Source organism: Moschus berezovskii, chromosome 23 (assembly GCF_049115385.1).
Source record: "Moschus berezovskii isolate FMDL1 chromosome 23, NW_MosBer_1.0, whole genome shotgun sequence".
Taxonomy (NCBI): Eukaryota; Metazoa; Chordata; class Mammalia; order Artiodactyla; family Moschidae; genus Moschus; species Moschus berezovskii.
Genome location: NC_142482.1, coordinates 22,584,816 through 22,867,999, shown reverse-complemented (window position 1 = coordinate 22,867,999; position 283,184 = coordinate 22,584,816). Strand labels below are relative to the sequence as shown.

Below are 283,184 nucleotides of genomic sequence, written 5' to 3'. Positions count from 1 at the left end.
ACATGCTGTACAGCACAGCCAAAAGAGTAAAAAATTTATAAATTTTTTAAAAACTGAAGAAAAAAGAGAACACTAAACACTAGGAAATGGCCATATTTATGCATTTATATAAAATTGTGCATATAACACAAAGAAATTATCAAAAAAGAATGAACACACAAAAATGACTTAATCAAATCTGCAAGTGAGTTAACTGAGTGCTGCGAGTGGCCTCCATCGGGGGGCATGGGGGTCAGCTAGCAAGGGCGCCAGCCAGCGAGGGGGCCTCGCTGTCCTCGTGCAAGGTCCAAGGACACCTATGGGTGAGGCGACACTGTGAGGGCACCTGGGCTGTGTGCAGTCAGCCAGGAGAAGGAAAAAGGCGTTGAGGGTCTCATTTGAATTTTGGGCAAAGTGCAAGAACAGGGGAGGGTATTAACAGGAGGACTGAGATCTGAGAATTCACAGGAACAGGAGATCAGAAGCCATTGCAGGCAAAGGGTTAGAATGGGGGTAAAAGAAGCGTCTGTGAATGTGAGCGAGTGCAAAGCTCGGTGCGGACGTGAGACAGGACCCAGACCAGGGTGGACAGGTGACCTGGAGGCCCACAGCAGAGGCCGGCCTCAGGAGTAGGATGTGACTGTCAGTCTCCAAGTTGCAGGAGAAGAGAAAATGGGAAACCAAAGGATGACACCAAGTACAGGCGAGTTCTTATCAACCAACATACACACTTTTAATTGCAAAAAGTAAAAAATTTTTGTCACATGAAACCTTAATGTACATACATTCTTTACAAGTTTGTGGTACATTAAGTTACAATCAACATTCCACACTGAACACAGAGTGACATCTTAGACCATTCGGAGCCCACGTGGCTGGACAGGTGTCCGCCCCTCTGTTCACTGGGACCCCCCAGGGGCCCGCCACCCCTGGCTCCCTAGAGAGGAACTGCAGCCGTCCTGGATCCCGTCCCTGGTGGCGGCAGGGATTTTGCTGAGCGCCCAGTTCCCGCTCCCTTCCACCCTAGGCGTCTGACACTGACCTTCCCGCAGGAAGGACAAGGAGGAAGAGACCATGGCCAGCATTTTTCTGAGGATGAGACTATGGAGAGAAGTTTGGAGGGAAAGTCATCTATGACGGAGGCTGCGCCTTCTCTGGGAATGACGGCATGTGTCCGTCGGGTTCCGGTCACAAATTCTCACAGATAAGCGTTTGTTCCTGAAATGGCTGGAAGTGCTCTGAAGGGCTGAAGCTTGAAGGCTGGGACCCTGCTGAGCTGTGGGTCAAGGTGGCTTTGCAGGGTGACCTCACCGTGGAGAGAGATAAGGAGGTAAATTAAGCCTGGTGTGAAGCAGATGTCCTGACTCTCCAATTTCTGTCTGAAACTCAAAACTAAGCTGGTTTCCCTTCTCAGCACGGGTGTCTGCAACTGTGGCCCACTCTTGGAGTGACACTGGCTGACAGACAGACAGACAGATGCATGAAGGCAGGAGTGGCCCGTGGGCAGCCCCATCATGTCTGGACAGTTCCAGGCCTCTGCTTGGAGTTTCGTAACATCTCTTCCCTCCAGTATTCTGCAAAGATCTGGACATCTCACAGTCTCCAGAGAGGGAGACATGACGGGTGTAGTCAGCTCTAATGCTTAAATTATGCAAGGCAGGGAAACCAGACGCGAAGTGACCCAGACCACAGACAAGCTGGCCGGAGGGCTTCTCACCAGGGCCAGCACTTAGAGCCAGGCCACGCCCAGGGCGGGTGAACTCGGATGTGGTGCACGAGGGACACCACCTGTCCATCTTCTCTGAGATGCTTCTGCAGAAGCAGCTGCTGGATATGGAGAGGCTGATGGCGACAGAGCACAAACTTTGCATCTGTGACAGAGCTCACTCTGTAAGCACCTCACCTTCCTAGCTGCCTGGCCCTGACATGCGTCAGTTCTGGACCCAATATTCGTGGGTCCGAATGTGGAGAGATTCTCAGACCAAAATGCTATTTTAAAGCACATCTCTGACACTCCCCTCCTTCAACCAATTTTAGTGGGTGAAAAAGCTGAAAAGGGGAAGTTAATGAGCGTGGAACTTATAGGTCAGGAGAGTTTGTCTTCTAGCAATAGGAAAATTCAAAAGTCTACAACATTCCTGTTTAATAGATGATTCTCAAAAGGTAGACAAGATCGACTGTCCCTGCATTAGTCTCTTTCCTCTACAACCTGGCCACCTGCTGGGTGAGGATTCCATGAGAAGCAAACATCTACTCTGAGGGTTTCAATTTTCACTAGGGAAGCCACTGGCTAATGAGCAAAACTGCATCCAGACTGTGTTAAAATGACTGAGGGACTTCCCTGGTAGTCCAGTGGTTAAGACTCTGTGCTCCCAGTGCAGGGGGTGTGAGTTCAATCCCTGGCCGGGCAACTAAGATCCCACATGCTATGCGGTGCAGCTTTAAAAAAAAAAAAAGAACACTGCCTATATAAAAAACATAAAATGATTGAGGCCATCACCTGCAGCTAAGGAATTATTTTGTTTTAAAATTGCTCCTACACCAAGGCCTATGCTGGGTTTTGGAAGAAGGGAATAGAAAACCGCGAACTAAAAAAACAAGTGATGTAAACTCCAAGGGGACCCACAACTGGAATTGGGCTGAGTCCCTCTGCTGGTCACACATCTGGAAACTTGTGGTGATGGGAAAATGGCTGGAACATTCACTCCTAAAAAGCGCTTTCAGATGGGGATGGGAAAAGGGAAAGGCTTTTTATAAAAGTCATCTGTTAGCTTCTCTCCATTTCTGTTTCAAACAGTTTCGAAAACAAACCCTGAAGAGCTCCTGGCTTGCTGACCCTGCCTCTAGGTTCTCCCACTCAGCTGGGCACACCAGAGTCAGCTAGACCCACAGCTTCGTTCCTGGGCACCACTCTGCTCTGGAGCAGGAAGACACTGTGCTGTGGAACCAGCCATCGACTGCCAGCAAAGGAACTGTCCTCAGCCCGTTTCTTTACTTGTAAATGAGGCTCTCATATCTGCTTCACAGGACTGGGCAAAGATCAGAGGAGATCATGCGTACCCAGACACTTTGAAGTTGAAATGGACTACTTCATTATTAAGAAACATTACTATGTCTTTCTCTCAGAAAATGACCCCAAATTTGTCTATTTCATAGATTGTTTTGTATTTCACCAAAGAAGTAGATTCTGTTTTCATAAACCTGAAAAAATTGAGTGGGGAGAGGGTAAGTTCTACTTATGTTCTTCATGAGCCAGGACAGTGGCAGTGTTCAACATCCTACTCTTGGGGACCTCAGGACACCTGAATATAATGCCTCAAACTGAGGCCAAAGCAGCCTTTCTCCCCAGAGAGCTGACTTCTCCCCAGAGAAACTCAGTACATGAGTTTCACTGCCATGTCACCTCTTGGTAAACACTCAATAAACTTGTGAGCAAGCCCTGTGGCTTTGCTCTTTAGGGTGGTGGTAGACACGGAGATTTCTATGGCCCCACCAGCCCCCTGACCCTGCTTCCTCATCTTTATGAGCCTCCTTCCCACACTGGGTCATGTGGAGGAACTTTTGCTGCTTCCACGGAGGAGCTGAGAGCTAGGTGAGCAGGGGTGACCCCGTGGCACCCTCACACAAAGCCTTGGGTAACTGGAAAGGAACTAGCTGGTTACTCACTGACTACTGGCCAGTCAGTGGTAGATTCTGCTTTTCAGAATTACCTTGAGAAGAAGGTACATTACTTAAAAAACCTTCTTTGAAGAATTTCACCCCTACATAAATCTACATTCAATTCTGAACTGGACAGATTTTAAGTAAAATGAGTAGTGTACACACGGAAAGTTTCTACTTATCTGCTGCCAGACCATTCTTTGTTGAAGACAGCTGACAGCTTTGGGGACCTCCCACAGAAGGCCTCAGAACACCAACACACACAAGGCTCTTTCAGTTTTGACTTGAAGAGGGCATTTTATGATCATTTAAGGTGTGAAGGGCTGGAGTAAAATGGGGAAGGAACACATGGTAATTCATAAAAACACAATGGGGAATTTCGATCATCAGAACAGTTGCTTTGCTCCTAAGGAACCCTCTCTTTTGTTAACCCAAAGGGCCTAATTTAAGGGAACTCTGACAGACCTCTAAGGGACTTGTTTACATGTCACCAGGGGCAAGCACATTGCAAAGGCTCTGAAAGTATGCACAAAGCTGGCCTCTGAATGGTCCCTCTGATTTAAAAACCTCTTAAATTGTAACTGCTTAGCAGCGTGCCTTTTATACGGACAGGAAGTTTTGTCTTTCCTGTACTACTTCACACATGGTACAGATTCTTTTAAGCAAAAATTCCCTCAGGTACAGTTCATGCTACTTTCACTCAAGTCCGTGGAGGAGGCTCTGAGTGATGTGAACCCTCCCAATCCTTTACAAGCCCCCGAACAGGCCATTCGGGCACACACTGATCCTCACTGATGCTCGTGAGATGCAAAGAGGGCCTGGGTCAAAGTGCAGGGGCGCCTCCAAAGGATGACGAGGACCCCACAGTGAGTCCCGTCCTCTTCCTCCACCACTGTCTGCCTCTGGTCCGTAACTCAACACAGCAGACACCGCCACTGTCTGTCTGATTTCTGCAGTTTAGAACCAGGGGCTGTAGTGTGGTCTGCTTCTTTTCCTTCAGCTTGGCAATGGCATGATCAGAGACCAGATATTTAACAAAGTTGATAAAGGAATAATAAAGGGGGAAAGGAAACAAAAAAAGAGTGTCCTTATTTGTACACTTAAGACATACAAAAAGCACTTGAGGAAAACACCAGCAGAGCGAATCGTCCAATCAAAAGGAACACGGTTTTGTATTTTCACAAGAATTGAAAACACCTCACCTTGGTTCCCAGTACAGGAAGCGAAATCATTGCAAGACAGTCACACAGTCACACACCCAGCTGACCAGCACTTCGCGTCTGGAGTTCCTTCCCTAGCCACATGACAACATCACTGTGACACATCTGTAAAACATCTCCTCTGCAGAAAGTCGGACCCTAAAGATCAAACCCAGGGAGGCGCCCTCTCCCCAGGCCAGCACTCTTAACTCACCCCCCTCTGAAGACATTTGGTAAAAGCAATACGGCTGATGAGAGCAGTGCTGCCTCAGCAGTAAAGGGCTCTGGCCGGGCCAAGGGAGGGGCGCTGGGAGCCCAACTGCTGAGAAGCCGCCAGACAGGCGAGGGAGCAGGGGAGGGAGGGAGAGACTGAGAACCTGACCGAATGGAGGAAGACATTACCTTAGGAATTACCGCTTCAATTACAATCAGGCTCTGACCTGGCACTGGAGACTCCAAGAGCCACACGCACTTGGGAAAGAAGTGCACTTCTCGAGTGCAGTTTAAGGTTATTTGATCCTTTTCACTGGTTCAAGATTCCACTCTGCTTGGGAAACTGCCATGACTTCTTTAACCATCCGTGGCTTTCCAAAAGACGTACAGGGTGGTGTTACCAGGGAGACGGGACAGGCAGGCCCACCTGGCAGAGGATGGTGCTGAAGTCAGGACCTGCTGACTGCCCTCTTGTGGCCAGGAGCCAGCAGAGGGGATCATGCCATGCAAGTGAGGGAGGGTACCAACCCTGCTCCCTGCCTGAAGGCAGCCTCAAGGATTTGGTGCCAAGAGGCTGGGCAGAGGCCCATCTCTCATAGACGGGTATCGGTGGCGGAGTCCTGGCCAAGCGGCTGGGCTGGAAGAGTTGGGAGGCCCAGGCTCTGGCCTTTGCCTCCAGCACACAACTTGCTCACACACGCATGCACAGGGCAGGTGACTAAGTAACCAACCCCTGGAAAGTGGTTTCATCGTTTTCTGTTTTTATTCTCCCCCTTTCGATCTGGTCTTCAGCTCTCAAAGCTGTTCCTTTAGATCTGTGTCCTATTGCTCTGACAGGGTGGTTCCATCGCAGACGACCAAAGGCTGGACCCCTCTGGCTACAATGTAGACCTTCCAGTGGGTGTCACCAGCGTAGCCTTGAAGGGAGACAGCAACAAGGAAACCGTGTGAGTGGCAGGGACTGTGCCGACTTGTGGGCACAAGCTAGGCAGGTCTGCAGAGCTGCCCTCAGATTCACCTACAGACTCAGGCCATTCCTGCTCTGGAGGTCTGTGAGCTTTTCCTAGCATAAGTGTCCCCAGCTATCATCAGTCCTCTCTGTAAGCTGACATCCAACAGGTTCATCCAACCATGAACCAAAGTGTTTCAGCATCCCCCCTCACCTGGGTAACTGTGAACCACAGTTTGGCAGGTTTACAAAAGCAGGATGGTCTAGACACGGCTGATGCATCTGTGTGTGCCAAGTGGCTTCATCTATGTCCGACTCTGTGCGACCCTATAGACTGTAGTCCCCCAGGCTCCTCTGTCCATGGGCTTCTCCAGGCAAGAATACTGGAGTGGGTTGCCATACTAATCCAGGGGATCCTCAAGGGGATCTTCCTGACCCAGGGATCAAATCCGCATCTCCTGAGGCTTCTGCACTGCAGGCAGATTCTTTACCACTGAGCCACCAGGGAAGCCCCAGGTAAGGTTGACATGGAGCTCAATTCTCAGAGTCAGTTTTGTTTCAGCAAAAAGACAGGACGGGTTCTAAGGGAGGCCAGGGCACCCTGTCCAATTCTCCTGAGGTTATACACAACATGGTCTCATTATAGAATATCCAGATTAACCCAAACCAACACTTCTAAATTGTATTCTGCGAACAGTAGCACCCTATAATACAGTCCAGGGAAAAAAGGGTTCCATGGTCAAGTAAGTTTGAAAAACACTAGATCCCTCCAGGGCTTTTCAGAGCCTTTTGTACACTAATGCATACTGTGTTTCAACAAGACAGGCATTTCCCAAAGTCAGTGACTCAAGAGCCCTATTTGCCAAGGGTCTTTCCCAGGGACTGTTTTATGAACCCTAGGGTCATGACCTGTATCATTTGTGCAATGATATCTAGGAATGGGCTAGAAAGGTAAAATTTAAAAACTTTAATACTTCAGTAACTTCCTGATGAAAAATTTTCTACAGAAGGATATACACTACTCATCTTTAAACTGAGAGCACTGAAAGGAATGTAACCTCTGCTTGGTGACTCAAGAAAGGTCATTATGAGCCGTGACTGTACCATCATGGCAGGTAACATGGGTTCACCAGCGCCAGCCTCTGACGCTTGACACCCACATCACTCTTGAAAATGCTGTCCGTCACGGGTTTTCTGGTGATCGTGAACACTGTCCTCTGAACCCAGCCATCATGGGATAATGCTTATTTTGTCAAAAAACACAAAATCTTTTTGACACGGTGCTATTCTTGAGGGTCTCTGAGGTGCAAGAGCGGCCATCTGTTTTACAGGCACTACTCTCTTCCACTGTTAGGGTATGCCTTTCTGTCCTCATTTTTCCCTGTGGCAGCTGCAGCCATTACTTCTATTTCTGCCGCTGCTTCCTGAGTCCACTGTCCTCCCCACCCCCAGCCTTCTCCTGACTTGCCCTCTTCCCTGGTTCTCGTCAGCCTCCATCCCTTCTCCACATGCCTATCACGTTCTGCCCTTCATGGACACTGCCAAGCACAGGGATCCCTTCCCTCTGGTCAGCGAGTTGGCTGGTCACAGAACGACAAGGATCAGTCTCTGGATTCTGGGCCATTCTGGACTAGCCACACCAGCCTTGGATCAAAGAATCAAAGCTTCTTTGATCACTGCCAGTCACCCATCTTTGTTTTTTTTCCTTTTTTCCTTAATTCTATAATTGGCACTCGGGATGCCTGTGGGAGCTGAAAACCTAGAATTTGGATAACGAAAGTGTTTCTGTAGCTGTCTGAACTGTCAGGCATTTGTAGAACATTAGACAGAAACTTTTTCAAGCACAGCTACACATTCCAAAACCAGAATGCCATACAGACTTGTGCAGCGTCACTCCACTACAGAACAACGGGTTTGGAGTAATTTCCACCCAAGAATCCTCTTTTCTTGCAGTAATCCTCAAGAGCCAGGCCAGCTGTGCTCCATTATCAGCTAAACGCTTAATTTGTGCATTGTTTTCATTTTTTTCATTTTTAAATTGAAATAAAAGTTATGTAACTTGGATTAAAGTTTGGCAGTTTTCAGTATGCACCCTACCTCCAAGTGAGGTGAGAGGTTTCTAGGGACTGGGATCTTCCAAATAGAAAAAATTAAAAGAAATAAATTGGAAAATCAGTCTGGGCTCTGTCAGGGAGTCAGGGCTCCCCTAGGTTTTGTGAGGCAAGAAAAACAAGAAGGGCAACAGTGATGCTTGTTGATTTATTCTGCTTCTTCCAAGACAGTTTGATTGTCAAACTGACAGTGATTGATTCAAGTCTGTTTCTTTGGAACCAATTTTTAGATGGTAAGGCACAGAACAAGTCACAGTCGGGAAATCATGGAGCCAAGGGTGGGTCATGATTGTGAGGTTGTGACCAGACCGTGGGATCCACAAGGAAGGTAGTATTTCCTTGTGTGGCTGTTGCCCTTACATACTGCCTGAATTGTTTTACTAGCAAACTGGGCACAGAAAGGGTTTCATTGAATCTGAATTGTACCTCCTTTGGCTTGACTGTGTAAAAGGAATCATTTAAGACTGATGCTTTGCCTAACTGACGGTTGGGCCTTGCAGTGGTCACCTCTCCTCTCTTTTGGTCTCAATTTCCTTATCTGCAAAGAAAGTATTGCTCTAAATATTTTCCACAATAATTCCTCCTAATTTGAAATCTCTAAAGCCAATGGACACATGCATTCTAAATGTGCATATGACCTACTTCTCTTTGATACCTTTTCTCTGTAATTACTTATCATTACATCTAAGCATAAATAATTGACCTTGCTAATAAAAAAAAAGCTATTTTTGACTTTAATAAATCTTTGTAAAGGCAATATTTAATTTTTAGAATGCTTTTTTGAGTTAAAAACTAAAAAGACCCTGTGGCTGACCCTGCCCTCTGGGGGCTCCACCTACCGATGTCGCCTGGCTCCAGCGGCATTGCCACGGACTGGCAGTGGCTGCGGCACTGGAAGGGCGGGAGGAGCTGCAGCATGGCCTCCCCATTGCCGACGGCGAACAGGTCATGCATCCTGTGCATCTGGAGGAAAGGCCACAGGGGAAGGAAAGGAAAGCCGAGTCAAATCCTGGGGCACGGGAGAGGAACACACAAAAATTCTTACACATGTGGCTCTGGGTTTCCTAGCAGCCTAAGCAAAGAGGGTGTTTGCTACGACCAGTGCATTCTCTTGGCAAAACTCTATTAGCCTTTGCCCTGCTTCATTCCATGCTCCAAGGCCAAATTTGCCTGTTACTCCAGGTGTTTCTTGACTTCCTACTTTTGCATTCCAGTTCCCTATAATGAAAAGGACATCTTTTTTGGGTGTTAGTTCTAAAAGGTCATGTAGGTCTTCATAGAACTGTTCAACTTCAGCTTCTTCAGCGTTACTGGTTGGGGCATAGGCTTGGATTACTGTAACATTGAATGGTTTGCCTTGGAAACGAATAGAGATCATTCTGTCGTTTTTGAGACTGCATCCAAGTACTGCATTTCGGACTCTTGTTGACTATGATGGCTACTCCATTTCTTCTAAGGGATTCCTGCCCACGGTAGTAGATATAATGGTCATCTGAGTTAAAGTCACTTATTCCAGTACATTTTAGTTCACCGATTCCTAGAATGTCGACGTTCACTCTTGCCATCTCCTGTTTGACCACTTCCAATTTGCCTTGATTCATGGATCTAACATTCCAGGTTCCTATGCAATATTGCTCTTTACAGCATTGGACCTTGGTTCTATCACCAGTCACATTCACAACTGGGTATTGTTTTTGCTTTGGCTCCATCCCTTCATTCTTTCTGGATTTATTTCTCTACTGATCTCCAGTAGCATACTGGGCACCTACCGACCTGGGGAGTTCCTCATTCAGTATCCTATCATTTTGCCTTTTCATACTGTTCATAAACCGTGGAAAATTCTGAAAGAGATGGGAATACCAGACCACCTGACCTGCCTCTTGAGAAACCTGTATGCAGGTCAGGAAGCAACAGTGAGAACTGGACATGGAACAACAGACTGATTCCAAACAGGAAAAGGAGTACGTCAGGCTGTATATTGTCACCGTGCTTATTTAACTTATATGCAGAGTACATCATGAGAACACTGGGCTGGAAGAAACACAAGCTGGAATCAAGATTGCCGGGAGAAATATAAAAAACCTCAGATATGCAGATGACACCACCCTATGGAAGAAAGTGAAGAAGAACTAAAGAGTCTCTTGATGAAAGTGAAAGAGGAGACTGAAAAAGCTGGCTTAAAGCTCAACATTCAGAAAACTAAGATCATGGTATCTGGTCCCATCACTTCATGGAAAATAGATGGGGAAACAGTGGAAACAGTGGCAGACTTTATTTTTGGGGGCTCCAAAATCAGTGCAGATGGTGATTGCAGCCATGAAATTAAAAGACACTTAATCCTTAGAAGAAAAGTTATGATCAACCTAGACAGCATATTAAAAAGCAGAGACATTACTTTGCCAACAAAGGTCCATCTAGTCAAGGCTATGGTTTTTCCAGTGGTCATGTATGGATATGAGAGTTGGACTGTGAAGAAAGCTGAGCTCCAAAGAATTGATGCTTTTGAACTGTGGTGTTGGAGAAGACTCTTGAGAGTCCCTTGGACTACAAGGAGATCTAACCAGTCCATTCTAGGGGAGATCAGTCCTGGGTGTTCATTGAAAGGACTGATGCTGAAGCTGAAGCTCCAATACTTTGGCTACCTCATGCAAAGAGCTGACTCACTGGAAAAGACTCTGATGCTGGGAGGGTTTGGGGGCAGGAGGAGAAGGGGACAACAGAGAATGAGATGGCTGGATGGCATCATCGACTCGATGGACATGAGTTTGAGTGAACTCCGGGAGTTGGTGATGGACAGGGAGGCCTGGCGTGCTGTGATTCATGGGGTCGCAAAGAGTCGGATATGACTGAGCGACTGAACTGAACTGAACTGAAGCAAAGAGGAAGACAGAACCAAGAATAAAACTTACAATTCTGTTTGAAAGACAAAAAACAAATTAGTTTCTGCTAAGCATGGCATCTCCCCACACTGAGGCTAAGGGAAGATTTCTATTTTTTTCTTTTTTTTGGCCATATCAAGGGGACTTCCCTGGTGGCTCAGAGGTTAAAGCATCTGCCTCCAATGTGGGAGACCCGGGTTCGATCCCTGGGTTGGGAAGATCCCTGGAGAAGGAAATGGCAACCCACTCCAGTACTGTTGCCTGGAGAATCCCACGGATGGAGGAGCCTGGTAGGCTACAGTCCACGGGGTCGCAAAGAGTCGGACACGACTGAGCAACTTTCACAGGGTGCATGGGGGATTTTAGCTCCCAATCAGAGTTCAAATCTGCATTCTCTGCCATGGATGCTCAGGGTCTTAACCACTGGACTGTTAGGGAAGTCCCATGGTAAGATCACTTCTAGGGTTTTTCTTCAAGAGACACTGTGTGGTTTTGTGGGCAACATCTGCAATGACAGCCCTGTAGCAGAAATGGCTCGAGTTTCACAATTCACAATTTCTAGCCACAGTTTCCAAGTAGGTCATAGGCAAAATATCTAACTGTATTTTAACAAAAGTCTCGCAGAGGCCAACATGTGGTGGTCTAAATATGCAATCATCTGAGGGTCTGGTTTGATCCAGACAGTCTGCATATCCTCTGGGCAATGGTCTGTGGAATATTATTTCTTACTGTCAGAGTTTTCAAGAGAATCGGACAGCAGCAAGTTCAAGTTTACAATTTTTTGGCAAGACCCAGGTGAGCAGATACATGATGCTACTGATGAAGGACTAATAACAGTAAGATCAGCCTCTGATTTTGAAAGCTACAGATGTACGGGTAACTACAGCTCTCTGAGGGCATATGGACTGTAGTCACCAGGCTCCTCCATCCACGGAGTTTTCCAGGCAAGAATACTGGAGTGGGTTGCCATTTCCTCCTCCAGGGGATCTTCCTGATCCAGAGAACAAGCTGGCATCTCCTGCATCTCCTGCATTGGTTGGTGGATTCCCTACCATTGAACCACCAGGGAATCAGTCCTGCTTCCAGCAGGCATTAAGTACAACCTGCTGTGTGCCTGGGGTTTGGGAGGGGCAGGGAGGAGAAACAAAGGGATAGGGTGCTCTTGGTCAGACTTCTCTTCCTGTCTAGATGGTGAGAGAAAAGAAACCCCAATCCCTCAAGTGCCCTTACAAAGCAGGAGTCAGAAGTCCGACTCCTTAGGCCATGTCCTGGTTTTTTCCCTACCATTTGGGTCCTCCAGAGTCTGAGAATGTGGCCCTACCTTCTCCTGCCTCCCAACCCTGGTCTCCCTGTTGCTCCCCACAGGCCCTGGCCATTACTCGGTGTCCATGGAAACGCTTCGAGCCACTGCAACTGCTGCTGTAGTGACAGAAGCCCTGTCATGAGCAGTCTTGAAAAAAATTCCAGAAGAGCAAAAATTAAGCCGATATATCTCTATTTCACATAGACCTGAGAGAGGGGCTGGGACCAAGCTCCTCCACATTCAGGATGAGGAGAAACAGACAACAGGATGGAGCAGGCCAGCCCTAGGCAACATCCTGGGGTAGGTTAAGTGGGCCTTGGAGCCTCTCACCCCTTCCCCCAGGGTCTCTCAACAAAGGGACCCCACTGCTTATCTTCTATCCCAAGGCTGCCTCTTGGAATCTGGGCCCACAGACACATGACTACCAGAGTCCAGAGCCCAGGGATGTGGACCAAGGGTGGAGTAATGTGGCTGTGGAGAAAGGGGAGCCTGGGCCAGGGTGGGGAACAGATGCTCTAAGAAATCACTCTCAGGATTTCTGCCTATTTGGGCCACTCCCCTTCCAAAAACATCCCTGAGAACCACAACAAGATGATTCTGACAGGCGTCTGCGGAACTCTGTATTTACCCCTTTGGCTGGGCTCCCTGGTGTCCCTGTTCGGCAGACTGGTGAAATTAAGATTCAAGTGGGAAACCCCAAGACAGTGATAAAGGCCCTCATCCATAATTTTTTCATATATCATAATTATGAAGATGAAATCATACTAGGGCCCCGAGTTCCAGCCGAAGACAGCAGAATAAACTTCTTTAAAACTTGAGGCCAGAGCCCAGCACCTCCACCCTACAGCTGGCAGGCAGAAGTTCTTACTTCTAGACAAAATGATTGTTTTTTAAAAGCTTTGAAATTCCTTTAACACGATTCAGCACATTTGGACCCAAACAATAGTGTCAGGAGGTTAAAGACACAACCCAGAGTTGGTAGGGGTCGCAGTTCAGCAAATTTAATTTTTTAACAAAGGAAAATTCATCCTTTTAATTATTCCAAACCAATCCAGACTCAAAAAGCTTCCTCAGGGTTGAGACTCAACAAAAGAGCAATTCAGAGAAAAGTAAACAGACACAAACACAGAACAGCTCTGCCCAGTCTGCTGGCCCCAGAGGTATAAACGTGGGCTCCGGGTACCTGGCCACGGATGGAGGTGAGAGGCAGTGCCACACACTGCCTCAGGCACGTGCTTGTCAAGCCTTCTGTTCCCAAACCATGCTCCCAAGCTTTTTGCTCTCCCTTTTTGCTCTCCATCGGAAGTTTCTCATTTGTTTATTTCTGGGGAAAGCCAAGCTGGGAATGGAGGATGTGGTGAGACCTCTTATTAACTTGCTGTATCCTTGGGCATATCATTTAATTTCTCTGAAGGTCAGTTTCCTTATACCTACAAAATGAGAAACGTTGGACTGTTCATTTACACACTATTCATTCACAGTCTGCCTGCTCTCTACTTGGAGGTAGAGAAGTCTGACTGCATGCTCAGGACTCTTTAAACTTGAGGATTCTACTTTCTTTAATGTAGAAAAGTAGCTTGCCCCCAGGTGTTAAGGGCAGGAAATAGATCTGCAAGATCACTAGCCTTTCTGGAAGCATGCCTTCAGTAAAAAGTCAGGCCGCTGCAGGTGTGTTGGCAAGCAGCAGGAAGAGAGAACTCCAGATTCTGTGGATGACCCTTCAGGTCACCCTCTAAGCTGACTATGCAGGGAAGGCTTTGATTATGACATCAGCCCAGGTACCAAATGAGAAAAATTCTAGATTCAAATCTTCTCAGAATTTCCTACCTTACTCCCCACAATAGGTTCTGGTTGAAGAAGGAAGCATTTTTTCAAGGAGGCTTCTTTTGGAAACGGCAGATAGGTGAAAACAGGGAAAAGCTCACGCAAAATGTGTGATCTGTTCAGCGGTCTTCTCCTGTAGAATGTGTACAAGAGAGAAAAAGTAGTTAAACTGGGCAAGCCAGCCCAACGCCATGGCTAAAGAGAGTTCGGCAAGGGTGGGAAAACTGGGTGGTGGGTGAAGAGGGAAAGATGTCAGGACAACAACTGAAGTATTTGGTCCATGAAGAACAGTCATGTCGAATCAATTAACTGAAACATCACACACACACACTCACTCACTCTACAGCCACAATTTGTCTGTGTGGGTGGGGTGTTTATAAAATCCAGCTAAAACAACATATAGAGGGAGAAAAGAAACACTCCATTCATTCTCTCTTGGCAAAGAGACTGAATTATCAGCAGGCAGGGCAAGAGAGGAGAAGGGAGGAGGAGGGGGCAACAATCGTGACCCTTTTGAAGTGGAGCAGTACTATGTGGGAAGCCTGTATCACCTCGTAAACCGCGTATTTGATCATGCAAATAAACAGCAAATTTAAAGAAAGGCAGAAGCAGAGAAACTACCCAACAAAAAGCCTGAAAAAGCGGTTCTAATCCTCTTTGGAATGATTCTAGAAGTAAACTGGTGTTCCTTTTCTTTGTAGAAAGCAAGTTTCACCCCCAAGAAATGGCCCATGTCGTCTATAAGACCCAAGAAGGAACAGGGAGATAGATGCGGGTTTCAGTGTTGGCTAGGTGACCTTAAGCAAAGTACTTAACCTCTCTGGTTCCCAATTTTCCTGAACTGAAAAACGACAATGACAATTCCGACTTCCCAGCGCTATTATGAGCATCGCCAACGAGTAACAGACACTAAGCACCAAGGCGTGCTGCCTGGCACAAACACATGCCAAGAAATAACCTTCCCTTTTATTCTTTGTGCTCTCTCTGCAGTCCTCAACACTCAGGACCCACTCAGCATGAAAGCAGATGCTAAACACTGTAGTTAGACGTGAATGATGCTTCTGTTGGGTAATCTCGGTGTCCACCATGGTGGCGCCCCTCCTGACACACCTCTTCAACTCATCTCCTTCTCTCCCATCGGTTTTTCAACACTGCGCTGTGGAGTTCTCACTTGACTTGGAGGGTGTGCTGTAAAGTGTACACAGTGCCGGGCACAGCAGGGTCTCGGCAGTAATTAGCACCGTCTGCCCTCTTTCTGTACACACACATAGCTGGGTGCCCCTTTCCACACTCACCATGGATACGGAAATGGGAACCACCGTCCAGGAAAGCAGCGCCACCACTTGGTGAAAAACCCTTGGGTGAAGCCTTCTGTCACCTCTGGATACTGGCACAAAAAGTCCTGAAGCCCCTCCGGCGACAGGGACTGTCCCGTCTTGGGGAGGCAGAAAACAAAAGTGCAACAAGACAACATGGAATTACTTGTCAGGAATGTCCCAGGGCTTGATGTTTTCTAGCCATTTAATGGGTTATGAAGGCAGTGGGAGACCAGTCTTTCTGCGCACCTTGATTACCAGAGGATGCAGTCTCTCCAATTTCCTTGGGGTATCTTCCAGGAGCATCACCTGGAGGGGTAATTTCTGGGCACAGCCAGTGCAGTTGGCAGGGATGGGGTCCGACTCATTCTGCTCACAGTCATTTGTCCACCAGGGGTCAAGGTCTGAGAGAGGAAGGGATGTGGAGAGAACAGATACAGCTGGTGAATCCAGGAGACCCAGCAATGGAGACAGAGAGGCACAATAATCCTAAAAGCTCCACAGTGGTCACCACGGGCGACCTCTGAAAAGGTACATGTCAGATAAGTTAACCCTCAAGAAGGAAACGGAGCGCCTAGCTAGGGAACAGAGGTGGAGAGGGGAGGTACTTCTCTCCGTGTTCTCTTCTAGGCTTTGTGGAAAATATTTTTTAACACGTACAAGTATCTCCTAATTCAAATCAATAACTGAAAGTCAGACAGTTTGGGGAGCTGTATTTGTGACATGGGGTTGGAGATGCAGTTCTTTCCTGGTTCTCTAACCCGTGACCAACAGGTCTGAACCGGCTACAGCATGTGGGGGAGGGGCGGGCAGGCAGGCAGGGTGGTCCCACTGCCAGTGATGCCAGCATTTCTCTGATACCCTAGACCCTGGGCTCACAGGTACAAGGCTGGACCAGGATGGCTCTGGGAAGGAAGAGTAAGAAATGGGTGCAGAGAGAAGGGATGGAGAGGAGAGCCGGGACTTTTCAGGGCCCATCTGTGGAGTAAAGTAAATGGCCTCTGCTCATCAGCGCTCTGTCCCAGTTCAGGGGAGGGGAAAGGGCTACTAACTGTGGCTTCCATCCCCAAGGACTGCAGGGTGGTCAGAACTAGAACACCCCACTCAGGCCCTGATAGGAGAGCTTGCTGGCTCCCCCACACACTACTCTGGTGGGTCCTTCTTTGAGGGGTTGGCTCTGTTTCTATGTAGCCCTTCTTGGTTTTCTCTGCGTGCTTTCCCTCTGAGACTGTTCTGTTCATAATATTATTGCATTATGTCTTGTCTGCTTTCTGTTCCAGTCTGGGTTTCATCTGTGTTCTCTGAGATATGTGTTTGTGATAGGTCTTTAATTTGAATCCAAAATGTTTCACCAGATGGTTTCTGATTAAAACCCAATGAAAACCCAATCAGGAGAGAGCCTAGAACAAAAGACAACAATCGAATGTGGCTGAAAGGAAATCAGTTATTTGCGCCAAGAAACAGACATGGAAACTGACTCTTAACACAAAGCATTTTCTGTAGTGAGCACAAGCCCAGGAGTCTGCAGGATAAGGAACACTCACGCAGGGAGAGCAGTGCGTGTGCTCAGCGTGACCCCAGCCCGCATCTCCTGCAGACAGACCCTGTGTCTCCCGCAGGCAGCACCACCCACAATTCTCACCCCCAGGAGGAGCACACGCTGCAGCACATGGCAGCAATCAGTGCGAGCCTCCGGGGGCAGCGGAAAGACCTTCGGTGGCACCTGTTTTAGCGGCACGCTGAGGCAGCACTTACTCTTTTATTTTCCCTTCTGGAGTATTTTCACATGTTCCATATTAGAGGTCAAATATGATGAACTCTTGCCAAAACACAAGAACTCCGGGTAATGGACATACAATGAGGCATAAGTAATCATGTGTTCAGCATGTGTTCAGTCACTCAGTCGTGACTGACTCTTTGCGACCCCATGGACTGCAGCCCACCAGCCTCCTCTGTCCATGGGATTCTCCAGGCAAGAGTGGAGTGGGTTGCCATTTCCTCCTCCGGGAGATCTTCCCAACCCAGGGATAGAACCCGCATCTCTTGCATCGATAGCCAGATTCTTTACCACTGAGCCACCTGGGAAGCCCCAAATGCAACTTACATTGAGTCAAAATCAATTTAAAAGTCTTAATTATCACAGAAGAAAAGCTCCCAAAATACAGCCCAGAGGCAACATACTATGTTACAATTATACAGCGTTTCAGTTTCCAAAGTGCTTGTGAGGGAGGGGGAAGGAAGGGAAGAGAAGACGAAGGCGATCGGCGCCAAGCCCAGTATGAGCTGTATTTTCGCAGGTAGATACCGTTTACTCTGTCCATGCAATTATTGAGGACACATCACTATTCTGACTTTACAGATGAGCAAACTGAGAGTAAAGGCAAGAGGAATTACCACCCAAGGGGGCGGGGTGGGAACAGCAGAGAGACTGCTGAGGAAGACCATGATGAGCGCGCTAGGGCTCCCTTTTAGGAAGGTTCTTCTGCGGCACGACTAGAGTGGCCTGGAAGAGGGAGGCTGGGAAGAGGCAGACCCAGTTATGCTCTGTTTTTGTCCTTTTATTGGGGACGGAGGAGGCATACGGTGACGAGAGGTCTAACTGAGCCAGTGGGCTTGGGAAGAAAGGGGTGATTTCAGAGGAAGTGATGACAAAATCCATGGCTCTCAGCAGCACTACGGAGACCATCTATACAGGCTGAGATGGTCCAAGAACTCCTCATTTAAGGGAGACACTGCTGCTGCTAAGTCACTTCAATCATGTCCGACTCTGTGTGACCCCACAGACGGAAGCCCACCAGGCTCCCCTGTCCCTGGGATTCTCCAGGCAAGAACACTGGAGTGGGCTGCCATTTCCTTCTCCAATGTATGAAAGTGAAAAGTGAAAGTGAAGTCACTCAGTCGTGTCCGACCCTTAGCAACCCCATGGACTGCAGCCTACCAGGCTCCTCCATCCATGGGATTTTCTAGGCAATAGTACTGGAGTTGCTTGCCATTGCCTTCTCCGAAGGGAGGCACTGGAGGGCTGCAAATACTTATTATCACATTTTTCTGCAGTAACGTGTCATATTCCAAATGAGTCCATTAATTATGACAATCGCACCAGGAATGAAGTGCTGGGAGAAATTCTTCTAATTTATACAAAGGTGCTTCGTGGGCTGTGTTTGTGCTAAGTCGCTCAGTCATGGCCGACTCTTTGTGACTCCATGGACTGTAGCCTGCCAGGCTCCTCTGTCCATGGGGATTCTCAAGGCAAGAATACTGGAGTGGGTTGCCATGCCCTCTTCTAGGGGATCTTCCCAACCCAGGGATCGAACCCAGGTCTCCTGCACTGCAGGCAGATTCTTTGCCATCTGAGCCACCAAGGAAGCCCGCTTCATGGGCTAGTAGCAGCAATTCTGAACCTAAGAGTATCAAGAGATTATTTTAACTTTCACTTAATTTAGTTTTATTCTGAGCTTTAGGTATTCTTGGGACTTCCAGGTAGAGATGCTTGAACAGTAGGCGGAGGAAGAAAACCCAGAGAGGAAAAGCAAACAAGAACAGAATCCTAAAAGGAGAATTTAAGAAGGCGGCAGAATACAAGATAGAGATCTCTAGACATGTAAATATCAACAGCGTTCTTATACTGCGTCTGTATGTGCTCAGTCACTTCAGTTGAGTCTGGCTCTTTGCAACCCTATGGACTGTATGTAGACCACCAGGCTCCTCTGTCCATGGGATTCTCCAAGCCAGAATACTGGAGTGGGTTGCCGTTTCCTTCTCCAGGGGATCTTCCTGACCCAGGGATCAAACCTGCATCTCCTGCACTGTAGGCGGATTCTTTACCCACTGAGCCACCTAGGAAATCCTGTTCTTAACACTACTAACCATAATCTTTTAAAAACAGAAATGGAAAATGATCTCCTTCATAATAGCTGGCAAAAAATTTAACAAAAAAAGTAAAATTACAAAATTTTACTGAAGGATATAAGGTAAGACCTAGATAAATACTAAATGTCATAAAGATATCAAGTCTACTCAAAAACACATACACATAAATTTAATACAACTGGATAGAATTTCATCAGAGTCTCTTATTGGTGAAGGTGGGGCTGTGACAACTGCATTCTAAAGTTTATCTAGAAAGAAAAATGTATGAGAATAACAACAGGCAACAATCCACGACCTGCCAAACTAACTCTAGGAAATGTTTACGTGCCTAAAGGCATCCTGGGGTATGAATTATAAAGTATGGTCACGCTTATAATCTACGGGGGATACACCCCTTAGGCACAGGTACAGTTAGAAAAAGTAAGAAGAGCCTTGTGACAGACACCGAGCATATGGCAGACCCGAGGACCTTCACCTCCGACTGCTCATGGGTCACCTCTGTGCTGGGCAGGAGGAGCGCAGGTCTGGAGGCAAAGGGCACTGTTTTGTTCTCTCTGTGTAGATAATATGAACAAGTAGTCCACAGAAAAATAAATACAAATGGCCTAAAAACACATCTGAAAAGACATCCACCTTCACTGATAACTGAAGAAATGCAACTTAAAGTGAGATACCACTTTCCAGTCACTTGACTGGCAAAACAATGATAATATCCAGGGTAGATGAGCAATACACGTTAATGAAAGTGACACACTGACGTAAGTTTATGAAGATAATTTTTTAGTATTTATTAAAATGTAAAATGTCCATGCTTTCTGACCCAGGTATTGTACTTCCAAGAATCTGTTCTACAGAAATAATAGTGAAGTGTTAGTTGCTCAGTCATGTTCAACTCTTTGGGACCCCCTGGACTGCAGTCCGCCAGCCTCCTCTGTCCATGGGATTCTCCAGGTGAGAATACTGAAGTGGGTAGTCATTCCCTTCTCTAGGAGATTGTCCTGACTCAGGTATCAAACCTGGGTCTCCCACATCACTGGGAGATTCTTTACCATCTGAAACACCGGGGAAGCCCCACAGAAATAATAGTACATGTACATAAAAATATGTGTATATGAATGTCCCAAATCTTAATAACAGCAAAAAAATCTAGAAACTGTTAAATTAAGCAATACTCATACAATGGAATAATATAAACTCATGAAAAATGTGTATTCTGGGTTGAACCGTGTCCCCGACTAATATTTAAGTCCTGGAACCTCAGAATTTGACCATATTTGGAAATAGGTTCCTTGCAGATGTAATTAAAGATGAGGTGATACTGAAGTGGGGTGGGCCCTAAATCCAATCTGCATGCATTCTTATCAGAAGAGAGGCCGCACGACGACTCCCAGAGGGAAGAAGGATATACAGAGTCACGTGGCCACAGCTAAGGCCGCCGAGGACAGACGGCAACCAGTAGAACCTGGAAGAGGCCAAGAATGATTTATCCCTAGAGCCTTTCAGGAGAAGAGCCCTGAAACAACTTGATTTTGGATTTCTAGCCTCCAAAACTGTGAGAAGATTAATTTCTGTTGTTTTAATTCACCTGACTTTTGGTACTTTGTTACAGCAAACTTAAAAACTAATACAATGTGCCTAGCCAAAAATATTTACATAAGCCTTCCTTGTGTGTGTGAATCAAAAAATATTTAATATTTATAAAGTATAGCGATCTGCACAGCCATGGAAAAACTCAGAAGGATGGATGTATATTCAAGTTATTACCAGTGGCTGCCTGGGTGGAGGAGTTGGGAGGGGTAGAGGTGAGAAAATTTACTTCATTAAAAATATATTTTCGGATTTTCCTGGCAGTGCAGGGGTTAAGACTCTGTGCTCCCAATGCAAGCGGCACAGGCTTTATTCCTGGAAGAGATATACAGATGCCACATGCCATGTGGCACGGCCAAAAATAGTTAAAAAAAAAAAAAGTATACTTTCAAAAATCAAAATCTTATGTCTTTTTTGTTTGTTTTCGTGTATGTTTTACATATTTTCCAAATAAAAATGTTTTTGGAGGGAATTCCCTGGTAGTCCAGTGGTTAGGACTCTGAGCTTTCACTGCCAAGGGCCCAGGTTCAATCCCTTGTTGGGGAACTAAGATCCTGAAAGCCGTGCAGTATGGTGGGGACAAAAAGAATAGATACGTGTATATGTAGAACAGAATCATTTTGCTGTACACCTGAGACACGACACTGTTAATCAACTATGCTTCAATAAATAAAAAAAAATTTTTTATGTCTTTGAAGACCATGAAGACTCAAACCAAGAGTATTAACTTTTAATGCAGAGTTTAGTCATCTTGGAAGGCAGGCCCCTGAAGAGGTACCTGACAGAAGAGGTACCTGGGCCAGGTTGATGGCCAGCCAAGGAAGAGGGGAGGTGAGGAGGAAAAACAATCCCCAAAATGGGGTAGTTCATACACTCCATCTGAACTAAGGGGAGCCTGCACGTCAAGAGAAGAGCTACTCTGGACTTCTCTGCAGCCTCTGTCACCAAGGGGGATAAAGAATGTGCTCATATTGGTTTCAGAAAGGGACGGAGGAATGGCTAAGCAGTGAAGTGACCCGGAGGAGGGGGGCTGTGTACAGTTGGGGCTCCTTCTCTCCTTCTCACAGAATTTCCAACAACAAAAGGAGAAGAGACCAGACTTCAACTTGGCCTCCATCTGTCTCAAAGGATTTGTCTGCTGTGTGCTCTGTGAGCAAAATCTCACTTATGCTGGAAAACAGCCAACAAACAGCACACAGCAGACCATTCCACACCACCCTGGTCCACAGCTTTTCTTCAGTCACCGAACATGCTGCATCTCGCTTCTTTTCAGTCCTCCTCGGCGTCTATCCACTTTCCTCCAGCACAGACAGAAAGGAAGCTGGATGGCAATCCCTAACTTTCTTTTGATTTCCAAGGCTTCTTTAGTCAAGATATCCTCCTTACACAAGCTATGAATGTTACACTAAAAGAACAGTTGTGCCAGAGAAGTGAAACTCCACATTATTAGAGTTCGATAAAACACAGGACCTGGATTCCAAATTCTCACTGTGATTATGGCGTCGTTTCGCTGTGTAAGATGTCAAAAACAGTCTTGCGGACAAAACACAGCCTTGAAGGTAAGGAAGGCAGAAACTGTAACCTCCCAGGTTTCTCTGTGAGTTGGGCACACTGCAGAACAGTGGCGAGCCAGGGCCTGTCAGGAGGCTTCCTGGTGCCTGAGAGTTGTTTACAAAGGAAACGCACCCAGGCTGGCTCTCTGTGAACAATCGTAACATATTCTGAAATTTGCAGTGGAGAGTCCTTTTACACAGACTATTAATTTGACAACAAACAAACAAAAAAATGTATACATTTCTTTCCAGGAGCACAAAAACCTCCCTATAGGTAAAAAGGATAGGGAAGAAGAAAGGCACAAAGTAAAGACCAGCTCCACGAGAGTGGGGTGGAGAGAGGGGACCGTTTTGTTCACTGCTCTGTTGAGAACAGTACCTGGTGTTCAGTAGGGTCTCGATACACACTCACTGAATGACTGAATGAATGAAACTTTGACTTTTCAGAAGATTTAACGATAGGATTGGGCTTCCCAGGTGGCGTTAGTAATAAAGAATTGGTCTGCCAATGCAGGAGATGCAAGAGATTCGGGTCCGATCCCTGGGTCGGGAAGATCCTATGGAGTAGGAAACAGCACCCCATGCCAGAATTCTTCCCGGGAGAATTTCATGGGCAGAAGAGCCTGGAGGACTACAGTCCATGGGGCCGCTGAGAGTCGGACACGACTGAGTGCGCACACACACACACACACACACGATAATAGGATTAACTCCATCAGGAGAAAAAAAATCAGACCATCTGAATTTGGAGAAAAGCCTCAAAATAAGAATTAAATAAATATAACCTCATGATTTCTTGGAGCAGGAAATGGCAACCCACTCCAGTATTCTTGCCTGGAGAATCCAAGGGACGGGGGACCCTGGTGGGCTGCCGTCTAGGGGTCGGACACGACTGAAGCGACTTAGCAGCAGCAGCAACAGCAGCATGATTTCTTAGATGTCTCATGTTAGAAATGTACGTAAGAGAAGCCTGCAAAGTCCACAACAAAGCTTATGTGACATTCACCGGTGCATGCTCAGTATTTAATCAGGCTATGCTCCAACAGCTCATTTTGCTAAGCACTTCCGGCTCCCTAGGCACAAGGCAGGGGTGAAGCCTTGACCTTGGCCAGGCCCCTGCAGGAGTGGCAACAGGCCCAGAGGCACTTTCATACACCATAGGGATGGAAAGAACCCAAGAAATCATTTTGCCAATAGCTCTGCCATCAGGAAGCAATGTGCATGAACAATTCCAAACTGTAGAGTCCATCTATTTTTGTGAGTCCTCCTCGTATAAAAATTTGTCTCTAAATGTGAGACTTCAGCTATGTTAGTCAATCCCCTTGCATATCAGCGTCTTCATCTCTGAAATATTAACATAAAAATGTCAGCTGCCTTATGTGACTGCTGTGAAGACTGAGGAATTCAGGGTGCAGGACATGACACAGCGCCTGGCACACATGCTCTAAGTGCTTGACAGAGCTGTCATCACTTTACTTTTTTATTTGCAAATAAATAGGTCTGAGCACTTCATATCTGAGTACTGGCCTGGACTCTAAGTCTGATTAGTTCAAAGTCAATGAATGATCTACTATTCCCCAAACTCCTTAATATTGGGAGATCCACTTCAACCACCCCTTGAAAGTTCATGGATACGTAAGGTTCCAGTTATGCAGTATAGATACAGAGATACACCTTCTAACTGTACATGAGGAACTGTCCCAGGCCTTCTCAGGATACATGAGTTTTACAATTAAAAATCAGCAAAAGTAAACAAAATAGTTCAGTCTAACAGTCTAGTCAAGACTATGGTTTTTCCAGTAGTCATGTATGGATGTGAGAGTTGGACTATAAAGAAAGCTGAGCGCCGAAGAATTGATGCTTTTGAACTGTGGTGTTGGAGAAGACTCTTGAGAGTCCCTTGGACTGCAAGGAGATCCAACCAGTCCATCCTAAATGAAATCAGCCCTGGGTGTTCATTGGAAGGACTGATGTTGAAGCTGAAACTCCAATATTTTGGCCACCTGATGTGAAGAGCTGACTCATTTTAAAAGACCCTGATGTTGGAAAAGATTGAGGGCAGGAGGAGAAGGGGACGAAAGAGGATGAAACGGTTAGATGGCATCACTGACTCAATGGACATGAGTTTGGGTAAACTCCGGGAGTTGGTGATGAACAGGGGGGCCTGCTGTGCTGCAGTTCATGGGGTCACAAAGAGTTGGACACGACTGAGCGACTGAACTGAACAGGCTGGAACCTGGCTTGTTTGAGGGCAAAGGCAGCAGGCAGTAAATGTGACTTGATGGAAAGAGCGGCAGACTCGAGTTAAGAAACTAAGGTTCAAGTGCTAGTCTGTCATGTGTAATTGGGTAAGCAAGCTATTCCACCTCTTCCAGCTTCAGTTTCCTCTTCATAAAACAGGGGCATGGAAGCAACCTAAATGCCCATCAAGAAAGGAGTGGATAAAGATGAGGTATACATGTACAGTGGAATATTGCTCAGCCATTAAAATGAATGAAACAATGTCATCTGCAGCAACATGGATGGACCTAGAAATCATCATGCTGAGTGAAGTCAGTCAGACAGAGGAGGAGAAAAATTGCATGATATCCCTTATATCGGGAATCTAAATAGAAATGATACAAATAATCTTATTTACAAAACAGAAACAGACACAGATTTAGAGGATAAACTTATGGTTGACAGAGGGGAAGATTCCAAGGTAGAGATAGTCAGAGAATTGGGGATGGACATGTACACACTGCTGTACTTAAAATGAAAAATTAACAAGGACCTACTGTATAGCACATGGAATTCTGCTCAGTGTTATGTAGCAGACTGGAAGGGAGGGGAGTTTAGGGGAAGAATGGATTCATGTACATGTATGGCTGAGTCCCTTTGCTGTTCACCTGAACAATCTCGACATTGCTAACTGGCTACACAAAATAATAATTTTGGCCAATACAAAATAAAAAGTTAAAAACAAAACAAACCAGGAGTATGTACCAGATCAACTCTAATGTTCCTTCTGAGCTCTAAGACAATGATTTTAGGGAAGGATAAAATCCAAGAGGACAGATGCCAGGGTCCAATGAATATAAAGGCAGGAGGCGAGAGATGGGGGTGGGAGAGTGGGTAAGAACTAAAATTGTAAATGTGAAGGGAAAACTATAGGTTAATAAGAGAAAGGACTGGGACTTCCCTGGTGGCCCAGTGGCTAAGACTCAGAGCTCCCAATGCAGTGGGCCAGGGTTCGATCCTGGTCAGGAAACAGAACCCACATGCTATAACTAAAGACCCTGTGTGCTGCAGCAAAGGCCTGGCACAGCCAGACAGAATAAATAAATCAATATTTTTTTAAAAAAGAGAGAGAAAAGATTAAGTCAAGTAGTAAGTCAAGGCTTCCCTGGTGGCTCAGTGGTAAAGAATCCGGTAAAGAATCTGCCTGCCATGGTTCCATGACTTACCAGCCATGGACTCTCAGGCAAGTGACCTAATTTCACTGTACTTCAGTGTCTTCTGTAAAACAGACATAAAACCAGAACCTACTGCCTAGGAAAATCAAAAGAGCCACCACATGGAAAACCCTTTGAACAGGGCCTGGCAACTGGGAAGTACTAAACAAGTCAGCTTAGTTATTTTCTGATACAGAGTGGGGTGTTTATATGACTCACCAGAGAGTCACTTCATTCACCCTATGAAGAGGATTTAGGGGCAGGGTTTCCTACCCAAGGCTGAAACCTAGAAAAACAAAACCCTACTTCTGTTGCCTTTTGTTCCCTGGGTAGAGTCAAGAGGGAAAACCGCCAGCGGTCGGGAGGAAACCTAACAGTACTTGTGGTGGTGCCTCTGGAGTGTCACTGTTGCCCCCTGCAAGGAGTGTCAGATGATCCTTGGGGGCACCAGGCCAGCCCTTAAGGAAATGGTACGCTGAAGGGCTTTCCTCTGGGGAGCCACACTCACTTTACATTCTCCCCCTACATTTACTTTAAAGGTACTGCTAAGTAGTCTTAACTGAAAGGCCGCTACTTTTTGGTACGTGACAATAGGAATGATAATTTATATGTTTTTTTTGTTTTTCTGGCCCTCTTTCAGGGCCAGCAGTTTGCACTTTTTTTTTTTTTGGCTTCACGGCATGTGGGATCTTAATTCCCTGATCAGGGATCAAACCCATGGCCTCTACAATGCAAGTACTGAGTCTTAACCACTGGACCCACCAGGGAAGTCCCTGCACTTCTGTTACCTAATTCTCCCCAACATGTTTCCATTCAACCCTTATTTCATTATGCATTCTTAAGCTTCCCTCCAAATGCTATGCAAAATGCTGTTACATGCCTACAGCTTCCCAGAATTATGAGACATAGGAAAATAGGGTAACAAATCTCCATTTACAAGTAAAAGCAGCACTATAGTAGAATCAACAACATTAAAGACCTAAAACCACACCCTTCCAATGCTCTGCCTTTACAAGTGTGCTCTAAGGACTCATTTTATTTCAATATGCAAAGCAAAATATTCATTTGGAGTGGTCAAACAACCTGGTTTGTTGACAAAACACTGACGTTTCTTGAATTTTTAAACTCTGATACACAGAATGAGCAATCACTGTCCACTGACTGTGTTTTCTTAACTCAAGAGTCTGTGGAGATGTAGTTTATAAGATGGGGAGAAAGAAAATAAATGCCGTGAACCTGGTCCTAAAAACTGCGGACTTCCTCCCATGAGCCACAGAGCAGAAGATGAGCTTCAAGAGGCTGGGAGGGGAAGACAGGACAGGGGCTGATGCATCCAAGGAAGCAGGGCAGGCTGGTCTCACTGACCAGTCTCTCTGGCTTTCTCCCCACGTGCTCTGGATCTCCCTGATAAAGAGTTGGAGCTCTGTTGATGACATTTCAAAAAATAACCTTCCCAATAAACAAAAGAAAGTTATATCTGGAATTCAGAAGTCTAAATATATGACTTGATTAAAAAAAAAAAAAAAAGACTTATGAGGTGGGGTTTTTGTTTCACAATGTTCCCTTCCTCTGATTTTGATATAATTCTGGAAACTTCTTCAGGATTTCCCCAAGTGTACAAAAATAGCTTTCAAAGGAGACCCAAACCAAGTGATGATTTTTATGACTGATTAGGTCTTGGCTTAAAGAGTAGCACTATGATTATAAAACTTGGTTTCAACTAATTTTTTTTTTGTGTGGAAAACAACATTGAAGAAAAGACATACTTCGTCAACAGTTATGTTGAAGCCTAAGGTTTCAGAATATGGTTATACAGAAAGTTCTATAATCTATTTGTGGTGTTAATGTACATATTGCTTCATACAGGCGAATAAGATAAACAGATAAAATAATAGATGGCTAAAATAAAATCCCCAAATAATATCCCTCTATTCTTTCTCAAAAAGTAAATTTCAAGTCTTACTGCATTACACTATTTTCAAAGAAGCAAATCCTCAAACGGTCTATCGGACCAGGAATTCCTGTGCTGCCACTGCATTGTTACTAAATTAAAGTGTTTCTTAAATTCAACTTATTGGCAAAGTTGTATACTTATGAGCACTATGTAAGTGAATTGTGAAACAGAAAAGATTCAACTGAAAGAGAGGGATACACCTAGACAAAAACCTAGCCAACAGGCTAAGGACTATTAAGGGGCTGGACTCAGATGCTTTCAATAAAGCAATAGCTACTTATTAAAATAAGTATTATGGATAAGGATCATAGGAGAGAAAATGGTAAAGATACATTCAAATCCTTCCTATAAGGAAAAACCCTCATCGCCAACATGTGTGTTTAAGAATCAGGGGGCTTAATTTGACAAGACCAGATGTGTTTCTCTGACAAGTTTCTTCATCCTCTGAGCCTCAGTATCTCAATCTGCAAAATGGGGTAATAAAACCCATACCACAGATTTTAATGAGGATGTAATTAAATGAGACAACACGGGAAAGTGTCTCTCATTCAATGTCAATAAATGTGACCTTCTTTCTCATAATATACTGCCAAGAAAGCTGTATCTAATCAGTAGTAAATGCAGTGTTCTACCTGGAAAGGGTCTGTCTTCATTACCCCCATGCAGAGGCACTCCCTTATTTTCTGGCATATACTTCTTGGTAATGGGCAAAGACATCAGCCGGATGTGATGGATGAGTGAGCGCCAGGTGTAAGCTCCGGAAAGCACTGGTTCAGGTGGTAACGGGCTGAAAGGTTGAATCACAAAGTAGGCAGTGAGCAAGATTAATCCCAGGGTTATGAAGACCTACAAGGAAAGACAGGAAATGGATTAATAACGGTCCCAGCAAATGAAATACTTTAATTCCAAGGGGAAAAGAAAAAAAAAAAAACAGGCATCTTCTACTTTGTCCAATGTGTTCTAAGAACTAATCCATTTTCATAAACAAGCCATTGACATTCACTTCTGAAAGGTAAAGCTTAACAACTGTAAGGACTACAAGGCTCACCAAGTTTATATCACATGGATCAGGGGCCATGTTCACCATTTAAAAATATACGCAAATACAGCTAACCATAAGTACACAGCTTTCATCTACAACATTTAACAAAAGAGTCAAGTTTCCTAATCATGTATAGTAACAAAGAGTAAAGGCCAACTGACTCAGAAAAACCAAGGTTCAGAGGTGGAATCAGTCAGCAGCAATATCTGGGGAGAATGTTGATGAGTCTGTGCTCTGTCTAAGCTCTGTCCAAGTCTTTACCTTGTACACAGCTAGAAGAAGGGGATACTGGGGTGGCCCCCTCTGAGGTTCATTCTTCTCCAGCAGCTGTCTGATAAATTTTTCAATTGCCTTCTCTGACATGCCACACTGATGGCCCGTCTGTCTTACCAAATCAACAGATTCTGAGAGTTTGTCAAAAATGCTGATCTCATTAGCGGCAAGATCCATGTCTTCCAATGCAGAGTCTCTGAGAGACAGAGAGAAAATAAATGAAAAAAGATGGTTTCTTTAAAGTACTTCCTTTTCAAAGTTACATCCTTTAGAACAGTACTTCTCGGCCACCTGTGGAGAGAGACCAGTTCTGTGTTTTTCCCAATCCACTGCTGACCAACTCTTTTGTAAAACATAATGAATATGCTGAGATAATGTCAAGATGTGATACAAATTTTTAAGTGTTTCTTAACTGTGGGCTAGTAACAAAAATCGTTTACAGACCAGCACTAGTTTCCAAACACTTTGAGGAATACCAGTTCAGAGCACAAAAAAAATCCTTAATGGGACTCTGAAATGCTAGTGCCCATCCAAAATGATTTTTTAAGAATAAATATTTATTTGTCTGTGTTGGGTCTTAGTTGCGACACTTGGGATCTATGTCGTGGCATGAGGGATCTGTTAGTTGAGGTATATGGGATCTACTTCCCTGACCAGGGATCAAACCTGGGCCCCCTGCATTGGGAGCGAGGAGTCTTACCTACTGGACCACCTGGGAAGTCTCCCAAATGATTTCTGAAACCAATCACAGGAGATCTGCTACAGGTAACTTACTAAAATAAAAAGAAATAAGACTATGGAAAGTGTTATTGATTAATTATTTCCTTCCTTTCACATCAAATGAACCTTTTAGCAACAGGAGAGGAGGAACTGATCACTGAAGGCAAGATTTACTGAGGAACCTGCTGATATGCTTTGTTCCTGGCTGAGCAAGGATTTCAGACAACACAAAACCATGGCATGGGAGCACTTCACACCCGGCAGGCTGCAGTCCTCCTGCTTTTCTGCAAATAGAATTTTAGACAACAAAGGGCATTTTGTTTGTATTAACCTAAGATCTATATAACTCATTTTAAAATCCAATTTGTGTTCTCAAAGTTATTTTAAAGCCAGGCCATTTCACAATGGCCATACACAGAATTCTCCCTGGATCACTTGTAAAACAAAATAAAGCACTTCTCTTTAAAAAGCTCTTGGGCTACAGAACAGTGTTTTTCTTCATTTATAGGAGGAAAAACAGCACTTGGGATCTATGCTGTCTTCTGTTGGTTGGGAGTTTTGTTGTTGCTGTTGTTTTCGTAACACAGAGGGTCCTCTTATTTCACAGATTTCATCCCTAAGGTGTTTCTAACATTGAAAAGCACTGACAGAGAACAACTCTATCCCTTCCGTGAGGAGATGCTGCCCTCTGTGGAGCAGAAGACAACAGTCAGGAGGCTCCAGCAGAGGCGGCGGCCTGCGCTGCCACCGGCCAGCTCGCCTCCTGGTACAGCTCCAGCAGAGGCGGCGGCTCGCCTCCTGGTACAGCTCCTCCTCTAACGGTGCCACTAGTCCTTAACTGCCTGCAAGGCAGATCACCTGGAGAGCTCTTCAGGAACGCTCATACCAGAGACCCAACCAAGGCTAGCTAAATCAGAGTCGGACTTCGAATGGTGGATTAACAGGTAACCCATGTTTTGAGGACTGGAGAGGGGAGGAACCCCACACGTTTTAGGGGATACAATCTTTCTCCAAACTCTCTGCTGTTGCTCAAAGGGTTTATTTTAAAGACCACATAGGGCTTCGTTTTAAGCTTCAGGTGAAAGGGTGGTGAAAGTCTATTTTAAAGTGTGTATTTTCGGGAATTTCCTGACAGTCCAGTGGTTAGGACTTGGCTCCTTCGCTGCCGGGGGCTGGGGTTCAATCCCTGGTTGGGGAACTAAGATTCTACAATCTGCATGGCATGGCCAAAAAAGATAATAACATAAAATAAAATGGATATTTTCAACAAATGGTGCTGGAACAACTACATATCCACATGCAAAAGAACGAAGGTGGATGCTTCCTTATACTACAGATAAAAATTAATTCAGAATGGATAAAAGACTTAAAACTAGAAAACAAAGGCGGAAATCTCTGTAACACTGGATGAGGCAATGGCTTCTTAAACAGCATACCAAAAGCACAAGTAGCAAAAGAAAATTAAATTGGACTACATCAAAATGAACAACTTTTGTGCTGCCAATGATACCACGGAGAAAGTGAAATGACAGCCTACAGAATGGGGGAGGGGGGTGATATTATTTGCAAATTATCTGATAAGGGACTAGCAGTCAGAGTTCATAAAGAATTCTTACAACTCAATTATAAAAAGATAAACACCCAATTAAAAATGGGCAAAATATCTGAATAGATACTTCTCCACAGAGGATATACAAATAGCCAAGAAACTCATAAAAAGATGTTTAACCTCATTAGCCATCAAGGAAGTGTAAATCGAAACCCCAGTGAGATACCACCTCCCACCCACTGGGATGGCTATAATCAAAAACTCAGAGAATAACAAGTGCTGGCAGTGGAACTCTTGTACACTGCGAGTGGGAATGTAAAATGATGCAGCAGCTTTGGAAGTTTGGCAGTTCCTCAAAAACTCAAATACAGAGCTACCATAGGAGCCAGCAACTCCACTTCCAAGTGTGTACCCATGATAATTTAAAACAAATATCCACACAAAAACTTGTTTAGCCACAGTATTTATAAGAGCTCAAAAATGAAAGCAAACCAATCCAGGAAAGGATAACAAAATGGATTTCAATAATATTCATACATCAATAATATCCATAAAATGGAATATTACTGGACAATAAAAAGGAATAAAATACTGATATATGCTACAACATGGATGAACCTTGAAAACATTATGCTAAGTGAAAGAAGATAATTACATGACTGAATTGATATGAAAAGTCGAGGACAGGCAAATCTATACAGACAAAAAGCATTTATTAAGGGTTGCCTAGGGAAGGGAGTGGGGAGGAATGGGGAGTGACTGTTAATAGATACAAAGCTACTTCCCGGAGTGACAAAAATGTTCAAAACAAATTGTGATTGTTGCGCAACTCTGTGAATAAGCAAAACCCACTGAACTGTATATTTTAAATAGGTGAGTTTCACGGCATACATAAATTACATCTCAATAAAGATATTTTAAATGTGTATTTATTGAATTTGAACTTATCGCTCTTGTGGCATTTACTATACTCACTGCTATGATTTGGCTAAGTCACTTGGCCTATTTCCCCATCCAAAAGACATGAGGATTGAACCAGAATGTTTTTAAGGTTTCCTCTAGCTCTAAAATTCTAGGGGTGTATGACTATTTCAGGAAGTACAAAATGATAATATGATACTGAATACACACACTTCTTGCAAGCTGTACATCCTTCTTCCCTGAGATTCTAACGCATTTCCCGAGTTACCAGAAGGACAGTTACTAATAATTTAATGAAGTTTCTACAAGCACATGGGGGATCTTGGTAATATATTGCCTTTTGTCTTTGGTAAAATCAGTGGTTCTCAACTAGGGACGACTCTCCTCCCCCTCCCTCCAGGGGTATATGGAAAGTTTGGAGACATTTGTGATTGTCACACTTCAGGGGTACTACTGGCATCTAGTGGATATGATGTTAATTAAAAAACAACAACAAAAAATCTTGTCCCTTTAGGTCAGACTAGCAGAGCAGCTCCCTTGGTGGGATCTGTTGAAAGTCAACCCTCAACACAAGGGTTTGTATTAAAAAAAACAAAGAACTTGTCCCTTAAAAAAAAAAAAATCAAACACAAAGTCAGGGTTAAGCATCAAGTATATTCATCCAGACTGAGTGAAATCAGCTGAAGCTTGATGGCAATCCCTTTCTTTCTAGTAAGAAGGTCCAACTCTGGCAGAAATGAGCTTTGCCACACAGAGAAGTTTCTATGAGTGAGCTTGACTCTATACCTGCAAAGGCATAGGCAGAATGACCTGCAGAGTTACAAAAATCAAGGTATCATGCAACACTCTTTATACACTGAAATGCCAGAAGCCTGGGAGTGGGACCCAGGTGTGGAAGTTTTGAAACCTCTTTCCTGCTGATCAGGCACACCCCCAATCAGGAGACACTGCTGTGGAACAGTACTTCTCAAGCAGGGTGATTCTGCTCCCCAGGGGATGTCTGGAGACCTTTTTGACTGTCAAAACTGGAGGGGTACTCAACATTTCCCAGTGATTTTTTTCTTCTCCATGCCAACTTCAAAGTCCCAAGAAGAGGGAAACCCAAAGGGAACAGTCAGGAAAACCTGGAATTTCTACTTTCTCTCACAGTCATAATTCATGTCTCGCAGCAAGTCTACCAGGCCTGTATTTACTTCTGATCTTGAACAAAACAACTTCTTACGTAACAGAATACCATCTTCTGTAGGTAGACACACATTAGTACACTTGGCAATAGACTGTAAATGATACATTTTTCTCCAAAGAAAGTTATACATAAACACACACAAACAAAACTGTAGGGGCACTACAAGCATCTAACATATAAAGACTAAACCTCTTAGGATGCACAGGACAACTCCCCGTGACAAAGAACTCAAAATGTTAAAGAGTGCTGAGGTTAAGAAATCGTGCTTTCAAGAGAGGCCTGGGGGAGATAAGCCAGGGTGCTGTTAATGTCTGAAGGATTACTTCAGGAATAGAAGGAGGCAACTGACAACTCTGAAGGGATGTTCTCCACAATTCCTTCTGTCTCAGTCTAGGAAAACACAGGACAGAGACATAGCTGGTAGAATGACAGAACTCACCAATAAAGATGTTTAAGGCAGAAAACAGGATAAGAGGTCAGACAAAATGTACATTTCTCCTTTATACTGCTTAAAACAGAATTTCTCTATTGATATAAATATGTCCTGAATACTGATATGACATCACCCTGGATGTCAAATCCAAAGCTGTTTCCCCAAATAAACAGCTATACCATCCAGGCAACTCTAAGATGCAATACTGGCAAATCCAGTTAAAACACAAAAGCTGTATTCAGAAAGTTTCAAAAGCCCATCTAAATATGTCCCAATCTTCAACTATGGGAGGAATATACAGAGTACCTAATAATAAATTTTCTTTTTCCATATACTAGGTTCTTTAGTATTATGCTAGCTATGTAGTATGATAATCCATTCTTCAGTGTTATGAATATATTCCACTTTTTCCAATGATTTTTATTGATTGAAGACATGTTTCATTAAACTGGAAAAAAATGTTAGCATTGAATTGTAATAAAAACCACTAAGAAAATACAAATTCCACATTTAAAGGAAAGATAAATGATAAAACATTAAAATGATACAATTTAAAAGAGGAGCAATTTAAAACTGTAGTAACTGCTTTAAATTTACAATTAAGGGAATTCTACTTTTTTGCACTCTTATCATTAATGTTTCTCTTTCTGGACATTTCTGCTCATTGAGGCTTGAAGAGTCTAGTATCTTCTTTGCTCTCTGAAAATACACTGTTTTTCTCTCAATTTTTTATTTTGAAAAATTTCAAGCCTCTAGAAAAACTGTAATAATACAATGAATGTTTGTATATCCTTAACTTAGGCTCACCAATTGTTAACAAACATTTGGCTATATTTGCTTTCTGTCCAACTGTTTTTGGTTTTTTTTAACCAGAACCATCTGAAACTTATTAGTGTAACACGTCATGAAATCACTTCTAAATGGTTCAACATGTCCCTCCTGAGAATAAGGGTATTATTCTACATAACCATCAGCATCATTATCATACCTATTAAAATGAATAATTCTCTAACATTACTTAATATCTAGTCCATGGTCAAACTTTCAAAAAAAAGAAAGGCCATACAGCTTTTTAGAAATCCAGGCACCAACCAATGATCACATATCACAGTTACCTATTATGTCTCATTGGTCTACTTAAATCTACAACAGATGCTGGTGTTTTGTTTTCTGGCCTTTTATGACACTGACATATTTGAAGCAGGAACCCCCAGATTTTTAAACACATCTCCTAGTCTCACTTTTTCTAGTTTCTATGGTTTAAAAAAAAAAAAAATCCTTCCTCTCTAGATTTCCAGAGCTCATACTCTTCCTCTCTTCCAAGTTAAGCTCTCAAAAAAAAAAAAAAGTCTCACTTCCCTCTCTTGTTTTCAGGTCTCCACTGGCTTCTTTTCGCTTCATGCCACCCACACTGCTTTCACTAAGGTCACCAAAGGCTTTCTTCACGTGCCAAGTCCAAAGGACACGGTTTCAGTTATCGCTCTGCGGCTGCTGCCATTGCTATCCACTATCTCCCTCAAGTGCCCTCAGACCTTGGCGCAGTCCTCTTGTCCTCATTCTCTCGGAGTGCTGGAACTCACCACGGGTGTCCTTGGCTGTCTCACTCCCTCCACAGCTTTCGTGATGCCTAAATCTCTTCTCCAATCTAGAACTCTCTCCAAAACTCAAGACCCATCTATCTAATCGGCTACCAGGCATCCTGGCCCAAATTTCTTAATAGTCCCGTACGTGTAATGTGTCCCTACCTGACTAATTATTTTTCCCCTGCAAACTGCTTATCCTACTGTATCCCTTTTCTTAAATAATGGAAACTTCAGTTCTCCAAATTGAAAACCTCTCCTCCTGCTTCCTTATCCCCACCAATGGCCCAACCACCAAATCCTCAATTTTATATCCTGTATGGCTCTCACATTCATCACCTCCTCTTTGGCTCCACATCAGTGGCAGTCAAGGCCCTCAACATCCCTCACAAAGATATTTTAATTTCTATACTTCCAACCCCTTTTCTCCTTTCTGAGCCAGTCTCTACAAATTATTTTTCTAAAACACAAATTGGCTCACACTGCTCATCTATTTAAAGCACTTTAGCACTTTCCTTGACTTCGCACGCCGGGCTAGGGAACAATTTAGCATGGCGGTTAAGAATACCAGCACTGGAGTCAGAAAAAGCTGAATTCAAATACTAGATTCTCCCATCTACTGTGTAGCCATGAGACACTGTTTTAACCTCTCTAAAGCCTCAGAATTTTTATCTATAAAATAAGCATAATTGTGTCTTTCCAACCATGTTGTTAATCGATCACAAGCTGATATATCTAAAACATTTGTCTTATTACCCAAATTAAATAAGTAAAATTACAATAAGTTGAGTCCAAATGACTTAGCACGACCCACTGGTTACTTCCTATCCGTTCAGTCTCGTTTCCCATTCTTCCCTTACATTCTTTGTTGCCATATTATTTCACACCTTTCTGCTTCTGTACACATAATTTTCTCCGTTTACAAAAACTATCCCCCCATGCTTTGCCCAGCGAGTGAACACTATTTCTGTCCTTTGAATCTTAGACCTTCATTTCTGCCCTTTGAACCTTAAACACAACCCTATCACTGTGGATTACATCTATTCCTTGTCTTCCCTGCCACAAAAACTGTTTATTGAAAGCAGATTTTTTAGAGAAAATAACAACACAAACTAATAACAGAGATGCAAATTTACCTGAGATATGCAGCCTTATCACTGCCTGTTGAACAAATTTATAGAAAAGACCTAAAGTAATCATTTTGTTCACAAACTAACTAATGGTTTATTTTACTTATTATTTTTTAAAGATACATCAGCCTAATGACAGTTTAGGTGAGCAAGATAGGAACTTCACACTTGGATTTTGTGTGTGTGGAGCTTTAAGTAGCTGTGGAAGAACAGGGATTTGAACTGGGTCTTGAAAACTGTTTTGTTCTAAAGCAGGAAGGGCAAACAGGGCCTGTGGTATTCAAATTTGTGGATGTGAACTTCAGTCAAAACTTCAATGTAGCAAAGCTAAATCTCGGTTAAAGCATGTCGTTCCTTAAAGGGAAACTGTCATAACTCAAACTCAAATAAGCAGATTTATTAAGGGAGAGATGTCCATGGAGGATTCCACTATGGGGACAACCAAATGAGCAAATAGGAAAAGCCAGAAATTCTTCTGGAAGTAGTCTCTATTATGAGTGAAAGTGTTAGTCGCTCAGTCTGTCTGACTCTTTGTGAACCCGTGGACTGTAGCCGGCCAGGCTCGTCTGTCCATAGAATTCTCCAGGCAAGAATACAGGAATGGGTTGCCATTTCCTCCTCCAGGGGATCTTCCTGACCCAGGGATCGTACCCACTTCTCCTGCATTGCAAGTGGATTCTTTATCATCTGAGCCACCAGGGAAGCCCCTATTATGAGGAGAAAGCCAAATACCTTAAAATTGGTGTACTGGCAAATACCAAGGATATGCAGGCTCTTAGACCAGAAAAAAAGTGTGGCTTGCAGGACTAATTATCTTAAAATACTAGGCAATACGAAGCAGGCGAATTTCCTTGTTCTAAATGGAGATTACAAACAGCTCATTTAATCAAGCCAATAAACCAAGTCATATTCCTTTCTGAAATCCGAGATGCCATGGTTATCATATACCAAGACCACACTTAAAAAAAAAAAAAATTCCTTCCCTAACAGTTATCAGAAAAAGATGTTTCGGAGTGGGGCGGGGAATCTATTATAAACATTCAAAAAAAACAAAACAAATCTAAAATGGCAACGAAATATAGACTTTGCTAGGACCGCTGTTTTGGTCACTACCGTGACCCCGCGAACAAGTTCAATTAGGGCGGAACTCTCTGCTCTCCCCGGCAGAGCCAAGGGAAAAAGGGAGAAGTCTTAACCCCGGGGGAGTTGGTGAAGGGTGCTGTCAATCAGTCCGCGAAAGGCCAAAGGCTCAGAGAAGGGGTCAGCGCAGAAGCAGGACTGGCACTGGCGCGGAAAGGTGGGCTGTGCGAGGATTTAATAGCCGGGTGCGGCGACAGTGTTGTCACGAGGCTGCCTCCCCCCTCCCGGCCTCGGGCCCCAGTCACTCACATACGGAGCCCGCGCCCCCTCGGGCTCCTCCCGCCTCGGGGACAGCAAGCCGCCGGGCGAGGAGGATAGGCCGACAACTTCCTGCTTCCGGGCGCGCAACCCGGAAGCAACTCCCACTCCACAGGCGAGGCGGCGCTCCTTCTTCCCGCCGGAAGCTTCCGCCAGAAGTAGAACGGGCTATGTCTCGGAGAACTTGGGAACTATCACGAGATCTGGAGAGTACGACTTCTTGCTCCCCCTGGCGGCCAGTTCTTCCCTCTCGGTCTTCTTCAGCCCTTGCCAGTGGTCTCTGTGAGCCAACGCCGACTTCATAGCTGAACTAATTCATTCAATGAGTATTTGTTGAGCCTCCTACTATGTGACAGGCAACGTGTTAGGCATTAAGAGATGGAAGTGGGAGGGATAACGTAAATGGTGGGCAGGGTCTTACCTTTGAAATCTAAAAGAAAGGCAGACAAATAGATCACTCAAATTTACACACGGCACACTCATTAATGTTTACTCTGCCAGACATTACAAAGGACTTTATATTCGTGAAACTGCTTCAACAACCTTCATTTGTCCTCTTACTAACCAAGCTGAAGTTTATGGAAAGGTTAAATTGCTCGAGATTACACTGGAAACTCGCTCTGCTCAGATTCTGATCTGGAACACGCCCTGTGTGAATGCTGAACTGAACTGGATAAGGCATGCCTGCTCAGTCATGTCTGACTCTCCGCCACCCCATAGCCTGTAACCCTCCAGGCTCCTCTGTTCACGGAATCTCCAGGCAAGAATAGTGGAGTGAGTTGCCATTTCCTACTCCAGGGGATCTTCCTGACCTTGGGATTGAATTCGTGTCTTCTGCATTGCTGGCTGATTCTTTTGATTCTTTACCACTATGCCACCTGGGAAGCCCAACTGCATAAGGACATGGTCCCTAACATAGGTTATTGACAGTCTGCTTGGTGAGAAGAAAATCTGAGACAAGCATTTAGACAGTGATGGAATTGGAACCAAATTAAAGATCAAGAAGAGAGAAGGAGAGTCTACTACAGACAGGATGAGTAGAAAGGAGGAGATGGAACAAGGGAGATTCGGTGAAGTTTGGTAAAGCATTGCAAGGAAAAAGACTAGCTTGGGCAGAAGTCTTAAAGTGGGAATGCTGATTCCACATATAAGGCTTGGATAATAAAATAGTCCAAAATCTGACTGGAGAAGTCAGTGAGTGGTCAATGATGAAGGGCCTTCAAGCTCAGGCCAAGTGATTTGGAATTTTAATAGGCAACGAGAAACCATTTAATACTTCATGGCAATATCTTATAGTATTTCAGATGAGGGCTTTGGCTGCTGTGTGTAAAATGGGTTACTGGAGGGAAACCAAAGGGCAGGGAAGCTCCAGCAAAGGAGCTTCTGAAATAATCCTGGTGTTAAAGGTCTGAAACAGCAGTGGGAATGCGAAGAAAGGAATACAATTTGGGGACCTTTGGAAAAAAGAGTGGACATGTTTGATGATGTGTCATTTACAGGGAGCAGAGATAAACAGGAGATCCTTAGGATTCCAGCTCAAAAAATGATGTTATAATTTTGTTTTTAATAAGGGACATTTATTCATAAGACACATTAAACTTAGATACAGAATAAATGATGTAAGTACAAGCTGCAATCTAATAGTGAACTTAGAACAGGAATCTAGGCCTCTTTGTCAACTCTGCCCTGAAATCACTGACACCTAATGTTCTCTTGGGAATAAAAAGTCCAACCAAAGCTGAGCCTCTTGAGTAAGGATTTTGGAATGAGACAGCAAGGTGCGGTCTTATGCTTCTGTTAAACCCCAGTGCATCCTCACCATGCCCTAAGCCTCCCAAGATACATGGTAAGGAACTACGTAAGGTCCAGGGAAAGGAAACTCAGATAACAACAGACAGGACCAACAGTGAAAACTTTTCCATCCAGCTTAAAGGCCATAACGAGGGCACGAACACAAGACTGCAGGAAGTGTAGATTAACCATACCTTACCTTACATTCGCACAGCTTTCATCAGTCTAAAATGTAATTTTCTTTTAAAAAATAATTTTATTCATTTTATTCATTTATTTATGGCTGTGCTGGGTCTTCATTGCTGCACAGGCTTTTCTCTCGTTGAAGAGAGTGGTGGCTTCTCGTTGCAGTGCATGGGCTATAGGTGCACAGGTTTCAGTAGTTGTAATTCCCAGGCTCAGTAGTTGTGGCACACGGGCTTAGTTAGTTAAGTTAGTTAAGGTGGTACATGGGATCTTCCCGCAGCAGGGATTGAACCTTTGTCTGCTGCATTCCAGGCGATTGTTTACCACTGAGCTACCAGTGGTAAACATTTAGAGAAGCCCCCAAAATGTAATTTTCTGTTTATTGTTCATTCAATGAAACTTGAGCATCCTATGTTCAGTTCTCTGCGAGGCGGGCACAAAGATGAACAAGGCTCAGTTATTCTCTCAAGGAACGCACTGTCTAGTTTGACCTTTACAATCTTGTATACCCTTATTCTTGCTTGGCAATTAAGGAAACTAGGATTGAACTGTGGTCAAGAGCACAGGATCACAGCTGTGGTACTTTGAGCAAGTTATCTCTGTAAGTCTGTTTCCTCAAAGTAAAACGGGGAATAGTGATACCTGCCTCTTGTGGGTTTGAAGATTAAGTGTTGTCAAAAGTTCAAAAATTAGCTACAAGGATATATTGCACAGCACAGGGAATATGGCCAATATTTTACAATAACTATAAATGGAGTATAACCTCTACAAATTGTGAATGAGGAAGTTTTCAAGTCTGATTTCCATTTGTGTTTGATTTTTAACAGTGTGAAAGTACACAATAGTGCTTACTGGATGCCTGGTACAAAGTAAGCATTCATTTAACTGCCATTATCAGTTCAGTTCAGTCGCTCAGTCGTGTCCGACTCTTTGCGACCCCATGAATCACAGCACGCCAGGCCTCCCTGTCCATCACCAACTCCCAGAGTTCACTCAAACTCATGTCCATCGAGTCGGTGATGCCATCCAGCCATCTCATTCTCTGTCGTCCCCTTCTCCTCCTGCCCCCAATCCCTCCCAGCATCATGGTGTGCACAGCATTTACAGTGTGTTCACTGACCCCATTTCTTTCTTGTCCTCCCTCCAAACCTCCTCTCATCATCTTTGATAATGTGCAAACACTCCTAACAACCTTGGACTACCATCTATCCCAGCCACAGTGACTCTAATCCTTGCTTCTAGCCCTGACCTATTTGATATTCATTCTCCTAGCTTTCCCTTCCTTTAGCTCTGATTTTCTTTCCAGTCCTTCCCTCTTCCCTTTCCCCAGACACTTTTGCCTTTGGAGACTATAAGTTTGATTTGCTTTATGGCTATGGGGCTATGGACCTGTTGTTGCTGTTTAATACCAAAACCATGTCCAAGTCTTTTGCGACTGCATGGAGTATAGATCAGGCTCCTCTGTCCATGGGATTTCCCAAGCAAGAATACTGGAGTCGGTTGCCATTTCCTTTTCCACGGGGTCTTCCTGACCCAGGGATCTAGCCTGTGTCTCCTGCATTGGCAGGTGGATTCTTTACCACTGAGTCACTTGGGAAGCCTGGCTATGGACATATAAGTCATTTAACTGCTGAGTCTCAGTTTTCACATCTGAAAAATGGGAATAATAACATCAACGTTACAAGATTGTTTTGCGGAGTAGATAACATAATAATGTTCAAGGGCTATGTAAATGTACAGCGCCTTACATTTAGTGTTAGTTTCTGGCAGCTCTCATCTCTATCCCCTTCCGTCCTCTTCCTCTTCTTGGGTCTCAGCACTATTGTGGGACTAAGAAATTCTTCCAAACGGAAGGTTAGGTTTTAACTCCATTAGAAGTGCAGATTTGCTGGTCGGTCACGCCTCCCCCTGCCTAAACGAACCAATCAGAGCGTCCATAGGATGCCGCGGTCTCTCCACTTGGAGATCACCTCCAGTGGAGCTTGGCACTTTTCTCCGCCCTAGCAGACAGCTTGCTTTAGCCTCACGCTCTAGATTCTCGGCCTTGAAGGTGGGGTTGGGGTGGGGGTCTCTGCTCCGCCTTGTCTCAAATCCCCGCAGTTGTGGCACCTCTGGAGCGGAACGGCGGGAAACGGAAGTGCCTGGCCGCAGCCGCGCGTCCCTGGCGAAGCGACGCCGGAAGTAGCGGTCGCCTCGGGAGTTCTCCGCCAGCCTCGCCATGGCGGCGATTCCTCCAGACTCTTGGCAGCCGCCCAACGTGTACCTGGAGACCAGGTGAGGGTCCGGCCTCCGGGGCTGGGCTGGTGCAGGCGACGTGGCTTTGCAGGCTTGGCCGCGGGGCCGGGTTCCGGGCTCGCGCCCTCGGAAGGCCAGCCTCCTCGCGGAGGGGCGGTAGTGAGGGCGCCTTGGGGCTGAGTGGGGACCGCCACTGCCCGCGGCCGAGCTCCACACCCACTTGCGCTGTTAGCGACCGCGGCCCGAGTGCCCGCCTGCTACCCCTCCGTTCATTCATCCTTTCATTCAACCAGCGCGCGTTCAGTCTGCAGGCCAGGGACGTGGCATCGGAGGGTCAGAGGTGGATGAAACACAGCCTTGCCTTTAGAAACTTACAGTGTGGTGAAGGAGACAGACGTGTAAATTTTAAGGGTTGTAAGTAGCTCAGTTATTTACACAAATTTTTAGAACACAGGGAGAAGCGCATTCATTCCCTCCAGTCAAAGTGATAGTATTGAGCACCAAACAGCTAGTGCCATGTCCCTTATGTGTAGCATCATGTTTAGTTTAATCCTCTTAGCAACACAGATCATGTAGGTACTATTCCACCTTCTGTCTAGTTTTAGCAGGGGGAATGTCAAAATTTACAGAGTAAATTGCTTGATTAAAGTCTTGTAGCTAGTAAGTAGGGGCATCTCATTTGGAGCCTGGTCTGTTTGCCTGCTGTGCTAGGTTCTTTAGCCCCATTCATTCCATTGCCTCTTTGGAAAAAGTTAAAAGTGACCTTTCCGAAGTAGGGCAAATAACCTTAAGTAATTTCTTACTGCTCCAGCAATATAAAATTGAAATTTTGTGGTCTCACCTTCAAAGGTGATTTTTTCATCTCATCTTTGCCTACCTCTCTGCCTACAATCTTCCATTTGTACATCAATAGGCAAAGTCCAGCCATCGTCTTTCTGTCTTCCTCTTGCTTTTGCTGCTTTCCTTCAGAGCACAGTTCTCTCAGATGCTATTTTTGCTCCCTGGTCATCCTCCCCATCTTCTTACAAGGGAAAATTCTACTTTTTCTGGTCAACTTGAAAGTATGTAATTTCTCAACTACTTTTTTTTTTTTTTATAATTACAAAATAAATGAAAATTTAAGTTCAAGCAGTTGTAGAAGTGTATACAGTAAGAAGTGACAGCCACTCCTATCTGTAAACACACCACTAATAGTTTGAAAAGACCCTGATGCTGGGAAAGGTTGAGGGCAGGAGAAGGGGATGACAGAGGAAGAGATGGACGACATCACCGACTCAATGGACATGAGTTTGGGTAAACTCTGGGAGTTGGTGATGGACAGGGAGGCCTGGCGTGCTGCAGTCCATGGTGTCGCAAAGAGTTGGACATGACTGAACGACTAAACTGAACTGATGTTGGATGATCTGCAGATCTTTTTCTCTGTACATAAAGACATCTCTTTTATGTCCTGTATTTAAACAATAATAAGATTGTATGCTCATACTGTGTGTTTTTTTCTTTAATTTGCATGTGATACATACAGCCTTCTGTAGGGATATTTCATATTTTAGTCATTCCCTCTGTGAAGGACATTTAAATTGCTTCTCTTTTTTTGTTAGGACAATTACTGGAATAAACATCCTTGCACCTATTATATCCTCAAGCACTTTTGTAAGTTTTCACATAGAGTAGAAACTTTAGAAGTTGAAATTGCTGCCAAAAGGTATGCACATTCCAGATTTGTATAGGTTATTTTCTGATTGCCGTTCCAAAGTTATTCCCTGTATTTTAAAAGTATCCACCAGAATATTCCTCTGTAAGAGGAAAAGCACTTAGAACTTTGTCTTGCACAGAGTAACTGTTAATCTTTGTTCAATGTTAGGAGTGTAAAGGATGAATTGCCACTAGAAAGGCTTTTAGAAAGTTATGTTCTAGCACGTACCACATTTATTTATAGAGTCCTTCACACCAGGTATTCAGGCTATACAGAGTTGACTCAGTTCTTACATTCTTGGAGCTTGAAGTCTAAGTGAGTGATGAAAGGGAGGTTCAGTTCAGTTCAGTTCAGTCGCTCAGTCGTGTCCGACTCTCCGCGACCCCATGAATCACAGCACGCCAGGCCTCCCTGTCCATCACCAACTCCCGGAGTACACTCAAACTCATGTCCACAGAGTCGGTGATGCCATCCAGCCATCTCATTCTCCGTCGTCCCCTTCTCCTCCCGCCCCCAACCTTTCCCAGCATCAGACTCTTTTCCAGTGAGTCAACTCGTCGCATGAGGTGGCCAAAGTATTGCAGTTTCAGCTTTAGCATCAGTCCCTCCAATGAACATCCAGGATTGATCTCCTTTAGAATGGACTGGTTGGATCTCCTTGCAGTATAAGGGACTCTCAAGAGTCTTCTCCAACACCACAGTTCAAAAGCATCGATTCTTCGGCGATCAGCTTTCTTCACAGTCCAACTCTCACATCCATACATGACCACGGGAAAAACCATTGCCTTGACTAGACGGACCTTGGTCGGCAAAGTAATGTCTCTGCTTTTTAATATACTATCAAGGTTGGTCATAACTTTCCTTCCAAGGAGCAAGCGTCTTTTAATTTCATGGCTGCAATCAGCATCTGCAGTGATTTTGGAGCCCAAAAAAACAAAGTCTGACACTGTTTCCACTGTTTTTCCATCTATTTCCCATGAAGTGATGGGACCAGATGCCATGATCTTTGTTTTCTGAATGTTGAGCTTCAAGCCAACCTTTTCACTCTCCTCTTTCACTTTCATCAAGAGGCTTTTGAGTTCCTCTTCACTTTCTGCCATAAGGGTAGTGTCATCTGCATATCTGAGGTTATTGATATTTCTCCCAGCAATCTTGATTCCAGCTTGTGCTTCTTCCAGCCCAGCGTTCCTCATGATGTACTCTGCATATAAGTTAAATAAGCAAGGTGACAATATACAACCTTGACGCACTCCTTTTCCTATTTGGAACCAGTCTGTTGTTCCATGACTGGTTCTAACTGTTGCTTCCTGACCTGCATACAGGTTTCTCAAGAGGCAGGTCAGGTGGTCTGGGATTCCCATCTCTTTCAGAATGTTCCACAGTTTATTGTGATCCACACAGTCAAAGGCTTTGGCATAGTCAATGAAGCAGAAATAGATGTTTTTCTGAAACTCTCTTGCTTTCTCCATGATCCAGCGGATGTTGGCAATTTGATCTCTGGTGCCTCTGCCTTTTCTAAAACCTGCTTGAACATCTGGGAGTTCACGGTTTACATACTGCTGAAGCCTGGCTTGGAGAATTTTGAGCATGACTTTACTAGCGTGTGAGATGAGTGCAATTGTGCGGTAGTTTGAGCATTCTTTGGCATTGCCTTTCTTTGGGATTGGAATGAAGACTGACTTTTCCAGTCCTGTGGCCACTGCTGAGTTTTCCAAATTTGCTGGCATATTGAGTGCAGCACTTTCACAGCATCATCTTTCAGGATTTGAAATAGCTCAATTGGAATCCCATCACCTCCACTAGCTTTGTTCGTAGTGATGCTCTCTAAGGCCCACTTGACTTCACATTCCAAGATGTCTGGCTCCAGGTGAGTGATCACACCATCGTGATTATCTTGGTCGTGAAGATCTTTTTTGTACAGTTCTTCTGTGTATTCTTGCCACCTCTTCTTAATATCTTCTGCTTCTGTTAGGTCCATACCATTTCTGTCCTTTATCGAGCCCATCTTTGCATGAAATGTAAATGTTTTGCCTTTGTTGCACCCTTCCTCAATACACACAAATTGTACTTTTTTTTTTTCTATTAATTTTTTTTTACAAATTTATATGGCTCAAAAATCACTGAAAGCCTTTCTGTCTCATTTACTCAGTTTCCACCCCATCCCCAGAAACTTGTGCTGTGCGCTGTGCTTAGTCACTCAGTCGTGCCTGACTCTTTGTAACCCCATGACTATAGCCTGCCAAGCCCCTCTGTCCATGGGGATTCTCCAGGCAAGAGTACTGGAGTGGGTTGTTGTGCCCTCCTCCAGGGGAACTTCCCAACCCAGGGATCAAACCCAGGTCTCCCACATTACAAGCAGATTCTTTACCATCTGAGCCACGAGGGAAGCCCTTGAATACTGGAGTGGGTAGCCTATCCCTTCTCCAGGGGATCTTCCCCACCCAGGAATGGAACTGGGGTCTCCTGCATTGCAGGTGGATTCTTTACCAGTTGAGCTGCCAGGGAAGCCCTCAGAAATGTATGTATATGTAAATAAATGTAAATTCTCAATATTTTAATATCCAATTAAATAAAGTTATAAACTAGGTGTAAGATTTTTCTCCCTAATTTAGGGGTTGGTTATATTGGTTTCCAGTGATCAGTGATTTGTTGTATATAACGCGTTAGGATTTTTAGTTGTCTGTGGTTACTTTGCTTGAAAGAAGAACCAGAAGCCCCAGCATGTTTTCCTCAAAGGAGGTGTCTGTGTTTATGTTATTTGCATTGTGTTGTTTTCCTTTGCTGAGCATGAAATCTTTATCATGGGAAATCTTTGCTGAGCATGACCTTTATCATCAGTTCACAATTTAATAAGCTTGCAAATGAAGAGTTGTGGAGCAGTCCCATAATGTTCCTGTGTGCTGTGACCTTGTTCTTGACTGGAGCTCTGCTGTCCTCTCCCCCTGCAGCATGGGGATCATCGTGCTGGAGCTGTACTGGAAGCATGCTCCAAAGACCTGTAAGAACTTCGCTGAATTGGCTCGTCGAGGTTACTACAATGGCACCAAATTCCACAGAATCATCAAAGACTTTATGATCCAGGGAGGTGACCCAACAGGGACAGGTATAGTTAAGTCGGTGACAGTTTTTGAAGTCTCATCCTGTTTATAACTGGGTATATGGCAACCAGAGCTCTCTTCCAAGTATCAGGGCCTGGGCTAGTTGATTCTGGCCACCACTTCTGCCCTTGTTACCACACACCCTTCCCCAAACACATGCATATGACAGGAAACCAGTCTTGACTCTTGAGCTTTACAGAGTTTATCATAATTTCAATGTATTGCTTACTAAGAGCAAATAATATCTGCCTGAATTGTAGTAAGTAGCTCATGTGGTAAAGAATCTGCCTGCAATGCAGGAGACCCTGGTTCCATTCCTGAGTCAGGAAGATCCCCTGGAGAAGGGATAGGCTACCCACTCCAGTATTCATGGGCTTCCCTGGTGGCTCAGATGGTAAAGAATCCACCTGTAATGCGGGAGACCTGAGTTCAGTCCCTGGGTTGGGAGGATCCCCTGGAGAAGGGCATGACAACCCACTCCAGTATTCTTGCCTGAAGAATCCCCCTGGACAGAGGGGCCTGGTGGGTTGCAATCCATGGGGTCGCAAAGAGTTGGACACAACTGAGCGACTAAGCACACAGTCTGGATAATCAGAAGAAAGATATTTGCAGTGTTTTAAGGAAAAGAAAATAGTGGCTTCTTTGATTCCCTCATTTAACAAATATTGAGCACCTAGCTTGTGCCAGTTATTTTTCTGAGTTCTAGGGACATGGCTCTGAATAAAGGGAAAAAACCCTCCTGTTCCCAATAAAGCAGGAAAAGGATTTGGTGATAGGATTTTAGTGGAGAAGTCAGGTAAGTCCTGTCTGAGAAGGTGTGGTTGGAGCAGGAATCTGAAGGAATGAACCTTGTTATTGAGAGAAGAACATTCCAATAGGGCCAGAGGCTGTGAGGTGGGAGTCCCTGTAGGAGATCAATTGGGACCTTGTAGGGCATAGTAGCAGAGAAGGCCACTCCAGTACTCTTGCCTAGAAAATCCCATGGATGGAGGAACCTGGTAGGCTGTAGTCTGTGGGGTCGCTAAGGGTCGGACACGACTGAGCGACTTCACTTTAACTTTTCGCTTTCACACATTGGAGAAGGAAATGGCAACCCACTCCAGTGTTCTTGCCTGGAGAATCCCAGGGACGGGGCAGCCTGGTGGGCTGCAGTCTATGGGGTCACACAGAGTCGGACACGACTGAAGTGACTTAGCAGCAGCAGCAGGGCATAGTAGTAGAGAGTTCGGGTGTTATTCTGAATAAGATGGGAGCCATTAGAAGGTTTTGAGCAAAAGAGTGACACGATCTGACTTATTCTTTAAAAAGATCACTGAATTCTGTTTGAAGAATAGAGATGGGGCAAGAGTGAGAGCTGGGAACCAGTTAGAAGGCGGCTGTCATCAGCTAGGCTCGATATGGTTGGGACTCGCGTGATAGTAGAGATGGTGGTGAGAAGTGACTGGATTCACGTTGTGTTTTGATAGAAATAGAGCCGGTGGAATTTGCTGAGGTTGGAAAGGGGGAGGGGCAGGTGGGTGAGAGAAAGAGATGATCGGGGTGACTTCAAGGTTCTTGACTTGAATTTAGTAAAATGGGAAGGCTGAGAGAGCAGCGTGTTTGGATGTGGACCAAGAATTTGGTTTGGGTTTTGGCCACTATGTTTGGAAGACTTGTCAGATCTTCCGTAGAATAAGTAAGGGATATGAGTGTGGAGTTCATGGAAAGGTCTGGGATTGAGGTTTGAATTTGGGAGTTATCATCATTTAGGTGGAATTTATTACTGAAATTGGTAGATGCCAACATTTATAACTTTCAAGGGCCCTTGCCTCTCCGTCTGCATTTTCTCTCTGCTGATTCCTACTCCTGCTCTTTTCCCTTTAAGTAAGCTTGGGTCTCTCTGTGGGAGCTTTTTTCCCCGTCTTTTTCTTCTTTGTCATTCTCAATTGTCCTTTGTTTATCCTTTATGACTAAGCGGCATTTTATTTTTTTTATATATATGGACACATTTCAAAATATAGAATATAGAAGAAAGTAGAAAAAAAGAACCAAAAAATTAGTCATAAGAGGGAATTTCCTGCTGGTACAATGGTTTGGACTCCGTGCTTCCATCTCAGGGGGCTCAAATTTGATCACTGGTTGGGGAGCTAAGATCCTGCAAGCTGTGCAATGTGGTCAAAACAAGAAAAATCAATCATGAGGATACCTCCTAAGGATTCCTCACCACCGTTAGCTATTTCGCCCAGTATCCCCCCTCTCAGAAATAATGAACGTTAACTTTTGGTGACCATTATTCTAGACATCTTGCATTTCAGATACCTAGTTAAAAGGATGGATCACCAGCCAGATGGAAATAACTTCAAGAGAATTAGGCTATGTCATGAATACTGTTGTTTTTTAAAGAAAAAGTGTTGTATTTAATTTTGTATCTATTTAACAGAAAAATTGACTTCCTGCTCTGAAAGATGGGGCAGTTATACTTAAATTTCTACCCATTCCTATTGTTTAGGAAAAACTTAGTTTTGTCTACCTCCTTTGCTGGGAAAAGCTCAGTTCTACCCTCCTGAGCGTCTTTCCTTTATGTGCTCACACAGAACACTTTCCTTCTTGCACTCTGGTCACCAAATATATGGAGTTTTTCTCCCCACATCAAGCAATTCCCTGGACACCAGCTGTGTTTGATTAATTTGCTAGAGCAGGTCACAGAACTCGGGGAAACATAAGTGCTTACTTACCAGTTTATTAAAGGAAATGACAAAGAATACAGATGAACAGAGATGCTTCAGGTGAGATCTGAAAGGGTGCTGGAGATTGGAACTGCTGTCCCTATGGAGTTGGGGTGCATCACCCTCGCAATGCGGATGTGTTCGTCTGCTTTGAAGCTCTTTAAAATCTATACTACTGGGATTTTATGGAGGCTTCCTCATGTGGACATGATCAGTTATTAACTCCATTTCTAGGCTTTCTCCTTCCCTCTCTGGAGAAGGGGGTGGGGCAGGCACTGATAATTCTAACTTCTAATTATGACTTGGTCTTTCTGGCGACCAGCCCCCATCCAGGAACCCCCCAGAATCACCTCATTAAAACGGAAGATGGTCCTCGTGCTCTTATCACTTAGGAATTTATAAAGGTTTCAAGAACTGTCTGTTAGGGACAGGGTCAAAGACCAAATATTAGAACAAGAAATACTCTTAGTGTTCTTATCACTTGGGAAATTACAAGGGTTCTAGAAGCTCTGTGCCAGGAACCAGGGGCAGGTATCTGTCTATATTTTTTTCTATTACCTCATACCTATCCTCCTTCGTTTGCTCCCAATTTTTTGTTAGTTTAGTTTTTCCTTATCAGAGTTAGAGCATTTTCTATGCTGTACCCATGAGTCCTTCAGTTACAGAGTGGGTTTACATTTTCAGAGGGTTCAGTGCTCACCACTAGGCTTTTCTATTCATAAGTACTAGAAGGCAGAAATGGGCTTTTATTGCAAGGGCTGGAGGGTGTTATACTTTTTAACTGAATCATTTAAGAATTTCTTCCAGTTAAAAACAGACCACGACTGTGTATACTTGGGCCAGACAAATTCCCTCAGATCTTTTCAGACAATTCTGCTCCATTGCCTTCTGGTTTTGAATGTGGCTGTGGAAAATACTGAGGCCAGATTTGCTCCTTCCTTCAATACAGGGGGGAAAAAAATTTTGTATTTCTGAATATTTCCTCTTTTATACTTACTGGATTTTCTATTTCAGGGAACTAGTTATTCTTTGTTTCATCACCTTTACCTTTCATATCTGTCACATTTCTTCTGAGTAAGTGAGATGTTTTCCTGTTTTTCCCTGCATCTGCTGCAATAATCTCAGGCCTTTGCTCTCTGCCTTACTCAATTTTGAGTCATGTCTGTTCTGTTCTTTGCTGCCCTGACTTATTAGTGCTGTCTGCATGTCATTTGGCTCTCAAACTTTCCTCAGCTCTGCAGTCTTTTCACCTTATCCTGTTGATTTATATCATCTTGTCTGAGCTCTTGTTCTGTTGAATTTTTCTCACTGTTGAAGCATCTGTAGCTGAGATAGCCACGGAGAAGCCCTTCTTGGATTACATTTTCTCCCTTCTTTTTCACTTTCCGCTTGTTGTGTATGTTTGCACAGTCTCTGTGCCATTTCTTGCGGTCCTATCCATGCTTAGTGTCAGAACCTGCATTGAGCTTACCTTTTATTTGCTTGGCTACAGTGTAAGTGGATTCTCTCTGTCACTGTCCCCACCTGTGTGGGACAAGTTATCTTTCCCGCACCGAATACTCAGTTGCCAGCTTCTGCTCTGTTTTCCCAGGCTCCATGCTAGTGGTGTCCTTCTGTCGCCCTGGGCCCTGGGCAGCCCTTGGGTGTAGCTGGAGCAGAGGAAGAAGCCTCATACCATTTATCGTTCTCAGCTGTGTTTCCATAACAGAAGATAAATTAGCAAGAGAATGGCATACAAATTCATTTCATATAAGTTGTGCATGACATTTCCTTTACAAGGAAATGGAGACCTGAAAAGATCTGAGCGTTTCTATGCTAGGGTTGATAGAGTGGAAAGTTGTGGGAAGATGTAATCGGACAAAAGTGGGTATGAGTATGAGCTCAGTTTAGTAAACTAGGGGAGACATAGCAAGGCTTGTTCATTCAGATTTCTCTTGATGTCCTTCTTGTCCTTCTTTCATGAAGGTAGTAATGTTCCTTTCCTCTGGGTGTATGAAGGGTGTCTCTCACTTGAGGGTCTTTATGCCCACTTCAGGGGAAGGCCAGAAAGTCCTTCCTGCACCTGCTGTTTCTCAGATTGCTTCAACTTGAAATATTCAGTATGGAACCTTACTTTGGAGTAGTGTATCTTAATCCCCCATCATGGCCCTGTGTTCCTCCTGCCCATTAAGGTGGCCATTGCTGGTAGCCAGACTGCCACCACTGATGTCTGTGGTATGTGGGCTTCTGCCTTCAAGAGCTTCTCCTTAACTTCTTCAGGGCTATTTACCTACTCCCCTTGTTGGTTTCACAAAATTGGAGGGTATGTGTAATAATTCTCTGGGTGACGTGCCTCCTTTCCTGATTTCTACTTTGAAGGAATGCAGGAAGAAGAATCTCTTAATTCTTTTCTTGACTGACTTTTCAGAATCTTCGGAATAAGATTGTCTCTCTTTTCCAATTTGATTTTTGCTGATGAATTTTTGACTTTGAAAGAGATTGAATTTTGGGGGTTTGCTTCATCAGTTATTGAGGGGGCAGAGTCTAATTCTGCTTCACTCCACTTTCTTAGTCTGAAAATGTTCTGTCAACACTTTGATGTACTTCTTTCCTGTCTTTCTCCTCTCCCTTGTTACGAGATAAAATTTTAATTTATAACACCAGTGAACTGAGAGTGTCCTTGATTAGTGTACAAGAATTGGAAGTGACTCAGACGTGAGTGCTCATATCAGAGCTTCCCAATATTTCTATAATTGGTTCTCAATCCTTCATAATGTCACATTTCCCTGATGTAATTTTAATGAAATTGAATCACTCAAAAAATTTCCAAATAATTGCATCCAACCTCAAGTATAGTTAGTGGTTGAACTAAGCCTGCTGGCAGGCCTATGATGGAAGGCACGCAGGAATTGGGCCCTCCTGGGTCCCGAGTATGGACTGCTAGCTGATTAGGTAACACAAGATATGCTGCATGTGGCATCCTGGGCTCCTCAGCAGGTCAGTGTATCATTTCCATCCCCAACCGTCCCTCAGTCTGGCTTCTCTGTAACTATACTTTCCATGATCTTTCCGATACACCTTTGCCAGATGTTTTCTCAGCTCAGCTATCTTTGACCTCCTGTTCATCTGAAACCATTTTTCGTCTTTAAATCTCCCCTACTGTAATAATGCTGTATTGAAAGAGTCCGTAGCCCTCTGAATGTCTTCTGTGTCTTTTCTACTAACTCCTCTCTCCCCTGCCTCTGTGACCTGGCACCCTAGCAGGCTCTCCTGTCCCTCTTCCTGCTCTGCACTTAGCCTCAGGGTGCTCACCGGCTGCCGTGATTGCACTGATTAACTGCGTGCTGGTTATGCTCTGCAACACCTTCACTCTGATTTCATCTCACCTCTTAGTAGCTCCAGGAACACCTGAAATGTAAAGTGTTGAACAGCAAGCTCATTGTTAATTTTATTCATTTGATGAGTGTTTGGTAAGAGTCTGCGGGGTATCCTGTACTATTCCAAGACCTGTGAGGAGTATTTAAACATTAGAAGCCAAGGCATTTTTCTCTTCCTTGCAGAGCTCCCTGCCCTGCCAGGAAGACAAGGTACTCATTATAAGAAACAACGGGAAAGTAATAACATGGGGGCTTCCCTCATAGCTCAGTTGGTAAAGAATCGGCCTGTAATGCAGGAGAGCCTGGTTCAAATCCTGGGTTGGGAAGATCTGGAGAAGGGATAGGCTACCCACTCCAGTGTTCTTGGGCTTCTCTTGCAGCTCAGCTGGTGAAGAATCCACCTGCAATGCAGGAGACCTAGGTTTGATCCCTGAGTTAGGAAGATCCCCTGTAGAAGGGAACGGCTATCCACTCCATTATTCTGGTCTGGAAAATTCCATGGACTGTATAGTCCAAGGGGTCGCAAAGAGTTGGACACACTTTCAGAAAGTAATAATACAATAAATATGCACATTCATGGTTATACGCTTTCAGTATCTATAGAACATAGGTTGGAATAAATCATAATAAGAGAAAAGTACAGTGGAAGTGGGACTGGAATGGGATGGAAGCATATTTTGAGGTGAGCCGTAAAAGAAATGTAGAATTTTAACTCTTGAGAGGACAGGGAAGGGCATTTTAGATTTCAGAACGAATGCAAAGAGGAGGCACAAGGGACAGAGGCCTCTAGGGTGTGAGGGAGAGCCATCACCCCAGGTGTCGTGTCTCACACTGGACTGGCGGTGATGTAACCCAGCTACCTCTCCACACCTAGGACAGATGCAGGGAATGTGATTTCTCATGTGATGCCCCTGAACTGCATGTTTAAGGGACAGTAAAGAAAGGCAATACCAAAGAATGCTCAAACTACCGCACAATTGCACTCATCTCACATGCTAGTAAAGTCATGCTCAAAATTCTCCAAGCCAGGCTTCAGTAATATATGAACCGTGAACTCCCAGATGTTCAAGCAGGTTTTAGAAAAGGCAGAGGAACCAGAGATCAAATCGCCAACATCTGCTGGATCATGGAGAAAGCAAGAGAGTTCCAGAAAAACATCTATTTCTGCTTCACTGACTATGCCAATACCTTTGACTGTGTGGATCACAATAAACTGTGGAAAATTCTTCAAGAGATGGAAATACCAGACCACCTGACCTGCCTCTTGAGAAACCTGTATGCAGGTCAGGAAGCAACAGTCAGAACTGTACATGGAACAACAGACTGGTTCCAAATAGGAAAAGGAGTACGTCAAGGTTGTATATTGTCACCCTGCTTATTTAACTTATATGTAGAGTACATCATGAGGAACGCTGGGCTGGAAGAAGCACTAGCTGGACTCAGGATTGCTGGGAGAAATCTCAATAACCTCAGATATGCAGATGACACCACCCTTATGGTAGAAAGTGAAGAGGAACTCAAAAGCCTCTTGATGAAAGTGAAAGAGGAGAGTGAAAATGTTGGCTTGAAGCTCAACATTCAGAAAACAAATATCATGGTATCTGGTCCCATCACTTCATGGGAAATAGATGGGGAAACAGTGGAAACAATGTCAGACTTTATTTTTTGGGGCTTCAAAATCACTGTGGATGCTGATTGCAGCCATGAAATTAAAAGACGCTTACTCCTTGGAAGGAAAGTTATGACCAACTTAGATAGTATATTAAAAAGCAGAGACATTACTTTGCCAACCAAGGTCCGTCTAGTCAAGGCTATGGTTTTTCCCGTGGTCATGTATGGATGTGAGAGTTGGACTGTGAAGAAAGCTGATCGCCGAAGAATTGATGCTTTTGAATTGTGGTGCTGGAGAAGACTCTTGAGAGTTCCTTGGACTGCAAGGAGATCCAGCCAGTCCATCCTAAAGGAGATCAGTCCTGGGTGTTCATTGGAAGGACTGATGCTAAAGCTGAAACTCCAATACTTTGGCCACCTCATGCGAAGAGTTGACTCACTGGAAAAGACTGATGCTGGGGGGATTGGGGGCAAGAGGAGAAGGGGACGACAGAGAGTGAGATGGCTGGATGGCATCACCGACTCGATGGACATGAGTTTGAGTGAACTCCGGGAGTTGGTGATGGACAGGAAGGCCTGGCGTGCTGTGTTTCATGGGGTCGCAAAGAGTCAGACACAACTGAGCGACTGAACTGAACTAGACTGAAGGGAGGACCAGTTAGGGACAGAGTGCAGAGTAGTTGGAGAGAGAGTGGGGGTTTCGATCAGGCCAGTTCGTGGAGGTTCACAGACAGAAGTTCAGACTTGATGTAGCATCATTTGGGGACCGTTTGGGATTCTTTGTAAGGAAAATATGTGAAGACATTTAATCCACCTATGGTACATGGCAAGGTAATGTAGTGTTGGGGTGAACAGAGGTTTGTGGAGCCTGGTGGGCTTGGGGTTGAATCTTGGCTTCACGTGAACACTTCTTAAATGTAGACAAGTTATGTAACCTTGCTGAGCTTCTTATCTGTAAATGGGGAGTGTGGTTATATGTACCTCATGGGGTTATTGTGAGTAGTAAATGAGCAGATGTTTGTAAAATGGTTAGCACAGACTTGATACAAAATACTAGCGCAGAAAAATACGGTTTTTATTATTCATTTTGGTTATTAATTCTTTTAACAAATGTCTTTTGGACTCCAGGCATAATTTTAAGAGCTAGGGATACAGTGATGACTAAGAATGCCTTTGTGAAACTCATTCTAGTAGGAGAGGGTGAACTAATAAGTGCATAATATGGGTGACAAATGATAGAGAAAAAGCGATGGATGAGGGGCCAGAGCAGGAGTCTCAGTCTCGGCATTACTGGCACGTTGGGCAGAACAGTTCTCTATTGTGGGAGTGTCCTGTGCCTTGTAGGATGTTTAGCTGCTTCCCTGACCTCTACCCCCAGATGCCAGTAGAATCCCTCAGTGTGATAATATCTCCACATATTGTTCGGTGTCCCCAGGGGGCAGGGTCTCGCCTGGTTGAGAACCGCCGGGATGTGGAGAGAGCTGGTATTGTGGATAGTGTGATCCAGGAAGACCTCTGGGAAGTTATTTGAGCAGAGCTCTGGATGAAGTTTAGTAGTAAGCCATGAGACTGTCGGGGCTGAGGGTCTCAGTGCAGAGTGTGCTCTGCAAGAAGCAGCAGAGGCCAGTGTGGCTGGAGCCGGTGAGTGAGTGGGGAGAGCAGCCGGGGGTTGTGGAAAGTGTTGTAAGTTGTCGTGAAGACTTTGGATTTTGTCCTAAGTGTGGAGAAATGTCACTGGAGGACTTTGAGCAGAGGTCTGCCATGATCAGACTTGTCTTAAAAGGATCCCCCTGACTTCCATGAGGAGAAGAGAGTGAGGAAAGCCGGAGGCAAGGCCAGAAGCAGGGAGACCAGTTAGACGGTTTCACTGTTGTCAGAGCTAAAGCTTGTAGTTTGGGCTGCAGTGGCAGTGGTTCCGTTGGGGCGGGCCCTCTGGGAAGCGCATGCCTAGATAGAGCTAGGAATCAAGAGGTTCAGTGGGGTAACACCTGTGAAAGGTAAAGGGGTGAGGGGGCAAGGATTGCAAAGAGAAGTCTTCATGTAGCAATGCAGGTCTGAGATTCGTGATAGAAGAGAAGGAAGCAGAGAGGGGGCCAGCAGAGGAAAATGAAGAGCTGCAGTAAAGGCGGGATTTCAGGAAGGGCAACCGCAGCTGTGAGACGCTGCTTGTCGATCAGGCAGGGTGAGGCCCTAGGACTGACTGTTGGGTTTATTGACAGTGGAGTAGTACCGATGACCCTGACAAGAGCAGTCTCAGGGGAGCAGTGAGGGCAAACATCTGGTGGAGAGTGTTCCAGAGGCCGGAGGAGAAGTGGGAAAGAGTTTTTCTGGGAATTGATGCAGAGACATAGGGGGAAACTTGGAGACAGTGTTTGTCATTGTTGCTGTTTTTCCAAAATGGGAAATAGTAATACCATGTTTTTATGCTGATAAGAATGATGTACTTACTAGAAAGAAAGTTGATACAGGAGAGTGGAAAATCGTAGTTGCAAAGTTTTTTGAAAGTGGGTGGGCTTGATTAGTATGTGGTGGTCGGATAGTCATTTGAACAGTTAGAGTGTATTAATAACGGAAGAGGGAAAGTAAATGGGTAGAGATGTAGGAAGGAAAGAGGATTTGGTGGTGAAAATATGTGACAATTCTCATCTTTTTCTCAGTGAAATAAAAAGCAAAGTTACCCACAAAGAGCAAGGAGCAGCGGGGGAGCAGTGGAGGTTTGAAATAAGCTCAGGCACACTGACTCCCAAGGTGGGTCATGACCACCTCTCACAGAAAATGTTCAGATTATCTCAAAGGGGGCTCATCATCACTGATACCACTGTGTGTGCTTCATGTTATATATCACATGGTTTCTTGCATTTTCTCATTTAATTCTTGTAACAATCCTGTGAAATATAAGTACTACTACTATTCCTATTTTACAGACAAGGAAACTGAGGCCTAGAGAGGGTAAGTGTCCGCTTAAGGTTGCACAACTAGTTCATGGTGAGGTGGGAACCAAAATCCAGATCTCTGACCCCAAAGGCAAGTGGACATGAGAAGACTCTCATCTTAAGAGCTGTAACACTTCTTGGAGAGCTGTGGTGTCATTTGCTGTGTTAGATCTGGTATCTGGCATTTGCCCTGGCAATCCACTAGCAGCCCCACTAGTTAGTTTCCCCTTGCTACTGTTAACTAACAAAGTGGTTGTATCAGTTTCGGATCCTTTTGGCTGCAAGTAACAGAAAACTGCAGAGGCTTTGTTTTTTTCATGTGACAAAATGTCTGGAGTTAAGCAATTGCAGGCATTGGTTCCCCTGCCCAGTGGAGTTGTCAGGGATCTAGGCTTGCTGTGTCTTTCCACTCCACCATTCTTAGTGCTTTGGCCTTTGGTATCAAACTTGTCTTATGGTTGCAAGATGGCTGCTGTTGCTGCTGACATCACCTCTGCTTTCCAAGAAGGAAGATGAGAGACAAAGGAGTCAGTCTGTCCCTTTTTGTCAGGAAAGCTGTAGCTTTTCTAGAAGCTCTACTCAGTGGCTTCTGTTTATGTTGGTAAGTCAGAACTGGGTCATCTGGTCACCCCTAACTGCAAAAGGGACTGGTCAGTACCTGCCTTTTTTGTCTCTGAGGTTGAGGCAGGCTGTGGAGAAGGGGTTGGAAATGCTCAGAAGACAGCTTCAGTATCTGTTAGAGGCTTTCTTGCTGGAAGAGAGGCTTTGATTGGATTGGTTAGTCACCTTCTCGTGTCAAATGCCCCAAGCAGAGCTTTCACACAGGCCTCCTAGTGGGTACACTGGCTGACCTTTGGCTGCTTTAGGGCTGAATATTGATCCATGATTCCATCAGCTATGGGAGTGGTGGGGACAAGTAGCACCGAGTTTGGTGATCTTTGTGTGGGAGACCACTCTGCATGTCTTAGATGCCACTTCAGTTCATCTTGAGAGGTTTCTGTAGTCAGTGAGCAGGAGCAGGAGGAAGAGACATCAGAGTGCTCTTTGGAATAAGAAAGGATTTTTGTTTTGTTAGTTTTAAGAAACAGCACAGGTCATACGGAAACAGTTTAAGGAATTTCTACTGCAAAAAAATTCTTAGCGCCAGAAGATCCCATTAAAAGAGTGAAAAAAGTAAACTGAAAAAAAACACTTGCAAAAGCATTAACTGACAAAGGATCAGTATCTAGAATAATCCTGCTAGTAAAATGTATATGTATACACACACACATTGTAAAATGTCAGACCACTCAGTTGAAATGTGGCTGTTGACAGAGGCGGAAAGCTGAATAACCGCTGAACCTGAAATTATGCACAGCTCCAGGGAAATGCAGTTTGAGACACAAGAGAGCTGACGCCTCTCAGACTGACACGTGTTAGGAGGCCTGGCAGAAGGGTGTCAGGCAGTGAGACTGAGAGCACTTGGGTGGGCTGCACGTTGGGGCCACATCTGGCAAGACCACTGGGGAAGTGCAGTGATGGTGAACGCGCACAAGCTGTGCGCCTGCACTCCCCCTGTGAGGTGTAGTCCCCAAGCGCTCCTGCACCTGTGCTCGGGAGACAGCAGAAGAATGGCTACTGCAGCATAGTTTATGACAGCAAAAACATGGGCAAGATCCTGACTGTCCATCGCCATGAGAAAAGATAAGATTGCAGTGTAATCAGACAATAGAATGAATACTACGGAGAGCTGCCTGGAACAGAATGGATGAGTATCACATACAGTGTGAGCCCAAAAAAGCTAACTGCAGAAGAATATATAGAGTATAGGGAAGGAAACGGCAGCCCACTCCAGTATTCTTGCACGGATGGAGTCGCACAGAGTCAGACACGACTGAGCGACTTAGCACAGCACATATAGAGTATAGTACCGTTTATGTAAACTTCAGTTCAGTTCAGTCGCTCAGTCGTGTCCGACTCTTTGCGACCCCATGAATCAGCACGCCAGGCCTCCCTGTCCATCACCAACTCCCGGAGTTCACTCAAACTCATGTCCATCCAGCCATCTCACTCTCTGTCGTCCCCTTGTCCTCCCGCCCCCAATCCCTCCCAGCATCAGAGTCTTTTCCAGTGAGTCAACTCTTCGCATGAGGTGGCCAAAGTACTGGAGTTTCAGCTTTTGCATTAGTCCTTCCAGTGAACACCCAGGATTGATCTCCTTTAGAATGGACTGGTTGGATCTCCTTGCAGTCCAAGGGACTCTCAAGAGTCTTCTCCAGCACCACAGTTCAAAAGCATCTAGTAAAGTCGTGCTCAAAATTCTCCAAGCCAGGCTTCAGCAATATGTGAACCGTGAACTTCCAGATGTTCAAGCAGGTTTTAGAAAAGGCAGAGGAACCAGAGATCAAATTGCCAACATCTGCTGGATCATGGAGAAAGCAAGAGAGTTCCAGAAAAACATCTCTTTCTGCTTCATTGACTATGCCAAAGCCTTTGATTGTGTGGATCACAATAAACTGTGGAAAATTCTTCAAGAGATGGGAATACCAGACCACCTGACCTGCTTCTTGAGAAACCTGTATGCAGGTCAGGAAGCAACAGTTAGAACTGGACATGGAACAACAGACTGGTTCCAAATAGGAAAAGGAGTACGTCAAGGTTGTATATTGTCACCCTGCCTATTTAACTTATATGCAGAATACATCATGAGGAACGCAGGACTGGAAGAAGCACAAGCTGGAATCAAGATTGCCAGGAGAAATATCAGTAACCTCAGATATGCAGATGACACCACTCTTATGGCAGAAAGTGAAGGGGAACATCAAAGGCCTCTTGATGAAAGTGAAAGAGGAGAGTGAAGAGTTTGGCTTGAAGCTCAACGTTCAGAAAACAAAGATCATGGCATCTGGTCCCATCACTTCATGGGAAATAGATGGGGAAGCAGTGGAAACAGTGTCAGACTTTATTTTTTTGGGCTCCAAAATCACTGCGGATGCTGACTGCAGCCATGAAATTAAAAGACACTTACTCTTTGGAAGGAAAGTTATGTAAACTTAAGAGCATACAAACAACAGGATCCTTATTTAGGGATGCATACAATATGTGGTAGAAAAGAAAATGCACAGAAATGACAAATTCCTGGTCAGAATACTGGTTATCTGAGAGGAAAATGAGCTCCATCTCAGCCCTTGTTAGCTCTTGATGGCATGGCGGAGTTGAGGGAGGGAAATGGGATGGGGGTGGGGGATGTGTGCTTGGGGTCTTTGACTGGATTTGAAACCGTCTGGTGTCATTTCTGGAGGCTCCAAAGAGTTCCCAGCACCACAGTTCTTTCCATCTCAGCACGGAAAGAATTCAGTGAGAGGCAAAGAGATATAGATAAGTGATGTATTAGAATAGGACACTTGTGCGGTTTACAGGTGGTCAGGTGAGGGGCTGCCACATGCTGAGAACTTACTGGGCTACAGTTTTATTATCAGAGGAAAAGCGGGGAGCAAGGGAAGAACTGTGTTTGTCTTTTCTGAGTAGACGTTATGTTTCTATCATCAGTTCCTCCTCCAGGTTGCGTAGGAAAGTTTTTCATCACTGTATAGTCAAGTTAGGTCCACAAATTAGTGTTTTTTATGTGTGCAGAGAGCGTGTCCTAGGTAGGGATCATTAACTTACTGAGCGTGCTGGGCAGGATGTGGGACTAGTGCCACCACTGTTTTACTGTTTGGTGGCAGGTCTCATGCTTCTAAGCAAGCCTGCTCTTTGTCGTTAACTTAAAGGAGTCTCCCGTGTGTTTTCTACTTACAGTCCCCTAGTGGGGCTAATTGTTTAATCACCTACTTTGTCCCTTTACTCTTTCACTATCAGACTGGCCGTATCTTCTTTCTTTCTTTTTTCTTTTTATTTATTTGGCTACACCAGGTCTTAGTTGTGAGATGCAAACTCTCAATTGCAAATTCTCAAATGTGGGGATCTAGTTCCCTGAACAGGGATTTGAACCTGTGCCTCCTGCATTGGGAGTGAGGAGGCTAGCCACTGGACCACCAGGGGAGTCCCTGCGCACTTTTATTCCTTGAGAGGAGGATGCACAGTTGTTTGTCATATTATTCTTTGTATTATTTTATGTCTGAAATATTAAATATTTTGAGTAAATGTGTGAAAGAGAGGACTGAAAAGTGAAAGAACTTTGAGAGCAGAGTGTGGAAAACAGGCCTATGCTTGTACCAGAGGAGGCACACGGTGCGTTTTGACCGCAGAGCTTCCTAGTTGTTGACTTTGTATGTGATCATTGGCCTGTTTCGCTGTCTACACCAGAGAACTCTTTAATCACTCCTATCCTCCTGCCATCTCTCCCCTATTCCACATGCCCAAAGGAATGCTTTGATTGGAATTATTTGTCTTTCTGACATTTTGCTGCAAACCCTACTGAACTGAATTAAGTTATGAAAAGATAACATGATGAGTAAACTGTCTTCATGGCCGGAAGTACTTGTGGTTGGTCAAACTGTGCCTAGTGAGTAAAAAGGGGCCTCCAGGCCCTTCCTCTCATCTCCCGATTGCTTAAACTCCAGGCTTCATCCACAAGGCTCTGGCAGTCCTTGACTTGCAGAGATCATACTTCCGAGCTGCTGAACTTAACCCACAACTTGCTCATTCAAGCCCTGGGGGCAGGATTTGACCTGGATTTGTCCCCATAGCCCTCTTTCTCCTCTTTCATCGTCAGCCCTAGCCCCGCAGCTAACCCCCCTACCTCCACCCCAGGCTCAAGCAGGAACCTTGACCCTGTAGTCAGAGGGAATGTATTGGTTATATAAGTGCGTGTTTGGAGGTATACTGGCAAGTTGGGATTTTTGGAATGAATTTTTACATAGTTTGGTAGTTCAGTAATTTTCCAGAAGCTTAGGTAGCCTGGGCCAGGTGGGAGGTTTCCCCAACTCTGTTAGGATTCACCCCCATACCTCCTTACATGAGAAGAGTGTTTCCTTCCTGAACCGGGGGCTGTGACAGGCTCCCTGTGATGGAGCATCCTAAAAGATAAAGCAAAGGATTTTTTTTTTACCATGGAAACATCTTAGCAGGGCCCAGGGCCCTCTGGGGGTGGACATGGTGCTTTAACATGCTACTTTCATAGCAGGCTATAAAAGAAAGTGAGCTCCCTGCCTCTGGCCAGTTTCCTGGCTGCCAGGCAAGCAGAATAAGCTGGTAAAATCCACTGTTCACTTTGTTTCAGGCTGTTTTGTCTTGACTGGTCAACTTGAAAGTGAAAGTCATGTAAGACTCTTTGTGACCCCAGGACTGTACAGTCCATGGGATTCTCCAGGCCAGAATACTGGAGTGGGTAGCCTTTCCCTTCTCCAGGAGATCTTCCCAACCCAGGGATTGAACCAAGGTCTCCCACGCTGCAGGTGGATTCTTTACCAGCTAAGCTATCAGGAAAGCCCCGAGAAGCCAAAATAGTTCAGCAAGGCATATGGTTGACTAAATAATTGATTAGGAGAGTTATCTCCTATTAGGACATTTTTTCCTATGGTAAATTCTTATTTAACATATTTTTTTCTAACAATAAACCTGGGTGCCCAGCATAGCAAGAATATGGAATCTTATGGATGTATCAATAATATGAATAATGTGGTGGTGTGGTTAGCAGCAAATCGTTCCCAGTGCTATGTTTCTTTATATTCTCCTTACAGTATGTGGCCTGTCCTCTTAATGAATTCTGCTTACTGTAAAATTATTTTCTGCCACATTGCCACTTAGCACTGTCCCTTTTTCTCCTTAAGCTAGTTATCTTTGACTTAAATGATCTTTTTTCCCTTCATCTAGGTTAAGGATAGTGAATAGGTTTCAGTTCTTATGCTATCTCTGATCCATTGAAAATGGCTATCTGGAGTTGTGGGTGGGTACAGATTCAGAGGCCAATCTGAGCTCTGCAGGGAAGAATGCTAATTGATTAGCAATGTCTGTGACGGACGCAGGGTTAGGGCTTGGACCACTCCTGTCTGAAGTACTCATAAAAATGTAAACAATTAAGAAAGCTCTTCACACATAAAATCATGAATGGTGATTATTGTAGATTGTTAGATTCAGGAGAATTTGCTATTCCTTTGATAATGATCTGTGTTTTCTGCATTTTGACAGTGAACATGTATTACTTTAAAAAGCAGGAGGAAACAAAAAACAGTGTTATTTTGAAGAGAAACATCCTACGTAAATGAAACTGGTGATTTGAATGTGCTGTGTCAGTGCTTGATTCTGCTGCTGGGCTGTGTAGTTGCAGTGTACTTAGCAGGCGGCTGGGTGTGCTCACTGATTTTCCTTTTCTGTACTCCAAACAGTCTTTTGGCCCTGGACCATAGTTCTTGTTGTGTGGTAGAATGAGGGATGGACTGACTGGTTTCCCATCTTCTAACTGGCAGGTCGAGGTGGTGCATCTATCTATGGCAAGCAGTTTGAAGATGAACTTCATCCAGACTTGAAATTCACAGGTAAGTGTATGATCTGGCTGGACCGGGTAGGAAGAGGGAGTGGATTTTAAAAGCTCGCTCTTTTGGCAGTGATTCAGGGTGACTGCCTGACACTGTGGCATGGTGCCATGTAGCTGCCCAGCTGCAGCGCCCCAAAGAGCTCTGGCCGATTAGGGAAAGCGGCCCCTCTCAGAGTCCTGAGAGATTCAGAGTGCTGGTCTGAGTGATCTCAATTCTCACTTCTTGTTGAATGTTGCAAGAAAGCAAAAGATTCTGCAAAGAAGCAGGAGACCTTCCTGGATTTTTGAGGGGAATTGAGAACCTGGTCCAGCAGTAAGCAGGGATCGTGATGGATATAAGCCGAGGAGTAGGTGAAGACAGGGCTTCCCTGAGGGCTCAGAGGGTAAAGTGTCTGCCTGCAATTGGGAGACCTGGGTTTGAACTTTGGGTCAGGAAGATCCCCTGGAGAAGGAAATGGCAACCCACTCCACTACTCTTGGCTGGAAAATTCCATGGATGGAGGAGTCTGGTAGGCTACAGTCCATGGGATTGCAAAGAGTCGCACATGACTGAGCAGCTTCACTTCAGGTGAAGACAAGAAAGATAAGGCCATTGGGGTGGTCCAGTTGTCAGCCTCTATGCGAGAGTAGAGAGCCTGCCCTGAGGGCAAGGTTGTCCGGTTGGGTGCTTGGTGTGGCTTCTTTCTGTCCCTAGGCTGGTATAGCAGGTCCAGGCTGGAGTGTCAGGGTTACTCATACTCTTTCCTCTTGCTTTTTGCCACCAGGGGCTGGAATTCTCGCAATGGCCAATGCAGGGCCTGACACCAACGGCAGCCAGTTCTTTGTGACCCTGGCCCCCACCCAGTGGCTTGATGGCAAACACACCATTTTTGGCCGTGTGTGTCAGGGTATAGGCATGGTGAATCGAGTTGGAATGGTGGAAACAAACTCCCAGGACCGCCCCGTGGACGATGTGAAGATCATTAAGGCATACCCTTCTGGGTAGACTTGCTGCCCTCTCGGGCACACCCAGGTCTTCTGAGATGGCCCCAACAAACCAGTTTGCAGATGACCTAGAATGACACATAACTCTAAACTTCATTTTGGCCTTGCAAATCTGAGGCGCTGAGGAGGTCTGGGGTCTTGGGTGAGTTAGAGATGGAAGTGTATTTTAATCAGATGCTTCTTTTCTCTTCCCCAGTGCCTGTGTTGACTGAGCGTTCACAGAAATGCTTTTACATGATCTTTCACAGATAACTGCTCACTGCACGTGACCCATAGTGCTCCTTCTCGTGGGTGTCTGCTTTATATACCTCAAACAAAGTGAAGCCAGCTCTGTCATTTCGCAGTGCCTAACCAACCTCTTATGGAAATTTATATTCTGGCCTGCACTGCAGTCTTGAGTGGCTGACAGCCATAGAATTCAAAACCAAGTAGTGTCTGTCAGCCTTCTTAACTGTGTGCACCCCTATTTCAGTCTCTTGCATTTGTTCTTCCAGGGATTGTATGCATCTCTGTATATATTTTTCCTCTCAGAACATCAACACTGCTGTTTCTGACACTTAGACATCCCACGCAAAGCCACATTGAATTTTTGCCAAATGAAAAATGCATCCAACAATCCAGTTTCTAAGAAGGTGTCAAGTGGGGAATGATAATGTGTAATAATCGAGAAATGAATTTATTAAAAAGAAGCAGAAGCATTGACCATTTTTTCTCCAGGAAGGAGTAGAAATCTATGGTGAGCATAAAGGCAGACTGTGAAGTGAAGTGAAGTCGCTCAGTCGTGTCCGACTCTTTGTGATCCCCTGGACTGTAGCCTACCAGGCTCCTCCGTCTGTGGGAGTCTCCAGGCAAGAGTACTGGAGTGGGTTGCCGTTTCCCTCTCCAGGTATTGTCATAAAGGAGAAGCACCACTTAAGTTTTTTTAAACAAAGATTTAAGAGAAATTAGGTAAGAGAGTTTATATATATTTTTTAATCTTTCTAATTTTTTTTAAGGAGGGAGTGGTGAGGGAAAGGAAGTTAATACCTATGAAATGCATAGAAACTTCCAAAAAATAAAATGCCATTGATGGTTGAAATCACTGCTGTAGTCTGATCTTAAATATTGTATGAGGTTCTCACAGCCATTCGGACCTCTGAATCATCTCAAGTAGTACTTATTGTGGGACCAATCTTTAGGTTTTCGTATTGTTTTAGATTTTGGGATCTCTAGTTGATTTCTTCCATCCAAAAGTAGGTTTGACTTTTAAAAGGTAGTACCAGAAAACGAAGTTAAGTGATGTCGACCAGCATTTCTGAGTGAGCGGGGGACGCCCTTGTGGATTAACCAAGTGGATGTGCTGAGATGCCTAAACCATTACATGAACTTGCAGGAGCTACACCCGCATGTCATGAACCCAGGGGCAATATGTGCTGTGGTATTTGCTTTCTTAAATGGATAGCTCCTTCACTGAAGGAGGATTAGAGCTTAAATGTTCCTCCTTATCACTCTCTGATTTTGGAAATGGTGATTTACTTTATGGAATGGCCGAACAAGCTTCTGTTCCCCAAGCTTTCCCAAGGCACATCTTTCTCTTTTCTCTCAATGACAAGAAAGCAAAACCAATAACAAACTATGTAAATGACTCTGACCTCCCAGAGATGGGTTTAGGGTACAGAGTTCTATTGTAGGAAAGTAGAAATACATTTCTTTCAGCTTGGACTGGGTGGACATAATTGGATCCTCCTCTGGGAGCAAGGAATAAGATACTCAACCACTCACCTTCCAGAATTATCATCCTGAAAATGCCTGTTTTCACCCAGGTCATGGGAGTGGTGGAAATGTGTTATGGCTACTTTGAGAAGTAAACAAGGTTGTGATTACATTTGGGAAGAGAGCCACACAGGCACAGTTCCTTGTTTCTGGATGAGTATTCCACACGTATGCCATGGTGATCATACATGCAAGCACATGCCAGTTTTCATAAAGGATGTGACTTCAAAGAGTAAAACTTGAACTGAGTCACAGTTTCTAGTGGTTCTGCCACGTAGCCAGAGATGTAGCAATTCCTGATTCTGCGTAAAGGGAGCTTGTGTAAAAGGAATCCCGGTTGACCCTCTGTCATATGAATGTTACATCCTCTTTGGAAAAGTACAGTTAGGAAAAGTCTCATGGAAGTGGGATGTGCTGGGACACAGCTCATTTCAGTCACAGCTCAAATAGATCAAGATGAGGGTAGGTTATGTGGAGAACTCAGGATGAGTTTATAACTTAGATGGAGATTAATGAAATAGATCCTGTACTCAGACTGAAAAGTGCATGGCCCCCATGGGGTCTAGCCCAAGCTTCTCACACTGCGACACATAAGAATCACTGGGGAGCCTGCTCTTAGCAGATCCAGATTCAGCATCTGGCCAAAGATTTCTGCGTCTCTGACCAGCTCCCTGGTGATAGTGATTGCTGGTCCAGAGACCACACTGAGTAGTGAGAGTCTAACGCTCACGTTTGCCCAACACAAAATTTGGGCAAGGAGGTGGTTCTTAAGAGCATGGGCAGTCAGGACATTAACCTTTTCTTCTGCCTCCTAAACCAGTAGTGTTCTCAGAAGATTAAGAAGATTGAAGGGATTCGAAGCACAGGGTGAGCTTTACCAGCTTTTGGCTTTGGCAGCTAAGGTGGAGCTTTAAGAACCAGTGCCCTTCCACCTTCCGTTCCCATTTAGTGTACCATGGACATCAGACCACATGTGACCCTGAGATCCTGTGGGCACCAGAATGACTAAGATGGTATGATTTAGTAGACATCACGGAGAGGCAGGGATATGTCATCATCAGTCATGACATTGAGGGTCAAGGGCTCTGAAACCAGACTGCCAGGCCTCAGAGCCCAGCGTCACCGCTTAGAACAAGTAGTATGAACTTGTTCCTTCATCTCTCTGTGCCTTGGTTTTCTCAAAATGAGGGCAGTGGTCCTTACCTCATAAGGCTGTTGTGAAGATTAAATGAGCTGGAGCAAATATTTAGAACAGGGATGGGCCTTTAGGAAACAGCTGTCCTTTGCACCGGTGGTCCTCGAAGCCACCTCATACTTCTCCTGCCTCTTCACCCCAACATTTCAGCAGCCTGAAGTTGCACATCGCTGCCTCCCACTGGGCTAAACTCCGAGAGCAAAAACCCTTGTCTTATTCCTCTCTGGGAGCCCCCTCGGCACCTTATGCAATTCTTTTGAGAGGTTATTACTGAATAAATCAAATTAAAAATTGTTCTCTGTCAGGAAAAGGTTGAGATCCATTTGCAGAAATAGCTTTACCAACCCAAGCTTTAGCTGGTATGGCAGCAAAGCCTTTCCACTAAGCCTTGTGGAAGTCCTCGGCTTGATTTATTTTTGGATTGCGTCTCCAGAATATGTCAAAATAGCTTTCCCTGCACACGGGAAACGATTCCTACCCCCAGCTCCTCGAGCCAATCCGAGCTGTCTCTGTGGCCCCTTCTGGCACTACATTTTTGCAACGTGTGGAGGAGGAAACATTGGGAAGCACATTTGTGTAAGTGCAGTTTACTGCCTACAAAGCCCTTCATGGCCTTAGAGCCCTGTTGCCTATAGAGTAGATTACTATTCATGTCGATACCAGGACAGGAGATTGTCCAGCAACATTTTTTATTTTTTTAACAGATAGGGGAGGGGAAAAAAGAAGCAAAATGTATAGGGGAAGAAAACAGGGTCTCATTCTAAGTCTGGCTTGGTCTGATTTTGAAAAAATGGGTCCTTATTTTTCAAGTAGGTAATTCATGATCCCTAACTGCATCCCTAAAACCACAGAGAACGAATATTGACAATGAGCTGTAAGGCTTTTGTGTCACCATTGGACAAATCACTTTACCTCTGAAACTCTGTTTTCTCATTGATCAGGCGAAGATCAGAATGAGGCCCTATTAACCCTAAGTTTCTAAATCTAGGTCATTCTGAGAAGATTCCTTCCACTGCCAACTTTCCATTTAGCATGCTGTTTTGGAAATTTGCCACTAGAGGCCAGTGTGAATACAGTTTAGCCTTACAGTCTCTTTAGAAGGCAGAAGCCTACCAGTGCCTTTCAGGATTGATTCTAAGGCAGGCCAGCCACCCCTTTGATGTGGAAAACAGCAACTGCTTGGACTGTGTGGGGCCAGAATTGAGATGTCAACCTGGCACTAACAGGCCTGGGAAGACTCTTTCTCCTGTCTTCGGGACTAGGTGGAGAAGTCTGCCGTGCATAGGAACGGGAATGAGCCCCGGTGCCCAGGGCCTGGTTTTGTGATACATGGTAAAGATACATGTGCTCTCATGGTAAAGAGCCAGGTCCTTAGCCACTTAATATCTCTCAGCAAGTAGCTTTGCAGCCCTCTTCTAGGCCCAGCAATAGCAAATATTTTCATAGAGTCAACCAGAAGGAACCTTAGAAGAAAAGGAGAAGTTATTGTTGCCCTTGCTCTGTTCCATGGTCTGTGGAAGCTGCTTATGTGTGTTTTTCTCTTAATCCCCAAAACCAGCCTCTGAGGTTGGCATTTAGTATGCCCATTTGCTGATGAGCCACCTGAGAACCAAAGACAAGTAGAAAGCCTTGGACAGAGTGAAGGGACGTACAGAATAACGGACCAGGGTGGCATGGCTGGTGAAAGGCAGGGCTGGGTCTTGAACCTGAGAACTTCTGATGCGAAGTTCAGCCCTTTTATCTCTACCTTTGACATTCAGAGGAGGAAGATGAGGTGCAGAAAAAGAGAACGATCTAGGTGCAGGGCACGGGTGAGGACCCGGATCTCCTGCCTTGCAGGCTATCCTGTCCAGCTGCTCCATCCTAGAGCATCCTCGGGTCAAGTTGGCCGGGAAGCCCCAGCCTTAGCCATCTTCTCGGAGGCCCTTCCGAGCAGAGCCTGCCGCAGTCCTGCCGAGGTTCAACAGGAGGAGGGAGGGAAGGAGCACAAATGACCCTAATCAGTGTGTTTATTGGATCATAACTGTATTAGCCTCACCACTCAGCTAATCTCATAGAAATCACTTTCCTTTCTGGGAGGATCTGGCCACAGCTCCATTAAAAGCTGGCTGGCCTGCGTACCTGCGAGGGAGCTCTCGTACAGCAGAGGCAGTGGGAAGGAGGGAGAAGCAATATTTCTCCTTCCTCATTACGCTGATGGGGAGAATTTTGGCCATTTCACAGTCACTGTATAAGGAAAGCCCCTGAAGAAAAGGAAATCCAAGACTCACAGTTGTCCTTTTGCAATATTCAGCTCTAAGAGAAAACGTTCCCCCTGTGCCTCCCCTTTTCAAAAGCACTTGTAGCTGTGTAAGAGAGAAGACGGTAAGGAACTCGTGTTTGGGGAACATGCCACGTGCTTTACACGTATTACTCCATTTAATCCTCTCCAAAGGCCTGTGAACAAGACATCATGATGTCTGCTTCAGAGACGAATCCGTTTTGTAGATGAAGGCTGTGTTGATTGACTGGGTCTTGGCAGGGCTGAGCTTCGGGCTTTGGGTCTGCTGTCTCCCTTGGTCATACCCAAAACTCCCCCAGGAATGGTTTCCTTACTATTCTGTGCCCCGCTCCTCTCTCCAGCTCAGACAACATGGAAGCTGGTCATTTCAAGCCAGATTGTTGCGTGACCTTGGCAAGCTTCTTCCATTTGTAGAATGAGAGAGCCAGACTTGGTTTCTCACCATGCTGTGGTCTTGTCTTGGGCAGTTTTATGATGGTATTTCCTTCTAGCACATCCTCATCTAATTGGAATCTCATTCCAGTTTGGAGGGGATAGGCGGAATGGGTATTATTATCCCCATTTTTTTAAGCTGGAAGAACCCGAGAAGCAGATCCAATGACGGGTTCAAGGTCATGACGTGAATGGTTGGAGTGGAGACAACCCTGTGCTGCCCCCTTGCCCCCAGGCAGGCGGCCAGGCGGGCACTGAGAGGCCGTCAGCAGCCGCTTCCAAAGCCTGACGCCTGAGCCTCAGCCCGGCTCCTGATAGGCTTATCAGAGAATGGGACACACACTTCCCCCGTAATCAGGGCAAATTTTCTTAGCCAGGGGTGGAGGAGGAGGAGACAAGATGCGAAGTGTGTCTGACGAGCAGGGTCCAGAGTTAATAGAACATAGGACTTGGGGAAATCACAGCAGGCAGCTGGAGAGGCAAGCAGGTGCGCCCCCGGGGCAGGGCCACAGGGACTTCAGCTTCCACACAAAGCCAAGCTCGTGGCATTTCATGCACGTTTCCGTTTTCTTCAGCAGCCAGGCAGGCAGGTACAAGCAGTTTGGCATGAAAATGAATTTATAGCTTAAAAAAAAAAAAAATAGTTTCACCCTTGTGGCTTTTCAGACTGCCCCAGTGCAGGTCCAGCCAGGGGCCGTGCTAAAAGAGCAGCAGGGTAAAGAAAAATCCGAGGGTGGGGGTGGAATGACGCCCCCCCCACACCCATCCGCCTGAGTCCTGAGGCCTATGCAGACCCTCAAGCTACCACGCCAGGGGGAGAAATGGGAGGGGGTTTGGGGAATAGACTCAATCAAGGCTTTCCATCCAGCTGTTTTATCCCCCGGGCCAATCAGGAGAACATCAAGTGTGTTGGTGGGAGGCTGGGACTTCAGAAAGTGACATAGGCTGCTTTTAAGCTTCTGAAGATTCAAATGCGAGGATTCATTCTCCATTTCCCAAGATGCGCAAATAAGAGGAAATGGCTGAGATCAAATGAAGAGAGAGTTCAGGAGGCCCAAGAGCAGACTGGCTGGCTGAGAAGTAATATGTTCAAGTGTAATTAAATCCAGCAAAAAAGAAGAGAGGGAGGCTGAGGCTGGGAAAGGCCAGGCAATGGAGGACCAAGATCCAAGGACCAAAGCCTACAGGGTACACCCCCTGTTAAGTGGAGAAGAGAGAAAAATCTACCTAAGAGAAATGTTTTGGAGGTTCAGTGGAAGAAGAAACTTGGTGACCTTGGGTGAATCCAGGCTGGCTTCCTGGTAGTGATGGTACCTGACAGATGGATAGAATATGGGCCTGGTGGAGAGGAAATGGCAGGAAGAAGGGCCAGGGTCAACCAACGTGGCTGGTTCTGGTTGGGTGTAAAAAGCTGATGGTGGGGGTAGGAGATGGAAGTTCACCATGGCCCTTATCACAAAAGGCCCAGAGATGGCACAATTGCATTTATAAAGTCAAGGGGACCCATCCTTTCTTGAAGGAACTAAGGTAAGAGAAGAAAAGATCTAGGAGTTCATTCTAATCTGAACTGTTAGTTTTTACCTCCAGTTGCTATTTGTTGGCAGAACAACCTCGGCCAATTTCTTTCCCTCTCTAGGACTCAGACTCCAAATCTGTAAAAGTGAGTTGCATTATCTTTCAAGTCCTTTCTAGCACTGAGGTTTCCAATACCACATGAAGAGCTAAATACTGGGCTAAATGTTGGAGGGGAGGATCGAGGAGGGCAGATGGTGACGTGCCGTGATGTCTGCGCTGGGGTGCAAAGTAAAAGGGACAAGGCTCTGAGCACAGATCACCTCGCGCCAGACCAGGCCCCACAGACACATGAGGGGCCACGTCGCAGACACCGAGACTCCTCGACAAGCCCTGAGTGAAGGCTGGAAGGAGTCGGCCTGGTGTCAGGTGCAGACAGGGGCTGGGTTTGCATCCTGTCCTCTGCCGCTTGTCTGTGTGAACTTGGGCAAATTAAGACCCCTATTCTATAGATTCCTAGAACGTAAAACAAGCGCTCCAACTCTACTGGACAGAGCTTCTGAGGAGACTGGGTCTCCCTCATCTGTCTCCCTGGTAGTGAACTAGCCCGGCTCGTGGCACAGAGTTTATCAAATGGGACAATAGCATCGTAGAGTTACTGTGAGGATTCAGTGTGTGATGGGGGTTAAATTCGTATTGCTGTGCTTATTACACGGTAGGTTCTTGGTAAACAAAGTAAAGAGATAAGAGCCCTTTCCTTCTCTGTGCTAGTGGTCACGGAGCCCAGAGAGTCTCAGTCTGATGGTTGTCAGTGCAACAACTGAATTCATAATAGGTGCTCAATAAATGCTGGATGACTGAAGGCTCGGAGTGAGATGTATGTGGTGGCAACCCTGTTTGGGACTGCTCAGTAGAAGCCAAGGGCCCTCATTGAATGAGTCAGTGTTTCAGAGGGGAGAGATGAACTTATGAATTTTTCATACAGTCATATTGAGGAGCGGATAGATGGGCCCCGGGGTGAGCAGCTGGGGTTCGTTCCCTGTGGACAGAAACTCCACAACAGCAGGAGCGAGAGAAGAGGCCAGGTCCTGCCCAGGTAAAGGATAGGAGACCATGTATTTCTCATTCTCGAAATCAAGGAGACCTTCCTGACCGTAAAGCTTGTTGGAGGTCAAAAGGGGAGTGATGTCAGCTACCCATAGGCCTCTTCATTGGGATCCATCTTGACTAAGAGATGATCACACACACATGGGAAGTTCCTGAGATTTACCAAACAGGGACTCAGAACCAGGCAAATCAAAATGATCGGCCAAAGGAAACCCAGAAGAAACGCCCCATAGAAGTGATTCAGACTACCACAAAGTCACAACACTGTCCGAGCCTGCCCACCTGTCTATCCACATAGACTCTTTTCCTCCTAATAAACGCTTTACTTGTTTCGCTACTTTCTGTCTCCGTGTGGAAATTCCTTTCTGCACAGCTGATGGGCCAAGGCCTTGTCACTGGCCACTGGTCGAGCAGCTAGGATACAGCCTCTCACTGCCGCTACCCAAACCCCATCTCTGGCTGGGAACCAAAACCCTACTTCAAGCCGCTGCAGGCCAAGTCCAGCTGAGATCAGTGTGATCAACTGAGCACCTGTTATGTGCTAGGAACTATTTAGGAGCTGGAAGTGTAACCACAAACAAGGCAAGGTTCTTGTATAAAACTTGTATTTTAGTGGGGAAAACAGAAGGATACTGCTGTGAGGGAAAATAAAGGAGGGTCGGGGGCAAAGAGTAACAAGGCACTGTGTTAGGTATAATGGCCAGGAAATCCCCCTGCAGACGGGGCAGAGACCTGAGGGCCCCAGGGCCAAGTGTTCTAAGCTGGGGACTTCCCTGGTGGTCCAGTGACTAAGACTCCGTACTCCCAATGTAGGGGCCCTAGGTTCAATCCCTGGTCAGGGTACTAGATCCCACATGCTGCAACTGAGACCCGGGTAGTCAAACATAATTTTTTTTTCTTTTTAAAGTATTCTAGGCTGAGGGAACAGCAGTATAAAGGCCCTGAGACAGGAGCCTGCGGGTCAATAAGGAGGCCAGTATGGCTGGAGTGAAGGTTGTGAGGGGGAGAGAAAGATGAGCTGAAGTCAGAGAGGTCACAGGCCTTTTGGTCCACAGCCCAGGGCCCATCTAGTCCTCTTGGCACAGAGGGAGATGGAACCCAGGGCAGGGTCTCAAAGAGAGGAGTGACACAGCCTGACTCTGGTGTCAAGTGGATCCCCTGCCTGCCGTGAAGATTCTAGTAGCTAGACCGGGAGGCCTCCCCTCATTTAGAAACGCAGGAGGGGCTGGAAGGAGGAGTACAGAGACGTGAGAGGCAGCCCTGGGGTGGGGGTGGGGGCCCAGCTGGGATCCGAGGGGCTAGGAAAGGCTGCTGAGCCAGGGGCAGGAGCGCCCTGGGCTTCCCTTTGCCCGGATGACTAAGCTAGTGCTGCTCCCACGTGGGGAGAGGCAGAAAGGAAGGGCGGGGTGGGGCTCTGGTTGGGATGGTGGGGCGGCCCCAGGAGGAATGGGGGCTGGAGGTGTGGAGAGCTCCGTGGCCAGCTTGTGCCCCTGCCTTCAGCCCCAGCGAACAGGGCTGCTCCCAGACCTTCTCGGGCCGGTCCACCTTGCACTTGGGCATCTGACCTCGCTCCTGGAGTGTCTTACTGAAGGAAGAGGCGGGTGACCTTGAGTCCTTTACTCCCCTTCTCTAAACATTTCAGTGAAAGAAGGGGTTTAATCTAGATGATCTCCAACCACGCCCCTTCTAGCATTTCTAGTAATGGATGGAATCAGACACTGCATCTCCCTGAACTCTACTGCCACGGTGGTTTCAGGTTCCCGCCACGCCCTCTGTCTTTCCCTGTCTCCCCAGGACTCCCATGCACTGTGGTGCAGGGTCTTCACTTCCTGAGGGCACCCAGCCAAGGAAGTAAGCAGAGGCGCAAATCCAGTCCACTCTGTTCCACGAGCCATGTACCCTGGCTCACTCAGGACGGCATTTACCCAAAGGCCTTTTTCTAGCTTGTTCTAAGATGCAGTGTGGACAGCCCCCATGCACAGTCCTTCTTCTGCTCCTTTGTGTTCTTTTCCTCTTATCATCCCCAGCCTCGTACAGGGCGGATCCAAGGGCAGCGTTTACACGACGGGGGTTGGGGGTGGGTAGGAGACAGGCAGCAGCTGCCTCATCTGTGAGCCCTGCCTCCTAAGCCCCATGGTGCTTTTCCTCTCCTTATCAATGCTGAGGGTTGCCTCTCGAAATTGCTCTGCCGTCATTAACACCACGGATTAGGTCAGATGAGCGAGTGTTTGCAGTCTTGATGGCAAAGGCAAAACGCTGATGCTGATTATTCCACATCTTCTGGGCATGGCCCATTCCGTGCTCACAGTCTGTAATCAGAGGGACAAGGGTTGGTTACGTGGTGGGGTGGGCAAGGCGGTGGCTGGCTCTAATGTGGCTGCCAGGCCCAGACAGCAAGACTGCAACCCCTTCTGGCCTGCTGGCTGGCTTCCCTGAACATCACAGGTGACCTCAGTTACTTGCCACCACTATCATAGCCCTCAAAGGAGAAATGACCTCTCCAGTGGCAACGCCCAAAGGCTGCTTTTGAACCATCAGCAATTCATTTGTGCAAGGACTGTGAGCATTTTGCCCCAGGCCTGATCAGTGAGTTTTGTATTCCAGGGTCACTGGTTAACCATGGAGCTAAGGGGTGTCTTTCAGACTCCCCCTCCTCCAATGTCCCCTCCTGTTTAAAAGCCTCAGTGCCCAGAGGAGGCCAAGGCCCATGGCCTTGCATCATGGCCCCTCACCTGGCCTCCCATTCTATCTCTGCCACCTTCATCCTGTGCTCCAGGGTCTCCAAACACAGCTCTCTGGCCCTTCATCTTGCTGGTCCCCTGCAGAAGCACCTGCTCAGCCTTGTCCTCCAGGCAGAAGCTCATCTTTTGTAGCAGCTGCCGTCCTTTCTGTGCCCTCACCTTTACCATTTCAGCGCGCTCCAGCCCCACCTCCTGCTGTTGGCACCTGGGCTTCTCTGCCTGCAGCTTTCTCTGACTTCTAGAACCTGCACTGCCACTCTCTGCTGGACAGGTTAGACATGCCAGGAGATGGGCACTCTTCAGAGGCAGCACTCAGCCACTGAGCCTGTGACATGAAAGTTGGTGTGTCCTCACGCCCACCCCTGCTCCCTCACCCCTCTAGTGGGCTGAGTCTGAGGTGTGTGCTGCATGGTCTCCCAGAGCACCTCGGTGGGAATGAGCCTAGTTGCCCTCAGGGATAACTGGTTTGAGAAACCACCCCTATTGGCTGCCTGCCCCACCTCACCTCCACACTCCCCACATGGCATTTCCTTCATCTCCCGAATAAACTACTCACATTTAAAGCTTTCTCTCAGGGTCTGCTTCTAAGGGAAGCAGACAGACATCATCTTCAATGTCCACCTCAGTATCACCTCCTTTTTACAGTTTCTTCTGAGCCTCCTTTGCACCCACTCCTGGGGAAAAACTATTGGTCACTCTTCTCTGTGGCCCTGGCCCTTTATGTCTACCTCATCAGCACCGCTGTTGCTGCACCGTGATTTATTTTCTGCATGTCTCGGGGTCCCCACGGGCCTGGGAACTCTTTGGGGACAGATACTATGTCCTTTTCATCACCTTTTTAATCCTCTGAGCCTGAGAAAGAGCCTGGCACAAAGAAGTTGCCCAATATAATTTTTTTCCCTGAAGAGCCACGATGGAAATGCAATAACTAAGAGAGAGCAAAAGAAAAATAAACACCATATATTAATGCATATGTGTGGAATCTAGAAAAATGGTACAGATGAAACTATTTGCAAGGCAGGAATAGAGACATAGATGCAGAGAACATTCACGTGGACACAGTGGGGGAAGGGAGGGTGGGATGAACTGTGAGATTGGGATTGACATACATACAGTACCGTGGATAAAACAGATAGCTGGTGGGAAGCTGCTGTATAGCACAGAGAGCTCGGCTCAGCGCTCTGTGATGACCTACAGGGATGGGATAAGGGTGATGGGGTGGGAGGGAGGCCCAAGGAGGGGATGGATAGACACATAAAAATGATTCATTTCGATGTACAGCAGAAACCAGGGCTTCCTGGGTGGCTCAGTGGTAAAGAATCTGCCTACGATGCATAAGATGCAGGAGACACGGGTTCGATCCCTGAGTCAGGAAGATCCCCTGGAGGAGGCCATGACAACCCAGTCCAGTATTCTTGCCTGGAGAATCCCATGAACAGCGAAGCCTGGTGGGCTCCATTCCATAGGGTCGCAAAGAGTCAGACACGACTGAGCACGCACACAAGTGCAGCAGAAACTAACACAACGTTGTAAAGCAATTATATTCCAATTTTTAAAAAGTATTTTAAAAAGAAATGTCAGTGAATAAAACAGAAAAAAAGAGGGAATGGAGAGAAACACAAATTCCAGAGTCTTTCTAGAAAGAGACACAGGGGCTGCTATGCCCGATGCTGTAACATTACAAGGTTTCGTGATAGAACTCCAGTCCCACTATCCACCTGCTCAACAAGCTGCAATGACTCCCACTGTTGTCCTGCTCCACTGGACCTAATTTCATGGATGTCTGTCTTTTTAAAATATTTATTTATTCATTTGGCTGCACTGGGTCTTAATTGCAGCATGCGAACTCTTTAGTTGTCGCATGTGGGATCTAGCTCCCTGACCAAGGATTGAACCCCGGATCCCCTACACTGGGAGCATGGAATCTTAGCTGCTAAACCACCAGGGAATTCCTATGGATGGCTTTTAAGACCCTTCAGCACCTGGCTCCATCCTAAGAGGCAATCAACACTTCTGTTCAGAGTCAGGCTTTGGTCTCAACCGCCTGGGTTCAAATTCTCGCTCTGCCAGTTCCCAGCTGGGTGATTGTGGGAAAGTTACTTAGCTCCCCTGAAATAATAATACCTCACACCTATACTTATTTTGAGAATTTATAATCATGCACAGTCCTTGTAAATATATTAAAACCATTGAACTGTATACTTTAAAATGGTGGAATTTTTATAGTACACAAATAGTATTAAAAAAAATTAATCATGGTGTCTGGCCCAGAATAGGCTCTTTGAAAACAAAATGGTGGTTATCATTGTGACCAATGAAGTTTTCCAAGGGAACCTAGCACCTGGTCAGACACAGAGTGGGTGTTCTGTAAATACTGGTAGAACCAATGGGTAACATATTTCACAAGTATGTTTGGAGCATGTCTAGGACAGCTATGTGGGGGAAAGCGGGGAGTGGAGGACACAGAGATTCCAAGCCCAGTTTTGCATCCTTTGGGAAAGGAGGCCCAACTTATTTTTGGTGGAGACGGGGTCTTAAGCCCAAACCAGAGAAAGGAACCTTTCGACCCCGCAGGTCCCCACCACCCTGGACCTCCCTTCTTTGTTCTTGCTGTCGGGTCCCAGGTCGCAGAGCCTAGTCCAGCTGATCCTGAGCCATGGGTAAACGGAAAACACTTAACCCAGGCTGACGAATGTTTTCTTATATTTATCTTTGACTCTGGCTGTATCCGACGTTCTGGGAATTGACTTCAAACAGAATCTCGAGCGCCGGTTAAGGCCCAGCTGCCAAAGCCAGGCCCCGAGGGCGCGGCTTTCCCAGGGCCCGTCTCAGGCTCTCATCCCCCCAGGACCCTTCCCCGGCAGAGAGGCGCGTCCCGCTCCAATTGCCGGGGCGATGGGGAAGAGGAGGTTCTAGCTCAGTAAAGCTGAGATTCAGGCTGAGGAGGGGCGCGGGAGATTTCTTAGGGAAGAGTCTCTCTGAGAACCCCTGGAGAGACGCTACAGCGCTGCAAACCCAGGCTCACCCAGGAGGGCTAGACCCGGGCAGAGTGGAGCCGCAACGGGCCAGGCTGGAAGGGGGGCCTCGACTCTCTCCTCGCTCCCCTGACTGCGATCAGAGCCCGGCACACAGCAGGCGCCTACTTGGTGCAGGTTGCAGAGAAGCCTGGAGAGCTCGGGCCGCCCTCTGCCTGGTTGGAGGCAGCTTCTAGACCCGGGGGCTGGCTAAGACGTGTGGTCACGACGGGCCAGGGATGAAGAGGGCTCTGTCGCGTGGCTTAGGTGGCCGACGCCGCGTGGCCAGGCCCGGTGGGGGCAGAGGCGGATGGGGGAGCGCCCATGTACCCACGCTGCCTAGGCCTAAGGACCCTCACTGAGGCGGCTCCTCCGGGCACTGGGGTCGGCCCCACACGCTTCCCCAGGAGATGTAAAATCTGTTTCTGGACTGAGACCCGCCCCCTCCCCCGCGTTGGGGCGCACCCTAAGCAGAGACCCCCCAAACCTCTGGGGGAGATGCTGTCTCTGTGCACAGATCCCTCCCCACCCCCGCTCCGCAGAGACCCTTCCCAAACAGATGCTCCTAGGTTCAGACACCCTTCTGGCTCCCGGGGCATCGAGACCCTCCGGGAGGTGGGGAGTGCAGCGCGGGCGCAGACGAAGACGCGCACGGCCGAGACCATCTCTAGCCATCACCCCTCAGGCTCCCAGCATCTGGAACCGCGTCCCCACGCCCGCCACACGCACACACACACAGATTCACACGCTCGCACACACACTCGCGCGCAGACCCCGCCCGCGGCCCCGCCCCAGCCCCTGCGGGCGCCCCCTCCGGCGCTCACGGACCCAGAGAGCAGCCCTCCCCGGGTGGCGGGAGGCGGCGGCTTCGGGCAGATTTGATTTTCCCGCAGCCCGGGCGCCCCGGAGCCAGAGCCCGAGCCCGAGCCGAGGAGGTGGCGCTCGGAGCCGCGTCCCCAGCCCCGCCGCCGCCCACGCGGAGACCCAGCGAGTGGCGCCGCAGCACCGGCGCTCCGGGTTCGCTCCGCGCCGCCAGAGTCCCGCCGCCCCCGCAGCCCGAGCTCCACTCGACCCCCCACACCCCCTCTCCCGCTCCCGCACCCCTGCTGCCCCCACCCCGAGCTCCCCGCCCCTTTCCCGTGCTCGCTCCACCACTCCGCGCGTCCCTGCCGGCGCCCTCGCCTCGCGCCCCTCCGCCTCTCCCCGCTGCGCCCCAGCTCCCTGAGCGCTCTGCCCCCCAACACTGGGTCCCCAGCCCCCTCGTGGCGTCACCCGCACCCCCTCCGCTCTCCTCCGTCCCCGCTCCCCCGCCCGCTTCCCTCTCTCACTTCCCACGCCCCCTCTTCGCTCTCCTCTCGCCTCCCTTTGCCGCCCAGCCCCGGCTCGGGAGTTGGGGGGAGAGCCCAGGGTTTCCGTTGCTCCGGAGGAGGCGTGAATCGCGCAGGGATTGACTAATTTGGGGTAGGGGGCGCGGTGGGCTATGGAACAGCCCGAGGACATGGCGTCGCTGAGCGAGTTCGACTCCTTGGCGGGCAGCATCCCGGCCACCAAGGTGGAGATCACCGTGTCCTGCAGGTGAGCCGCCCGCTGTCCGGGTCCCCCCGCCCCGCCCCTGGAGCCGGAGCCCCGTCTCCCTCCGTGCGCCCCCTTCCAGAGCGTGCTCGAATCCAGGACGCCCCTCTGCCTGTCGGGCGAAAGCCCCTGCCCAGCCACGGGTGGCCAAGGCGGAATGGGAAGCCAGGCTCAGGGTCTTATCCGGGAAAGTTTGCACATCGGGCTGATGTTGCGAGAAGATAAGAAGACGCGGGGGTAGGGATCCGGGAGCCCGAGCGGGGAGAGGGAGGTAGTGAACGAACACAGCAGGGTCTTCACGCCGTCTATTTCTGACCGCCCCCTCCCCAAATGGAGAAGAGAGGGATTTGCCTCATCCCTCCCAGGCGTGCCCAGCCTCTGCCTTCTGCCCCCTCCTTCCCTGTCTTCTCCCCGCTCCTTCGCCCCAACTCCCCCACCCTATCCTCCCTCCCTCCCCCCACCTTCTAGACCCCAGGATCCTAAAGCCTTTCTTCACCTCCAACAGCAGAACCGACTCTTGGGAAAGGATCAGATTGGCTCACTCATGCTGAGCTGTGGATGACTGATAACAACTCGAAGTGACACCATTAAAAAAAACAATAACTGGGGTACAAAATCTGAAGCCAAAGGACTAGGACATTGAGTGTGGAAGTTCAGAGTCCAGCAGGGGAGGGAGAAGAGAGTTTCTGTGGGCTCCCACCCGTAAATCCTCAGCCAGGTCACACAGGCTTTGGGAGTCACGGGGGGCCATCAGAGCTGGGTCTCCCCCAGGTTCCTCCATCTGAGAGGAAGGCTGCCCCAATCAGTGAGGGGCACAGGTGGGCTGGTGGGGGGATGTCTCCCCTAGTGCAGTCACCCTGCGGCTGGCCTAGGGTCACTGCCTTGAGGGGACTGTGAGGAGCACTGTGGTCGGTGCAGACCCCACCCCTGCAGGAGATGCCATTCCCCTGCCCAGAGTGACCAACAGCATCTCTGGGGTCCCGGGCGCGCACCTGTCCCAAATCGCCTGCCCTATCCTCTTCTAGGCCTCTCTTTGGTCAGACGTTTCACCTACCTTCGTGGCAACCCCCCACAACCTGGGGTGTGAAAGAGGAAGGATTCGGGGAGCGGGAGTGGGGGTTAGGGGAGTAGGGGTTAGGGGAGTAGCAGTGAGAGCTGATGCTGTGGAACACTGCTGTCCCCTCGTGTTAAGGCCCTTCTGGGGGCTCCTGTGATAACTCCCACGTTTCTGCCTCATGGTCCCACAAACAGTTTTGTCAGGATCATCTCCCAAGGCTATTTGCATTTTGTTATTACTCCACTGGGAGATTCCTGATGGCCCCTTAGCTCATTAGCTCAGGTCTCACTTCCTCAGCCATCCGCAGCTGCCCTAGCCCACCCTTCCCTCCCCTGCGGGCCTACTGCCTGACGCTCCTTCCCAGCCCAGCCTTCAATCATGCCCCTGTCAGAGCTGTCTCGGGGTCCTTTTCACCCCAGAGCCTCTGAGCGGCACCTTCTCCATCAGATCTCACCCGGTCTTCATCTCTACCAGTTTATGTCCCCACCCCCCATCCTGAAAAGCCAGGCCTCATGCTCCCCACTTCCGACCATCCTTCTCACCCATGGGACACCCAATCCAAATCACTGCCTCAGGTGTCCACTGAGTCCTGAGCACTTAGCTTGGGCCGGGGTCTCTCATATACTGAGGCCAAAACCTCTGAAGACATCTCAGTTGTATAGACTTCATTCCTCTTCCCCTAGAGTAGCTGTTTTTTTCTTTCTCTCTCTCTCTTTTTTCTTTTTGGAAGTGGGAGTCCCCACTCTGACTCAGATTCATGAACCCTCTACTTCCAGGGCAGGGAGAGGAGGCCGAGGGCACAGGGCACCGTGGCTTTGGATCAGACACCTTAAGATGGAATCTGCTCCACCACCTGGGGCAAACTTTTAGCCTCAATCTCTCCCGTTTGTCAAGTGCAAACCACCTACAGCCCTAGGAGATTGCGTATTCATTGAGAAACCTTACTTGCCAAGGTAGCTCACGTGCTTGGAAGCGTGGCTGGCACGTAGCAGATCTTCAGTAAATCCTGTTGGAGGAATTAACTTACAGGAGTAGAGGATCATGAAGCATCCAGCATGCTGCTTCCCACTTGCTTCACATACAGTAGGTGCTCAATAAATAGCTACAGTGATTACTGTAAGGCAGTAGCACTTGGCCCCTCCTGTTTACTCTCTGAAAGTCGAGGTGTCCAAAGACTCAGACCTTTGGCCTAGGTGGTGCCCAGGGATGCGGTTGAGTTCCTGGGGGATGTGGTTCTGGGATCAACCCCAGTGCTTATTCCTTTTCATGGGATATCAGGCTGGGGAGGGCATGACCCAGGCCCTGCTCTCCCACCCTCCCTGAAGCCAGAGGGTGGGGAAAATGGGGTTCTGGTAGGAAGGGGTGAAGGGAGGAGTCACCTGGAACAGAGAAGAGGCAAGAGCACAGTGTGGGTGGGCTTGAAATCGTCAATCCATCTCTGCCTCAACCAAGTCCAACTATCCAGTTTCTAGAACAGATTGAGAGAGGGAGAGAGAAGAAAGGAAAAGGAGGAGGAGGGGGAGGAGGGAGAGCTGCACTGAATGGCTTTCTCCAGCATATTCTATACTCCATGGCCACCAATTACTGGAAGTCCCGGCCTCTTCCGTTGCATTCCATGATTAGCATTGACTGAGCCCTGGGGGAGGAGGTTATGGGATGCCCCTGCCCTGAGCATCTAGGTGACAGGGAATAGTGGGCAGGGGCAGGGAACAGTAGGGCAGGCAAAGGTGTTGATGGACTGAGTTCCAGAGGGCTTCAGAGCAGGCATCTCAGGAGGGGCCCAGTGTTTCAAAGGAGCTGGAAACTGTCCTGGGAGCTAGCTCCCTTCCCTCTCTGCTTCTTAGGAAGGCCCCTGCCACCCCTGCAGCCCTCGGAGGTCTCTGCTGTTGCCTGAGGGAGGAACTGACCCCGCACCATGCCTATCCTAGGATACTGCTAGTTGAGCCAAGCTGCTTGGCATGGGGACACATGTGAGCCCCAGCACAGGACCACAGTGGATGCCCACCCAAGCCTCTGCTGAAGGCAGATGACACTGTGGGGTGGACGTGTTTCAGCCCCTGGTTCTTCGTGTTGGTATTTCCTGGGCTAATCTGTAGTCTGTGTATGTGTGTTTTTGTTAGTCACTCAGTCATGTCCAGCTCTTTGTGACCCCATGGGCTGTAGCCCATCAGACTCCTCCGTCGTGGAATTCTCCAGGCAAGAATACTGGAGTGGGTTGCCATTCTCTTCTCCAGGGGATCTCTCCTACCCAGGGATTGAACCCAGTTCTCCTGTGTTGCAGGCAGGTTCTTTGCTGTCTACTCCCAAATAACTGTTTTTACCGATTTTGGTAATGTTGTTCAGTTGTTCATTTGCGTCCGACTGTTTGTGACCCCATAGATTGCAGCACGGTGCCAGGCTTCCCTGTCTTTCACCATCTCTCAGAGCTTGCTCAAACTCATGTCCATTGAGTCGGTGATGCCATCAAACTGTTTCATCCTCCATCGCTCCCTTCTCCTCCTTTGGTAAACTCAGGGTCAAAGATTTTAAAGTCTCTCTCTGGTTGTCTGGCTCAGTGTTTAAGACCACGAGTCTGTGGGGTCTGTCTGCCTGGGTTCAATCCCTGTGATCCTGGGTAAAGTACTTAACTTGGGCCATGGTTTCCTCATCTGTAAAGGAAGTGTAATCATCCTTATTATAGTAGACGGATTAAATGGATTAATCCAGGAATAGTAATTTATGTGCCTATTATTTGACACCTGAAAATAAATAAAAATCTGTCTCTATAGCTGGTTTGCATGGGTCTTGGAGATCTGATCCATCTAGGAAGTTCTATTTACCCCACTCCCAGCTTTATTGACATATATTTGACATACGGTGTGCATTTAGAGACTCTGAGGAGTTGTTTTGGGAATAATGGTTTGTGAAACCAGATTCCAGCAGACATCGTAGAAAGTGTGAGCCACGAGCTTCTCCCTCCTCTGACGGTCTGTTTCAGACCTTTCCTGATTTTAGTAGTCTCCCTACAGACCCAATCAAAACTTACCTGTCAAAAAAAAAACATAAAAAACTCATCTGTCCAGTGTCCTGTTCCCAAAGCCCCCACCATTTCTCTGTGCCTCATCTGATGCAGGGATCCAGACCAGCGTGTTGGTTAGAAAGGGCAATTTGCATTTTTTATGTAACAGAAACCTGTGCACTTCCCAGGGGTCTTGCTGGCAGAAGCAATGCACAGTTCTACATGGCGGGGTTCCTGAGACCCGCAGGGGAGGCAAAGAAGGGACAGCCCAGAGGCGGGTGGTGGCTTAGCCCTGCTGGGGTCTCTCAAGCGGCTGCCCACGCCCCTGCAGCAGACGTGGGGCTGGTGGCAGCTGTTGCCTCTGCCCCAGAGATGTTGTTTTCTGCTGTCTGTTCAGGTTGGCATTTTGCTGCCCTGGGGCTTGAGAGGCAGCCTAGCTCCAGAGCGGTGCCCTCAGCCTCTCAGAAGGGGTGTGAATGGGCTCAGAACGCTGTCTTCTGACAGGCAGGGTGAGGGTGGTATTGGCGAAGGAGGGGAACTGGGGGCAGTGTGGCAGCTGTTAGAGCCAGTGCTGGGGAAAAGAGACATATCCAGTCACTGAATATGTCGAGATACCATTTAGAGGAGCCAGGGGAATAATAACGGTGGGATTTATTGAGTGCTTACTACATGCTAGGCACTTAACATCTGTATTAGGCTGAACCATGTGCAGTTGCCTATACTCAACTGTTTTTAACCTACCCAAATAGCCATTTGGTCCCAACTCAGATGATTTTTATTAGTTTTCAATTGCTGCGTAACAAATCACCACAGTCCTAGGGCTTAAAACAACGGCCATTTATTATCTTACTGTTTCTGTAGGATCAGCAGCCCAGATACAGCACAGCTGGCTTCTCTGCTCTGGGTCTCCCCAGGCTGAAATCGAGGTATGTGCAGGGGCTATGATCTCATCTGAGGCTTGGGGTCCAAGCCAAGCTCATTTAGGTTGTTGGCAGAGTTTAATTCCTTGCAGCTGTAAGATGAAAGTCCTGTGTACTTTTTGGTTGTCGGATTGGGGCTCTTAGCTCCTATAGGCCACCCTTGGGTCCTAGCCATGTGGGCCTATCACAGCATGGCAGCCTGCTTCTTCAAAGCCAGTGGGATAAATCTCTCCAGAGTCTGCAACTTAATATAAAGGAATAGGAGTATCCTGTCATATTCCCACTCACACTCAAGGGGAAGGGATTGTGCAGGCTTGTACAGCAGGCGTGGGAATCTTGGGGGCCATCTTGAATTTCTACCTACCACAATGAATCTTTTTTAACTTTACAACCATCCTGTGAACTAGATAGTAGTATTTCCCCTTTTCGCTGATTAGAAGATCAGGGCTCAGGTTCAGGAACCAGCCCAAGGCTGTACGGTTAGTGTGTTTTAGAAAAAGAGATCCAAATCCAGTTTCCTCAGACTTCAAAACCTTGGGAGCTTCTTCACATTGAGGATTAGGGTGTCCAATGATGAGGACTGCAGTAGGGCCTGGGTTCCGACCATGGTAGATGCAACCAAGAAGTAGGTACTGTATCTCCAGAGATGAAAGAGGCCTTCTTGCTCAGTGATGCCTTTGATTCTAAGAGGCAAACCCAGAGGAATCCCTAGGGAGCAGAGGCCAGAGAGAGTCAGAATGGCAGCCGACCTTCCACGGCATCCAGACTATAAAGTAGCAGCTTATCTGTCCTTTCCCAGCCCCCTGTTCTCTCTGCTCAGACTTAAGGCCATTGCTGGAGATGACCTACCACTGGGAAGAGAGAGTGGAGAGGAGGTGAGGGGAATAGGTGGAACAAACTTTGGGGCACAGAGGTTCAGTTAGGAATGCTTTGGCTGTAAGTAACAGGAATTCTGATAGTGGATCCACCCCAAAATACATTTATTTTTCTTAAATCACAAGGAATCTGTAGGAAGGTCTTCTCAGTTCTGGTTTGTCTGCTCACTTTGCCTAAGCACCCAACTGCCCTTCTGTCTTGTCATCATCCAAAAGGTGAACCTCGTTGTTACAGAATAGTTGCCTCTGTTCTAGGCATCACAGCAGCATCCAAAGACAGGAAGCAAGACATAGGGCCAAAGACCTCTCTTTGAAAAGTTCTTTTTTAATCTGGAAAGCGCAGTCCTTCTCAAAAATTTCTCAGCAGACTTTCCCTTCTATCTCGGTGGCCAGAGCCAGGTTTCATGTCCACCCCTAGACCAGTAGATTGGTCAGTTTGGGCTGGCATAACAAAATACCCATAGGCTGGGTGGCTTAAACAAGAGAAATTTGTTTCTCATAGTTTTTAAGGATAGAAGTCCAAGATCAGGTTGTCACGTTCTGGTGAGGACTCTCTTCCTGGCTTCAGATGGCCACCTTCTCACTGTTCGCACAAAGAGAAAGTGAGAGCTAGAGCAAGCTCTTCTTATAAGGGCACTAATCCCATCATGAAGGACCCACCCTCATAACCTCACACTAATTGCCTCCTAAGACCTCTTCTCTAAATACCAGCACATTGAGGGGTGGTGTTTCAGTGTATACATTTTTGGGGTTAGACAATCAGTCAACAGCAACAAGGGACAGGAGCCTACCTTCTCTGACTGCAGGGCAGCTGCATCAGATACCTGAACCAGTGTGAATTCTGTTAGGAAGAAAGTGAGGAATATTTGTTGATTGGATAGCCATGGCCTCTGCCACAAGAAGGAGGCTTTCCAAGTGACCCATAGGTTCCCTGAGATCCCTGAGGCTAAAAGGGGCCTAGAGTTTGAGGTCCTCAGATTTTTCTACATTTAGTAGACAGCCAGTGTTAAGTGACTGGGGACTGATTTTCCAAGCATAGCTTGGCTGGACTCTTGACAAAGTCTTTTTCTGCTAGTTTCCTGGTCAAGACAAAAAGACAGAGTGGTTCCAAAACATTTCAAGGGGACAGAAATGCCTCTGTCCCCTAATATCCCCTCTGTTTTCCCACAGTCCTCTCTGCTGGCCTGAAGTTCCCAATAGGAGAAATTTTAAGATTTGATGAATGGGACAGGAGGGGGCACAAGGAAGTGCTGCCTACATTTCTATTGTAAGCTATTGGCTTCACAACTTCACAGGACAGGTATATGACTGCATGAGCTGATGAGGAAACTGAGGTTAAGTGGCTTGTTCAGGGTCACAGAATTACCATGTAGCAGTATGGAGATTCTAGTTTGAATGGATCTGAGGCAGAGCTCAGGCTCTTTTCCTCAGTCATGCAGCTTAGGAGGTACAATTATTACAATAATTAATAATAACAAAAATGCAAATAGCTCCAGGAAGGAGAGCTCTTTAAGCCATGTGAAAATTGCTTTTTAGACCTTGGCGAGGTTGCTTGGCACGGAGACAGTGCACGGGCGTGTGGAACAGGATCTGAAAGGGGAGATGGGTGAGTGCCAGGGGCTGGGTGCCAAGGTCCCTCTCCTCCCCAGCTCTCTCCTTGCCTTTCCTGAGATTACTTCTGCCTGTAAGGACAGGGAGCAGAGCCGGGAGAGATGGAAAGCCCTCCAGTTCTCTTCAGCTGTTCCTTTGCGAGCAGCCCTGATAAAGCTAGGGGACGGGAAATCGGGGAGTGAGGATGTGAGGGGCACTGCTGGCTGGGGTGGGGATTTGGGAAGCCCTGGGTTTTGGTAACAGCAGGCACCCCTGCCTCCCCATAGCACCTCTGAATGGGCTCCAGCTTCAGAGTTCAATCTCAGTGCTCCAGCTAAGCTGGGGGGCGTTGGCACACCTCAGCCCCAGCTACCTTCCCTATAACAGAAGACAGTGTCTGTCTCCCTGCATTGATATGTAGGGTGAATAGGGTGTCATCGGTTAAGTACCCAACAAAGGATTTGGTGCAGATTATATCCGTGACTGGGCTTCCCTGGTATCTCAACTGCCTGCAATGCAGGAGACCCTGGTTCGGTACCTGGATCGGAAAGATCCCCTGGAGAAGGGATAGGCTACCCACTCCAGTATTCTTGGTCTTTCCTGGTGGCTCAGATGGTAAAGAAGATGCCTGCAATGTGGGAGATCTGGGTTTGATCTCTGGGCTGGGAAGGCCCCCTGGAGGAGGGCATGGCCACTCTGGTATTCTTGTCTGGAGAATCCCCATGGACAAAGGAGCCTGGGGGGCTACAGTTCGTGGGGTCTCAAAGAGTCAGGTGTGACTGAGAGACTAAGCATGCACACATATCCATGGTTAATGTGGCCCTCTCGCACCCGCTGCCTATTGGGAGTTGACCAGATGTTTGGTGTTGAATTGTTCCATAGAGAAATAGGGTGCTTGGCAAGCCACTCCAGTACTCTTGCCTAGAAAATCCCATGGATGGAGGCGCCTGGTAGGCTGCAGTCCATGGGGTCGCTAAGGGTCGGACACGACTGAGCGACTTCACTTTTCCACTTTCACACATTGGAGAAGGAAATGGCAACCCACTCCAGTGTTCTTGCCTGGAGAATCCCAGGGACGGGGGAGCCTGGTGGGCTTCCGTCTGTGGGGTCACACAGAGTCGGACACGACTTAAGTGACTTAACAGCAGCAGCAGCAGGCCCCTCAAGCTCTGGGGTCTCTCCAGCCTCTTCAGGATTCCTGTTTCTCCCTGATAGTGACTCACTTGTCCTCAGTCTGCTCTCCTCAATGAAGGAGATGGGCAGTGATGGGCCGAGGACATGTGGGTACTCACGGTCCTAATCAAGCCCAGCACTTAGGGAACAGAGAGGGGAGAACACAGGGAATCCCGACAAGACACCTTATCCTCCACAGGGCTTTTGTGAGCACTGATTGTGTGCCAGCGTATTAAAAAGTACAGACATCACTTTGCCCACAAAGGTCCATGTAGTCAAAGCTATGGTTTTTCCAGTAGTCATGTGTGGATGTGAGAGTTGGACCATAAAGAAGGCTGAACACTGAAGAATTGATGCTTTTGAACTGTGGTGTTGGAGAAGACTCTTGAGAGTCCCTTGGACTGCAAGGAGATCAAACCAGTCAATCCTAAAGGAAATCAGTCCCGAATATTCATTAGAAGGACTAAGGCTGCAGTTGAAGCTCCAATACTTCGGCCACCTGAGGCAAAGAGCCCACTCATTGGAAAAGACCCTGATGCTGGGAAAGATTGAGGGCATGAGGAGAAGGGGATGAAAGAGGACGAGATGGTTGGATGGCATCACCGACTCAGTGGACATGAGTTTGAGCAAATTCCGGGAGATGGTGAAGATCAGGGGAGCCTGATGTGCTGCAGTCCATGGGGTTGTGAAGAGTCGGGCATGACTGAGCAACTGAGCAACAATAACATTGTATGCCAGGCACTGAATTGCAAATTACTGTGTGCCGGACACTGTTCTGCGCTGCATGTATGAGCTCTATTAATTCTCAGAAAACTTGTAGGAGAGAGGGACTATGATTACTCCCACTTTACAGATGGGGATACCGAGGCACAGGCAGACTAAGTGAGGTCCTAGATACACGGTAAGAGCTGGGTTCTGGACCCAGCATTGAAGATGCAAGTTATGCGCTCATCACCACCAGCTTTTTGCCAGAGGTTGCAGGGATGCTTAGGGAGGCTGTTGGAAAGAAACTAAACCATATTTCCTTGGCCTTTTGAACCTCATGAACCTGTCTGAGAATGTGATAAAAACTCCAAAAGAAGAATGCGTCCATACAGATCAATATGCCACATTTTGCTGATAGTTTAAAGTTCATGGACCTCAATTAGGGACCTACAGTCAAGAAGAGCTGAGATACACCCTCCTGGAGTGTTTCCTTATTCTGTATTAAGAGTCATTGCTAGTAAATCCATGGAGCATGTATGGGCTTTGTTTGCATGCATGCTCAGTCGCTCAGTTGTGTCCGACTCTTTGCGACCCTATGGACTGTAGCCCGCCAGGCTCCTCTGTCCATGGGGATTCTCCAAGCAAGAATACGGGAGTGGGTTGCCATTTCCTCCTTCCTGACCCAGGGATGCAACCCACATCTCCTGGGTCTCCTGCATTGGCAGGCCGATTCTTTACCACTAAGACATCTGGGAAGCCCGTAGACTGTTTCAAGATTGAAGATGTGATAATCAGTTCACCCAGCAGTTTAGCTCAGAGGAAATGTATCTACCCCCTCAGACTGGGGCTCCCTGAGGGCTGGGCTGTGTCTCCCCTCAGACTGGGGCCCCTGATGCAGGGTTCAGTATCCTCTGAGATTTGGTCTCCACTAGACAAGGCTGTGTTTCCTCTCAAATTCAGGCACCTTGAGGGAGGGCTATGTCTCCCCTCAGAGTGGGGCTCCCTAAGGGTAGGACTGTGTCTCTGCTCAAATAGGGCTGGTTGAGGGCGGGGCTGTGTCTCCCCTCAGACTGGGGCTCCCTGAGGGCGGGGCTGTGTCTCCCTTCAGACTGGGGCTCCCTGAGGACCCGGCTCTGTCTCCTCTCAGATCTGATCTGCCTGAGGGAGGGCTGTGCTTCCTCTCAAATTCAGGCTGGTTGAGGCAAGACTGTTTCCCCTCGGATGGGGCTTCCTGAGGGCAGGGCTGTGTCCCTCTCTCAGACTGTAGCTTCCTGGCGGCATTGCTGTTTTTCCTCAGACTGAGACTCCCTGTGTCTCTTCCTCTTTCCGGCTCGAGAGCCTCACCTTCTATTCTGACTCTTTTAAGCCCCTCCTCGGGAGGGTGTCACCCTCAGGCTCTATCCTTTAGTACTTGGCAGGAATTCTCAGATTGGCCTTTCCAGTGTTTTCTGTCTTTGCTGGAGGTCTCTCCTCACTGTCCAGCGCATGGTCATTCTTCCTGCACCTGTTTTAGAAATTATTCTGAGGGGGAGAGCAGTGAGGAAAAGAGCGTTGGCCTCAGCTCCCTGACCTTGATTTAAGGAACAAAAGAAGCCAAGCTTTAGGTTGCAGCTTGGACAGCTGAAATATTTTATGCTTTTGGGGGAAAAAAAATATATTTTGCCTGTTGGAAAGAAAGTCTCTTTGAGTTCTCCAAAGACTGGAGAAAAGCACTTGTGGTCTGGTCTCTTTGTGTCCTTGCAGTTTGAGCCCTGCTTCGTGGTAGACGATCTGGTTTTTTTACGCCATGGCTTCGTACTACCCCTGCACCTGTGGGCAAGTCACTCACCGTGTCTGAGCCTTGGGGTCCCAGTGCATCAGCCCCAGTGGGAAACTGGGAATGTAGGTGATGGGATGGGCTTCCTAAGACCTCTAAGTGTAGAAGTGGCTTGTGTTGCTCCTCCTGTCTCGCCTTTGTCATCAAGTGAACCTGAGCGCTCACCAGGAGAGTGACCGCTGTGCTCAGCGCCAGGCCGATGATGACTAAACTGTCTGATGAGCCTCACTATGTCCCAGTGCTTCACAGCAGTTCTAGAGGAGGAGCTATTTATAACTCCATTTTACAGATGGGGAAACGGAGGCACAAGGAAGGCAAGTAACTTGTTCAGAGGGGGGATGTGAACCCAGCTCGTGTGACTGCAGCCCACACACTTAACCATCAGGCTCTGCAGCTAAGTGGATGCACAGGGGCCGACCCTGAGCATGACCCTGTGGGGAGACAAGAGCCTCGCTCACCCGTCTGGCCGTTCCTTTTGGTTTGCCTTCATCCACCCAATTTGCCAGGGCCCTACTCTGAGTCCAGTGCTGGGTTGGCCTGGAGCAGAGCTGGGGTCACTGCCCCATGTGAGAGACAGTGTGTATGTGTGTGTGCTAAGTGACTTCAGTCATGTCCAACTCTTTGTGACCCTTTGGAGCATGGGAGACAGTGGCACCCTGATTTTGCAGTCCAGGGTGTGCCGAATATGGTCATGGGTCCTACAAGCCAGAGAATGGCACAGTGCAGGCCAGAGAAAGCTCCGAGGAAATAGTTGTCGGTCAGTGTCTGTCCAGGGAAGGCAGAGTTTAGAACGAATAGGAATGCTTCTAGAAGGAGGGTAAGGATAATCTCAACAGAACAGAGGGAAGCAGGTTTGCATTACCCTCAGGGCCATGGCCAGGATGACCCTAAGTCTCAGTGAGAGTCCGAGGTCACTGGGCAGGGAGCCACTGAAGCTACATGGGGGTTCTGTTTCTCAGTCCAACTGGGAGCGCTCACCAGGAGGATCCCCATCGCCCAGGCAGGCCCCATCTGCTTCTCTTGGAAGATGAAACTCCGTATCTGTGTCTCTTTCTCTCAGTCACTTTCTCTTTCTTTCACGTGCATTCACACACACACACACACACATGCCCATATCTAGGCTGGAATCCAGAGTTTCACTCTCTCTCTCACCTAGACATGACTGAACCTGAGTTCCAGAACTAAACTTGAAGGATGCCTAGAAGTCAGTTGCCTTCTCTCTGAGTCTCACATCCCTGATTTATAAAGGAATTAGAAAAGGTGACCTCTGAGGTCCCTTCTAGCTTGAACATTCTAGGACTTTATGTAATTACAGAACTTCATTATAGAATTCAAAGATGAACTTCAGCACTTGCTTGAGAAGAAAAGTCCCCCTACTCCCCCACCCCCCAAACTTCGTTATGACTTTCAGCTTCTCACCATGCCTCAGGTTCCACCACTGCAGTCATCTTTGGAATTTAGGCGTTTTGTGTAATTCCAGACCAGCCCTCCTGCCTTAATCTAGCACGCTGAGGGGAGGGTCCACCTGGGAACAGACCAGCCTCAGTGTGGATGAACACGTGTATATATATATAGGTGGCGTCTTAGCTGTGGCTCCTGCTGCCTGCTTTTCAGAGCCGCCTGTGTGTGTTGTTTCAGCTGATGCTCACTGCAGAGGGCTGGGAGGTTTATCAGATGGTTTCCAAAGTGACTGCTGCTGGGAGCAGGTCTGGTCGAGGGGCATTGGGGGCCAACTGAGGAGTCCTGTGCTTTTGGGGTCCCAGACGGCTAGCAGGGTAGCTGCCTTCGGGGAGAGGCCCCTGAGTGAAGAGACTGGAGCAGAGGATGGCAGTCTATTGGGAACCAGAGCTGGAATGATGGACCAGCAAAGTCTGGGGCCTCCCTGGCAGCAGAGCATGCTGTGTGCTGTCACCAGGAGGCTGCTGCATCTGTCAGTCTGTCTGTTGGTTGGTCTTGTGAGGGGTGTGGGTGGTGGGGCTGGCTGTGGGTCAAGGTGTCCAGATAGACTGGCTCTGCTGATGGCATCAGTGTTGGTGACTTGGGGGAAGTTCTCCTTCTAGACCTCTGTGGCTCTACCACTGCTGGCCACTCCCTGTCCCTCCCTGGGCCTCAGTCTCCCCCTCCTCAGGGAGAAGGTGAAGGGATAATCCTGAAGGTTTATCTGTTATCTGATCACAGATAATCCGGCTCTGATACTGGGAGTTGGCTGGCAGGAAGCCACATAGCCCAGTATCTGTGGTTTCTCCTCTCTGGGGAAAGGGTACAAGGGGCCTGTTGGCGGGGAGTGGGGCATGGGAGTGGAGAAGGGGGAAGACGAGACCCCCGGGGACATCTGAGAGGGAGGTGGGACATGGGTGAGGTGGTTGGCAAGGGCAGAGCAGGACTCTAGGGCAGTGTAGGAAGGAAGTAGCACCAACAGGTGGGCTGGTGAGGGCCTCACAGGAAGCCCCTTCAACAAGGAAGCCCTTGCCCGGGTCAACAAGGGTCTTCAAGGAGCAGGTCTCCCGGCGGGCCCCTCTGGGGGGCTGTGTGGAACACAGAGTGCTCCCCAGGGGGGAAGTGAGGAAACTGGGCATTGATGCCCCAACTCCTGCCCATCATTGGCTGAAGGCTGCCCCGGGGAGTGTCAACTCCCTGGTTATTTGCAACCCTGTCCACCTGGGAGAGTCCTTGGAAGAGAAGCAGGAGGAAACTGTGGGTGTGGACGGGAACTCTGAAGGTTGAGGAGGGAGGGAAGGCTGAGCCTCAGCAACCTTCAAAGCTGGCACTCTTATCTCTGGTGTACAGATGAGGAAACCGGCCCAGAGAGGTGGAGTCACTCCCCAGCCGGAGACCAAGTTTCCATCGGGCCATGTTTCCTGCACAAGGACAGCAGCAGTGAGGGACGCCAGCTGTGCAGGCCACGTCCTTGCCCAACTGCCCCTGTTAGATGGGATCCTGCCTCCCCAGCACCGACCTTGCAGGACCCTGAGAGGATTGGGAGCTAATATTTGCCCAGCACTGAGCGCGGCGCGTGGGGCTCAGGGAGTGGGAGCTGTGATCGCACAGAGGCAGGGCGGGAGGGGGATCCACACCTGTCTCTCTGCCCCCAAACACTGTGTCCATCATCTTTTTTTGTTGTTGTTGACCATGCCACATTGCTGGCAGGAGCTTTGTTCCCCAACCAGGGACTGAATCCTGGCAATGAGAGCACCACGGAATTCCCTGTTGTGTCCTTCATCTTACTGCGTGACTTCAAGTCTGATTGTTAGGGCCATGTGTGAGCTCTGGCCTTGATCACCGAAGGACCCTGTTCAAATGAGTCTGCATCTCCTAGGAGGTATCATTAATTAATCCATAGGCACAGGGGAGATGATCGAGTCAACTGGCTCTAAGTAGAGCCCTGGGAGAATGGAACAGTGAATGGAGAAGTTTCGATGGCTTGATTTCGTTTTATTTTTTCAGAGACAGAGAAGTGGTAAAAGGAGAATTTCTAGAACAGAATTTTTAGAACATTGGGCAAGTTGGGATTTGGCCCAAGAGCGAGGTGCTATGCAAGCTAGGGTTCCGGGGTCCACAGGAGTGCGTGGTGGTGGGGGTGAGGGGTACGGAACACCAAGCACCCTAGGAAGGCTGAGCTGAGCAACCTCGTGGGCCCGCCCAGCTCTAATGAGCCCTACTAAACCATGCAGAAGGAGCCTCCTGCTTCCTGTTTGCCTGAAGCCAAGCCCGAGGCTGCCTCTGGGTCTCAGTAGCAGCCTGAGTCCCCTGAGATCCCCGGGCTGTGCTAACTCCTGCTCTCTCCCTCTTTCAGGAACCTTTTGGACAAAGACATGTTCTCCAAGTCTGACCCACGTAAGTCCTGCTCTGGCAGTAGTAACAGTAGCAACAATAACAACTACATTATGTCTGGTTTATTTTGTTTTTTTCCATGATATTTTATTATAAGATAGTGAATATGCTTCCCTGTGCTCCTACAGTAAGACCTTGTTGTTCATCTATTTTATATACAGGAGTAATCCCAAACTCCTGATTTATCCCTCCCCACCACCTTTCCCCTTTGGTAACAGTAAATTTGTTTTCTGTGTCTGTAAGTCTACTTCTGGTTTGTAAATAAATTCGTTTGTATGATTTTTTAGATTCCACGTATAAATATTATCATATGATACATGTCTTTCTCTGTTTGGCTGACTTCACTCAGTAGGACCATCTCTATGTTGCTGCAAATGGCAAATTTCATTCTTTTTTATGGCTGAGTCACAGTCCGTTGAGTGTATGCACGCATCTTCTTTATCCATTCCCCTGCCCACAGACATTCAGGTTGCTTCCATATCTTGGCTGCTGTAAATCGTGCTGTAGTACATGTCCTGGGGTGCACGTATCTTTTCAAATTAGAGTTTTCTCCAGCTATATTCCCAGGAGTGGGATTGCAGGATCTTACCTCAACTCTGTTTTTAGATTTTTTAAGAAACCTCCATGCTGTTTTCCATGGTGGCTGCACCGATTTACATTCCTACCCACAGTGTGGGAAGGTTCCCTTTTCTCCACGACTTCTCCAGCACGTGGTGCTTGTAGACTTCTCTGTGATGTCCATCCTGTCTGGTGTGAGGTGACGCCTCACTGTCGTTTTGATTTGCATTTCTCCGATAATAAGCAGTGTTGAGCATCTTGTCATATTCCTATTGGCCATCTGTATGTCTTCTGTGGAGAAATGTCTGTCTAGATCTTCCGCTCAGTTTTTGATTGGGTTGCTTGTTTGTTTTGTTATTGAGCTGCATGAGCTGTTTGTATATTTTGGAAATTAAGCCCTGTTGGGTCACATTGTTTGCAAATATTTTCTCCCAGTCCATAGGTTTTCTTTTTGTTTTGTTTATGGTTTCCTTTGTTAACAATGGCATTAAGACTACTGCAGTGGCCGACATGGGAGCCAGTGCTGAGCGCTTACTCTGTGCGAGGCACTGTTCCCGTACATCAAGGCTGTCTGAAGTTTCACCAACGCTGTCTGCAGATAGAACTGGTGGGGCGGGAGGGGGTGAAACCCCAACACAAACAAGCGGGTGGGGCGGGCTCAGGGCGTCTGGGGCCAGAAGGTCTCAGTCCCGGGGAAACCACTGCATTTAAGAGCCCCTAATGTCTGTGGCCTCGGGGCATGAGCACAGGTTCTGGAGCCCAGGGTTCTAGCTCGAAGCAATGCCGCTCAAGTATATGACCTCAGACAGGTCATTGGCCTCCTCTGATCCTCAGTTTCCCCATCAGGAAAGTGGGGCTGATGGTAACGACAGGCCTCATGAGGCCGCCTTGGGCTCTAAAGGGACAGGCAAGTCTCAGGTGCTCCCTCCTGCCACACCTCTGCGCTCAGACCTCCTTCAGACCCAGCTGTCCACCTGCCTCACACTTCACACTCGCTCTGGCCTAGACTCGAGCGACCCTGACCCTCCTCCCAGACCCCTGTGGGCCCCCTACTCCGCACTGACCTCGCCCCCACCCAGACCCAACAAGGCTAACCAAGACGGAGCGTCCTGAGGAGCCTGACCCCCCAGAGCCCTCCCCGTCTGGGCGCGCATCTTCCCCTCGGCCTGGAGCACTAACCCTCCTTTCTGCCCTCTCCTCACAGTGTGCGTCATGTACACTCAAGGGATGGAGAACAAGCAGTGGCGGGAGGTAGGTACAGCCCCTCTCCCACCCTGGAAACACCGGCCTGTCCCTGATGGTCTGTCTGTCTGTCCGTCTAACTCTGGCGTCCTCCCACCTGATGATTGATGGCCAACTCCAGCATCTCAGCTCCCGAGGACAGTAAGGCATGCAGAGTCTTGTCCCTGCTGATGCAAGAAGAGACTGGAGGTGGTGAGAAAGTTCCTGTCCTCAGGGAGCCCCGGTCTGAGGGAGGAGACAGGGAGTCCTGGTCCACCAGGGTCGTGGCCTGAGGCGTGGGTACAGCATCTAGCACCGAGTTGCTGCCACAGCGGCTTTCCTGTGGTTTTTGACTGATGTGAGTGAGTGTGGCTTTAGTTAGGTGACTCTGCTCTGCTTTGAGTCAACTCCCAACTCCCTAGTCTGACGTCCAAGCTCTGCCATAACTCAGGATGACCACGCTTCCAGCCTTGTTTCAATTCCATTGTCCCCCCAGAGTCCAGTGTCTTTTGCCCCTGGTGACAGGGGGTCTAAAGAGAGGGCAGACTTGAAGGGCTTACTGTCAAGAATCACAGAGACTTTTAGTGGGTGTGTGCTAGATACCTTTAGTCTATTCCTTGCCCAAAAGCCAGAGGAGTCCTGTTAAAACCCAAGACAAACGCTGTCCCTTCTCTAGTCGGAGCCCTCCAGCAGCTCTTGCAAAACCTCAGTCTCGATGGTGGCCCACCAAGCCCCATGGGGTCTGACTTCCTCGAGCTGTCCGACCCATCCCCTGCTGCCCATCCCCTCCATCACTCCACTCCAGCCACGCCTGCCTCCTCCTGCCTCAGGGTCTTTGCACTTGCTGTTCCTTCTCTCAGGATGCTCTTTTCCCTAATGTTCTTGTGGGCCCTCCACAATTCCCTCAAATCTTGACTCAGATATCACCTCATCAAGGCCTTCCCTTGGCTACCCACTCTACCATTTCAACCTCTCCAGCACATATGCCCTTTCCTGCTTAATTTTGTCTCCCTACCACTTTCCTCTCCCCCAATACCCCATAGCATGTGTGATCTCAGTTCCCCGAACAGGGATCAAGGCCACACCCCCTGCTTTGGAAGCTCAGGGTCTTAACTGCTGGATGCCCAGGGAAGTCCTGCCTTCCTATCATTTTTCACTATAAACCATTAAAACCAGTAGGTGTTAACAAATGGCTGTTGGAGGAGTGACTGGATTAGGAAAAAGAGGTGGGTGACAGAGGCCAGCAAGGATGTGGCAGCTTTTGTCCCCTTCCTAACTCTGCTTCCTTCTTCCCTCACACCTTCCATGCCAGCTGGTTTTCAGGTGCAGAGGATAAAGGGGGGACCGGGCCAAGGGGGAGGGTCCTGGTAGCCCCTGGCTCCTGTCTGAACAAAGAAGGAGCAGACCTCCTTACTCTTGGAGAAGAGGATCTGGCCAAACAAGGATGACGTGAAAGTCTGGGAGGTGAAAAATGTTGTTTTCTTCCATGGCTGGGGTGGAACCTCCCTGAGGGGGTGGGGGTGAGTTTATCCGGAGGTGGTTCCCATGGTCTTGGTTGTGCTCACTGAGCTCGCGCCTGGTGATCAGAAGAGGATGCAGGATGGGATGAGAGGGGTGTGCCCTTGGCAGACCCACCTGCGCCCTTCACAGGGAGGGAGGAGGCCCGGGGCTCTGAAGAGAGACTCGGCTTGGGGTCTCCACTGAGAGAGGCAGGTGCTCTATCTAACAGGACAGAGGCAGCTTCAAAGAGCAGAGGGACACAGGTCTAGCCCCCCGGGCCTGCCGAGAGGGAAGAAAGGGAATGGTGCACGGGAAGAAAAAGTCAAAAAGCCAACAGCCCACAGGGGTGGGGGTCCCTGGTGGCTTGATGAGAATGAGGGACTGCCAGGTCAGTAAAGCTTCAGTAATTCAGACTCTTAGTCACGAACCTTTGGTGGAAGTCATGGACTCTGGAGGAAGTCATGAACCGCTTCCTCTTTGGTGGACTGGCCGGAACATCACCTGTCCTGCTCCCTGCTCCTCCCTCCTTCAGATTTGGCAGAAGCAAGTGGCTGAAGCGGGCCAATTTTATCAATAAAATGTATGGGCAATATTTCCCCAGGGACTGGGCTATTGTTGACTTTTTTGCCCTCTCTGAGACTCTAAACCAGTTCAAGTCTAAACCAGATTGCAGGGGAAATGTTTAGCCTAAATGAACTCATTACTTTTGAGGCCTTTTGGTGGAGCTTCACAGAGAACAGGAGGGTCCTAACACCTCAGGGATTCATTCAGGAAAGTCTGGAAGGGCCTCTTCAGAAGAGCACTGCTCCACGAACCCTTAATTACGCTCTGTAGTGAGGCTGGTCTCATTTGGGCCAGGGTCCCCAGTTGTCCACGTTGCATCATGCAGGATAGTAATTCCCCAGCCAGGGCCTGAACCCGTGCACTGGAAGCACGGAGTCTTAACCATTGGACAGACAGGATTGAATCGATAGGGAAGCGCCCACACTGCATCTTATTATCACACACACCACAGGATGAAACGAGGGAAAGGAGACAGGCCTTGGAGTCAGATACACCTGTGCGTTCACTCCTGGCTCCAGCCCTTTCTGGAACAAATTTCTTAGCCTCTGTGTTTCCACACATGGGGATAATAGGGGATAACACCGACCTCACAGGCCTGTGATGATTGTAGGGCAAGGTGGATATAATGTGCCTGCTGTGTAGTCATCGTTCGGTAAATATTATTGTACAGCGTCGGCCAGATTGTTGGGCCTTACTGGTCCCTCTTCAGTCAATATTTACAATAGGAAGCATCCATGAGGTGCTGAGGGAAAGAGGGAGACAGGCCAAGAGAAGAGTTTCGCCGAAAACACAGATGGAACAGGGAGTTTTCAGCCTGGAAGGGGAGATCCCCGTGCATGAATAATGTGGAAGGAGGATGTGATGAGAGGTATTGATGAGAAGAACAGGATGGGAGTGCAGAGGAGAGAGCCTTACAGTCAGGGTGTCATTTGGGTTTTTAATGGAATTGGAACCTAAACACCAGTCACCTGTCTACGGGGTGCTTGACGGGGAGCAGAGGAGACTGTGGGTTGGAAGGAACTTTGGGACTCAGCGGGTTCACCCTCCTTGCCCTGCAGGGGAGGGGAACTGGCCTTGGTTGTTGGAATCGGGGTGCTCAACCCCAGCGCAACGGGAGCGTCCACTTGGCGGAGCTGAGTCAAGCAGGGTTTCTGTGAAGCTGGGAGACATGGTGCTTGCAAGGGCCCAACAACAAAGATGGAGGTGAAAGCACAGGCTTGGAGGGGATGGGAGTAAGCAGGCCAGGCTAGGTCTTGGGTAGTTGAGACGTATGATAAACGGCTATTTATAAAGGAGTGTGCAGGGCTCAAGGAAACCAAGGAGGACTGGTGAATTGCAGAGGCTGGCAACAGAGGGGCCTCTCCAGGCCTGAGGCGGTAAGGGGAGGGTGGGGGTGGCTCTTGGAACCCCAGGGGAGCTTCTCTCCAGGGGCAGGGCCCTCAGTGGAGGTGCGAGGTCAGCCCGGCCACCCTCGTTCTCCCCACCCTCTGCTCTCCTGCCTTCACCTCCCTTTGGTGGAACCTCCTGGGAGACTCGGGGCAGGGGCTGCTGATCCAGTCCAGACAGGTTGGCCTTCCAGGCACAGAGCAGAGTGGGGCAGGGCTGGAAGTGCATGTAGAGGGGCAGATGGAGACTGTCCAGACAGACAGCGAGTGAGCGGATGAGTGCGGGTAAGATACAGGGAGAGGCAGGTGAAGGGAGCTCATGACCATCAGACTGAGGACTGCTGGGCTCCTAGGGTCAGAATATCAGAGAGGAGGCTGATCCCATTAATAAGATCCATCAGCACCATGTCCAGCCTTCAGGGGCGATGGTGGCAGAGCTCTGTCGCATGGGCTACCCTGGGACACAGGCTTCAAGCTACTTTTAGAGAAGGGACATTTCCCTCAAACACATCAAAGGCCCTACTGCTTTGCCTGATTCTTTGTGTGACCTGCAGAGGAAAATATCAGGAATGGAGAGGTTAAAGAATAATCCAGACCCACCTCTATGGAGTGGCCCCTGCTATGGAAGACTGCTTTCCCTGGTAAACACAAACCCATTCGCATGGCTCCACATTTCATTGCAAAATGTCCCTACATGAGCTTGGATCTTGGCCGAGAGATAGTCGTGCCATGGCTGAAGGGTATCAAGTGCAGGCACAGCAGTTTCTCCAGGCAGGGTCCAGACCCCCCTGTTTGCATAAGGCCACAGAAGGATGAAAGCTGCTCTCACAGCCCCTGGCTATTGAGTTCCAGCTGATTTTAACTGTTTGGGTCATTTTAATGCCTTCTGAGAAAGCTCCATCTTCCCAGCACCTAAATCTGTCACTGCACTTTATGAAAATTGACTCAAGATGTAATTTTAGCCCAGGAAATTGAGCACTATTTGCATCAAGGCTTGCCGGGGCCTTCTGCATGTCCCAGGAAGGGCAGGATGGCCAGGAAGGAGGAGTCCCAGAAACGCTCTCACTTAGGAAAAGGGGGCTGTGCGCGGGTCCCCATTTGAAAAGTGCAGGGGTAGGGGTGATCCCTGCCCTTCCCTTGCCAAATGGCTGCCCAGGCTGAGGGCCCCTGGGAAAGGAGGAGATGGGTATCATGGAATCTGAGGGTGTCTCCCGATGACTGACCCACACCACCCGCAGGGCATGCAGCCCCAGCCACCACACCCACGCAGCCCTGCCTAAGCGCTCAGTCTATTTTTGAGCAACCTCAGCCTGTTAAACATCTTAACACCAGCTGGGAATGACAGTTCATCTCTGAATGTTCAGGATGATCTTCTTCAGAGCATCTTGACATGAGCCTCCACATAACTTTGACTCAGCCTGCTGTGTGCTGGGGTTTGGATGCTGGGGACACAGAAGGGGACCGGACACTGTCTATGGCCAGAGCTCCCTTTCAATTCAGGGAGGTAACAAAAACCACAATAACAGCTGTATAACACTAATAGCAAACACTTAGCTAACAGTGATGGACCCTGGCACTGATCTAAGCATTTACCGTAGTAACTCATTTAATCCTCACGACAACCCCATGATAGAGGTAGCTGCAGCATCATTGTTATTATTATTATTGGCCCCATTTAACAGAGGAGGAAACTGCAGCACAAAGAGGTTAATGTGAAAGGAGTTTCTGAGCGTGATGTCAGAACTCTAATAGAATTATATATAAAGGGGCAGAATTCCACTCATTCCTAATTCCATACTCGTGCAAAATAAGCTGGTGTTCTTTCAGTGTTTGAGGACAGCTCACAGGGCCCTGTTCGTCTGCTTTGGGGGCAGACTTAGAATGTGACCGTTTCTCCCAAAGTTGTTCTTCATTTAAGTGTCTCCTGTCCCTTTGCCAATCTGGGCACACTTTCTGGCACGCATGTCAGTTTGTCAGTGTTCTTTGCAAAGTGTTCGTCCTGCCCTGTTCCCTTCTCTAGCTGAGAGCACCGCAGGTTGGCTGTCTCCTCACCAGGTCTTGGACTAGACGATCATGCATTCTGTGGGTCTGTTCCCAAGGTTTACATGTCCGTCGACGTTGTCTAGAATTCCACTGGGCTCTTTGACAGATGACTTTGACTTATTTCATATGGGCTCCTGTATCTGTCTCACATGGGCTGCTATCCGAACAGAATTCCTCTAGCTCAGACTTGGCAATTGCTTTTTTGAATCTAGATGTGAGCTTTTACAGTTATCTCTGTTATGTGTCATTTGGCAGATCCAGTCTGTTGTTATGGTCTTTGACGATCACGTTGAATTATGGCTGTGCATTCAGCATCTTGGTTCTGCCTTCTGGTTCTGCGTCAGCTGCAGTCATTTGTCCACGCAAATGATAGGGGTTGAATGAAATGGAGTGCTGTGCTCCTCCACTCGAGACCTTTCCCCAGATTGATCTGGTCCCGAAGGACATCATGAATAACAGTCAAACAACTTGTCAGATGATACCCTGAACTTGATGTCCAAAACCCTGCATTCCCATCCCAACTCTGAGATTTGCTATATGACCTGGGTAAGGTATTTATCTTCTCTGAGTCTCATCTTACTCATGTATAGAATGGGGTTAGGAGATCTTCTTGGGAGGACTAAGATAACGCTTGTGAAATATCAATGGTAGAATATCATTGCCCAGCTTAGGCACCTGGCCCTTCACAGTGGGAATGGCCACATTTGGAGACCCTGGGAATCAAACCAACACTTCCCCCCAGCACCTAGAACTCATGAATGACACCCAACATTCTGTAATATGCAAGCTTCCTGGGAGACTCGAGTCCCCTCCTCAGAGGCTGTGGGACCTTATTGGCTCCAAGGAATGAGGGCTTCCTAGGGGAGGGGGCTTCCAAACCCTGCGTGTGAGGGTCCCTCATCAGGAGGGGCTCTTTCAGGAAAGGCCAGACACTGGGATGTCATCCCTACGTCACGTGCAGAGCACTGCAGTGTGGCGTACCAGCCACCAGGATGGGGACCGCTGGTGGCATAGGAGCTCCGCTCTAGCCTTGAGGGTGCCTTTGTCCCCTGCTGGTGTTTATCCGGTGTGTCTTTTCAGTTTGCCCACGAAACCCTGCCTCTCTGTGTGCCTCATCCCCCCTTCCAGACCCTGATCATCCTCCCTGCCTCTGGCCCCAAAGGTCACCCTCAGATTCATCCCCAAAGTCTCCTTTCTTGCTCCTCCTGAACAGAAGAGGCTTTCTCCTGGCCTCCAAAGACTCTCTGAATCACAGCTCAGGAATTCACCCACTTCCCAAGGCTCTGAGACAAGACATCAACCTCTTAGCCTGGGGTTCGAGCCTCTCCCACTTGGACTCCCCTAAAAATGGCCGTAAGATAGGAGCTACCATGGATTCAGCCCTTGCTGTGTGCTCTGCTGGCTCATCCCTAACGCTGCAGCCACTGAGAGGAGATGTGATTGGCCCAGATCACAGAGAGGAGCTGAGGCGGGGCGAGGGCAAGCAACCTGTGCATCAGTTTCGGGCTGGGACTCAATCTGTTATGAAGCCTCCTAACTCTGGTTGGCCGTCCACAGCTGCCGGGCCTTTAGGGGAGACACCTGTCCCCACAGTCAGGGCTGGGTCAGGCACATCTCTGTTTCTGCTCAGCCTTGACATCGGGCCTACATAACCGTGGAATCAGGACCCAGGCTGACTTCTCCGCGTGCCCCGTGTGTTAGATTGAACCATGTGTGCATGCTGAGTCGCTTCAGTCACATCCAACTCTTTGCGACCCTATGGACTGTAGCCCGCTCCAAGGGATTTCCCAACCAAGAATACTGGAGTTGGTTGCCACGTCCTCCTCCAGGGGATCTTCCTGATCCAGGGATCCAACCTGCGACTCTTAATGTCTCCTGCATCGGCAGATGAGTTCTTTTACCACTAGCGCCACCTGGGAAGCCCAGATTGAATCATTCGGATCTGCAATTTGAAAATATTGGCAGTTTCACATGGTCTGACATTTAAGGTTAGGCTCTAACCTAATATTAGCGAGTGGTCCCTAGTCACACACCTGTCCTTACAAGCTCAGAGAGGTCCCAGGGCCTGCCTCTAACTTGAGAGGCCTCTCGAGGCAGGCCGAGGGGGTGCTCCAGGGATGGTGACGATGAGGCCACGGCAGCCTCCGTCTGTGGGAGAACCTGGGGTATCCCAGACCCACTCCCAAAGCATGAGGTCACACTGGTCTCTGCCGAGTTTTGCTCCCTGCTCGTTCAAGCACTTAAATGCTTGTACAGACCTTCTAACCATCCAGTTGTCTCTCTACACCTTCCCATTGGCTGTGAAAAATCATTGCCAACACCCCTCTGTTAATATGGCACTCCAGTGCCCAGGAGATACTGTATTAAAGGTGAAACCTCCTAATAAGGGTCTTTCCAATGTAACTCCCACTTGTAGGATGGATGAAACTCATTAAAAAATAATTTAAAATCATGTGATATAGACAATAGAAAAAACCCTCTGCTGTTTGACTCCAAGCTTTTTCCTCCTACCTCAGGGCCTGGTACCCACTTAGGGAAGAAACTCTCCTTTGCCCTGACCCTCTCTTTGCAGCCAGCATTCAGAGCCCCCAGTCTGGTGTACTGTCCACTCTTACTGTGTTCCTCCAGAGGTAATTTTCCACCATGCCCTTGCCTTTATCCAACTCTGATCCACCTTCAGCTCTCTCTCAGCTCCCTAGACACCCCTATCTTAGCAGCCAAAATTGCTCCCTGATAACTGATGATTTAAGCTACTCCAAGAATCAATCGAGATGTACAGAAAGTCTGTGTAACAACAGGCCTCCTTTACTGAGTGCCTGCCGTGTACCCCGCATCTCAGACTCATCATCTCTAATCCTTGTAACAACTTTGCAGGCAGGTACAGAGTATGCCCAGACCGTGTAGTGGGGGTGGGGTCCTGGGCGGTGTTAGGAGCCAGACAAACCTGGGTTTGTTTTAGGAGCCTGATACTTAGAGTTCTGTGGACTGAACCAGACACTTATCCTCTCTGAACCTCACACTATTCACATGTAAAATGGGCAACTAGCAATACTCACCTGCTCGATTGTCTAAGGATTTGAGATAACACAGGGTAAGTTGGGGGCTTCGCTGTTAGCTCAGCTGGTAAAGAATCCACCTGCAATGCAGGAGACCTGAGTTTGATTCCTGGGTTGGGAAGGTCCCCTGAAGAAGGGATAGGCTACCCCTTCCAGTATTCTTGCCTGAAGCATCCCCGTGGACAGAGGAGCTATAGTGGGCTATAGTCCATGGTGTCACAAAGAGTCAGACACAGCTGAAAAAGCACCACAGCACAGGGTAAGTGGAGAAGCCAAGTAGGCACTTGGTAAAAGATAGCTCTTGATCATAGATCATTGATGGGCCCTGGGTGCCGGGCAATGTACCAGGCGTTTTATATACATTCTCTCAGGTGATCCTTTCTGAAGATAGCAGTGTGGAAGCCAAGAGAAGGGAAGTCACTCATGTAAGACTCTGTGGTAATCTCCAGGGTGCAGAGGGTAGCAGGGAGATCCCTGCTCTCAGAGGCCTTACAGTGTCCCCGTTGTGCAGGATGATTGCAGGAGAAAGGACAGAAGCAGGAAGACAGTATGCAGTGTTGTGGAACTCCTGGGATGAGAGGGGGTGGAGAACTGACATGTACACAGAAAGATTGAAAAGCCTCCTTTTGTTGATCTTGATGAGGGTGTTGGATCAGATCCTCTCGAGGCCCCAGGTTTCAGATTACAACTAGTCCAAGAGCCTCCCAAGGAGTTTAGATAGAAATTCTCAGCACTTCACAGCAGGGAGAGATCCAGGGGGAATTCCGGGGGGAGATGACACCATACCTGGGACTCAAAAGATGGTGGGAGGAAGAAAGGGCATTCCAGGAATGGGGCCTCACAAAACCAAAGCCTGGGGGTGTGAATGATCTGCATGCATTCACATGATACTGTGACTCAGTCTGACTGCGGCCCAGGGTGTGCTGGGAAGAGGTTAGCAATCAGCTTGAGAGGAAAGGAGCTTGGGACGGAAGGGTGGCGCCTGCTGGGAGTCCTATTGGGGGTCTGCAGTCTTAAATGTAATCACGGTTTTCAGAGTGAGCAGTCAGGCAACAGGCATTTATGGATCACCTACTATATGCCACACACTGGTCCAGGCATGTAGTGGAGGGCAAGCCAGGCAGAGTCCCTGCACTGGAGAGGATTAGGATGGTCAGCAAGGAAATTGATTTCAGGTACTGATTGATAAGTGTTGTGAAAACGATAAGACAGTGTGATGAGATAGAGAGGGACTGGGAGAAGGGAGCTGCTTTGGTTAGAGGGGTATCAGGCAAGGCCCTGCCGAGCTGAGCGTTGAGTAGTGCCATGCCTCAGTCTGGAGGTGGGAGGTTCCAGACAGAGGGAACAACAAGTGCAGAGGCTTAAGGTGGGAACAGTCTCTCTATACTCAAAGGACAAAAGAAAGCCGGTACCATTTGAGTGGCGTGAACAATAAAGGACATATGGTCACAGAGCTTGAAGGGGCAGATTCTGTAGGGCTTTGTAGGCCATGTAGGAGTTCAGATACTGCTCTTAGTGTAGTGGGAAGCTATCTGAGGGTTTTGAGCAGGGGAGTGATGTAGCCTGCCTTGTGTTTCAGAAGGACAGCTCTGTCCCCGGTGTGCAGGATGATTGCAGGGGAAAGGACAAGCAGGAAGACAGTTTGCAGTGTTGTGGAACTCCTGGGATGAGAGGGGGTGGGCACCAGGAGTGGGGATCAGGTTGATTCAATGGCCTAGAGGTTAACAGTGAAATGAAATGACCCTCTACCCACTAGGCTGTGAACCCAGTTTGGGATCCCTGATGACCAACACAGGACCTGGCCCTCATCATAAAACGTAGACCTTTATCAAAAGATGGAAAGTGACAAATGGACCATTATTATGGTTCAAGCCCAGAGCAAGAGACAAGCCTCTCAAGGAGGTGGACTACCACACTAGCATGGGCTTGGTTTTCCAGACTCTCCTCTTTTTGCAATCTGCCTCTGCAAAGAAAGGTTGCTCTTGGGAACTTCCCTGATTGGTCCAGTGGTTATTACTCCACACTCCCTATACAGGGGGCCCAGGTTCCATCCCTGGCCAGGGACCTAAATCCCACATGCCACAGCTGAGACCCGGTGCAGCCAAATAAATAAATAAAGGTCACTCTTGAGCCTTGGGTTCCTTGGGCAGCCTTTGGTGGTTTTTGTTCTTGAATTTTCAGCTGAATTTCGAGGGCCTTGACACCCTGTCATCAGGAGCAGACAATCCAAGACCAAGGCCTTGCTTCTGGGAGGGACCAGGTGGAGCCACAAATACCTGCTCCCAGTCTGTCTTAGGCTTTAGAACCTGCTTCATTACCATATCTCTTGAAATCCTGACTTTTCCACTTCTCAACCTCTCTGAGCCTTAGTTTTTTTCATCAGCAAAATGGGGCTCTGGGACCCTGATGTATGCTCATTTGGCTGTGATGGGACGAAATGCCAGAATCACTCAGCTCAGTGCCTTGTTGTGCTCAATGCTTTATTTTTTTTAATGAATCGGTTTTATTTTTGACCGCTCTGGGTCAGTGCTTGGGCTTCTTTTTTTTTTTTCACCTGTATTTTCTTTCTTTCTTTCTTTTTTATTTATTTTTAAAATTTTATTGGAGGCTAATTACTTTACAATAATATATTGGTCAGTGCTTGGGCTTCTCATTGCAATGGCTTCTCTTGTTGCAGAGCGCCTGCTCTAGGCGTCTGGGCTTCAGTAGTGTGGCAAACGGGCTTAGTTGCTCCGTGGCTTGTGGGATCTTCCCAAACCAGTGATGGAACCTGTGTCCCCTGCATTCTTATCCACTGTACCACCAGGGAAGTCCCGTGCTCAACACTTTAAGGATGATGATGATGATGATAATGATGCAGCACAGTCAGGCAAGGCTGTGGGGTGGCTCTGTCCTCGGTCCTGCTGATCCTCAACAGGAGGATGACTGACATTCCTACTGCCTCGTGCAGTCCCCACGTTGCCGTACCCTGTTATCCCCCCTGGCCCTCACCACATCCCTGATGAGGAAGCCGAGATATGGAGGGGGTCCTTGCTTCTCCCAGAGACTGCTAGTAATTGGCAGAGCCGGGACGTTGTGGTCTTCTGAGTCCGAGGCTCTGCTCCTCTCATCTGTCCAGGCCACCAACTTTCAAAACGGGCTTTTCTAGCTCTAGGCTTTGATGTGGTGCCTCTGGGGCCGGCTGTGAAATCTATGAGTGGCTCCTGCCGCCCCTTCCCCCATTCAGACAGAGGTGTTTGTCAGTTCTGCGTCACACATTAGACAGAAGCCTATGCTTCCATTTAGAGAAAGGAGTCAGCCTTTCTAGTAAACCCCGAGGATCTAGGCCAGGTCCCTTGATAACTGAGAAATCTATTTACTCTTTGGCATTAGCGTCCAGGCACACTTTGCAGCGCTGCGGCTAAACTGCTGAGAGTGTGGGCTCTGAAGTCAAGGTAACCGGGTCCAAATCGAGGCCACCACCTTCCCAGTGGGGGCTCTTAGGCAAGTGCTCAGGCTCACAAGCCTGCTGTGGGGATTAAAGGAGTTGATTCATATAAAGAGCCTAGCACATGAAAAATGCTCAATAATGACTCTTCCTATAAGAAGCCATGAGACACCGCTGATGGTATCGTTTCACTGGTGGTGGATCAGGAAGGAACCACTGTTGCAGTCATTTCAGGTGTCTTGATGTCATTTGATAGGAGCCATAGATATTTTGGGGTGTGCTAAGGAATAGGTGCTATTATGGCAGGCTTTTTCAGGCTCCCCTACTCCCCCAAAAGTGCTGTAGCCAGACCCAAGACCCAGCGGCCCAGGCAGGATCCGGAGGACAAGCCAGTGGAGGGTGTTTCACCAGCAGCTTGGCAGCCAGGCTTGTTGGTGAAAGAGCCATTCCACCAGGAGCTGGGACAATTTAACAGATTATCTGAACGGTGACTAATTAGAAACTAAGCTTTTTGGCAGGATGTCTTTTACTATAAAGCTTGGTAAAATTTCACAGGCCACTGCCGGTGTCTGGGGCCAGATCGGGAACCTTCTTCATTCAGGCCTGATCACCAGGAAGGCCGTTGGAGCCCCAGGTCCCCTGTCTCCACCCTTGGCCTTTCTCACCTAGCGGCCTTGCCAAAGCAGGAAGTGGTCTGGGAGGCCACAGAAGTCATGCTTGGCTCTGGGTGACGTTAGGGAAGCCTCTTACTTTCTCTGGGCCTGGTTCTGCTCACTCTTCAAGGCAGCGGTGGCCACAGAATCTTGGACCCCTCCCATGAGAGAACCTGACAGAAATTTCCAGGCCCGAGACAGTGCCAGACCTGCCAGGGGACCAGGTGCTGCATGCCCCATCCCTCAGCCCATGCCCTCCTTCCTGATGCCCAGACCTCCGGCCATTCTCCCCAGCCCTGGGTGCCCACCCAGTCCCGTGTTTGCAGTGCCAAGCAGATTCCCTTGTCCCATTTCTATTTGAGTCAGATGGCTTTCTGGCCTCTAATTTTAATCCCGGTGAACATGATTCATGAGGGTCCAGGGGTTGGGCCCTGCAGTGAAACTTTTAGAATCCCCCATTAAGGAGACATCAGTAATGTATGAGAATTACAGGGGGACTCCAGCTGGTGAAGGGTGGGCAGCTTGGTGGTAAAGAGTCTGTCAGCTCTGACCTCCCTCTGTCCTGGCCAATATAGCCACTAGGGCCCTCGCAGCTGAGGGGAGGTCTCCGAAGCTTCATCCAGCTATAATTTGTAAAAAAGCAAGAACTGTGTAAATTAGGGGTCATTAAGCACTGGAAAAGACTCTGATGCTGGGAAAGGTTGGGGGCGGGAGGAGAAGGGGACGACGGAGAATGAGATGGCTGGATGGCATCACCGACTCTGTGGACATGAGTTTGAGTGTACTCCGGGAGTTGGTGATGGACAGGGAGGCCTGGCGTGCTGTGATTCATGGGGTCGCGGAGAGTCGGACACGACTGAGCGACTGAACTGAACTGAACTGAACTGAAGGTTGTTCGGGCTTGCAGAGCCACCCACTCATCCCTGAGGCAGGGGCTGGTGGTGAGTGAACAGTGCAGGACACAGTGCCTCTGTCACCCCTGGGGGCCCTGGCCCTCTCTTCTGACCTCCTGGAGCTCAGTTTCTTCATCTGTAAAATGAGGATGGTGATAAAGTCATCTCTCCGGGGGTCAGTGGGGGAGTTAAATGAGATCATGGATGTCTGGAAGTCTTTTGAAGATGAGAAGTCATGATGAAAAGTTCTGATGGAAGGAAGAAACCTGAGATGGGGGGTGGACGGGGGTGTCCACAGGCTTCCAGGACACGAGGGCGCTGCTCAGAGCCAGAGCTCCATCTGGCCTGGGCTCCTGTCACCGCCCTTTTCCTAATCAGCTGTGTGACCTCCATCAGAGCACCCCATTCTCCCTTCCCTGCCTCTCTCGTCTCATTGGTTGAGAGGATTTGGTTCCTTCTGGCCCTGAAATCTTCAGTTCTAAGTCAACTTGTTGTGTGTGCCATGTGCTCAGTCTTGTCTGATTCTTTGAGACCCCATTGGACTGTAGCCTACCAGGCTCCTCTGTCCATGTAATTTTCCAGGCAAGAATACTGGAGTGGGTTGCTATTTCCTCCTCCAGGGGACCTTCCCCACCCAGGGATCAAACCTGCATCTCCTGTATTGCAGGCAGATTCTTTACCCACTGAGCCATCGGGTCAAGCTGTTAATCAGTGAATATTTACAGAAATCACAGGAAGGACCAGGACTATGGTGTGTGTGTATGTGTGTATGTGTGTGTGTGTGTGTGTGTGTGTGTAGGGATTAGAGGTGGGGTGGGAGTTGAGCAGAGGAATATCTCGGGGGCATTCACCTGTACTACTCAGCCCCATAAGAAGAGTTGACCAGGTGGAAGGGACAGTAAGTTCTGAAGATGTTCAGAGGTTGCGTGCATACTAAGCCTCTTCAGTCGTGTACAACTCTTTGTGACTCTGTCAACTGTAGCCCACCAGGCTCCTCTGTCCATGGGATTCTCCAGGCAAGGATATTGGAGTGGGTTGCCATGCCCTCCTCCAGGAGATCTTCCCGACCCAGGAATTGAACCGACATCTCTTAGATCTTCTGCATTGGCAGGCAGGTTCTTTACCACTAGAGCCACCTGGGAAGCCAGTTCAGTGGTTGGGCTGGGGCAAAGACTGGATAGGACATAGTCCTAGCCCCATTCACAGTATTAACCTCTTATTGGTGAGTGACTGGACCAACTCCTAATTGACTAGGAGCCAGACTGCCTGGGTTTGAATCCTCTTCCCTCCAGACATTTGCGGTGTGACCTTGGGCAAGTCTCTCAATCTCTCTGAATCTTATCTTATTTGTAAAATAAAGGTGATAATAGTACTGCCTCATAGAGTTATTACGAACATTCATTACAGGTGGATTCTTTACCACTGAGCCACCAGGGAAGTCCATTATTATGAACATTAGATGAGTTAATATGTGGAAAACACTGAGCACCTGGCGCCTGGTAGGGCTTGGTGACAGTTGATGTCAGTATTGAAACCAATTGGGCAGTTCCAGGCAGCCTTCAATCATGTTTCCTTCTAACCTTGCCCTGTTTTATCAATGGGGAAATGCGCTCTCCGAGGGGTTACCCAAGTGGTCTCACATAGATAATAAGTAACAAAACCTTGGCCAGTGGGGCTCCTGGGCCACTGGCGTGGCTACCCCTCTACACCTCCTTGGCTGTAGTCTGCAGAGCCCACCTCCCCACCAAACAGGGTCATCTGCATGGAGCTGACTGTCAGATTGGGAGACATCCCTGAGCTGCTTGCTGTCACTGTCCCAACAGAGAATTGTGAGGGAGAAGAAAGGGACCAGGTTTTAGAAATCTGGAAGCAACAGAGAGAGCCTCTCCCCAGGCTGGCTTAGTTCTCATCTCCAGTGTCTGAGCTGGGGATGAGCGGGCCAAGGAACCTCTCTCCTTCCACACCCACTAGCAGCCTCCTTCTCCAAGCCTCCTGCCCTCCCTTTTCAATCGGTGAGCAGAGTGGATTTTCTTTCTTTCTTTTTTTTAAATCTCTTTATTTTTGGCAGTCTCGGGTCTTAGCTGCAGCAGGAAGCTTCACTGTGGTTGTTGGTCCTGCAACTTGTGGGATCTTAGTTCCTGACCAGGAATCAGACCCGAATCCCCCGCATTGGAAGGCAGATTCTTAACCACAGGACCACCAGGGAAGTCCCCAGACTGAATTTTCTTCTCTAGGCCTCAGTGGCTAAGCAAATTTTACACATCTTACTGCCTTTTTCTATCGGAGGCCTGGGGGCGTTGCTAGGTGTTGAGGGGAGCCCACGGGAAGGGCAGAGCCTGGATCTTAATGGAGCAGCTGGTTTGTAAGAGCAAAGGGCCAACACCGCGTTTTCCCCTCAGCCTCACCCTGTATGTAGAAGATGTTTGGAGAGAAACCACACAGAACTGGGGCCTCCAGGGGACTCGGGCACAGAGGACCCCTTTAGATGGAGGACCACGACCATCTCAGGTGTGGAGGGTGAGTAGGAAACGTTAGTGGTTAGGGCCAGGAGCATCTCAGAGACGGGGCTGAGTTCAGAGACTTGGGAGACATACACTTCCTGGGTGGCTTGGCCACCAGGGTTTGGGATTTATAAAGAACCAGAGTGTGGACGCATACATTTACAGAGGATGTTTTATGCCTCGGGCTCTCTTCTAAGAATGTCGTGGTTGTTCAGTCGCCCCATTGTGTCCGACTCTTTGTGACCCCACGGACTGCAGCACGCCAGGCCTCTCTGTCCTCGCCATCTCCCTAAATTTGCCCAACTTCATGTCCATTGCATCGGTGATGCCATCCAGCCATCTCATCCTCTGACGTCCTCTTCTCCTTCTGAAGTATATTACATACACTAAATCATTTAATAATGCTCTGACAACCCTATGTTGTGTGGATAAATGGTCATTTCCGTTTTATGGAAGGGGAAATTGAGGCTGAGAGAGGTGAAGGTGTTGCAGGAGGTGGGCTTTTGTCTAACACTCAGAAATGAATAGTTGCAGAAAACACATGTACTGGAAAACACAAAGCAAAAAGACTTTATTGGGAAGGGGCGCCCAGGTGAAGAGCAACAGGTTAAGGGAACCCAGGAGAACTATTCTGCCATGGGTTCACAGTCTTAGGTTTTATGGAAAGTGGAAGTGAAAGTCGCTTAGTCGTGTCCAACTCTTTGCAACCCCATGGACTATACAGTCCGTGGAATTCTCCAGGCCAGAATACTGGAGTGGGTAGCTGTTCCCTTCTCTAGGGGATCTTCCCAACCCAGGGATTGAACCCAGGTCTCCCTGGGTTTATTGCAGGTGGATTCTTTACCAGCTGAGCCACCAGGGAAGCCCAGTTTTTATGGCAATGGGATTAATTTCTGGGTTCTATGACCAGTCATCTTGCTTGGCCCGTATTTGGTCTGACTCAGGGTCCTTCCTGGTGACGTGTGCATCTCTAAGCCAATATTCTGGGAGGATTCCAGCACAAAGGATTCTGGGAGGTTGGTAGGACATATTATAGACTGGCGTCTCCTCACTCTTTTTGGCCCCTCCCAAATTCTCCAGATTAGTTTTTTAGCTGCAGCACCATGTTCCTTATTGGGACTTCCTGTTGTGAGGCAGCTCATGCAAGTGGTTATCATTGTGCCTGACCAATGTGATCAATTTTGGTCAGCGGTTCCCTAACAAAGGAATTTGACCAAGTCACATAGGCAGTGAGTAGCTGAGTCAGGATTTGAACCCAGGAAGTCTGGCCTCAGACTGCTCTATTAACTACTTTATTGCCTTCTGTGGGAAACCCTAAGATCTGTCTTCAAAGCTTGAATCAGTGGTTTATAAAGCTTTCTGAAGATATGCTTCCCTTTGAGAAATTGATGAAAACCATGGCTTCTCTCCCCAGAAAATGAGGACATGTACAGACATTTGCATTCAAGTTCAGGGCATCACAGCCCCCTCAGAGCTAGTTCTAATCTGGCAGTTGCCCTTCCCTGCTGGGCTCTCAGGCACCTGTGTGGAGGGGGCCAGGATGTCTACTTTCTACAAAGTAAAGGCTGTGATGGGAGCCTTGGTCCCTGAGAGCCCCCACAGAGTCTCACAGGCGGGATGGCTGTGCTGGGAACCTGTATCCCAGAGAGCTGTCATGGACCTTGGGTATCTAGGCTGCATGGCAGGAGTCACAGACTTTACTGGTGACATGAATGTTACAGTGTCTGAGAAGAGTGGGGTGGAGGTGGGGACTGTTCTTGGTTAATGGTCCATTAAAGTTGGAAATTGTATGAGTGTGTGAATGTGTTTGTGAGAGAGAAAATGTATCAGCCAGGGGCCCAGCAAGAAGGAGAATTCTAGTCAACTGGTTTCACTGAAGAGATGTAATGGATTTCTTTCAAAGGTGTGGGTGAGGTTGAGGACACCCACAAGGGACGGTGCCGCACTCCGGGCCTGGCAAAGACAGGGAGCTGTTCCCAGCCAGGCTTGAAGGGGCAGTGGGAGGAGACAGTGTTACTGTGTGAGATTGGGAGGTGAGTGAGGTCAGCGGGGAAGCAGCCGCTCCCAGAACCATGGTGCTGAGACTAGGCGGAACCGGAAGCTATAGCCCAACCTCTCTCTCCTCCCATCTGCCAGCTGCTGCTGTGTGTCCGTCCACCTCTTTGTGACCCCATGGACTGTAGCCTCCCCCAGGCTCTGTCCGTGGGGTTTTCCCAGCAAGAATACTGGAGTGGGTTGCCATTGCCTACACCAGGGGATCTTCCCAACCCAGGGATCAAACCTGAGTCTCCAGTATCTCCTGCGTTGGCAGGTGGATTCTTTACCACTGAGCCACCCGCTGGCTAAACCCAACTGGAACCCACAGGGCAAGAGAACCGGGTGATGGAGTTTGGTGGGAAACAGTCTCCTGGAGTGTAGGGCAGGACCGAGAAGGAGCTGGGCAGGCTGGGGTGGTAGCACTTCTCTCTTTAGCAAGAGAACAAGCCTCCAAAGCAGTCTAGGCCTAATCACCAGCCCAGTGCTGCCTGCAGGTTGGGATGCCCCTAGCTTGATGCAGGCCTGCTCCTTCCCGGCCTTAGTAGCTGGATGTGGAAGGAGATGACCCTGCTTGACTGTCCTAGTTCTCCATCCCAGCCCAGCACTGGCCCTTGTCCCGGGACAGTGTGGTGGTGCAGCTCCCCACCCGTCCCCCATAAATCTCCACTTCTCTGTGTAGCACAACCCCTGAGAGCCACTTAATTTAGTCCTCAGAGAAGTTCCAAGTCTGCCTCCCCGCTTTGAGGGTTTCACTGGAACTTATGATATGTAATTAATGCTGCTTAATTGATATTCTTGGGACTTAGTCATAGGGATTTTAGGACCCCTTGGGAGCATCTTTTGTGACATGTCAGGAGCTTTTCCCACTGGGTTTGGTTGCCAGGGACAAGAAGTAAGCTTTTCAGAGGGTGAATACCCTAAATTTCCAGGTTTTTTTCTCATTTGTGTTTTCTCTTTCTTCCCTCTGGGAGGCTGTCCCTGTCAGTGGGGTCAAAGTCCCCTCACCACCCAATCCTTCAGCCCCTTCCCCAGTTTCACACCCCAGCCTGCTTAGACCTGCACTTGCCACCCATCCAACAATTCTCTCGGGTTCTCTGCATTAGAATCACTTGTTAAAACAAAGCAGATTTCCAGCTTCCCTGCAGCTTTGTTAATCAGAGAATTCCTGTGGCCCCCAGTGTTTGGTGGTCTGCTCCCCAGACTATAAGCAATGTCAGGCCCCCTCCCATCCTTAAAGACCAACTATGGACAAAGGGCTTCAGAATGGGCTTCAGAGGCGCAGATCCGTCCTGGGAGCTAGAAGAGGGATGTTCTGGGAGCTGGATGACTTGGCTCCGGATTCTGGGTGGTGAGGGGTTAACCAACTCACCCCACCCCGCATCTCGCCCCCCAGCAGAGCCAGATCTCCTGCCTCTGCGTGCTTTCTTCCCACTGCTAGTTCCCTAGTACCTCATCTCTCCAAGTCCCTTAGGCTTGAATCAAGTGCTCTAATTCTATGTAGAATGAAATACAGCCAAATAGATTAAAAAAAAAAACAAACTGTCAGTTCATCTGTGTTCTGACCATCATGAATAGGAGTGTAAATTGGGTCTGACAGGGACCCGGTGGCTCCTTGGATTTTTTAAATCCAAGTTTTCACATTTTTTTCTTTGTTAGTAACCCAAGTAATGAAGGCTATAAAACATCCTTGGTGAGTCCCTGGGTTGAAGATTCCGTACATGGTAGTTTGTGACATGCTTGTGTTAATTACTCCGGGTCCTGGTAATTCATCACTGCCCAGCCAGGCTCACTTGCCCCCTTTCCTGCTCTAGGAGATACTGGGTGCCTTGGAGTCCCCCTCCCTGTCCTGTTTCCAGGGGAACTCCATTTTCTTCTCTGGCATAGATCAATCTCTAGGGAATTCCCCTCTATTGAAGCCTCGAGTGCCGTTTTAAAAGCAGCACTGTCATCTTCCCTAATGGGTGTTTTCCTTGGAGTCTCTGCCAGGAGTGGAAGGAGGAGGCAGGCTGCACAAAGGCATACTTGCTCTTTCTGGGCTGGGATTTTTATATAAAATCCTGCCGGAGGGTTTTTTTTTTTTTTTTAATGTGTTTGAGAGAGGAAGGCAGTGTATTGAGGAGGAGGAGGTAGGTCCCTTTCTTAAAAGAGGATTCTCTGGAACCTGGGTGTTTTCCTGGAATAGTCTACATTCTAGAAAGCTATTAGGAGAAATTTTGTTTGCATCTGAAGACAAGAGGTATTAAAAATTAGCAAAGGCAGGAGAGGAAAATTCAGGAATTCTTTTGGAACCAGGGTTATACATTATAAGATTGAATTTGGTGGTTGGGGCAGGAACCCAGTCCTAATTCAACTCAATGTCCTCCCCAGGGACTGGCACACAGGGAGGCTTCTGTAAATGCTTGTGAAGCAAACCTCATATTTACTTGGCTTTCATAATGCTTGAGGACTCTTGGCAGTTAGATGAAGGAAAAAACATAAGGAGCTTTGGAGTTAGACATACTTAGATTTAGATACAGCTCTGCCTAGTTCTGTGACCTTGGGCAAGTTACCTACCTCTGATTTTCAGTTTGCTCACTTGCAAAATCCCTGGAGAAGGAAATGGCAACCCACTCCATTGTTCTTGCCTGGAGAATCCCATGGACAGGGGAGACTGGTGGGCTACAGTCCATGGGGTCACAAAGAGTTGGACATGACTGAGTGACTGAGCACACGCTTGCAAAATGGGTAACAACTCATGAAGTTTGTGTGAGAATTGAATGAGATGAGTTCAGTCAGTCATGTTCGACTCTGCGACCACATGTGCTGCAACACACCAGGCTTCCCTGTCTTTCACCATCTCCGGGAGTTTGCTCAAACTCATGTCCATCGAGTTGGTGATGCCATCCAACCATCTCATCCTCTGACATCCCCTTCTCCTCCTGCCTTCAATCTTTCCCAGCATCAGGGTATTTTCCAATGAGTCAGTTCTTCGCATCAGGTGCCCAAACTCTTGAAGTTTCGGCTTCAGCATCAGTCCTTCCAATGAATATTCAGAACTGATTTCCTTTGGGATTGACTGGTTGGATCTCCTTGCAGTCCAAGGGACTCTCAAGAGTCTTCTCCAACACCACAGTTCAAAAGCATCAATTCTTCGGTGCTCAGCTTTCTTTATAGTCCAACTCTCACATCCGTACATGACTACTGGAAAAACCATAGCTTTGACTAGATGGACCTTTGTTGGTAATGTCTCTGCTTTTTAATTTGCTGTCTAGGTTGGTCATAGCTTTTCTTCCAAGGAGCAAGCGTCTTTTAATTTCATGGCTACAGTTACCATCTGCAGAGATTTTGGAGCCCCCAAAAATAAAGTCTCTCACTGTTTCCACTGTTTCCCCATTTATTAGCCATGAAGTGACGGGACTGGATGCCATGATCTTAGTTTTCTGAATGTTGAGTTTTAAGCCAGCTTTTTCACTCTCTTGCACCTTCATCGAGAGGCTTATTAGTTCTTTTTCACTTCCTTCCATAAGGGTGGTGTCATTTGCGTGTCTGAGATGTAATTTGATATTGATATTTCTCCCTGCAATCTTGATTCAGCTTGTGCTTCATCCAGCCCTGCATTTCATATAATGTACTCTGCATAGAAGTTAAATATACAGCCTTGACGTACTTCTTTCCTGATTTGGAACCAGTCCGTTGTTCCATGTCCGGTTCTAACTGTTGCTTCTTGACCTGCACACAGATTTCTCAGGAGGCAGGTAAAGTAGTCTGGTATTCCTATCTTTTGAAGAATTTTCCACAGTTTGTTTTGATTCACACAGTCAAAGGCTTTGGTGTAGTCAATAAAGCAGAAGTAGATATTTTTCTGGAACTCTCTTGCATTTTTGATGATCCAACGGATGTTGGCAATTTGATCTCTGGTTCCTCTTTCTTTTCTTTTTTTTTTCCTCTTTCTTTTCTAAATCCAGCTTGAACATCTGGAAGTTCACTGTTCATGTACTGCTGCAGCCTGGCTTGAAGAATTTTGAGCATTACTTTGCTAGCATGTGAGATGAGTGCAATTGTGAGGTAATTTGAACATTCTTTGGCATTGCCTTCCTTTGGGATTGAAATGAAAACTGACCTTTTCCAATCCTGTGGCCACTGCTGTTTTCCAAATTTGCTGGCATATTGAGTGCAGCACTTTCACACCATCATCTTTTAGGATTTGAAATAACTCAACTATAAAGATCCACTTAATCTACTGACTATTCAGTAAGGGGCTCAATAAATATTAGTTTTCTTCCTTCCTCCTGCATGTATGCTAAGTTGCTTCAGTCCTGTCCGTGTGGACTGTAGACCTCCAGGCTCCTCTGTCCATGGGATTCTCCAGACAAGAATACTGGAGTGAGTTTGCATGCCCTCCTCCAGGGGATCTTCCCCACCCAGGGACTAAAACTGCATCTCTTATGTCTCCTGCATTGTCAGGCAGGTACTTTACCACTAGTGCCCCCTGGGAAGACCCTGTGTTCCTACTGAGAATCTGTGATTCTTAACACCATCTGCACCTTAAAATTATGAAGGGAACTTTTAAAAAATACAGTTGTTCAGACACCAGCCATTGGGATTTGGATTTAATTGGCCTGTGGTAGGGCTTGAGTATGGGTTTGTTTTTTTACCCTGCCTCAAGCCTTGTGGAATTTTTAGTTCCCCTGCCAGGGATCAAACCCTCACCCTTGGCAATGAAAGCACAGAGTCCTAACCACTGGACTACCAGGGAATTCCGAGCATGGGTTATTTTGAAAAATCTCTCGTTAAAGGATACATTTTTTAAAGATAAAATAATGATTCCCACAGAAATATAAATTGAACACATAGCAAAATTTTATTCAACTTATTCATTAATGAGGGAACCAGTAAGATGTTATAACTGGTTCAAATCCAACAACACAAACACATACACAATTACGAATGCTGAGATGAATTTACAAATAGATGCAAATCCACTGGGTAATAATCAAATAATCAGTTGCATTCCACTGAGGGAAATTCATTTGCATTTCTGTGGATAAGAATCATTTGCATTAAGTTATGCCTTCTGTAATTTACAGAGTTGTAAAAAAAGCTCAGAGGTAATGAAAGATGCAGACCTCTATGAAATCAGATACCTGGACTGGTATGTGAAACAGGACACCTAGTGATCTGCTTTTTGGAACATTTCAATGACTTCCATGCTTCCCCAGCCAGAGGCGCACACCCTGCCTTAGACCTTCGCGTATAATTCTGTGATGACCGTTCTCACACTGTCTTGCAGTCATTATTTGTGTCTGAGCTGTCTCACCTATGACACAGGAGTCCTGAAGTATAGGCTTCATCTCCTATCTATCTTTGTAGCCCAGGACCCACCACACTGCCTGGCCTACTTTATAAGTGCTTAAAAACTGTTGAATTCGTAACTGAATTGAATTGGATAACTCGAAGAAACAAGCAGAACCAATAGTGTTTTTATTTATTTATTTTTGGCTGCTCTGGGTCTTCGTTCCTGTGCTCAGGCTTTCTCTAATGGCAGCGAGCGGGCTTCTGTTTAGGATGTCTTCTCTTGTGGCACATGGGCTCTAGAATACAGGCTCAGCAGCCGTGGCACACAGGTTTAGTTGCCCCACCCAGACCAAGAATCGAACCCATGTCCCCTGCATTGGCAGACTGATTCTTTTTAATTTTATTTTAAACCTTTAGCAAACTCTTTATTGGGTTATAACCACTTAACAATGCTGTGATAGTTTCAGATGAATCGCGAAGCAACTCAGCCATACGTATACGTGTATCCATTCTCCCCCAAACTCCCCTCCCATTCAGGTTGGGTAGGCTGATTTTTCAACCACTGGGCCACCAGGGTAGTCCCAGAACAAGTAGTGTTATTTTCCATCTTCTGATGAGGAAGCTGAGGCCTTGAAAGTCTCTGATCTTGTCACATAATCAGCTTGTGATAAAGTTGGAACTCAAACCCTCTCTTCAGTTTCCTCCTTTGATCTTACTTCATTCAACAATGAGTAGCTACTCTGCACCAGTCACTGGGAGCAGTGGGCTTCTGCTGTCCTTGCTCTTGGAACCTTGCATGTAGAGCAATATGCTTAGAGAAAGTGAGCCAGAATGCTGAAGTCAGCAGTTATTAGCCTTGTGACTCTAGACAAATTGCTTGGCTTTTCGATGCTTTCATTTTCTCCTCCATAAAATAGGGAAGGCTACCATAAAAGGATTAATTAAGGGAATACGGTGCAAAGTGTTTACAGCAGCCGCTGGTGCTATAATCATCTGTGAAAGATGAGGAAGACGTGGATCCTCCCATTGCTTGGGAAGCTCTGTCTATTGGAATGGAAAGAGTAGATCATAGTCAGGGCATGTGGTGAGTGCAGTCATAGGGATATGAGGCGAACTATGGGAGTTGGAGAGCTGGACTTCTGGGGAGCTGAGTCCTTAAGCATTAGCGTGGGAAACCACATGGGGTTTCCCACGTGGCTCAGTGGTAAAGAATCCACCTGCCAATGCAGGAGACATAGGCAACTCGTGTTCAGTCTCTGGTTTGGGAAGATTCCCTGGAGGAGGAAATGGCAACCCAGTCCAGTGTTCTTGCCTGGAAAATTCCATGGACGAGAAGCCTGGCGGGCTACAGTCCATGGGATCGCAAAGAGTCGGACACAACTGAAAGACTAACACACTTTAGCCACTTAAACAACAGGGTCATGAATCTAGGTTTAGCTTTGTGGAATCATTTGCCTCACGGTCTCTCACAAGGCTTCGGTCAAGGTGTTGGCCAGGACCTCAGTCCTTTCAAGGCTGGGCTGGGGCAGGATCCCACTTCTAAGTTCATTCAGTGGTTTTTGGTAGGATTCAGATTCTCAGGAGTGGGTTGGCTGACAGCCACCGTGGTGCCCTGCCACATGGGCCTCTCCATAGGTCAGCTCACACCATGGCATCTGGCTTCATCACAGTGAGCAAGAGAGAGGGAAGGTGCCCAAGACAAAGCCATAGTCCTTCTTCTGTTCTGGCTGTGCTGTGTCTTTGCTGTGGTCCTTGTGGCGCGGGAGCTTCTCTGATTGTGGATCACAGGCTTGGTTTCCCCCCAGCCTGTGGGATCTTAGTTCCCCTACTAGGGATAGAACCTGTGTCCCCTGCATTGGAAGGCAGAATCCTAACCACTGGACCATCAGGGAAGCCCCACCATAGTCATTTATAACATAACCTCGGAAGTGACTTGTGCTCTAGTCCAATCTTCATTAGACGCGAGCCATTAACTCCAGTCCACGTTCAAGGGGAGAGGATTACACAAGGGCATGAACGCCAGGAGAAGGGATCTTCAGAGATCCCACCCCCGTCTCTGCCTTGCGTTTACCATCAGGGCACCAAATCAGTATGCCTAAATAGAAATCAGTCCAAGAAGGGAGGTAGTCATAGAAGTAACACAAGTTCAGTGTGCTCACAGAGAGGTGTCTGGTTGGAGGAATCAGGATGGTTTCCTGGAGGAGGTGTCATTAAATGGACCTTGAAAGAGTGGAGGACACGCCATTGGCCGAGAAGGGGAGGCCAGGTGAAGGACACAGCACAGGCAAAGGCAGGGAGGTGGGCAAGTGAAGGGCCTGCTCAGATGTCCAGATATCAAAACCATCTCACTTGGGAACTCCCTGGCCATCCAGTGGTTAGGACTCTGTGATTTCATTGCTAAAGATCCCAGTTTGATCCCTGATTGGGGAACTAAGATCCCACAAGCCAAAATAAAGCCCACAAAAAAACAAAAAAAACCACTACCTTACTTGAGTGGAACCAGTGTAAAGAAAGGGAGGCAAAGGGATGGTAGCGGAGATTGGAACCAAAGGTAGATGGCTTCTACTGTTAGATGAGGGCACTCTCTCCTTGACTAGGGGATGAGGGTCGGGGCCAGGGGCCAGAGGAGGCGTGGTTTCCGTCACTACCGGGTTCAGGACTGAGGGGCTCTGAGTCCAGTCCCTCCAGCCTGGCTGCGAGACCCACGCGCCTTCTCCTCTTGCAGTTTGGACGCACCGAAGTCATCGACAACACACTCAATCCCGACTTTGTGCGCAAGTTCATCGTGGATTACTTCTTCGAGGAGAAGCAGAACCTCCGTTTTGACCTGTAAGTAGAAGATGGTGCTGAGGTCGGAGCTGGGGAGGGAACCACGGTTGGGAGGTGGGGCTCCAGGACCTGTTGTTGGGGCGGCGGTTTCCTCACTCGGGAAGGTAGGAGAGCTGTCACATCAGAGGAAGCCCAGGGTTGACCCGGGAGGAAAGGGACTATTAGCTGAAGTCCAGCCCCACCCACACCAGGAGATGGGAGAGAGGTGAGGAGAGGGAACAAAGCCCCCCCCACCATTTGTCTAGTGTGGAAGGGCACTGGGCAAGCTGCCTGATTCTAGGGCTGGTGGTTGAGGAAGATCTCGGGGGCAACTCCAGCTCCACCTCCAGGGAGCCCAAGTCCCCAGTGAACTCTCCCTCTGTCAAGACTGGTTCTGGGGGCGGGTCCCCTCCAGTTTCCCCTCCTGCAGCCGTTACCCGGCTGATCAGACTCAGAACACCTATGTGTTCATCACAAGGATGCAGAGTGCCCCTCTCCTGAGGTTCAGGGTGGCAGTGGGGTTTTAGTCTGGGGAGTAGGTGCAGGAGTGTTTTGTTGTTTTGTTCGGGGTGTAGAGTGGTTAGAAAGGACTGTGCCCCTAGAGAATTGTGGATGGAATGGGGAAAAGGGGTTGGCAAAGAGGGAGCAAAGGAAAATAATCCAGTAAAAGGAGACAAACGTGGAGGGAGGAATAGGAGGACCTGAGGCCCAGGGCCGTCAATGCAACCCATTGCAGGGAAGGCAGCTTCCTGGGTGGCATTAGTGGTAAAGAACCTGCCTGCTGATGCAGGAGACACAGGTTCAATCCCTGGATCAGGAGGATCCTCTGGAAGAGGGCACGGCACCCCATTCCAGTATTCTTGCCCAGAGAATCCTATGGACAGAGGAGCCTAGCAGGCTACAGTCCATGGAGTTGCAAAGAGTCAGACACTACTGAGTGACTAACACATACACAGCTTATATATGGGCTTCCCTGGTGGCTCAGTGGTAGAGAATTCACCTGCCAATGCAGGAGATGTGGGTTTGATCCCTGGGTTGAGAAGATCCCCTGGAGAAGGAAATGCCAACCCACTCCAGTATTCTGCCCGGGAAATCCCTTGGATAGAGGAATCTGGAAGACTGCAGTCCATGGGGTTGCAAAGAGTTGGACATGACTTATTGGCTAAACAACAACAACATAACATATATAGTGAAGTGCCCAAATCTTAAGAACCCTACCCCATGATGCATTTTGATATCCATTTATCACCCAGATCAAAAGACAAACTAGGTCTAGCACCTTAGAAGGCTCCCATTTGTGTCTCCCTGCTGTTACTCCCAGAAATGTCTGCTGTGTTAGTGCCTGGTTTGGGGAGAGCATGGGTTCTGCCTCAGCTCAAGAAGCCAGACAGTTCAGGGCAGGCTGCCCCAGCTGCCTTCACCATCTCTCTGTGTTCCCTGCAGGTATGACGTTGACTCCAAGAGTCCTGATTTATCCAAACATGTGAGTTCTGCCCGCACCTGCCCAGCAATTCTGAAAGTCTCCTAAATGCCAAACTCTGAGTTGGCCTTGGGCTTCACTGTGACACAGAGTGTGTGTCTAACGCTACGTCCTGTCATTTCAGAGCCCTCGTATATCCAGGTGTGGGGTGATGGGGGAGGTGGGATGACTGTGAACCTAGCGGGTGACAGTGGTCTTTTTTGCACCCTGGATGTGCAGGATTTCCTGGGCCAGGCCTTCTGCACCCTTGGAGAGATTGTGGGGTCCCCTGGGAGCCGCCTGGAGAAGCCCCTCACGTAAGTACACAGGGAAGTGGAGCCTGTCTGGGTTGCTTCCCCAGCGATGGTCCAACTTGCTGCTCATCCTTGCTGCGGGCTAGCTCAGGGGAGGGGCAAGCCGTCAGCCGGTCATCATGGGCAGTTTGAAATATGGAGACTGAAAGGGACTTGCCCTTGCAGGACTTTTAACCCAATTATCTTGGAGGGACCTCAGCTCACTTATTAGAGCCCCACATTCCTTAGAATGGCCCGAGACCTTATGTAGTCCACTCCCACCCCCCACCCCATCATTATATATGGGAAGAAACTGAAGCCCAGAGAGGGAAGTGATTTGCCCAAGGCCACATAGCTAGGAAGTAGAAGAGCTAGGATTTGAACCTAGGGTTCTGCTCACATAGAGTAGCCTTCAGATTGTTCGGATGGCAAAGCACTCCCCATCCCACCCTGCCCCTGCATCATAGGGTTTTCAGTGCTTTAGGGGAAAGCTGTTACACAGAACAGGCTCTGCCATAAGGAGTCCCAAGACTTCTCACAGTGGAGCCTGGGGGTGGCTTCAGGGACCAGCCAGGGTTGGCCAGGCAGTGGGGTGACCTCTCTTGTCCCTGTTTCTCAGGAAGCCCCAAGCAAGAGAGGCCTGCCAACTAGAACATGTGTCCTGGTCACAGGGCAGGGTGGGGAGAAAAGCGCCACACACACACACCCCCACCCCCTGCCCTGCTTCTGCCAATTTCACGCTGGATGCTGTCCCCTCACCATGATCAATAACTGCAGAATGTGTTATTGGGGGGAAAGGGCTGGTCTCTTTTCTAGGCCCTGTCTCTGATCCCCAATAACTATGTGGAAACTTCAGAGCCCCCAGAAAGTCCTCTTTGTCCCCTAAAAGGTCTCCTGCTCTGGCTTCACAGAAAATAGTGATAAATGGCTATCATTTCTTGAGAATAGGGAGTAATCCCCCGTTTGAGAGCTCTGAAGCTTATAGAATTTGGGTCCCAGGAGTGAGTGTGTGTCTCCTCCTCTCAGCTCCCAACTGTCTGGGTTAAAAGCACAGGAGTTATTCGGTTCAGTTTCCTGTGCTGGCCCCTGGCCCTCCAGGGGTGGAGGGGCACACCTTGGGGGGGAGGGTGGAGAAAGACTTTGGATTGGGGAGGAGCCAGTGGGAGGAGCTTTAAAGGTCAAACAGGATCTAAAATGTGGAGATGCAGGGTGCTGGTGAAGGAGGGGACCTACTACCCCCAGTGAAGCTTTCACATGTCCAAGTCTAGTTGTTTCCCTGGCTAGACCTATGAATGGCTTCCTTTCAATGGGTATCTGTTCTGGGCAAGACAGTGTTTCGTCTCTGTGACCTCACGAGGTCAGTCTCCCCATTTCACAGCCTGCACACTGAGGCTCAGAGAGGTCACGCAGAGGTTCTCAAACTGAAGCAGACATCAGCATCACCTGGAGGGCTGGTTTTGTAGACTGCTGGGCTCCAACCCCAGGTCCGGGCAAGGGCCTGAGAATTTCCATGTCTAACACACCCCCAGGGGAGGTGATGCTGCTTGTCCAGGAACCACACTCTGAGAACCTCTGAGGAGAGGTTGCCCAGGACTTCACCTTGTTAGGTTTGGGAAGAATACTTCTCCTTCCCCTGGCCTGTGGCTCTTGGACCTGTTTTGATGTTTGATCCAGAACAGAAACCTGTCTTCAAGAATCGCGGTGATGCCAAGAGCTCTGGCCTCTCAGGACGGGGATACTCAGCTCATGACATGTTCTTCCTCTCTCTACAGAATTGGAGCATTCAGCCTGAATTCCAGGACAGGCAAGCCCATGCCGGCTGTGTCCAACGGGTAGGCCACCAGACACCTCTGGCCCTGGAGTCCTCAGACATTCAGCCAGCTCTGCAGAAGGGGGCCTCAGGGTCCTGGTCCCGTCCCTGCTCCCACCACTGTGCCTTCTTCAGTCCTGCTCAGGGAAACAGAGAGGGACCTGGGTCCCTCCTAAAGGACCCAGGCGCTTGGGCCCACTCTGCAGATGGCCCTCCCCCAACCCAGGCTAGAGTGCCAGCATCCCCAACCCCAGGGGTCAGAGGGCTTCGGGGAGCAGGGTGGGGCTTAGAGGAAGGGGCTGTTCCTAGGCATCAGCAGGGACTGAGCCCTCTTCCTTCCTGCCCTCTCCCCAGGCCCGCTTTCCTCCCCCTCCCACCTCTCAGCCTTCTCCTCCCTAGTCTTTATCTCCCCTCTTCTCCAGCGCTTCCACTGCTGGACGTCAGCCTCCTCACAGAATAGATTCTGCTAACCCCTCACTTTCCACATTTGCTTACCAGCTGTGGTGGGCTAGCCACGTTCCCCCAGCCCCCACCCTGACCATCTGCTTTTGGCTGTGGCCTCATGCAAATATGGCCACGTGGACCCTCCCACTCCTTCCCTTTCCTCTCCTGGTTGGAAAGAGGGCCCACACCTGGCAGGGGGTAGGGGTCCAGGGTGGGGAGCATCTGCTCGGGGGACCCACCTGGAGGGGCCACTGGCCTTTGCTGAGGGCTCCTAGAAGTTGGGGTCTCAGTAGCTGGATTGTCCATCTGACTAGCAGGATGTAGGAAAGGGGCCTTCAGGGGACCCGGGGATGCTCACAGCCCAGGAAGGGTATGGACGCTAATTTACAAGAAGAGTAGAGAAGCAGCAGTTGGAGAGGGAGCAGGAGTCGGAGAGGCAGAAAGGGAGAACGAGTGGGAAGGGAGGGGGAGAGGCCAGGCGGGCGGGAGCTGGCTGCAGCTGGAGAGCGTGGAAGGAAAGATCGGAAACAGGCGAGGGGCTAAGAGGCAAGGAGGGCAGCAGATGGAGAAACACTGGACAGAGGACGCTGGTGTGAGCATTCTGTCTCCCTGGTCAAACAAATCAATCTTTGCCAGCGGGCAGGGCCGGCTGGGGGTGGAGGGGCTTTGGGTTACTCAGCTCGGCTGCCCAAGTCTAGGGGGACAAGCTGGCCACCTGGCTGGGTCAGGGGACAGTCCAGCTGCAGCCCTGCTCTGGCCACCTCATCTGGAGGGATCCGGGCTATCTCATCAGCCCCCTGCAGAGGGCCAGCTCCCCTGCCTCCCCTGCCTCCTCTGTCTGAGAATCTCTCCCTTCAAGAGCTGGCACTGGAAAGAGCCCCATCAGTGGTTCTGCACAATGTGTTCCACAGCCAGCATGTTGTGGCCCTGAGCCTGGCTCAGGTGTGGGCTGAATTTCATCAGCTTTGCAGAGTTGTAAAGGGAACCAGGCAGGGAGAGAAATGGTGCTCTTGGGGGCCTCCTCTGTGTCAGGCACGGTGTGTGTGCATATTATTTTGTAAAATGGACGTTACAGTCACACCCATTTTATGGACTAGGAAACTGAGGCTCGGAGAGGGGCAGTAATGAGCCCAAAGTCACACAGCTACTGGACAGCTGCCATTTTCTTCTCCCTCCCAGGGGCCCTGACTGCCCTGGGACCTCCCCTGCGCTGGGATTAGTCCTAAACATCAGAGTGGGATGGGCTGGTACCTGGGTGGGGTGGGGTCCCTCCTGACCAAAGGAAGAGGTCATGGTAGAACCCCACCCTGGGAACTTGCTCCCCTAGAGAGGATTCTCTGGGGGAGGGGGGCCAACTTCACATCCTAGCCACCCACCTCATAGAGGATCCTCAGGGTTTGCCGAGATATCTCTCCCCCAGAGAGACCCCAGCCAAGAAGTTGCAGGGGAGCGAATCATGGGAAACAGCCTGGCAAGCTGCCACCCAGAGTACACCCATCCTCCTGTTTCACTACTTCTAACTGCTCTCCTTCCTCCGATGGATCAGAGTGGCTCAGAGCTGGGATGTTCCGGGACTCTGGGGATCAGCTGGGTGCAGGGTGGGGTGGCTAGCCCACGAGGTCTTTTGCCCACAGAAGTGGTCTCTGGATGGAAAGTTTGAGAATCACTGGTCTGGAAGCCTCCGGGTGAGTCTGGATGCTTTTCTAGGACTTTCAATGCAGACAGTACCCTTCTCGGTGGGCTCTTGGGGATCAGGGGGTGGGGCAACTCCAGGCCTGGGGGCCTGGCCCACTAAGCAGTGCCCTAGGTCACAGGAGACTCTGTCTTCTTAGGGGCTTTGGAGCAGATCTGCTGGATGGTGGTGGGGAGGTGAGGGGAGGATGAAAAGGGCTGATCCAGGGAGAGCTCAGGCCTGTGGCTCTGTCTTTGTCTGACTTTCCATTCTCTCATCTTCTCCTCTCTCAGCGGTGTCCCAGGGAAGAAATGTGGCACCATCATCCTGTCTGCTGAGGAGCTCAGCAACTGCAGGGTGAGTGGCAGAGGGACTGTAGGACAAGACCTGGGGGTGGGGGGTGGGGATGGGGCTGTGACGGAGGTCAGACTGGCCTCCTTGGGACCCTGGGGCCACAGGGTGTCCTTGGAGGCACTGGGGGAAGGCAGGGCTCTTCAGTCTACCTTGGCTGTCATAGAAGTCCACAGCTTTGGAGCTGGAAGATGTCTCCCCTTTTTAGAGCTGAGCTGACTGAGGCACTGGGAGAGGAAAAAGCTCGCCCACGGTCAGCCGCTGAGCTGGGCTGGCAGCCCTGGTCCACTCCCCGTCACGGCCACGCTCACTTGTCCTTGAGCCAAGACTGCCTTGGCATCAACACTGGCAGCGGAGAGACCTTTTCAGTCTGGGAGGCTGGGTGCTTGGCATTTAGTTGTCATTTTTCCCTTTTAGCTCTGGAGTAGGGTGATGCCCCTACATGGGGCTGAGGGGGTGATAGCATGTGGTTGGTGTGTGTGTGTGTGTGTGTGTGTATGTGCACGCGCGCGTGCGCGTGTGTGTGTGTTGGGAAGCCAGAGTCTGCAGTCCTACACAGCCCTTGGTTTTGCTTCTTCTGTGGGACTGCAGAGAAGCAGGAGGTAGGGACAACTGGGGGGTAGCTGGAGGGTAGCCAGGGTCTTTAATAACGAGGCTGTAGTGACCCAAACTCTGCATTCAGGGGCTTCCAGTGGGAGAATAAGACACAGAATTGATACTCTTTGGGAAGTACAGCAGTGACTAGATCAGCTCAAACACAGCTGCTCTATCTGCTTTCTCTGCTTGTCTGTTTACCTCGGTGGGTCTGGTAGACCTTGACCCCAGGACTAAACCTCCCCGACATGTACACCCAGCAGAGGGCAGGGCATGCAGTAGGTGATCACAGAGGCTCTTCTGTGACTCTGTAATTAAATGAACGGGAAGCCCAGACCAAATGTTTAGGGGATGTGGATATAACTGCTACAGCTGTATATGCTGGCGATCTGGACACTATTGGAGTCCCCACAAGGGAGAGAGTCAGTTCAGTCGCTCAGTCGTGTCCGCCTCTTTGCAACCCCAGGGACTGCAGCACACCAGGGTTCTCTGTCCTCACCATCTCCCAGAGCCTGCTCAAACTCACGTCCATCGAGTCGGTGATGCCATCCAACCAGCTCATCCTCCGTCATCCCCTTCTCCTCCCGCCTTCAATCTTTCCCAGCATCAGGGGCTTTTCCAATGAGTCAGTCCTTTGCATCAGGGGGCCAGAGTATTGGAGCTTCAGGGAGAGAACAAGGGCGAGAACCCAGCCGATATGTAGACGGGAGCTTCTATTCAAGCTTCCTGAGCCTCAGGTTCTCCACCTGTCTGCTGGGGCTGATAGACTTGCTGTGAGGATTAAAGGAGATCGTCAAGGTGACCGTGCCCAAGGGGCTCTCCTCCTAGTGGGTGTCTGGGGAAGACTGAATCTGAATTCCCTGAAACCTAAATTCAGTAAACTCAGTCGGTGGCTTCCTCCCTGGTTTATAATTAGACAAAGTAATACAAGCGAAAGTGCTTTGGAAATTCTAAAGCTCTAGACAGTGCTGGATGCTGCTATTGGTCTAGTTTTCCGGGATTGGTAAACAGTGTGTGTTTAGGCTCTCCTCCTCCTCCCCCCCCTACTCCGCCCTCCCCCCCCTGCATCCACGGATGGCAGCAGCTTCTTTGATTTAAGCAGTTTCAGAGCAAGTGGGGGTGGGGGACTCCCTCCCTTCCTCTTGAGATTGTCAGCTCCTTTTCTTTGCTGGCATCTTTGGCTGAGTTCTGTCTTTCCCTAGAATACTTGCAAGGAAAAAGAGACTAATTCCCAGCATCTGGCTGAATTAAAATAATTACATCGGATCGGCTTTGCTTCTGTCATCCCAGCATTCAGCAGGATCAAAGGAAGAGGGTGGAGTCTGAGAGATGGTTTTTCACCAGAGCTGGGCTTCCTGCTCAAATGAATATATTCTGCTGGAGCAGACAAACCCTCCCTTCATCCATGGGGATGGTGTGGGCAGGCAGGGACCAGAGAAGGATTAGAGTTGACTCCAGAGGGTCACCAGGTTGCTTTGATGGGTTATAGAAAAGCCCTTCTCATTGAAAATTTAAATGCCAAGAAAGTTCCAACAATCAGAATTTGACCCCAGATGTTATTCAGTGATACTTGATGTTGACAAGGCTGAGCTTAATCTCCTGAAGGGCCTCTGAATCACCAAAGAATTCATTATGGTCAGCAGTAAAACAGTAATTACTGCATGTAATACTAACCAATATTTGCATAGTCTTCACAATTGACTAAGACTCTCGTGTTGACAGTCTATTTGATCATTCACCATGGGACTCAGAGGGCTTCCCTGGTGACTCAGACAGTAAAGAATCTGCCTGCAATGCAGGAGACAGAGGTTCTATCCCTGGGTCCGGACAATCCCCTGGAGAAGGGCATGGCAACCCACTTCAGTATTCTTGCCTGGAAAATCCCATGGACAAAGGAGCCTGGTGGGCTACAGTCCAAGGAATCACAACTGAACAACTAACACTTTCACTTTCATGGAACTCAGGGCTGGGTAGGTATGAGTGACCCAGTGTCCAGATTCAGAGAAGCTGGAGTGGCCTGCCTAAGACTGCAGGATCCTAACCCAAGCCTGTGGTCTGGGATTTTTCCCTCATCCAGTGAAGTTCTGAACCTTCATGGCACAGGGACCAACTATGGGCTTTGTCAGGCCAGTAGCCTTTAGTAGACCTGATGAGTGGCTGGACTTCTAGAGACAGGCAGGAGGGTGTTGTGGGTGTGGGTGGTGAATAGCTCTGAGGCTTCCCCTTTCCAGACCCCTAGCTGCCCCTCGGCCTGCCAGGCAGCCAGGCAGCCTCGCTCTGGAGCCAGGAATCCCTGGCCAGATGCACATTCTCAATGCCATCCAGTCAGGTCCCTGCACACACTGGCAAGAGTGTGACTCACCTCTCACCAACCAAGGAAGTCAAAGCTCCACCTGGCAGCTATCCCTCCCCATCCCCTTCTAGGTATCAGCAGCCTGGCAAATAGATGGGGAAACAGTGGAAACAGTGACAGACTTTATTTTCTTGGGCTCCAAAATCACTGCAGATGGTGACTGCAGCCATGAAATTAAAAGACACTTATCCCTTGGAAGAAAAGCTATGACCAACCTAGACAGCATATTAAAAAGCAGAGACATTACTTTGCCAGCAAAGGTCTGTATAGTCAAAGCTATGGTTTTTCCAGTAGACATGTATGGATGTGAGAGTTGGACCATAAAGAAGGCTGAACACCGAAGAATTTATAGTTTTGAGCTGTGGTGTTGGAAAAGACTCTTGAGAGTTCCTTGGACTGCAAGGAGATCAAACCAGTCAATCCTAAAGGAAATCAATCCTGAATATTCATTAGAAGGACTGATGCTGAAACTGAAGCTCCAATACTTTGGCCACCTGATGTGAAGAGCCAACTCATTAGAAAATACCCTGATGCTGGGAAAGATTGAAGGCAGGAGGAGAAGGGGACGACAGAGGATGAGATGGTTGGATGGCATCACCGACTCGATGGACATGAGTTTGAGCAAGCTCCGGGAGATGGTGAAGGACAGGGAAGCCTGGTGTGCTGCAGTCCATGGGGTCGCAAAGAGGCGGACACGACTGAGCGACTGAACAACAACAAAGCCTACTCTTGTTCTCATTCATTTCATTTCATCAAATATGCTTTGGCTCAGTTCATGCCCTCCCAAAGTTTTCAATTTTGTATGAAAGACAGAAATTGCCAACCAGCAATCACTGTACAGCAGGGTCATCAATCCTGTCAGACCCACTGCCTCTTTTTTATGACAAATATTTAACAGCACTCTTTACTATCCTGAAGGAAAATTCTTGGACATACCATATAATATGCCAAAATACATACAGCTGAGGCAATGAGCCCTTGCAACTACCTAAAGGAAGATCAGTCCAGACAAAGAATACCATAGCTCTTGTAAAGGAAGGAGTAGGAAAACAATAGTGAGTGACATCAGAGAGGCAAAAGTGTGGGTGAATGTGGGGGCCAGATGCTGTGGGACTTTGTGGATGGGAAGCTTAGCTTTGAATCCTGATAAAGTCAGAACTCTCATTGTTCTAAAGACAAACTTCAGAGAGAGCCCAGTGTCTCCATATGTGAGTCTTGGGAAGACTCTGGGAGAAGGAGGGAGAAAGATAGGAATAAAGAGGTAAGATGAAGTGGGGGAAGTGGTGAAGGTTTTCTGATTCCCAAAATATGCAGGTTGATCTTTGGGAATGGGGTGTGTGTGTGTGTGTGTGTGTGTGTGTGGTTAGCACAGCTATGTGTCCTGCCTGATGAAAAATCAGCATTCAGATATCACCCTTTTATTTTTTATTTTTTAAAGGAAGAGCAGGTACTTGTTTATTCTTGGTTGCACTTGGTCTTCGTTGCTGTGCGTGGGCTTTCTCTTCTTGCAGGGGCTTCTCTCGTTGTGGTGCCCCAGTTTCTCATTGCGGAGCTTCTCTTGTTGCAAAGCACAGGCACTATGGCATGTGGGCTTTAGTAGTTAGGCATTCGGGCTCAGTAGCTATGGTACATGGACTTAGTTGCTCCATGGCCTCTGGGGTCTTCCTGGACCGGGAATCAAACCCATGTCCTCTGCATTGGCAGGCAGATTCCTATCCACCATACCACCAGGGAAGTCCCAGACGTCACCCTTTTAAAAAGTTAGTTTGCAATATTTTGTTCTTAGAAATCATCTTTCTGGTTAACAACAACAAACAGAATGAAAGAAAACAAAAACATTTTTCCTGATGCTGAAAAAAATAACATGGTCCCAACAGACAGCTGAAAATACAAAGACAAGAAACATCACCAAGAGATAATCATTGTTGACATTTTGAAGACTTTCCTCCAAGGGCTTTTTTCCATGTGTCCAAGTATATATTTTTTCTTATAATTAGTAGAATATGATGTCCAGATTTATTTTCCCATGTCATTAGATATTCTTGGAAGAATAATATTAATTAATAGCTACATATCAATTCTCTGTTGTATGGGTGGGCCATGATTTATTAAATCTATTCTCTTAAAGGAAAACAATATAATTAATACCTTGAACATTCTCATAGCTGACTTCTTCCATTTTTCTTTGAACTTTAGTTGATGGAGTTTGGTTTGTATCCTAGACACACAGGCTCAATGAGTGGGAGGAAAAATGGTCAATCTGCAATTCTCCGCCTGTGAATGACCACATCAACAGATACACAACTGATTGGCTTGCTTGAGAAGCCAGTCATTAAAACAGCAGAGAAAAACCAGCTTGACTTCTACGTGGTTGTTCAGTCGATGTCTAGAGACAGGCCCAGCTCCTAGACCAGCTTGAATACTCGCCATCTGCGTGAGAATAAACTATGGCCTATGGAGACTTCACCACTATCCCTAATGCCTACACCCAGGTCTCCTGCTTCTGCAGGCTTACCCAGGCAAGGTGGGGCTCCGGGGCTAGGCCCCTCTGTGAATGCAAGAGCCCTTCCAGAGGTCACTGGTCACAGAATCACACCCAACTCGAGTTGAGTGCACCCTGTAGGAGTGCTAAATCTCAGAGTTGTGGCTAATGATTCATTTTCTTACCTTTTTTAAATTTAATTTTTAGTTTATATTGGGATATAGTTGATTTACAATGTTGTGTTAGTTTCAGGAGTATGTGTGTGTATGTGACCATGCGTGATCAGCCACGTACAACTCTGCGACTCCATGGACGGTCGCCCGCCAGGCTCCTCTGTCCAAGGAATTCTCCAGGCAAGAATACTGGAGTGGGCTGCCATCAAAGCGATTCAGTGATACATTTACATATATTCATTCTTTTTTCAGATTCTTTTCCCTTACAGCTTCTTTCTTCTCAATGTCTTCATTTTTCTGACTAAAAAAGACCATGCACTAATTCCAGGAAATTTGGAAAACATAGCAAATATTAAGAAGACCATAAATGTCACTATGTTCCACATCCATTTAAAAGTGTTTCTTAGGGTACAGAATGTGGGCAGGAGGGCAAAGCGATGAAGAACTTGGGCTCTGGATCCAGACTAAATGCCATTGCTTACTAGCTCTGTGACTCCGGGCAAGTTGCTTGACCTTTCTGTGCCTCAGTTTCTTCATTTGTAAATGGCTTTATTTAAAATAGATTTTTGATATTCTATGTGTCATGGATTTTTTTTTTTTTTTTGCATTGGTTTTGATTTTTTTTTAAATACCACATTAAAATCTTTATTTTGATTACTGAGATTTTTGGAGTCGCTTAAATTTTGCACTAGCCTTATCCTGGCTCTCATCGTGGGGGCTGCCAGCAAGACTCAAGCCAGAGTAACCTTCCATCCTCCCCTCCTGGCTGTGGCTACCCTTCCCAGCCTTCAGCCCACCCGCTGACCTCTGGCCTACAAGGCCCTCTCCTGGGTCAGGGAGGGCTAACATGTTAGAGTAGGCCAGGCCGCCACCCCAGAGAGAAAAGCTGTTTGCGCTGTGGTCGCGCCAGCAGCCTGATTAACATGCGGAAAGATGCAAATTGAAGCAATCCTGCTGTTAGAGAAGAACTTAATATGTTTTTTAAAAAGATGGGGTGAAAAGGCAGAAATTGCAGAAAATTATATATTGCAGAGCTGTTTTACTATCCCTGCAGTTGATTCCAGAGATGCTTCTGGTTTGGGAAAGGCATTTTATGTGCTCAGGGAGCCCCCCTCTCTCTGACTGAGAATGTCAAACAGCAGGATCTTTGACCCTTGGCCAGATTTGGCTGCTCCCTAATCCTGCTTGCCCAGTACATTTTATTGCCTCTTCTGGAGTCACATGTATATCAAGGGCTGATTCATTTATTAACCCTTATTTAAGAGGAATAGTCAAAGCATAGTAAATATGACTATTACCATAAACCATGTGAAAGCGTGAAAGTGTTAGTCGTGTCTGACTCTTTACAATTCCATAGACTGTAGCCCACCAGGCTCCTCTGTTCATGGGATTCTCCAGCCAAGAATGCTGGAGTGGGTAGCCATTCCCTTCTCCAGGGGATCTTCCCAACCCAGGGATTGAACCTGAGTCTCCTGCATTGCAGGCAGATTCTTTACTGTCTGAGCCACCAGGGAAGCCCAACATAACCCATAACCCATAGCCACCTTCAAAAGCAAGTCCCTCAGCATCTCCATGTTCCTTGTCTCAAGGACTCCCCATGGGTTGTGCACCCTTTAGAGAGGAAGGGTGCCTTGGTTACAGCCTAGAGAGTCTCTGAAGTTCTGTCTTATGCCCTTGGATTTGAATGGCCCCATACTGTTTATCATAATGGGCTTTTGGCAAATGTTACTGGGTCTCGATGGTGTTAGGGAGGACAACCAAATAAACCTCTATCAACGCCTCACACGTATTTGCTATGGGGGTGCAGTAGGGGAACGAGGTGTGGCTCACTGATGGATTTTTCCAGTTAGATGAATTTCAGAGCCAATCTTTTATCTTTTCTTTTGGACTAGTTTGCACAGAGGAGACTTTTCTAAAATGGATTTCACACTTCTCTGACTTCTCAAACTGAGACTGCAGAACATAATTAAACTTATCTTGATGATTCAGGGTCATCATTTGGAATCTCAGTTATTAATCTTTGGAGCCAGACTGTCTGGTTTCAATCCGAGCTTCTCCTCTTACTAAGCTTTGTGGCTTCAGGAAAGAGTATGAACCTCTCTGTGCCTCAGTTTCCTTAGCTTTAAAATGGGAATAATCATTGTATTTATCATAAACACTAGCTGAACACTGGCAATTTCATATGGGTCAGCCTAGGAGTAAATGGCACTCAGAAAGTGTTGGCTTCAATTCTTTATTTATTTAAAATTTTCTTTCTTTATTTTTGGCTGTGCATGGACTTTTCTCTAGCTATGGCGAGTGGGGTCTACTCTCTAGTTGCGGTGGGCAGGCTTCTCATTGCCGTGGCTTCTCTTGGAGCATGGACTCTAGGGTGTGTGGGCTTCAGTAGTTGCAGCACATGGGCTCAATGGTTGTGACTCCTGGACTCTAGAGCACAGGCTCAATAGTTTTGGCACATAAGCTTAGTTACTCCGAAGTATGTGGGATCTTCCTGGATCAGGGATTGAACCTGTGTCTCCCACATTGGCAAATGGATTCTTTACCACTGAGCCACTAGGGAAGCCCCTTAAATTTGTATTAGAGTGTAGTTGCTTTACAGTCTTGTGTTATTTTCTGCTGTGGCTCTGATTCTTTTAGCTGTTCTATGCTAGGCTCTGTGGACTGGTACTTAACATATATTATCTCCCTTGGTCTTCCAAACAGTCTCAAGGGGAAGTCTCCATTTTTCCAGAGGAAAATACCAAGACTTAGGTGAAATTGCTTGCCCCACCCTGCTCAGCTGGTAGATGGAGGGGGTGGGGTGGGGGCCGAATCAGGTGCTGTGGCTCCTTTGTACTGTTTTCTCTTCGGGTGCTGTGCTGGGACCATGGCCCTCCCAGTGGAGCCCGAAATTGTCCCTGACGTTATGGTCTATTAAGTTCCGCATTAACATTTTTCTGATATTTCTACTCCCCTTCCTGATCTTGCAGGGCCCCACATGGGGTTTCCTAGGCAGGAAAAATAAGAAACTGTTCCTCTGGATGTTGTGGCATCTGTTTTGGTTGTTTTAAATATATGTATGCATTTTATTGGGCTTCCCTGGTGGCTCAGACAGTAAAGAATCTGCCTGCAATGCAGGAGACCTGGGTTCAAACCCTGAGTCGGGAAGATCCCCTGGAGAAGGGAATGGCAACCCATTCCTGTGTTCTCGCCTGGAGAATTCCATGGACAGTGGAGCCTGGTGGGTTATAGTCCATCAGGTCGCAAAGAGTCGGACATGACTGAGCAACTAAACACACACATGCATTTTATAGTCAGCCAGTATAAATTGTCATGTGTGGCTCGTCTGTGTTCATTCAGGTGAGAGTGTCACACAGGTGACCTCCAGCTGTGGGAGAGGTCACTGTGATAACCACCAAGTTATGTCCTAGGGAGGCTGAAGGGACCCTGGATTCCCAGACTGTCCCCTGAGCACCAGCCTTCCCCAGATGCCACCCCATATGGTCCCTGTGGCATTGGCACCAAAACCTAAGCCGTCCAGCTTTAAAGGACAGTGGTGGTCATCCTGTCCACTGCATCACTTTTTAGGTGAAGAAGCAGAAAGAGGGCTTGAAGAACTGCTGGGACTCTCTAGAACTCCGAGCTCTGTGTTCCTTGCTGGGGCTCCTCCTCAGCAGAGTATGGTTCTCTCTGTTTTCTGATGTTACTAATGGTTCCATCCAGAGGGAGGAGTGAGGACCCACTTGATGGTCATGGGATCTGTTCACTGGGGCTTCCCAGGTGGTGCTGTTGTAAAGAACCCACCTGCTAATGCAGAAGACATAAGAGACATGGGTTCGATCCCGGGGTTGGGAAGATTCCCTGGAGGAGAACAGGGCAATCCACTCCAATATTCTTGCCTGGAGAATCCCATGGACAGAGGAGCCTGGTAGGCTACAGTCCATGGGGTTGTAAAGAGTTGGACATGACTGAAGCGACTTAGCATGCATGTGTGATCTGTTCAGCTACACAAGACCTGCTCTTGGCTTAATGCTCTGCTGTCACAGTCTTGAAATCTCTTTAATACTCTTTGAAAAACGGACCTCACCTGTTCCTTTGGCACTGGGTCCCACAAATTACACAGCCAGTGCACAGTGCAGGGAGGTGAGGGGAGCCCAACAGATCCTATGCCACATCCTTTTCCTAGGCCTTGGGATAGAGCTCCCCAGGAAAGCATTTGGGTGCCCCCTCCATCCAGCATGAGATGCAATTGGAAATTTCTCCTGGGTAGAGCTAATACTGTTAGAAGTGGACTTCAGTTCAGTTCAGTCACCCAGTTGTGTCTGACTCTTTGCGACTCCATGGACTGCAGTATGCTAGGCTTCCCTGTCCATCACCAACTCCTGGAGCTTGCTCAAACTCATGTCCATCGAGTCAGTGATGCCATCCAACCATCTCATCCTCTGTCGTCCCCTTCTCCTCATGCCTTCAATCTTTCCCAGCATCAGGGTCTTTTCCAACGAGTCAGTTCTTCACATTAGGTGGCCAAAGTATTGGAGTTTCAGCTTCAGCATCAGTCCTTCCAATGAATATTCAGGACTGATTTTCTTTAGGATGGATTGGTTTGATCTCCTTGCAGTCCAAGGGACTCTGAAGAGTCTTCTCCAACACCACAGTTCAAAAGCATTAGTTCTTTGGTGCTCAGCTTTCTTTATAGTCCAACTCTCACATCCATACATGACTACTGGAAAAATCACAGCTTTGACTAGACGGACCATTGTCGGCAAAGTAACGTCTCTGCTTTTTAATATGCAGTCTAGGTTGGTCATAGCTTTTCTTCCAAGGGATAAGCATCTTTTAATTTCATAGCTGCAGTCACCATCTGTAGAGGTTTTGGAGCCCCCCCAAAATAAAGTCTCTCACTGTTTCCATTGTTTCCCCATCTATTTGCCATGAAGTGATGGGACCAGATGCCACAGTCTTAGTTTTTTGAATGTTGAGTTTTAAGCCAGCTTTTTCAATCTCCTCTTTCACGAGGCTCTTTAGTTCTTCACTTTCTGCAATAAAGGTGGTGTATCTGAGGTTATTGATATTTCTCTCAGCAATCTTGATTCCAGTTTGTGCTTCATCCAGCCCAGCGTTTCTCATGATGTACTCTGCATGTAAGTTAAATACGCAGGGTGAAAATATACAGCCTTGACGTACTCTTTTCCCTATTTGGAACCAGTTTGTTGTTCCATGTCCAGTTCTAACTATTGCTTCTTGACCTGCATACAGATTTCTCAGGAGGCAGGTCAGGTGGTCTGGTAGTCCCATCTTTTGAAGAATTTTTCATAGTTTTATTTTTTATCCACACAGTCAAAGGCCTTGGCATAGTCAATAAAGCAGAAGTAGATGTTTTTCTGGAACTCTCTTGCTTTTTTGATGATCCAAGGGATGTTGGCAATTTGATCTCTGGTTCCTTTGCCTTTTCTAAATCCAGCTTGAACATCTGGAAGTTCACGGTTCATGTACTGTTGAAGCCTGGCTTGGAGAATTTTGAGCATTACTTTGCAGCGTGTTAGAAGAGTGCAATTGTGCAGTAGTTTGAGCATTCTTTGGCATTGCCTTTCTTTGAGGCTGGAATGAAAACTGACCTTTTCCAGTCCTGTGGCCACTGCTGAGTTTTCCAGATTTGCTGGCATATTGAGTGCAGCACTTTCACAGTATCATCTTTTAGGATTTGAAATAGCTCAACTGGAATTCTATCACCTCCATTAGCTTTGTTCGTAGAGATGCTTCCTAAGGCCCACTTGACTTCAAATTCCAGAGTGTCCGGCTCTAGGTGAGTGATCACAGCATCGTCGTTATCTGGGTCATGAAGATCTTATTTGTATATAGTTCTTCTGTGTATTCCTGCCACCTCTTCTTAATATCTTCAGCTTCTATTGCATCCATACCATGTCTGTCCTTTATTGTGCCCATCTTTGCATGAAGTGTTTCCTTGGTATCATCTTGGATGACCTCTGAAAGTCTCAGTTTCCTCATCTATAAAATGGGGAGGCTAGAGGAGTTACTTCATATATGTGTGTAAAGAGGGCTCAACACAGCACCTGGCATTGAGTAAGTGCTCAATAAGTCAGCCATTCTCTATTCCAGGTCTCAAGTCCTCAATTTCTCAGGAAGCTCTCAGATTCCCAGAGTTTCCCAGTCCTGTCTCCTTGTCCCTCTCAGGTGGTCAATGCTGAGGGACATAATAAAAGCTGCCATTACCTGGGCACCTCTGGATGCTGGCTGCTGTGCCCGGGCACTGCCCCCAGGGGCTCTCTTCAGGGGACCCTTCAGCCCAGGCTAACTGGAGCCCAGCCCTGTCGGAAGAAATCAGTGATTCTAAAGATATAGGGAAGCAGGTCTCATGAAGGGTAGTGTGCTCTGTGCTGGAAGAGGCATCACTTTGAAATCATGTTGCCTTCATACATGTTGAATTTCTGCCCTGCCAGTTGCCAGCTGTTGATCTTGGGCAGGTTACCTAGCTTCTGCAACCTCCAGCATCCTCATGTGTAAAATGAGGATTATTATGAAAAAGGATGATTCTGAGGGCTAAATATGCTAAGGCTGTAAAGCACGGAGCCAAGGGCTGGCCTGCACAGATGGTAACTAGTAGATGTTTGTGGAATGAATGAATGAATAAGCTAGTGGCTGGAGCTCTGTTTGCTGTTGTCAGATGCCCTTGAGGGAAGGCCTGTGAGCTGGCAGAGGTGGGCGTGGGGCAGGGACAGGGGCCACACACAGGCAGGGGCGGGGAGGGAGAGGGGAGGAATATCCCGATCATCATAACTTACACTCACGCAGTACTTAGTGTGCGCTGTATGCTCCTCAGCATTGTCGTCAGTTAACTCGTTTCATCCTCCGACAAGCCTGCGAGGCAGTCTTTCCTGCACCCCCATTTCACAGATGAGGAAACTGAGCGCAGACAGGGTGGGGAGCTAGATCACACAGCTAGTGCGGGTTGGAGTGGAAGCAGGCAGCCTGGCTCCAGAGACCATATTCTTAACCAACATACCGTATTCACCATCCCAAGCCTTTTATCTTTTTTTACAAATTTATTTATTATGGCTCTGTTGGGTATTGGTTGCTCTGGGCTTTCTCTAGTTGGGGAGAGCGGGGACTACTCTCTAGTTGTGGTGGGCAGGCTTTTCATTGCAGTGGCTTCTGTTGTTGTGGAGCGTGGGCTCTAGGGAGCATGGGCTCAGTAGTTAGGCTTAGTTGCCCCATAGCATATGGGATCTTCCTGGACCAGGGATTGAACCCATGTCCCCTGCATTGGCAGGTGGATTCTTAACCACTGGACCACCAGGGAAGCCCCCCGCCCCAACATTTGACCATGTTCTTTGAGCTGTTAGAGGTGGCATCTTCATCTCTGCAACCACTCTGTTCCTCACTGGGCTACAGGACTGATCTCCAGAGACCCTCTTCCCCACTGAGAAGAATCGGGCAACACGAGAGAGTGGGTATTTCCTGACAGCCCCGGCCCTTGAGGGCAGGCCAGTCCCCAGGGACCATCACCAGAACCCTAAGCTCTAGCCAGTTGGCAGCTGACTTGTCGGGATGCAGAGCTTTCAGGTTGAAGAGCCCGCACAGGGATGGGCAAAGAGGAGGATGCAGGGGCATCTCTGCCCAGCGCCCTGTTGGCCACAGCGAGCAGAGGGGCCAGGAGCTGTGTGAGAGGAGGCGCCCAGGATCCTCACGGGGCCTGGGTACCTGTCACGTGCTATTGGGCTGAGGGTGGGGTCGGCCAGGGCCATTAATTCGTCAGAGGAGTCAGAAACCCAAGGCTCTGTTTGGCAAACTTGTGGGGGTTGCTCCCTGCTCTGAGCTGTAAGATGACGGAGCAGGGGTCACGGTCTAGCTGTACCCACCTCAGAGTTAGATGGGTCTTGTGTGCGTCAGTGCATGTGGAAGGCATGCTTAAACTCGGGAACCATGCAGTCCTGTGAGGGAATGAGGCGATGTGGACCGCGAGGCCTCTGGGGCTGGGTGGCCAAGCTCAGAGTGGCTCGGGTTAGTTCAGCTGTGAGCCACTCGGTACAACGGTGATGACACCACGTGTGAGCCTCGACCGGGTGGGTGACGTGCCTGCAGTGTGCTCTCCTTCAGCCCTCACCACGGCCCTCTGCAGTGTGCGCTGCAATCAGCCCCACGTCAGAGGGAAGACTGAGGCTCCGAGAGGTTGCCTCCTCGTCTGCACACACAGCAGCAAAGTAGCGGAGCCAGGATTCTAACTGGGGCAGCCGGCTCCACGGCCCAGCTGCTCCGGCAAATCTGCCGGGTAGGGCTGTTTGAAGACAAAATGAGACCCTCCAAAGTGAGACCCTCCAAAGTGTGAGCTCAGGGCCTGGCATCTTGTACCAGGCAAACGCGAACTGCTGCTGTCCTTTCTAATGGGCTTGGTGCCTGGAATCCCCAGGCCTCACACCTCTGTTCTCCTTCCTCCCCACCAGGACGTCGCCACAATGCAGTTCTGTGCCAACAAGCTGGACAAGAAGGATTTCTTTGGGAAGTCTGACCCCTTCTTGGTGTTCTACAGAAGCAACGAAGATGGAACGTGAGTTCCCCGGCAACACTTCACCCCCCACTTCCAGGGCTACAGGTTGCGGGGTGGGCTGAATGGTGATGACTTGCCGGGCGGGCTGGCTTGGGCCATCTCCCCCTGGGGCTGCCCTGGGGCCCCTGCTCTGGGTAGACGTCAAAAGGGGCTCCTGGCCTCTCAGATGGGGCTGGTGGGGGACAGATGGCAAGCCCTCAGTGACATTCTGAGGGTCTCAGTGACGGCGAGTGCTGGGCATGTCAGAGATGGAGGCAAAAACAAGCGAGAACTCGGGGTCCCTCTGACAGTCCCCTCCTTCCTCAACATCGATCAGTCCCCATCTCTAAACCTAGTCTTCACCCATCCACAGGCCTCGGATACCCCACGACACATGTCCCCCCAATTTCTTCCTCCTCAGCATGGCAAATCTGCACCCATCTCCCTACCTGGCCCCACACTCTGCCACAGGCTTCATTCAAATTCCCTCCCATCTTTGAAACCAACTCCCCCCTCCCCAATCTCCTCTCCTCGTCTTCATCTGGAAGCCACCCACAGTATGATGGAAAGACACACGACTATTAGCCAATGTAGGTCAGTGATGTACGGAGAGGGACAGATTCTAGGCTGAGGGTCTGCGGACCTGAGTCCTCTCCACCAACCGGCTGTGTGACCCCAGACAAGTGTGCCCCCTCTCTGGGCCTGTTTTCTCATCAGTGAAATGATCTGGTTGGACGAGGCAGTCTCCACGGTCTCTTTAAGCACCATAGCTCTGGGAGGCTGAGGCCACTTTATGGCTGGGATTCTGCAGAATGAGGAAGCCATGGGGCCAGGGAGGTTAATTAGAGAAGCGCTGCTGGAGAGAGGAACTGGGGAGCAGGTTTTAAAGGAAAGAAAGAAAATCGGTCCATGAGGGTTGGGGGTTGGGAAGGGAGGCTCAGGGAATAATAACTCTCTAGAGAAACAGTGTGTGCAGAACTAGCGTGCCCTGAGCAGAGGGCAGGGAGGCCTTGCTAAGGCCCCTAGAATCTGAAATTCCGGGTGTGTGTGTGTGTGTTGGGGGGCAGGGCAGCAGCAGAGAGGAGGTGCTTCACTTCAAGGGAAAACGGATTTTTAAACCTGAAGGTACAAAACAAGGGAAATTTGGTACGATAATTTGCATAACAAAAGGATTCTTTGTCTCACCAGAGGACTCCTAGCAGAATTTCTTTAAATAATCCTTGTTGACTTTGACTTGACTTGAGGGAGAGAGGAACAGGTCGGAGTGATGTTCTGGGTGCCCATGGAAATGTCCACGCAGCTGCCCTCCGGTGGGGCCGCGCCAGGCCTCGTCTCAGAGGGGAGGGCCTGCTGGCCGGCAGCTGGGAGGAGCTCGGGCTGTGGAGCAGGAGATGGGTGTGTTGCAGGACATGATTAATCTGGCAGAGCGGCGTGTAGGATGGATGGGGAGGGGGCGGGGGCTGGGAGAGACTCGTGACTGACACAGTGAGCAGGTGGGAGGTGCTGAGCCCCGCGAGCTGCGCCGTGGAGACGGGCAGGGGCGGAGGCGGGAGGGGAGGATGGGGCGAGAGGCCGGTGCAAGGCCTGGCATGGCAGAACTGGGGTGGGGGCTGCAGCCACACCCCCTCCCCGGTAGAGGAACTGCCGGGAACCCAGAATGTTGAAAATAGCAGAGGAGTTGGTCAGATGGGGCCGGCGATGGGGGGTTATTTGAGGGCGGGTTCCCCTGGAAGTAGGGGCTGGGTCTCTCTGGGGTGGGGGGTGGGGGCAACCCAGGGCAGATGGAGAAACTGATCCAGAGGGAGTGAAATGTCACGCCTGCCATCCTAGGAGGGAAAAGGGCAGGAAACATCCACAGAGCACCCCCTGTGCTCCTGGCCCCGCACATACCTTGTCTTCTTCAATCAGAATCACTGGTCTGGGAGCAGGAATGTGGTGACAGACAGCCAGGCTCGCCAGTGGCTGCCAGTCATCAGCTGTGTAACTTTAAGCCAGTGTCTGAACTGATGGAACTTTCTGGGATGGTGGAAATGTTCTATATCTCACTGTCCCGTATGGTTGCCACCATGTATAACTGCTGAGCCCCTTGAAAGGGACTAGAGTGACTGAGAAACTGAATATTTTTAAACTTTCATTTCAGTTAATTTCATGTAAATAGCCACGTGTGGCTAGTGGCTGCCATTCTGGGCAGTGGAGCTCTACCCTCTGTGGTTCAGTTTCTTGGCGATGGGGAAAATCCTAACACTTCCCTCCCAAGGAAGCCGTGAGGATTAAATGAGTTAATTCGGGTTATTAGAGCAGGGCCTGGCGGCATTCGTTACGGTTCTCTGGGGGAGCTCAGTCACTTGCCTGGGGCTGCACAGCTGGAGGCAGCGGCGCTGGGACCCCCAGCTCTCTTTGGGGGAGCTCAGTCACTTGCTTGGGGCTGCACAGCTGGAGGCAGTGGCCCTGGGACCCCCAGCCTCATTGTCTGAGGCTGTTGGTTCTCACCGCCCACCCCCGCACCTCACCCTCGGAGCATGTGTTGAAATGAATTGAACTGAGCTGCGAGATGACCGCGGGGACCCTTTCCGCACCAGGGCCTTGTCCCCCTCCTCCCCACCCCACCCCTCCCGGGGCAAGTACATCAGGAGATCAGGGGCCTGTGGATTTAGCGATGGAAGGGGGGAGGTTGGGGGAGCATAAAGAAAGTGGTTTCAGGCAGGAATCTGAAGCAGAAAGCAGACCACACAGGGCTCACGAAGAAAGACATATAGGGAGGACGTGAGGCTTAAGAGCGTAGCTGATTTGCTCAGGCAGTTTGGCCGGCCTGGAAGAGGAGCTCGAGAAGGCAGGGGTTCCAAAGAGGTGAGGAGGCCAAGAGGGTCCACAGTAGGTCTGGTGTCTGTTCAGGTGGGAAGTGAGGGTTTTTGCGGGGTGTGACCCTCCCCCGCCCCTGCACCGCACTGCCAGTTGCTGCTCCAGAGTCTCCCTTCCGTCCACTCCCCTCATCCCGCCCCACCCCAGCCAGGCTCCTCTTCCTGCCCAACCTGCTGCCCCAGCCGCGGGCAGCGGTGGCCCCTCCTCCCCGGCCCCCATTCCTCTCATCACCAGCTCTGGGGTGTGTGGGGAGGTCTCCCACATGAACCTCACACTCCAGCGGGTGGGCGAGAAGGAGCACAGAAGAGAAATGCTGAGCCGTGGTGACAGGAATGACATTTTGACTTGAAAATTGCCAGAGAAGAAATGGCACAGGGCTGTGTGCTTAAAGGCGGGGCTCAGGCACCTTCCCGGGTGACCTTTCCAAGCCGAGAGGTAGCCGGGGTGGGTGCTGGGGAATCTCAGGGGCACAGACCCGGCCCTAAGCTCCACTCGGGCTCCCAGCTGCCCCTCCACGGGGGCTTCCAGGGCAGGGCCCCGTCAGGCATGGCATAGGGAGTGGGCCGGGAGCTGGATGGGCACCCAGCTGGGATGAAGCCAATTCTGCACTTTCAGTTTGCAAAGCAAGCTCGTGGATTCAGACTAGAAGAACTGAGAGGGTCCTAGAGATCATCTCAGCCAGGGGCTTTAATTTCACTGGCTTGAAATGCCAGTGAGAGCTATGGAAACTCTCCTCTGAGAAATACATTTATTCGTTAGTTCATTCCAAAAAAATATTACATGAACACCTGACTAAGGGCCAGGTGCACTTCTGAGCTCTAGAGTTATACCAGGGAACAAAGACAAAGCCTTGACCTTACGGAGCTTACATTTTGGTTTCAGACTGTAAAAGAAATGAGAAAGACCCTGTCAAATGTCAAATGGTGACAGATGGGGTGAAAATAGCGGTATAGAAAGGGACTAGGAGCTGTCAAAATCAGGGGGCCAGGGGGCTATAAATTTTTGATAATGATGCTCTGGGCAGGTACTCATGTCACAGAGATGACATTTGAGCAAAGACCTGAAGGAAGCAATCAGGTGAGCCAGGAACATGGGAATCTGGGTGAGAGTCGTCCAGGCAGGGAACAGCAAGCACGTGAAACTCAGACACCCAGTTCCACCGATGATTTCAAAGGTTCACAGATTCCTAAAGCCCACCCTCAGATCCTTCCATGGGTCTCGGATAAAGAAAATCTGATAGTGGCCAACTCCCTGGGATCACAGATGAGGAAACAGAGGCCCAGAGGGGGACAGGCTTGGGAGGAAAGAGGCAGGGCGTGGGGAGGGAAGGGCTGTGATGAGATGAAAAGCAGACACTGCCCAGGGAGGCAGAGGGACAGGCTTCACCCAGAGAGCAGCAGGGGCCAGAACCACATCTCCTGACACTCCTGCCTGCTGCTGGAATCCTCTCTGCAGTGTTTTCAAGAGCTGGCTGTCTAACTTCAGCTTGGATGCTGCTAGTGACGGGCAGCTCACCACCTCACAAAGCCATTCTTTCTACTGTGTGGCAACTGCCGAGACGAGCCCGCCAGCCCCTCTGGTGTCAGACTGACGGCCTTCCTTCTCTCCTCTGCCAGGTTCACCATCTGCCACAAGACGGAGGTCATGAAGAACACCCTAAATCCAGTCTGGCAAACTTTCTCCATTCCCGTGAGAGCCCTCTGCAACGGGGACTATGATCGGTGAGATGAGAAACTGTCCCTCTCCCCAAGCCCAGATGTGGGACGCACGGTCGCGTGGATGAGGGCCAGCCCGTCGGTAGAAGCAGATCTCCTGGAGCTGCGTGCTGGCAGCCCTGCGCAGGGTGGGCCTGGGAGTCCCTCTGCCTCCCTGGGCAGTGTCTGCTTTTCATCTCATCACAGCCCTTCCCTCCCCACGCCCTGCCTCTTTCCTCCCAATCTGAGTTCCCATTGGTGGAAGCCCTCCCAGGCTGGGGGTGGGGAATGTGGCTGGAAGGTACCAAGGATTTCTGGGAAGCCAGGGTGTTGGGGCGCCTGGCCTGGAGCTCAGTGGCAAGTCTTTTCACTGTGCCCCAGACGGCAGATCTAATTGCAGGCAGAGGTCCCCCACCTGCCCCAACTGCTGGCTGAGGGTCTCTGGGGAGTCAGGATCCTAGGATATGCTCTGCCAGACAAGTTGCCATAAGTGGGGGTGAAGGATGCAGTGCAAAGAGCTTGTGGGATTTTTTTTGACCCTTCAAAGCCTACTCATAATACATGTCCTCACTGAGTGCAGATTGCTGAGTGTGGATACCAGATACCTACTTTCTAATCCTGGCTCTGTGACAAAAAGGCACTGTCAACCTGGGCCGACTCTGGCCTGTCTGAGCCTCAGTTTCCTCATCTGTAAACTGGTTATTTACACATCCACCTACCTTATAGGGCTGCTTTGAAGCTCACATGATACAACCTATATAATAAGGCTCTGGTTTAGAGACCTGGGTTCAATTCCTGGGTCGGGAAGCTCCCCTGGAGAAGAAAATGGCAACTCCCTCTAGTATTCTTGCCTGGAGAATCCCATGGACAGAGGAACCTGGCAGGCTAGAGTTCGTGGGATCGCAAGAGTCGGACACAACTTAGTGCTATCTTGCAAGAGTCAGACATGACTTAGTGCTATCTTTCTTTCTTGCATAAAACGCTTCCCTGGTGGCTCAGCAGTAAGGAGTCCACCTGCCAATGTAGGAGACACATATTTGACCCCTGGGTCAGGAAGATCCCCTGGAGAAAGAAATGGCAACCCACTCCAGTATTCTTGCCTGAGAACTCTCATGAGCAGGGGAGCCTGCCAAGCTACAGTTCATGGGGTTGCAAAAGAGTCAGACACAACTTAGCGACTAACAACAATGCATAAAACACCATTCAGCATTTCATCCACAAATGTTTACTGACTCCCTGCCATGTGACAGGCACTGCATTAGATGCTGGGAAGTCAGCAGGAAACAGAACACAGAGTCTTCACCCTTCACCCAACCTCTCGGAGTTTACATGCTAGTGGGGGAGGCAGACATTAATCCAATAATCACACAAAGAAACGTATAATTACAAATTGTGGGAAGTGCAGCGGGTGGGGCTGTGGGATGGAGCTGTTACACAGAACTGGTCCTTGTTTAGTCACAAGAACCCAGCCTGGTTTCCTGGTGATTGCTAGAGCTGGTAGGGGCTTCCTGGTCAGGGCTGCCCAGGTGTCCCTGAGGGAGCTGGGCCTCTGCTGGCCACTCCGACAGGAACACTCGGCTGTCAGAATGGACACCTCAGGGCCCCCCGGCTGGTGGCATTGGCGTGGGATCCCCAGTGTTCTATTCCCAGTGGCTACTGACAGGGTATGTGTGGTGGGTGAGGCGACAAGAGTGAGCAGATGGTTGGCCTCCAGGCACCCCTGTCTCCCTCCCTCTAAGGCTGCTGATCCAAGAGATGAAGCAGCTTCTTTTTCCTGCCTCTCGCCTGGGACAAAACTGCCACAATTTATTCCGCAGGTGGTCATGGGGCACCTACTGTGTGCTGGGCAGCTGTGTGGCATTCAAGGGAAGGTAGCTGCATTTCGGGGCTTCCCAGGTGGCTCAGTGGTAAAGAATCTGCGCGCCAAGCAGAGGAGGCAGGTTTGATCCCTGGGTCAGGGAGAGTCCCTGAGAAGGAAATGGCAACACACTGCAGTATTCTTGCCTGCGAATTCCCATGGACAGAGGAGCCTGGCAGGCTACAGTCCATGGGGTTGCACAACAGTTGGGCATGACTTAGTGACTAAACAGCAGAGAGCTACATGTCCATTTTCCGAGGGACTATAGCCTGACCACAAGGAGCACACATGTGCGCACATGTATTTCATTTTAGTATTATTATTTTGGCTACCCCGCCTGACATGTGGGATCTTAGTTCCCCAACCAGGGATCAAACCTGCTCTCTCTGCGGTGGAATCATGGAGTCTTAACCCCTGAGCCGCCTGGGAAGTCCCTGCACACATGTATTTTAGATAGCTAAATAGCTGTGTAAAATGAGGCTGGAAACAAAAAGAGGCATTTCAGTCTAACAGACTCCTGTGTCTGGCCAAGTCCTGGGCCTTCTAGGGTGGTGGGGAATTGGGGGAGTTGAAGCGATAGGGTCTAAAAGAGGCTCAGGGCAGGTTGGAAGGTTGAGGGGGGTCAGTTCCTGGGGCCCAGGGCTATAGGAAAAATGGTTGGAATAGAGAGAAAAGGAGGGGACTTTCAAGGTTGGGGATGGAAGGATGTGGCAGCTCAAGTCTCAGGGGGTCCAGCTGATCCCCCACACCCCTGCACCCAGGGTAGGGCTCCTAGGGGCCTCAAAATCCAGTCTTGTCAGGGTCAGCCAGGAGGGCAGCCTGGCTTAGAGGCCTGGGCTCACTGTTCAGCCATCAGAGAAGTTGAGGGCTGGTGAAGAGATGCAGGTCACAAGGAAAGTCCAGGTGGACTCCCATATGCCCATCCCATGCTGACTCCTGGACTGGCTTCCCCCCGAGATGGCTACAGGCAGCTTGGGCCCTCCTCCAAAGCCAGGAACAGGTTGACTGTGGTGTGACTTACTGTGGTGTGAATGGAGCGGTCATGTGTGTCATCCTGGCCTGGTGAGCCCTAGGGTCACCTACACACCCAACAGCCACTCAGGAGCTGCTAGAATTTAGGAGGCCCTGCTGGGCAGGAGAGGGTGGGCCTTGTGCAGGAAAGCAAGGCCCCTTTCCACGCCTTCCAGGGCACCTCTTACAGCCTCACAGGACACATTGGCTTTAATCCAGGAGCCCTGTCTTCTAAGCCAGCCAGACACTGGGCACTGTCTTGGGTGCTACGGACACACTGAGCTATCAGACCCAAGCCTCCTTCTGAGGTTGCTCCTAGGCCAGGGTGGGAGACAGATGGGTCATAATCACAACAGCAAAGGCTCCTATAACCCTTTCGAGGTAATTGATATATGTGAACTAATTTAATCCTCCCAACAATTAGTAACCTCTTCTGAAAAGGTACAAATACCACCCACATCTCATTGGTAAGGACACTGAGGCCCAGAGAGGTTAAGTGACTCACCCAGGGTCTTACTGCCAGTCAGTGGTCTTACTGGCAGTCAGTGGTCGTACCAGTAGCTGGACCCCGGCAGGCTGACCCTAGAATCTGTGTTCTTAAACTCCAGCGCTCTGCTGACAAATGGTCAAGATATGAGGTGAGTGTGGTGGGATTGGAGAACAGCTCTCAGAAAGCTTTGCCCGCAGGCTGGGGCAGGTCTGCTTTGAGTCTGGAGGTCACAGGAAGACTCCAAAGGCCTGACATCTACCTGGATGTGGGAGTGAAAGAGACAAAGAGGTTTTCAGGGTTTGGAGCTTGGAGGATGAGGGATAGTACCACTGATGGAAATGGGAAGTGTAACAGGTAGCCAGGGTATGTGGCTGTGGGACAGGGACAGTGGGGTTCTACTAAGGGGAGAGGAGAACAGGATCCCCAGGAAAGGGCTGGCAGAGGTGCCCAAGGCCCCAGGGGAAGGGCACAGGTCAGGAACAGGAGAAAGAAGAGGGGATGTCAGAGAGGAAAGAGGGGTCCAGAGCCGGGCAGCCACAGCCAGAGGGGAGAGATGAGATAAGGGTTCAAACAGTCAGCTGCTATTGTGAAAAAGAGGGCCGGAGGTGAGAACAGGGGATGTGCTGAGAAAGGGTGGTTTTCTTGGAATGATGCAGGTGGAAGCCAGTTAATCTTTTTAAGATTTACCTAGTCTTTAGGACACGGGCCAAATTGTGTCCTAATTGGTTGAAATGCAGTATCTTATTTTATGAATTTAAATTTCACAGTAACCCTAGAAGGTGGTACTAGTGAGGTGCCCATTTCACAGATGCGGTAATGGAGGACCACAGATTCTGTAACTTTCCTGGGCAAGGAGAAGGTGCGTTTCTCTTCTCCACAAGTCACCTCTGGTCTGGCCCTGTGATTTGGGGTTCCCCTAGTTTCAGTTCAGTTCAGTCGCTCAGTCGTGTCCGACTCTTTGCGACCCCATGACCCTCTAATTTTACTGTATTTCCAGTCCACGGAAGGCCAAACCGAAGCAAACCAGCTGAGGAGAACTGGAGTCAGAGGAAGTCGCATCCAGATCAGAATGAATCTAGCCCTCCAGTAGGGGGATGAAGGCTCTTTTCCTGCCTTCTGCAGTCCCCCTGCTCTGTCCTTGAATATTCTGTGACTTGAGGATTTGTCTCTGTTCAATCAAATGCCTCTAGGTCGGGCTGCTCTCACTCATACCCTCATGGTGAATGAGTAGCTTTTAAGAGTGATCAGGGTGCTGGGTTTTCACCTGGAGAGAGGAGAGGATTCCCAGGAGCCAGAGAAACTCTGGCCTGGACTGAACGAGTTGCTTCTCCTGTGAGCCCCACTGCACCCTGAGCCCTGGGAGGGGCCGGGCACAGTACGACGGCCTCAGTTAGGAGTGTCTTATCCCAGCTCACACAGGTACCCCCTGCACCCAGACAGAGGAGGCAAAGCAACACTGTACAACCGGGTTGCCCAGTGCCCCTGCCATCACGTCTCCTGCCTGCCTGGGCCCGTAAGGCTCGATGCGTCTCTTCTTCTCCAGAGCATCTCAGAGTAATGAACTGAGTCAGTTAGTTTAGGGTGAACCCCACAGAGCCTGTCTGCATCAGTGAAGTGTACCTTCTCCTGCCTGGGAGAGGCAAAGGTTCATTAGGAGCAGACCCGCAGCTCAGCTTGGAGGAGGCTACAGACAGATGTGCTATTGGTGTGCTGGGAGGGAATCTGGGCATCTTTGCCAGCGTCCCCACCCTTGCAGGCTTGCTGAGGCTCACACACACCCCGCTCTGTCATCCCTGCCCCACATATTCAGAGAACAGCTCCCATCCCTGAGCCTGATGTCACTGCTGACCAGCTCTGGGGAAAGCCACTCCCTTTGGAACTATTTTTTTTTTTAATATTTATTTATCTGGGTGCACTGGTTTTAGTTGTGGTTCACAGGATCTTCAGTCTTCATTGCAGCAGGCTGGATCTTTCATTGCAGCCTGTGGGATCTAGCTCCCTGACCAGGGATTGAACCCAGGCCTTCTGCATTTGAGCACAGAGTCTTAGCCACTGAACCACCAGGGAAGTCTCTCCCTTTGGGATTTTGTGGAAGGAGGGTCTTGTTACTCTGGCCCACTTCACAAAGTTTTAGAACATCTTAGTCAGTCAACAGGTATTTAATAATGTGTATATTACCTAATTGGAGAAGGCAGTGGCACCCCACTCCAGTACTCTTGCCTGGAAAATCCCATGGACGGAGGTGCCTGGTAGGCTGCAGTCCATGGGGTAGATAAGAGTCGGACATGACTGAGTGGTTTCACTTTCACTTTTCACTTTCATGCATTGGAGAAGGAAATGGCAACCCACTCCAGTGTTCTTGCCTGGAGAATCCCAGGGACAGAGGAGCCTGGTGGGCTTCCGTCTATGGGGTCGCACAGAGTCGGACATGACTGAAGTGACTTAGCAGCAGCAGCAGCATATTACCTAATGGGCTTCCCTGGTGTCCCAGCGGTAAAGAATCCACCTACAATTTGGGAGCCGCAGGAGACGTGGGTTTGATCCTTGGGTCAGGAAGATACCCTGGATGAGGGCATGGCATCCCACTCCAGTATTCTTGCCTGGAGAATCCCATGGACAGAGGAAACTGGCGGGCTACAGACCACAGGGTCGCAAAGAGTCGGACACTCCTGAAGCTACTTAGCACGTATGCATGCATATTACCTAATAGATGCCAGGCACTGTTCTGGAGGTTGAAGATAGAGCAGTGTACAAAGCGAACAAAAATCCATGGCCTTGTGGAGCTGACATTTATATGCTGAATGGGAATTGTTTGGGAGATGGGAGTTTGGAAAAAAGGCTTGAATGTTTTAGATGGAACAAACATGAGTCCAGTGCCAACTGTGTGAACAATGTAGTTGCCTTCTGATAGCAATCGTGAAGTGGGTGTGATTATCCCATTTCACAGAGGAGTAGTCTCCAGGGCTTCCCCAGTGGCTCAGCGGCAAAGAATCGGCCTGCAACACAGGAGATGCAGGAGTCATGGGTTGGATCCCTGGGTCGGGGAGGTCCCCTGGAGGAGGGCGTGGCAAACCACTCCAGTATTCTTGCCTGGAGAATCCCATGGACAGAGGAGCCTGGCGGGCTACAGTCTGGTGGGTCACACAGAGTCAGGCACGACTGAAGCAAGCACACGACAGTCTCTGAGGGTGAAGCCGGTTGCCCAGGGCCACACAGCTAAGCGCCTGGAAGAGCTGGGATTGCCACCCAGGGCTGCCTGCCCCGGAGACCACTGCCTCCCAGACGAGGTGCTCTGTGTTCTGAGCCGTTTTGTGCCAAATAAGATGTTCATTGTGTGAGGTCATTTCATTGTCCCACACCCAGGAGCCCCTTCTCACAACCTGACATGAGCCCTGGCTGGGCCTGTGCTCAGGGACTGGGAGCCAAGATGTGCAACCCAGGAGTAGCACACAGGGTGCCTGGGGCTGCCCAGCCAGGGCTGGACGGTGACAGAGCTGTTAGTAAATAGTCAAAGCTGTGTCTGGCTTCTGCCATTGCCTCCCCCATCTCTGGGCACTTCTTTCTTCCCTGGTTCTGGAGATTGCAGCATCCAGGCTCCTGTGACACCCCACCCCCACCCCACCCCTCACAGCCATCCCTGGATCCTTGATTACTCAGGAATCTCACCCTCATTGGTCTCAATCTCAGCTGCAGATTCCCGTCCCCTGAGGAACTTTTAACAATTCCCTGCACAGGCTGCACCCCCCCAGGCCAATTGATTCTGAATCTCTGGGGTGAGGCCTCACCATCAGGATTGCTAAAGCTCCCCCATGGGATCCGATGTGTAACCAAGTTTGAAAAACAGTCATTTCATCTAGAGAGGTTAGAGGCTCTGGCAGCACATTAGAATCAGCCAGGGGACTTGTAAAAACTAGCTTTGCCTGAGTTCTTTCCATACCAATTGAACATGCCTTCTGGCGGTGGGATTTTTAAAAAACCTCCCCAGTGATTTTTTTGGATCTCCAAGGCTGTGGCTATGAGTGGGGTCCTTCCACAGCCTCTGAGCATGGGGCTGTCCCTGATCTGGTCACCTGAGGGACTAGTGTTGGTGATCCAAGGGGAGGGACTCCTTGCTGAGGTCCCTGAAGGTCCCCTGCAGAGCTGGAGGGGGTGGCTCTGGGGAAGGACTGGGAGACATTGGGGAGTAGGGGCCTGGCTCAGACCCTCACCAGCTGTGTGACCCTGGACAAGTCGCTGGGTGCCCTTAGGGCTGTTTCCCCAACTGAAAACCAATAGCTAGAGGTCATGTCTCCAGCAGATGCAAAGCAGCAGCACTTGTGGAGACTTCCAACCTAGATTCCTGGGCCCTGCCCAGAACTGCCAAGAATTGGACCTGGGCGGGGGGCGGAGTCTGTGTGTCTGAAAAGCTCCCTGGTGATCTGCCAGGTGGCCAGGCTAGGATGCTGCCAAGGTCACTTTCAGCCTTGTCATTCTAGGAATCAGAAGTTGCAGAGCCCAGGTACCCAGGCTCAGGTGTCCCTCATTTAAGTAAACTGCATGTGAAAAACTATCGCAAGTGTGGCCTGAACGCTAAAGTGGAGAGGAGGAGGCATTTTCATAGAGACCCAATGCACTCCAGGCGCCTTTACCAACCTGTCTCCACAGCTGTGCTGTATGGCCCTTAAATTTTGTTTAGTCGCTAAGTCCCGCCTGACTCTTGCGACCCCATGGACTGTACCCTGCCAGGCTCCTCCATCCATGGGATTTCCCAGGCAAGAATACTGGAGTGGGTTGCCATTTCCTTCTCCAGGGGATCTTCCTCTCAGGAATCGAACACGCATCTCCTGCTTGGCAGGTGGATTCTTTACCACTGAGCCTTCAGAGAACCACCAGGGCCCCTTACTATGCCTCCTTCAAAATGATTTCGTGGCTCAGTGAGGTTAAATGATATCTCCAGGTCCCACTGCTCAGGGCCCAGCATCACAATCCACACCCCAGCCACTTTCCACTCCTTCCAGACCACCTGCCCACCTTCAGAGGCCTAGGTTTTTTTTTACTTCCCATAATAATTCACCTCAGAGAGACGTAGTGTTTTGTTTTTCACAGGAATTCAAAGGATTTCTCTAATTGGTGGACTTCTGTGCCCGCCCCATTTCACATTTTGGTAACAAAAAATCCAGTTGCTGCCCAACCTCTGGGGCATACCTCCATTTCTGGAACAGTTTCTATGCCAATGAGGGAGAATCCACACCCACCCCCAGGCCCCATGAAGGCTCATCTGAAGGCAGACAGCGCCTCCTTCTGGGGGCTCTGGAACCCCAAGGCCGACTCCCTGCAGCCCAGAGGAGCTGGGCTTGCGGCCACAGGCGAGATGATGAGATATTCATAGAACACTGGCCCAGGCAGCCGCCTCTGCCTGCCCCGTTTAGAACTGAAGGCTGGAGACCCCTGGGCCCCCCATGCCTCTCCCACCTCCTCATATCCTGACCCTGCAGAGGGACCTGGGCATCTACCCTGTCCCTCGGCACCTTTGGAGGACGGCTGGCACCAAGGATTAACCTGCAGCCCTCCACCACCCTCCTCTGCCTCTGGTCTGCTAGCCTGCTGCCATGGAAACGGGCTAAAAATAAAATGGGCTCTCAAAGCCCAACACCAAGCTCAGGAGTCAAAACAAACTAATTAAAGCAGCCAGGCTAAAATGTGAAGATAATTACGCCCTCACTCGGGAGCCAGTCTGGCATGCAAAAGCTTCGAGGGCCATCTCCAAGTCAGGGCCCCTGAGCCCACCCCTGATGGGAGGGGGTGGGGGGCTCCCTACCATTCAGACTCCTCAGACCCCGGGGTCCCACCACACAGTCTTGTGACTACGCCCCAGGAGAGCCCACCCTGCTTAGGCCTTGGATCTAGGGAACACCACACTCCCTCTACACAGTCCCACCCCGATAGACTCAGAGTGTGGCTTCATGCTGGGACCTGTGCGCCCTTTGGGGTGGCCAAGGAGAAGGTGGGGTGAACTAGAGTCTGAGGTTGCTTCTCTACATCTGGCCTGAAATTCAGGGAAGTCTCTGTGCAGTTTTGGGGCTGCCTGGGTCCCTGAGACCTGAGGCTGCAGAATCACTCCTCTGTCTCTCTTGGGCCTCTCCACCATGGTCCCTGGGTGTTTCTGTATCCCCTTGTGGCCCAAGAGCAGGAGAGGGCCCCATTCTCAGGCCACGCAGGTGCTGGGTCAAGTCCATCCCACCACAGGCCCTTTGCTTTACAGGACCATCAAGGTGGAGGTATATGACTGGGATCGAGACGGCAGGTAAGCTGGCAGAAGGACGGCAGGTGAGCAGGGAGGGGTCCGCCCCTGGGGGGAGGGCGGGTCTTGCTCTTGAGGAGAGAGCTGTGCCCAGGCCCCCTGCGCATGGCAACTCTAGGGTGAGGGGCCTGGGTTTTCCTCATCCCTGCCCCGCTCCACTGAGGTACTGGAAGTCCAGTGTCCTGCAGGAACATAGCGCAAGGGGAATGAGAGGCCTCTGTTCCTCAAATAGTTGTCTAGCGGCCAGCCCAGTGTCCAAGTCTCCCCCACACTTGGGAGAATTTAGGATTTTCTGAAATGTGTGTGTTCTAAGGTACAGGCAGATGTTCGTGACCTCCTGAGCATTGATGATCACGGTCTCTGTGTGAGGCTAAACATTGTGGGGTGATCTAAGTGCAGAAGACAAGCTGGCCCTCAGAGACTTCCTGAAATCCAGCAGGGAGGCCCTTGACTCCTCAGAGGAGCTGTTTGCAGGGAGCAGGGCCGGAGAGGGCAGGAGCTGGGGGAGGTGAGCTTTGACGCAGGAGCCGAGAGCCAGAGCCCGAGGAGGGCTGCACCCAGCACTGGGGGCCAGTGTCTCCCTCTTCTGTGCATCTGAGTGCCCCCCAAGGAGCCGGTATTGCTGGGGATCCACAGCAGGACCAGAATAGGCCTCTCACATGTTTAGTAGAACCATCATGCGCTCTTGCCAGTTGAACCAGATCCAGGTACGCCATCCCTCCTGACTTTTGTGAGTCCTGCATCCTGTGCTGCTTCAGGGGGTGTTGTACGGGGGCTTTAAGCCCTGCGGTCTCCACTGGTGCCTCCTAAGTTTGGGACGTGGACTGGGGATGCCGTGGAGAGCGGTGCACACACAGCTCTACATCAGGCCCCAGCTTCTTCCAAGGAGCTCACCTTTCCACCATCTTCCGACACAGAAGCCCCAACACCAATGCTTCCTCTGCCAGCTCACCCTGGCCCCGCCTCTCTCCACTTGAACCACATCACAGGCAAGTCGGCCTCAGGCTTCCACCCAGCACTCACCTCATCTCTTACCCCGGGCTTCCCCAGGCTTCACCTTTGCCAGCGAAGCTGGAAGTGGCTTGAAAAAGCTGGCTTAAAATTCAGCACTCAAAAAACTAAGATCATGGCATCCCGTCCCACCACTTCATGGCTAACAGATGGGGAAAAATGGAAACAGTGGCAGACTTCATTTTTCTTGGGCTCCAAAATCACTGCAGATGGTGACTGCAGCCATGAAATTAAAAGACGCTTGCTCCTTGGGAGAAAAGCTATGACAAACCTAGACAGTGTACTCAAGAGCAGAGACATCACTTTGCTGACAAAGGTCCATATAGTCAAAGCTATGGTTTTTCCAGAAGTCATGTACGGATGTAAGAATTGGACCATAAAGAAGGCTGAGTGCCAAAAAATTAATGCTTTCAAACTGTGTTGCTGGAGAAGACTCCTGAGAGTCCGTTGGACTGCAAGGAGATCAAACCAGTCAATCCTAAAGGAGATCAGCCCTGAATATTCACTGGAAGGACTGATACTGAAACTCTAGTACTTTGGCCACCTGATGTGGAGAGCCAAGTCATTGAGAAGACCCTGATTCAGGGACAGATTGAGGGCAGGAGGAGGAGGATGAGATGGTTGGATGGCATCACCGACTCAATAGACATGAGTTTGAGGAGATTACAGGAGATAGTGAAGCACAGGGAGACCTGGCATGCTGCGGTCCATGGGGTTGCAAAGAGTCAGACACGATTGAGAGACTTAATAACAACTGGAGGTGGCCACCAAATGCCATTGGGTCCCACCATTAAGGCGCTCACGATCTGAAGGCTGAAAGCTGTAAATATGTAGACAAAACACAGTGTGGACCCAAGGTATCACACTCCAGCAGTGCTCCTGGCCAGCATGTTCACCACCGCCCGCTATGGGACAGTGATGGTGAAAGGCAGCCACCCACAGAAGGGATGGGAGTTCTGCTTTGTACGAGGTTCTGCTGCACTTAACATCAACACGCGCTTGTGGGGTAGAGATGCAGAAGATATAAACACTGCAGAAAACACTTCAAGCTGCCTGGCCTGACCTAGTGCTAAATGTCTTTTCAAAACATGTTATTGGAAAAATGTCAAGTGCACAGAAAAGTCAAGAGAAGAGTTTAATGAACACTTTAAGCCTATCACCTGACTCTGACAAGCGTTCCAGGTGGCCATAGTGGCTTTATTTGTGTTTTGCTGATGTAGTTTAAGTTACAGACATTATGGCATTTTTACCTCTAGATATCTCATTGGGAATGTCTAAAAATAAGGGCATTTTTCTACCTAACCACACATATCATTATAGCACCAGACACATTGAACAATAATTCTTGAATATGATCTAATATTCATTTCATATTCAAATATCCCCAGTTGTCCCCAGAATACCTTCTATTGCTCATTTGTTCAAGTAAGAATCCAAATATGAGAAGTAGGTCCCATTCTCCAGGACCCTGCTCTTTGCTGGGTTACCGGCCCCATGGGTGACACTCGGCTCTTCCCAGGGCCCCACCATCTCTGCTGGCGTGGACCCCTGGAGCAGAGGCGCTGGGCAGAACTGGAGCCTGGGGTAGGGACGTGAGAGGTGGCAGGATGGGTGTGAGCAGTAGTGCGCAGCCTGGGCCTCATGTACGCGTTCTCAGCAGCGCCGTTCCTTTGCAGCCACGACTTCATTGGGGAGTTCACCACCAGCTACCGGGAGCTGGCCCGCGGGCAGAGCCAGTTCAACATCTATGAGGTGAGGTGGGCTTTGCTCTGACAATATGTAACTCCCACAGTCTGAGGCCCACAGGGAGCCCTGGCTGGGGTCTTTGCATCTTCTCCCGTGAGGTGGGTGTCACTGTCCTGTTTCACAGTTCAAGAGACTGAATCTCCGAGAAGTGAGGGAACTTGACCCGAGTCTAGAAAGTGGCAGAAGAGGCCACCAATCTAAGTTTATCTGACTCCAGATCATTGAGTTATATTCCACACCCCAGCCCCGAAGAGAGCTCTTCCAACCAGGCAAAGAGAGAGAAATGCAGGCGGGGCAGGAGGTGGGGCATGGTATCAGCAGGTTCCTGGCTCCAGACCCGAGGTCCTGAGTCTTCCCTTTCATCAGAGCAGTTGCAGGGCCTGCAGAATGTCTTCTCTGTCCTAGAAGGAAAGAGAGGGACAGGAGCCGGGGTGCCTCCATCTAGACTGGGGAACCTTGGACAAGACGCCCAGTCTCTTGGCAGCTAAGAGCATCTGCCCTCAGGACCGTCTCTACACTGAGCCTCTGCCTGTGTGCGCTCTTCTATCGGGATACGCTCCCAACCTCACAGATCCAGTTCAGGCCCTGCTCTCTGCCACAGAAGTGAGGCAGCTCCATGGACAGCACAGTTCATGCCAGACCCACCGAACTGCAGATGCTTGTAACCCTAGTTTACGGCCCAGGGCTCCTATCCCAGCTCTGCCATGTATAAGCTGGGTGACCCTGGTTGAGATCCTGCCCCACTCTGTGCTGTGCACACTGAGCATTAAATTACTAGGACCACGCCCGGCCCCTGGTGAGTGTTACATCAGTGCTATCTCCTAGTATCATCTGTCGAGAGCCTGGGTGCCAGGAGATTTACATTTCACAACCGTCCTACGAGCTGGCCCTGTCCTCACAGCGCTCCACAGCGAGTGAAGTCACAGAGCTGGCTTTGACTCCCATCGCCGAATCTGAGTCCCTCCTTGCGTTACTCCCTCAACCTGTATCTCTGTCCCGAGTGGACAGGTCTTGTGTTCCAGCTGGACCGAAGCGCCTCAAGGGCAGACTAAGTGACAGCCCTTCCTGTTGCCCTATTCACGTTGGCCTGGGTCCTCCTAGGCACACAGTAGGTGCTTATTTTACACCCACACTGAATTCAGTTAAACAAGGCTATTTGTGAGAATGGAACGTGGATGAATTGCTTTGCGGGAGCTCTGACACTCACAGTTAATTACTTTGTTTTCTGCAAGGACAAAGGACGGAGCTGTCTCTTTTCTCCCACCCACGCAGCAGGCTCCGTCTTTCTCTGGACTCTTTCTTTTTTAATTTATTTATTTTTGGCCCTGCTGGGTCTTTGTTGCTGTGTGGGCTTTCATCGAGTTGTGGCGAGCGGGGGCTACTCTCTCGTGATGCACTGGCTTCTCAGCACGTGGGCTCTTGAACACAGTCGTGACGCAGGAGTTTAATTGCTCTGCTGCATGTGGGATCTTTCTGGATCAGGGGTCGAACCCACGTCTCCTGCATTGGCAGGCAGATTCTTTACCCCTGAGCCACCAGGGAAGCCCCTCTCCAGACTCTTGTTTACTCATTTTTTGGCCATGCCACATGGCACGTGGGATCTCAGTTTCCCAACTAGGGATTAAACCCCACACCCTGCACTGGAAGTACAGTCAACCACTGGACCACCAGGGAAGTCCCTAGAGTCTTCTAAGAAAAATTTTAGGGAAGGGAAGGGAAGGGGTCAGATCTCTTGGAGTCTGGCCTTCTAAGGGTCCTTGACAGGCCCAGATGAGGCCATGATCTCTCAGGCTTAAAGCAGGAAAGGTTAGATTGACTTGTTTTCTCTGTCATTGAGCCCTGCTCTCTTGCGAACAAGAGAAACTGCAGCGCTGGCAAACCAAAGTGCTGTCTGCACACATTGGAAACGCCATCAGGTAGAAAAGGAATTAGATTCTGGCTGCTGAGGGGCAGGCCTGGCACTGTGGAGGGCATCTCTGGGAGGCTGGTTTGGGCTCAGGAAGGCCTTTCTAGTGTCTGAAGTGCCTGAAGAGAGAATAGGCTTCTGCCAGGAAAGACCCTCATCTCAGGCCCTGGCATAAGCCTGGGGGTCTGCCGCACATGCCCAGCTGTCTCTGGCCGCTCCCCAGACTCAGCCTCCTAAACGGAATGTGCTGGCTAGAGTCCCTGCCACCCTCCTCTCCTCTGGCCAGCCGCTTCCCCCTCCGGTGCCATCATCACAGGGACCACGGCCCCGGGGAGGCAGCGCTGGTGCCTCCCGCCCCACATCCCACAGCCAGTCCACGACTGAATCCTGCTCCTCCCGCCCCGCATCCCACAGCCAGTCCACAACTGAATCCTGCTCCTCCCGCCCCGCATCCCACAGCCAGTCCACGACTGAATCCTGCTCCTCCCGCCACCTGAATATTCTGAGGTTTGTCCCCTTCCTTTCCATCCCCCACGTCACCATCTCCCCTGTGGGGGGTGGGGGGCTTTGCGACAGCCCCCAGTGGCCTTTCCGCTTCCACTCAGTAACCCAAAGGTACCTACAAACTTGTAATTGACCACACTGCCACCCTGCTTACTACCTGGCTGTTTACTTCACCCGCTGTCTCAGCCTGGTTCACCCAGGGGAGCAGGGAGCCTCCACCCAACTGATGTCCTACCGAGCCCTTTACCTGCAAGGTCAGGCCGAGCTCCTTCACACGAGCGCCATGCCCGCGCGACCTGCAGTCTCTGTGCAGCTGAGGAGGGGGGCGTGTATGAGCAGCTCTAGGAGCCCCTGGGGTCTGGCCCGCTCCCGTCCCTCTGCCCACCCTCCTTTCAGCCCCATTATGCCATCCGGGGCTCTCTGAGCCTCCATGCTGGCTCAGTCTCTGTGGCTTCATTTGTGCTGGTGCCCCGGGGCTCCCTTTGCTCTTCTTCACCTGGCTGGGCCTCTACCGGGCCTCAGAGATGGCCTGTGAGGCTCCTCCCCGAGGAAGGCCCTACCTGCACACCCACTGCGTCTGAAGAGGGTGCTCCCGTTCCCTCCACCCCCACTAAAAACAGGCCTGTTACTGTTTATCATACCGCGTGTGTGCTAAGATGCTCAGTCGTGTCTGACTCTTTGCGACCCCGTGGACTGTAGCCCACCAGGCTCTTCTGTCCATGGGATTCTCCAGGCAAGAATACTGGAGTGGGTTGCCATTTCCTCCTCCAGGGGCATCTTCCTGACCCAGGGATTGAACCCACATCTCCTAGGTCTCCTGCATTGGCAAGCAGGTTCTTTACACTAGCGCCACCTGGGAACCCCTTATCATACTTCCTACCTCCTGCCTCCCCCAACCCCAAAGACCATGACATCCTCAGGGGTGGGGGCAATGTCTTACTCACCATTGTATCCAGAGGCCACATAGTTCCTGGTCCTGGGAGCCACTCACTGCCCCCTTGCACAGGAGGGCAGACCCCATACCAGCCCTGGGGACCCTGGAGACGCTGGGGACGTGAGGAGAGGGAAAGGAGAAGGCTTCGAACTCCAGCCCAGGAGTGGGGAGGTTGCTGGCCCCTAGGGGGTGCTGGTCCCCTGCATGGCATTTGGGTGCAGCTGCTTAGGGCTGGAGTGGCTGGTACATGGGGAGGGGGGAGGGGGTGTGCATGCCTAGTGGTGCTGGAAACCCCAGAACAAACAGGATGTTTTCTCAGTGCCCACTTCACAGGAAGCTCTGAGAACAAACAGTGCTTTAATATTGAAACAGTTATAATTAGAGAGCACAAACATGGAATGCAGGCTAATTTAAAGATAGCAAAGATGACTTCAAAGACATATGCTTGTGGCCAGGTCTTTTGGCAACGCCCAGACCCCCAGGAGTCCATGTTCATTCCCCTGTGGTGGGAGAGCCGCTCTGGAGTAGATGTTTGAGATGCGGTAAATTCTAGAAGCCCCTCACCCTTGTGGGACAGACTGGGAGACCCAGGCACAGTGTAGTCTTGGGGCTGCAATGTGCCCCCATCTCGGCAGCCTGCCTGGTGAACTGCTGTCCTACAAATACGTCAGGCAGCACCAGATCCTCTGCGTGGCCTTCAGGCCTGTGGCGCTTCTGAGGCTGTTCTGGGTTTCTCCCCCCAGACTTCTCTCCTCCGTTTCCACCTGCACAGCTTGCCACACCTCCCACCTGAACTTCCCACCTGTGCCTAAACGCCAGCTCTTTCTTCCTTCTGTGTCTCCCTGGTCACCCTTGACTTCTTCCTTCTCTTCTGCCCCAGGGCCACACCCAACCCCCGACTGCTCAGAAACGCTCCTTCTTACCTGGTAACTGGGTTGTATTTTGGTTTTTTTTGTTTTTTTTTCTGGGCAGGTGGTAAACCCAAAAAAGAAAATGAAGAAAAAGAAATATGTGAATTCGGGCACAGTGAGTAGCCACTCCCTCTCTGAGGCGGATGTAGATTTCCTGAGCCCGGAGCTAGGTCTGGCGGGAGTCACGTGTGTCTGTGCGCTTGACTGCAGGGCGTGGGAACCAGACCTGGGGGCTGGGAGTGGGGAGGGGTGGGGCTGACAGAGCAGTGGGGGTCGGGGGGACGGGCCCCATGATACAGGATGAAAAATCCCAGAGAGAAACTCCCGTGGGGGGCTCTTCCTGCAGGAAGGAAAAGGACTTGAACTTATTGGGCTCTTACTCTGGGAAATTCCCCATTGGGGTGCTTTTCACAGGTTGTTTCCTTAAGAGGCAGGCATTATCATCCCCTCGTCACAAGAGCGGAAACCAAGGCCGCAGGCAGGGAAGTGACTCAACCAGGGTCACAGAGCGGGAAGGTGGTAGACATGGCAGTGAGCGCAACAATTAAACTTACAGCTTGCAGCTGCCATGGTCATGGCCCCTCCTTAACCGAGACCATCCTGGGATCACACTGGCCCAGCGGCTTCTGGGGGCTGATCTTCAGCACACTCCTGCATTTCTTCAACACATATTTACTGTGTGCTCCCATGTGCCAGGCACTGTTTGGGGCATGAGGGAATAAGACTGATGCAAATCCCTGCCTGCCTGGTGCTTATTGTCTAGTTGGGGGATGGGGGACAGAAAACAAATGCACCCACAAATACCTGTGTGTGTCAGGTGGTTGGGAGTGCTGTGGAAAAAAGTATAGTGAAGTGTGGAATCTAGAAAATGATACAGATGATCTTACTTGCAAAGCAGAAATAGAGACACAGACGTAGAAAACAAACAAATACCAAGGGAGAAGAGGTGGATGGGATGAATTGGAAGACTGGGGTTTACATATGAAATACATACACTGTTGATACTATGCATAAGACAGATAACTAACGAGAACCTATTGTATAGCACAGATCAGTGTTCGATGGTAACCTAAATGGGAAGGAAATCTGAAAAAGAGGGGATACATGTAAACATACAGCTGGTTCACTTTGATATACAGAAAAAGCTAGCACAACATTGTAAAACAACTGTGCTCCAATAAAAATTAATTTAAAAAGTATAGTGAGATAAATCGATAGAGAATGCAAGGGCCAAAAGTTGCTATTTTATATAAAATAGTCAAGGAAAGCTTCTGTGAGAAGATTTAAGCAAGGTAAGGGAGTTAAGTATTGAGGATATCAAGAAAAAGGAGTTCTCGCTGTAGGGATCAGCATGTGCAAAGGCCCTGAGGTAGAGCCCACCAATGCATTTATAGAACAAACCAATGTCTTAGCAGTGCAAACATACCCAAGTCTGTACCCTTCACGTCCCTCCCACTCTAGACGGCCACTGCCCCATCAATGAATACAGCCAGATGCAGCCATTTGAGTCAGGCCAATGGCAACTCAAGACCAGACAAGGTCACAGACAGGGGCCCCCAGGATTCCTCCGAGGAACCTTATTTTCTCCATCTGTAAAATGGGTCTAATACATCATACCTACCTTGTTGAAGGCCCAGGTTGGCTGTGGCAGACACATGGGAGATTCAGGACTGTAAACTGGACTCTGTTGACCACCGCTTCTCTGATTATAACTGCTTCACATGTAGGCTTGGAGTAATATTTCCTTTGTCAAGAGCTGCAGGGTTTCTCAGTGGGGATGTTGTCAGCATTTGGGGCAGAATAATTCTTTGTCTTACAGGACTTCCCCATATGTGGTGGGATGCTTAGCCTCCCTGGCCTGAGCCCATAGCTAGCAGTAGAATCCCAGGCATTGTGAGGCCCCAGAGCTCTCCCCCACATTCCCAAAAGTCCCTTGAGAGGGCAGCACCTTCCCCAGCTAAGATGCACAGCTAAAAAAAAATAATAATAAGGTATGAAACCCACTGATCTCATCTAGCTTTCTTGCTTTAGTGATAAAGAAACTGAGACCCAGAGAGGGGACATGATGTCTCAGGTCACACAGTGAGTTAGGGAAGGGGCAGGACTAGGCCCAGGTCTCCTGACTTTCCTTTGATCCAGCATTTCCCAATCTTTACCATAAGAAAAAAAAATCACTCAGGGTTCAGGATCCCTATTAAAATACAGATGCCCAGGCCAGTTCCCTGGGGTTCCATTTTAGGAAACCCAGGCTGGGAGCCCAGGAATCTATATTTAGTGCTTCTTACTTGCTATGTGCAGGATTTCCTGGGGATCTTGCTGAAATGCCAAGAGTTTGCATGTCTACCCAGCATCAGTGTGATGCTGATGCTGCTGTTCAGGGACCACACTCTGAGTACCAAGTCCCTGGGTCATCCATATGGCCAGCCAAGTTCAGCAATTAATTGCTTCATCCCAGGGCCTGAAGTGGAATTCAACCCTGACTGCATGTTAAACTCAAGTGAGGAGCTAAAATAAACCAGGGCCATATCCCTGCTCCAGAAACCCTGATGATATTGGTTTGGGGTCTTCAGTCCAACTGCAAGATGTTTTAAAAGCTCTCCCTGGAGTCTAACGTCATAGAGAGGCCACTGCCACAGTCCACTCCTAGAGACGAGGGAGGCTTTGTCCATCCACAGTGAATGGCGGTCTCCAAGGCCCAATTCAGAACTTACAGACTCCGTTATTTGGGCTAATGGCTCATCCGCTTTGTCAAGGGGAAGACCTACCTGGTCTCCCCGCCGAGTTGATAAAGATGACTGAATCTGTACCAGCAGGGGGCACTACAAATCCTAAAGTGGAATTCTCTGACACTGGTAAACGTCCACCGCCCCATTCTTGCCTCATTTAATTGACTTTGCCAAGATTGAAGGCAGGAGGAGAAGGGGACAACAGAGGATGAGATGGTTGGGTGGTGTTACCAACTCGATGGACATGAGTTTGAGCAAGCTCTGGGAGTTGTTGATGGACAGGGAAGCCTGGTGTGCTGCAGTCCATGGGGTCGCAAAGAGTTGGACATGGCTGAGTGATTGAACTGAACTGAACTGCCAAGCTTTCATTTGTCTCCACGATCCTAAATCATTATCATAACCCACTGCCAGTTAGTTGCCTGTCTTGGGAAAGCTGATGCCAAAGCTGCCAAGGGTATAGGTCAAGCAGCATCTGCTTAGGCAAGGGGGCCTCAGGTGCTCAGTTACCTCCAGGAAAAGGACGAGCTACTTAGGAGGGGCTTGGGTCTGAAACGCTAGAGGAATGGGTCCTCTTGGACCTCTTGGGTCCTCAGGCGATGCTAGAAGAATGAGGTGGGACAAGTAAGGTTTAAAACAAGCGCAAACCAAAGAGGCATATTTCAAGATTAATGCATATGTGCGTGCTCAGTCCTGTCCCAACTCTCTGCGACCCCATGGACTGTAGCCCACCAGGCTCTTCTGTCTGTGAAATTTTCCAAATAAGAACACTGGAGTGGGTTGCCTTTGCCTACTCCAGGGGATCTTCCCAACCCAGGGATCGACCTGGGTCTCCTACATTGGCAGGCGGATTCTTTACCACTGAGCCAACAGGCAAGCCCTTCAGGATTAACGGGTAGTGGATTAATATGGAAGCACGAAGCTTGTCCGCACTGACAGATCTTAGGCGTGTGTCAGGAGGACCCCCCTCTCCCTCTGCACCTGTGTCCACTCTCAGAAAACTCAGTTCCTCGGCTTGAGCTCCTGTAACTCCAGTGAGAGAGACAGGGCCCTTCCAGGATGCAGTTTGGCATCAGGGTCAAGCACACAGGCTCTGGGGCCAGACAGATCTGAGTTCCCATCTTGCTTGGTCACGTCCTGGTAGTGTCCTTGGACACACTGCTTCACCTCTTTGAGCCTCAGTTTCCTGGGCTGGAGAATGGAGATAATAATAGTACGGCATAGAGTTGTTGTGGGCACTGTTTGCAATGATGTGGGCAAACCTGGCACATGCTAGGGGCTCCCCGCACCCCCTCCCCGCTCAGTGCTCCCCGCTGACCAAGCCTCTTTTTGTTTTCAAGGTCACGCTGCTTTCCTTTGCTGTGGAGTCAGAGTGCACGTTTCTCGACTACATCAAAGGAGGGTGAGAAGAGATGCAGGCTGGTTTCTTTGGCCTCAGGGGGAGGGAAGGGGCCCCCACACATGGACCTGAGCCGAGCTGACCCCACCTGGCCTCTCTGAGGTCCTGGCCAGAGCCTGGGATGCTGGGCTCTGATCAGATCTCCGATATCTGGGCTCAGACGACTCCCCAGAGCCCTGCAGAGCCCTGATGTGGCTGCAGAGAGCGCTGCTGAGCCATGGAGGCTCGCTTGGGTTGTGTGAGGCCTCTGTGCCGAGGGGACCTGCAGGTGGTAGGGACACCATGAGACTCCATGACAAAGAGAACTAAGGGCTCAGGGACGTGGAAAAGCCCTGATCTAGGCGTCAGGGGTCCCAGGCCCTAGGCCCCTCTTTGCTGTGAACTGGCTGGGTTACTTTGGGCACATCACTTTCCTCCCTGGGCATCCATCTCCTCCGCTCACTCGGAGAGGTTGGAATTAAGTGAATTCTAAGGTTCCTTCCTGCTCTGAGCTTCTGATACCTATGGTCTGTCTGGGAGGCAGTGATTAACCTGCCCAGTGTCATTAGGGACCCAGTGTCATTAGGAACAGGAGAAACTGGGACAGAGGCCAGGGGATGGTCCAACACAAGTTTAAGAAACAGAGAGAACTGGAGGGGTTGGCCTCCGGGCCAAGGCAAGCAGAGAAACCTGGAGACTCCAGCCAAACAGCCCAGGAAGAGAGAGCCTGACTCTGCAGTGAGGTCCTGCCCAGCACGCTCCCTGCCAGGACAGGTGCCAGGGCAGGGGTGTGGGTAGCTGAAAGCCCACAGGTGCAGGCAGGTGAGTGACTACACCTGTCTGGAAAGGAGACAGGCGGGGCCGTTGCCAAAGGTTCATCCCAGCCAAGCCGCCGCTCGGCCGCCTGGTTCTCAGGGCAGAGGGAGGAGTCACACTTACTCTGGGAAGCCACACTTACTCTCCCATGACGTGCCTCCCTGCTGCCTTGAGCCTGCAGCCCACAGGCTTGCAGCTCTCCTTGTCCCTGCTGAGCACACGCCCTTCCCGCAGTCCCCCAGAGGCCTCCCCGTCCCTCCCCGACGTCAGCTCCAGCCCCTGCCCTTGCTCCTTCCCCCAGCAAAACTGCTCTGTGCTCTCTCCTATTGAAAAACCACCCCTGATATCCCATGGTAATTTTCAAGCAACCCTTACCTGTTTATCCTTCCCATTTGCATGCGTGCATGCTAAGTCGCTTCGGTCATACCCGACTCTGTGCGACCCTGTGAGCTGTAGCCCACCAGGCTCCTCTGTCCGTGGGCATACTGCCCCCAATTTACAGGACACAGGGGCCCAGGGAAGATGATTATCTCCATTTTACAGATGTCCGAGGCCATGCCACTTAGTCAGCAGCAGGGTTCATCCCGTCATCACAGGCTGCGCTTCTTTCATAGTAATGAATCCACCAAGCTTCCCTTGTAGCTCAGTTGGTAAAGAATCTGCCTGCAATGCAGGAGACCTGGGCTCGGTTCCTGGGTTGGGAAGATCTCCTGGAGGAGAAAATGGCAACCCACTCCAGTATCCTTGCCTGGAGAACCACATGGACAGAGGAGCCTGGTGGACTACGTCCGTGGGGTCACAAAGAGTCAGACACGATCGAGCGACTCAACCACCATCACCACCATTGAATCCGCCTCTTAGCTACGAGGTGGGGTGTGAGAGAGATGGATGGGTCCGAGGGCTGGGTGCCGTGAGGTCTCGTCATCTTGCTGAGCGAGCGCTCTCAGAGGCAAGCCCTGGCCCTCCTCCTCTCCTCTCCACACTCTGGAGAGCCTGGGTGAGGGAGCCAGCTCGAGGGAGCGAGAGGCCAGCCTGCATGTCCAGGCAGGCAGCTGATGGAGGCATTTGTCTAGGGATTCTCTCCTCCCTCACCCACCTGGACCAGGAGGAAGGCTCTGGGCGCCTCTCTCCCCTTGTCAGTGTCAGAGGTGGAACTGGTTGCTGAGCAGCCTGATCTTGTCCTTAGGCAGGAGAGGCGAGCCTGCAGGAAGTCACTTTTCAGCAAAAGTACCTGCTTTTCAGCCCCTTCCTTTCCTGAGCCATTTCAGAACCCAGAGCAGGAAAAGACTACTTAAGGAGTGAAAAAGCCCACATCTCCCTCACCTTTTTTTTTTTTTAATGTGGACCATTTTGAAAAGTCTTTATTGAATTTGTTAAAACATTCAGTTCAGTTCAGTTCAGTCGCTCAGTTGTGTTTGAGTCTTTGCGACCCCATGGACTGCAGCATGCCAGGCTTCCCTGTCCATCATCAACTCCCGGAGCTTACTCAAACTTATGTCCATCGAGTCGGTGATGCCATGCAACCACCTCATCCTCTGTCTCCCCCTTCTCCTCCTGAGTTCAATCTTTCCCAGCATCAGGGTCTTTTCCAGTGAGTCAGTTCTTTGCATCAGGTGGCCAAGTATTGGAGTTTCAGCATCAGCATCAGTGCTTCCAAGGAATATTCAGGACTCATTTCCTTTAGGATTGACTGGTTTGATCTCCTCGCAGTCCAAGGGATTCTCAAGAGTTACAGCAATGCTTCTGTTTTATATTTTGTTTTTTTGGCCACAAGGCATGTGGGATCTTAGCTTCCCAACCAGGCTTTGGACTCTCACCCCCTGCATTGGAAGGTGCGGTCTTAACCACTGGACCACCAGGGAAGTCTCTTCTCTCAGAGCCAGGCTGACAGGGTCCCTCAGCTGCAGTCCTGCAGGCCAGAACCACCTCTTGCCACCTCGTGGCTCCTTCTCCCTCAGAGCTTGGAGTCTACTGAATGCTCTGGCCGAGGGCAGCAGACAAGGGGGAAGGAGTGTGGGGAGGACTGTCTCTGGCCAGCAGACCCTGGGGGGGGTCTCCTGCTCACCATGTCCTTCCCCCTTCCCGGAGATGGAAGGTTCCCTGAGCAGCAGCTCAGCGGTGATCAAGTGGAGCAAGGACTGTGGTTTCTGATAGGGACTGTCTGCTCAGTGCAGGTGAGGTGAGCCCTGCATGCCTGCTGAGTCACTTCAGTCGTGGGGACTCTTTGTGACCCCATGGACTGTAGCCTGCTAGGCTCCTCTGTCCATGGGATTCTCCAAGCAAGAATGCTGGAGTGGGCTGTCATGCTCTCCCCCAGGGGGTCTTCCTGACCTACCGACTGAACCCGGGTCTCTTATGTCTCCTGCATTGGCAGGTGGGTTCTTTACCACTAGTGCCACCTGGGAAGCCCAAGGTGAACCTCACCATATATCATCCATGGTCACAACTCAGAACAGAGTTTTCCCGGGTGTGCTCCTAGAGCCCCCTCCTCAGAATCGCTGCTTGAAGGCGGGGGATGTTTGTTGATTCTGGGGCCCCATCTCAGAGCAACTCCCTCCCTGGGAGGGAGGCCCTGGGATAGTCTTTGTAAACAAGCTCCCCTGGTGACTCTACACTCACTGTGTGTGAGAATCACAAGACTAGACTTTATCAGGGATTCGTGTCTTGTCAGCTTTGTTTTGTCAGCATCTGGCACGGAACCTAGAACAGCCAAACCCTCAGAAAGTTTTAACCCTGAATATGAATCCTCAAAACCTAATTTTTTTTTTATTATGGAAAAATTCCAAACACAGGCAAAAGTGGAGAGACGGTATGGTAAGCCCCCAGGTACCCTCCACCCAGATTCTGCACTTACCAGCTCACAGCCAGTCTTGTTCCATACACTCACCCTTCCACCCAGTTATTTTGAAGCAAATCTAGACATCATGTCTCATCCCCTAATTACTTCAGGATGTGTCTCTAAAATCGAGAAGGACTCTCTCTTTGTAAAATATAACCGCAATACCAAAATCACACCTAAAAACCGAATAGTTCCTTAATGCCAACTGTCTAGTCAGTATTCAAATTTCTCCAGTTGTCTTATAATGTTTTTGAATTGGCTTATTTGAATGCAAAATCAAGGCAAGGTCCCTATATTGCGATTGGTTGATTTGTCTCATAATTATCTTTTGTTTCTTGGGCACGCCGCTCCTTGTGGGATCTTCGTTCCCCGACCAGGGGTTAAACTGGGGTGCCCGCAGCAAAGAAGGCGCCCAGTTCTAACCACTGGACCACCAGGGAATTCCTCATTATCTTTTCATCTAGTGGTTTCCCCAAGTGCCTGAAGGGCTTGCTAAAACAAATTCCTGCACCCCACCAAGGGATTCTGGTTCAGTAGGTCCACTGGGGGCCTGAGACTCCTCACAGATTCGCACGTGATCCTGATGCTGTTGGCCCAGGGGGCATCTTCCAGTAATGCTCCTACAGAATTTCCCACAGGCTCCCCCTGCAACCCCAAAATGTGTCACTTAACATATTCCTCTGTCCCCTGTGCTTCCTGTAAACCACTGGTAGATAGTTCTGGAAGGTCAGCTGGATTCCAGTTCCATTTTCTTGGCAAGACAGCTTCATGGGTGCTGTTTTGTTCTTCACTCAGGAGATGCACAATGCCTGTTTGTCTTTTTATTTTTTTTGCCAGGTTAAACAGTAAGGCTAAATCAGCTCTAACCCTGAATCTGACTCCAAATTTGAGCCAGGAATACAGGGAAACCCTACTTCACTGGCCTCCGGTGGGCCCAGGGGCAGGGTTTGGAGAGGAAAGAAGTACTCATAGCCATGTGCCCAGCAGAACGTAAACATCTTTGGAGAGCTGTCCCACCCCCTCACTCTTCTGATGCTCACAGCAGTCCTCTGGGGGAGGGTGGGGCTGATGCTACTCTTCCAGTTTTCCAGACCTGAAGGAGACAAATGCTTCACCCAGGCTACACACATGGCATGCAGCAGGGCTGGGGCGGAAGCCGGGTTTCTCACCCCCGTCCAGTATGCTTCACCCTCCCCACCGCCCTGCCTTTGGCCAGCTAACTCCCCCGTTGTCCTCCTTCTTCTAGGACCCAGATCAACTTCACGGTGGCCATTGATTTCACAGCCTCCAATGGTGAGTAGTGGGCATGGGCCAAGGAGCTGGATGGGGACTGGGGGCCTGGAAAGGGGAGGGCTTTTTAGGACTGTGGTAGTTGTCCCTAGCTGGATGCCAGGTCTTCCATACTCTCTGGCCTCATCCTCCCAAAGAGGAGGAACTTGGGCCTGGAGAACCGAAGATACAGCCAAGGTGGCAAAGGTATTCCCTGATTGGATTGTGGTCACTCACAAAGCCGGGCTCCGGGCCTACATACCCTGAGCCTTGCTCTTGCGGACACCCAGTCTCCCTGGGGGAATAGGAGAGCTATGCTGTGGGAAGCCCTGGAGCAGAGGTGTTTCTGTACAGAATCAAACTGCACAGCCCCCGTGCAGTCCAGCACTTCCCAGGTGGCACTAGCGATAAAGAACCTGATTGCCACTGCAGGAGCTGTAAGAGATGCAGGTTTGATTCTTGGGTTGAGACTATTCCCTGGAGGAGGGCAAGGCAACCCACTCCAAGTATTCTTGCCTGGAGAATCCCATGGACAGAGGAGCCTGGCGGGCTACAGTCCATGGGGTCGCAAAGCGTCGGACACGACTGAGCGACCCAGCACGAGCAGGAGCATAATGTGCAGTCCAGCCCACAGGCCAGAGGGGAGAGGCAGAGGCAGGACTGGGAGGCAGGTTCACCTGGGAGCTCCAATCCTCACCTTTGTTCGGGCTGCCCCAGCTTCCTTCCTTCTCTGACCTTCTCCAGGGTGACCGAGTGGTTGGGAGCAATCAGTGCCTAACTTGACACTGTTAGAGCCATGACAGCCTTCCTTGGATTCTGGACCCGCATTAAGCCCTGCTCAATCAGAAGTTCCTCAGGTGTGGTAGTCCGCAGGCATGTCAGAAACCTCTCTCTGCAGGCCCTACCATGGCAGAGTGCTGAGATGTCAGAGCTGAGGTGTGGTGCTCAGTATTCATAACAACGAAGAGAGTTACAGTAACATCTGTTTAATCCTCACGATAGTCCAGTGAGGCGGGGACTGTTATTAGTATAGTGTAGTGTTAGTCCATCAGCTGTGTCTGACTCTTTCCGATCCCATGGACCGTAGCCTGCCAGGTTCCTCTGTCCATGGGGAATCCATGGGGAATCCCAGGCAACAATACTGCAAGTAGGTTGCCATTCCCTTCTCCAGGGGATCTTCTCGACCTAGGTCTCGATACAGGTCTCCTGCATTCCAGGCAGATTCTTTACCATCTGAGCCACCAGGGAAGCCTGGGGACTATTATTACCCCCATTCTACTGCTGGGAAGACTGAGGCTGGACAGTTAAGCATTCGTATCCAAGATCACACAGCAGGAAGTAGAAAGAGGATTAATATTTGGCAGCCTGTGCTGTATACTCTCGTTAATAAACAAGTAACTAAAATATGAACTGTATCAGTGATGACAAGGAACAAGCCAGGAAGAGAGGTGGGGACTGTAGCTTTCAACAGGCTACAGGGAAGACCACAGCAGACCTGAAGAGGGAGGGAGCAAGGCATGTGCACGTCTGTGGAAGAGTGTCCCGGAGCGGAGGGAACAGCCTCTGCCAAGGCCCTGAGGCGGGGATGGCGAGAGGCTGGATCGAGGGAGTAACGGGATGGTAGGAGGTGCAGAGAGGCATCACTGAAGGCCTGCTCCAGTGGGGCTGTGTGGGCCCTCGTAAGGACTTCAGATTCAGCTCTGGGTGAAAAGGGAACATCGGGGCATTTTGAGCAGAGAAGAGGTGTGATTAGGTGAGTTCTGACATAGACTCAGCCTGGCGGGTGTGCTAAGTGTGGACACAGGGCAGAGACCCGGAGATGAGGCTGCTGCAGTCCTACGAGCAAGAGGCTAGAGTCACAGAGGAGGGACTCAGGCTCCATTCGGAGGGTTTCACAGCCATGGTTTGCTCGAGGATTGAATGCTCAAAAGGGAAGGAAAGGGGTGCCCTTGGACACCCCCTTCTGCATTTCTAGCCTGGTGACTTGGTGTGTCTGGGCCAACAAGCATCCCCCCTTGTCCCCACTTCGCAGGGAACCCCTCGCAGTCCACCTCGCTGCACTACATGAGCCCCTACCAGCTGAACGCCTACGCGCTGGCGCTGACCGCCGTCGGGGAGATCATCCAGCACTATGACAGTGACAAGATGTTCCCCGCCCTCGGCTTCGGGGCCAAGCTGCCCCCAGACGGCAGGGTGTCCCACGAGTTCCCGCTGGTAGGAGACCCCGGGAGAAAGGGCTGTGGCCTGGGGTGGGGGGGCCTTGCCCACCCTGCCCACCTGGGGACTCGAGCTGCAGGCTTCGTGGGGGCAGGCTGCCTGCCGGGGCTTGCAGCGGGACTTGTAGCGGAGCTCAGATCAGAACCCTACTCCCCACCTCGGTCACAATCATCTCCCCTGTGAAGCCGCCCACAGTGGGTTCTGCCCTCCTTTTCCCAACAAGACCCTGGTGGAGATGGAGTCATGGCTGAACTATTCCCTAAGACCTCAGAAATGAGGATAAAAAGGGTCTGAACAACTGTAGGTAATTCTAGGATGGGAGGACGTGTCTGAGCAGATACAGGGAGTAGGACAAGGAGCCCGTCTGGACATGGCTCGCCTGGAGCTTGTGCTGCGCTTCATGGTGGGCCTGGGGGCTCTCTCCCCAGCCCCCACCCCCGAGCTCTCACCAGAGAAGAGTCTAGGAGGGCCCAGGCCTGCAGGCCTCCTCCATCCTGGCTCAGCTGCCCCCCCAGACCACCCTGCTGCCCTCCTTCCCACCCCTCCTTCCTTCCTGGGCTCAGCTCCCCACCCGCTGTGCTCCCAGAACGGCAACCAGGAGAACCCCTCGTGCTGTGGCATTGATGGCATCCTAGAGGCCTACCACCACAGCCTGCGCACGGTGCAGCTCTACGGCCCCACCAACTTCGCCCCCGTGGTCACCCACGTGGCCAGGTGAGCATGGTATCCCTGGAGAGCCCTCCCCGCAGCTCGCAACGGGCTTCCTTCCATCCCCGTCCTCTCAGGAAGGCGGGAGGGTGCATCTCTTCCCACTGATTTACTTTTGGGGGCACCCTGACCCTAAAAAGACCCCCCTCCCACCAAAGAGCTGTGGCCCCAGTGTTCAGGGTCCTTGTGTGGGGGGACGGCGTGCCCAGCGTCCCAGCAGACAGACCGCTGCCCCCCGCCCTGCCCCAGGAATGCGGCCGCAGTGCAGGACGGCTCCCAGTACTCGGTGCTGCTCATCATCACAGATGGGGTCATCTCAGACATGGCGCAGACCAAGGAGGCGATCGTCAACGTGAGCGGGGGGCGGACAGAGGGTCGGGAAACGCCTCCTCTGGGGAGACCTGTGAGGCATGGCTTCTCTTCTCCCTTCCCTCTTTGGGACCACTCCTGGTTTCCCACTGTAGAGCCTGGAGGGCCACCAGCAGGGTTTGGGGGGTGGAGGGGGTTCCGGCTGATGAAGGATCCGCCTGGCAAACTCTGTACCCACCTCTTCATCACATTGGGTGGCCCACTCCCTCCAGATGTCTGTGGCTCTCTCGTTAACCCACCTCTGGGGCTGCTGCCCCTGGCTTGGCCAGGTAGAAGAGATGGGAGGTCCCGAGAGGTGGAGACCTGGGAACATGGAAGCCCCCACCGGGTGGTCTCCCTGCACAGGGGCTCTGGCCACAGCTGGCCCTTCCTCCGGGCCCACGTAAAAGCTGCCCCACATGACGGAGGTCCAGAGGCAGAGGAGAGGATGGGATGTCTTGCAGAAGCAGACCCGTGACCTGCCTCCCCTCTGCCTCCCTCCTTCTGATCCCCGCTTCCTCTCTGGTGTCCCCACCTCCGCTCCCTTCCCTCCTTCCTGCCTCCCTCTTTTTCTGTTTCTCTGTGTGTCTCCATCCTTCTTTTCTCCATTTCTTCCCTGACCGCCTCCCTTTCTTCTGTTGGCCCACCCCTTCCCTTCCCCACCCACGATCTCCCCTTTCTTCTAACTGGCCCCTCGGCTGGGCCCCGCCCCTCCCGCGTTGTCTCCCACGTTGCCCCCCAGGCCGCCAAACTCCCCATGTCCATCATCATCATCGGCGTGGGCCAGGCAGAGTTCGATGGTGAGTCCCCACCGCCCCCCGACATGTTTCCCCAAAGGCTTCAGGCCCTTGGGAGTGACCCCTCCCAAAAGAGCGAGGACTCACACCCCAGTCTGTGCCAGACAGACTGTCTGGTGAGCAGGCAGGGTGTGAGAGTGCATTTGTTGGCATAGGGAGGGGTGTGTCAAGGTGTGTACCCCACGCCCACACCCCAAGGCTGTGGGGAGGAGGCCCCAAGTCACTCCTCCAGCCTCCACCCTGGGAACCTGCGGAGGGTGGCGGGGAGGGCTGCCCGGGACTGGCCTCCTTCTGTCTCCTGGCTCCAGTTTTCTCATCTCTGACGCGGGGGCCTGGGCCGGCGGCCTCTGTCCTGCCCAGCTCAGGTGCCCTCCGGTTAGCTCCCCCACCTCTTGTCTTTACCCCCTCCCCCCAACAGCCATGGTGGAGCTAGATGGCGATGATGTGCGGATCTCCTCTCGGGGAAAGCTGGCCGAGCGGGACATTGTCCAGGTGAAGCCCAGACCCTGGCTTTCCCCACAGAAAATGCAAGAGAAAACCCCCCCTAGCCAGGCTGACCTCACTCCCCCTTCTGGAGGCTTCTCTGGAAAGGGGCCCTGGAGGGAGGCCTTGGTAGTCCCAGAATGGCTTGGCCATCATAGAAGGAGATAGGAGTCAGTTGTGGGGCCGGACACCCCCCAGCCATGTCTGAGACTCACTCCTAGCCTGGTGTTACCCTAGCTGGAACGCTCATGCCCAGCCCTCCCTGAGCTGCCACGCCTGCAGCGTCTCCTGTAGAACACAGAGGCCTAGTTTCTCGCACCTTCTGTTGCTTTCTGACAAACCCCGTGAAGGTGGAGGCGGTGTCTAAAAGGCTGCTGCAGCCCTTTTCAAGAATGAGTGTTGCCTGGTTCACTGAATCAGCGCCAGCCTCTCCGCGGAGAATGGCAGCTGCAACAGCAGACAGGTCTTTGTCCTTAGGGAATCCCTGCCCAGTCAAGCCTCAGAATGCGCCTCAGTAAGCACACACCCCTCTGTGGCTCTGCTGCAGACGGAGTCCCTGGTGCTTAGGAGATTCAGAGTAAAAAAAAAAAAAAACCTGACAGTCTCCATACTGCCCCCTCCCCCATTAAAAAAATTCAGATGGGGGAGGGGTCATTCCAGAAGTGGAGACCGAATTTGGGGGGCTAGAGACTGAAGAAGGGCAGGCTGGGAGGTGTGTGCAAAGGCCCGGAGGCAGGCGTGAGCCTGAGGCACTGGAGTGGAGGGTTGGGGGGATGGGGGGCAGACATCTCCTGGGAGGAAGCCATAGGAGTGGAACTGTAGGTGTTGGGCCAGAAAGGGAACCCAAAGAGACAGAAGGGACTCTGCTGCAGAGGTGGGAGGAGACCTGCAGAGTCCCTTTCCCAGAAACCAGGGATTGCCTTCACCATTTCCTGAGTGTCTGCTAAATTCTGCTAAGTGCCTCTACTTGGTGTAGATACTTAATCAGAGATTAAGGAATCTTGTTGAGTGGTGTATCCTGGCATGAACAGTGTTCAGTAAGTAATTCTTTGAGTGAATGAAAGAATAATGACTATGATACAGCCCTTTAGAGAATCACTATGCTGAGGAAGGTTTGGGTCAAGCCAGGCAGAGGCTGGGCAGGAGTGGGACAGGAGACCAGGCCTGGAGATTTGGGGGGTGGGGGCTGGTGTCCAGAGGGAGACCTGGCCTTACCCTTCCTCCCCCTCCTGGACAGTTTGTGCCCTTCAGGGACTACGTGGACCGCACGGGCAACCACGTGCTGAGCATGGCACGCCTGGCCCGTGACGTACTGGCCGAGATCCCTGACCAGCTGGTGTCCTACATGAAGGCGCAGGGCATCCGCCCGCGCTCCCCACCCATGGCCACGGCTCGCTCTCCCCCACAGTCCCCGGCCCGCACACCCCCAGCTTCCCCGCTGCACACGCACATTTGAGTGTGTGGTCTGCTCAGATGGCTGGGGCTTAGGCCAGTAGAAAGGTGGGCGGGGCGCCCAGACCCAGCTGTGGTCCACCCCACCCAGCCTATGGAACATGTGTGCTTGGGAGGCGGGTAGAGCGGGGCTTCTGGAGACTCCTCCCACACTGCCCCACACCCCAAAGTCTGGAGGTACAGGTGATGGGAGTTGGGGATCTGGGCCCCTCCTTCTCTTTAACCGATGCCTGGTTCTGGACCAGCCAGGAAGATGTTAATCAGGACCACTGGGGTCCCCCTCAGCCCACCTGGGCAATCTTCGTCTGCTCCTTTGTCACCTTGAGCCTGGGCTGAGCCTCCCACCAACAGGTCCCTTGCTCCTGTGGTGTCTACTCCTATACCAGCCTCCTGACCTCCACCTCAGTATCTATCCTGTTCCTGTTTCCAATGAACCCCATGAGGCTGCTGGGTTTTGAGGAATGCCCGAACACGTGACCCCCTCCCTGGGACCCTTGCATGCAGTGGGAGTACTACAGACCCGTGAAGGAGACGCTGTGGTAGTGGATGGAGGCTGCATGGTGGGCAAGGAATGGAAGCCTATCAGGCATAGAGTCCTTTCTGGTGCTTCTCCAGCCCAGTATGATGCTGGTTCTAGATAGAAATCCACAGGCCTCTCCTGGTCTGAGCCCATAGGGACCTTGGCAGTTGGCTTCTGGCCTCAGACATCCCCTTCTCTCCCCAGAGGCTGTCCAGGGTCCTTGGGGTGCAATCCTCTTCCGCCCATCTGGAGGCTTAGGCAAAAAGGCAGCCCTGCTCCAGCACTCTGACACTGCCCCTCTATCCCATGGGGATGGGGGATCACTGGGTTCAACCTTGCCTCCAGCCCCTGCTGGCTGCAGGAACCCAAGCAAGGCCTTTCTACCTTCTGGGTCTCAGTTTCCACAGCTGTAAGGCAAGAGGGTTGACCAGATGGCCCTGGGTTTACCTCCAGTTCTGATGGTCTGTGAGTCCACAGTCATCCCCTGTCCAGCTTCCCCAATCCCACACCTCACTAATGCTTCCCTTTAAGGCCATCTTGGCTCTAGGGTCACCCTGTTCCATCCCATCACCCCAAATCCACCCTAGTCCCTCAGCCTTGGGCTCCTGGCCTCTGAGCCAGAGCCCTTGCCCCTGTTGTGGGAAAGGTGAGAAAGATGATCTCATCCCTGGGCCCCCCCAGCTGCCCAGCCTTTACCCACCTGGGGAACAGGTCATGCATGCCAGTCCCTCCTGCTGCATGGGGCTCCTCTGCCCACTGAACCTCCCAAGCCTGGTGGAGAGCAGGCCACACCGCGTCTGTTGCGGACACTGCTTCCCTTCCCATCGTGCATGATGGTGGCGTTTCTATGCTGTCTGGTCCTGTGCCCGTCTCTGAGACAGTCTCTGTGTGGAATTTGCCTTAAACTGAAGTAAATTTGATTCTTTTACTGAAGTTCTTTGTTTTCCTTTGTCCTTTGAAAAATAGCACAGATGTTGCTGTGTGAGAGTCCAGGTTCTCCTCGCTCTCTTTTTTCCCCTCTTTTGTTCAACAAAAGTGTGCTGAACAACTACTATGTGCCAGGGCCCGTGCTCGGCACTGAGGCTGCAGCAGTGAACAAAACTCGGGGGCCCTGTCTCCATGTCGAGCTTACAGCAGACGCACAGCAGGACCGGGGAATCACAATAAGCACATAAACAAATGGGTAAATAACAATTTCCAGTGGTGGTAAGTGTCACAAAGGAGAATAAGAGGATAGAGAGTGACCGGGTGACATTTTAAATGAGATGGTTGGGGAGGGGGCCTCTCTGAGGAGATGACAGTTAGATGAACCCTAAGCAATTGAGAGAGAGAGGCATGCTGGTATCTGAGGCAAGAGGGCTTCAAGGAGCAGGAGCAGCACATACAAAGGCCCTGGGGTGTGTTTGAAGGACAGTAGAAAGCCAGTGGGTTGAACCTGCATAAAGCAGGGAAGAGTAGAGATTTCCTTGGTGCTCCAGTGGTTGACTCCACACTTCCAATGCAGGGGGCACAGGTTCAATCTCTGGTCAGGGAACTAAGAACATGCATGCCACAGGGGGCAGCCAAAAGCAACAAGGAGGGGACAGTGCAGGAGATGGGGTTTGGGGTGAAGAATCTGGAATGGTGCAGGGCCTTATAGGTCACAGTAAGGTCTTCAGTGTTACTCTGAGTCAATCAGGGAGCCACTAAGGAGGTGACAGAGGTGAGCAGCATGATCAGATTATTCTGTGAGTGACTTTATTGCATTTGCTCACTCATCTCTCAGCAAGTGTTGAGTGAGCATTAGTGCCAGGCCCTGCTCAGGTTTGGAGACCCTGCTCACACACAGTAGCACCCTTCACAGGCCTCTGACCCCTGCTCTGGAGAAATAAGGAATAAATACTACCGCCCTAGGGTATCAAGACGAAACCAGTGGGAAGGGCCGGGATCTGTGAGTACCAAAGGGGGACTCGGGGAAGCCTAGACCACTGGTCCCCAACCTTTTGGGCACCAGGGACTGGTTTCTTGGAAGACAGTTTTTCCACAGGGTTGTGGGGATGGTTTTGGGATAATTCAAGCACATTACATTGATTATGCCACCGCTGATCTGACAGGAGGCCGAGCTCAAGGGGTAATGTGAGCGATGGGGAGTGGCTGTAAATACAGATGAAGCTTTGTTTGCTCACCCACTGCTAACCTCCAGCTGTGTAGCCCTGTTCCTAACAAGCCACGGATCAGTACCAGTCAGTGGCCTGGGTGTTAGGGACCCCCGGCCTAGACAACTCACAGATCATGTGTCAAGGATGAGTTACTGCTCCTGTGTGACAGGGCCATCTCTCCTCCTTCGCAGGACTGTCATATGGCCAAAATAACATGCAGATGTGCATGTATGAAGCGTGTGACATGCATAGGCTCTGCTGCGCTCAGTGTGCAATAAACACTACCTTCCTTCTCGTCACTCTTCACATATAAGCTCCTGTGGCCATGAGGGCCCAGGATCACAGGGAAAAGGGATCCCTCCCTTCTCTGGGCGAGTTTGCTCTCGGATTAGCCCTCCAGGCAGCCATTCCCAACCTGCACATCACAAGACACTGGTACTAATTACACCAAAGTTTGGGACTTGCTTGCTTCTGACGATTTTATAGTAAATTAGAGCTGATTCACTGCTATCCTTATAATTAGATGCCCCTCTGACTTGCATTCTGATCCGCTTTGAGTGGGAACCGGGTGGGGTCACAGCTCAAGAAGAAGGAAGTTCCCATAACCAGTGGCCTGATTTCCCTCACCTTGGGCACCCGTGGGAAAGGGTTGGGAGGAGAAGACCGCCTGGCAGGGGAATTGAGGCTCAGAGCCGCCGCCCCAGGGTGCTGAGAGCATCTTCATTGTGCTCAAGACAGTAGCTTCTCTCCTGGGTTCTTTCCCAACGATGTGTTCCACGGAACACTGGTTCCCTGGCAGGGGTTTTGGGAAGCTGCTGGCTCCAAGCCCGTCTCAGAGAGTCCCAGGGGCTGTCAGAGTGTTTGAGGCTCTGATTAGTCTTATGACAAAGAGACTATATTTCTTAAGCTTTTTGACCATGGTGTGTGTGTGTGTGTGTGTGTGTGTGTATTTAGCTGTAACACTGTCACCAAGCAGAACACGCTGTCTTGGGAATTTCAGTAGAGACACATCTCCCTGGTTCCCAGGCCAACACGAAAGCCTGAGGCTTTTCCCCAGGAGGCCTGAAGGAGGGCGTGGAGTTGGGGAACTTCTCAGAGGGGATGGGGTAGCAGAGGTGAAGCCATTTGGTTCTGGAGAGAAGCAAGAGTCCTCAAAAGGCATCCCTGCCCCGGCCACATCAGGAGGAGAAACCACAAAGAAGAGGGTGTTCAGGAATTCACAGACTCATGGCTCCACTTTGACTTTACTTCATGGGGTTCCTATATGGTGCTGAGAAGTGTGTGTGTGGCAGAGCTGGGGGAGGGAAGGCAGAGACGGGAGAGGAGACTGAAGGGCCCCTCTCCCCAGACTATGAGCCCCTACTCAGTCTGCCCATTCAATCTCCAGGCCTTCAGGATTGAGGACTCCGGGTTATCAGCCCCCAGATAATACTGCTACTCACTTAGCCTTTCGAAGTCCCTTTGCCACTCTCATTTCAAATGCCCCTGAATTAACAAAAATAAGATTATACTAATAACAGTAATGACCAATACTCCTTTACTAAGCACCAGGCATTCTTTTAAGCACTGTGTATTCGGGAAGTTTATCTTCATAACAACCTGTAGAAAGGGTACTATCAGGATTCTACTCTCCAGATGAGAAAACTGAGGCATAGAGAGGTTAAGGGACTTTTCAGGTCATACAACTAGAAAGCCGCAGAGCCTAGAGGTATCCATCTGAGCCCCAAGGTAAAACGGGTGCCATGATCTAGTTGCTATTTAACTGCTGTGTCACCTTTGCAGGGCTACCTCCCATCTCTGGATCTTCATCTCCCCACTGGTAAAATGGAGGGGATGGGATCTAATGTCACTAGGGGTCTTCCCATCTCTCTTGAATTTCAGCCTTCCCATCAGCCTAACCTCTCAAACCCCCACCAGGCCCCAGAGGCTTCCCGGGGCCCCATCACGTCCAGGCTGGACACTCTCCATCACCACACCAGCTCCGGCCGCAGCCCTGGGATGCCTGGCTGCCAGCAGCCCGTGAAAGAGGTCCCCGAGCCTGGCCCGGAAGGGGCGAGAGAGGTAGAAGCAGAGGACGGGGCTGACAGCACAATTGGAGTAGGCCAGGAGAGTGCAGAGGCTGGAGGCTACGTAAGCCACAGGCGTGGCAGGCAGGTCACCCACAGCCTCCACGTAGCCCAGCACGGAGCAGGGCCCCCACATCAGCATGAAGACCACCAGCACTACAAGGATGAGCCCGGTGTTCTCCTGATGCTCCCGGGCGCTCTCCCCCACGGGGCCCTGGGGCTGTGTCCACAGGAGCCAGCCCATGTGGCCGAAAGAGCAGCCCAGCCCTAGCACGCAAGGCAGGAAGGCCAGGGCTCCCAGCAGCGTGAAGTAGCAGGAGGTCTGAGCAGGGTTCAGAAGCAAGAGGCAGGCCCAGGCCCCCTCCTCCAGGACCACTCTCTGGAACAGCCAGGTGGGCAGCGAGGCCGTGAGGCCCAGGGCCCACATGGCCCCACAGAGCAGCCAGCGGGCACCCGGGCCGGACGGGAGGGCCAGGTCAGGCTGGGCCACGGCCACGTGGCGCAGGAGCGCCGTGGCCACCATGCTGTAGAAGGTGCAGAACATGGTGGCGTTGTTGGCGGCCTGGCTGGCGGTGCAGACGGTGGGGCCCAGCCACCAGTCCCGCCGCAGGAAGCTCAGCAGCAGCACCGGCACCACACAGGCCAGGAAGAGCAGGTCGGACAGCGTGATGTTCACCATGAGGCTGTTGGTCAAGGAGAGGAGCGGGCGGGGGGCGCCTGGGCCCCGGCCCACCACCAGCAGCATCAGCCCATTGGCCGGCAACCCCACCAGCAGGATGAGGCCACAGACCCCCGCAAAGACGAGTCGGAGCGGCCGCTCAGCTGTGGCTGTGAGCCCGGCGGTGGACGTGGCGTTGGCCTCCATTCTGCTGCTCCAGACACACAAGGACAGTGGAGAAACCAGAGGCCGCCTTCCTCCTTCCCTGCTGAGCTCCCTCCTTTCACAGACCCCTGCACTCGGCGGGTGCCCTGGGCCTGCCCCAGCCCCTCCAGACCTCTCAGCAACCTGGTGGGATGGGCTCTGTCAGTGCCCTGGGTTCAAATCCTGACTCCGCTACTCGGGAGCGCCATGGTCTGGTGTGGAGCTCGTGTGACTTGTTCTGCTCAACCTCAGCTGTAAGGAATCGAGGAAACAAAGGAAGTGAAACAGGTGTCAACAGTAACTTCACTAAAGGACGAGATTTAGGTAATTTTCATTTTCTCTGTAACTGCTGTATTTCTAAAATTTTGCAGGGAGTACAAATTGAATCTGATAAATAAATATTTATATATTAGTATATATGTTTATTATAGTATATATACACTATAGTATACTGCATACATGTAGCGTGTATACTACATATATGTAGCGTGTATATGGAGAAGGCAAATGGCAACCCACTCCAGTACTCTTGCCTGGAAAATCCCATGGGTGGAGGAGCCTGGTAGGCTGTAATCCATGGGGTCGCGAAGAGTCGGACACGACTGAGCGACTTCACTTTCATTTTTCACTTTTCATTTTCACGCATTGGAGAAGGAAATGGCAGCCCACTCCAGTGTTCTTGCCTGGAGAATCCCAGAGACGGTGGAGCCTGGTGGGCTACCATCTATGGGGTCGCACAGAGTCGTACACAACTGAAGTGACTTAGCAGCAGCAGCAGCAGTGTAGTGTACATACCAGGATACTATACTTAGTATAGTATATATATGTGGTTTAGAATACATATTTAGTATAGCGTATGTATTATTTATTATTTAGTATATATATTTATTTAGTATTTAAATATATATATGCACCATACATGTTTTTAAACAAAACCTCGCCCTGCCTGTGAAATGAACAAGTTTTAATTTGAAGTTCAAGTGGGAAAATGAATATGCAAGGGCTTTGAGAAGCTATAAAGCCCCAACCAGTGGTTCCCAAGCATGTGGTTCCCAGCTGAGGAGTTTCAAAAAAAAAAAAGACACTAATACTGGGACTTCCCCGTGGCCAGGGGTTAAGACTCTGCGCTTCCACTGCAGGGGGCACAGTTTCACTCTCTGGTCAGGGAATTTAAGATACCTCATGCCACTTGGTGCAGCCAAAAAAAATATTAATTCATGGGTCACACTCCAAAGACCCGATTTGATTGTTTTGGGCTTTGGCAGTTTTGAAAGACCAGCCTGGGAACCACTGCCTTCAGTGGGCATGCTGAGCTGCTTACCTGGCAGGGCAGGGGGAACTTCTGAACTGAACCCAGCCTGTCACCTCTGCTGAGGACATGGGGAGTCCTAAGGTGAGAGCACGCAGGCTGAGAGAAGGGGTCAAGTCATCCCAGAGCTGGCTCAGGGGCCGATGTCTTCATCTTGCATGTCACAGACAGGCCAGGACCCCAGAGCTTTAGTGAAAAGAGGCAGCTTACCCCTTAACTCAATAACTAAATAAATATTTCCTGAGCATTTACCCCAAGCCAGGTTCTGAGCAAACAAGCAGCAAAAAGGACAGCTCAGTGGGATCCTGATTCTTGTTTCCATCCCCTTGTTTCCTGCACAGGGAGCGGGGGTTGGAAAGCCCCTCTGCAGCTGGCTCAGAGCCAGGGGTCCCCTGAGTCCCTCTTGCAGAGGCTTTGCTTGTTCTCGGGGTGCCATGGCAGCCACTTGCCTGAGAAGAGACAGTAGGTGGGGAGGTTTCTATAGATTCTGCTGCTGACACCCCAGGTCTCATACTCTGGTTCCAGGGGCTGCAGGGGAAGGAGAAACTGAGGGACCCCCTAATACCGTAACTGCCCCAGATGATTGCCACTCTCCAGGTGTTTGTCATTGCTTTTTTGTTTCTTCCGTCTGGCCCAGACTTGCCTGCTAATGATATGAAATATGATTGGATAGGAGGGGAGGGAAAGGGCGAAGCGTTGGGGAAAAGAAAAGGCTCAAAGGACCTTGCTGCTGCCCTATCTGTAGTCTATAGAAAGGTCTATAACCTCAGGGTTAAGCTTATAGGCACTAGAGCCTGAGTTTAAAGCCTCCCTCAACCACTTGCTTAGAGGCGTGTGTGCGCAAGCTTGTTGCTTCATTCGTGTCCAACTCTCTGCGACCCTATGGACTGTAGCCTGCCGGGCTCCTCTGTCCGTGGGGATTCTCCAGGCAAGGGTACTGGAGTGGGTTGCCATGCCCTCCTCCAGGGCATCTTCCCGGCCCAGAGATAGGACCTACGTCTCCTGCATTGCAGACGGATTCTTTTTTTATCACTGAGCCACCGGGGAATCCATCTACAATCTACTGGATCTTCTCTGTGTAACTTTCCTTATCTGTAAAATGGGGATAATAACAGGCCCCATCTCATGAGGCTTATGTGAGGATTAAATGAGGTAATACGAGTCACGTGCTCAGAGCAGTGCCTAGCATAGCACGTGCTTGGTAAATGATGGCTAGAGCTCTGATCCTGCCCACTTTCAGGTCCCAAAAATCTCTCTTTTCTGCCACCCTTGCCCAGACTCCATTTTATCCCCCGCCCTCTCCTTCTCACTCCAGACCCTGAGACCCATCAACTTAGTTCCACTCTCTGTTTCTTCACCAGCTTCAAGCTAAGTTGTGATCAGAGCCCCCTTGACAGACATGCCCTGAGAGAGAACTCACCCCTTGCCTGGAAGTTCACTCTGAGGTCTATCCTGAGTTCCTCCTGCTGCCTCCTTACCTGCCTGTGCTGCTCGGAAGTTCCTGGGCTCTGCTTGGTGACGTGGGGTCCTTTGACACCAGGGCAGACTGGTGACCCCTCCACAGATGTGCTCTGCCCTGAAGCTGGATGCAGCCAGAGAAAGCTAAGAGAAGGTTCTGGGCAGGTGTGCTGCTCCTTCTAGCACCCCACCTCCAAGGAGCTAGCTGCCCAGGGCGGGGACAGAGCTGAGATGGGAGGGGCCGGCAGAGGGGCCACTTCAGTACCAGATTCCCCCAAAGGACAGGGGCGCTATCCGCTCTACCACTCCCCCAGGAATCACACCCTGCCAACCTGCCTCATTAACTCGCTGGCCCGTAGGACAGAGATGTTGGTGCCTGCCAGATCCCCAGACCCCAGAGAGAGGACCATGAGCCACAGCAGGACCTGCCCCCCACTCTCAGCCAGGGCCCAGCATCACTTACGCCGGCCCACCTCTTCCTGTCTGGGTCTGTCTCTGGCCGTCTTTCTCTGAGCATACTAGGGCCTAAAACCTGCTCAGAACAGAAGGAGGGCTGTGGGCTCCCAGGATCCAGGGAGGGAAAAGACATAGGGACTGAGAAAGAATTAGTGAGGCAGACCAGCAAGAGAAACAGCTGGATCACAGGAATCGTTCTGCACTGACTAGAGATGGGATCCACTAAAGGAACCTGATACATGAATCTTCTCCACCTCACCTCTTTGCCAAGTGTTCCCTGGCTTCTGCTTGTTGGCCTCTAGTGACAGAGAGCTCAGTCGTTTAGAACTGAGCAGAAAAATAAGGACCAAGAACAGAGACTTTTTTTATATATATAATTAATTTTTACTGGAGTACAGTTGCTTGACAGTGTTGCGTGAGTTTCTACTTCACAGGACAATGAATCAGCTATACGTAATCCTCTGCCCCCTCCCTTCTGGACTTCCTTCCTATTCAGGTCACTGCTGTGCATTAAGTAGAGTTCCCTGTGCAATACAGTACGCTTTCATTAGTCATCTGTTTTATATGTAGTATCAACAGTGTGTATGGGTGTCAGTCCCAGTCTCTCAGTTCCACCACCCATCCCCCTTGGTATCCGTACGTTTGTTCTCTGCATCGGTGTCTCTCTTTCTGCCGTCTCTTTCCTCTGTCTCCTGCCCTCCTCTTTCTCCTTCAGTCTCTCTCTCTGTACCTCCATCTCTGGAACTCAATGTGCTTGTCTCTCTACGAAACTGAGGTTTCCTCTGATTCAGAGGAGGAAGTCACCAGTACCCGAATGATTCCGAAGTACCAGATTCAGCAACCTGCCTACTCTGGACCACAGTACCTGGTAAGCATTTCTGTGGTTAACGGTAAGATGTGACAGTCAACATTTACAGCAAACACTGATGACAGGAGATAGCACAACCCCCGAGGCCACCTAAGACTTTCAAAGCAAGCTCCCCGAGGGCACGAAATCCCCAGCCCCAGGTTATAATGAATAGCCACCTTTCAGGAGGTGAATGTTGTGTAATTCTGGGAACTCTCACAAAAACTCCAAAGAGGAGCCTGTGAATAATCTGAATCCAGTTTCCTGCTGCTCCCAGGCTCCCCCAGCCACACCCCAGCTGCACTTTGAGTGTATCCAGAGACTGACAAGTGTATCCTCAAGGCCGAGGTTGGCATCAGAGGCACCATGGTGTGGATCAAGGGGTGAGGTCCCCAAATGTGAGCCCTTAGAGGCAGATCTTGGGAAAAGAGAGTGGGGTTGGGGCTCAGGGAATGAGGGGAATGGAACATACCAGCGGCCATCAGCTCTTCCCCAGGAATCAGATTCTGCTCAAAAGAAACCCCCTGTTTGCAAACTAACACATTGAGAATGACAAGGTTCACCAGCTTTGCCAGGTGTGGAACAGTGGGACTGCTTTAATGAACAGAGTACTTTGCAATTAACAGGCATTTCAGTTAGGAATCAGCACTGAAGCAAGCTCTTTGAAAAGTTTCCCTCCCGCACCTCAAGATTTATTCTCATTTCTGACTACAGAAGGAATACCCAGTCATCGTAGAAGATCTGAAAATACAAATACATGTAAAAAGGAAAACACCCCCACACCTTTACCCTATGATTTTATCACCCAGAGATGTTTTGCCAATACTGTGGTGTATTTTCCTTAAGTCATTTTTCTGGACTTTTCCTTTCTTTAAAGAGTTTTAACTGCCCCCCCATCCCCACCCCACCAACCTTATTACTCAGAAAAGTCCCTCTCTGGGAGTACAAAGGCCAGCGTTAGTGCAGCCTCTGCCCTGGGGTCTGAGTCCTGACCCAAGGAGGGTTTTCCAGAACTTCTGAACTAGTCGTCTCTGTCACTGCTGTGTCCAGGCAGGTGGGACAGGAGCCAAGGCACAGGAAACCCAGGGAGGTGGCCAGCCCACCCCAGCCAGGCCAGCGCCTCAGGAGCAGCAGCCAGCTCTCTTTGGAGGCTTCTCAGGGGCCACCTCCACCAGCGAGCCCTTCAGGCGCTCTTCTTGCATCTTGAGGGACCTGCGTGAAGATGCCTGGGCATTAGTCCTCTCTCTCACCCGCCAGAGGCAGCAGGGAGGGACCCAAGGGTGCAGCTGGGGGCTGTACCCCCTGAACTTCCGCTCTGCCCCTGCCCTTGCCCTGCATTCCACATGTCATGAAACACCTTTCTGTCTCTTCCCTAGCATTCTCTGCAGCCTACTTTGTGCCAGGGGCAAGGGACTCTGATTATGACCATGAAGCCAGCATGTCTTGCCTTGCGTAGTGTGGGAGACCGAGACGGGAAGGGGCCATCAGGACCCAGGAATGGGGCGGCACACAGAGGGACTTCACACTAGATCCTGGAGGGATTTAGGGTGCAAGGAAGCAGTGCTGGAGCCGAGACGGAGCACTGGACAAGGGGCCACTTGCAGAAAAGAGGGCAGGGTGAGCTCTAGGCAGAGGGCAAAGGCTTAGTGTCAAGAGAGAGCTGGGGATCGGCGAAGTAAAGCCTCTCCGTTCCTTCATTTATTCACAGGATATTTCCCGTGTGCCTGGCACCATCCCAAATCACAGAGCCTAAGGACTGGACGGCCAGAAAGAAGCCCTGGAGGCAGCAAGGATTCAGGGCTCTGCCGGCCAGGAAGCCACAAGTAGGGCTTTTATTCTAAAGCAAAAGGAAGTCATTGAGCAGTTTCCTGTCCCAGGGATCAGACAGGGATCAGGTTTGCAGTTCAGCAAGCTCACTCTGAAAGTTGCTTTGTCAGAGAAGGGGCCTAGATATCATGTCCTCTAAGACCCCTCCCACCTCATTCATTTCATTTGTTAATTGAACACTAACATGTGCCAGGCTCCAGGGGGAGGAAGTGTCAGTCACTCAGTCGTGTCCGACTTTTTGCGACCCCGTGGGCTACAGGCCACCAAGTTCTTCTGCCCGTGAAATTCTCCAGGCAAGAATACTGGAGTGGGTTGCCATTTCCTTCTCCAAGGGATCTTTCTGACCCAGGGACTGAACGGGGAGGAGCTGAACCAAAAAGACCTGGCCGTGCTATAGCTCCATCCTGGTGGGGAAGGCAGTCAGCATCAAGAAAACAGACAAACTCTGTAATGACAGTTTGCCAAGAAAGGCTTTGTGGGACTTCCCTGGCAGTCCAGTGGTTAGGACTCCGAGCTCTCACTCTGAAGGCTGGGGTTCAATCCCTGGTCGGGGAACTAAGATCCCTCAAGCTGCTCTTTGCAGCCGGGGAAAAAAAAAAAAAAAGAAGGGCTTTGAGGGACACAGAGAATGAGATTCAGAATAGTGGTGGGAGCATTGTGGTCACGGAGGGTACCTCTGAGTGGCTGAAGCTTATGACTGAGGGGGTCGGGTGGGGGGCAAGGAGATGGCACCGGAGCCAATCCGGGCCATTGGGAGGGATCTGAATTTTATTCTAAATGCAGTGGAAGTCACTGGAAGCTTGGGTGGGCACGGAGGCTCAGAGAGGGGAGGAGAGGCTTCCTGGAGGTGGGGCCGCTGACAGGACTGGTAGAACTGGAGTCAGGAGACTCCTCCCAGGGCTCTCACTCCTTCCGCAGGCTTCTGAGCCCTGTGCTTTCTCAGGCGCTTCCTCAGGTGGGCCTCCCCTCCTGCGTGAGTCAGCTAAAGATTCTGGGTGGGGAGGAGTAGGGCGGCACTCACCGGGCCAGCTGCACCATGGGCTCCAGGATATTGTGACCCAGCACAGCACTGCACTCTCCAAAGGAGACCCCCAGCTCCTGCAGCCAGATAGATGAGGGTACAGGTGCCGTGGAGGAGACTCCCGAGAGTCCAGGCAGCAGCCCCCACCACCGAAGACCTGACCATCAGACCGAGTCCCACCCAGTACGTCCCCAAGCCAACCCCAAGGGGCAAGGCAGCCTGTCTCTGTCCCCCGTCTCCATGGTCCCCAGCCTTGCCCCTCTGCCTCTGTCTCTCCATTTTGGCTGGCCAAGGTGTCAAGGACGCCACCCAGAAACACCCCACAGCCTTCAGAGTGATGGTGGGAAACCCGTATTCCAATTAGGAGAAATGTCCTTGGGGACATTTCTAAGTTGTTGCCTGTGTCTGCGCAGTTGTGTCTGACTCTTTGTGACCCCATGGACTGTAGCCCACCAGGCTCCTCTGTCCATGGAATTTTCCAGGCAAGAATACTGGAACGGGATGCCATTTCCTACTCCAGGGGATCTTCCTGACCCAAAGATCGAAACTGTGTCTCTTGCACCTCCTGCAGATGGATTCTTTACCACTGTGCCACCTGAGAAGCTCTTTAAAGTCATTCGTTGTGTGTATATATATATATATATTTTATGTTTTCAATTTCAAAAGTATTGAATTGGGGAAATATTGGGAAATAAAGCATAAAAATGTGTAAGTTCAGGGCTTCCCTAGCGGCTCAGTGATAAAGAATCTGCCTACTAAGGCAGGAGACACAGGCTCCATCCCAGATCTGGGAAGATCCCACATGCTGCGCACTAAGCCTGAGCTCCGCAACTATACAGCTTGGGCTCTAAGAGCCCGGGAGCCGCGGTTACTGAGCTCAGGCGCCCCAGAGCACGTGGTCTGCAACAAGACAAACCACTGCAACAAGAAGCCAGCCCACCGCAACCGGAGAATAGCCCCCACTAGCCGCAACTAGAGAAAGGCCACTCAGCAATGAAGACCCAGCACAGCCAAAAATAAATAAATAAATTTTTTTAGTGAAAAATGTAAGTGCAAATTATAAACCACTTCTGTTAGTGTTTGAATACATATTGAGGTGACCAAAAAGTTCTTTAGAAGAGAACAGAACGAACTTTTTGACCAATCCAATATTTCTATTCTGTTTTATATGACCCTTTTATTGGGGGTGTGGAGTATGGGCTAAATATCATTATACTGTTAGGTTAAAGTGTATAAAATTGCTGCTCCGATAGATGCCAAACAGTCAAATATCAGCAATCTCATCTGATTCAACCTAACCTGTCCCCAGAGACATGGCTATTTTTCTGACTTCACATTATATTGTAAGCATTTCCTCCACAACCTTAAATATTTTTCAGAACAGGATTCTTAATGGCGAATGCTAGCTTTTTGCATGAAGCTCCACAAATTAACCACCAAATGTTGCCAAGTGTTTGTTCTCATAAAGAACAACCTCATACAAACATGTTCAATTATACAAAGGCTCTATTACATTCTTCTCTTAGGAATTATTATTTCTGACTCTTTCCTTAGGATAAATTGCTAGAGAAGGAGTTCCTGTCAAAGGCGGTGAGCTAAGACTTTTAAGAGGAAAAAATTCCCACCAACCAGGAGCCACAGTGATGACCTCATGGTTAGGAGAAATGAGAGAAGAAATGGGAAGGAAATACGATATGGAAATGTCAAGAGGGGTGGTGTCAGAGGTAGGGCGGGGAGCGAGACTTTTTTCCATCTTTATTATTCTCCAGATTTTCTGGAATGTAGTTCAATTCTACTCAAAAATAAATCATATCCATGCTCCCCTGTCTGGTGGTGGGGCTTTTGATGCAATCTTCCCAGGGAAGAATTTGGGTCTTAAGACAGACTAAATTAGAAGGAATGTTATATTAATTAGAGACCAGAGATAAAATGAAGATTTGAGTGGGAATTTTAAGTGAAGCTTGAAAAGCTTTTTACTCTGAAGATTTTTTTTACATAGGTCAGGACACTGTGGGGATTCGCTAATACAACAGGAAGGTTCAATGTCCTGCCCACTGTTACCGTCTCATGTTTGGGTCTTGCGCCCCTTTGGGTGGAAGGCTGTTAGTCTCTGATTGAGCAGGGGCAGGAGCGCATTGTTCTCTGTGGCCTGGGCCAGGGTGACCTATTCGCTACACCCCAGGGACGGGTCTGCCCAGTCCAGGCTGGGGGAAGGGCTGATGCCCAGCTGCTCACCTGGGCCAGTTGCTGCCCGGCCTCAGTAGACACTTGCCGATCCTCCTCACGGTCCGTCTTGTTTCCCAAAAGAAGGATGACCACGTCGTCAGACTCTGCATCCTGCACACAGAACATGTTCCCTCAGCCACACGTGTCGGGCGCCTGCTGTGAGTCAGGCCCTGGGGGGATCTGACCCTGCCCTCCAGGAAAAGCTGACCCTGTGCCACTTCCTCCCCTACACACACAGCCCACTTTCTATATCACACCCACTCCATGCTCTTCCCACCTCTGACACGTTCCCTTCCATCTGCAGCAAACCTACCCCTCCTTTCAGCCTGCAAACATGTCACCCACTCTCCAAAGCCAACCTCAAAGTCACCTCCCCTAGGAAGCCTTCCTAGATTGCTCCTGCCCATGCCTGTCTTTTCCTGCCTGTGCTGAACACCCTAGCATTAGATTACACAGGCTGCCTTGACTCATCTCCTGTTTAATGGATGATAATAATAATAGCTTCTGTTAATGGAGAGTTTACTATATACCAGGTGCTGTGCTAAAAGCAGTTATAGCAGTTAATCCTCACAACTCTCTATGAGAAAAGTTGGGCAGTTGAATTCAGAGAGTTTAAGTCACTTGTCCGAGGTTACAGAGTTAGGATAGGGTAGTTGGGATTCAAACCCAGGTCTCATCAGAACCCAGAACCCAGTTTCCCTCAAATATTACTTTATTCTGCTTCCTTTGCATCTCTTCAACTAGACCAGAAACTACTAGAGAGAAGACAACACGTCTTCCTTCATATCCCTCTTCTGTGCTAGTACGTACTGTAGTATTTCAGCGTATGAATTTCATTCATACGTATATCAAATACATATGTGAGGGAAAGGACTAGAGATATATGGACAAAGGAATGATCATCTAGAGTGACACTGGACTTGCGTTATCCCCAGGTGTTAAGAATACATCACAGAGCTTTGGTGTATAGGAAAGAAATGGTCACAGGAAGGATGCAGGAAAGAGTTTGTTTTGGAGACCACAGCGTGTGGTTGTGGTTTCTTTGTACTACCATGCTCCCAGCCCATCCAGCCACATGTCCTCAGCAGATTGTCACCCACATGTCTGTTGTGTCCTTTGTAACCCTGGGAGAAAAAAAAGAGTGGGAAAGACACAAGCTCCCTCTTGACTGCACACCAGGGCCAGCCCAGCAGCCGGTGGCTCACCTGGAGACAGTCCAGCCAGTAGCGCACGTGGACGAAGCTCTCCTGGGAGGTGACGTCATACATGAGCACCACGCCATCAGCCTTGCGGAGCAGCTGCCGGGTCACGCTGTGGTACCTGCCCAGAGAGTCCACGCCGGTGATGCCAGCCACCCTGACCCGGGCTCCAGCCTCTCGAGGCTTCAGCTGCTATGTCAGCTTCTAACTGCTTCCAAAAGAGGGTGTGCGTGTATTTTCCTTCTTCCGGTGTGCTTATTGTTGAATAGGTTAACAGTCCTCATGGCTCAGATTTCAAAAGGTACCAAGGAGCATCTAATGAAAAGTCTCTCTCAGGTGACTCTACCTTCATCCTGCAGCCACCCAACTCCCCTCCCCAGAGGCAACCAGAGTTACCCATTATTTAAATAGTCTCCCAGGGATATTTCATGCATATACATAAATGCAGACACACACACACTGCTTAAGCAAATACAGTGTAAAACACTGTACTCACTAATATTCAATACTCTGTTCTTTGTTTTCTCCAGACAATAAAATGTCTTAGAGATATTTCCCTATCGGTACATAAAGGGTGACTTTCCTGGTGGCTCAGATGGTAAAGAACCTGCCTGCAAGGCCAAAGATCCAGGTTCGATCCCTGGGTTGGGAAGATCCTCTGGAGAAGGGAATGGCTACCCACTCCAGTATTCTTGCCTGGAGAATTCCATGGACAGAGGAGCCTGGAGGGCTATAGTCCAGGGGATCACAAGGATACATAAAGAGGCTCCTCCACCATTTCTTCGGCTTCATTATATTCTACTGTGTGAAGGGGCCCTAATTTCTTTAACTGGCCCACTATTGATGATGTTTAGGAGGCTTCCAGCGTTTCGCAATATAAACACTATTGCTATGAGCAGTCTTAGTCCTTTTGATAATATAGTATGAGTTTATCAGTAGAATGAATTTCTAGAAGGATAACTTCTGGGTCATAGGTGATGTCCTTTTCAGTTTTGATCGCTACTGCTTATAAGTCGAAAGCTAATAGTTTCAAAGGGTAGGTGAGAGGACTTCCCTGGAGGACCAGTGGCTGGGAGTCTAAGCCTCCACTTTACAGGGGGCGTGAGTTCAATCCCTGGGTAGGGAACTAAGATCCCACATGCCACAAGGTGTGGCAAAAAAAAAAAAAAGTGATTGGGTAGCTGTGCTCTGCAGGCCATGTTGGGACGGCCCTCACAGTTGCCCTGCCAGGCCTAGGGGGCCTCTGGGTGCACTCTCCTGTCTTCTGCCCTGGGCCTGGACTCATCTCTCCATCCCCCACCTCCTGAATCCTCAGTGGGTACAAGCTGCATTTGCACTTGGTAGGACTCTGGGTCGGGGCTGGGCTCCACTGCTCTGCAGTCCAGGCTCGGCCACTAATGTCGACAGCATGCATTACCTCTCCTGGCCAGCTGTGTCCCAGAGCTGCAGTGCAAAGCGCTTGTTGTCCACCAGCAGGTTTTTGACTCGAAAATCCACTCCTAGGACACACAGATGAGAGTCAAGCCTACTTTCAAGTTACCATCCAGGACTTGGAGCTGACACCCGCCTGAATATACACCTGCTCCCAGTACCAGCCATGGTGGGTAGGAACTTCTGGCAGCCGGGCTTCCCTTCTGCTCTTCAAATCCCATCCACACTTGAGGGTCCACATCCTCCGAGAAGCCTGCTCTGCCTACCCAGCTCCCACTGCTCCCCCACCCTGACAGCTGGCTGGCATGAGGCACCCTGCCTTGTTTTCACCTCTGCGAAAATACCTGTCCTCTCAACTACATGGCAACGTTTATTCCTCAGTCTGCTCAGGAAGAGCTCTCTTGTTTTTCCTGTTCTGTTGTTTTCCTCTATTTCTTTGCATTGATCGCTGAGGAAGGCTTTCTTATCTCTCCTCGCTATTCTTTGGAACTCTGCATTCAGATGCTTATATCTTTCCTTTTCTCCTTTGCTTTTCGCTTCTCTTCTTTTCACAGCTATTTGTAAGGCCTCCTCAGACAGCCATTTGGCTTTTTTGCATTTCTTTTCCATGGGGATGGTCTTGGTCCCTGTCTCCTGTACAATGTCACGAACCTCCATCCAGAGTTCATCAGGCACTCTATCTATCAGATCTAGTCCCTTAAATCTATTTCTCACTTCCACTGTATAATTGTAAGGGATTTGATTTAGGTCGTATCTGAATGGTCTAGTGGTATTCCCTACTTTCTTCAATTTAAGTCTGTATTTGGCAATAAGTAGTTCATGATCTGAGCCACAGTCAGCTCCTGGTCTTGTTTTTGCTAACTGTATACAGCTTCTCCATCTTTGGCTGCAAAGAATATAATCAATCTGATTTCAGTGTTGACCATCTGGTGATGTCCATATGTAGAGTCTTCTCTTGTGTTGTTGGAAGAGGGTGTTTGCTATGACCAGTGTGTTCTCTTGACAAAACTCTATTAGCCTTTGCCCTGCTTCATTCCGTGCTCCAAGGCCAAATTTGCCTGTTACTCCAGGTGTTTCTTGACTTCCTACTTTTGCATTCCAGTCCCCTATAATGAAAAGGACATCCTCCAGGTGTTTCTTGACTTCCTACTTTTGCATTCCAGTCCCCTATAATGAAAAGGACATCTTTTTTGGGTGTTAGTTCTAAAAGGTCTTGTGGGTCTTCATAGAACCGTTCAACTTCGGATTCTTCAGCGTTACTTGTGGGGGCATAGGCCTGGATTACTGTAATATTGAATGGAGATCTTTTCAAGAAAATTAGAGATTCCAAGGGAATATTTCATGCAAAGATGGGCTCGATAAAGGACAGAAATGGTATGGACCTAACAGAAGCAGAAGATATTAAGAAGAGGTGGCAAGAATACACAGAAGAACTGTACAAAAAAGATCTTCACAACCAAGATAGTCTCGATAACGTGATCACTGACCTAGAGCCAGACATCTTGGAATGTGAAGTCAAGTGGGCCTTAGAAAGCATCACTACAAACAAAGCTAGTGGAGGTGATGGGATTCCAATTGAGCTATTTCAAATCCTGAAAGATGATGCTGTGAAAGTGCTGCACTCAATATGCCAGCAAATTTGGAAAACTCAGCAGTGGCCACAGACTGGAAAAGGTCAGTCTTCATTCCAATCCCAAAGAAAAGCAATGCCAAAGAATGCTCAAACTACCGCACAATTGCACTCATCTCACACGCTAGTAAAGTCATGCTCAAAATTCTCCAAGCCAGGCTTCAGCAATATGTGAACCGTGAACTCCCAGATGTTCAAGCAGGTTTTAGAAAAGGCAGAAGCACCAGAGACCAAATTGCCAACATCTGCTGAATCATGGAGAAAGCAAGAGAGTTCCAGAAAAACATCTATTTCTGCTTCATTGACTATGCCAAAGCCTTTGACTGTGTGGGTCACAATAAACTGTGGAACATTCTGAAAGAGATGGGAATACCAGACCACCTGACCTGCCTCTTGAGAAACCTGTATGCAGGTCAGGAAGCAACAGTCAGAACTGTACATGGAACAACAGACTGGTTCCAAATAGGAAAAGGAGTATGTCAAGGCTGTATATTGTCACCTTGCTTATTTAACTTACATGCAGAGTACATCATGAGGAACGCTGGGCTGGAAGAAGCACAAGCTGGAATCAAGATTGCTGGGAGAAATATCAATAACCTCAGATGTGCAGATGACACTACCCTTATGGCAGAAAGTGAAGAGGAACTCAAAAGCCTCTTGATGAAAGTGAAAGAGGAGAGTGAAAAGTTTGGCTTGAAGCTCAACATTCAGAAAACAAAGATCATGGCATCTGGTCCCATCACTTCACAGGAAATAGATGGAAAAACAGTAGAAACAGTGTCAGACTTTATTTTTTTGGGCTCCAAAATCACGGCAGATGCTGATTGCAGTCATGAAATTAAAAGACGCTTACTCCTTGGAAGGAAAGTTATGACCAACCTTGATAGTTCATTAAAAAGCAGAGACATTACTTTGCCAACAAAGGTCTGTCTAGTCAAGGCTATGGTTTTTCCCATGGTCATGTATGGATGTGAGAGTTGGACTGTGAAGAAAGCTGATCGCTGAAGAATTGATGCTTTTGAACTGTGGTGCTGGAGAAGACTCTTGAGAGTCCCTTGGACTGCAAGGAGATCCAACCAGTCCATTCTAAAGGAGATCAGTCCTGGGTGTTCATTGGAAGGACTGATGCTAAAGCTGAAACTGCAATACTTTGGCCACCTCATGCAACGAGTTAACTCACTGGAAAAGACTCTGATGCTAGGAAAGGTTGGGGGCGGGAGGAGAAGGGGACAACAGAGAATGAGATGGCTGGATGGCATCACCGACTCTGTGGACATGAGTTTGAGTGAACTCCGGGAGTTGGTGATGGACAGGGAGGCCTGATGTGCTGTGATTCATGGGGTCGCGGAGAGTCGGACACGACTGAGCAACTGAACTGAACTGAACTGCTCAGGAAAATCAGTTTCATTCATTTATTTTTTTAATAATACTTCTTGTTTCATTCCTAATGATGGCATGCATCCTTCTTCTCTACCCAGACAGCAGGGCAGACAGACAACCTGGGAGGGTGAAGGGAGTGCTGGCTTCCAGCAGGACCGGTTGGGCTGTGAGTTGTCCAACTTCTGCTGCTCTACTGTCTGTGTGAGTCACTTCACCTCTCTGAGCTTTCCTTTCTCATCTGCAAGGTGGCAATTTAAAAAGACCCACGTCACTGGGTAATTGGCAGGATTAAATGATTTATGTTCAAGGTCTGGTCCAATGTCTAGGGGCTGCTTGGGAAGTGGTCATTTTTATTATCTACTATGAACTCTCATCTTTCTGAACCCCCACCTCCACAAAATTTCACAGACCAACCCTTCCCGGGGTCATGGTTCCAGACCCCTCCTGTCCCTGGAAATGTGGAAGTACTAGTGAAATCCCCGAGAGGTTTGGAATCTTTGGGGAGCAACTTCCTGCCAACCCCCAGTTCCCAGGGACACCGGGTGGGATGGGGGTGATGGAGAGGGGCTGTTTTGTCCGTGCTGAGCCCACCATGGGGCCCAGACCAGCTCAGGAAAGAGGTAACTCCTCACATGATCCCTGAGCCGGTAGAGACCTTCCTCAAGGTGACACATGGTGACCCCCACAAGAGCTCTTACTTCTGCCCCCGGTGGTGATAAGCCACAGACGCCCCCATCCGTGCTCCCCAGAGGAGACTGGGAGAAGTGGCAGCCGGGAAGTCCTGACCTCAGCAGAAGTCTGTCTGCTTCTCTGTTTCTCTTTACTGCCCCCTTTCCTGAAGGTCTAAGGAAGTCCAGGGTCTGCAGAAACTTCTGCGGTTACCCAGGCCCACCCCCTGTGATGACATCCAGCCTCCGCGTAAACATCCGCGGCCTAATCTATAGAGCAACCTTCCTGATTATTCTTTGCATTTAGTAACTTCCGTTACTCCCACTTTCCGCCTCCCTGCCCGTCGCCCACCCTCAGTCTACCCACGGATCCCCACATGTTACAACTTGAACCACATAAACTGTCAGAAATACAATGTCTTCTGCTTCCCAAGAAATCTGCTGTTTTACATGAACAACCCCAGGGAGCGGGCAGCGCTGAGCACATAAAAGCATAGAGCCTCTGGGGAGAGGGCCTGTGCTTTGAAGGCAGGTGGCCCCAGGTATGAACTTTGGTGCCCAGATAGGGCCAAAAAGTTAACCAGGACTTCAGTTCTGTTTTCCTCATGTGTGAAATGGGGATAGCTGCAGAGAAACCTCATAAAAATGCGCAGTCAGCTATAATTCAATTGGCTCTGGCTCTGGTCTTCCACCAGCCCTTTTTTCCAAGGCAGACGGGCGAGAAAGTGGGTGGGAACGAAGGACGGTGATGCTGAGTGGGGAGATTACGACTGAGGAAGCTGGAATCATCCCCAGTGACAGGTAAGCCCAATGGATGACAATCACCAGGGGCACCAAACCACAGCTAAGTGTGGGACAGATCTGGCTATCAGGGTTTCCCTTGTGGCTCAGCTGGTAAAGAATCGGCCTGCAATGTGGGAGACCTAGGTTCGATCCCTGGGTTGGGAAGATCCCCTGGAGAAGGAAACGGTTATCCAGTCCAGTATTCTGGCTTGGAGAGTTCCACGGACTGTATAGTTCATGGGGTCGCAAAGAGTTAAACACGACTGAGCAGCTTTCACACACACACTCCTCCCAGCTGACTAGCAGTGCATGCAGGCTTGCCTTTTCTTTTTACAATTATGCAATCTGTATTTTCTCTATTGAACTTCGTGGAAACTTCTTACCACGTGATAATGGGAGAGGCTCACAGGCATGAGAGGGCTCTCGTACGGAACAAGGTGAGTGTGCCTGGTGCATTGTGGGTGGTCGGTAACCAGGAGCTTAGGTCAGCAGTCCTCAAGCTTTTTGAGACCAGGGACCGGTTTCATGGAAGACAATGTTTCCATGAACTAGGGTGGTGGTGGGGGGTGGCTTGGGGGTGATTCAAGCACATTACATCTATTGTACCCCTTATTTCCACTGTTATTACATCAATTCCACTTTAGATCATCAGACATTAGATCCTGGAGGTTGGGGACCCCTGGCTTGTGTGATTAATGATGGTGGCCTTGCAGACCTTGTGACCCTATTCAACATCAGAACAGACCTCCTATGGGTCCCCTATTCCTGACGACACTGCATTTTTAACTGGCTCCCCAGGTGAGGCTTCTCAGGCAGAGAAAAGTTCAAGAACCTGTCCTGGGTGAGGCGGTAAGGGACTCTCTTAGGTAAAGTTTGAGAACTTTACCCACCGGTCTAGCACTGGTGCCCAGTTAGCATGCACCCAGACAGACACAAAGACGTGGATCCCTCCATTTTTACCCCAAGCCGAACATTCCCACGAGCTCTTTTCTGTGGCTTTATACAAGTGGCCACATATCCCAATATTCTTAGGGAGAGGAGGCTTTTTGCTTTAGGACATTTCATTTGCAAAAGTCCCTGGACTAGACATTATCAAAAGTGTACTTATAATAATAACAACCATAAAAATAACTAATAGTAACTGAGCACTTAATACATGCCAGGTAGTAGTCTAAGACCTTGATCTGTATTAACAGAACTAATTCTTACAGCCCCTTCAGAGGTCAGCACTACTGTTGCCCCCATTACGCGCAGAGGGCTTGAATAATTCGCTCAAGTTCATACCATTAGTAAGTGGCAGAGCTGGGTTCTGAACTTGGGCACCGGTGTTCCTAACTTACCCCACTCTACAAATACATTCTGTGTAAAATATTCAACTTGCCCAAGGTAGCTTCCTGCCAAAGCCTGGCTGGCTGGCCTAGGGCTGGTCTTAGGCAGATTCAAGCAGCGGGGTCCCTGAGGCGGCCTGCCCAGGGGCCACGTGGGAGGAGACCAGCTTGTTTTCACCCTCGGCCAATGCTGCCACCTAAACTGTAGGTGCTTTGTTAACGTGGCACATTATTAGCTAATCAGATCAATGCAGAGAAAGCAAATTACCTATAATTAGAGATGATTAGTAAAATAGCCAGGTTATGCCCGTGTAAAATAACATCTAACACAGGGCCTGTGGCGAGGGCGGAACCTACAACTTGCTCAGGGATGGTTTGCTCTGGGCCTGCTCCAGCTCGCCAGCCCAGTTCCCTGGCTCTCCCCTCCCTCCCCTGCCATCCTCCCCAGGCGGCTCTTACCCACAGTCGCTGTCAGCCCAGTGGCAAAGCTGTTCTGGTGCAGCAGGTGCAGGAAGGAGGTTTTGCCCACGTTCGAGTCTCCCAGGAAGATGACGTGGAAGGCGTAATCAGGGTTGGCCAAAGGTTCGCTGGCCGCGCGGTCCCTGGGGGATGGGGTCAACCCGGGGCCTCCGGAGTCCATTCTTGGATCTTCAGGCCTGTTCTCTGCCCTTGGCTCCCTGGACTTAGAGGGGGCTTGTTCTCCTTCTGCGTGGGCAGTTGTAGGCTGGGGCCTGGGTTGGGCTTCCAGCTCAGCCCTGGTGGGAAGGGTTTGTGTGGGCTCTGGGGGCCCTGCTCTATCCCCAGGCTGAGCCCCCATGGGGGGAAAGCCCCTTGATGGTTTCCTGGGAGCTGGGGCTTCTGCTTCAGCCTCAGCCTGCGTTCTATCAGGCGGGCAAGGTGTGGGCTGGAAATCGAGCTGGGGGAGTTCTGAGTGCTCGGGTTTCAGGCTACGAGCCTCGACGGTCAGCTCTGACCTGAAATCTTGCCCTCCCTCGTCCACTGCTTTCCTTTCCTCAGCCCCGGGCTCCTCTTCCAGGCTCTGGGGGAGGAGAGCGGGCAGCCCAGGGACCCGGCCGTGAGCTTCCTGCAGCTCCCCTGAATGGCCCTCTTGTGCATCTGGGCTCTGCTTGCCCTGCTCTGATCCATCCGTGGGAGCCGGACCCCCAGGCACCAGGTCCTGGGAGGGCTCACCCAGCCTCGCCGGGAGGGCTCCGGCTCCTGCGGACCCCGGCCTTGGCTCAGAGCCAGCAGAATGGGGGTCCTGATCGAGGGCCTCTCTCTGCCGGGGCAGCTTGGGTGGGACCGGCCCAGGGCCAGGGCCCTCCTCATCCAGGTGTGAGGTCTGGAACTGTGCGCTGGGCCCAGCTGAGGCCTGGGGAGGGGGCGAGGTCACTTGAGGAGGGGGCCCATCCTCCAAAGGAACAAGCACCTTGAATGCAGCTGCCACCAGGCTCCCTGACTCCCCAGCTGGGACCCCCGGGAGACTCCAGGGGAAGTAGACCCCGGGGCCAAGCCCTGACTCCTCCTTAGCTTCCGGGCTGAGGGGCTCTCCAGTCTGCTCTGGGGGGCTCATGTCCGGCCCATCTGGGTTCACTCCTTTCTCTTCCTCGGTCCCAGAAGGCGCCCCAGGGGGGCTCCTTGGAGAGCCCCCTGGATCTGAAGAGGGCTCCTGAGCAAACAGAAGAGCATGTGGCTCCGAGATGGAGATCCGCCTGACCACTCGGGGCGTCGGGGGGCCTGAGGAGGCTTTCGGGGTTGGGGGCGGGCTCCAGGGGAGCTGCAGGGCACTGAGGGGGCTGCTGACGCCGCTGAGGAGCTGGTCCCAGTCATCGTTGTGCCCAAACAGTCCAGGCAGGGGAGCCTCGGAGGAGGAGACTGCCTGAGCGTCTGGAGCCTTCTCCTCACCTGCTCTGGGGACACTAGGAAGGGTGCGGGAAGCTAGGGTCAGGGGAGGGGCAGGTAGCTGTCACACCCATCCTGCCTGCATCCTTCAGCACTGGGCACACAGCTCACAGTTGGCCCTCCCTTCGGTCTTCCCTTCGGCAGGGCTTCTCACCTGGCACTCACTCCCTACCACTCCCCTCATCCAATCCAGCTCATCCTTCAAGGCCCATGTGGAGCCTCACCTCCTCCAGGAAGCCTTCCTGCCATTCCAGCCCATCCCACTCTGCCAAGGATCCAGCACTGTGCTAGCCTCTGTGCATATGTGTGTGTGTGTGTGTGAGTGTGTGTGCGTGTGTGTGCGTGAATCCCACTTGTGTGAGTCATGTATCATGTATGTCTGGGCACGTGATTTTTCCCCCTCTGCCCCCTTGTCTGAGAAACGGGCATGACAATCCCAGCCCAGTGGGGTTGTTGTAAGGTTTAAGGAGGGAGTCTGTGTGTGGCTTCCCTGGTGGCTCAGATGGTAGAGTCCGCCTGCAATGCAGGAGACCCTGGTTCAATCCCTGGGTTGGGAAAATCCCCTGGAGAAGGAAATGGCTACCCACTCCAAGTATTCTTGCCCGGAGAATCCCATGGACAGAGGCGCCTGGGGTCCATGGGGTCACAGAGAAAGTCAGACATGACTGAGCAGCTAACATTCACTTTTCACTTGCACCGTGAGCTCTGAAGGCTGAGAAGAGTTTCTGAGAACTCAAAGCCTTTCTCCCCTCTTGCAGGAAGCCCTCCGTCTGCAGCCCAGCCCGGGGGTGGCAGCTACTTGCCTGGGTTCCTCCTCCATCTGCCAGGACACACGGCCCCTGGCGGCATCCAGGTGCCCCCGGGTCACCTGCAGCTGCCCCCGCACCTCTTCCAGCCGCTCAGCCAGGTCCTGCTCGGCCTCCCGAAGCTGCCGGTTCTCTGAGCTGGCCTCCTGGTGTGTGCTGCTGAGATGGTGGAGCTGGGCCTCCAGCTGCAGGAGGTGGCGGGTGAGCAGGAGAGAAGCCCAGTCGCCCTTCAGGGGGACTAAACAGCCTCCCAAGACCATGCTGGGGCACAGACTCCAGGCTCCTGGAGACCCAGCTTAAAACATAGGATCGGGTGTTACCCGCTCATTGGCCTTATTAGCTCCATTACCTCCCACCCGGGAAAGACATCGGAATTGTCAGGATGGGGAAGGGAGGGGGAACTGCGTAAGAAGCATAGGCCACCAGCAGCACCAGGGACCACACCCTCCTCTGCTCAGTGCTTTGAAATGGCTGCTCATCTCTGAGCCCACGTGGTCAGTGAGGAGCTCCTGGTCCAACAGCCGGTCACAAGACCAGGTGATGGAGAGCTGCTTGACCATGCCGAATGGAAGGCAAGGTCCTCACGACAGCCTCCAGGACCCGCAGGCTCCCCCCACCCCACCCCCGTGACATCTCTGACCGCCTCTCCCACTGCCCTGCTCCCTGCCCCCTCAGTCTGTTCCAGCCCCCAGGTCCCTTTACTGGTCCTTGAACATTCACAGCGTGTCACGCCCACCTCAGGGCCTTTGCACCCGCTGTGCCCTCTGCCTGGACTGCTCTTCCCTCAGATACCACAGGGCCCATTCCTCACCTCCTTTGGGCCTTTACTCCAAAGTCATCATCTTAAGTGAGGCTTCCTTGACCCCTCTCTATCAAAACCCTCCTATCCTCCTGCCCTGTTTTACTTTATTCTCCTTAGCACTTTCATTATCTAATATGTTATAGACTTTACCTGCTTATTTAGTTTATCATCTATTTCCCCAACTGACAATAACCCCACAGGCAGGAGATATGTGTCTGTTATGTTCCCTGGAAGCTAGCACGATGCCTGGCACAGAGTGGGGACACCATAGTGGTTGGATGGAGGAATGAATGGCCTTGCGGGGAGAGGCTTCACATCCACAGGGGACAGGACAGAATGGTCCTGTGTGGAAAGTCCAACCTCTTCTATCGCCAAAAGGGGCCTGCCTCAGTCTCCAAGGCTCTGAGGCTCCAAGTCCACAAGGGCTTCCCTGGTGGCTCAGCTGGTAAAGACTCCTGCAATCAGGGAGACCTGGGTTCGATCCCTGGGATGGGAAGATCCTCTGGAGAAGGGAAAGGCTACCCACTCCAGAACTCTGGCCTGGAGAATTCCATGGACTGTATAGTCCACGGGGTCACAAAGAGTCGGACGCGACTGAACGACTTCCACTTTCACTCCACTTTCAGTCTCCAATGGCAGCTACTACAGAGGCTCCTGGGAGATCAGCCTGTGTCAGGAGGGTGAGACCAGGTGGCAGAACCAGCAGGGAAGGCTGTGGGAACCTGGTCCAGTGACAAAGGGATGCTGGTTGTTCTGGTTACAACACATGGTGATTTTACTAAGGCCAGTGGCTTGCAAGTTGAGGAAGGAAGAGACAGTGGGGCTGGGTCTCAGACCCAAAGGCTTAGCCACAATGCCAACTGGAAGTGATTACAGGTTATGAGACCTGGGGTGTTGGGGTAGCAGGTATTATAACCAGGAAGTTAGGTCCAGTTCAGAGATAGTAGCGACTATGATGTATTGGGCTGGCTAAAAAGTTTGTTCGGGTTTTACCATAAGATGTTAAGAAAAAACCTAAACACACTTTTTGGCCAAGTCAATATAAACCACCTATTACATGCCAGGTGCCATCTTAGGCCCTCAAGTACAGTATATCTAATCATCACGGCAGCCTCCTAAGGGAAAAGTTCTGACCACCATTTCTCTGATGAGGAAACCAAGGCTCAGAGAAATTAAAATCCTGCCCAAGGTCACTCAGCTGACAGCAGAGATGAGAGTTGAGCCCCACCTTATCACCAAGCCTCTCCAATGTTGAGACTTCGTGTTTGCCTGATGCTTTCTGGCTTCAAAGGGCTTTCCCATTTAGTACCTCTTTTGACTCAACTAGCCGGGGAGCTGCAATAGATGTGGTTCTTCCCATTTTACAGATGGAGAAACTAAGGCCAAGACAAGCAAAGCTCTTTCCTGAGATTCGCAGGGCTTTTAATTGAAACAGCAGGAAATTGAACCTGGACCTTCTGATTCATGTCCCAGGGCTGCCACTGCCCTTACCTGGCCTCGCCTCAGAAAAAGGGCCAGAGACATCACTTTCCTAGGGAAGCCAGCTCTGGTGCAGGAGCGCAGCAGCCCAGTGAGCCCTCCAGAAGTGGGTGTCAGGGTCCACGAATCCTCAGAAACTGAGCTTCCAGGGGAGCCCTTGTCACTCACCTCCTTCTGGCCCTCGGTCAGCCGCTGCACCTCACGCTCCTTGGCCTCCAGCACCTCCTGCATCTGGGAGCTGAGGGCCAGGCCCCGGGAGTCGCTCTGGGGAGCAGAGAGGTCTCAGCGCCCCCTGTGTGACTGAGTCCAAGACTCAGCAGGCCTGGGTCGGCCCTCCCCATGTGCCACCTCCACCCAGGCCTAGGGCGCCCAGTCCAGGATGTGTCCACAAGGAGGGGGGGTTTCAGGACAACTTCCCTGGCCCAGGCAACAAGGAGACAGGGACCCAGAGAGTGGGAGGAGTGGCCCCGGGAGACCCCCGAGAGCTGGCAGCAGCGACCGTTCCCCACCCCGTCTGTCTGAGCAAACTGTCTCTCCGACACTGCGGGGGATGAGACGATCCGCTCACAGCAGCCTCCCGCTGCCCCACGCTGGCCAGACCCGGGCTCACTGCATGGGCAGCAGAGGGATCCAGGGCTGGGGGAGGCTGGCTGGGGCTTGGGGGCTCACCTTGGCCTGAAGCTGCTGCTTCTCCTGCTGTATCTGCTGCTCCATCTCCTCATAGAGCTGCCGGACCTCACGGAGGTGGTCAGTGTCCCTCCTGGACGCGGGGGCGGGGGGGGGGGGGTGGCCAGGCAGCACGCTGCCACCCTGCTGCTGGCAGGCGAGGCCTGGGCCCGCATTTAGAGCCTACCCTACTGCTCAGCTCACTCTGCCAGCAGTCACTGACCCCTGTCACCCTGGGAACTGTCATTCCACTAACAGCTCCTGACCTTGACGCAGGCCCTTGATATGGCTCATCTGAGCCCATCCTGCTGACTCTGTAACCATCGTCAGGATGTTGGTTCCTGTCTCATAGTCCCCAATCACCCCATCACTCTGACCCCACTTTCTGCTGTCACCATCCTCCTATCCACCCCCACCCCCAAGCACAGACTCCCTGGCAGGGCTGAGCCCATGCCAACCCCAGGATCACCACACGCAAGGCAATCTACGTGGTGGTGCCCTGGAGTTAGGTGCCCCAGTGGCTCTGCACCAGGACACACTGGCCCATCCCCTCTTTGGCTGAAGGCCTCACTCTGTCCTTCCCAATAGATTCCCTTAGTCACCCCTTCTTCCAGCTCAGCTCTCCCCATCCAGCTCCCAGGCTCTGCTGTGAACCCCTGGCCTCCATTCTTCCAGAGCTGAGAAAATTCACTTAAGATTCAACTAAGGGATTTCCCTGGTGGTCCAGGGGTTAAGGTTCTGCGTTTCCACTGCAGGGGGTGCAGGTTCAATCCCTGGTCGGGGAACTAAGATCCCACATGCTGCCATTAGCACAGCCAAAAATAAAAAGGATTCAACTCATGTAGAAAGCATCCACTGTGTGCCAACCCGGCCCCAACTCACTTCCTCAGAGTCAGCTCCAGAACCTCCTTGTCGGCCCGTGCCTCCTGTAGGCGACTGTTCATCTTGGCCAGAAAGCCCTCCAGGTTGCCTGCCAGCTGGGGCTCCTCTTGCCGCAGCTTTCTCCATAGCTGCCAGATTTCCGCCTGCCTGGAACGGGAGGACGGCCAGAGATCACCCTTGAGTGGGACCAGGAGGCAGAGGGAAGCCCACTCCTGGGTTCTAATGGCCGCGCTCCAAAAGACTTGGGTCACAAAATCTCCTTACACTCTGTAAGGTGCAGCTCAAGTGCCACCTCCTCCAGGAACCTCTCCCAGTTGTGCCCTTATACCTTCACGAATCCCCACATCCCTACGTTGTCTTCCTACGGTTTGGGCAGGGGGATCTGGGAGTCTGAAGGCCCAGAGCTTCCCTCTGCCTTCTCTCTTCTCCCATTCTGTGGCTGCGTGAGCTTTAGCAAGTCCCACGTCTTCTCTGAGCTTATTTGTAACATGGCCACTGGAGAATGAGGCGCCCCCAGTGGAGAGCACCAGCCTGGGGTCTGGCACTGAGTTGGCATTCAATAAATGCTGCTTTTCACGTGGATTTAATTAAGTCGTGAAGACAGATGCCTGAGGGCTGAGCCCAGGCCAAGCTGCCAAGTAGGTAAATCACTTGCCACCACAGCTGCCCTGCCAGGCTGTACCCCAGTCCCACCCTGCCTGCCCACAATGCCTGCCCCACCCTCTGAGAACTTGTCCTCACAGAGCCCTGTGGAGCAGGGGAACCTGGGAGAGAGCCTGGGCAGATGGGCGAGGGTGATTCCCTTGCTAGTTCTAATAGAGCCAGTGGGACCTAGAGGGGTGTGTGATGGGTATTTTTAGACAGGGTCCCTTTCTCTAAGCATGAGTGAACCCAAAAAATCCCAGAGCCCAAGACCATCTCCAAGCCCTCCTGTCTCCAAGCCTGCCCAACTCAGAGCATCACCACACCTGAAATCACTCCACTGGGGGACTCTCTTTTTGGGGAAAAGGCACCCTTGGGAGGTTTGTATTTTTGCGAGTGTGGGTTCTGGGACTTCCCTGTAAGTCCAATGGTTAAGACTCTGCACTTCCAATGCAGGGGGCGCAGGTTCGATCATTGGGGAGATAAGATCCCATATGCCATGCAAAGTGGCCAAACAAAAGAAAAAAAAAGATTGTGGGTCCCTTTAGGGAGCTGATCCTTCAACTTGCTAATCTTTCTGGGGAGTGACCTTATAGGGCAGGACAGGGAGGGAGGGCTTGAGTGGGATGGGCTCCCAGTGGGTAGGCTTTCTCCACCCGGGGCTTCGTTTAATCCCACAGCAGTTCTTCTGCTCACCCTGCAGCCAGGGAAACGCAGGTAAGGGGTTAGGCTACTTGCCTGCAGTCACACAGCTAACAAGTGGCCGAACCAGGATATCCGCCCATCACTACCTGGAAGCTCCCATTTGATCCTGTGTCTGGGCCAGTTCTCGTCCCCTCTGACAGGCGGTGCCTCCCCCCGCACCCCCAACCCTGCTGGCCTTACTCAGGAAGTGAGTTGCTGGTTCCTAGTTGCTCCATGAAGGCAAAGAACGCCTCCTTCTCCTCACTGTTGGCCTCCTCCATCACCAGGAAGCTGGTGGCTACAGATCCTCGCTTGGAGAGCAGTGGCCTCTTTCTGTGGAGCCTGTGGGTGCTCGAGCTGGAGCCAAAGATGTTCTCTGTGGGACAAAGTGGGACAGAAAGGAGCAGAGTGGGGTTGGGCTCCATCGCTTGACTTCCCACCTTGCCCTGCTCTAGCCCTTGAGGAAATGGTTTTATCTGTGTCAGTCACATTTATACGGGGCCAGGGTCACACATTCCTCACGTCAGCCTTGGGAGTCTACTCAGGGTAGACCCTGTGCCCACTCTACACATGCGCATCTGAGGCCCAGAGAGGCCAAGAGACTTGCTAGAAGTCACACAGCAGCTCCACGGTGGCCAACACAGTCTATTCACTCGGTCAAGGGATATTCATTGAGCAACTATTATGTGCTGGGGACAAAACTGGCCAAAATCTCTGCCCTGGTGGAGCTGACATTCTATGAATACTGAAAAGGACACATTTAAAAAATAAATAAATAAATTTTCCAAGTGGGCTAAAGGAAGGAACAGGGTAATTTCCTTTGAGAGACTAGACAGGGTCTGCTTTAGAGAGGGTGGTCAGGAGGGTCCTGAGGAAGTGACATTGGAACTGAGATATGACTAAAAGGAAGGAGCAAGTGATGTGGTTTTCTCAGGAAGCATATTGCAGGTTGCAAGAACAGCACATACAAAGGCCCTGAGGTAGGAGCTAGATTGGCAGGCTGGAGGAGGTGAGTGGTGTTGAATGAGCCTAAGAGGTTGGAAGGGTCTCAGTAGTGCTGGCCTGTAGGCCCTGGGAAGGGAGTTGAATTTTTTTTGTAGGCATTGGGAAGTCTTCCGGATAGTGGACACAATTGGACACAGATGTGAAGATGGCTCCTTGGGGCTGCATGGACAACAGTGTTCCGTCTGCCACACCCCCGATTCCAGGCCCTAATTTCCCCTCTCTGCTCCCAGCTTCTCAATCACCAGAGTCAGAGCAACCATCTCTTGGGAGGCCAGCCTATAAATGTAGATACTTGGCCTCCCCTTTCTGTTGTCTCCCAAACTTTTGGAGACTCAGCAGACCTGAAAAGTAGGGGTGGCTTTGGCTACATTAAAGGCTGACAATCCTTTTCAGGGTCTCTACAAGGACACCACTCCTTCCATTCCCTGGACCAAAGGTCTTCCCCAACAAGCTCAGCTGTAATATTGTGTATTCCCAGCTTAGATGTCTCTAGGTCCTTCTAGGCCTGTCTTAAGAAGCCAGTGTTGGAGTTGTCCTGCCCAGCGGAGGCTAAGGGTCTGGGGAGCCTCCACCCACTAAATATCACCCTCTGCTGCTCCCTGGGGCCTTATTCCTTTAACCAAAGCCAGAATGTGACCTTCTCCAGGCAGAAACAAGGCCTGTGGTCTCAAGAACAGGGGCTGTCTAACCTCCTGCTCAAGGGAAAGCTTTTATTGGGGAGAAGACAAGGGAGGCATCAGAAAGCAATCCTGGAGGCCTCTCTGGAGGAGGGGAATGCTCAGGGGACGCCCCACCCCCACCCCACCTGCCCCTAGCAATGATTTGTTCTTGTTGTTGGAAAGGAAGTGAGGTCTCCTGGGCTAGAGTCTTAAGTCTCAGCTCTGCCTCGAACCAACTGGCTTCCCACTCAGGCTTAGCGTTCTCATCTCTACGGTCATTCATATGTCATCCACACCCAGAACTGCCCTCAGGGGTGTCGTGAAGGTCCTGTGATGGATCACTGCGGCCTTTCCTGTCTCCTCAGCCTCGCCTCATGTTCGGCACACCCCCCAGGAGGCCCTCCCAGGACAGACATACTGAGCCCGGAGCTGAACTCTTCAAGAGAGAGGCGTCCCTTCCGCTCCACATCCACCCAATCAAAGATCATCTCCAGCTCATCCTCGCTGCTCAGGAAGCTGAACTTGGCCGCCTGCAAGGATAGAGGTAAGTTGGGTGCTGTTCCTACCAGGGAAGGCTCTGGGCCACTCTCAGAAAAAGAGAAGTGTTTATCTTCAGCCACCCCCACCTCCTCTCTCCCCATTTTCAGAGTCCAATCCTCAACCTGACCTCAAGACCGGTCCTTGAGTCTCTTGAACCCTAGCAGAGCCTTGAACTTCATCCTCAGCTTTTCTCTTCCCCTATCCAGCATCAAAACCTACCTCTTCTGAGTCTCCTCCTGTTAGGATTCTAACAAAGGAAAGTAGCCAATCCTCCCCACAGCATGTTTATCACTATTTGAAAATTACCTAAAACTGGAAAATAAGTCCCCGAAGTGGACAGCACACACTTTCAGTATTCTACAGGGGCCAAGGCCACCCAAGCATCTTCTAGAGTCTGTGAATGCACTTTGTCTAATGGTACTGATTAGAGATCCCAAACTAAATGAAGTCACATGTTAACTTGTAGATTCTGTTCAAGAGAGGTGTAAATAACTTTTGCCTGATGGAACAAGACAATCCCAAAGATTTCTGACCTGTTGTACATTAACCAGCTTTAAGCAATCTACCTCAGCAACCTGATTCTAACATTTCTCTGTTAAGTTATCCCGTTTTTCAAATGTTCTTTCAACTATTCAGAACATCTACCATTAATAAATGAATTAAATAAAATCTCTGGTATAGATTCATTTTATTTTTGTCTAAGGGTCATGATTTTATCTTCTTGGAAGTTCTGCTTTAGCGGTTTTGGAGGTTCCATGGAGATGCCCCAGTGGACTTGGCTGTCAGAGTCCAGTAAACCGTGTTGCCGGAAAAGAGCCCTAAGTGGGCTCTGGGAACACAGGCACTTCTTTTATATATTTATTTATTTATTCACTTATTTGTTTGGCTGTGCTGGGTCTTAGTTGTGGCATGTGGGCTCTAGTTCCCTGGCCAAGAATGGAACCCAGACCCCCTGCACTGGGAACACAGAATCTTAACCCCTGGACCATCAGGGAAGTCCTGGGCACTTCTTTCCTTGGCTCTTGCAGGGAATCCCAAGTGTGATAGAACTTTGTTTGCTGATTCTGTTTCTCCAGTTTTTATGTTTCTGATTTTACAGATTTTCTGCTTTTGGTTTTAGCGGTAGCCACGATGGGGAATTCTGTCTTACGGACTGGCCATTTGGAGATCTCCATGGGACACAGGATGGAGACCTAGTGTCTGTCGGTTGAGACACAGTGGAAAATCTGGTTTGCTAATCTTTTGTTGTTGGTGGTGGTGTGTTTGTTTTTCTGTGAATGACCTCAAATCGGTTAAGAATTTTGTGCCCACTGGGGAGGAGAATAGCTCTTTGAAATCTGAACTGGAGTTTTTGTTTTTCTGTGTTTACTTTTGAACTGTGGTTGGAGTTGTAGAAAAGAAGCCAAGCTGTCTGTAATTCAGAAAGGCCCTTAACTCTCATTGTGAGTGTGAGCATTTTTCTATACCTGGGTATTAATGACATAGAGTACTACTTCCTTTACAGGGGCTCTGGGTGAATTGGTTTGTAGAGACAAATTAGTGTCTATATAAATCTAGTGGCCCCAAAGTCACAGAAAATAAAGAAACCAGACTTCTAAGGCTTTAAATGTGCTGGACTTAAAAAAAAAAAAAATCCTTTTATGAGAACTAGCTAACTCAGAAAACTTTTAAGGAGCCAGGTTCAGATAATTAAGGTGAATCTTTGATCAATTAGATTGGTTTAATAATTTTTGTTTACAAAAGATAAATAATACCAGTCTGTGTTTCCCCAACTTATATTAATATAATACAAGGATACATTCTATGGCAAATTTTATGTTATGTCTATTCTGTCACAATTTTTTAAAGTTGTGCAAGGCATATGTATGACTGTAGAAAGTTGTGTTATGTGTATTTGTGAGATTTGCTAGTTTACTAAAATGCTGTCCATGACAGTTCTCAATTTTTTACCTATCAATTTTTTTTCTGGGCAATAAAAACTGATTACTTTATTAAAAGTTATAATCACTACAGTGTTTTACTTGATACTAGAAACAGGACTGACAGAAAAACAACTGTGTCTGCAAGGAAAATGGGATGTGTTTTTCTCTCCAGAAGATAAAGGAAGTTGTTTTGTTTAAACGTATCTGGCAAAATCTGAATGGATATAGGGGATTGTAGCAGGTTTGTTGAAAGGGAATCTTATTTGTCTTGATTTTATAATACCTGAGTCTGAAAATAGGCTATAAAGTTTATGTTAACTTTTTGACAAATTTGGCTCAGTTTTGATGGGTTAATAAATAAAGAAATAAAACTTGTGAAACTGACTGCCACGTGTTATATTCATGCAAAACTAGAATTTGGCTGCATCTCTATTAAAATAATAAACTGGTCTTAGAGCACCAGGCAAGGGTTAAAAGAGGGTTACTATTACTCTTCTGTGTAAGTTGCCCAGATAACTGTTTCCATGGCTCAGCAGAATAATTTTCTCTGCTTTGTTTTGGCTCAATTGTGTTCTAATTTTCATAAAAACAGAAAGCAAAGCCACTTCCCATATAAAAGAGCTAAATAACCTTGCAATAGTGTTGCCTTCTTATAGAGTTGGGCTTCCCTGGTGGTCCAGCAGTAAAGAATCCTCCTGACAATGCAGGAGATGCCCGGCAGAAAGATACGGCAACCCACTCCAGTATACTTGGCTGGGAAATCCCATGGACAGAGGAATCTGGCAGTCCAGGGGGTCACAAAGAGTTAGACACAACTTAGAGACTAAATAGCAAAAGTGTTGCCTTCTTCTATGTTTATTTCAAAATGCTTTATTTTATTATCACTGATTAAATAGGAAACCAAGTACTATTTCTCAGGATCCCATGATTGTATCTTAATCTAGTGCCCTACCTTCTCTGATATCTCTTTGGGTTTGCCTTCCCAACATCAGATTCTAAATTTAGAAGAAAAAATAAAAATGTCAAGATATCATTCTCTTTACTTCTTAAATACCTCATCATTACTATAAGAGCATCATGGGAAGAACTGTCTGATCAGAAGAGATATCCAGCCTTTCCTAGGCTAAGTTTACATAGGTAAAAAGCCTTTATATAAATATTTCATAAATTGCATGCTTTAGGGAAAGGCTGTAGAGATTTCTCAATGTCTTTGCTATGCAAACTATGTTCTTTAGGGGAAATATTGATCAAACTTCGTGAAATAGTTTTATACCGTATCCCAACAGAACATTTTACTCTCTTCCATTCTGACACTATTCAGTTCAGTTCAGTTCAGTTCAGTTCAGTTCAGTTGCTCAGTCGTGTCCGACTCTCCGCGACCCCATGAATCACAGCATGCCAGGCCTCCCTGTCCATCACCAACTCCCGGAGTACACTCAAACTCATGTCCACAGAGTCGGTGATGGCATCCAGCCATCTCATTCTCCGTCGTCCCCTTCTCCTCCCACCCCCAACCTTTCCCAGCATCAGAGTCTTTTCCAGTGAGTCAACTCGTCGCATGAGGTGGCCAAAGTATTGCAGTTTCAGCTTTAGCAAAAGTCCCTCCAATGAACATCCAGGATTGATCTCCTTTAGAATGGACTGGTTGGATCTCCTTGCAGTATAAGGGACTCTCAAGAGTCTTCTCCAACACCACAGTTCAAAAGCATCGATTCTTCGGCGATCAGCTTTCTTCACAGTCCAACTCTCACATCCATACATGACCACGGGAAAAACCATTGCCTTGACTAGACGGACCTTGGTTGGCAAAGTAATGTCTCTGCTTTTTAATATACTATCAAGGTTGGTCATAACTTTCCTTCCAAGGAGCAAGCGTCTTTTAATTTCATGGCTGTAATCAGCGTCTGCAGTGGGAAGCTGCTATATAGCACAGGGAGCTCAACTTGGTGCTCTGTGATGATCTAGAGGGGTGAAATGGGTGGGGGGGAAGCTCCCTCAAGAGGGAGGGGATACATGTATACATTGACTGATTCACGATGTTGTACAGCAGTAACTAATATAACGTGGTAAAGCAACTCTACGCCAATAAAAAATGCAAAAAACACAAGCCACAGGCTTTCAGTCTCATTACTAAACACATGTCTGCTTTCCTACCCTTTCCAACCTACCCTGAAGGCTTGGTTACAAACCAGCTCAGTTTGTGTCTTCCACAAAGTGCAGCATCAAAACCTTGTGGAAAAGGACTATACCAGGTTCTATTAACTATTGCTGCTTCACTTGGGTACAGGGTTCTAAGCTGACAATACCCAACCTCAGACTGAGCCAGTGGATTACAGTTGCTAGAACTCTTTTCAGTCCAGAGGCAGCCAGCTTACCCAAGATCTAGTAGATCAAGAATTAATCACATGGAATTAAATCAATGGTTGAAGAAGATTGAGTTGCGGTTATTTGTTGGGAATATAGTTGGTATGATTATTACTACTATTTTGTTTGTTTGGCTGGACTGGGTCTTAGTTACAGCACTTGGATTCTCAAGTTATGATGCACAGGCTCAGTAGTTGCGATACTCTGGCTTAACTGCCGTTCGGCATGTGGGATCTAATTCCCCAACCGGGGATCGAACCTGCATCTCCTACATTGCCAGGTGGATTTTTAACCACTGGACCACCAAAGAAGTCCCAGTACTATTTGTTATTGTTTTATTTTTATGGATATTATGAGGAAGTCCTCTCTGTGGCTTCTTGAGCTACCTCTAATTTTCAGTTTAGGAGAGTATGCTTTTGTAAACTGAAATTTGGGCTTCTCTGGTGACTTAGATGGTAAAGAATCTGCCTGCAATGCAGGAGACCTGGGTTCGATTCCTGGGTCAGGAAGATCCCCTGGAGAAGAGAATGACTACCCATTAGAGTATTCTTGCCTGGAGAATCCCCATGGACAGAGGAGCCTGGCGGGCTACAGTTCATGGGGTCACAAAGAGTCAGACATGAGTGAGCAACTAACATCTTCACTTCACTTTCAAACTGAAATTTAATATTTTAAGTTGTATTTGAATCTCACTGATCCCTTCCTTATTCAGAAACCAATACTTTTCCTGAATCTCCTTCCTTTCTCCAGCAATATAGTTATTTACACAGGTTCAGTGAGAATCTGTCCTCCTTTTTACTGGGATACAGCTGGATAGATCAACTGTTTAATCAGATGTTGATTTAAAGGATGATTCCCATTTAATCAGGTGTGACAAGTCCACTGTAAGGAGCGCCCATGGACACAGTGCCTGCAAAGCTGGCCTGAAAATGGGTAATGTGAACGGTCACTTTTGGGCAGGAGAGGGACCTTAGAAAAACTGAGAACCTCAAGAAGAGAAGTCCCTCCCATGTGTAGGTGAAAGCTAGTGGAGAGTCTTGTGCTTGGTTTCCATAGAAATAGGGAAGCCAGATGGCTTCAGTTTGCCCAAGACTTTCCCAATTTTAACACTGAAAGTCCCACATCCCAGATAACCCTCCAATGCAGTCAAACAGGGACAGAAGGTCACTCTAGACAGAAAAGCCAATTTCAGAAGTTTTAAAATGTCAACTTTAGCTTCCATATGAAAACTTCTGGAGAGAAGCTAAAATGGCTCAGTACTTCAAAATTTCAGATTTGCAGAGCCCAGTCAGGGAGACCCACCTGTTTTATTAGCACCCTCACTACACCTACAGAAGTGATCAAGCCAAACCGAACGAGATCAGCCTCTTTTATGTCAAGAGTAAACTTTGGAGATTATTTATGATCACAGGAAATTACTGGACACTTGGAAATAAAGTGCAAAGGTACATAGCACATCCTTTCAATATTATATGGGAGTGAAGACTACCCAAACCTTGTCTAGACAGGAATGCACTTAGTTCATTCATTGTTTACCTTTCATGAAAAGTCCAACATATTGAAGTTACTTGTTAACTTGTAGATTTTGCCCAGGAGAATTGAAAATAATTTTGTCTAGTAGTACAGACAACCCCAAAGATTTGTGACCTGTCGGACATTAGTCATTTTCAAAAATGAACTGAGCAAACTTATCCTAACACTCTTCTGTCAAATTGCCAATGGCGGTGGTGGTTTAGTCCCTAAGTCGTGTCCAACTCTTGTGACCCCCCAGGCTGTAGCCTGCCAGGCTCCTCTGTCCATGGGGATTCTCCAGGCAAGAATACTGAGGTGAGTTGCCATTTCCTTCTCCTGGGTATCTTCCCGACCCAGCATCAAACCCAGATCTCCTGCATTGCAGGCAGATTCTTTACCAACTGAGCTACAGTGGAAGCCCAAATTGCCCATAAATACTTGCAACTTCTCAAATGTTCCTTGAGCCTGTCATAACACCATACTGAGTCCCTCACTGATTGATAATAATAATAATGAATTAGCTAGATCTTTTATAAGTATTGAGTTTATATTTACTCAAAAGACTTTTTTCCTTACCATTTTGAAAATTATAATTTAACATCATCCATTTGTACTTTTTTGTGGCTCTGAGGGTAGAATACACATAGGAAGGGTCAGTTTTGATGGAAAAAGTCAAAGTCTAGAGCATGGAGCAAAATCAGGAGGAGACAGCAGGTCCAGTGAGATGCCAACAACTCGCATAGGACCCTTTGTAGAAAATGAAGAAAAAAACAAACAAACAAACAAAATCAGCCAATCTCAGTCTAGGTCACAGCCTAAGATTCCTTATTGGCATGTACAACATTAGCTGATCTGTTTCACAAAAGTTTGCAGACATTTAGTTCAGTTCAGTTCAGCTGCTCAGTCGTGTCCGACTCTCTGCGACCCCATGAATCACAGCATGCCAGGCCTCCCTGTCCATCACCAACTCCTGGAGTTCACTCAAACTCATGTCCATCAAGTCGGTGATGCCATCCAGCCATCTCATTCTCTGTCGTCCCCGTCTCCTCCCACCCCCAATCCCTCCCAGCATCAGAGTCTTTTCCAGTGAGTCAACTCGTTGCATGAGGTGGCCAAAGTATTGCAGTTTCAGCTTTAGCATCAGTCCTTCCAATGAACACCCAGGATTGATCTCCTTTAGAATGGACTGGTTGGATCTCCTTGCAGTCCAAGGGACTCTCAAGAGTCTTCTCCAGCACCACAGTTCAAAAGCATCAATTCTTCAGTGATCAGCTTTCTTCACAGTCCAACTCCCACATCCATACATGACCACTGGAAAAACCATAGCCTTGACTAGATGGACCTTGGTTGGCAAAGTAATGTCTCTGCTTTTTAATATGCTATCTAGGTTGGTCATAACTTTCCTTCCAAGGAGTAAGCGTCTTAATTTCATGGCTGCAATCAGCATCTGCAGTGATTTTGGAGCCCCAAAAAATAAAGTCTGACACTGTTTCCACTGTTTCCCCATCTATTTCCCGTGAAGTGATGGGACCAGATGCCATGATCTTTGTTTTCTGAATGTTGAGCTTCAAGCCAACCTTTTCACTCTCCTCTTTCACTTTCATCAAGAGGCTTTTGAGTTCCTCTTCAATTTCTGCCATAAGGGTGGTGTGATCTGCATATCTGAAGTTATTGATATTTCTCCCAGCAATCTTGATTCCAGCTTGTGCTTCTTCCAGCCCAGCATTCCTCATGATGTACTCTGCATGTAAGTTAAATAAGCAGGGTGACAATCTACAGCCTTGACGTACTCCTTTTCTTATTTGGAACCAGTCTCTTCTTCCATGTCCAGTTCTAACTGTTGCTTCCTGACCTGCATACAGGTTTCTCAAGAGGCAGGTCAGGTGGTCTGGGATTCCCATCTCTTTCAGAATGTTCCACAGTTTATTGTGACCCACACAGTCAAAGGCTTTGGCTTAGTCAATGAAGCAGAAATAGATGTTTTTCTGGAACTCTCTTGCTTTCTCCGTGATCCAGCGGATGTTGGCAATTTGATCTCTGGTGCCTCTGCCTTTTCTAAAACCTGCTTGAACATCTGGAAGTTCACGGTTCACATACTGCTGAAGCCTGGCTTGGAGGATTTTGAGCATGACTTTACTAGCGTGTGAGATGAGTGCAATTGTGCGGCAGTTTGAGCATTCTTTGGCATTGCCTTTCTTTGGGATTGGAATGAAGACTGACCTTTTCCAGTCCTGTGGCCACTGCTGAGTTTTCCAAATTTGCTGGCATATTGAGTGCAGCACTTTCACAGCATCATCTTTCAGGATTTGAAATAGCTCAATTGGAATCCCATCACCTCCACTAGCTTTGTTCGTAGTGATGCTCTCTAAGGCCCACTTGACTTCACATTCCAAGATGTCTGGCTCCAGGTGAGTGATCACACCATCGTGATTATCTTGGTCGTGAAGATCTTTTTTGTACAGTTCTTCTGTGTATTCTTGCCACCTCTTCTTAATATCTTCTGCTTCTGTTAGGTCCATACCATTTCTGTCCTTTATCGAGCCCATCTTTGCATGAAATGTTCCCTTGATATCTCTAATTTTCTTGCAGAGATCTCTTGTTTTTCCTATTCTGTTGTTTTCCTCTATTTCTTTGCATTGATCGCTGAGGAAGGCTTTCTTATCTCTCCTTGCTATTCTTTGGAACTCTGCATTCAGATGCTTATATCTTTCCTTTTCTCCTTTGCTTTTCGCCTCTCTTCTTTTCACAGCTATTTGTAAGGCCTCCTCAGACAGCCATTTTGCTTTTTTGCAAAACATTAACAGGTGCAGACATTAACAGGGTTTTATTTCCAGGGCCCTGACTGCTCCCCAAGATAAACTTCCAGGCTCAATGGGCTTAAAATTATACCATCTGCAAGTTCCTTCTTTGACTTAAAACCTTTCCTTTACTAAAATGCAAGTGTTCCTGGAAGAGGGTAATACAAAATACCTTATCAGTCATTCCCACCTTAGTATAAATAAATCCCTAGCCTTTCCTAAAAGCAAATTTGAGATGAGAGAAAGGGAAAAGAGCAGGGACGGTCTGCCTTCCTGGGAAGGGGAGTCTCAGAAGGAGAAGCAAAGGGATTCAGGGGATGGGATGGGGCCTTGGACTCACCGCCAGATCCTCTCTAGTGACAAAGCCCCTCTCCTCGGCACCGCAGTCCTGGAAGAAGCTCTCCAGTTCTGCAGCGGACTGGGAGGACCAGGACTCTGGCTCGGGGGCCACCGGCACATCCTGGCCATCAGCCTGCTCTCGCATCTGCCGCCGGCGGCTGGAGCCTAGCTTCCGTCCTTTCCGGGTCACTCTGAGTCCACTCTCCATGGTGCTTTGGCCTTGGGAACAGAGAGGTGAGGGGGCACTGGGCTGCTGAACACGCTCACTCCCTGCTCAGAACTCTACCACAACTCCCCATCACCGCTGGAGAAAATCCACCGTGGCCAATGGAGGAGCCCTGCCTGATCTGATCTGTGCTGGCCTCTTGGACCTCATCATCCCCCTGACCTGTGGCCTCCAACACATCCCACTCAGGGCCTTTGCCCTTTCTGTTCCCTCAGGCTGGAATGCCCTTCCCGGAGCTATCCACACACCCCCATCTCCTTCAATTCTCCGCTCAACTGTGAAAAGTCTTCTGCAGCCTTTCTAGGTTCTATTTTTTGACTTGGGGGCGGTTACACAGGGCGGTCCAGGATCTTGCTGTCTGAAGGACCAGGAGCAGCTGAGCTATCCCTCCTCCTGCTCCTCCAGCTCCTCTCCTCACCTCTCACCTTCCTGGAGGGACTCCTCCACCCTCCTCTCCCCCGTCTCAGCCTCAGCTGGCCCCCAGCCTCTTTTTTCCTCCCAACAATATTTCTCCACCCTTTGACATACGCACCAGGGAATCAGTAGCTCCCCATGTGGCTCTTACGGCCTTTCAAGACGAGTACATCCTTCACCCCCTCACTTCCGCATCCCATCATGGTCCATGTCAAGCTTTCTGAACCATCCACCGTTCCTGGAATTCCAGATTCTCCCCCACGCTTCCTCCCTTTGCCTCAAACATCCCTGATTCACCCACCCCCTTGCCTAGCTGATACCTCTTCCTCCCTCACCTCTGAGATCCTCCCTAAAGCCCCCCTGCATACTACAAGCACATGCTTTATGTGACCTGATGATGTGCTGGGCTGACGCATATGAATGTTAAGTCACTCTGTGCCTCGGTCCACACTGCTCCTCACTCCCCAGCATATTCATCAGTGCTAAGTCGCTTCAGTCAAGTCCGAGTGGGTGGCTGTGCCCTCCTCCAGGGGACCTTCCCAACCAGGGATCAAACCCGGGTCTCTTAGGTCTCCTGCATTGGCAGGCAGGCTCTTTACTACTAGCGCCACCTGGGAAGCCCCTCCCTAGTACGTAGTAGATGCTCAAGTAAGGGTTGTCCGATTCATTCATTGGGGTACTTTCATCTGTCACTGAAGGTCAGGTAAGTCAGTTGATAAGGATTTTGATGGATAAGGGTTTGTCCAGGTGAGGCCTCAAGGTAGGAGAGAAGGAGGCTGGAGTCTGGAAGGAGAAGAGTCAGGTCCTATGCTGGTGGGAGGGAGGGGGCCTGGGGGGCATAAGTCATGGGCACATAAAGCTGTATTGAGGGGAGGGGACTGATGCGTACATAGGCAGCTTCATGCAGGTGGTGAAACTTGAGTTAAGCTCTAAAGAGGGCTGGTAGGATTTAGAAGCCTTGAACAGCGTGTGTGAAGGGACAGGGGCAGCGGAACCCCACACCTACTCTGGGCTTTCTTTGTTGGGGTCCAAGGTCACAGACAAGCAGAGTAGAAGGATCAGGAGGCTCTGCCTCAGGGGTAACTGGCTCATGGCAGGAGTCTGGGGCCACTGGTCTAGGTTCCCCTTAAGCAAGTTCCTTTACGTAGGTTGCGCAGGAGCTGAATGAAGCAATTCCTCACTCTTGAGGAGGCCCCAAACTTTTAAATGAGGTCGAGTCTCCGTCTCTCACTGGCTCCCCATCAGTTATTGCCTTTTTCTCTTCCCTTTCTGCTTTTTTCTGTCCACCTGGTTTCTCTCCAATTCTCTCTGTCTCGATCTGTCTCTCTCTCTCTCTTCAAAGTCTGCTGCAGATGCAGTTTTGAGATTACAGATGTAAGGGACTTCCCTGGTGGCACAGTGACTAGGAATTCACCTGCCAGTGCAGAGGACAAAGGTTCGATCCCTGGTCCAGCAGGATCCTACATACCACGGAGCAACAGAGCCCACGCACCACAACTACTGAAGCCCACAGGCTCTAGAGCCCGTGCTCCACAGCAAGAGAAGCCACCACAATGAGAAGGCTGAGCACCGAAACTCGAGAGAAGCCCCCACTCACCGCAGCTAGAGAAAGTCTGCAGGCAGCAAGGAAAGACTCAGCACAGCCAAACATAAAATAAATAAATAATAAATACAATGTTTTTTATAAAAAGATTACAGATGTCAAACTTCAGTGCTACACTGGAGTCACATCCTAGGGGCTTGCAGAAAACCAGGTGTGAGTCTCTCTTCCCAACTCAGCAGCTTGAGATCAGTTGCTGTGGGAGTATTTCTACCATAGGAATCAGCAAATATTACAAATCAGAGTTTCTTCTCCCCTAAAGAACAGTCACAAGCACACCCATTCCCAGACCTAGCATGCATTTAAGTGACCACTGTTTACTGAACACCAACTGAATGCAGGCAGAGGGGGAAGCGAGCCTGCCATGGTGTATGTGGCTCCATTAGGCAAATTAGGAAAAGTGTTCCTTCCTCCCAGCAGATGCAGCCCAGTGCCAGGGCCCAAGGGTTGGCAAGTGGACTGTTGGCTGGAGTCCAGTCCCCCCTCTCCCCCTTTGACCAGGCATCTTTGTGCAGGACACAACCTACATACCCAAGTGGAGCCCCTGGCCCTTTACGTACATAGGCGTGGACTAACTCCCGGTCTCCCTTGGAGGTACTCACACAGCTTCATGCAGAAGAAGACACAAGATTAATTACAGCATGGTGTGGAAGGGGCAGCAAACCTGTGTGCCATGTGCTGTGAAAGCACTGCAAAAGGAGCAACTTGCTCGGCAGTGTCTATCAGGGAGGACTTCCTGGAGGAGGTGACATAATTTAGCAGTGAGTTCCAGGGCAGAAGAGATCAGACTTAACCCTGGATCCCCTCATGCTGCCCAGCCTTGTTCTGAGCATGTGTTGGACCCTCATGCCCTCACGTTACTCACTGTTTCCTCTTCTGATTCACACGGTCCCTCAGAATGTGGGGTGTTCTACCAGACAACTTGTAGACTCAAATAATACTGATGTTGTAAAAGAAAAAATAAGGCAGGGGGACTGTTCTATATCCGAGAATAAAAATAGGGAATTTTCTGGCAATTCGGTGGTTAGGACTCTGCACTTTCATTTCCAAAGGCTTAGGTTCGATCCCTGGTCAGGGAACTAAAATCCCACAAGCCATGTGGAGCAGCCAAAAAGAAAACAGAAAGAGAACAAAAATAAGTGACACCTAAATATATTATGTGATTGTTAACTGGATTCTCCTTTAAAAAAAAACAGTAAGAATAAGGGATATTTTGTGGACAGCTGGGGAAATTTGAATATGGACTTTGTATCAGATATTCACTGAGCAATGGGAAATTTTTTCGGTGTGATACGTCCTGTGATCATGTAGAAGAATCTTTGTCTTTAAGGGATCCATGCTGAAGTATATATAATGTCTGCATTTCACTTTCAAATGGCTCTGTGTAAATACATAAGCAAATTAAGAGGAAGTAAGTGTGTGTGTGTGCGTGCCAAGAGAAAGTAAATGGGGCAAATTGTAAGCCATCTGTCCAATAGCTTTCCTTGTACAATTTGCTCAACATTTGTAGATTTGAAAGTTCTCTTAAAAAAAGCAGGGGAGATGGGAATTGCCTGGTTGTCCAGCGGTTAACTTTTAAATTGTGATGCTGGAGAAGACACTTAAGATCCCTTGGACTTCAAGGAGATCCAACCAGTCAATCCTAAAGGAAATCAACCCTGAATAATCATTGGAAGGACTGCTGCTGAAGCTGAAGCTCCAATACTTTGGCCACCTGATGAGAAGAGCCAACTCATTGGAAAAACCCCGATGCTGGGAAAGATTGAGTGCATGAGGAAAAGTGAATGACAGAGGATGAGATAGTCGGCTGGCATCATCGTCGACTCAATGGGCAAGAGTTTGAGCAAACTCCAGGAGATAGTGAAGGACAGGGAAGCCTGGTGTGCTGCGGTCCATGGGGCTGCAAAGACTCAGACACAAATGAGCGACTGGACAACAACCAGTGGTGAAAACTTTGCACTTCCCTGTCGAGGGCCCAGGTGCAGTCCCTGGTTGAAGAACTGAAATCTCTCAAGCCGAAGGGCAGGGCCAAAAAATAAAAATAAAAACCAGAAGAGGAAAAACCAAGCCAAGAATGAGATTCCGGGAGTTAGAATAGAGAATTTCATCCACAAATCCAACTGTCCTTCTGCTAGTATCAATATTTCAACAGCCACATCACCCTCCAAGCTCCCCCTGGAGACAATGACAAGATACACACCCCTCCTTGGGCTGCATCTGTCCACACCTGGAAGTCACCATCCATCCTCACTCACCGTTCCCCTAAGAGGGGGGTTCTCCTTCCTCCATGACCCGATGACTTTCCAATGGGCTGGGCCTTGGGCCTTGTATGTTATATTCAAAGAAACATTCACTGAGCATCTGTATCAAAACAGGGTCCATGGCACCCTCTTGACCCATAAATGTGGAAAAAGAGGCCAAGAGAGGCAGTGATTTCCGGTCCACTGCTCTAGAGTCAGGCAGACACTGCCTCTCCAAGCCCTGCCACTCACAGGCTATGTGACCATGGGACAGTCACATAACATCTCTGTGCCTTATTCTCCTCACTGGGACATGAGACTAGTATCTACCACACAGGGTTGCTGTGAAGATGAAATTAGACAATTGAACTGGAAACACTACTTCCTATTCCCAGCAGAGCCTAACTTGCATTTTGGCTTTACTTTATTTCTTTTTTTATTAATTTTTTTTTTTTTTGGTCTCACCACGTGGCTTGCAGGATCTGATTCCCTTGCCAGGGACCGAACCCATGCTCCCTGAAGTGGAACCTTGAATTCTTAACCTCTGGACCACCAGGGAATTTCCCCAGGTTTACCTTCTCTCAGCACTTGTCACCTTCCCAGCATAGAATCTTTTATTCATTTATTTTGTAAAATTTACATCTCCTCTTCCTGAATAGAAGACTCTTCTGTTCACTGCTCTATTTCAAATGCCTAGAACAGTGCCTTGCATACAGTCAGCGCTCAGCAAATATTTGTTGAATATATAATCAATGTAAAGCACTCAGAACTATGCCCTGAATATGACATAGGATAACCATTGGATAAAATAGTTCATGACATTGGTGGTGATAGCATGGATGTGGGTGAAATTCCATTTGAGTCTCATAAAAGTCAGATGTTGTACAGATATGATTTTATACCCACTCAACAGGTGAGAAAACTGAGGGAGGGAGGCTCCGAAAGGCAGAGACCACCAGCCCAAGTCTTGACACCAGAAGCAAACCTGATGCCAGATCCACTCTCTTGGTTTGTCACAGGACAGACTTGCCCCAAGACCACTTCTTGGAGAAGCACCTCTTCGGTGGGCAGGAGACGCTTCTGTGGATCACAGACGCCAGACGGAGCAGCCATGATGGGCCAGGGCTTTGAAACAGGGCAGAGTGGGAGGTTTTGCTCTGGCTGTCAGACTTAGAAACTCAAGTTCCATGTGCACTTCCGTCAATGGAGATAGCACACATGAGGCAGAAAGATAAGATTCTTGTGGAAGCTTCTAGAACTGAAGCCCTGGGGAAGAGAGTCTGCTGTGATGTGGGTGCCACGTCACTGAGGATGTCAGGCTCCCACAAATGAAGGGAGTCACAATCCTGAAATAGAGTTCCTGTGGCCACATCACAGGACATGGGATGCTCTTGGCACCCTGTGGGGGAGTTCCTAGTTGAGCTGCACCCCATTTCCACCAGTCCCCTGAGTAAGAAAGCCCCGCCTACTGGACACCTCCCCGGTCCCCACCATGCCTCAGACCTCAGCGTCAGCCCTCTGAGCCCGTCGAGTCTTCTCTACCCAGACAGCACTCAGCGGCCCCCTCCTTGCCTGTCGGGAGTCCCGGGGCTGAAAGGCAGCAGGCGCCATAGGGCCAGCACCGCCTCAATGTGCCTGTCACCATCAGTCAGGGACAGGGAGTTCCCCCTCACAGCTGAGAACAGTGCCCTGAAAACAGTCTGTGTCCCATCTAGGCCAAGGATGGCCACTCAGAAGCAATGGGAGCATCCTTCATTCACTTCTTACATATGTGTACCTGTGTGTACACACAGGCATATGCACGCACACACACACACACACACACACACACACACACTCACTACTCCCTCACAGTCAGCTCTCACAGTCAGACACGACAACTGTCACAACCTCTGGTGTGAACAAAAGTCCCTGCCCACTCAGAGTCACTCAGAGCAAAATCCTCCGAGTCAGCCAGCAGGGGCACCCCTCCATCAGCACCCCTTCCTCCGCCACATCCCCGCTTCTTTTCATTTTTTTTTTCTGGCTGCACTGCAGGGCCTGTGGGATCTTAGTTCCTTGACCGAGAATGGAACCCAGGCCCCCCAGCAGAGGAATCACAGAGTCCTAACCACTGGACCACCAGGGAAGTCCCCACACTGCCCTCACTGGTCATCACAGCCTCACACCTGTAATCGTGGGAAATGCCATCCTGCCCGGGAGCGCACGCACACACGCACAAACACACCCCCCCGGCACTGCGCCCTCTCCCCACCTCACCCAAGAAACCGAATAAAGCTTGAGGCTAGACCTGAGGGCTAATGAATCCTGCTTCCAGTCCTACCAGAAATCAGCTCCCCATTGTAGGATTCGGTTCAGGGAGCAGGGACCACAGGCTTTCCCCCAGGAAGTGGAGAGCCTCGTAAGAGGGTGCTGTGGGGACCCGGGCAGAATCGCAACAGGGCGCCTGTGGGCGCCTCAGGGCCTCCGCCAGTTCCATCGTCCTCTCTTCAAAGGTGCGCTTCACTCCACCTCCTTCACTAACTACAAGTAACAGCGATAGTCACAGAGCTCAAGTTGTCCAAGTCGGCAAATCCAAGAGACCCCCTAGTATATTTATCCTCTCTCTTGCACCTGCTAACCTCAAAGAGAAACCAAGGCTCTGAGAAGCCAGGTGACTTGTCCAGGGTCACACGACCATTTAAGGGTAGATAATCTATCCAAGTCTCCTGCCCAAATGCCTTCCACTCGCTGCAGAGAGCTCCAGATTCATGAGAAAAAGGCTCAGCCCTTTGCACCTCGTCCCAGCAGCTGGGTGGGGACCACAGCTCCCTCCCCCATCCTCATGCCACCAAAGAAAAGAAGCATTGCAACTCCCGGGTCGCTCCCACCTCTCAGAGTCTCCCAGTCGTGCATGTAGCCCCGTACCTCCTGGGCCCGGTAATGAGGCAAAAACTGACCCCAGGAGACCACGAGCTCTGGAACTGTTAACAGACTTCTTTCTTGCTTAACCACTCTTTCCGTTCCCTAGCGAGCCAATCTCCTGTGCTAATCTATGGGACTTCCTGTCGAAGTGACCAACTGGTATCCTTTCACAATCTTGCTTGGTACTCTTGAGGCACCCTAGTCATCAAATCTTGGAACTGAAGAAAGCTGGAGCTGGTGAAGAGACCCCGGTAATTAGAGGCTCAGAAAAGTAAGGTCACCCAGTTCTCAATGGTGAAGTCAGAACTTGGACCTGAGTCTCTGGTTGCCAGAGGGATGCCTCAACTTATCCCAACCAGAGTGTTCAAGAGCACAGTTATGGCTAAAGCCAAGTGTATACACCATGCCTTACCTCAGATCCTCACCCTCAGACCATGTCTTGGAAATCCAGGGGAGGCCCACACCCAAAGTATCCTTTAGAGAATAGTCTAACCTAATACCAGAATATACTGTTGAACTGCATCCATTAGAACTGCATGGTTCAGTTCAGTTCAGTCTCTCAGTTGTGTCCAACTCTTTGCGACCCCTGAACCGCAGCACACCAGGCCTCCCTGTCCATCACCAACTCCTGGAGTTCACCCAAACTCATGTCCATTGAGCCAGTGATGCCATCCAACCATCTCATCCTCCGTCATCCCCTTCTCCTCCTGCCCTCAATCTTTCCCAGCATCAGGGTCTTTTCGAATGAGTCAGCTCTTTGCATTAGGTGGCCAAAGTATTGGAGTTTCAGCTTCAACATCAGTCCTTCCAATGAACACCCAGGACTGATTTCCTTTAGGATGGACTGGTTGGATCTCCTTTCAGTCCAAGGGACTCTCAGGAGTCTTCTCCAATACCACAGTTCAAAAGCATCAATTCATTGGCACTCAGCTTTCTTTATAGTCCAACTCTCACATCCATACATGACCATGGGAAAAACCATAGCCTTGACTAAATGGACTTTTGTTGGCAAAGTAATGTCTCTGCTTTTTAATATGCTGTCTAGGTTGATTATAGCTTTTATTCCAAGAAGTAAGCGTCTTTTAATTTCCTGGCTGCAATCAGCATCTGCAGTGATTTTGGAGCCCAACAAATTAAGTCAGCCACTGTTTCCACTGTTTCCCCATCTATTTGCCATGAAGTGATGGGACTGGATGCCATGATGTTAGTTTTCTGAATGTTGAGCTTTAAGCCAACTTTTTCACTCTCCTCTTTCACCTTCATCAAGAGGCTCTTCAGTTCTTCACTTTCTGCCATAAGGGTGGTGTCATCTGCGTATGTGAGGTTATTGATATTTCTCCCAGCAATCTTGATTCCAGCTTGTGCTTCTTCCAGCCCAGTGTTCCTCATGATGTACTCTGCATGTAAGTTAAATAAGCAGGGTGACAATATACAGCCTTGACATACTCCTTTTCCTATTTGGAACCAGTCTGTTGTTCCATGTCCAGTTCTAACGGTTGCTTCCTGACCTGCATACAGGTTTCTCAAGAGGCAGGTCAGGTGGTCTGGTATTCCCATCTCTTTCAGAATGTTCCACAGTTTATTGTGATCCACACAGTCAAAGGCTTTGGCCTAGTCAGTAAAGCAGAAATAGATGTTTTCCTAAAACTCTCTTGCTTTTTCGATGATCCGGCAGATGGCAATTTGATCTCTGGTTCCTCTGCCTTTTCTAAAACCAGCCTGAACATCTGGTACCTCACAGTTCACATATTGCCGAAGCCTGGCTTAGAGAACTTTGATCATTACTTTACTAGTGTGTGAGATGCGTGCAATTGTGCAGTACTGGAGCATGAATATAAATGGGTGAACTTAGGGGACAAAATAAAGAACAGAAAGGAATAGACTCACTTTATAAGGGAATTTATTGTATTAAAAAGGTGGCATTTCAAATTAGTAGAGAAAAGATGGTTTAGTCAATGAACTGTGCGAAGAATGGCCTAAGTATCTGCCAAAACCAAAGTTGGAGCTCTGACTCTAAAAGAATCCCAGGTCAAAAGTTCAGGCATGGACTTCCCTGGTGGCCAAGTGCATAAAAATCTGCCTGTTAATGCAGAGAACACAGGTTTGATTACCGGTCTGGAAGATTCCACATGCTGCAGAACACCTAAGCCCGTGTGCTACAACTACTGAAGCCTGTGCCCTGCAACAAGAGAAGCCACTGCAATGAGAAACCCTCGAACCACAGTGAAGAGTAGCCCCAGCTCACCACAACCAGGGAAAGAGCGAACAAAGCAACGAAGACCCAGGGCAGCCAAAAATAAATAAATAAAGCACTCTGTCTAAAAAAAAAAAAAGTGCATTTAAGTGCTCACTTCAGCAATGCATATACTAAAGTTGGAATGATACAGAGAAGACTAGCATGGCCCTTGCACAAAGATAACACACAAATTCATGGAGTGTTCCATGTTTTTTTAACACAGAAAGACAAACATCATATGATATTTCTTATATGTGGAAATCTTTTTTTTAAAAAAGGGTACAAATGAACTTTTTTTTACAAAACAGAAGTAGAGTCACAGAGATGTAGAAACAAACTCATGGTTACCAGTAGATAAGATGGGAAGGGATAAATTGGGAGACTGGGATTGACATATACATACTGCTATACTGCTATATACTAGGGCCTTCCCTGGTGGCTCAATGGTAAAGAATTCGCCTGTCAATGCAGGAGAAACAGGTTCAATCCCTGGTCTGGGAAGAGCCCACATTCCTCGGAGCAACCAAGTCTGTGAGCCACAACTACTGATTCTGTGCTCTAGAGGCCAGGAACCTAAACTACTGAGCCCATGGACCGCAACTACTGAAGCCCAAATGCTCCAGAGCCTGTGCTCCAAAAAAGAAGCCACTGCAATGAGAAGTCCACGCATCGCAACTGGAGAGTAGGCCCCACTCGCCACGACTAGAGAAAGCCCTCGAAGCAATGAAGACCCAGCACAGCCAAATAAATAAATAAAATAATTGTTTTAAAGGTAAAATAGATAACTATTAAGAAATTGCTGTAGACCAGAGGAAACTCTACTCAATACTTAATGGCCTATGTGGGAAAAGAATCTAAACAAAGAGTGGATATATGTATATGGATAAATCATTTTGCTGTACACCTGAAACTTACACAGCATTGTAAATCAACTATCCTCCAATTAAAAAATTAAATAGAGAAAAAGAACTCTCTGCTGATACAGATAATTGTTTAATATACTGAAAGTGAGTGGGAAATCAAAACTATCTGGAATTTCACCATTGTTATTTTTTGCACCTCTTTACACATATACCATTTATATTTTTAAATTTTAAACAAAAAAGTTCATGCAACTATACGTTGTTTTCAATTTGCTTCACAATAGTCCAGGGATGGAGGAATGGGTGGGGCACATCAGAAATGAGACAGAAGGTGAAAGTGTTAGTCACTCAGTCCTGTCCCACTCTTCAGTTCAGTTCAGTCCAGTTACTCAGTCGTGTCCGACTCTTTGCGACCCCATGAATCACAGCACGCCAGGCCTCCCTGTCCATCACCAACTCCCGGAGTTCACTCAAACTCCTGTCCATCGAGTCGGTGATGCCATCCAGCCATCTCATTCTCTGTCATCCCCGTCTCCTCCCGCCCCCAAATCCCTCCCAGCATCAGGGTCTTTTCCAGTGAGTCAACTCGTCACATGAGGTTGAGTATTGGAGCCAAAGTATTGGAGTTTCAGCTTCAGCATCAGTCCTTCCAATGAACACCCAGGACCGATCTCCTTTAGAATGGACTGGTTGGATCTCCTTGCAGTCCAAGGGACTCTCAAGAGTCTTCTGCAGCACCACAGTTCAAAAGCATCAATTCTTTGGCGATCAACTTTCTTCACAGTCCAACTCTCACATCCATACATGACCACTGGAAAAACCATAGCCTTGACTAGATGGACCTTGGTTGGCAAAGTAATGTCTCTGCTTTTTAATATGCTATCTATGTTGGTCATAACTTCCCTTCCAAGGAGTAAGCGTCTTAATTTCATGGCTGCAATCAGCATCTGCAGTGATTTTGGAGCCCAAAAAAATAAAGTCTGACCCTGTTTCCACTGTTTCCCCATCTATTTCCCATGAAGTGATGGGACCAGATGCCATGATCTTTGTTTTCTGAATGTTGAGCTTCAAGCCAACCTTTTCACTCTCCTCTTTCACTTTCATCAAGAGGCTCTTTAGTTCCTCTTCACTTTCTGCCATAAGGGTGATGTCATCTGCATATCTGAGGTTATTGATATTTCTCCCAAACTGTAGCCCACCAGGCTCCTCTGTCCATGGGATTTTCCAGGCAAGAATACTGGAGTGGTTGCCATGCCCTCCTTCAGGGGATCTTCCCAAACCAGGGATCGAACCCAGTTCTCCTGCATTGCAGGCAGATTCTTTACCTTCTGAGTCACGAGAGAATCCTCTCTGCCCTGTTCTGATTGCCATTGAAGTTGTTGAGGGTACTGCTGGTTACTTTCTCCTCTCTCCTTTTGTGTATTTTTGAACAAATGCCAAAAGAAATTATTGGGTAACTTAAAAAATAACCTTGGAGCATTCAAGGCCTTTCCAGTCGTATCACAAAGCGTTAGAAGCCATAAAAGAAAAGATTGAGCTAGTCCACTAGATATAAATTTTTTTAAAGAAAAAAATAAAACAACTGAATGGCAAAATAAAAATTCACCATTGATGAATCAAAAGGTAAACAAACTATGAAAAAGTATCCATATAGCATAGAAAATAAACTAATTTCCTTTTTATTACTATATCTTGAGTTCCTATAGATAAATGAAAAATCAGTAATACATGTGAGAAATTGGTATCATTTATGAATAGACAATTTTTGAGAAATAAAATGGCTTTCAGATACATGAAGAATGTTTTTCTTCACTTAAGATAAAAGAAATAAAAAATAAAGTTATAATGAGATATCATTTTAAGTGAACCAGTTGGTAAAACAAAACAAAAAGGGGCTAATAGCTGTGTTATAAAGGATGTAGAAAAACATTTTCACAAGTTGTAAGAATATATATTGGTACATCTTTCATGAAAAGTAATGTGATAATATCTATCAACATTTAAAATGCAAAAAGTTTTTTACTCAACAATTTCACTTCTACTCATTTGTCCTACAGGTGATGTACAAAATAACGATATAAAAGGATATTCGTTACAGCACTGTCTGTCTTAGCAGAAGATTGAAAACAACCTAAATTTCCACCAACAGGAAACTATTAATACTTAATAAGTTCTGATATAAGCATACGATGGACAATGAAAAAGATCCAGGCAGACTTTCAGAAGATATGGAATGACCTTCAGAAGATATTGTTGAATGAAAAAAGTGAAGTGCAGAATGCTGAGTATAGTATGTTTTGCATGAAGAAGTGTATGTGTGTGGATGAGTTTATGCTGTATAAATGCACACACAGTTGTATGTGTTTGTAAATGCATAGGATATTTCTAACAGAAAAGACAGGAAGCTGGTAGCAGGTAGGCTGGAAGGAAGTATTGTGATGGACAAACAGGGAGATTTATGTTTCGTTGTTTATTTTGTACCATCTTCAGATAATATCCATTCAAAAATAAATTTAAGAATCATTTGTACATATTCAAAGAGAAAGTGATGAAGGAAATGTGGTAAAATGTTAACATTTAGGGACTGCTGGTGAAGGCTCTATGGGAATGATTCTACTATTTTTGCAGCTTTTCTGTATGTCTGAAATTATTTCAAAACAAAAAGTTTCGAAGATGAATAAACTTAATTTCTAAAAAAATACATCCAACCATGATTTTCACTCCCTTCTTACTGCTGAAAAATTGGTACTCAGAGTGGCATTATTGAGCTAAATAAAAATTCATTTTTAATACAACACAAATTTGTTCACAATTTTATCCTTGTGATTTTTATTGGCACATAGTTGATTTACAATACTGCGTTAGTTTCAGGTATATAGCAAAGTGATTCAGCTGTACAGATACGCATATCTTCTCTTTTTTTTTCTTTTTAGATTTTTTCCCATATAGGCTATTACAGAGTATTGAGTAGAGTTCCACACACTATAAAACAGGTTCTTACTACTAATAATTTCATATATAGTAGTGTGTATATGTCAATCCCAATCTCCCAATTTATCCCACCCCTGACCCCTGGTAACCATGTTTTCTTTCTGTGTCTATGACCCTACTTCTATTTTGTAAATAAGTCTTTTTGTACTCATTGTTTTTTAGATTCCACATATTATGCAATATCATGATGTTTGTTTTTCTGTGTCTGACTTACTTCACTCAGTATGACAGTCTCTAGGTTCATCCATGTGGCTGCAGATGGCATTATTTTGTATTTTTGTGCCTGAGTAATTTTCCATTGTATATATGTACCATATCTTTATCCATTCCTCTGCAGCCAGACGTTTAGACTGCTTGCAAGATCTGGCTATTTTAAATAGTGCTTCAGTGAACATTGGGGTGCATGTTTCTTTTCAATTTATGGTTTCCTCTGGGCAGTGCTGAGGAGTGGGTTTGGTGAGTCATATGGTGGTTCTATTTTTAGTTTTTTAAGGACCCTTCATACTGTTGTCTGTAGTGACTGGACCAATTAACATTCCCACCAATAGTGAGGAGGGTTCCCTTTTCTCCACACTCTCCAGCATTTACTGTTTGTAGATTTTTTTTTTGATGATGGCTATTATGACCTGTGTCAACAAACATTTATTGAGTGTCTAATATGAGCCAGCACTGAGGATACAAAAGTGAAAAAAAAAGGAAAAATCCATATACAATATAATATCTGATAGCAAGAAGTGGTATGAAGAAAAGCAAAGCAGAGCGAAGGGATTGAATGGTGGGAGGTATATTTTAAATGGCGTGGAGGGGTGGCAGTCAGAAGTCTGTCCAAGGAGCTGATCCTGGGATAGAGTATGTGAGGAAGAAGTTTTGGAAGAAGCAAGTTCAGGGAGAGGCAACAGTGAGTGCAAAGGCCTTGAGGCAAGAACTTGCTCTGTGTACATGAGGAGCAGTGAGGAAACCATTGTGGTTGAAGCAGGTAGTGGAGGGCAGAGTGAGATGAGGCCAGAGGTCTAGCGACCTGTAGACCCTGTAAGAACACGAATTTTTATTGTGAGACAGAAGCCACTTGGAGGATGGCAAGATCCTGTGTGGGTTTTAAAAGGATCCTTGTGGCTGCTTTCATTGTGGGGAATAAACTGTGTTAGGCAAAGACAGAACGAAGCAGGAGCCAGTGAGGAGGCTGATACAATAATCCAGACAAGTGATGGCTGGGACCAGGGGGGCAGCCACAAGTAACAACAAGAGGCGACTGGACTCTGGATATATTCTGGAAGGATGGCCAGCAGTGCTTGCTTCTGCATTTGGGCAATCGCAGGAGATCTGGGACCTTTTTTTCTCCAGCAAGGGACTCTCCCCATTTCTCTGAGAGTGGATTGAGTTTGAATTTTTAAGATCAAGTCCCCAGGATCTCAACGCATCCCGAATTCATTTTCCCCCATCCCCACCACCCCCCATGCAGGATCTTAGTCCTCCAACCAGAGTCTTAACCACAGGACCTCCAGGGAATCCCTAATTTTCTTTTTCTTTTTTCAACTTTTTATTTTGTATTGGGGTATAGCTGATTAACAATGTTGTGATAGTTTCAAGTGAACAGGGAAGGGAGGGAGTCCCTAATTTTCAATTCCCTAAAGGAAAATTGCCGAGACGGCAATGGCAAGCCACTCCAGTACTCTTGCCTAGAAAATCCCATGGATGGAGCAGCCTGGTAGGCTGCAGTCCGTGGGGTCGCTAAGGGTCGGACACGACTGAGCAACTTCACTTTCACTTTTCACTTTCACACATTGGAGAAGGACATGGCAACCCAATCCAGTGTTCTTGCCTGGAGAATCCCAGGGATGGGGGAGCCTGGTGGGCTTCCGTCTATGGAGTCACACAGAGTCGGACACGACTGAAATGACTTAGCAGCAGCAGCAGCAAAGGAAAATTGGTGGCTCAGATGGTAATCTGCTTTCAATGTGGGAGACCTGGGTTCGATCCCTAGGTCGGGAAGATCCCCTGGAGAAGGAGATGGCAACCCACTCCAGTATTCTTGCCTGGAGAAGTTCATCGACAGAAGAGCCTGGTGGACTACAGTCCATGGGGTTGCAGAGTCAGACACGACTGTGTGACTAACACTTTCAAAGATATTTGAATTCACATCACAGTTTAGTAAACTGTGAAGCAAGATACTCTCTGTTCTGGGGTTCAGTGGTGAGAACTGGGGCTCAAACCGGGAGACCTTGGTTCCCTGTGTCCAGCTCCCAGGTCCAAATTATTTCTAGAATGAGCTTAGATGAGCTGGTGATCTCAAGGGAAAGGAAAGCCAGGGAACTGGTTAAAGTTGCATTTATATAGCACGTTTTACCTAAGACTGAGAAAATCTAAGCAACAACAAAGACCCAGGAGAGACACAGAAGGAGACAGTGCACTAGCCTCCTCTGAAGAGCTGTCACGCGGTGTAGCCCTGGGCGAGGCACTTCCCCTTTCTGGGTTATCGAGCAAGCAATATGACCTGGGTCATCAGCATGAATATCCTGGCGCCCCACCACTTCCTAGGGGTGTGACCTCAAGCACGTGACGTAAAGGTTTGTCGTCTCAGTTTCTTATCTGTGAAATAGAGGCAATAACAGTGCCCACCTCAGAGGTGTGTCATAAGGATTTGATGCTATACACCTTATAAAGCATTTGGAACCGTGTTTGGCAGATGATGATCAATGTCAGCTGTTGCTACTTCTGTGGTTGTTAAAGGGAGACTGGGTTACAGAACTGCCAACTTCTCCATCCTAGCAATTGGCCCGTGGCCTGGTTCACACGCCAGACTGACTGTCGAGGGATGAGGGGCAGTGACATGGGAGTTGGGGTGGGGTGGCAGTGAAGTTGAGGACTAGGGCGAATGCTCAGGTCAGGGAAATTCAAGCCCCAGTGAATTTCGACAAGTACTTGTCCAGCGCCTATGATGTGCTGGGAATAAGGTGCTGGAAGACAGCAGTGAATGCAAGATGCAAAGACCTGCCTTCATGGTGTTCGTGTTTCTGGGGGCTGAGAGGGAAGGGCAAAGCTGCAGTGATCTTCACCAACTTGTTCACCCGGACACTAGGCTGGCTGAAGGGTTATAGCACCCACTGCTGACACCCCCACCCACATCCCTAGCCTCAAGTCTGTGTTCACCAGAAGGTTTGGTAAATAATTCCTGGCAGGGATACAGCATCTCATCTCAAATGTTTGCATCCTTCTGGTTTACTCTGGCATCGTGAAAACTATATCCACCCAAGGAGCAACCTGAACTTGCTCCTGGAGGGTGCCCTCAATCAACAATGGCTGGCGTCCATAGTTAAGTACCCCAGAGGTACCTAGGCAAGTACCCTGAGAGACAAACCTAAGACACGTTCCACACAGTCTCCTCAGACCTCACGGTTTCACACAACAGAACTTGCTCATCAATACCTCCATTGGCTGTTTGTTTTTAAGTGAAAGTCGTTCAGTTGTGTCTGACTCTTTGCAACCCCATGGACTGTACAGTCCATGAAATTCTCCAGGCCAGAATACTGGAGTGGGTAGCCGTTCCCTTCTCCAGAGGATCTTCCCAATCCAGGAATCGAACCCAGGTCTCCCATATCATAGGCAGATTCTTTACCGCCTGTGTCACCAGGGAAGCCCCCCTTTATTATTATTATTATTTATGTATTTATTTGACTGTGCCAGGTGTTAGTTGTGGCATGCGAGATCTAGTTCCCTGACCAAGGATCAAACCCAGGCTCTCAGCATTGGAAGCGCCAAGTCTTGGCCACTGGACCACCAGGAAAGTTCCCCCTCCACTGGCTTTTGCCTTTCTTTTCCTTTCCCACATTCCCCACTCTCCATGCTTCCAGAACCACCTCCCAAGTAAACTACCTACAAACACACCATGTCTCAGGTTGCTTTTTGGGGGGAAAAAAAATCTAAGAAAGTTGGTACCAGAAATGGCAGAAGGGCGTCTGAAAATGGCTCCCTCACCAGTGAGATGACTATGGAGCCTAACGCTGGCAGTGAGTAGGGAGATGATAATTTCCCTGTAGGCTGCAGCCTCCTGCTGACCAAGACCCAGCTGTGGGAGGTAACCTGGGAGAGATACAAAAAATTCAGGGCTATCCTTGGTGGCTCAGTCAGTAAAGAATCCGCCTGCAACGAGGGAGAACTGGGTTCGATTCCTGGGTTGGGAAGATCCCCTGGAGGAAAGCATGGCAACCCTCTCCAGTATTCTTGCCTGGAGAATTCCATGGACAGAGAAGCCTGGCAGGCTGCAGTCCATGGGGTTGCAAAGAGTCAGACACAACTGAGCAACTAAGCACACACACACATGATAATTATTAGGATTTGGCACTGGCTGACCTCTGTTAACTTCCCTAGAAGTCTTGAAGAAAGAGAATCACAGGCTCAACTCAGGGCAGACCATGGGAGACAAGAGGACGCCCCCCACCCCATCAAAGCATCAGGTCCTCATCTCTTGTGGCCCAAGGGCAGACTGTGCTGATAATCAGCCTCAGTTCAGTTCAGTTCAGTCGCTCAGTTGTGTCCAACTCTTTGTGACCCCATGGACTGCAGCCTGCCAGGCCTCCCTGTCCATCACCAACTCCCAGAGCCTGCTCAAACTCATGTCCATTGAGTCGGTGATGCCATCCAACCACCTCATCTTCTGTCGTCCCCTTCTCCTCCTGCCTTCAATCTTTCCCAGCATCAGGGTCTTTTCCAATGAGTCAGCTCTTCCCATCAGGTGGCCAAAGAATTGGAGTCTCAGCTTCAGCATCAGTCCTTAAAATGAATACTCAGGATTGATCCCTTTTAGGATGGATTGGTTGGATCTCCTTGCCATCCAAGGGACCCTCAAGAGTCTTCTCCAACACCACAGTTCAAAAGCATCAAATCTTCGGTGCTCAGCTTTCTTTATAGTCCAACTCTCACATCCATACATGACTACTGGTAAAACTATAACTTTGACTAATAATCATAGCTAATAACCATAGCTTTGATAATCAGCCGCAGGGTTTGGTATAAAGGTGGTAGAGCTACAAGAGAGACCATGTATGGCTGCAGTCAGCAAGGAGAGAGTGGGGCTCTGAGTCCTGGAATGGAGGTGTTTAGATGGATGAATCTTACACTCCCTGCTTCCCTGAGCCCTCCAGGCCTGCAGAATGCCCCTCCCCTGCTAGAGGAGAACACTTACCCATCACTTTAACATTCACCCCACCTTCCCTCTCTGCCTGTAGGCAAGAGTCAGCAAATGCTCTAAGGGCAAGAGAGTAAATATTTTAGGTTTGTGGGCCACATGGTGTCTGTCGCAACTACTCATGTCTGCTTTTGTGCTACTTAAAGTACAACAACAGCCATAGACAACAAGCAAACGGTGTGTCTATATTGAAGTAAAACTCTATACAAAAATGGGCAGCTGGTCCCTGGAGCTAGGGTTTGCCAGCCTCATCTCTTAGACCAGTAATTGGGTCAGGTCTCAGCATTGCCTGAGTAGAAAAAGTAGAGTTACTGCTGCTGGAGGAAATAACTTGCCAGAATGCTACAGGTGTGACTGATAGGTATTGGGAGGAACAGGCCGAACATATGGGAGGAGATCTCAGGGGTGAGGGACTGGGACTGGGGGGGAGGAGGAATACAAGGCAGCCAAAGACAGTGTTTATTGAGTCCTCTCTCTTGACTCAAGATTAAACATCCCGGGTAATTCCCTGGTGGTCTTGTGGTTAGGGCTCTGTACTCTCACAGTCCAGGGTCCAGGTTCAATTTCTGGTTGAGGAACTAAGCCCCCATAAGTCACGCGGTGCTGTTCCCTCTTGGAGTCCAATGGGGCCAAACGAGCCTGTGGCTACTTCCCAGCCCCTGAATGCAAATCGGGATGGATGTACTCAGCAAGTAGCAGAACGCTCAGATTGGTTCCCCAACCGGTGAAATAAAAGCCATTAGGGAAAGGACTGAGTAGAAGTCTCTTCAGTTATCCTACTGGTCAAGATGGTAAATCAGAAGCAGTACCACATCCCTGGTAGAATTGCAAAGGTTAATCCTACCTTCAGAAACTTAAAGGACACAGTGTTTCCCAATCAACCCCCACCTGCTCCTACAAAAACCAAACGAAGCGCAGTGACCGATAACGGTCACGTGACAGCCCGAGTTGCAGTCATTATATCATAAAGTACGGCATGTCTACCAGAATAGTCTCCATAGCTCTGATTGTAAGAAGCTAATAACGTGGCCAATGCATTTTTTCCAATCCATATCGGGAAAGCAGATCAAAAGTCATGACCACATTCCCCACAAAAATTCAGGAACCTATAATATTAAGATTTAAATGGCCAACTGAGTGGAGGCATGCCGGGACATTTCCTCTATGGTTGTTGTTGAGTCACTAAGTCATCTCCAAGTCTTTGCGACCCCATAAACTGCAGCGTGCCAGCTTCCCTGTCCTTCACTATCTCCTAGAGTTTGCTCAAACTCATGCCCATTGAGTCGGTGATGACATCCAACCATCTCATCCTCTGTCGTCCCCTTCTCCTCCTGCCTTCAATCTTTCCCAGCATCAGGGTCTTTTCCAGTGAGTCAGTTCTTCGCATCAGGTGGCCAAAGAATTGGAGCTTCAGCTTCAGCATCAGTCCTTAAAATGAATACTCAGGGTTGATTTCCTCTAGGATTGACTGGTTTGATCTCCTTGCTGTCCAAGGAACTCTCGAGAGTCTTCTCCAACACAGTTCAAAAGCATCAGTTCTTTGGAGCTCAGCCTTCTTTATGGTCCAACTCTCACATCTGTGCATGACTTCTGGAAAAACCATAGCTTTGACTGGACTGACCTTCGTTGGCCAAGTGATGTCTCTGCTTTTTAATACACTGTCTAGGCACCCTACGTGGTTAAAGGACAAATTATTATACTGCGGACATCCTACACCTAAAAAGAGGCGTAGTGCTGGTGGCCAGTAGGGACTTTGGAGGCAGTATACTGAATACTGCTCCAGCTCATGCATTGGATGACTTATTTAAGTGGAGTCCAAGAGGATCCACTAAAGAGGCTCTGCAGTAGGTCCTCGCTACGGGAAAAACACTTGGGACATGTGACCCAGCATATCCCATAATACTAGAAATATCCATGGGAGATAAGCAAACAGTGCAAAGTCTCCAAAAGCCCCAAGGGCAGAGCCTCATCTCAGACCCTTAGGGTTCTGGAGCAAAGCCATTGTCCATATAACAGAGGATTATTCAGTATTTGAAAAGTAGTTCTTGGCCAAACTGCAGGATCCAGAGCAAAGAAATGATTATTGTTTTAAGCTACTAAGGCTTCAGTTCAGTTCAGTTCAGTTCAGTCACTCAGTCATGTCCGACTATTTGCGACCCCATGAATCACAGCATGCCAGGCCTCCTTGTCCATCACCAACTCCCAGAGTTCACTCAAACTCACCTCCATCGAGTCGGTGATGCCATCCAGCCATCTCATTCTCGGTCGTCCCCTTCTCCTCCCGCCCCCAATCCCTCCCAGCATCAGAGTCTTTTCCAGTGAGTCAACTCGTCGCATGAGGTGGCCAAAGTATTGGAGTTTCAGCTTTAGCATCAGTCCTTCCAGTGGACACCCAGGATTGATCTCCTTTAGAATGGACTGGTTGGATCTCCTGGCAGTCCAAGGGACTCTCAAGAGTCTTCTCCAGCACCAAGGCTTAGGGTTGATAAATATAAATAATCAGAAGTTTCAGGTAAGAGTACTTTGTTCTTTTTAATGTCATATAGGATTCCACTATATACAGATACCACAGTTAATGTGTTTGTTCTTATATTCTGGACATTTAGGTTGTTTCTGGTTAGGCTCTGTTATGAATAATACTGCTATGAAAATATCTTTTGGCACAAATGTGTATTTATTTCTCTTGAGAACAAACCTAAGGATGGAATTCCTAGTCATCAGGTAGGCTTGAGGGGAGGCATCTTTAGAAGATATTGCCAAAGAGCTATTCCAAAGGAGATGAAATAGTTCACACTTCTACCAGGAGGTATGAATTCCAGTTGCTCTGTATCCTCACCAACACTTGGCATTGTCAGTCTTTTTCATGTTAGTCATTCTGGTAGGTGTGTACTGATATATTATTGTGATTTTAATTTGCATTTTTTTGATGAGTCACCATATACTCTTTACTCTTAAAAAAAACCACACACAAGAACCCAAAATACTGACAGTAGCAATCTGCAGAGGTGTGATGGCTTATTGTTTTATTTTGTATTCTCTGCTTTTTCTTCTGTGGTCTTGGTCTTTCTTTTGCTAAACTGTTTTGCTTTTTTTTTAAATTTAAGTGCTTATTAAAAAAACTGCCACCTACTTGTTCTTATAAATAATAAGGTATATTGACCACAACACTAATATTATAAGTAAAGTCATCAGAAATATTTATTGAGCACCTGCTGTATACTCAGCACTGTGGGAGGGGCTTTGAAGGGCACAGAGCAGTACAGGACTTATTCCCTGCCCTTGAGAGGTTTACAGTCTAGGTGGAGACAGAAGAAACAGGACATATGGGAACCAGGAGAAAACAGTCCAGGCCAGGATGTTACAGGAGCTGGAAGGTGTCTGGGGTCAGAGCCACCAAGCGGCTCAGTGCCAGGAAAGATGACGACTCACAACTCCCAGACCCATATTTGCCCACTTAGCATGTCCTATCCACAGCCTCTGCTCCCGCCATCTGACTCCTTCAGCTGTTATTCAAAGTGCAATGAAATGGGGGAAGGGGTGGGGCAAATGGAAAAAGTCCTTGGACGAGTTCCAGGGGCTGGTGTCACACTGTCCCTCTTGGAAAAATCTGCTCCTCACCCACCTACCCCTAACACAGAGAGATCCCCACTCAAGGAGGCCCACCTGACCACCCAGGACCCCCACCCCAAGAGCTAAGAGGAAGTGGCGGTCGCTGCTTGAGGTAGAACTGGGGAACCCTACACTATGCATGTCCCTTCCCCTTCCAGTCCACTGAGCTGGGGGTTAGGGCCCCCCCAGAGCTGCCACCCAGGGCTGAGAAGATACTAAAGGGAAAGGGCATGGATGAAGGGAGAGGAGCAGAGAGGGACTGAGAGCCTGGCTGGGAAACAGGGGCCTCTGGGGCTCCTAGAAAAATGCAGGGGACAGGGAAGCCAAATACTGAGACCAGCTCCCCTGAGGATGGGGGTCGAGGGGGAGTGGGGAGGTGGGGGTGGTTTGCTACGGGCCCCTACCTTCCCCATGCCTTCACAGGACAGAGGTGGGAATCAAGGGCCAGGAGGGTGTCCAATCCCCCCGCCCCATTTCCAGGCTGTGCCCACTTCAGGGTCACTCTGCCCAACCTTAGAGGGGGGCAAGGGGAACCCAAATTTTGATGATGCCTCCAACTCTGTTGGGCCCCCTTCAAAGTGCTATCTATTTACTTCTCAGATTGTAAGGAATTCAGGTCTGAGAATGCAGGAAAGGCAGGGCGGGACTTCGTAACACCCATCAGATGGCAGGGGTGAGGGAGCCAGGCCCCTCCAGAGAGTGCCACCCAGAGAACGGGGGTCACGCCAGCCTCAGAGGAGCGAGGACGAGGAAAGCAAAGGATGAAGAGGGTTTAAATAACGGTTCATATAATAAAAATACCTAGCAATCTAATAAGCCTATGTTTTCTGCTAATTTTTTTCTTTTTTAAATAATTCTAATGCCAGAGGCTGGGGGTGTGGGAACGGTGGCAGCAAGCAGGGTATGTACATGAGGAGGAGTTTAAATTAAAACACAAATAATAATTAAGACGCACAAACTGAAGGACCAAGGCAAAAGGTACAGAAGAGGCCCACAGTGGCCCCCTTGTTTCCACGAGGACGTGCTTCCGTCTGTGGGGTTAGGGCTTCCTCCTGGAGCAGATCAGCCTGCGTTTGGAGTGGTAGAAATCTGGGGGGAGAGAACAAACGTCAGCCAGGCCAGGAGAAAGAGGGTCCAGCAGAGCCACCCACCCAGTGCAAACTGCAGAGGGACCAGGGACACCCCCCGCAGGGCCAGAGAGACATACCGCCAAGTACAGGGAAGAACTCTGGAAACTTCTAGCCCATCTCCCAGAGGGCTCCATACATACAGAACATCCCCCCAGGCTTCACAGATGTGATCAATAACAGACTTTACATCCATGGGCCTGCTTTAAGCCAAGCTGCCCAAATGCAGTGGCCGCTAACCCTAGGTGGCTGTTTAAATTAACTAACATTAAACTAAAAGAAAAATTCAGTTCCTCATGGCAAGCACTCAGCAGCCTGTGGCCAGCGGTACTGGGCATCTGCTTCTTTGCAGAGCCTGATCTATCAGAAAGCACTGCTCTGGAGATTCCATTATTTGATCCAGGAAAAGTGTTCTGTGTGATACCTGAGCCATATAAAGGTTACTTATTATTATTATCATTATTGTTAGTTTTGACCCAGCTGCAAATGTGCTATGGGATTCTTGGCTGTCCTGCTCCAAGCTTCCATTTCCTCACCTATAAAATGAGGATAACACTGGTACGGTGCTTGGAGGATTAAATGAAATGTTTCCGGAAAGACCTTGGTTGGGACTTCCCTGGTGGTCCAGGGGCTAAGACTCCTTGCTCTCAACGGCGGTAGCCCGGGCTCTATCCCTGCTCAGGGAATTAAGATCCCACAAGCTGTACAGCCAAAATAATAACAGTAATATATATGTAAAGTAAAAAATGGAAAGACATTGGCCGAAGGCCTGGCATAGTTAGCGTTCAACTGCCAACATCACTTATTCCATTTTCCTCAAGCACCTGCTATGTGTCACACACCATCCAAGATGCTGAGGATTCAGTTATGAACAAGAGAGATACAGATTTCTTTCTTGTAGAGATAGGATCCTATTTGGGGAGATGGACTATATCAAAATATGGAAGTAGCTGTTGATAGTTTTAAAAGTGCCAAAAAGAGAAAAACAGGCTGTGAAGTGTGGGTGAAGGTGTGTACGTATGAAGGGGAAGGCGAGTTAGGTTTGAATAAGGCAGCCAGGAAATTATCGTTCATTTACTCTCCACGGCCAGTTCAGCGTGGGACCTCAGGCAAATCATTCTACCTCTCAGAGTCCTGTTCCTTTGCCTGTAAAAGGATGCCAAGAATGTCCTGTGGTATTAGATCACCATAAGGACTAAAAGAAACCTAGACACTTATCAAAAGGCCTGGCACATAGTCAATGTTCCAAATAAATGTCAGCTAATTGTTCTTGGTAGTAGACTTGCTGTGTGACCTCAGGCAAGCCACTTCCCCTCTCTGGGCCTGTTTCCCCCCTCAGAGTGATGAGTAAGCTGGGCCAGACAGGTCAGCCCTTGCACCATGAGTTCTGGGAGTCCTGACCCCTTGCCGCCTCCTTCTCTGCTGCTGTCCTCACCTGTCATGCTGGTCTGCCTCCGTTTCCGGCCCTGGGAGGGGCCAGGCCCACCGGGGGTCCCCTCGGGCCGCTCAGGGGAGCGAGTCACGAGGGTGCAGGACAGCGACAGGTCCAAGTGGTCCTCCTGAGACGTGCCCTGCAGCAGGGCGGACGAGGGGCTCGGCCGCTTGCCCCCTCCCAGGTCGTCTCGGGGCCCCACGGGCAGGTAGAGCTTGGGCAGGCCGAGGCCCCTCACGCGCTCCCAGGCGAAGTCCCCCTCCAGCGGTGTCTCGGTGACAAAGTCGAAGTTCCACCGCTCTCGGGCCTCCTGCACGCAGCTGGCCATGAGGGCGTCGCAGTCCTGGCGCAGCTGCTCGCCGTCCACTGGACCGAAGAGGCAGCGGCAGGCCTTGCTGCTGCGGGGGATTTGATGCGCGTCCCTGGACAGCTCAGACATGGCTCCTGTGGCTGGAACATAAGAAAGACCCGGGGTAGGTAAGTGAGATACTCGGGAAGTCAGATGCTCCCTCTCCGGGCCATGCTACTGCGTAACCTCAGGCGCAGTCTCCTTACTAGAAAGTGAGGTGAGAGGGGCTCATGGGTTCCTTCCGGCTGATTTTCCCCCACATTCCTCCCATAGGCTCTCCCAACCTCCACCCACAGAGAGGGCGTGAAGGGCAGAGTCAATCAGCCTGACACCCCCAAGTCACTGGGGGAGTGGGCAGCTGAAGGGCAAGTTTATGTCAACAAAGGCAAGTTTATTGCAATAGCAGGGATCAGGGTCCTGTTTACCACTGGGTGTTATCAGCTAAAATCAATTTGTTTTTCCCCCCTGAGGTGTCCCTCATGGGTGTGAATGCCCCAGGTATGTGTGAATTTTCAGAGTCCAACAGTTTCCTAACTCCAGGCCTGGCCGGGGAGGTCAATTCCCAAGTAAATGGATGCCTCCTCGAGCCTCTCAAATTCCTTTGTCTAGATGCTCATGTGGAGTAACCCTGCTCAGTTACCTAAAACTACTCTGGATTTTGGGGTTAAAAAGCACCTGGGTTCTAGTCCGCGCTCTGCCACTTCCTACCTCAACTTTCAAAGAGTCACTTCAAGTCCCCTGGCCTCAGTTTCCTCATCTATAAAATGGGACTGCATACACGTCTAAAGATCGGGGCTGTAGATGCAGGCTCAAGGAAATGATTGGTGGGCTCCGCCAGGCAAGGCAGATGGAGCAGAGCTGAACGGCTGTATCTTAGTGGTTAAACATGAGGGCTCTGGAACCAGGCCATCTGGGTTGGAATCCAGGCTCTGCTGGGCGACCTTCAACAAGTGGCTTAACTTCTCTGGGTTCTGTTTTCCTCATCTATAAGATGGAGATGTCCATGTGTAGAGTTGTCTCTTGTGTATGTTGGGCGAAGGTGTTTGCTATGACAAGTGCATTCCCTTGGCAAAACTCTGTTAGCCTTTGCCCTGCTTCACTCTGTACTCCAAGGCCAAACTTGCCTGTAACTCCAGGTATCTCCTGACTTCCTACTTTTACATTCCAGTCCCCTCTGATGAAAGGGACATCTATTTTTGGTGTCAGTTCTAGAAGGAGATAACAATAGCGAATGTCTCAGAGAACAGATGTGAGGATTAGCTAAGCGGTTGTAGATAACGCCCTCAGAGCGGTACCAAGTACAGAGAAAGTGTTTGGAAAATATTATTTCTCTCTGCCTTTAGTTCTGGCTGACTCCTCCCCATCACTCCACCTGGGCCACCACCTCCTTCAGACAGCAGCTGACAGGTGTTGTGGGCTGAGGGCCTTTCCCAAGGATGTCATCAGGCAGGCAGCCTGCGGGTAAGGAGGAGCTAGGCAGGGCATGGCAGAGCAATGATTTCTCCCAGGCTGAGCCACATCCTGCCAGGCACATCAGGTGACCTGAAGTCTAGACAATCTGGAAGCCCCTGCCCCATTCTGCCTGCATCGGAGGAACCCGTTTTGCAGGCAAAGAAAATTAAAGGCACTGGTCTACCTGGTTCCTCTCCTCCCACTTTAGGAGAGGGAAAACTGAAGTTGAGCTTGCCCATGAGGGGGTGCTGGCACCTCCCTGCCCGGCTCTGGCTTGACTCCAGGGCTGAGCGCCCGTATGACTTTAACAGGGACTGGGATTTCCTGGGGACAAGTCCTGATTTGCAGGCTCTGAGGGTGAAAGCCCTGCTGAGTGTCCTCCTGGGGCAGGAAGCCCTGGACCCAAACCACATCTACCTGTCCCCATTCCACCTCTCACAGTGAGTGAAGCCCACAACTCCAAGTCTCAGCACACAGGAGAGGGGAGGGCACTAGACAGCCTCTGACCAAGTTTAAAGGGCAGGAGTTTTAAGACTTGCCCGGAACCCACACGGTTAAAAAGATCAATAGTGACTACTCAAGCTGCCACATAGAGAGGGGTTACAAAGCACAGTGGACAAAGCCCACAAATAACCTTTGCTCACTCTCTTCAGGGGTAAGGATTGAGATTTATTTACATATTTTATGTGCCAAGGGCTGTTGTAAAAAAGTTTACAGATATTAATTTTCGGAAGAAATGGGTATATTAGCTCTTTTACGGAAGAGGTTACCAAGGCTCAGAGAAATTAAGTAAGTTTCCCAAAGTCACACAGCTCACCAGTGGCACAGCCAGGATTTGAACCCAGCCCTGAATGCCCTGTGTTCTGCTTTCTGGTGTTGAACCCTGCTGCAAAGCTGCAAAGTTGCTTCAGTCGTGTCCGACTCTGTGCGACCCCAAAGACAGCAGCCCACCAGGCTCCCCCTGGATTCTCCAGGCAAGAACACTGGAGTGGATTGCCATTAACCCTACTCCCTCTCTAATCTTGAGGTTTCCTCACCAGAGAGACCTATCAGAACCACTTGAGGAGCTTTTTCAAAATGTAGATTTGACAGGCCCCTTCTTCCCCAGGCCGATTAAATTCAAGGGCTTGACAGTTCTCCAGATGGGCATGCTTGGGGTGCCAGCCAAGAGGGGACACACAGAATGACTTGAATAGACACTACGGATCTCAGGGCTTCATTGGCAAGAGAAGAAGGCTTCATTTTATCATGCCTTGGACTTCAACCATATTTTCATTCCCAAATAAACAGTAAGCACTCAGTAAACACTGCAAATCCAATGGGGGCACTCCTTTTAAGAGAGGAGTGGACAAAGACCTCAGCATCAGTACAAGAGCAGATTGCACTGGGAAGCAAAGGCCGGTGAAGCCTCATTCCGCGGGAAGGCGGGTTAGCTATTAGCGATGTGGCCAGAAGAGGGCGCCGGTCTCCAGGAAATCACGCGCGGAGGGGGAGCTGCGTGGGCAGAGCCTGGGAGGCCGGCAGCGAGCTGTGATGAGTCAGTTTCCTGCAAAGCGCTCCCCGCCCGCCAAAACTTCGCTTCCACTCCCGCTGCACGTCACCCTGGGGTGGGGAGGGGGAGTGGGAGGGGGCTCGGGGGCCGCGAACACGTCACGCTGAGCCAGTCAGGCTTCCGAAACGCCCGCCACTATTGGGAAACAGCGCGCTCTCGCGCCGCCTCTTGTGAAACACAGGCGCGCACGCGCGTACACACACACACATACACACACAGCACGCACGCACAGGCGCGCCGAGATCTGGTCCCTCCACCTTATCTCCACGCCCAAAGCAAGGGATGAGTCAGATCCCTGAAAAATAAAAATAGACGGGAGCAACGAAAACAAAACCGCTCTTAAGTCCTCCCCGAAACGCAACGTGGAGGAAGGGGAAGGAGGGAGGGAGCTGCCCGGGCGCCCTAAAGCACCAAACCCAGTTCTAGGATTCTTGTCCCTACGGGGGAGAGCGCAAGTGTCCCCCGAGGGCCCCAGACCAGGCGGACAAGGCGGACGCACTACAGTCCTAGCTGGGCGGTGGCGTCCGAAGGGCGAATCGCCCTCCTGCTCTGCTCAGCCCTGTCGCCCCTGGAGAGGGAATTCTGGACTGGGTTGGGGCCGCCTGGAGCGCCCGAAAGCAGGTGACGGAGGCCCGGAGCAGCGACGCACCCCGAAGCCCCATCCCTCAAACACAGGACCTCTCTTTCCCTTCCCCTACAGCCCCCGTAGGGGGCTGGATGCCCCCACCGCACCGCAGCTCGGCTCCCGACCCGGAGTCCGGCCGGCCGATCCAAGGGCAGGCTGGGCCGGGGTTCTCCCGGCAGCGGTGGGAGAGAGGTAGGTCCGGCTTCGGGGCTTCCCTAACTGACAGGCTGGCGCAAGCCCACCCAGCGCCCGGCCGCGGCCCCGGGTCCCAGAGGGCGCGCCTCCGGGCGGGGACCGGACACCCGGTCTTAGACCTCCCGGTGTCCCGGTTTCCCTGGGAACTCTGTGCCAGCCAAATAGGTCACTGTGCTGATGGTGGCGGCGTGGGGGGGCACAGAGACCGTGGAGAGGCAGGGAAGGGACTTCTGGCGGAGCCACAGTCTCCCAGCCCTGGCGGAGTTCTGATGTCACCCGGCTTGTTCCCCGGGGTCTTCTTGTCACCGTGAGTCACCTCCCAGCTTACTCTTAAGGAACGTGTCCCGACACGTTCCCAAGGGCCCAGGACACAGCCGGCGCTGGCCTCAGCAGCACTGGGGACTCCGACCTCGGTTCTGGGCCGGGACGGCACCGATCGGATCTGAGAACCGCCCGGGAATGGATCCCAGATGAACCTGTTCGGCTTGGCTTTCCCCGCCCCTCCCAGAGCCCTGCGTGGACCGGGCTTCATCCCCACGCAGCGAGCGCGCCGAGCCTGGGGCCCCGGGAGCACCCTCGGCTGGGTCCACGCCTTTCTTCGCCCCGGCGGAGTTTCCAGGGGAGGGATCGCAGAGGGGAGATCCCTGGTACTTGGGCGCCTTCTTCGCGCCCCGAGCCTCCGACGCATCCCGGGCCCTGTCCCCACACGAGCACTCGCAGCCCTTGGTGTGCCCCAAACCGAGACCCGCGCGCAGTGCCCCGCGCGCCATTCACCTGTGAGCACAGGACGCACGCGCCCCCGCGGGCACACACCCCCGAGGGGCACGGACAAACAGGCGGACTCGCTCGGCTCGGCTCGGGATCCGCTCTGGCCCGCCCCGGCTCCCTCACCTCTTCTGGGGGTCTGGGGACGTCTCCGTGAGTCTGCGCGCAGCGCCGGCTCTCCCAACCACGGTCTCCAGCCGCTGCTCACACCTCAGCTGGCGCCGCCGGGCGCCCGGCGCCGGGCTTATAAAGAGGCTGGAGGCGGGACCCGCCGCTCCGCCCACAGCGGCGCTTCTGCTCCCGCGGCTCCCTGGCGACTCCGCTGCCAACCTCACTGGCTGCGGGAGGGCGCTTCCCTCCTTCCCACTCTCCGCGCCTGGGTTTGTGCACTTGACATATTTCCGCACGAACTGAGTCCCAATTCTGTTTGTTTTCCCCAGTGCGGGGGGTGGGGCTGGGGAGGGAGAGTTGGACCTCCCACCGATGGGACGGCGGCGCTACTGGGACCGGACGGACTAGCCCCTTCTCTGACCCACCACCGACCGACTCTGGGCAAGGATTTACCCCGAGCAGCTGAATAAACCACGAGGAGTGACATTAATAAAGAAAAAAAAATCCTTAAATATATATATTTTTAAAGAACACTTCACTTTGCGATTCCCAGTAAAGCCCCACTGTACCACCATGGGTCCCTCACTACACCACCTCTCATCACCTGGGGCACCCAGAGACCCCAACAAAGCATTCTTGGAGGCCAGAACGGATTCAATTCCCTTTATTTCACAGAAGAGGATTCAATTCCCCGTATTTCACAGAAGAGGAAACCGACCGAAGCCCACAGAACTAAAGGGGTGAGAAGTTATTTGTCAAATGCTCCAGGGAAGGACGGAATTGGGGACACTGCTAAGAAGGGGCTAACCTGGTCTCCAGGGGAAACGGGACACCGAGCTAAGCTTCCCACCCCCTCCTCCTCACCACCTATATCCACCTCCCTTCTCACCTTAGCAGAAGAAAGCTCTGTGATTGCTGTGGATTTGCGGGCTGGGAAGGAGAGAAGGATTGGGTGGGTGAGTTATCTCCTGGGTAATCCCCACCCACCACATACACTGCTGGAAATGGAGGCTCAGAGCTCAGAGGCCTGACTCAGGGGATACAGCAAATCAATGGCGATGGTTAGAACACAGACCTTTTGCTTCTCATCCAGAGCTCTCTGCTTATTGCCCTCTCTGTTTCAGCGGTTTTAGAATGCAAGACATGCCCCACACCCATCATTTCCAGGCAATATGCTGAGGTGACACCGATGAAAGCATTTCTAGAAAGGCCAACCAGTGCTTCCAACAGATGCAAAAGCAAGTGAGGTGCCCTGCTGCTCCCCATCCCCACTTGTCCCCTACCTTTGCTTCCTTCCTTCATCAAACATTTTCGATTTCTGCCTGTAGAAAAATTTCAGAGAACAGAGTATTAATCTGAACAGAAATCGACTAAAACATAGAATGCAGGCTGGAAGCAGCTACAATTACTGACCTCTAGGGCTGTTCGGCGTCTGGAAATCTCTGCCCAGACATGCCCAGTCTTCTTCCCCCAAAGCAGCTGACCTCAGGGAGGACAGGCCTGGCTCTCCTCTACTCCTGGGACAGGAGCCCGGAAAGGGGTGGGAGGACCCTTTCTCAGACCCCCTTGCCTGCCTGATATTGCAGTCAGGACAGAATTGTAGGTGGACTTTGGAAGAACCTCAAACAGGCCAAGACCCCAGGACCAGCCCTCTCCTCTCCCAGCTCCACCCTCCCTACCTCAAACACACACCTGCCCACACCACCCAAAGGCTGGGTTGTCAAGTGTCCAGCACAAGACGGGCATATCCTCCTACTGTCTCGAATCCCCTTGGCTTTCAGACATTGTAAATAGACTTGACATTGTCTATCTGTTTACTTTGGGGAAAAAAATTTAATGACGGCTTGTATTGAATTAGTTAGTTTTATGATCCTGAGCTTCACAATGAAATAATTCTTTTTGTTGTTTTTTGGGGAAGTGATTTTTTTTTAAATAATTTTTAACTCACCACCACCACCACAACAGAACTCAACAAATATTTATTAAGCACCTACTGGTGTCTAGTACTGTTCAGCACTTTAAAAAAAAGTTTCCAAGCATTCACTTGAATGTGTAGCCAGGTTTGCTCGTAAGAGAGGGCTTCTGCCCTAAAGAGGCAAAGAAGCAGGTTGATAAAAGCCACACTCAAGATCCAAGTCCCAAAATACACACATACACACACACAGACACACACACAGAGGCATGCAGGTACACGATAGATCCCAGAACAGTCCCAAGGGGTCTGAGGCAAATCACATATTCTGTTCAGAGAAATGCAGACCAAGGTCTCTCCGGGGTTTCTGGGGGGTCTCATCTTGTCTAAAATCCCACTCTTGTCTAAAAGCAGGCAGTCCCAAGGACAAAACAGCCACCATCTTCTTCTGTGCCAGGGCTCAACATGTTAGGACATGTTCCCGAAGGCCTGAATGCTAGTCGGGCCTGCAGCCCGATGCCCAGGCCTGCTCCCAAGGAAGCAGGCGGCTTAGGGATGTAAAGAGATTAAGCCTGAGGAACGAGAGGACCCAGATTAGCCCCATCTAGGAGGGAAGTGATGATGGAAAGGAAAGTTAGAAAAGCCCTAACCCGAAGAAGGAGGATGTGAGGAAAGCTCAATGGTGGCCACGGGAGCTACCCAGGAAGGGAGGGGAAGTGCTAGGAACAATGTCAATATTTCTCAGAAAAGGCCTGGGGAGTCCCTAACAGGGGCAGAGAGCTTTCAGAGGAATTCACCTCCACACAGGCTCCCAAGAAGTGAGACCCCAGAGAAGAGGCAGAACAGAGACATTATTATATTATTGAGCAGAAGTCCCACTTGCTTTTTTTTTTTTGAAGAATAAGATTGGAAGCTCCTCCCACCCTATCTCCTGACCTTCCAGGGTCTTTACCCAGCCAGTACAAAGATCAGGACTGAACATACAGTGAGGCAGAGGAATTTGTGACAGAATTCATGCCACACAAATACTTCCAGCTTCCCTAAGCTAAAGATTTCATCTTATCTAAGTCTGAAATTTCACCATTAGAAATTCATTTCTTTGGCATGAAGTTCTGCTCTTCATTAAATAAAATCATATAAGCAAAATGCTTAGCATAGTGCCTGGCACATAGAAATCAGTGGGGATACTGAAATGTGCAAGTCCTGCAGAGGGTTCTGGGTGGCATAGCACAGTATGAATGAGTTGATCAGATCATTTAGGGACTAGAAGGTGGTGAGGAAATGCTGTGAACACAGGCCACCTGAGGAATGAAGGGCTATCTGTGCCTTTGTACATATTGTTCACTCTTCCTGGAATGAGTGTCCCTGACCAATATGCCCCACCTCCACTTCTTTCTCCACCTACTGAACTCCTATTGATCCTTCATGACCCAACCAACATGACCCCTTGGGGTAAGACTTTCTCTGGCTCCCAAAGTTCCTGGTAAGCAGTCCACTCCACTGTGCTTTGCTGGTTTGTCTGGTTCATGTGCCTACTGCATCCTCTGAGCTGAGAATCTAGAGGGGATGAGCCTATATTTTATTCATCTTTGTACCCTCAAGGCCTAGCAGCCTCAACCACAGCTCAGTGAATATTTATGGAAAAGCTATTTTTGGCCTACACTTTGAGGTTATGCTTCAGTGCTACTGCTTCTGAGCCCTCTCTTTTATTTCATTCATCTATTTACTCATTTATTCATTAAAAATAGTATAATCAATACTCACTCCTCAACCCATGGATTAGAGTATTACAAATCATTGCTATTAATACCTTCCTGTGAATTCTTCTATGCTGACCCCTCCCCCCACCCCAAAGTAAACACTATCTTGAATTTTATGTTGAACTTGTCCTTTGTTTCCAATAGTTTTATTACATGTGACTGCAATAGTAATCTCTTCCATTTTTCTATGGAAAAATTGTCATTTGGGCAGGGTAATGTGATTAGTTCTAGCCAATGAGATGTGAACCTAAGTGACATTTGTATCTTTAGAGCTGAGGTCAAGTGAAATTCTCCAGCCTTTCTGTCCTCCATGGCTGTGGCAAAAGTGAGGCCTCATGCCCCAGATGGTGCCATCTCAGTATGGTAGATCCTCCATCAGCCTAAGTTCCTAACTGGCTGGCTGGAGTGGGGCCAAGCGCTCCACTAGCTTGTGTAAGATAATGTATGTGACTAGACTTCCCTGGTGGTCCAGTGATTAAGAATCCACCTTGCCATGCAAGGGATGTGGGTTGATCCCTGGTCAGGGAACTAAGATCCCACATGCCATGCAACAACTAAGCCCATGTACCACCACTAGAGAATATGTGCGCCTCAGCAAAAGAGCCCACGTGACGCAATGAAGAGTCCACGTGCAGCAACTAAGACCCAAGGCAGCCAAATAAATAAATATATCTTTTTAAAGATATGTATGTGAGGAAGAAATAATCCATTGTTACATGAAATCACTGAAATGTGAAGCTTATTTGTTCCAGTCGCATAACTTACCTACGATTTATCCATATGGCTATGGGTGGTTGTGGTTGTGCAAGTCTGTGGCACACAAAGTATAGCTCTGGTTATTCACACTCTTTTGCAGTTGAATCTGACTTTACGACTCTTTCAACCAATAGAATGGGTTATCCTGTGCCTATTCTAGGCCCAAGCCTCAAGAAGATCCAGCAACTTCTGCTTTTACATTCTTGGGGACATTGAGACTCCACCTGAGAAGTCTGATTACTTTGAGACCACCAGGCTGATAGAAGTCACGTGGAGGCCACATGCAATATAAGAGGGCTACCTCTACACACACAATAGCTCCAGCTGATCTCTTAGCTGACAGTCAGCATCAACAGTCCAACCACATGAGTGGACCATCTTAAAAGTTGATCTTGGGGCTTCCCTGGTGGCTCAGTGGTAAAGAACCCTCCTGCCAATCCCAGGGACATGGGTTCAATCCCTGATCCAGGAAGATCCCGCATAACACGGAGCAACTAAGCTTGTACACCTGTGCTCCAGAGCCCGGGAGCTGCAGTTACTGAGCCAATGTGTCGCAACCACTGAAGCCAGCAGGCCCTGGAGCCTGTGTTCTGCAAGAGAAGCCACTGCAGTGAGAAGCCGGAGCACTGCAATGAAGAATAGCCCCTGATCATTGCAACTACAGAAAAGCCCACACAGTAACAAAGACCCACTACAACCAAAATAAATATTAATTAATTAAAACATTGATTTTTCATCCTCAGTTAATCCTCCCCAGTTGAAGTCACATGGAGTAGAGACAAGCCATCCCCAGTGAGCCCCTGCCTAAATAGTAGAACTGTGAGCAAATTAATGATTGTGGTTGACACTATGTTTTAACATGGTCTGTTATGCAGCAATGTTATTAAAACAGGGCTCAATCATTTTCACTGTTATTTCACGTCCAGTGATCCCCATCTCCTGTCAACGGGCACTTTGGTTGTTTCCAATTTTGTGTTATTATGCATAGGGCTGCTATAATTATTCCTATCCATGTCTTTGGGCCACATGTGCAAGTTATTCTTGGATATACACCCAGGAGTAGAACTGCCCCCACAGTCTTCCTGTCAGGAGAAAAAATGATTAATGAAGCACCTGCGCTTGGCGTTTGGACCTATCTGTATCTTTCAAGATTCCTGGAAAAAGTCTAAAGGACTGAACACTGTGTGGGATCATCACTGCTTGCATTTTTGTGGAAGAATAAAAGAGGAATGCAGAGGAATGAAGCACTGATGGTGGAATTTCAGATACTGGACACCTGGTCAATAAACACTTGGTGGCAAGAGGAACTACCCACAGACACTGAGTTCAGTGCTTGGAGGTGGCCTTCAAAGCCATCAGGACATCCCTCTTCCAGATCCTCTAGGCCAGAATAGCTTTCTGAATGATCCCCCAAACGTAGGAATCAGGCATTCTTTCGTGTTTTCTTTCCTAACAAATTATTTTTAAGCCCCTCCCAAGAAAAAGTCCCAGCACACATCAAAGTTCTGAGGATCTTGGGTTTGGGTCCTCTGACTGCATAGTCAGATCCATTATCTGACCCCTCACCATCCCCACGTTCCCCACTTTCCATCCAGGATATGCGCTTTGGACTCACGCTACAGATGGGGAAACGGAGGGCCGAAGAGGTGCTGGCTTGGCTGAGATGACACAGGCAGGGATTCCAGGCAGACCCAGGGCTCTGGTTGCAGGCCCTCCCTCTCTGCTCCCCCCTCCAATCAGCTGTCTGTCCTTATCTTTGCTCTCCTAGGATGGTGCTGAGTGTCACACATAGTCAAAATGCTACCAGGGCCACTGTGGAATGTAACAGCTGCAAACCCAATCCCCATAGGCTGGTGGCCCCAAGTTCAGAGCTAAGGGGAGATGAGGCCTCCCTCTCCCCACCCTCAGTGGTTTTTAACAACCCTGCACCTGCTGTGAGGGATGATTACCGAAGTCTCCTTTTGGGTACAAGCAAGCGGCTCAGTGCAGGACTGAGGAAGAAAAGTGGGAGTATGTGTTAGGATGACACTGTGCTATGCTGTGCTTAGTTGCTCAATCATGTCCGATTCTGCAACCCCACGGACTGTAGCCCGCCAGGCTCCTCTGTCCATGGGACTCTCCAGGCAAAATACTGGAGTGGGTTGCCATGCCCTTCTCCAGGGGATCTTCCTGACCCAGGAATTGAACTGGGGTCTCCTGTAGTGCAGGCGGATTCTTTACCAGCTGAGCTACCAGGGAAGCCCAGGGTGACACTAGCCATTGTAATAAATGAACTGTCAAATTCCAGTGACAACCCAATAGTTTATGTCTCACTCACATAATGAATACAGTTGAGTTGTTCTGGTTGGCAAGTAGCTGACCTCCAGGTGTGACGATGATTCAGGGACTCAGGCCCTTTCCATCCTGCAGCTCCACCATGCCCGAGGGCATCAGGATCTCTGCTTCCAGCTGGAGGAAGAAGGAAGAACACAAAGAAGGTACATGCCTTTCTTCACACCTGGTTCAGAAGTAGCATCCATCAATTCCTACCCACAGTGCACTGGTAAGAACTTGTCATATGGGCCCACTTAGATGCAATGGTCTGTGTAGTCCCCGTCTTGGGGCACAGATCTATGATGACCTGCTAGCCATCTCTGCCACAGCAGAGGAGCAAGACAGATCAGAACCCCTTCCTCTTCCCACTCCCTTCCAGCGAGAGTTTTTTCCTGCTGAGTTTCTGGACCTGACCACAAGGAGAACAGGGACACCTCTGAGCTGCATGACCTTGGACCTCAAATCTTCATCTATAAAACGTGTACTTTTAAAAAATTTTTATTTTTTAAGTTGGCCTTGCAACGAGGCACATGGGATCTCAGTTCCCCAACCAGGAATCAAATGCCCAGCATTTCAATGCCTCTGCATTGGAAGCGCAGCATCTCAACCACTGGACCTTCAGGGAAGTTTGAAAATGGGTACTTTCATATCCATGATCTTACAACCTTCGTGAGAGGTTGAAAAAAACAGGGGGCAGTAGACATGATGCTCCTCATTTCCCAGAGGAAGAAACCAAGACACAAAGAGACAGTGTGACTTGTATAAAGTCACACAGCAGGATCCAATTTCCCCCTTCTAGTACACAAGTTTGGTTTGTTTTGTTTTGACTAGACAACATCAAAGTCTGCTGATAAATCACTGGATTGAAATGCAGGAAAATTCCCTACTCAGCAAATCCATCTGAAAATCTCCAGGGGACCTAGGAGAATTACTGAGAAAAAGCCTTTCACTGCCTCAAATGCAGGTAGTTTTTAAAAAATATTTATTTATTTGGGTGCATCAGATCTTGGTTGCGGCTCATGGGAACTATGCTGCGGCACAAAGCTTTTCCTAACTGAGGGTGCACAGGCTTAGTTTCCTTGTGGCATGTGGGATCTTGGCTCCCCAAACAGGGACTGAACCAGCATCCCCTGCATTGGGAGGTAAATTCTTAACTGCTGGACCACCAGGGAAGTCCCTGCAGATAGTCCTTGATAGGGACCCAGCCTGGACCTGGTAGGGGAGAGGGGCCCTGCTGTGGTGAAACTTAAGGGAAGGCCTGCTCCTCCTTTATCACTTTGCAGGTAGGCTAACCCCATCTTTCAGACCATCCTCCCTCCAGCTCAGGGATTCTCAACATAGGGAGAAAAGGGAACCCCCTTTGGAAAAATGTTCACATCCTACAAGTACACGGAATCTCTCTGGAGGAAGACACAAGAAACGATGAGAGTGGCTGCCTCTGGGGAGAGAGGCAGGTTTGCTGTGTCACCTACCTCCATGGGCACTATCTGAGTCCTCCGTGGGCACCATTAGCACCATCTGAGTCTGTGTGGACAGCGCCCCCTGGAGTTGTGCTGTGTACAACCCTGAATGCACAATAGCTTATTCCCCATAATATATTCTTAATAGCTAACTCTATTTAAAATAGTAATTAAACACAATTAAGAACCTATTTCCAGGACTTCCCTGGTGGTCCAGTGGTTAAGAATCAACCTTCAAAAGCTGGGGCTGAAGGTTCCGATCTCTGGTAAGGAACTAAGATCCCACTTACCTAAGTCTGTACTGCAACAAAGATCCCACATGCGGAAACTAAGACCTTATTGCAGCCAAAAATAAGTAAATATTCTTTTAAAAACTTATTTCCAATTTCTGGCCCCCTTTCTGAACCTACTGAATTAAAATTGTGTGAGGGTCAACCAGCCTCACAAGGATATAGGGGTTTGAAAAACCTCCCCAGTAACTGAAACCTCCCAGCCTTCCAGCCTCACAGCTTTGGGAACCCTGATTTAGTCTATCCACGCACAAGGGCCCCTTTCTTACCTCTAGAAGTTCTCAGCAGAACTTCCATCTCAGTTGAGAATCAGAGAACTGGGAATAGTGTCTGTCACTAAACGGGGATGGGGGGAAAGGCTGCAGGGGCAGGTGGGGTGAGAGCGCAAGGCTTAGTGAGCGGGCCAGCTTTGCCCCCCAGGGCAGTCGGGTCCCCAAACGCCTGCAGCTCCGAACCACTCCAGCTATTCCCGCCCCACCCCCACCCCAGTGTATCGCATCAGCATCTTTGGCCCGCACAGCCGCGGCTCGGCCTTGCCCGGGCTTGCCTTTTGTTGCATCATCCTCCGGCCTTGCCGGCTGCCAGGGGAGCAAGCCGCCCACTCACCGCTGGGTAAAACCAGCTAATTATATCACCGGGAGACCCAAGGGGGGAGCACGTGGGTATTTTCAGCTGACCGAGCCTGTTTCTACTTGCTTTGCATGATTGTTCTTCTTCTTTCAAAATAATAATAACAACTACCAACCAGGAAAAAAAAAAATTGCCTGGGGCTGTGGAGCGTGCTCCTGAAGCTAGAGCTGGAGTCCACCTGCTGCTCCAGGAGAGACCTTCTCAGCACTAAGCTCAGAAAAGGACAATCAAGTCTCTTGATTCTCAAATCAGGGCTCAACAGACAAATAGCTCTGAGAACAGGATACACTGGAATCAGCAGAATCAGGAAGACAAATATTTCTCTGACAGCATCAATAACATCCTGAACTTCCCTGGTGCCTCAGATGGTAAAGAATAACAGCAGCACAGTAATTTATCTTCTCAAAATTTTTTAAAATTCTATTTGTAGTTTAGTCAAAAGTAGAGAGTTTTGTTTTCCCATGAATTCCTGTATTTATTTTCTGAGGAGTTGGTACAGTCCAAAGATACAAAATGATATGCAGTGAAAATTCCCTCCTAACTCTGCCCTCCAGCCATACATTTCCTTTACAGAGGCTGCGGCTGGTTGTTTGTATCTCCTTCCAGGGATAGTCTATGAACATCCTGGACTTCCCTGGTGGCTCAGGTAGTAAAGAATCTGCCTGCAATGCAGGAGACCGAGGTTCGATCCCTGGGTCAGGAAGATCCCCTGGAGAAGGGCATGGCTACCCACTCCAGTATTCTTGTCTGGAGTCCACAAACAGAGGAGCCTGGTGGGCTGCAGTCCAGGGGGTGGCAAAGAGTCGGTTACCACTGGGTGAAACACTTTCACTTTCATGAACATCCAGGTCCACAGTCTTTCATCCAAAACATCTGGGGACAAATGGGTTTCAAGATGCAGAACTTCTAGGATTTTAGGCAAGTAACGAGGTACATCTTCCATGTATTTTGTGACACTTTCCCTCTATTCAAGGGTCCATCTAGGCTCTGTATAGGATGATCCTTTGTCCCAGTTTTAACACTGTAAGTTCCACGTCCAAGGAATCCCTCAGTCACAGGCAAGCATGATGATGGGTTACCTTAGGTCTGAGGTATAAGATATTCACATTAACCGGGATAAAGAACAGCTACAAATGGCTCACAGCCTTTCAGCTCTGGTTTTGCTACCAATAAATCTGCCACAAACCGAAGGAAAAAAACCCTTGGTTTTCTGAATTTTTTGAATTTTGAAATTGTGGATGAGGGGTTTTGAACCTGTTAGCAAATATGCATATATTCTTTTCACTCACCCAAATGGAAACACAATGTTGGACTCACTGCTTTTTTTTTTTGGCAGTTTTTCTTAGCGCAGTCCCACACCAGTGCAGAAAATACCTCCTGTTCCTTTGTACTGCTGTATAATACCCCGTCGCATGGATGAACATTTAAGCTGTTTCTGTCCAGTCTTCTGCTGTCATAAACACACATAGTTTTAGGTGTAGCTAACTACATGGAGGGGGCTGGGAGCAGAGGAGGAGTCAGATCTTCATTCCTACTGCTTATTTGTGACTGCAGGGTTAAGCCCAAGCCTGCTCAGAAGTTGAGGGAGAGACAACAAAACCTGCTGAGGTCTCCCAGATCTCTTGTACCTGTCCAACCACATATGTCATAGAAAGTCATTCATATTAAGAATGGTTTTCCAAGGAAGAAAACAACTTATATTCAGGCCTACTGTGTTAGGGTTCTCCAAAGAAACAGAACCAATCGCTCATTCTTCCTCTGAGAGCTCACAGTCACAGAAGAGATAAAGCTGGGGTACATAAAACAACCCCAGAGAGTATGAAGTGTCTTGTGTGGAATAAACTGGGAGTTCTGAGCACCACCTGAAAAAGTCCCCTCAAATATAGTCCAGAAGGGGCTTCCCCGGTGGCTCAGCAGTAACGAATCGCCTGCCAATGCTGTGGACATGGGTTCCATCCCTGGTCCTGGAAGATCCCACATGCCTCAGGAAAACTGAGCCCGTTCACAACTCCTGAGCCTGTATTCTAGAGCCCACGAGCTGCAACTACTGAAGGCCACACACCTAGAGCCCACGCTCCACAACAAGAGAAACCAGAGCCGTGAGAAGACGGCGCGCTGCAACAGAGAGTAGCCCCCACACTCTGCAGCTGGAGCTGACCACGCTTAGCAGCAGAGACCCAGAGAGGCCACAAATAAATGAAGAAATCACATATATATATGATATGTTATAATATACATGTGTAATCCAGGAGGCCAGAGAGACGCTGGGAGTTCCTGCCAAACACTGAGACAAGCAGGCTTCCCCTCTGGTCAATTTCACTTGTTTTTAAATAAAAACCCAAATCTTTAATAAAATGGGTCAGCATAGCAGTATTCAGTTCAGTTCAGTTCAGTTCAGTCGCTCAGTCGTGTCCGACTCTCGACGACCTCATGAATCACAGCACTCCAGGCCTCCCTATCCATCACCAACTCCCGAAGTTCACTCAAACTCATGCCCACAGAGTCGGTGATGCCATCCAGCCATCTCATTCTCGGTCGTCCCCTTCTCCTCCCGCCCCCAACCTTTCCCAGCATCAGAGTCTTTTCCAGTGAGTCAACTCGTCGCATGAGGTGGCCAAAGTATTGCAGTTTCAGCTTTAGCATCAGTCCTTCCAATGAACACCCAGGATTGATCTCCTCCAGAATGGACTGGTTGGATCTCCTTGCAGTACAAGGGACTCTCAAGAGTCTTCTCCAACACCACAGTTCAAAAGCATCAATTCTTCGGCGATCAGCTTTCTTCAGTATTAATAAAGCGTAAACGTAAGAACACAAGCTCTCAATAAAGAATTCAGGTACTTTGCTACTGCTACCGCTAAGTCACTTCAGTCGTGTCCAACTCTGTGCGACTCCATAGACGGTAGCCCACCAGGCTTCCCCGTCCCTGGGATTCTCCAGGCAAGAACACTGGAGTGGGTTGCCATTTCCTTCTCCAATGCACGAAAGTGAAAAGTGTAAGTGAAGTCGCTCAGTCGTGTCCGACCCTCAGCGACCCCACGGACAGTGGCCTTCCAGGCTCCTCCGTCCATGGGATTTTCCAGGCAAGATTACTGGAGTGGGGTGCCATTGCCTTCTCCTCAGGTACATTAGGGCTCCTTAAGTCTCCAAATTTAAAACATTTCCCAACTAGACTTGTCATCCTGTTTCTAAACTGCCAACCACTGTGGGATCTCAGAGGCTTCTTGTTCCACATAGATTCAAAAGGCCTTCCAGCTTCTCCTATCTGCCAAGGGCTTTGCTCCACCCCAGAATGGAGCCATTTTTCTTGAGACTAAAACAGTACAAGACTATATTCATTCATTCATTTATTCCTGATATTCCCAGCCCAAATGATGATGTGTAGAGGTTATGGCTGCAAGAGGGGACACAAAATACTGTGCACCAATAACAAAGGAAAACAGGCTTACATGGGTGAAAATGCTACCCAAGTAAGTCTCTGTGACCAGACCCAGTTAAAGAAAGGGGCTGGATTTCAGCAGATGGGAACTTGAAAGTATGAATGAAGAACCCCCTTCCTAAAACCAAGGGAGGGTCCAGGTGAAGCTTAAGTTTATGCAAGATAGAAGTCTTTTATAATTAAAAATAAAAAGTCACAGCTATAAATATAGTACTGCCAGGGCCCTTCCCATGCAAATAAAAGTTGTGGAAACCTGCCTTCATTAGCTTACCATAAACCCACGCTCTGTGTGGCTAAACAAGGATCAGGGAGGAAGTAGCATATTGGCAAGGAGTGGCACCTGGGGCCACAGTTTAAAACGTAAAGGACCAGAATGACCTCGGCTGAAGGAGAATGTGGGAGAGGCAAGAGAGAATGGATAGGGCCATCCTGCTTGCCGAGAGCAGCTTGTCTCATGCATCCTGGACCCCTCGCCCTGCTGGCTCTACACAGGGTATTCTAATGGATGGTGCCCTAATCCCTGCCTCCTCCAATAGTAATACTATGATAATAGTAGTAATAGTAATAATTAGTATCACAGAGGCTCACACTTACTAAGCACTTTCTATGTGCCACGTGCTATTCTCAGTACTCTGTCCATAGTCACTTGATGAGTTTTCGTAACAACTCTATGAATGAGACACCACTCTTTTCATCCCCATTTTAAAGATTGGGAAACTGAAATAGAGACAGGGATTAACTCATTTGCTCAAGACAAACAGGGACAGAACAAGGATTTGAACCCAGACAGCCTGGCTCCAGAGGTAAAGCTCTTAACCACTAATAACAATAACAGCTAACACTTAGCTTGTGATTATTCTGTGTCAGCTGCTCTTCTAAGTGATCCCATGTATCAGCTCAGCTAATCCTTACAGGTACCATTATTATCCCCATTTTACAGATGAGGCAACCAAAACACAGAAAGGTCAAGCCATTAGCCCAGGTCACACAGCGGGGAAGCTGCATAAGAGGGACTTGAACCCAGGCAGTCAGGTTCCAGTGACCACATTCTTGTGCCCTGAACTGTACCCTTGTGCCATGACTGGATTTAAGGGTAATCTGAGAGCAGTGGCCATGGCTTACATTTCTCTGCATCAAGTGTGGTGCAACACTGTGGAATCTAATAAGCACTCAACAAATAGTCAATGAATTTTTCTGTAAAATAACCCTTCCTGAATATACAAAAGTCGTATTTCAAGTCAGTTGTAGAAAATCTGAAAAATACAGAAAGGCTCCAAGAAGAAATGCAAGTCATCCTCATGCAACAGAGACAACCACAGTTCATATTTTGGTGTCTTTCCAGCCAGTGTTACAAAACAGGGATCCCACTCTATGCCCTGTTTTGTAACCTCCTTTTTTCTCACTTATCAATAAATCACAATCATTTTCCCACGTCTTTACATTTTCTTCTGCAGCTTCCAGAGAGCAATCATTTGTGAATGCTCAAGTGACTTGCTCAGGGTGCTGCCAGCAATGAACCGGAATGTCACCCACAAACAGCCCCTTCCCCCAGGGGCTCCTCGTAAACAGTCCTCTCCCACCTCTCTCTGTCCCCTACATATGCCTACCTTATACACTCAACCCTCTCCTACTCTCTGGCATCTCTAGAAATCCCTTTGCCTTCCTTCTTAGACTCAGGGTCTCCTCCTCAGTTCCTGCCAAGGGAGTGTCCCCATTTAACACCCCTTACCTCTGTTTTCCTATTTTCTCCTCTCTAAGTCACCGTCACCCTTCTCATGCTCTCCCTCAGCCACGATCAAACTTTTGCTATCCTGTGCCCCATTCCCACAGAACTTGCTAGAGACATCCAGTTCCATCAACAAGCAGGCATTAGGCAATGTCTGTTGCAATGTACTGAGTGACACAGGAGACGATGCCAGCAAAGATGCTAGAGGCTGCAGTGTGGGAGCCCCTCCCAGGCATTCTGAGCAGGAGTCATCAAGATACAATGCCTTTACCTAAAAGGGGAGGGGGTCTCTCCTAGTGTGTGATTTCCAGCCACCAGACCCACGCTGTGAGAGATATTTTGAGGCAAGGATCTCTTTTGATGTACTTTAAACCCCAACAGGGAGGTGGAGGCCTAATCCACCCTGAGGGTGGGGTGGCCTGGGCACTTTGCCCTAATAGGATGGAATGAAAGACTTTTGAAAGTGGTGGCTCAAGACAGGTGGCTTCTTGAATCTAGCCGCTGTGTCTCAGGATGGGGGATCGGAGGGGGGGGACCGTGTAGACAACTGGCAGGAACGGGAAGCCTGAGTGGGATGACCAGGAGGGAGGGACTTCTTTCAAACTTGCTCTGCCTGACCTGTGCCATGTGACCGCAAGCAGGTGCCTGTGCTTTTTGGCATCTTGGCATAATAGCACCTACCTTACTTACCTCACAGTTTTGTGTAAGGATCAAATGAGGTAAGCTCAGTAAAAAGTGTTTTGCAAAGGGTAAAACCCCCAAGTTAGGTGAGGTTAGGATTCTCTGTCTCTTTCCTTTTTTTGGAAGGTGCTGATAACAACTTTGTTTTTAGGGCATTTCCTCCTTAGCTGCATTCCTTTTGTAGACAAGGGACAGTAGTAGCTGCAAACAGGAGCCACTCCCGAGTCTCTTTAGATCTGGGCCACTGCGGCCCCTTATCTCTCTGACCCCGAAGCAGCCTGATTTTATCACTGGTACTAATTGAAGGTCCAAGCCTGATTCATTTGAACAGTGTGTGGGGTAACTACCATCACGGATTCCCTGCTCCTCCCTCCCCCCACCACCCCCATTCGAGGCATTTCCTGGGACTTAGGACTTTCAGTGTTAAAATCAGACCAATCCCAAGCACAGGGAGACGGCTGGGCACCACAGGTATACCGGGGTTTGGGCGCGTCTGGGGTGGAGTGTATACCCGTCCAGCCTGCTAAGGTGTGGGTACGTGTGATTATTCACGTTTGTGCACAAACATGTAGCGTCGATCTGTTAGTACCTTGGGATTTTGTGTGTTGAGTAAATGTTGCTGAGTGTGTAATCATGGGATGTGTGTGTTTGTAAGATACGTGAATTATGCGCAGGACTTCTATAGTATGTCGTATTTAACATGGTGTGGCTAATATACACGTGTGTGACGAACGCGTGTTCTTTTCAGCCAGGGTTTAACTGTATATTTTGTGCCTGGTGTAGTGTGCAAGGTATGCGTGTCATTTGGGTTGTGGGGTGTGTGTGTGTGTGTGTGTGAAATTGAATTCCACGTGGGGTTGAGAACGACTCAAAACACACGGTGTTTGTAGTCTTCTCATGTGGAGGTAGTGCAGTGTGTGTGCGTTGTGTGTGCTGTGCTTAGTGTGCCACGGGATGCACACAAGTCTTTGGCAAGCCGAGTGAAGGCTGGGTGTACCCTGGCAGGTCTGCACCCGGTGTAGGGGTTCAGACGTGCCGTTCCAGTGTAGATGCATTGCATGGTGCTCTGCGCATGCTCCGAGAAGCCGCGCTCTCTTACACGTACGGCGGTGTGATTCCTGTGTGGACAGAAACCAGAGGGTGTTGTGTGCGGAGGTGTATCAGTGGCGGCTGTGCAGTGTCCACTGTAGTTGTTGCTTGTGTGGGGTGGGCGGTAGGCGGTGGCAAGAAGCCAAGGGCACCACGGCCACCTCCGCAGTGAGCACGACGATGGGGTCCCATTGCCAGACCTCACCCGGCCCGGACTCGCTTCCGGTCCCGCACTTCCGGCCCCGCCTGCGGGGCATTCTGGGAAGCGGGGCCACGCCCACCGCGCGGGCCACGAGGAAACGGCTGAGGCGGTTGCGCGCGCCTGTAGCGGAGCAGTCTCTTCCCTAGCCTGCTGGGGGCTGGGCTTTGAAAGCCGCGTGGAGTTTATATTGTCTAACTCACCGGCTCCTACCGAGCGCTGTTCTCCGCACGTCTATTTTCTCTTTTAATCGTCACGGCCAGCCTCTGAGGGACCTTCTAATCCCCACCGCACAGGTGAGTTACCTCAGGCTCCAAGAAGGGAAGGAGCCATCCCGGCTCAGGCCCCTGACTCCCAAACTTGCCGCGAGAGAATTTATGACGAGAAAAAGGGACACGGGAAAATGAAACTCCCCGAATAGCGTCCGTTTCCCCCCAAACCTGTCGAAAGATACCAGAAATCTCTCCTCAGACCTGTCTGAATTTCTCGCACTTGCTGCAAAGGGAGGGAATCATCGGTTAGTGCAGTGAAAACGAAGTTGGAAGGATGGAGATATTAGATAAACTCATATAGTGTGGAATTAAATAATGAAGACGGCAATTGTCCAAAGTTATATTTAATACCCGTTGTGGAGTGAAGGATTAACATCAGTTTTTAAGTTCCACGTGGTCATTCTTCAGATGTGCTTCCGGTGGCGTCTTCCTCCTCATCTCCCTCCTCCTCCCTTCTTTATTCCTTCCTCTTCTGCCATATTTTCCTGTGTATTTGATCTGTTAGGCTGAATCATATGAGACTACCTTTTGTGTAGATCAAAACTAGTTAAATGTTGACAGTTTCATGTGTTCAACCTAATGTATTTTAGAAAGCTTTCTTTTCTTTTTGGGGCGGCTGGGGGGAGGGGTATGTCGTGCAGGATCTTAGTTCCCAGACCAGGGATCGAACTCACACTGCCTGAAGTGGAAGCGGGGTATCCTAACCACTGGACCACCAAGACATTCTTGGAAAGCTTTTATATTTTGTGTTTTAGAAACCGTGAGATTTTCACTGATTGGAGGAGCTTATACTTACGTATTATGGCTAGAGGGGTGGCTATGGTGTGCTGGAGCTGGCTCTCCAGGTGATTGTTAAATATTCAAGGATTTTGCAAGAGAGTTGTTAAACCATTGGTAGCTTGAAATTGGCCATGGAGGGAGTATTTACACCATGGAAATTGGCTTCCCTCCTTGCCCTCCTGGGATCTAGTTTAGCAGAATGCTATTGGATGTTTGATTTATCTTAGGCCAAGTGAAATCAGTTCAGAACCACATAGATCCCCAAACTGAGACTGAGGAAAGAGTAGAATGGATGTTGGGAGGCAACCAACGAGTTCAGTGGTTGTGAGAGAAAACACTGAAAACTTGGGGATGTGCTGTCACAGTTCATAATTAATAGTTCACTTTAGTTAGTGTTAAGCATTTATCAGCACTATTTGAAGTACTTTATATGTGTTAACTCATTTGATCCCCATAGCAGCCTTATGGCATAGATATCATTGCTACCCCTATTTTACAGATGGAGAAACTGAGGCTTAGAGAGGCAGAGTGTCTTGGGCTGAGGTTATACAGATAGTAAGTGGCAGAGTTTGGCTTTGACTTCAAGCTATCTTAACTCAAGAAAACGTGCTTTTAACTACACTGTATTATATATGTTAGGTTATGTTGCAGTAATTACCCCCAACTCTCAGTGTTTTACAATAAAGACGGTTTATTCTTGCTCACATTTTTACATGTTGCCTATGTGTCAGATGTGATTCTACTTCACACATATTATTCTGGAACCCAGGCTGAAGGAGCAGCTCCTATCTTGGCCCCAGAAGAAAAAAACAATACTAGCACCATGCAGTGATTCTTAAGATTCAAGTAATATGTGGCATACTTCTCATCACATTCCATTGATCAAAGCATATCACGTGGCCACGCTTAACTCAGGAGGGCTGAGAAATAGAATCCCCCTCTCCCTAGGCACTGCAAGTCACATGGCAACCTTCTGGGAAGTGAATAACTGGGAACAGTTTTAGGTTGGGTTCCCAGAAGCAGACCCTGAGTCAAGGATTAGAGTGCTCTATTAAGGAAGTGTTCCTAGGAGAATCCAGAAAAGGAGTGGAGGAGCAGGACAGAGAACGAGGCAAAGCTAAGTAAGGGTATAATTTCAGGCCAAGCCCTGGGCTGAACCTTATCCAAAGGGGGTTCTGGGTATAAATTATACCTCAGAGTTTATCCCAACTCAGGGCAGGAGAGCTGGACTTTCATATTTCCACAACTGTGAGTCATCGGTTAAGGACTGCTCCAAGGGCACTTTTTGCTTTCTGAATATGGATGAAGCAGTTCCAGTAGCCCTGGACCAGTCCTTCGAAAAGAATCACAGGTGCATGGCTCTTAGAAACAAAGTCACACAGAAGTCAGGAGAGGGTACAGAACCTGAAAAGAGATTTGAGGAAATGTGGACAGAGCACCAATAATTGATATTAAAGGAATAGTAATGCCATCTACCACACTGCCTCTATTTTATACTGTTTTATTTTGATATCAAAGGTATGACCTTTTTTTCTCCTGTAGTTAGTGGCATGTCTGATGTCAGAAAAAGGGACCACAGTTTTCTCCTCTTGAAACAAAAGGTAATAGGGAATCATTACAGGTTTTTCAGTAATCCTGTGTAGTACTTACTGAGCATGTGTGTCTAACACTGAAATTTCTCCAGAGTGAAGAAATCTGTGTATAATACTGTGGTACAATTCTGTCAGTAACACAGAGTTAGTGCAGCCTCCACAGGTTAAGGGTACAGTCCCTAATAAGACTGTCCTGTTCCACCTACAGGTTCAAGGGTTCCCAAGCCCTACTTGCTTCTGACCTACAAATTCAGGGGTTCCCATGACCTTTTCAGGTTTCTTAATTTGCTAAGATGATTTATAGAACTTGGGAAAGTGCTAGGCTTTATGATTAGTTTTGTTATAAAGGATACAAGTCAAAAGTAGCCAAATAAGGAGACATATAGGAGGAGGTCTGGGAGAGTCCTAAACATGAACCTTCCAAGCCCCCTCCTTGAGGAATCTGGATGTGTCACCTTCACAGGACACTGATACATTCATCCAGAAGACTCAGCCAGACTTTGACTGTCCAGAGTTTTATTGGGATTTCATTATATGTGCATGATTGACTGAATTCAGTCTCCAGCCACCTTCCTCTTCCTGGAGGAAGTTGGGCTAATACCACATGACTCAAATCCCCAATCCTTTAATCACATTATTGGTCTTTCTGATAAAACTAGCCCCCATCCTGAGTCACTCATTAACATAAATTCAGGTGTGATCTAAGAGCCCTACCATGGTTAACAGAGACACCCTATCTCTCAGGAAAATCAGGAAGGATTCAGAAGCTCCCTTCCCAGAACCTAGGACAAAGACCAGATAAATTCTTTATTATGCATCAGATTGGAGAACAGTATTTAACTGAGCAGAATTTTTGTAATTCCACAGGTAAACATAAATGTAAAAGCAAGTACAATACACCAAAGACAAAAAATCCTATCCTAAATGCAACCAGGGAAGTAAAACAGATGACCTAAAAAGGAACTGTAGAGTAACAACAGACTTATCTTGCACAGCAATAAAGGCTAGGAGATAATGGAGTATCTCCAAGAGAATTATAAGGTAGATTGCTCTTATTGAAAGATAAAGCATAAAATAATTATAGGATAGTGTAGTGATGTTTATCTGACATCCCAGAAGAAAGTTAATCTGTTGCTGAAGTTATCCACTTAAAAACCAATATTTTAATGATTTCTGATATAAATCATTCCAGAGTATATCACCGCATCCGCCTCCCTTCTTAACTGGTGAGTTCAGCATTAGTGTGCTTTTAAGTAGTGAGACTCCCAGGGGTTACTGAGGTCTTCTAAGCTGTTTGCACCAATATTAAATGTTTCCACATGCTGTATTTTATACTTCTTTCTGCTTATTATAATCCTGTCTCACTGCAGCAGCAGTTTTATTGAAGCTCTTAATCTGTTGCTGATTTAATGTGCATTTGTCTGAATATGGGTCACAGGCTTTCTCCATCTTCCTAATATATATAGCTCATTAGCTCTATCTGACAGGTTTTATTTTCTGAAAATGAGCACCATGGTACAGTACATCCAGCAAGTTCTTCTTACTGTGTAATGTTGACATCATGTAGGCTTTCCCCTCTTGATCTGAGTGTGTCCTTGGTGCTATGTAACTTCCAGGGTTATAAAAAGATGATATAGCTTCCACCTCTCGGAATGCTTGTTCTTGGAACCTAATCACTATGCTACAAGGACGGGGAGAAACCACAGGGAAAGGCCCCATGTAGGTGTCTGATAGAACCCCAGCTGAGGCTCCATTCAGCAGCCAGCACTAATCTCCAACCTTGTGGATAAATGAGTGAGTGAGTGAGTGAGCTTTCAGGTGAGTCCAGCCCTAGCCTTCAAGCCACAGCTGAGACCAGGTGGAACAGAAACAAACTGTCCCTGCCGATCCTGCAAATAATCCAAGTTATGAATTTAATAAGCCAAAGATTGATGGTTTTAAGCTCTAAGTTTGGGATGGTATCATTCACAGCAATATATAACTGGAAAACGATGTGACTACTTTTTACTCACAGCTTAAAGGTTGTTCCATGTGGCTTGGTTGGAGCCACCTGGGAGCTCTTAACCCAGAGGTGTCCTTTGCCAATTTTAAGGAAGTTCAAACCTTGTAAATTATTTTAAGTTTGTTCCTGCTCTAAAAAAAACTTCTTTGGTTTCAAGGAAGGAGAAAAGAACCCATTCAGTTTACTTCAGGAAAGGGGGATTTAATGAAGGGACACAAGGGCTTATAGGAACCCAAGAACAGAAACTGCTATACAGCATAGAAACTGCAGCTGTTTTTACATATGTAAAATATATGTATACACAACATATAAACAAATATAGATTTTATATATACAGACATATGTATGTTTGTAGCTTCTCCCACTCTCTGCACATATACTATATTCTTTTCTCATTATATATTCTCATTTCATAAGTGGTTCATCATAACCTTTCCCCACTTGTAGTCTCCTTTCTAATCTCAGTCTTTATAATTCAAGTGCTGTTACTGATTCAGTGCCCAGTTTCCATTTCTTGAAAAAAGTTCTGATTAAAACAGCTCCTCTTTGCTAAGAAAGGTCCCACAAAGGACAAGCATCTGGGCTCATTTACACCTGAACTAGCTTTGGTCAGGTGTCCATCTCAGGGAAGACAGCTGCAGTTTTGAGGTAAGGAGTCCCCCAGAAAGCGTGGGTGGGCATGTAGTGACTGACCTCTCTCGAGCAGCTCCTCATTAAGGCTGTTAACTCCTGGCCAGAAAGTGAAATCTGAGATGGGTATACGCGTGACCAGATGAGAGTAGCACATACTCAGGAACTGGCAGCACAGAGGAGCATCAGGAATGAGGGAGGATGAAGAATTATGTCCGGCAGCAGATGGTGAGACCTGCAGGCCCTGATAACATCTGCAGGCGTCATTTCACCGTAGATGGGTCCATGGTGTCCTACGTAGAGACCCCGGAGTACAACAGACTCAGTTCAACTTCCAGGTCAACTAATATAAAAGCTGTGAGACCTCAGGCAAATTACCATCTTTGAGCCTTGGTTTCTTCATCTGTAAAATGGGAATAAAAGCACCGCCTTGCAGGGCAAGGGTGGGAATTACTTAACTCGTGCCTCATCGCAGCCATTCACTAAGTGTGAACTCCCTTTCTTCCTCCACTTGGAAGTCAGAGCTCCCCTTCCAGGTTGTGAAATGTGCTGGGACAAAGATCCTGTGGCTAGAGGTCAAAAGTTTTCTCACTCCAGTTACTCACAACCTCAAAGGAGTTCCCTGCCTCAGGGCTTCGCACCTTGCAAAGGTGAAACAAGCCTTTATGGGTCCAGAGCTACCCTGATGGGGCCACCGACCACACCTTTTTCTAAAAATCACCAGATTTCTGGAACTCTAAAGAACAGAAAGACTGTAGATGGTTTGGAGACATAACCAATAGATGTGCACTTTAGAAATCAGTGAATAGAAAATGCACAGCGAAATGGAAGCTCTTGGATAGGCCCCTCTCATTTTAAGAACATAGAGAAATTATGAAACTGTCAGGCAGATCTCAGTTCCTTGAACACTCTCACTCTCCTCAGGTGGCTCAACACTGAACAGTGGCGATTACTGAGCTCTGTGCTGCACGTCGAATGCCAGCACAGGCACGGAACCTGAGGGGAGGGGCTCTGGATTAGGAGCTCAGGTCTGAGGTCCGTTCCCGCCTTGCTGCTGCCTGGCACCATGTCCTTGGGCAAGTTACTTTCCCTCTCATCCTGGATCTTCACACATGCAAAATAGGATGATTGGACCAGTTTCCAAGAGGCCTCAAACTCAAGTAGGAAAGGAGTATCTTAGTGTTTAAAAAGAACCCTCAGAATTACCCAAACATTAGTTCAAATCCTGTCTCTTCCACTATTAGCAGTGTGACCCTGAGTAAGTTGTTTAACCTCTATACAACAGTCTCCTTATCTGTAAACTCTGGGGATAGTTACAGTATAAGATTGTTCTGAAGATCGAAGAAGGTAAACCATGAGTGCGTGCAGCACACCACCTTGTACATAGTAAGTTCTTGATGAATGTTAGATATTGTTGTTAGTGATGGGGATTTTAAAATATATTTTTGAAAGCATAACTCTATTAATCATGTTGATGCCTGGGACTCCCCAGGCCAGAATCAATAGATTTCTGAAACAGATACAAATTTGTACAAAAAAGTCATTGCTCTCCTTCAATTGACAACTTCCCCTTTTTTGATGATGGTGGGGGCCTCCTTGTAAGGCCGTGATCTTGAAAGCCAGGTTATGGGGAGAAAGAAATGATTTTATAAATGTTTTAACCTTCCACTCCTTTATATCAGCCTGGAGGACTTGATCATTAAGGAGGTTACTGTAATCTAGGCTACAGAGAACTTAGTATATGGCACAGAGCAGTATTTCTGTAATTTTTCGAGAGAGAGAACAAGACTCAGATTCCTGAGTCACATCCCAAATTACTTGATGGCTAGGAATCTCCAAGGGTAGGAGCCTCTGAAGGGATGTTTATTTAAGCCGGTGCCCAGTTACTCTTGTCCAAGAAGTTCAGGAAACCTTGGCAGAGACAATAGATTGCAAGACTGAGAACTGACCCTTCCCCAAGGTACATGGGAGGAGGAGAAGGGAGAAATGGTCATTTTAATGAGGTGACTGAATATTTATGTTAGGTGCAGTTGAAATGGAGGCAGACCAAGATGCCTAATGGACAAGTTGTCCCCTTCCTTTTCAGTTCCCTCTCCATGAGGTTTGGACTCATGAGACAAATGAGGGGAAGAAAAATAATGTCTTTGTGCATCTGAGTGTCCTATGAATTAATTGCTGCTCTCAATGATGTCACAACATTGTCATCAAAACATCATACCATCGTTATCAAAAAGTCTTCATCTAAGAGTCTCTTCAGCTTTGAAACCCAGCTTTTATGGGTCTGGGGTTACCCAGGAGCTAAACCAGGTTTAGGGCCCCTTTAAGTCTGGGAAGTTGCCCTTTGCCTTCAGGGCAAGAACCGAACATGCTCTTCTAGTCTTGCTGGGAAACAGTTTGGGAGCAAGAGGCTGAGAATTAAATCTTCCTGGAGGAATCACATAGCCAACCAATTAAAGGGTGGGTCCACACAGATGGTTATAAGGGAACAGATCAGTGTGCTTCCCTGGCCTTGGCATTCTAGTTTTCTTCAGTGGTCACACTTCTGGGCCAAGGGTTCATGTCCCTGGGGCTCTGTCCTCTTTCTGAGAGGGATTTCTTTTTTCTGGTCACTTCTCGCTCTTCCCTAGTACAGATGAAGAACTCTGAAATTCTGAACATCAAATGCCTTTGATCATTAATTGTAGAAATAATCATAATAAACTCAGATTTGAACCATCATTTATACTGTTTTTAAAATTGTAGTAAAGAACATATAAAATAATTTTAGCCATTTAAAGTATGCAACTCAATGGCATGTAGTACACTCAACAGTGTTGTGCAGCCAACACCACTATCTAGTTCCTGAGTTTCCTCACCTCAAAAGAAACCCTGTACCTATTAAGTAGTCACTGTCCGTTTGTTCCTAACCCCCAGCTACCGGCAACCACTAATCTGCCTTCTGTCTTTGTGGATTTGCCTGTTCTGGATATTTCATGTAAGTGAAATCATATGATATGTGGCCTCTGGCTTCTTTCACTTAGCATAAAGATTAAATAGTATTCCATTGTATTTGATATACTACATGTTGTGTATCAATCAGCTGGATATCCTTTATACATTTAAAGTTTGTTTTGTTTTTTTTTTTTATTTTTGGCTGCACTAGGTCTTCATTGCAGTTCAGGGACTTCTCATTGCAATGGCTTCTCGTTGCTGAGCATGGGCTCTAGGGCATGTGGGCTCAGTAGTTGTGGCTCATGGGCTTAGTTGCCCTGCAGCATGTGGGATCTTCCTGGACCAGGGATCAAACCTGTGTCACCTGCACTGGCAGGTGGATTCTTAACCACTGGACCAACAGGGAAGTCCTAAAGTGCTTTTTATATGCGCTGTATCACCTGATCCTCACCAAAACTCTGGGAGGTGGTTAGGGCAAATATTATTCATTATTATTGAGATTTTCCCCATTTTACAGATGAGACTGAGGCTCATAAAGGTGGAGTTACTTGTCCAAGGTCTCATAGGTGGTTAATAGCAGAATAAGAACCCAGGTCTCTCAGTTTGGATGACCAAAACCTTTCTTGAGCTGTTTGCTTTGTAATACTAAACAGTGACCTTCCTCCAAGATCATGAGTGGACGTGTGCTCATCACGACAAGACAGGTGAGGACCAGTGAGCGTTGAACCCTTCAGTTCTGTTGCTCAGGCATGTCTGACTCTTTGCAACCCCATGGACTGCAGCACACCAGGCCTCCCTGTCCATCGCCAACTCCCGGAGTTTACTCAAACTCATGTCCATTTGAGTCGGTGATGCCATCCAACCACCTCATCCTCTGTCGGCCCCTTCTACCGCCTTCAGTCTTTCCCAGCATCAGTGTCTTTTCAAATGAGTCAGTTCTTTGCATCAGGTGGCCAAAGGATTGGAGCTTCAGCATCAGTCCTTCCAATGAATATTCAGGACAGATTTCTTTTAGGATGGACTGGTTGGATCTCCTTGCGGTCCAGGGGACTGTCAAGAGTCTTCTCCAGCACCACAGTTCAAAAGCATCAATTCTTCAGTGCTCAGCTCTTTCTTTATAGTCCAACTCTGACATCCATACATGACTACTGGAAAAACCATAGCTTTGACTAATAGTCATAGGTAATAACGATAGCTTTGATAATCAGCCTCAGGGTTTAGTATCAAGGTGGTAGAGCTATAAGAGAGAATATGCATGGCTGCAACCAGCAAGGAAAGAGTGGGGCACTGAGTCCTGGAATGGAGGTATTTAGATGGATGTATTTACACTCCCTTCTTGGACAGGCCTAATTATGTTCATTGACAAAGTTGATCACTGTCTACAAGGCCTGATCTTACAAGGCTTTTCTGCTCAGACCTCCTTAAGGATTCTCCTTCCATCTCTGCATGAAGCATACATACTTGCCTAGAATACTTTACTCTCCAATGTTTGCCAACTAAGTCAGTTTAAGGACTTCATGTCTCTGATGTTTCACCCTTTTTCCTCAGCAGTGTGTCACCAGTAGCAGTCTGCAGTGTAAATGAGCAGGACTTCAGGGAGTAGCATCCCACTCTGCTGCAGTGAGAGTTTTATTCCCGCTAATAAAACTGCAAAACCAATAATAGAATGTTTGGAAAGCTGAACAAAGCAACAAAAATGATCCATAACCTTTCTACCCTAAAACAACTGTTATTTGAAGAATTCTCTTTCCCTAGCTTTCCTTCCTTTCTACCTTCCATCCATCCATCATGAAAGTAATACAAAATATTGTAATATTTTAAACATGACTTAATATCTCACACCCAGAGACAACCACTGTGAACATTTTGCCCACTTTCTTTTTTTTAAGATTTATTCATTTATTTATTTGGCTGCACTTGGTCTTAATTGTGGCCTGCAGTATCTTTGGTTGCAATATTTGGACTCTTAGTTGCTGTGTGTGGAATCTAGTTCCCTTACCAGGGATTGAACCCAGGCCCCCTACATTGGGATTGTGGAATCTTAGTCACTGGGCCATCAGGGAAGTCCCAGAAAGAGACACTTTTAAAAAAAAAAATTTCAACTGCACCACATGGCATGTGGGATTTTAGTTCCCCAACCAGGGATCCAGTCCCCACAGCCTGCATTGGCAAAGCAGTCTTAACCACTGGATCACCAGGAAAATCCCTTCTTCCAGTTTTTTTCAATGCCTTTTTTTCATAATTGCAGCTATACTGAATATTCTATTCTGTTAGCGTATATGTCGTTTTTGTTACTAATTTTTTTCTAATAAATGTTTATTTACAGAAATTTATAGAAAAAATTATCAAAAAAAAAAAGAAAAATTACCCAGAATGTCCCTTCCACATATGGAAATTTTAACATGCATTTTTAGAAAAGATATATTTGTTTTTGCTTGCTTGTTTTTGGCTGTACTTGGCCTTCGTTGCTGTATGTGGACTTTCTCTAGTTGCAGCGAACAGGGGCTATTCTTTGCTGCAGTACTCAAGCCTCTCATTGCGGTGGCTTCTCTTATTGTACAGCACAGGCTCTAGGCGCGTAGGCTTTCAGTAGTTGCAGCTTGGGGGCTCAGTAGTTGGGGCGCATGGGCCTAGCTGCTCCACGACTTGTGGAATCTTCTGGACCAGGGATCGAACCCCCATGTCCCTTGCATTGGCAGGTGAATTCGTAACCAGTAGATCACCAGGGAAACCCTAACATGCATTTTTTTACATAGTTGTGATTCTACTGAATACAGTTTTTTTCTTTTTTCCCACCTATTTTAATCTCATTTCCCCATGTTGCCCTATAGTCTTTATCATTAACTTCATTTTTGTCTTTTTAATACGTAACACATTTATATAGTACAGTATTAAAAAAATTAGGATACTTTGGAAAGGATTTTTCCCCACTTATTTTTCATTTGCCTATTTTTCTTCCCACAGCACCCGTTGTCACCTGCTCCTTGTGGACCTGCCTCCTGAAGCACCCTTATCTTAAGAGTTTTTCCTATTTATATTCAAATAGAGCTTCCTGATTGTTTTTTTTATATACCACATAAGATTCCGCTTTATGTAGGGTAGCATCATGTATCAAACTAGGTCCCATGAGGGGAGAGGCAAGATAGGGGTATGAGTATAAGCTACTATCTATAATGTAAATACGCTACAAGTGTGTATAGTAAAACAGAAAATATAACCGATACTTTATAACTATAAATGGAATATAACCTTTAAAAATCGTGAGCTACTGTGTTGTACACCTGAAACTTATATAATATTGTATATAATCTATACCTCAGTTTTTAAAAAATGTTTTTTAGAGATTAGGCCCCATCAGTGAATATTCAGGTTATTTTCCTCTCTTTGTGCGCAGTGCAGCTATGGCTCGGGGTCCCAAGAAGCACCTGAAGCGTGTAGCAGCTCCGAAGCACTGGATGCTGGATAAGCTGACTGGAGTGTTTGCCCCTCGTCCATCTACTGGTCCCCACAAGCTGAGGGAATGTCTCCCCCTAATCATTTTCCTAAGAAACAGACTTAAGTATGCCCTAACAGGAGATGAAGTGAAGAAGATTTGCATGCAGCGTTTCATTAAGATCGATGGCAAAGTCCGCACTGATGTAACCTACCCTGCTGGTTTTATGGATGTCATCAGCATTGATAAAATTGGAGAGAATTTTCGTTTGATCTATGACACCAAGGGTCGCTTTGCTGTTCATCGTATTACACCTGAGGAGGCCAAGTATAAGTTGTGCAAAGTGAGAAAGATCTTCGTGGGAACAAAAGGAATCCCTCATCTGGTGACCCATGATGCTCGCACCATCCGTTACCCTGATCCCCTCATCAAGGTGAATGACACCATTCAAATTGATCTAGAGACCGGCAAGATTACTGATTTCATCAAGTTCGACACTGGTAACCTGTGCATGGTGACTGGTGGTGCTAACCTGGGAAGAATCGGTGTGATTACCAACCGGGAGAGACATCCAGGTTCTTTTGATGTAGTTCATGTAAAAGATGCCAATGGCAACAGCTTTGCCACCCGACTCTCCAACATTTTCGTTATTGGCAAAGGCAACAAGCCGTGGATCTCTCTTCCCCGTGGAAAGGGTATTCGCCTTACCATTGCTGAGGAGAGAGACAAGAGGCTGGCAGCCAAACAGAGCAGTGGATAAAATGATCTCTATGTAACATTGGAAAAGTCTTTGTTCTTAGTTAAAGATAATAGCACATAAAAAAATAAAATTGTTTCCAATCTGCTGCCAACAATACTACTGTGACTAACATTGTGTGTATGCCATTTCAAATGTGTGAGCCTCCATCTGTGGAATAAGCTCCTGGAAATGGAATTGCTGGGTGAAAAAGTGAATGCATTCTTAATTTTGATGGGGCCAAATTGTACTCTGTAGGTTAGCAGCACCAGAATGTGATTTAACCCAGTGTCTCGCCTTAGTTACTTTCTCCATTTTCTGTTGTACCTATAACAGAGTTAGGGCCAGCCTCAGGCATAAACCAGTTTTCCTTTCTGGCCACTCATACATTATCTGTAATATATTGAAGGCTGCTGGATGACAGACACTTGCTGTGTGTTGAGAGACAAATATACATATGTATAAGACACAGGTGCTGTCCTTGGGAGCTGCTCTCAGAGCTAGTGGGGGCTGGGAAGGAAACACAGAGGAAGGGATGTGTAAGAAGAGCCCACCAGGCCCTCCGCCTCTGAGGGGGAGGAGCTGGGTGTGGTTTTGCTCTCCTTATCCTAGCACCTAGCAGAGCAGATGGTAGGCAGCCAGCATTCAATATACATTGAGGGAATAAACAATTAATGTCTGGTGTGGAGGAAAGGGAAAAGGTGCTGGAGCAAGGCCGTTCGTCAGGGCAGGCTTCACAGAGGAGAACAGCATTTGAGGGCCTCAGAATTTCACCAAGTGAAATTCCAGGCCAGAGAGGCTAAATATTTTGGCTTCCTGACTCAAAGACCAGTTGGGCAAGGAGAGTAGGGTGACAGGAAGGATCTGGAGACAGATCTGAGTGGGTGGGGTTTGGGGGTCCCTCTGATAAGTGCTGGACAGTAGGTATCTTTGAAATAAGGGAGAGGGTCTTTGAGTTAAGACAAAGGGGAAGAGGCTAGTGAAGACTGCCAAGGAAAAGCCCCCCCATTTCCCCACTCCAGTGCAGAGTGCAGCTCCTGTGAGGGGCAGTGACCATTCTCCTTACCCTGTCCCAGACCCTGGTACACCCCGGACAGTCCAGATTCTGCACCCTGTTGGTGCAGGCTGTACAAAGGATGCCCACCCCTTCCCCATCAACCAGATTCCAAACCCTAGAAACTGGTGTGATGGAAGCTCTGCCTGTGTCCCCAGGTACACAGATCCCTGATTCTCTCTGGGGAGCAAAGTAGCATGATTTTAGCTTCTCTAGTTCATTTCCTAGAATTTTAGAACATTTTAAGGATCTGACTCCTACAGAAAATGAAATGCCAGCCCATCTCTCACCAGCCCACCTATTTTACAAGTGAGGTCACTCAGAAGCAGCACTAGAAGAGCACTATCCAGTGCTCTCTGTTCTGAACCAGGGGATGGCAGTCAGGATGGTGACACATAGAGCTCTGAGGCTGGAGAGGGGAGCCCAGTGCAGGAGCAGGAAGCAGGGTTGGGGTAGGGGGTCAGCTACCTACACCTGTTCCAGTTGCTGTGTTACAAACTCTGGGAATTCCAGATAATACACTCATGTCTAAGCTCCCTGCTTGGAAGCAGGTTTGCAGCATGGGTTTCAGAAAGTCCTTGGCCCAGGAAAGATTGGTGTGTCACCGAGGGAAGTGGCCTGGCTAAGGGAGGTGAATGCTGGAACGCCAGGTTCAGGAAACCATCTCGGGTAGAGCTGTTCCACTCCTGCTCTCCCAGGGGCCCCGGACGGCTTCTAATAGTGACTCAAAGCCTGCAGGCAGTGTCCCTGCTGGCTTCTGATTCCTAGACAAAGGATGGGAGGCTCCTCCTCCTGACTTCTTGGGACCTTGAAGGCTCTCGGGGACGCTGCTTTGAGAATATACCAGAATTTTATTTTCTCTTCATAAAATCCACAGGGGAGTTTACTTTGGGATTTAGCCTCTGAAATGCTTTTCTGGGTACACTTTCAACTCTGGCCCACTCCAGCCAGGGATTCTTGAGGGGTGAGGGGCAAGCACATTCCTTTCTTCTGCAGTGGAAGAGGAAGGAAGCAATTCACCTACTAGAGCAGACAGACCTGAATGAAATGATGAAATAACAAAATGATGAAATCAAAAAACTGTCTTACATCAGTGAGTGGGTACCTTCAGGTTTCTTGGCTCCTGGTAGTCCTGATAGAACCCCATGAGAGGTTTTGTAAGTCCTCTTTAACAGATGGAGAAACAGGCCCAGTGAAGTCATGTCACTTACTCTAGGACACAGGAAAGTACCGAAGGCCAGGACTCCATGACTGTTGGCCTAGACAGTGACTCCTCCCATTCAGGTCCTTGCTGCTACACCACCTCAGGCCTCTCCTGAACAACTGATTGGCTTTTCAATCATAAATTTACTCAAAGAGAAACTGAACAATACTGGTTGAGGGCTCTATTTTTTCAGATTTAGGGGACTGTGATTCATATTAAATGCATTTTTACACCATGATGCAGTAACCGGACACAAATATAATTGAAAACACTTAGAATAGTTGGTAA

General features: G+C 48.9%; 7 protein-coding genes, 1 long non-coding RNA gene and 1 other non-coding gene across 19 annotated transcripts; 4 read left to right on the top strand and 5 right to left on the bottom strand.

Moving 5' to 3' along the window:
- Positions 1-687: 687 nt before the first annotated feature.
- On the bottom strand, positions 688-38,186 carry C23H6orf89 (chromosome 23 C6orf89 homolog). Of its 3 annotated transcripts, XM_055406124.2 has the most exons (9): positions 38,055-38,109; positions 29,847-29,919; positions 29,135-29,342; positions 28,464-28,677; positions 15,683-15,837; positions 15,413-15,552; positions 14,121-14,250; positions 8,951-9,074; positions 688-5,968 (listed from the first exon to the last, which is right to left on the bottom strand). In XM_055406124.2, the coding sequence occupies exons 3-9, from the start codon at positions 29,321-29,323 to the stop codon at positions 5,874-5,876; spliced, it is 1,047 nt and encodes a 348-aa protein (XP_055262099.2). In that variant the 5' UTR covers positions 29,324-29,342; positions 29,847-29,919; positions 38,055-38,109; the 3' UTR covers positions 688-5,873. The 3 variants fall into 3 exon arrangements, with proteins under 3 accessions (XP_055262099.2, XP_055262101.2, XP_055262100.2); XM_055406126.2 differs by lacking the exon at positions 29,847-29,919 and having other exon boundaries at positions 38,055-38,186; XM_055406125.2 differs by lacking the exons at positions 29,847-29,919; positions 38,055-38,109 and having other exon boundaries at positions 28,464-28,618; positions 29,135-29,272.
- A 3,809-nt stretch (positions 38,187-41,995) lies between these two features.
- Positions 41,996-66,190, top strand: PPIL1 (peptidylprolyl isomerase like 1). The gene is made up of 4 exons (XM_055406801.2): positions 41,996-42,314; positions 46,917-47,071; positions 64,058-64,126; positions 64,890-66,190. The coding sequence occupies exons 1-4, from the start codon at positions 42,259-42,261 to the stop codon at positions 65,108-65,110; spliced, it is 501 nt and encodes a 166-aa protein (XP_055262776.1). The 5' UTR covers positions 41,996-42,258; the 3' UTR covers positions 65,111-66,190.
- Positions 66,191-80,025: 13,835 nt separating this feature from the next.
- Positions 80,026-181,439, top strand: CPNE5 (copine 5). 3 transcript variants are annotated; one of them, XM_088831098.1, is made up of 22 exons: positions 80,026-80,718; positions 95,643-95,683; positions 97,443-97,489; positions 123,518-123,621; positions 125,044-125,083; positions 125,300-125,376; positions 127,125-127,184; positions 129,241-129,291; positions 129,572-129,635; positions 143,670-143,773; positions 148,228-148,332; positions 157,906-157,947; positions 160,632-160,707; positions 165,018-165,071; positions 169,020-169,081; positions 173,959-174,005; positions 176,014-176,195; positions 176,785-176,912; positions 177,156-177,258; positions 177,997-178,054; positions 178,470-178,543; positions 179,772-181,439. In XM_088831098.1, the coding sequence occupies exons 1-22, from the start codon at positions 80,624-80,626 to the stop codon at positions 179,988-179,990; spliced, it is 1,833 nt and encodes a 610-aa protein (XP_088687224.1). In that variant the 5' UTR covers positions 80,026-80,623; the 3' UTR covers positions 179,991-181,439. The 3 variants fall into 3 exon arrangements, with proteins under 3 accessions (XP_088687224.1, XP_055262694.2, XP_088687225.1); XM_055406719.2 differs by lacking the exon at positions 129,241-129,291; XM_088831099.1 differs by lacking the exons at positions 80,026-80,718; positions 95,643-95,683; positions 97,443-97,489; ... (8 more) ...; positions 157,906-157,947; positions 160,632-160,707 and adding an exon at positions 163,020-163,114.
- A 2,911-nt stretch (positions 181,440-184,350) lies between these two features.
- On the bottom strand, positions 184,351-185,626 carry LOC129543801 (galanin receptor type 3-like). The gene has a single exon (XM_055407120.2). The coding sequence runs from the start codon at positions 185,573-185,575 to the stop codon at positions 184,547-184,549; it is 1,029 nt and encodes a 342-aa protein (XP_055263095.2). The 5' UTR covers positions 185,576-185,626; the 3' UTR covers positions 184,351-184,546.
- A 3,282-nt stretch (positions 185,627-188,908) lies between these two features.
- Positions 188,909-229,612, bottom strand: RAB44 (RAB44, member RAS oncogene family). 4 transcript variants are annotated; one of them, XM_088831197.1, is made up of 14 exons: positions 229,525-229,612; positions 222,139-222,356; positions 213,081-213,192; positions 211,200-211,374; positions 209,673-209,819; positions 208,794-208,884; positions 208,293-208,388; positions 205,841-206,028; positions 203,595-205,054; positions 197,333-197,414; positions 195,922-196,036; positions 194,726-194,827; positions 192,491-192,567; positions 188,909-190,854 (listed from the first exon to the last, which is right to left on the bottom strand). In XM_088831197.1, the coding sequence occupies exons 2-14, from the start codon at positions 222,343-222,345 to the stop codon at positions 190,764-190,766; spliced, it is 2,943 nt and encodes a 980-aa protein (XP_088687323.1). In that variant the 5' UTR covers positions 222,346-222,356; positions 229,525-229,612; the 3' UTR covers positions 188,909-190,763. The 4 variants fall into 4 exon arrangements, with proteins under 4 accessions (XP_088687323.1, XP_055262867.2, XP_088687325.1 ...); XM_055406892.2 differs by having other exon boundaries at positions 229,488-229,573; XM_088831199.1 differs by lacking the exons at positions 213,081-213,192; positions 229,525-229,612 and having other exon boundaries at positions 222,139-222,262.
- A 2,252-nt stretch (positions 229,613-231,864) lies between these two features.
- On the top strand, positions 231,865-231,971 carry LOC129543922 (U6 spliceosomal RNA). The gene has a single exon (XR_008683378.2). It is a non-coding gene; the product is annotated as a U6 spliceosomal RNA (small nuclear RNA).
- An 11,995-nt stretch (positions 231,972-243,966) lies between these two features.
- On the bottom strand, positions 243,967-252,181 carry CDKN1A (cyclin dependent kinase inhibitor 1A). 2 transcript variants are annotated; one of them, XM_055406692.2, is made up of 3 exons: positions 252,026-252,181; positions 246,965-247,411; positions 243,967-245,491 (listed from the first exon to the last, which is right to left on the bottom strand). In XM_055406692.2, exons 2-3 carry the CDS (start codon positions 247,398-247,400, stop codon positions 245,442-245,444), a joined length of 486 nt encoding a protein of 161 aa, XP_055262667.1. In that variant the 5' UTR covers positions 247,401-247,411; positions 252,026-252,181; the 3' UTR covers positions 243,967-245,441. The 2 variants fall into 2 exon arrangements, with proteins under 2 accessions (XP_055262667.1, XP_055262669.1); XM_055406694.2 differs by having other exon boundaries at positions 251,909-252,043.
- A 784-nt stretch (positions 252,182-252,965) lies between these two features.
- Positions 252,966-266,374, bottom strand: LOC148774104 (uncharacterized). Its single transcript, XR_016036018.1, has 3 exons — positions 266,297-266,374; positions 258,756-258,886; positions 252,966-253,332 (listed from the first exon to the last, which is right to left on the bottom strand). It is a non-coding gene; the product is annotated as an uncharacterized LOC148774104 (long non-coding RNA).
- Positions 266,375-268,337: 1,963 nt separating this feature from the next.
- LOC129543534 (small ribosomal subunit protein eS4, X isoform) lies at positions 268,338-280,756 on the top strand. 3 transcript variants are annotated; one of them, XM_055406699.2, is made up of 3 exons: positions 268,338-268,558; positions 279,434-279,617; positions 279,864-280,756. In XM_055406699.2, the coding sequence occupies exon 3, from the start codon at positions 279,871-279,873 to the stop codon at positions 280,660-280,662; it is 792 nt and encodes a 263-aa protein (XP_055262674.1). In that variant the 5' UTR covers positions 268,338-268,558; positions 279,434-279,617; positions 279,864-279,870; the 3' UTR covers positions 280,663-280,756. The 3 variants fall into 3 exon arrangements, with proteins under 3 accessions (XP_055262674.1, XP_055262673.1, XP_055262672.1); XM_055406698.2 differs by lacking the exon at positions 279,434-279,617 and having other exon boundaries at positions 279,869-280,756; XM_055406697.2 differs by lacking the exon at positions 279,434-279,617 and having other exon boundaries at positions 268,339-268,558.
- The last annotated feature ends 2,428 nt before the right edge of the window (positions 280,757-283,184 follow it).

Excerpts from the sequence above, each read along its gene's own strand:
- C23H6orf89 (XM_055406126.2), bottom strand. The coding sequence starts at position 29,323 with ATGGATCTTGCCGCTAATGAGATCAGCATTTTTGACAAACTCTCAGAA. Across the intron at positions 14,251-15,412 it reads TTCCCATTTCCGTATCCATG|GAGAAGACCGCTGAACAGAT; the intron begins GTGAGTGTGGAA and ends CACATTCTACAG. Across the intron at positions 5,969-8,950 it reads GCTGGAGCCAGGCGACATCG|GCTACGCTGGTGACACCCAC; the intron begins GTAGGTGGAGCC and ends TCTCCCTTCAAG.
- PPIL1 (XM_055406801.2), top strand. The coding sequence starts at position 42,259 with ATGGCGGCGATTCCTCCAGACTCTTGGCAGCCGCCCAACGTGTACCTG. Across the intron at positions 47,072-64,057 it reads AGGTGACCCAACAGGGACAG|GTCGAGGTGGTGCATCTATC; the intron begins GTATAGTTAAGT and ends TCTAACTGGCAG. Across the intron at positions 64,127-64,889 it reads TCCAGACTTGAAATTCACAG|GGGCTGGAATTCTCGCAATG; the intron begins GTAAGTGTATGA and ends TTTTGCCACCAG.
- CPNE5 (XM_088831098.1), top strand. The coding sequence starts at position 80,624 with ATGGAACAGCCCGAGGACATGGCGTCGCTGAGCGAGTTCGACTCCTTG. Across the intron at positions 80,719-95,642 it reads GAGATCACCGTGTCCTGCAG|GAACCTTTTGGACAAAGACA; the intron begins GTGAGCCGCCCG and ends TCCCTCTTTCAG. Across the intron at positions 143,774-148,227 it reads AGAAGCAACGAAGATGGAAC|GTTCACCATCTGCCACAAGA; the intron begins GTGAGTTCCCCG and ends CTCCTCTGCCAG.
- LOC129543801 (XM_055407120.2), bottom strand. The coding sequence starts at position 185,575 with ATGGAGGCCAACGCCACGTCCACCGCCGGGCTCACAGCCACAGCTGAG.
- RAB44 (XM_055406892.2), bottom strand. The coding sequence starts at position 229,512 with ATGCACGACTGGGAGACTCTGAGAG. Across the intron at positions 211,375-213,080 it reads AGAGTTCAGCTCCGGGCTCA|AGAACATCTTTGGCTCCAGC; the intron begins GTATGTCTGTCC and ends TTTGTCCCACAG. Across the intron at positions 196,037-197,332 it reads GACACAGCTGGCCAGGAGAG|GTACCACAGCGTGACCCGGC; the intron begins GTAATGCATGCT and ends CTCTCTGGGCAG.
- CDKN1A (XM_055406692.2), bottom strand. The coding sequence starts at position 247,400 with ATGTCTGAGCTGTCCAGGGACGCGCATCAAATCCCCCGCAGCAGCAAG. Across the intron at positions 245,492-246,964 it reads GAGGCAGACCAGCATGACAG|ATTTCTACCACTCCAAACGC; the intron begins GTGAGGACAGCA and ends CTCTCCCCCCAG.
- LOC129543534 (XM_055406698.2), top strand. The coding sequence starts at position 279,871 with ATGGCTCGGGGTCCCAAGAAGCACCTGAAGCGTGTAGCAGCTCCGAAG.